A 286,902-nucleotide genomic window follows, 5' to 3' on the forward strand; every position below is an offset into this window, starting at 1 on the left:
AAATCTATGAGACTACCCAGGACATTCTCATCCAAACCACCAAGAAGGACTAGAAAAACCTCTTCCCATTTTCCCTTCCTTGTCTATCTCTCTTCACTTTCCCCAGGACAGGCCTGTCTGCCCGCCGGCTCCATGCTCTCTGAAAGCGCCTTCCTTGTCTTTTGTCTTACCCGGTGGTGGTTACATACGAGTTTGTGACTATGAGGAAAAAGCATAAGAAAGGAGGGATGCTGTGGATGCTGCTCATTGCGGTGTCAAGACACTTTACACCTGCTACACAGAAAGTAGCTGAGGGAACCCGAACTTGACTAAACTCATACCATGAGCATAAGATCTGGGCTGAGCACCCACCCACTGTCCCAGTGCCCATGAAGTCTTCCTCTGCCATAACAGCTTTGCATCCCAGCCCCTTTCTTCCTCTTTCTGATGTCCCAACTTGTGACTCTCTAGAGAATGTAGGATGTGATGTTTGCACAGCTCTCTTTCAAACCCCAAACATTCCATCCTCACCTCCACTGCCACCCTCTTGCCAAAATAAGCCAGGGAAGTTTCGTGAGTGCCCAGGAGTCCAGCAGGAGTTGAGCTGGTCTGAGAAGAAAAACAGAGGGGGGGAAAAAAAAGCAATCTCTCTGAAGGCTGATGTGTTTAAACTTCTCCTCAAACTTTACAACACAAAGAAACCAACAGAGACGAGCTGGTAATGAGGTAATCAGCTGACTCTGCTAATATTCCAGCCAGGAGAAATGAGTCCTGGTTTCGCAGGGCAGATATGAATGGGGTCATTAAATGCAGCCAAGGGAGGGAGAGGGTTCACTTTTTCTGTCTATGTTCTGAAAGCTCAGCAGGAGTAAAAACAAGCCGCAGGGAGGAGTGGCAGTCTGTTAGGCTGACAGGAAAAGGTCTCTTTCAGACATCTTTTTTTTTCTTTATATGGATTTGGGGGGGGGGGAGGTGACATGTCACATGTCACAGGAGTCTGTTTATTCCCTCTTTCACTTATGTGAGTCCTAGGGATCCAACCAGGTCAGAAGAGATGCATAGTAAGTGCCTTTGCCCTCTGATCCGTCCTCATGGCCCTTTCTCCTATATACACTTTGGCTTCTATATGGCTTTTTCTTTTTCTTTTTCTTTTTTTTTAAAGAACAGGCCATGGCTGGCCTGGAAGTGGCCATGTAGACCAGGCTGGCCTCTCACTTTCAGCGATCTGCCTGCCTCTGGAGTCCTGTAGACCAGGCTGGCCTCTCACTCTCAGCGATCTGCCTGCTTCTGGAGTCCTGTAACTAAAAGCATATGCTGCCTAACTCAGAGAGTGAAAGAGTTTGTCCTGCCGGGGAGCTCTTTAAACAGGAAGGTAAACAACTCACCATAGCTTCAGGAAGTCCCTGGAACTTACCAGAAGCACTAGGCTCCTCCCTGCCAGAGTAAATCATAAAAAGGAGGAAGCTGAGCAACTAAGGAAAACTCTCAGGCAAGCCAATCTGCAAAAAAAGTCTCTGGAAACCACACCTGGTTTCTACAAAGCAGAAACTGACTGAGCTGCCTGGAAGAGGTTTAGACCAACTGTAGCACCTGGAAAAGACAGAGTCCATCCTGTTAGGCTTGTTGCAGGCTGGGCAGTGTGCTCCAGGCTCCCAGCTTTGTGAGCTGTCAGCCATGCTGGGGTGGGCTTTGTTGATGCAGCTGTCTGTAAGTCACTTCTCACACACATACTCCTGGGAGACTCCAGTGAAAACTCATTGGTTCACAAAGTTGGGTTTTGGTGGCATCTGTACTTCGGAATGTCACCCCAGGAAAAGTTTTACATTTGAACACGTTACCAGTCTGTCCCTATCCCCGCACCTCTGCCCTCCATTCTGGGAAGCCTACTTTGAGGAAAATAAGATTAGCATTATACCTTGTATAAGTGTTGTTTTCATTTTTTTTTCCTTCTAGCTCAAGAAGAAATTGTTGTCTCTCTCAGGCAAGGGGATAAGAAGGAAGGAAGGAAACAAGAAATGAAGAATGGGGACATATTATTTGTACTTTTGTTAAAAAGTTAAAAAAAAAAAAAGGTCAGAGAGCTGACCAGGCTGATAAAAGTGTTTGCTGCCAAGCCTGGGCTGAATTCTCAGGACCCACATGATGGAAGCAGAGGAAGAGCTCCCTTCTGCCTTGTGACCTCATACCCTGTCCAACTAAATAAATAAATAAACAAATAAACAAATGTAATAAATGGGATAAAAAATTTTAAAATGTAGAACTCAGGGCCTTGGGGTGGCTCTCGGAGGGAGAGGGTACATAGCATTTGGGTGACCTAGGGTTCTATCCCATAAAGTAACTAAATACTGACTTAAAGAAACAAATATATAGATAAAGTTAGGGGAGGACCCAAGGTATAAAAAATTGTGCCATCCACCAAAAGGGATTCAGTGAGTAAAATGGGCCATGAGGAACCAACTCCAAGGCAAGGTGGAATTGAATCTGGAGTCTTGGGTCCCTTGCATTCCAGACAGAAAGAGGGGCTAAGAAGAAGATGCTATCTACAGCCTCAACAGGGCACATCTATTTAACTGTACTATCCTTAGATTAGTGGCTCAGGGCTTGAACCCATGGGCAAGTTTTGCAGCTTCCTCAGGCATCAGTCTTCCCACCTTTAATAAGGGAAGGATACCCTATGCTAGAGCTTAAATAATACAAAGGAACCGGAACCCACGGATCTTCACAAATATCAGGAAGAAATACAAAGAGGTCCGGCAAGCAACTTTCTAGGAGCAGCCTAGAACCCTAAAGAGATGGCTTGGGAGGGCACAGACATTAGGCGCCTGCTTGCTTTGGAGTGGACAGTTCTGGACTGTATGGAAGGCCCAGGGCTGCTTAAGCAAAAGCTTTCACGCACTACCTCATCTACACTTTGGCCTGCAATTTCAGGGAGCCTATTTCTCCTCTCTCTGTTGTTGTTCTGATTACTTCCATCTGGCTGCCGCAGCTCCAGTGGAGTCTCCGAAAAAAATAAAACAAACCCCTCTCACTACAAAACATATGCAGCAAGCCCAAGGCTGGCTTCACTTGTCGCAGTCAGGCTCTCAGATGGCGGCGTGAGCAAATCGCGGCGAGGGGCGCCTGGGACCCCGGGCACCTGCACTAGCTACCCTAGCGAGAAGGGCCCGTGTTAATCCAGTCTCGCTTCCCATCCCACGTGTCTTCCTCCTGCCGCGGCGCACGGAGGAGCAAGGAGTTTGCGGATCGGCCGGCGGAGGGCTGAGGGGGTTGGGAGGGAAGGGGGAGTTCAGATATTGAAACCAGCAGTCGCAGCGCCTGAGCTCCCGGAGCTCATCTGACTTGAGTTAGCAACCCCCCCACTCCGGCGCCTTAGAAAAAGTGTTGGAGACTGGCGTGTGCTCTGGTCTCCTAGCTGGAACTTTCCAGTAGGAGTGCTTTATTTTCTCCGAACTAGGGTGGAAGAATCTACGATATTCTCAGCCCCTCTCCTCCAGAGTCGCACATCTAGGTCGTCACCTTCTCCCCCTTTCCGGGCCCCCAAGCCTCCCCCCTCCCTCCTGCCCCCAGTCCCTAAGTCCCAGGGTTCTCTGGTCCTCAGCTGGAACTTTGCACGAGGGGTGCTTTCCTTACTCGGAACTGAAGTGGAGGAGATTCTGTGATCGCCTTGAGCTATCTTCCTCCAGGATGGTGTCTGCTCCCCCCGCCCCCCATCCCCAGGGGCGGGGTGCAAGCGGAGGAGGCGGGCAAGCCAGAGAAGCGAGGACCGGGGTGTGCCCAAGCTGAGCGCGCGGGGGCGCTGCGTCATCCTCGAGAAGCTGATGGATTGCAGGAGTGCCGGCGTTCGCCAGCCGAGGCAGCACCGCTCCGCGGACTTTTTTTCAAACTCCTCTCATCAATGAGACTTCGAGGAGGCGCGGGAGGCGGCAGCGGCTACAGAGGACGCGGAGGAAGGCAAGGAGGAGCCAGGGGAAGGAGCGCGGGCCGTGCGTGGCATTGCAACCGCCCGGAGCTGCTGGCGGGGTGTCCTTAGGGACTGCCCGGGTCCCCCGCCCGCCTCGCTCCCCTCCTCTGCCTGGCCAGCCCCGCCCCGCCGGCCCGAGCCCCTGCACTCGGCAGCCCCACGCCAGCCAAGTTGGGATGGGGCCCTGCAACCACTGCCCGGAGCCCGAGAGGCCACCTGCGTGCTAGAGGCAAACTTTTGTCTCCTCGGTAAAGTTGCATTGGCCTTCCCCTCTACCCTCTTTTTTTTTCCTTCTTTTTCTTCTTTTTTTTTAAATCCCCTTGCTCGAGGTAGTGAAGCACTTCCTAGCCTGACCAGCTTCGGTTGGGATGCTGTACGGTCTTTGGAATGTCTCTCGGCGGGTTACCGGAATCGAGATCGTGACACTGATTTTAGGGGTGCCAGAGAGGGCAGCCTTGATTGTTGCTCTGGTCCAGCTGCGGCAGGGCTTAAGGAGAATCTTGGGGCTCCACTTGAGGGGAAGTGCCTCTTGTTTTGGGGTTGCTCGGGTAGGCTGTTCTCTGGCGGGTAGCTCCGCACGGAGCCGGGAACTGTTTGAGACGAGGTGGGGGCAGGGATGCGCCGAAGCTCCCCTAGATGGGCAGCTGGGAGCGCGCCGGCCGGACTGTGCCGTGTGCTTCAGGCGCCGCCGGCCACTTGGGAACTTGCATCTCCACTTCTCGGTGCTACGAGTCCGGGTCCTGGAGGCTAGTCTTTTCTTTCTTCCTCTCTTCCTTTCCCCCTCATTGAAGCTTGTTGCCCCCGCCCCCGCCTGTCTCTGGGCCTCCATTCTGGCTTCCTTACTTTCCTCTCTTACTCTAGGTCCCCAGATCCTCTTGACTTCCCGAATGGATCCACGCGTAATCCTTTGCCGAGGGATCGGTTCCCCCTACTCCTCACTTTCATCTTAGCCCCCACTTAGCACCCCCCCAAAGCAATCTCTCAACAAGTATATTTGCTGAGGAATTTGAAAAATCCACTACTGCAACTTGATCTGTGTGTGATGGATGAGGAGCGGCGCGGACAGAGTTGGGCGCCAATCCTATTAAGGGTTTAGAGAGAGGGGAGCGGGTTTTTTTTCTCCCCCGGGATAGGGGGAAGGGACCGTGTGCTTGAGTGAGTTCGAGAGGCTCCCGCCGCGCCGGAGCTGGAAGTCCACCCAACTCGGCATCTTTTCAACCGGGCAGTAATTGCTCTCATTTCCTAGGAAACCCGAGTTATAGAGCTTGAGGAAACTGAGGATGGAGCCCCTGCGCCTCACCTCGGGTGACCTGGCCACAGAGGTGCACTGAGGTTCTGGGGATCCCCCAGGGCGCCTTTTCTTCCAGGCTCTCTTCTTTTGTGTAACTGTCCTGTAGTTCCAAGAACTAATCGTAGTTGGAGCAGGGGTAGGAAAGACCTCTCTTGGTAGTCTGGTCCTTCCGAGGCTGGGGGGGGGGGTGCGTTCTATACCCCTCTATTCCCGGGTTGCAGCGGCACCGTTCATCTTGCAGTTCGGCGGCCGCACGGTGTCCTGGGCCCCTTGCCCCTCCGCCCCCCCTGGGCGTGTGAAGGTTTAATCCCCACAGCTTTAGATAAAGGGAACAGTTGTAAAACGCTCATATGCTGTTTGCAGACGAGGCTCTGGGGGATGTTGGAGAATTTGAAAGTAAACGTTTCCCTCGCAAACGGCATAAAATAGTGTTTAAACAAATATTGTATTGGCATGCTCCGGGGGCTCGGTGCCAAAAACGTAAAGTAAATAAACTGTGAAATCCAAAATATACAGCATGTGGGGGGGGGGGAGGTAGCGGGTGGAATAGGCGGGCTTGTCACAAGTCTCCCTGATGCTATCTGTTTGTTCTTGCCACCTCTCTTTGGAGCCCCCTCCCCGCCCATTTCCTCACCTTGGCTGCGGTTTACCTTCCCTGTGTCTGGAGACTAACCCTGCCTGGCCTGGGAGCAGTCCCTTCGGAGCTCAATAGGCCTGGAAGCTGTGTTCCTACCTGGACTGGTGTTCCCACCATGGGGAGAACATTCTGGATGTTTGTTTGCTTTGAGTTTTGAGGCTCTTGCTGCCTCCCAGCTTCTGTTCTATCCTGGGGCGCTAATCCCAGAAAGTTTAATCTAAACCTTGAGGACCCTCTCCTGCTAAAGGCGGCACTTCTTGCTTTCGCTTTCTCGAACTTGCTGCCTCACTCTAGAGACTTCCAAGAGTTGGGGATGGCCTCTTCCAGATACAGCAGTCTGCCTTATGGAAAGCTCACCTGATGGTGTTCAACATTTTAATTATATTTAGGAAGATTTAGGATGCCCCCAAATGTCATGAGGTATTTACTGATTCTAAGGATTTTAGAGTAACACAGAAGAAGAGTCTTGCCTGGATCCTGTGTCTGGTAGTGAGGCCGACAGGGAGCAAACCCCTCCCAAGCCAGGGTGAGACTCCTCCATGCATTAGATGGGACTGGGATTGATAAAATCTGCTTCTGTGCTTAGGTGAGGACTGATGTGGTGAGAATACACACAGAATTCAGACTCGCCACGGTTTCCTCCCAAATTCAAACCAGGCCTTGGAAGGAGGACCACCTTGAAGTGCGTCTGGAGTGGACCATAGTGCTCCACTTCTCAGAATGTTCCAGGCCTGGAAGGACAGGGAGCACTGAGAGAGGATGTGCTTTGGAGTTGCTTCCTAAGAGGGGGGAGCCATGGGTTTACCAGTCACAGGCTCATTTCCTAGCTGCTGTTGTGTATGGGGGGGGGGGTGTCTCAGGGGCTGCGTCCTGTAGCTGGCTTATTTGCACTGCAGACTGTAAAATACACAACTACTTCACCCCTTTTTGTACTCCTACAAGAGCCCCCGTACACAGTGCAGCCCCTGGGGCTGGATTAGTGAATCCGGGACAGTCTGCAAGCAGGCAGACAAAATTGGATATTTGCCTACACTAAGTACCCTCCTTCCATCAGCTTTCCCCTCCCGGAAAACTTCAGTGCCCAGACACTAGCAATTCCCTTGAAATGAGACCATGAGGTTGTTGTGTGCACTGTGAAAGCTGCTTGTGACCCCTCACACCCAGCTGGCTTGTTAAAGCCAAAAAAAACAGAGTCCTAACCTTGTGGGTGCAGCTGGCGTTTTTTTTCTGGTGCAAACCGCAAGGAACAAGGAGGAGCCACCTGCCCTGCGTCTTTAGGCTGGGGAAGGGGGTAGAGTGGGGTGGGATGGGAAATCTACCTGTACAGTGCCTGTTAACTGGTCCATCAGGGGCTACAAGGCCAGGTGGCCCTTACTGTGGACAGCTGCTGCTGCTGCTGCTGCTGGGCCGGGGCCCTTAAAAAGGGAATCTCAGGGAAGCAGTTCCCTCTTTTCTTTTTTCCACTAAGCTTCGGACACGTGAAGAATGCCAACTAGAGAAAGACTGCCCTCAGCTTCTAGAACATCCAGAAAGGCAGAACTGGTGATTGGATGACAGCCAGGCAGCCCAGAGAGTTAGTGCACAACTTGCTGTCACTTTGAAAGACTTAGGGGGGAGGGAATAAGCACCCTGAAATTGTTTGTTAATAGGTGCGGGCGGCACTGCAGGCATCTGACCGACAGGACTTAGCATAGGAAGGCCACCTTCTCTATGCTTTTCTGGCTTTCGAATAAACACGCCACAACATTCAGTACTAATCATTTTTTTTTTCCAAATCCGAGGGCTTGTGGAAAATATAGAGGACTTAGAAAACGAAATCTTTGGTCATTGTTTTTAAGATTTTTGAGGGTGACAAGTGTCACTTTTTAAAATCTTGGGAAAGCCCGGGGGAGATGTGTACACTCTCTTCATGTGGTTTGCTGTCCTGGATTCTTCCAACAACTAAAAAAGTCCTACTGTTTCTGCTTAGCTTTTTTGCTTTGGCTTCTTAAATAACATACATGTGCTGGGAAATAACTCTCTTAAGATGTGACCAGACAGTACACATTAAAGGAAAAAAAATTTTTTTTGAGACTTGTGTTTAAATAGAGTTAATGTGGGATTTTTGGGTGTGTGTTTCACATGTGTGATTTTTAAAAGGCAGGTTTCTGGGAAGTGAGTTTTAACTGAGTGCTGGGTTTCACCATTAGCATAAGAAAACCACTTTTAGTGCTTTTGCTATTGTTTTGAATGGGGAGTCAGTACTAATGGGGAGGCGGGCTGAGAAGGGTGGTGGCCCATTGAGTTGCTTCCAGCAGCCCCTGCTCCGTCCTCTGCCCGAGAATCTGGGATCAGATAGCACTTTTATCTTGCCTTTTCTCCATTCTCTGCCCTTTTTGATGCGGCCACTTTTGTCCACGTTTATTGACTGCTTTCTTCTCTGCAATTCTGTGGAAAATTTAATGAACCAAAAGCCAGCAAATGAAATAAAGAACTTTTTTTTTTTAAATCCATTAGCAGGGTGCTGGGATTGAATCTCCTAATCTCCTCTTTGGGTGCAGAGGGTCCCAGCCTTCTAGGGAGTGAACTCAGGAAGGCCTGAGGGTGGCCCTACTACAGACTGGATTCCCACCCAAAGGAACAGGAAACGCTGCTCTCAGAGGCTGGTGGCCAGTCTTGCTGCAGCCCCCAGAATTTTCCTCCAGGATCCAGGCTCTGAGGGCTTGGCATGGGTGGAGGAGAGACAGTCTCACAGCCTGTCCCTGCCCTCTCAGCCTTCCCTGGGACGCAGTTAAGTATCTCCCTACCTCTAGACCTGGCTTTTGCCCTGTAATTAAGCAAAGCCCCGGGTGTGATTAAGGCTGCTGACTTGGCGGGGTTTGGAGCCCTTTGCCTCTAAGAGAGTGAACTCTTGCTCTTTCCTGATCTTACTGGGCTCTCATACCTCTGGGCTGTTGTATGCCTTCCTCTATTTTTTCTTCCCCCCTTCAATCTCTTCTCCCTTCATTTACTCCTTCCCTTCCCCCTTTTCTCACCTCCCTTAACTTCCTCTCTCCTTTCGTTTCCCCATCTTTCCTTTTCTTCTCTGGCCTCCACTTTCTTCTTCTGCCTTCTCTTCTCAGTTCTTTCTCCTCTCCTTACTCTCTCCCTTCTTTCCTTCTTTCCTCTCCCTCCTGCTCTTCTTTGTCTCTCCCTCCTCCGCCCCACCCCCGTCCGTTCCCCCCTCCCCGCCCCATCCCGCCCCGCCCCTCCGAGGCTCCGCCGTCCCGGTGGGGCCGCGCAGGCCGCGTGTCCGGGCGGCGCCGAGCGCGCCCCGTCCGGGGAACATTCCGTGCCCGAGCGCCCGCGGCCTCCCACCTGCGCGCCCGCCCGCCCGCCCGCTCGGCGGCGCGCGAACAATGGCCACATTGTTGCGGCGGGTGGCGGGAGCCGCCCGGGACCCTGCTCACCGCCGGGTAGGAAGAAGGCCAGAGGGCCAAGTCGTGGCGCCCGCCTGGGACGCAGTGCCCACCTGAGCCCAGGGCGTCCCGCACCGTGTCCCCAACCCACCTGCCCCTGGGTCTCCTTTCCCCATGCCTCCCTCAGATGCTCAAGTTTAGAGAACCAGAGCATTTGATGAGAGAGAGACCTGGTCGCAAAACTTTGGTGGTGTTTGCAACTTTCCTTAAGACGTCTGCAGACTGTAGCTCGCAAGGCCCCCAAGCTGGGGAGGAAGAGATGTTTCTCGGGGGCCATGCCCCTGCGTCCTGACCTCTCAGAAGATCTTTGAACACTTAGGACAGATGTTTAAAAGAGCATCGTGCGGGGTCCCCTGCATAGGCCCCTTTCAGCCCCTGCTTAGCGCCCTGTCTTTGTGCCTTGGACAATGAAATAAGTCAGGCTGACTTTGGAGCCTCATTTATAAGAAACTGTAAGGGCCGCTCAAGTACACTTGTGCTAAGTTGAATTGATTGAAATTTAATGGCGGTTAGTGGCGATGAATGGTAATGATTTTCCAGCGTATCTTTGGCATACTTGACATTAATAACAGGAGTGTGTGTGTGTGTGTGTGTGTGTGTGTGTGTGTGTGTGTGGCTGAGCCCGCCTCGAGCCCACCACACACAGGAGGCAGCTGCATTATTCATCTTCCTACGTGCCAGTCCTTTCCTCAGATCCTTTCCCTTCTTGCTAGATTGCAGTTGCTTGGATGATTTACACACACACACACACACACACACACACACACACACACACACCACATACACACACACACACAGAGAGAGAGAGAGAGAGAGAAAGAGAGAGAGAGAGAGAGAGAGAGAGAGAAATGGTAGAAAGAAGGAGAGAAATCTTCATTGACTGTGTACTTCATGTTAGCATAAATTTAAGCTCAGGGTTTTTTTTTTTCCAATTCTTACATAAATCAGTTTCTACTATACAGTCTGTGATGAGTTTGTTTTAGATGGCATCATGAATTAATGGTATGCAAATCGAAGCTTTGCAGGTGGAATGATTTACTTAATAATTTCAACTTCTAATATTTAGGCTTATTCATTATGTTGGGAGTTTTAAAAAAATGTCCATATTTTTAAACCCGAGATGGGGAGATTAGTATGCAACTGTTTTCAGTGGAGGCAGAGATGGAGGACTGAGAAGAGGGACTTAGTTTGTTACTTTCCTTTAAGAATGTGCAATTGACCAAGCATTGGCCTAAGGAGCTGGAGACAGACCCAGATGCAGAAGTACACTGGTGTCATTTGAAGTGTGGGGACGGAGTGTGACTGTGCCTGTGCTGGGCAGAGGGCTGTGGTGTGGGCTCTGATGCCTCTGTGGGCCTCTCACTTCAATCTGAAGAGTTGATCATCAACTATTTGGTTATAGCTGGTGATGGTGTGGAAACTCCACCCTGAGGACCACCCAGGCAATTAATTCATAAGATTTCCTTTCTTACGTAGGGAGTTTTCCTTTGGGACAAGTGGAGGCAGAGAGAAAGGGAGGTAGATGGAGAGGTTTTGTATTATCCTCAGAAAGAGAAAGAGACCACAAGCCACACTACTGCTTGGCGACCACGAGCAAGCTCTGTGTATATTACTTTCTTCATTGCGTCCATCAAATACCTCTCAGAAGCACCTGAAGGCAAGCAGGCAGGCAGGCAGGAAGGAAGGCAGGAAGGAAGAAAAGTAGGCAGGCAGGCAGGTAGGCAGACGGGTGGGCAGGCAGGCAGGCAGGAAGTGGGGAGGGTTTATTTTGGTCCACAGTTCCAGGGGATGCAGTCCATGAAGGCAGTGAAATGATGGTGACCAGGAGTGTGAGGGAGCTCAGCATGAGGCATCCACAGTGGGGAAGCAGACAACAAGTGCTGGGACTTAGCCTGAGACCTCTTTTTTTTTTCTGCATTCTAGGACTTTGCCCCATGAGATGGTGTCTCCCCCATTTAGGGTGGGCTTTCCTACTTCAGTTAAACCTAGTCTAGAAATCTCTCACTGACACAGGCCGGAGGAGTGTCTGTTGGGTGATTGCAGATCTTGCTGATTATCAGTGGTGGCCATCGTATCACGAAGGGGGGAGGTGTCAGCAGTTGCAGCCTCCTCTCACTAGCAGCCAGCATGCCCTGCTCCCCTGGGCAGCCTCACATACAGGGATCAGGGGAGGCAGGGTGGTGGTGGGGATAACCGGTGTCTGGGAGGCTGTGGGGTCTGCCTCTGCCTTCCCCTCATTGACCCCTCTTCCTAGGCAGCTTCCTAAAACAGTGTAGCTCTAGGACAGTGGTTCTCAACCTTCCTAGTGTTGTGAACTTATTAATACAGTCCCGCAACCCCTCAACCATAAAAGCATGCGTGTTGCTACTTCCTAACTAATTTTGCTACTATTATAAGTAATGTAAATAGTTGATATGCAGGGTATCTGATATGTGACCCCCCCCTCCCGTGAAAGAGTCACTTGACCCCCAAAAGGTTGAGAAGTGACTAGTCAAAGGAGTGAAATGCTCACGGGTACATTGATGGCCAGTTGGTCAGTGATGGCCCTTTCAGACTTCCCCCTGAAAGCTGAAGGCAGTTTAGGAAGGGCTGACACATAAATATGTCTCGGATCTTTAAAGATGAAGACAGCATTTTGACTTTAAAAAAAAAAATTGAGGTCGCAGCCATGCAATGACAGGTTGAAGGCCCATCACTCAGACATCTCCACGGACAGCCCTGGGCTGCGCCTCTGTGATGCATGGTGTGTGTGTGTCCAGGCAGGGACAGAATATTTAGGGCTGTCCCTCGCTGTCTCGGAGAGATCAAGGTGAGGATACAGCTCTGGTGGGGTTCAGGGGCTCGGTTTGCAGTGAAGAGAGGAAGTCAGCAAATCAGCCAAGGCCTCTTAGGTATGCAGATCAGGAGTGGAGCAGGACCGCAGGGGAGGAAGTGGAACGGGGTGTGTTTGTCTCCGGAAGATGAAGTGTGTAATAGACATAATATAGTAGGTTACACTTGCAATATAGTCTGTTCCAGGGCTCTTTGTACTGGTAAATGTGAGGAGAGATGGGTGATATGGATATTTATGTGGAAATCCGTTTATATCAGTAAAGCTGTAAGTGCCAGCTCTCTGCAAGTTGGATTGTTTTCCGGTCTCAGGATATACAAGAGATAGAAGTGGAGCTGGGCACATGGCTGAGGTGGTAAAGTATCTTCAAACATGCAAAGTATCTGTGGGAACCCCAGTACCCACAGAAAAGCCAGGCTTGGCAGTTTGGGTTTGTAATCTCAGCTCTGGGGGTGGGGGTGGGGCGCAGAGACTTATGGGTCTGAGTTGAACTTGGAGCATATTGGCCAGCTAGCCTAGCCAAGTTGATACCCTCCTTGTTTCAAAAAGTAAGGCGAAAGGGATGGCTCAGTGGGTAAAAGTGCCCGTTGCCACTCTTGATGATCCAGGGGACCCACGTGGTAGAAGAAGAGACTCACCGCTGAAAGTTGTCCTCTGCTGCCTGCATTCTGCGTTCCCACATGTATTTGTGTACTATGTATATAGTACACATACACACACACAAAGGAAGACCTCTGCCATTGACCCCTGCCATGTGCATGCACACTTACATGAACTTGTACATACAACACGCATAGACACACACCCCTCGAAATGAGTGAGTAGCAGCAGATCTTAGCAGCAGGCTAAGCGTCATAAATAGTCCCCAAGTGGGGCCTCCTGGGACACTCAGAGGAGGTTCAGGCCCCAGGGAGAACCCACCACAAGCAAAGTTTGCCACAATGGTGCCTTTATCAAGGTGGCTGGTGGGAGATCTACTTTTTCTTTTTCTTTCTTTCTTTCTTTCTTTCTTTCTTTCTTTCTTTCTTTCTTTCTTTCTTTCTTTCTTTCAGACAGGGTCTCATGTATTTCAGGCTGTCCTCAAACTAAGTGCATAGCTAAGCTGACCTTGAACTTTTCTGAGGCCCCAGCACTACCTTCCAAGTGCTGAGATTACAGGTGTGTCCTGCCTTGCCTGATTTATGCCGTACTACGGAAGGAACTTACTGAGTGTTCCGCTGGGGTGGTATTCCTGGTTAGGGCCACCTTTAGAAAATGATGTCGTTTGTATGTATGTATGAATGTATGTATGTATGTATGTATGTATGATCTATCTATCCAGCCATCCACCTATCTATCATCTGTCTGTCTGTCTGTCTATCTATCTATCTATCTATCTATCTATCTATCTCACTTAGGTTCCAGTCAGCCCAGGAATGCACTATCAGCAGATTGGAAGACTTTTACCTGCCTGTCCACTGTTGCTGGACTAGGTGTCATGGTCAAGTAGATTAAGTGAAAAATGGAGTGGTTTCAGGACCAAAATTGCACAGAGAAGTGATCTTCATGGTAGGGTTTCTCTCAGGGCATAGAGACAAGACAGGATGATCAGTCTGGTGCTCAGCACAGTCCATCTGAGGGTTAGGATCCTTGGAATGGTGCTAGCTTTGTCAGTCACTGCAGTCCTGATGGCTGTGGAGATGGGGGTTTTCTCATAACTTCATTTCTGTTGCTGCAGTAAATATTCTGACAAAAGGCAACCTAGAAGAGAAAGGGTCTATCTATTTCATATTATAATCCTAAGTTCCAGCCAGTTTCTGTAGGGAAGCCAAGGTGCAAGGAGCTTGAAACAGCTTGTCACATCACATCTACAGTATGGAGCTGAGAGAAATGAGTGCTTGGATGTAGCTTGCTTGCTCACTCATCTCTTACACAGTTAAGGAGTCCCTACCTAGGGAATGGTACCACCCACAGTGGACTTCACCCTCTTATATCAAGTAACAATTAAAACAATCAATCCCCAACAGATGTGACCACAGGCTAGCCTGATCTACTTAAGTCCTCAATTAAGACTGTCTCTCCAAGTGATTGTATGTTATGTCAAACTGACAGCTAAACCATCATAGGCTTTTAAATACATGAGGTTCTGCCCATGTGGGTTAGCCTCTGATATATACCATCGGGCACTGTAGTCCGTTCAGTATTACAAGTGCACATGAGTAATAAATTCCAGAATGAATCATAGTGTGTGTGTGTGTGTACATATGTGCATTGCTGTATTTGTAGGTGCATGTACATGTGCAAGTTGGTATGAAGTTCTGTGCTTAGTCTCAGCTGCTACTTGCAGACACTGCCCAACTTTGGTTTTGTTTTGTTTTGTTTTAGTCGAGGGTTCCTCACTACCAGCAGCTTTTCAAGTATGCTAGCCTGCCTGGCCAGCAAACCTCAAGAACCTGCCTGTCTCATTTCGTCAGCACTGGGGTTATAAGCTTGTACCAACCTACCTGGCTTTAGGTTTTCTATTAATTATATTATCTTTTTATTTTGTGTGTGTTTGTTTGGGGGGGGGTGCCATGATTACCACTGCATGGATGTGGAGGTCAAAAGACAACTTGTGTGTGGGGGTGGGGTGGGGTGGGGGGCTTCAGCTATTGAGGAGTCTCAGGAATCAAGCTCAATTTGACAGGCTTAGCAGTAAGGGCCTTTACCTGAGCCACCTTTCTGGCTCTGTGGATATTTCCGTGGGATCTGGAGATGGAATTCAGGTCTCTATGCTTATAAAAGTGAGCGCTTTACTGCCTGAGTTACCTCCCCAGCCCAAGAAGAAACTATTTGGTAAGCTGAATTTGTGTGATGTATGGGCCAGTCCTCGTCCTTGGTTGGAGAGTGACCATCAGAGCAGAATTCTCACCTGACTGCATTTATGGAGGCGTTAGGCTCCGCTCAGGCCCCTAAGGGGAGATTTGTGAAGGAGACAGAGTTGGAGGCAGGGGAATAGGAATTTAAAGGTCATCCTTTTCTCCAAAGGAAGTTTGAAGCCAGCCTGGGCTACATGAGACCTTGCCTTAATGCAACAACATAAAGGCCAAAGAGAGGCTGCTATACATGTCTCTCCACCCACCCATCCTCCCTCCACCCACCCACCCATCCTCCCTCTACCCACCCATCCCTCACCGTCGCCACTTATCTATATGGTGTGAATTAAAGATCCGAGGGAGACAAAGCCTCAATGGTCCACTCAAAGCCAATAGTGGGAAGGCTGGAGCCGGGTCTGCTAGATGTTTCTCTTAAGTTCTCACCTGTGTGTTGTATTTAGGACATTCATGGACCCAGGACCCTGTCTTATTTGTAGCTGCTAAGGGCTTCCCTGGGAGCAGCGGATGTCTGCTGGGAGCAAGGGCAGGCCAGGGCTGTCTGACAAGGTCAGGAGGCATTCTGGCATAGCTGGTTGGGTTGATTGCATCAAGTGGATAGAGACTGTGACAAGAGGCTGTCTAACCTAAATGTCACCCCGCTGAAGTGCTGCTCATGGGGAACCCTGGGTGGGTGACGGTCACCAGCAAAGCCTGCCATGGGTGTCCCTGCTGGATCCAAGATGCTGCTGCTGAGGTAGGTGTCTAGGGGGTCCCTCGTGTGGAGTGTGACAGCAGGCAGCGGTGTTTCTTACGTACTTACTTCATCCTCACCCGGAAGCACCGAGTGTCTTTCGTGTCCCCTGCATTTGGAATGGTTTGGCCCGTGCCATCAAAAGGAGTTCCTTGTGTAATCCATCAGCCAATCAGCTGACACTGGAACATCTGTTAGGTGCCTGGTGCTGATTAAACTTCAGCACCATGGGCTCACCTTGCTGGCCTGCTTTAGCACCCTGCAGCTGAAATCCCAGGCTTCTCTAAGTCTAGAGGGGAGGCTGGGCTATGTATGGTGGGAAAGCTAGAGGTAGCGAGGGTGACTGTGCTAGGTGACTGTATGGGGACATTGCTCAGTAGGGATTCCCCAAACTGTTGTCCCAGGGAAGCTCGATGGGGCTGTGCCCCTGGCTGCAGGCTGGCAGGTGTAGGGGTGGGTTGTCCCTGGGGATCTCATTGGCAGGGAAAGCAAGTCTTAGGTTAGCACAGAGTTTGGGCTTTTGCCTGTGTCTCCTTTTTTTACAAATTAAAAGAAAAATTGTGCCGGGTGTGGTGGTGCATGCCTTTAATCCCAGCACTCGGGAGGCAGAGGCAGGTGGATTGCTGTGAGTTCCAGGCCAGCCTGATTTGCAAAGTGAGTCCAGGATAGCCAAGGCTACATGGAGAAACCCTGTTTTTTTAAAATTTGTTCATATTACATCTCAATTGTTATCCCATCCCTTGTAACCTCCCATTCCTCCCTACCTCCCGCTTTTACCCTATTCCCCTCCCCTATGACTGTGACTGAAAGGGACCTCCTCCCCCTGTATATGCTCCTAGGGTATCAATTCTCTTCTTGATAGCCTGCTATCCTTCCTCTGTGTGCCACCAGGCCTCCCCATCAAGGGGAGATGGTCAAATATGGGGCACCAGAGTTCATGAGAAAGTTGGTCCCCACTCTTCACTCAACTGTGGAGAATGTCCTGTCCATTGGCTAGATCTGAGTAGGGGTTCAAAGTTTACTGCATGTATTGTCCTTGGCTGGTGCCATAGTTTAAGCAGAACCCCTGGGCCCAGATCTGCCCGTCATAATGTTCTTCTTATAGGTTTCTAGGACCCTCTGGATCCTTCTATTTCCCCATTCTCCCATGCTTCTCTCACCTAGAGTCCCAATAGGATGTTCTCACATCTATCCCACTTTCCTGGTAGGTGAAGATTTCATGGGACATGTCCCTTGGGCTAGTGTCCAGTTATAAGTGAGCATATACCATTTGAGACTTTCTGCTTCTGGGTTAACTCACTCATGATCCTTTCTAGTTCAATCTATTTGTCCACAAATTTCAGGAATTCCTTGTTTTTAATAGCTGAGTAATATTCCATAGTGTAAATGTGCCACAGTTTCATTATCCATTCTCCTACTGAGGGACACTTAGGCTGTTTCCATGTTCTGGCTATTATGAATAAGGCCGCTATGAACATGGTTGAGCATATGTCCCTGTTGTGTTCTGGGTATATTCCAAGGATTGGAATAGCTGGGTCTTGAGGAAGCCAAGAAACCCTGTCTTGAAAAAACAAAAACAAAAACAAAAAAATTATTATTACTATGTATATATGTATGCATGTGTGTATGTATGTACTCATGTACCATGAGGCGTTGTTGAGATCAGAGGACAACTTGCAGGAGTTGGTTCTCTCCTCATACCATGTGGGTCCCTAGGATGGGGCTCAAGTCAATCAGGCTCGTGGTCTAGCGCCTTTACCCACGGAGCCATCTTACCCACAGTCCTTACCCTTTTGCTCGTTTTTTGAGACAATCTCACTATGTGGCCTGAAATCACTATATAGACCAGGTTGGCCCTGAACTTGCAGAGATTCTCTTGCCTCTGCCATCAAAGTGCTGAGATGATGAATATATGCCAATGTGCTTGGCTTGCATCGGCTCCTATACTTAACCGAACAGTTGTGTTGAGCAGTCAGAGAAGGCTTCTTTCGTCAGAGCGCCAGCCTGGGGTTTTCCAGCACGGTGGAAGAGAGCAAGCATAGTCAGGCAGAGAAGCTGAGCAGGAAATAGCCTTTCTGGGGCTTGGGTGTGGGGTGAGGATTTGCCTAGAGATTTCCCAAAGGGCAGCTTGTGATGCACATGGTGAAATGTCAACATTCTTTGAGTCTAGACCACTGGGATTGACGTGCAGCATTTCCCCCTTCGAGACAGGGTTTCTCTGTGTAGTCTTGGCTGTCCCAGAATTCACTCCTCTGTAGACCAGGCTGCCCTCAAACTCATTTAGATCTGCCTGTTTCTGCCTTCCAGGTGCTGGGATTAAAGGCGTGTGCCACCACACTCAGCTTGATGTGTGACAAATTTAATCTCCCCATAGCCTTTTCATTCTCCCTATCTTGAGTTTGGGCCGACAGAGTTTTTGGAGCGGGGTGGTTTGTTTTTATTTATTTTCAGGCCGTGTCTTGTGTACCCCCAGGCTGGCCTCACACTTGCTGTGTAGCTGAGAAGCAGAGGTTGACCTTGAACTTTTCATCGTCCCGTCTCTGGCTGTGATTCCAAGGGTGCACTACTCCTCCAGGTTGGTGTGGTGCTGGGGTTCAAACCCAGGCTCCCGTGCATGCTAGGGAGCACATTCCTAGCGTGCTAATGGTCCCAAGCTAAACCCTGACGTGCTTTGGTTTTTCTGTTTCCTTTTGCGTGGGTCCAACACAACTGTAGAAAAGAGAGAATTCCTACAAATGTCTATGTGCCTCTTCTTATTTAGTGGCTTAAGGGCAGTGGTTGTCGTTTGCACTTCATCCGTTCATCTGCCCATTCTTCATTCAGCATCCTGTACCCACCCAAGCATTCATCCTCGCCCCACTCATTATCCAGCCACTCCCATCACTCATCCTTCCATCTTCCTTCCACCTACGCATCCTTGCCCCACCCTTCGTCACTCTTGCATCCATGCACTGTCCATCCGTGTATCTGTCCTTCCCTTCTCCCTCCATTCATCCACCTATTTCCTATCCGCCTCCCACTTGCTCATCTTCTACTCACCCTTTATCCATCTGTTGCTCATTTTTCTACCCTTCCACCCATCCACCCTTCCATTATCCATCCATTTATCCATCATCCTTTCTCCCATCCACCCATCCTTTCATTTTCTATCCTTTCGTTAGCCACCTATTGTTTATTTCCCCATTCTCCTTCCATCCTTTAGCCATACACTTTTGACTATGGGGATTTTAGGCCGTTTATATTGATGCTTAGTGTACCCTCTTCCCCCCATTCATGAAGCTGAGCATCACTTCCTGTTCTAGCCCTAGGCTTTCGAGTTTCACTGAGTTTCCTTACTTAATAACACTCATTAATATTGACTGTTTATATATATAATCTGTTTATTTGTACTTAATGTTTGATAAATGAGTTTGGGACCTGTGTGTGTGTGTGTGTGTGTGTGTGTGTGTGTGTGTGTGTGTGTGTGTATGTGTGTGTGTGTGTGTGTGTTTATACTGGTAACATGCATGCACATATGGAGGAGGCCAAAACAATGTATCAGATGCCTCACTCTGTTGCTCTCTGCCTTAAGGTCTTGAGAGAGTCCCCTCATTGATCTGGAAGCTCCCCTAGCTGTGCTGATCTCAGGGTCCGTCTGCACCCCTCCCATGTTGGGGTTACAAGCACATAGACCTTGCTTTTTACCTACTAGTCTTTCATCCTTCTCTACCCCCTGGGAACAGTTTTGATGGAGGAGACGGTTATGCATTTCCTTTGGTGTCTATCTCAAGAAATGCAAGCCCACCAGGCCGAATCCAGGTTGGCTTTCTTGATCTGGGAGAGCAACTATGATTAATGGCTGGTTTTTAATGTTATATTTTTACATCATCTAAGCACACGCTGCAGGTCATTTGGGCCCCACATGTAATCTGTGTTGGATGGGTGGCAGCTGTTCCGATTCAGTTGGGAATGGGCGGAAATAACCAGAGTTGGAGACTGGCTTTGTGTTTGAGCTCAGACAGGCACTGTCCCTCTTTGATCCCCTCCTAGTTCGTTTCATAGAGAAATTAATTCCTGGTTCGCTCACTCTCTCTGTCTCTCTCTCTCTCTCTGTCTCTCTCTCTCTCTCTCTCTCTCTCTCTCTCTCTCTCTCTCTCTCTCTCTCTCCATTTTTGTTGTGTGTCAGTGTGTACAAACATGTCTCTGAAGGCCAGAGGACAGCTTTCAGGAGTTGCTTTTCTCCTGTCCCCATGTGGGTTTCTGGGAGTCTAATTCAGATCCTCGGGCTTGGTGCCACGCACTTTTATCTGTTGTGCCATCTCACCAGCCCGTTTCTCTCACCCTTTAAGCTCTCATGTTCAATGACTGGAATTTACAGTTCTCTGTTTGTGGTTAGAAACCTTGACCTTGGTTACCTGATGGAGAGTGCCACGTCCACGAATGCTAAGCTCTTCCAGGGTGGAAGTGGACCTGGAGATCTGGCTGGACCTAGGCCGCATGGGGTACCTGCTGGTGTCTGGTTGTGAGCCCACAGCTTTTTACACATGCCACTGAGTCCGGGATGTTGCTGGTATTTCTCAAGTTCCCAAACATAAAATGCCAGTGTCATAACTGCCTCTGGCCCTGGGCTTCAGCTCTGCCATATTCTTCTGGGGAAGATGTGGGGGTGGAAGAGAGAGTGGAGGGATGTAGCAGGTAGGTACAGGGCATAGCTTCATCTGGGCCGAGAAGTTTCCAGAAGTCCAGAATGTGGCTCTGTGGTAAGGCTTATTGTAGTTCCTTCAGTCCTTGCTCCAAGAAGAAGCCCACCCACTTGTCCCTGCTGTGGTCACTGGCTCTCTGAAGGAAGGCTATAAGCATTTCCTTTGGTTTCTCTTCCCCCTCAGCCCCCCAGGCTAGGCTACCACATAGGTAAGTCAATGTGTGTCCTCTTGTCCAGTGATTCCCCTGAAAGGGACTGCCTAGATAGGACTGGGTGCTTTAGCCGGGGCACGCCACTGGGAGTAGGTTTAGCTCTTAGCAGGCATTGAAGACAAATTATAAAGCAAATGAGGGTGCCCGGAGGACTGGGTTGTAGCTTAGTTGGTAGAATGCTTGCTTGTTCATCATGCAGAAAGCCCTAGGTTCAGTCCCCAGCTCCACAGGAGCCAGTGGCGGTGGTACACATCTGTCACATCCACGCGCAGAGGTGGAAGCAGAAGGCTCAGAAGCTTGAGCTCAGGCTGGGGAGATCACTTGCAAGTATGAAGCCCAGCACCCCAAAAGCTGGGCATGGCCACACGCACCTGCAACAGTGGCGGGGGACAGGAGAATCACTGTGGCTTGCTGGTTGCCAGCTTAACTCCTGGTTCAGTGAGAGACCCTGCCATCATGCCTGGCCCACAAATGACCCTTAAAACTCCAGCATCATTCTCAGCTATATCTAGCTTTGAGGTCAGCTTGGGCTACATGAGACCAAGTCTTAGCCTTTCTCAAACAAAACAAAGAAACAAGGATGACTCTGGCTCCATCTCATCGGTGTATGTGTGCATCTCACATTATATGTGTTAAGTGCCTGGTGCATAGTAAACATGTAAATTTTGATTATTGTTATTATTAAAAAGACAGCCTGAGTAGGCCTGGGGCATCTGGCAGCTGTATCACACTGGTGACTCACTTAAGCTATAGTTAAGCACACTCCTCACTCTCAGGAGCATGTGCTGCTGGTATACACCACACTTCCCACCTTGCTGGGTTTAAAAGCTCAACTTCTGCTAAAAGTTATCTTGGCAGTGAGTGGAGCTGCCCTTACAGCACCAGGACCAGCAAGTGGATCACAGGCACCAGAATGCTGTGTGCTTTCTTCCTCTCCAGGAGAGGGTCAAGGTTTGGCAGGGAGAATTTCCTTTTTCTCTGATTTACTTCCCTTTATTTTTACTCCTCCTCTTTCTTCTCTTCTTCTTCCTCCTCTTCTTCCTCCATCCCTCCTTCCCTCCCCAGGCTGTCTTAGGTAGGGTTGCTGTTGCTGTGATAAAACACCATAACCATAAGCAACTTAGAGGGGAAAGGACTTATTTCACCTTTCAGCCTGTAGTCCATCATCCAGGGAAGTCAGGACAGGAACTTGAAGCAGGACCCTGGAGGCAGGAACTAATGCAGAGGCCATGGAGGTGTGCTATTTACTGGCTTGGAACCCAGGACTACCAGCCCATGGATGTCCTCACCCACAGTGGGCTAAGGCCTCCCACACCAATCACTAATCAAGAAAATGTCCTATAGACTTGCTTGCCCACAGGCCAATCCATTTTTGCAGCATTTTCTTGATTAAGGTTCTTTTTTCCAAAACGACTCTAGGTTATGTCAATATGTCATAAAACTAGCCAGCGCACAGTGTCTCATGTAGCCCAGGCTGGCTTCAGACTCAATATGAAGCTGAGGATGGCCTTTAGCTGGAGATCCTCTTGCCCCCGCCTTTTGAGAACTGGGGTCACAGGCATAGAACACTGTGCCTGGCTTGTGTGCTGGAGATGGATCCAGGGCCCTGTGCATGGTAAGCCAGTGCCCTATCAATTGGACAACCCCCCTTTTTAAAATCTTGTTTAACTGCTTATTTTTCTAGTTGTTTCTTCTTCTTCTTCTTCTTCTTCTTCTTTTTCTTCTTCTTCTTCTTCTTCTTCTTCTTCTTCTTCTTCTTCTTCTTCTTCTTCTTCCTCTTCCTCCTGCTCCTTCTCCCCCATCCTCCTCCTCCTCCTCCTGCTGCTCCTCTTCCTCCTCCTCCTTCTCCTCTTCCTCCTCCTCTTCCTCCTTCCTCTTCAAGACAGGGTTTTCCTGTATAGCCAGGCTGGCCCTGAACTCATAGAAATCCACCTGCCTCTGCCACGCAGACTGCTGAGATTACAGACATGCGCCACCATGCCTGGCTGCTCCAGTTGCTATTTACAAACGACATTTGTTTATTTTGTGTGTGTGTGTGTGTATGTGCGTACGTACTTGCCGCGGCACACACGTGGAGGGCGGAGAACAACTTGGGGAGGGGTGCGTTTCTTCTTCTGTCACGTGGGCCTCTGTGATCCACCGTAGGACATCATGCTTGGTGACAAGTGCCTCCACCTGCTGAGCCATCTCACCAGACCCTCGATACTTTCAAGATTTTTGGTGTTTCTAGTTTCTAAATCAATTTTTGGGAACAAAAATGCCAGTTATTTTCCTTCCACCCTTGTTGGGGGAATCCCAGCTCCATGTGTGTTGGGGATTGCCCCACGGCTCACGTGCTCTCTTCATTTCTAATTCATTTCTTTTTCCCTTTCATAGTAGATAGTTGTCACCGTTGATTCATCGACTCCCAGAGGCTCTTGTCATCCGGAAGAGTTCAAATCCACCACCAGTCACATCCAGTGTAGCTCTAAAAGTGTGACGGGTCTTTTTTAATGTCTTCTGAGCTCCTCCTGGGCATGCAGTGTTACAGTTAGAGCAACTTCACGCTCTTGTAAGCTCACTTTACCCTCTGTGTCTTCTCTGGCCCGGGGCAGGTTGCTTGGTTCTTCCTTCACTGTAGATTACATCTCCCCGCCTTCCGTCGTGACGGGCACATGCCTGGAGGTCTTTGGTAGATTCTTGAGAGTGTGATTTTTATGTTGTTAATTGGTTAATATTTTCATTTTCCTGAAAATCTTCTTACGCTTTCTCTGAAAGCGTTGTTAAATTGTGTGTGTGGGGGGGCGGGGGGCACTTAACCTATTTTGGGGGTGGGGGAGAGCAGTGTCTCCTGTAGCCCAGGCTGGCTCTTGGACTTACTGTGTAGCTAAGGATTGCCTTTAGCTCGTGATCCTCCTGCCTTGACCTCCCAAGAGCTGGGGTGACAAGGGTAAACCACTATGCCTGCTTTAGATGATGCTGAGCAGAGAACCCAGGGCTTCCTGCATGCTAGGCAAACCCTCCACCAGCTAGCTGTACCCCCAGCCCAAAAGTTTATAATCTCTGAGGTTTCGTCAGATGGCATGAGGTGGTGGCAGCTTACAGTTAGGGATTCTTCTGTATCTGGCAGTGGTATCACACTGGTGACTCACTTAAGCTACAGTTAAGCACACTCCTCACTCTCAGGAGGATGTGCTGCTGGTACACACAGCCTTTCCCACTTTGCCGGGCCTTAAGAGCTCAACTTCTGCTAAAAGTTATCTTGGCAGTGACTGGAGCTGCCCTTACAGCACCAGGACCAGCAAGTGGATCACAGGCACCAGAATGCCCTGTGCTTTGTTTTCCTCCAGTTCCTCGGTGCTCTGTGTCTTAGGAGGTCTGGCTGGTGTGTTCAGGCACTACCTCTTTGTGTGCGCATCAAACACAATTCTTAGGCAGTCTTTTGTCTGCTTCTTTCTCTGTGTCCTGGGCAGAACAGACCCTAACTGTGTATATTCGGCAGGGTCTCAAGACCATCCCTGTGTGTTGTCCCTGTCACCAGTTTGAATCTCCCCTCTCTAAAGCTGTCAAAGCAAACTCCAGCTCCCTCAGACTCTTCAGGCACATAACACTGTCTCCTTTACCCTGCAACCTACTGATGTGCTCAGCCTGCGCTGGAACTGGAAACTCTCTCCAGACAGTAAGCTGGGCCTTGTAAGGCTCACCTCCCTTCACTGCCCGGCATGCTTTAAATGTTTTGTCTGGTTTTTCGGTGGTTTCGGGTGGGAGCCTAAATCTGGTCCCTGTTATTCCATCTTGGCCAGCAGTGGGACGTTTAATTTTCATTTTTTTTTCTCACGAGGAGGACCGTTCCAATTTTAAACGGTGGAAAGTATTCCATGGTCCTGTGGTCCTCACCCTGAGTGTGTCTGTGGAGGGTGTGAGGAGTTTACAGCTGGGAGGGCCAGGGACACCTCACCTCCGTCCCTGAAGCGGAGGCCTCAGGGAACATGTGTGGGCTGGAGCCTTGTGTTTTACGCCAGAGTACCACTGCAGGAAACCTCAGCAGCTTGTCCAAGGGCGGTGTGCACAGCTGAGCGTGGGAGCCTCGTCAGAACTACAAAACCCCAGAGTGCTTGGGCTTGCCAGCAAAGGCACTCGTTCAAGATGTTGTCATGGGGAGAAAGGGGAAAGCGGAAGTGGGAAGGGCCTGGTGTGAATGGCGCTGGCTGGGAGGCCTGGCTTGCTCCCCCTGACTGGGCCTCTCAGGCCTGGCTGCAAGACCCTGGGCTTTGTCTCAATCTTCCCTGTGACAGAGAGCTGGGGCCTAGGCACAGATGTTGTGCCTGAGCCCCTCGCCTGCCTATAAGCTCAGGAGGGAGGAAGCAGGGTTCTTTGGAATGTCTGAACTCAGCTGTGGGGATGGAAAAAAAATATCTGCTCGGCCTGTGGCCTTGAGAGGGGAGGCTGAAGAGGCCGTAAATCATCCACAGGCTGGGAGAGCTGCCTCTGGTCCTCTGTGGCCTGAAGAGAGGGCTGTGGGTGGGCCCTGGGGAGCCCACTGTCCAAGTGCCAGGCTAGGAGCCGGAAACTCAGAGAGTCAGATTGAGGGTCAGTGGGCTCTGGGGACCTGTATCTGCAGGCCTCTGGTTGGCTGGGAGGGAAATGTAGTAGTGATCACTTGTCCAAGAATGGACAGGCTGACCCAAAGCTGGAGCCCAGCTGGTCCTCCTCCCCTCCTCTCCCAGAGAAAAAGAGAAGCAAGAAGAGGGTGCTGATTGAGCAAGCACTACTCAAGTGTGTGTGTGTGTGTGTGTGTGTGTGCGCGTGCGCGAGTGCAGGCACATGGGTACAATGATGTGTTTGTGGAGGTCAGATGGCAACCTCAGGACAGGGACTTTGCCTTCTACTTTGGTTTTTTTTTTTTTAAAGATTTATTTATTTTACTTATTGAAAATGAGTGCTTTATCTGCAGAAGAGGGTATCAGATCGCATTACGGATGGTTGTGAGGCACCATGTGGTTGCTGGGAACTGAACTCAGGACCTCTGGAAGAGCAGGAGGCTCTCTTAACCACTGAACCATCTCTCCAGCCCTGCCTTCTACTTTGAAACAGTCTCGTGTTGGCCACTGTGTGTGTACATGTGCAGGCATGTGAGTGCCACAGCATGCCTGTGGAGGTCAGAGGTAACTTGTAGGAGTCAGTTTTTCCTTCCATTAGGTAGTGTGCTTAGCCTGCTGGCTTCTGGGGCTTCTCCCGTGTCCACCTCCACCTCTCCACAGGAGCCCTGGGATACAGATGCAGGCTACTTCAGCTGGCTGCCCATGGGATCTGGGACTCCTAACTCAGGACTTGATGCTTATGCTGTGAGGTCATTACCTGCTGAAGTGTCCCCAGCCCCTCCAAGGTCCCCTATGTCTATATTGGGAGTAGGTGTTGTCAGCAGGGGGCTCTTTCGCAGACTCTCTGCCTGTCTGAGCTTTCCCACTTCTGTTCCTAAGAGATGACTATATATGCATGCATATGAACAAAAGAGAGGCATGCATGTGCACATTTGTGTGTGTGTGTGTGTGTGTGTGTGTGTGTGTGTGTGTGTGCGTGTGTGAACATCAGATGTCCTGTGCTATCACTCTCAGCCTTATTCCTTTCAGACAGTCTCACACTGAATCTGAAACTAGCACAACCTAGCAATCCATCTGTTCTTACTCACCCACCCACCCACATGCACTGGGTTTGCAGGCAAACCCACTGGTTTTGGTATGTTCTGGGGACTCAAACTCAGGTCCTCATGCTTGCAACAAGCCCTCTTACCCACTGAGCCATCTTCCTAGGCCACCCTGTGTCTAATATTGCATGAGTTTTCTGCCACATCTGGTGGCTTTCGCTCCGCTCCTAGGAGCAGCTGGCTGGGGGATGGGGGTGAGTGTCATGTGATCAATAAGGACAGTCCCGAGCCAAACAATCCAGCCTATGCTCTTAGTTGAGAGGCACAGCAAAATATTGCATATACCAGGGACTTTGGTCAGAGGCTTCTGTAGTTAGAGCCTCTCCAATAAGAAAAGGACGCCACTGAGCAGGCGCTGTCCCCTGCTCTGTCACTCAACCTCTGAGGGGGCAGATGAGATGGGCGGGTTGTGTGACCTTGGGCCGGGCCTTTGCTTCCTGGATCTCAGGGCTTGCTGTCTCTATTTTATGAAGAGGATGTGCTACCTGGGTCCTAAGGCCTGTCCTAACCTTAGACATCCTTAGAGACTTGCTTGCTCTGGGATTTGAATCTTCCCTGGGTGGGTGCCAGCTCAGAGAATGCAGTGAATGGGTTCTCCCACTGGGCGTGTGGGGGATGGTGGGTTGACCACATTTTAATGTCACCCGATGATGTAGCTGGAGGTGTGGCTTAGTTGGTAGTGTTTGTGCATGATGTCCTGGGTTCCGTCCCGGAACTGATGAGGCATGCCTGTAACCCCAGCACCAGGACGGCAGGAGAAGCAGGAGTCCAAGGTTGTTCTTGGCTACGTAGAGAATTTGAGGCCAGCCTGGGCTACATGAGACTCTGTTATTTTTATTTTATTTTTTAATCATTACATGAGCTCCTTGGCTACTAGTCTTTAACCCTTGCTTGGCGGACCAGCCACAGGGCACCTTCTGTCTGCCTCACCACCCCTAATCACTGCTGCTGGACTCCTGTGGTTTGCCTACTCCTCACCAAAGGTCACCATCTCTTTCTATTCCCTCCTCCTCCTCCCCAAAGTTCCGTGTCTGCCCTTCTTGCGAAAACCAAAGCAAAACTTGCCTCTGGAAGGCTGCCCTCTCATTCCTGTTTGTTAGGCATGCGTTCCCCAGCCCAGTCTGTCCTGGGAAGGTCCTCTGACCCTGGATGCCCTCTTGTGCAATTCTGCTGGCTGGCTGGCTGGGCTGCGGAGATGGGCCTGCGCTCATAGGGCAAGGAGGCTGGCAGAAAGGAGGAGGAACAAAGGCTGGCCTGGGCCATACCTTGGGGTTACCCTGGGAAGGTGCTACCTAGGGGTCTGTTTCTTCCTTACAGTTGTAGGGTTTTTCCTCCTGCTTCTGCCCAGCCCCGGGCTGCCCCTCTTTTCCCCATGCATTCCCTCATCTACCATTCTTTCATGTGCTCATTCTTTCATGCATCCATCCATCCATCCATCCATCCATCCATCCACCAACCTACTCCTGCATCTAGCCATCCACGTATCTACCTGCCCACTGCTCTTCCCCCTTCCTCTCCTTCCCTTCTTCCATCCCTCCCCTCTTTCTACTCCTCCATCTTCAAACCTGCCCATCTGTCTATCCTATCTGCCCGTCTCACCCAAGCCATCCACCCTCCCATCCGTTCACCATCAATAAACATTTATGGCACATACAGGAGAGCCAGCCTTGGGCTGAGATTTAAGGCTGCGTGCTTGAACAGGACCTCAGAGCCTTCGGTGGGAGGATGCATTTTAAGGGGTAAGGCTCTAGGAGGTGACCAGAGAGCCACCCTGAGATGGCCAGGCTCTCCTGTGGAGAAGGCACCGTGTCTAGTTTAGGCTCAGTTCCAGTATCCAGGTGCCCAGCACCCTGTCCATTAAAGGACAGCTTGTGAAATGGAGTCTCTGGTGACATTTCCACCTGGAACGACAGTGTGGTACTAGAGACACATCCTGAGGACTCTTGGCTCTGGCATAAGTGAACTCTTTTTTTTTTTTTTTTTTTTTAATATTTGCCTCTCATGTACACAGTGCTCTGCCTGCATGTACACCTGCAGGCCAGAAGAAGGCATCAGATCACACCATAGATGGTTGTGAGCCACCGTGTGGTTGCTGGGAATTGAACTCAGGACCCTCGGAAAGGCGGTCAGTGCTCCCAACCTCCGAGCCATCTCTCCCGGCCCCATAAGTGAACTCTTAAACTGGGGAGGCTGGCTACTTCCACTGGGGCCTGAAGAGAGCATTGACGGCAAAATTAATGTCTGGTAAGACAGAGGGGACGAGGCGTTCCAGGAGGCAACTGCAGGCCTAGAGGTCTAGCTTTCCTCCCTTCCAGCCATGACCTGATGTCGCCTTTTATGAGATAGATTGTCATCACATTGATTGACTTGTGGGATCCCACATCTATGTTATAGCAGAAAGACTGATGTATACCAGCTGATCTCAGAACTGAATGAATGAATGAAGTGAATGAGTGAATGAGTAGGCATGGCACTTTTGGGGGGTGAGAGGGTCTCATGAAGGCCCTGAATGGCTGGGCTATAGATGGAGACATCTTGGAGTGGGAAAAGGACAGTTATTTGTAGACCTTGGCAGGCTTGCTCTGCTGAGCAAGTTTGCTAGTGATGGTCATGGCCAAGTACCCAGGTTGGGGTCTTTGGCCCTGGGAATGCTCCAAGACACCTTGCGCTGTGGTCAGCCTTCCGCCTCGGCAGGTAGAGGGACTTTTTTCTAGTTAGAGCGTCTTGTCAGAGTGAGACAATATACCAGCTGTGGGGCTTGCATTACCCATCCCTCCAGGAAATTCTATGGGCTTTGGGGACATTATGCTAAAGAAGTGGGCCTAGTGTCAGTAACATGGCTACAGGGTAGAGCTATGGAAGGCAAGCTGGGTTGAAGCCCCAAGCCTTTTGTTGGTGTGTGTGTGTGTGTGCAGGCACATGGATACGATGATGTGTTTGTGGAGGTCAGATGGCAACCTCGGGCCCGGGGCTTTGCCTTCTACTTTGAAACAGTGTTATGTTGGCCACTGTGTGTGTACACATGCAGGCATGTGAGTGCCACAGCATGCCTGTGGAGGCCAGAGGTAACTTGTAGGAGTCAGTTTTTCCTTCCATCAGATAGTGTGCTTAGCCTGCTGGCTTCTGGGGCTTCTCCCATGTCCACCTCCACTTCTCCACAGGAGCCCTGGGATACAGATGCAGGCTACTTCCACTGGCTGCTCGCGGGATCTGGGACTCCTAACTCAGGACTTGATGCTTATGCTGTGGGGTCATTACCTGCTGAAGTGTCCCCAGCCCCTCCAAGCCCCCTATGTCCATATTGGGAGTAGGTGTTGCAGCAGGGGATCTGGCTTACTTTCGCAGGCTCTCTGCCTGTCTGAGCTTTCCCAGGACTGGCCTTCTGGTCCTAAGAGATGACTGAATTGCTCTGGGAGGGTCTCTCTCTCTCTCTCTCTCAATCTCTCTCTCTCTCTCTCTCTCTCTCTCTCTCTCTCTCTCTCTCTCTCTCATACTACTTTGTATACAAGTTCCACACTAATGGCTTAATGTCTCCTGGATTTTTACACTGAGTACAACCTCTGGATTTTCCATGTCTACTGATCCTAGAACTCCAGGGAATGTGGCCTCAGCTGCAGATACTGGGTGCAGAAAGGAACATAGACAGTTATGGCACCAAAGTGACCTGTGGCGTTCGGTGTGGCCAGAGGTCCTCAGGCCACGGGCCACTGCCTCGGGAAGCTTTTAGAACTCTGCAAGTGTGAGCTGGGTGCTGATGTCATGGTTAAGGGATGGTGCAAAGGGATCCAGCCTTTCCCTCCCTGGATGTCCAGAGCGAGACTACTGCTCTTTGACACGTGTGTTCTCAGTAATTTTGCTTACGCTGGGTACATCACAGAGTGCTAGGTCAAATCTTTTCTTTGTATTTTACTTTTTAAAATAAAAATAATTGTTTATTTTATGTGTATAAATGTTTTGCCTATGTATACATGCACCCCTGGTGCCCAAGGAGACTAGAGGAGGGTTTTAGATGGCTGGGGCCCAAGGATTGTGACCCACCCTGTGAGTACTGGGAATTTAACTTGGATCTTCTGAAAGAGGTGACAGTGTTCTTAATGGCAGAGCCATTTCTGTAGCCGTCTGACTTACTTTTTAAAAGACCTGACCGCTTTTAGGTTGGCTTTAAAAAAAAAAAAAAAGAACTGACAGCTTTTAGGATAATATTTTTCATGCTTATTTATTTATTGGTGTGTGTATGTTTGTGTCTGTGTGTGTGTGTGTGTGTGTGTGTGTGTGTGTGTGGGCGCGCGCACGCACACACATATGTGAGTGCTGTGACACACCTATGCAGGTCAGAGGACAACTTGTAGAAGTCAGTTTTTTCTTCTACCATGTAGGTCCTGGGATTGAACTCAGGTCATCAGGTTTGGGGAAAGTACCTTTGTCTGCTGAGCAGTCTTGCTGGCCTCTGGCTTTTTCTTTACTTTTCTTTCTTTCTTTCTTTCTTTCTTTTTTTTGAGATAGGGTCTCTTCAAACTTACTGTGTAGCAAAGAATAACCTTGAATTTCTGGCCCTCCTGCCGCTCTCTACCTCTTGAGTGCTGGGATCCAGGCACGCACCACCACACCTGGTTTTTACTGTGCTAGGAATCAAACCCAGGGCCTTGAGCATGGCCGGCAAACACTCTACTAATTGAGCTAAGTTCCTACCCTTCATTAGAGTCTTAGTAAGAAGAGCTGTTTTTATTTGCCACGTGGCACCTGCACCGGAGTCTCTCACTGGCAAGCATGCTCAGGCTTCCTGCCCCTAGACTCATGGGTAAAATATATCTTTCTTAATCTTCATAGATCTCTTGGTTGCAGGTGTCCCATCCTGGTGCTTAAGACACCTATTAGTCGCCTTTTTATTACTGTGATAAAGCACCATAACCAAGGCAGCTTCTAAAAGAAAGTATTTAATTGGGCTTACAGACGCAGAGGGTTAGAGTCTGTGATGGCTGAGTGAAGGCAGGGTGGAAGGAACACCTGAGAGCCTGCAGCTTGAGCCACAAGCAAGAAGGAGAGAGGGAGGAAGGAAAAGAAGGAGAGAGGGAGAGGGAGGAGAGAGAAAGGGAGGGAGAGAGGGAGGGAGGGAGAGAGGGAGAGAAACACCAGAAATGGCACAAGCCTCAAAGCCTTTCCTAGCAGCTTGCTTCCTCCAGCAAGGCCGTATTTAATCCTCCAGATAGCCACCAACTGGGGACCAAGTATTCAGATCTCACTGAAACCACTAAGAGATCCTCCCTGTGCCTGAGAACTCCTGTCTATCAGCACTACGGTCTCTAGGGACATCTCTGTCTGGGACCACAAACTGGCACTCTCTTCTTCAGCCAGCTCTTGGTGTTGTTAGGGGATGGCAGAGGGAACCTCGGGATACCCAGGGGGAGGGGGAGGTCACACCCGTACTGTGCTTCTGGTGGCATCTTGTTCTAACTTTGAGGGAGACCAGTCTCATAACGGGAGCATCAGCGATTGAAATGGAAGTTTTAAGCAGGGCAGCAGAGGCATAGCAGTTATGGGCAGGAGTAAACGGAGGTGGATGGAGAGGCCAAGCATCCTGGTTGCTGTAACAGTATACCCTGACCAAAACCAAGTGTAACAGCCAGGCATGGCGGCACATATCTCAAACCCTAGCACTTGGAAGGTAGAGGCAGGTGGATCTTTATGAATTCAAGGCCAGCCTGGTCTACACTGCTAGCTCTCTAGGCTGGCCAGGACTACATAATAGGACCCTGTCTCAAGAACAACAAAATGAAGCAAAAAAGAATGTGAGGGGAGAAAAGGTTTATTTGGTGTGCAGTTCCAGGAGCCGTCCATCAATCGGGGAACCCCAGCAGTTCCTCCCATCACATCCACAGTCGGGGATCTTTGTCTGCTTAGGGCTTATGCTCAGCTGGCTTCCTCCCTTTCCCACTGTGCCGGGCCCAGCCCAGGATATGGTGCTGTTCATATTTAAGTTGGGTCTAGCCACATCGCAGCTAACACTCACTTAACAATCGATGACCACCACCCCTTCCCCAAGACCAACCTGATCTAGACTTTCTTCCCAGGTAATTCTAGAGTGTATCACCTGAACAAGTAAAGGTGACCCTCAAACCAAGTATGCCAGGAGAGGAGAGGGTCCATGCTGGTCTTGCTTGTTCATGCTGGCTGGTGTGGCTGGCATTGCTGGAATGGCTGGTGTGGCTGCCGTGGCTGCTGTGGCTGCCGTGGCTGCTGTGGCTGCCGTGGCTGCTGTGGCTGCTGTGGCTGCTGTGGCTGCAGTGGCTGGTGTGGCTGGCATTGCTGGAATGGCTAGTGTGGCTGCCGTGGCTGGTGTGGCTGCCGTGGCTGGTGTGGCTGCCGTGGCTGCCATGGCTGGTGTGGCTGGTGTGGCTGGCTACTCTTCACTCAGTCTAGGAGACTCTCTCTCCTTGGCTAGGAGAGCCCCTGGGAGGTGGAAACTCTCTTAGTGGGCGATAAAACTGTCCTTCCCCGAACACTTCCTTTCTCTTGCCCATCACTGGGCAGCTTGAAATGTCTCCCACGATCATGGCCTGGTCACACTTGTGTGGGGGTACAGGTTTGAGGTTGACAGGAGACTCAGTGCAGGACAGTCCCCTTGAAGTTACTGAAGTCAGGAGGGGGGCAGGAGTTTGCCTGCTGCTGCCAACCTGACTTTTACAAGCCTGCAGCCTGGTTCCTCTGGGTCTGAGCTTAGCTGGCATTGGCCCAGGAGACGCCCACGGGGAGTGTGTTATAGGCTGTGGATGGGGGAGAGGGCAGGAAGGGGGATGGGGTGGCTTAGTGGGCAGATGCAAGCCTGAGAACCAAAGCCTGGATCCCCAGCGCCTGTGTAAAAAGCTGGTGCACCCATTAATCCTAGCATGGAGAGGCACAGTTGGAGCTAGCTGCTTACCCAATCCAGCTGAAGTTTCAAGCTTCTGGTTCAGTGAGAGACTTGTCTGAAAACAGTGTGAAAAGCCATTGAGGAAGAAACCTAATTCCAACCTCTGGCCTCCACAGATGCATGCACCTGCTTATACACACACACACACACAAACACACACACACACACACACACACACACACACACACACACACACACACACACAAACACACAAAATAACAAACTGGCCAGTGTGGGTTTTGGAAGTCTGCCACCTGATTTCTTTTGGGCCTGTCTCAGTGTTGGCGCAGGAGACATACGGGGGCTTGTGAGAGACCCAGGACGGCTGTTAGTGTGGGGACAGAGTCTGGAGAGCAGCAGAAAACTCCCCCCGCCCCCACCGGAACCCAGACAGCCTGCTTTCCAAACAAAAGTCCCCTCTGTTGACCAGATCTCAGGGCCGTCTGGGTCTCTGGCCTGAGCCCACCCTCCCTTGCTCGCGTGGCTGGGTTCAGGGGTTCGTGCCAGCGGGTGGAGCGGGTTGATCTACCCCTGCTGTTCCTCGCTTGTCTGGAGCTGGCTGACCCTCTGTGACCTCATAGCCTTTGGCCCAGCTGTGGCGCCTCAGCGTGGATGGATGTATTAGCCTGTCCAGGAAGCACAGCTTCAGCTCATCTCTTGTCTCTCCAGTCAGCGTAAAGAGAAGCTGGTGTGCTTTCATGACCAGCAAACATGTGCTTATTGAACTGGCTGCAGGAGGCCACATGTTCTGTTTTTTCCTGACCCTAAGTCCCCACTTGTGGAGGAAAAGGGTTGACCCAAGAGCTTTCTCTCAGTCTTGGAAAGATGTAGCTAGAGCCTTGGGTTGGAAGAAGGGGGCAGCCCTGCACTCAGCAAAGAAGAAAACACTGTGTTCAGGAGGGAAACACCTCAGCAGTGGGAGAAGTCAGTCCCTCTGTAGCTCCAGGGTCTGTGTTCAGTGGAATTAGGAGAGGTTTGGTGAGGTTGTGAGGGCAGCGGGCAACAATAGGTACCTGCCCTGGATGGCTTGGGGTCAGCCAGTTCTGTTGTTGGACTTCTCTTTGCCTTGTTTTTCTGTTGGCAGAATGACATAGTAATGTGTGCTTGCAAGGTGAGTGTGTGCAGGTGTGTGTGTGTACGTGTGCGTGTATATGTGTGTGTGTTACCGTGAGTGTGCACATGTGTGTGCAGGGGTGCGCAAGTGAAGACTAAAGGCTAAACTCAAGCATCATTTCCTTAAATGCTGTCCACATCCTTGGAGATCAGGTCTCTCAGTGGCCTAGAACTCACCAATTTGGCAAGGCTGGCTGGTCAGTGAGCCCAGTTATCTACCTGTCTCTGCCTCCCAAGTGCTAGGATTATAAGCACACACCACTCTGCTTGGCATTTTCCCATGGGTTCCGGGGGCTGAACTCAGGTCCTTGTGCTTGCATCACCAGTGCTTTCTTGATCAACCCATCCCCTGACTCCAAGGATGATTTTTATGAGTCACTGAGATAAGGGCTGGCGTTAATCTAACTGTGGCCTCATCGTTGTTATTTTATGAAGTGAGTTCAGAAGGTTCTAGCAAAACAGTTCTTGAGACTAGAACTAGAGGCAATCCTGGGGGCACTGGCTAGGTAGGACCTGTCCCTGGGTCTGGGATGTTACCAGGCAGGTCCCTAAGGGAGGCTGGACCTTGATTCACCTGTCTGTGAAAAGATGGAAGGCAGCTGGGGAAAAGATGCCGTATCTAGAGTGGGGTGGCCCTGGGGATTTTGGACACTTGGCCTTCAGTCCCTACCCCCGCCCCAGCCTCTGGGTGTGATTTTGTGAGCTTAAGGTACAAAACCACCTGGCAGGAGATGGAAGAAGCCCTCTTTAGGAGAGCTTCTCTCAAAGACAAGGTGGGTTGGCCTGTCTCCAGAACAAGAGAAGGGCCCTGTGAAGCCATGCCCTTGCCTCAGAGTTGTCAAGTTTCAGGGGTGACATTTTCCCAAGGGCTGGTACCTGAGACTCCTGAGTCCATGACTGGACCACCAGCACAGATGACTTCTTGCCCCCTTTCTCCTTAACTTCTCCTCCTCCTCCTCTTCCTCCTCCTCCTTCTCTTCTTTCTTCCTCTTTCTCCTTCCTCCTCCTGCCCCTTTCCTCCCCCATGTTCTTCCTCCCTTCTTCTCTCATCCCCTCTCTTCCATCTTCCCTTTTGATTTTTCTCACTCTCTTTCTTCCTCTCCTTTTTTACTTCCATCTTCCTTCCTCCACCCGCCTCATCTTTAGTGTGTGTACACGTGTGCGTAGAGGGCAACTGTGATTTCATTCCATCTTTTGTTTCAGTCAGGGTCTCTCATTGACCTGGAACTTCTCCCAGTGGGTTAAACTAGCTGACCAATGAGCTCCCAGGGGTCCATCTGCCTGCCTCTGCCCCCCATCTCACCATAACCAGCCTTGTGTAAGGATGCTGAGGGTTGCACTCATGCCCTCAGGCTCACGTGGCAAGTGTTTTACCTACTGGGCCACCTCTCCAGCCCCTGATGGCTTTTTCAAGGGCAGGACAGCGTGCAAGGAAAGTCTTTTGGGTTTATTGAGTCGGGTGCCAGGACTCAGGGTGAGACTGTCGGGTGCCTGGCGGGGGCAGACACGTTCAATAGGGATGTTCTTATTCATGCTTAGTCCCTGGAGAGCCAACCCCCGCCCCAGCCCCCCTCAGTGAGAAGGTCAAACAATTACAGGTCTCCTCATTTTCAAGCCAATTGGGAAATTAAATCGCGTCTCCGTCAGAGAGCTATTAGGGATTTTCAAGAAAGAGGTAATTGAAAAGAAACTTTTTAATACACTCACCAAATTGGCAAGGGGGCACAGGAGTGCTGGAGCCTCTCCCAGCTTTCTCCTTCCCACTGGCTCAGGTGGCCGTGTCTGCTTGCCCTAACCCCACTCCCTCATGGGATCCCTGCCCCTGCAACGAAGGCCAATATGGCTACACCTCCTGGACCTCAGGTGCTGTGTCTCTTGGTCCTCACCTGGGAAAGGACACTTGGGGGCATTGTGCAAACAACATGAGGTCTGGGGTCTACTGGGCCATGGTGGCTGAAACTGGACTGATAGCCATAATGTCACTGTCACTGCTATCGTCAGCAGGGTGCGGAACATTCTTTGTCCCTCTCTGGAACCTTGCCTCTGCATCCAGAAGCCTTTCATTTGGCCAGGTGTGTCTTCTGCTTTGTGGGATAGCGGTATGGCCAGGAGCACTTTCAGTCACAGGCCCTCGACTGTCCCCAGCCATGATTCTGTGGCAGACTCTGCATTCCATGCACCTGTGTGTGGGGTGTGCTCCCATTTTGATGGAGAGGAGACAGATGCAGAGAGGTGAAGGGGCCTCAGACAGGATTCAGGGTGAGGATCAGGGGCTCATTGGAGTTACAATGGCACTGTGGTCGGGTATGTTTAGGTGCAGATAAAAAGACTTGTTTCTGTCCAGCTGGCGTGCAGACTGGCCAGTGGCCTAGGGCAGAGATTATAACAGTGGCAGTTGCCGTGAACACAGTGTGCACACCATCAGGAGCTATGGGGTCTAAGGGCAACAGCCTGACTTAGTGTAACTTAGGGCATCTCAGACTCGGCTCTCTCCAAGTCTTTGGACATGGGATGGGCCTGTGGTGGGGCCTCTCCCAATCCTAGTGTTTGGTCGGCTGATAGAGGTGGCATGGAGTCACAGAAGTCTTCAGTCGGCAGCTGCATCTTCTTCCTTCCAGAAGATTCCTAGGCTATCTAGAAGGAGACGGGAAGGCAGCTTTCATGTAAGTGCTGCTTGGCCCTTTCCTGCTCTCTTGTCACGTCCCTAGAAGTCCCTGAAGGAGTTGGCCACTAGTCTTGCAGACAACACACATATTTTATGCCTCTGGAGCTTGGGTTTTTACAGTTGTCACTGGATGGGCCTCTTGGCTGCCAGGCTACCCTCATCTTTTCCAGAAGGATCCGTGTCAAACATTGTGTGGTCTCGCCACTCCTGACTTAGACTTCCGGTTACCTCCCACATAGATGGAGATTAATGGAGGGTTTCTTTCTTTCTTTCTTTCTTTCTTTCTTTCTTTCTTTCTTTCAATTTAAATCGGTGTTAGAACAGATTGATGGAAATTACTGAGTCTCTAAAAGAGAAGGCCAAGGACAGCTGGAGGCAAGTGTTATGACTGATTAATGATTGATCGAGAGCCCCATCCCAACCTGAAGTCAGGCTCCTGTCCGAACCCTTAGGTGTCACGGAACGCCTTTCTCCGTGAGGGGCCTTCTTGTTTCCAGGCTCAGCATCCTCCTCTACAGCTCATTATTGGCCTCTTTGAGTTTGTTTCTGTTGGCCAAACATCCTAAAGGTACCAGGCACAGCCATCTCACTCTCCAAGGCCATGGTGTGGGGCTTGATGCCCAGGGAGCACTCTATAAATGGTAGAGTGAGGGGTTCATGTATGAGAGGTTTGCCTGCATGTGTGTCTGTGCACCACATGCACGCCATACCCACAGAGGCCAGAAGAGGGCGTCACAGGCCCTAGGACTGGAGTCACAGATAGATGTGGGGTGCTGAGGGACTGAACCCAGGTCTGCTGGAAGAAGAGCCCGTTCACTAAGCTGCCCAGGCCTTCCAGTTGACACTTGGTACTTGCTCGGTGGGGATTTAATATCCTCTACTGTCAAAAAAAAAAAAAGCTCTTCAGAATCTGTTGTGCATGTGCATGTGCATGTGTGTTCATGTTTGTGAGTGTGCATTCAGGTAGAAGTTTTAGCGCAGGTGCACATTCACTGTGTGTGGACATGAGGGGGCCAGTGGGAAACCTCAGGTGCCACTCCTCCTTTAGTGTTGCCCAATTTTTTTTTAAATAGGGTTTCACCATGTAGCCCTGGCTAGCCAGGCTAGAACTCACTATGTAGATGAGGCTGACCTAAAACTCCAGAGCCCCCCCTGCATCTGCCTCCCTAGTTCTGGGATTAAAGGAATGGACAGCTATGCCTAACCACATTATCCATTTTTTAAAGAATGTGTGTGTGTGTGTGTGTGTTGTGTTGTTGTTGTTGTTGTGTTTGCATGTACCACATAGTGCCTATGGAAGTAAGAGGACAACTTCGTGGAATTGTTTCTCTCTTACATTTATACCGGCTATGGGGATCGAACTCAGGTGAACAGGCTTGCATAGCAGGCATTTTCCCCCTTCTGGGCCAAGTGTCTGGGTCACGCTTTGTTTTTTGGAACAGTCTCTTTGTTGTCCATCTACTGTGTACACCAGGCTGGCTGGGTTCTCCCTCCTCTGCCTCTCATCTCTCCACAGGACACTGGCTTTGAAGAGGGCTTTTACATGGGTTCTGGGGATTTGAACTTAGGTCCTCATGATTGCACGGCAGTCTCTTCTACCCAATAGGCCATCTCCTCAGCACCCCCTTTTCACTTTTTTTTCTTGTGATGTGCTTCCTTGTGACACAAGCTCTGTTGTGACAGCTTTTGAGGTCTCTCTGTGGAGTCTCTTGCTCTAACTGGAATACGTAGGGCAGCGCTGAGGTTTACAGAAAGTGTTTTAAGGCTCTGCGGGGGTGTTGTGGGACAAAATTTTTCCTGGGGAGATGCAGCACACACATCTTCTCACCCCAGATAGGGAACCCACCACAGTCCAAAGTACGAATACCACCGAAGTCCAGCTTGGTGAACCAATGAGTTCCATTGGGATTGCTTACAGGTATACAGGTGAGGAGTCATTTACTGGAGGATGGGCGAGAAGTTACTTATAGGAGCAGCAGTGACTCAAAGACAGCTGCATCACCAAGACCCACCCCAACACGGGTGAGAGCTCACAAAAGCTGGGAAACCTGGAGCACACTGCATAGCCTGCAGGCAGCTCAACAGGCTGGAGTGATGCTGGTCTAAGCATCTTCCAGGCTGGTCTCAGCATCTTCTTTGTAGCTTTTCTCCACTGAGAATCTTTTTTTTTTTTTTTTTTTTTTTTTTTTTTTTTTTTTTTTTGCAGCTTAACCTCTCTCGGTCTGAGTGGGACTCTCAGCTTTTACTGTATAGGCTGGCAGGGCCGGGGGTGAGGGGGCTAGGGGGTGTGGCACACTAATGAATCTGGTCAGTTTCAGGGGCTTTCTGAAGCTCTGAGTTGTTTACTTTGCTGTTTTAGGGGCTTCTCTGTAGAATGGAATCTCTTTCAATCTTGGAGGAACCTAGTATACAACAGGGAACCAAGGCAAGAGCTTCTCTTACGTTGTCTGTAGAGCCATGACAGGGTTGAGACCCTGGTATGCTGATGGAGGTGACGTTCTGGGGCTGCCACTTGAACAAAACAGACGTGTGCCTTTGTGTGTAGCATTCTCTCACCATTGGTGGCAGCTCGGGTGGGTGGGAGGACTGCAAGACTATTGATGGATCCTCCTTCAGGCTGCTTAGCTTGGCCCATAATGTCCTCCCAGACATCCTGCCAAGCCACTGTGCCTGATAGTGCTAGCCCATGTGTTCGTTGGCACTAAAAAGAGATGACAGATGCCACTCGCCTGTTGTGTGTCCCCTGGGAATTACCCACACCAACCACAGTGGCAGTTTGCAGCTTGGCACTGCCTTCAGACAGCTAGCTCCCTGCTGGCCTGGATGGTAGATGTTGGGGAGAGTGGTAGGTGGGATATGGCTTTAGGGCTCCTAGAGGGTAGGGTGACCAAATGGCCAGGGGCTCCGCTGGGAGGGAGGAAAAGATGAATTTGGACTGTGCTGAGAATCAGTTTGCAGAGGCTGGGCCTCTTCACCAGGAGTGGCCTCCTGTCTACCTTCCTGACCTCCGCTCTCCTCACCGGTCCCCATGACCACCACCCACCGCTCACAGCATCCTCTCTCTTGTTTTAAAATTTTGGTTTGTGCGCGTGCACGTGCGCGAGTGTGTGTTTGCACGTGTGTGTCCTTGTGGAGGGTAGAGGTCTATGTTGGTGTCTTCTTTAGTTCTTTTTTTCCCTTGGTTTTTGAGACAGAGTCTCATTCAGCTAGACTGGTTGGCTCCTGGGCCTCAGGTATCCTGGCTTCCCCAGTGCTGGAATTACAGGCAGTGCTGTTTTGTTTTGTTGTTTGTTGTGGGTTTTTTTTTTCTTTCTTAAAAGTAGCTTCTGTGGACTCCAAGCCAGATCCCTGCATTTGTGTGGCAAGTACTTTACTGACTGAGCCATCTCTCTAGCCCCATACATTTTGATTTGGAGGAAAAGGGTGCTTTTCTTGAAACAACCTGACCATTTAGAAAACCATCATAGGCAACTAGACCCTGCCCCTGACCATCTGTCCCACGGACCCAGGGCCGCCTGTGTTGCTCTCAGCTCACAATGAAAGACAAGCGCAGAGAGGCATCTGCCTGAGGAGTGGACGTGTGTGGAACAGCCGTCTCTCTCTTCATTTATTTTCTTACTATAATAATTTAAAATTACTTATTTACTTTGTGTGTGTGTGTGTGTGTGTGTGTGTCTGTGTCTGTGTCTAATGGTCCAGGCCAACAAGAGACCCTGTCTTTAAAAGCAAAAGTTCCTGAAACACGGCCTTCAAGGTTGACCTCTGACCTGCCTAGGAACATCGTGGGTACAGACACTCCCACACGCACGCAAGCAAGCAGCTATCTCCTACACAAATTGATAACCCTGGGCTTGCAGATCTATCCTCTGTTTTAAAGGTCAGGCTACTTAAATTACCTTCTGTGTCTGACTGGGGCTTTTCTGCTCTTGGAAGGCTGGCAGCTTTTCCTGGGTCTGGCAATCCTTTTGCCGTGTCCCTCACCAGGCCCTGTTGCCTCCAGCCCAACTCCTGCCTGACTCCGTAGACTTGGGAACTGAGAATTTTTGTTCTAGGCCTTTTTGCCTAGTCGTTCATTGTCATCTGGTTTTGACCTTTGTGCCACAGCTACTAGTCCTTATAGTGGCTCACCACGGGAACCCCCATGATCCTCAGCGGCTCACCACGGGACCCCTGTGTTCCTATCCACCTCTTGTCTAGCTTCGAATCTCTGTTCCAAAGAGTGGCTCTTCCCATCTCTGTTAACGGTACCCCTTGTTAGGCCTGGCAGATGCCAGGATGTGGGATGCTGGGACTTGCTCTCCTGCTCGCTTCCCTGGCTGCCCCTTCCCATCCGTGCCACCCCCTCTAGAGAGACTTAAGCTTTGTCTTACTGTGAGCTTGACCAGCACCGCAAAGCATTTAACCTGTTGTGAGTGAAGCCGTGCCAATTACATTTTAATTGAGACACACACGCTGCTTAAGCAGACACAAGCCAGCCCCAGTGACTGCTAATTAATTTTCTCCCAAATTGACAACATTTAATAACTATTCTCCGTGATGCTGGGTGATGTGTCTAGCCTTCCTGCTCCTGGGTCTTCCCGGTGGCGCCCCATTCAGGTGAAATTAGTTGGTGGCGGTCTCAAATGTGGTTCTGCCCTGCTCATGAGTGAGATGTCCCTCCGGGCGTTTAAAGCAGCCTGCTGGCACTGCTTGGAAGGTGAAGGCGGAGGAGGGGCATTGCTTGTTTCTAGGTAGTTCTGAGCAGACAGCCAAGGGCTTCACACTAGGTAGTCGGGGGACCTAGTTCCTTTAGCTGGGAAATGAATTTTTTGCTTAAAAGATCTGTTCTGTGTAGGCAGGAGAGCCAATGGAAGAAGGGCCTGGGATCTGGAACAATCTGTGGCCTTGGCTTTGTTTGCATACCTGGGTGTTTGATTCGCGTGCTCGAGCGTGTATGTGTCTGTGTGCATGTGTATGAGTGTGTGTGAGAGATGTGAGTGTGTTATATGTGTGTGGCATGCAGATGTGTGTGGTATGTATGTATGTGAGTTACCCGTTTGTACAAGCAGAGGCCAGATGAGGACACTGTGTATCACTCCCGCTTTATTTCTATGAGACAGAGTCTCTCATGAACTTGTAAGCTGACAAGCAACAAGCCCCAGAAATCCTCTTGTCATGGCTCCACAGAGCATGAGGACCCGTTTTTCTTTGGTGGCGGCTCTTGGAGTCAGTCACGGTCAGCAGATAGCAACAGGCTTTGTGCTGGGTTCTGCTGCACAGCTGTGTTTAGCCTTTGATTGTGGGCCGTGTACTTCTCCCTCTCCAGTGGGAACCTGAGGCCCATAGAAGAGAGACTTCGTGGCTTAAAAGAGGTACTGCTAGCTATGGGTCATGCTCTGTCCAGGTCGCACTGCCCACTTCCAGCTCTCAGATGTCAAGGGGAGCCCTGGGAAATCTTGGGGGTGGGGCTTCAGAGGCTGAGAACTGAGCAACAGGTATCTTGGCAGCTGAACCCCCCCCCCCCCCAGGGAGGCCAAAGGAGGGAGAGGTGTGAGGGACAGGTCCAGCTCAGTTTTGGACCACTTCTGGGCTAACCTGTGTGTGGAGGGATGCAGTGAACATGGGAGACTTGGCAGAGAGTGAGGCAGCCAGTGCTTCTTGCCTTGCGAACCCTCCATTCCTGGCTGGGCTCCCCAGAGGGGCCCTGCCCTCCAGAGTCACTGCCCTCAAAGTGAGCAGTGGGATGGTTGATTCTGGAGGCAGGGCAGTGTGTGTGTGTGTGTGTGTGTGTGTGTGTGTGTGTGTGTGTGTGTGTGTGTGTGTACAGGCGAGCACAAACCAGTGAGTGGGACTCAATTATTTTTGTTACTGTGACAAAATGCCTGGCAGTGGCAGCTCTAGGAAGGAGGAGTTTGTTTGGGTTCACAGTTGGAGAGTGCAGTTTGTCGTGAAGGAGAAGGCATGGTGGGGGGGGGCGGGGAGAGTGTGAAGCAGCTGCCTCCCCCCATGTCTACACCCTGAAAGAGAGAGAGAGAGAGAGAGAGAGAGAGAGAGAGAGAGAGAGAGAGAGAGAGAGGAGCACTGATGCTCAGCTCTGTCTCTGCCAAGTCTGGGACCCCAGCTCATGTAATGATGCTGTCTCTATTTAGGTGTCTTCCCCGCCCCCCTCCCCCACTTAACCCAGTCTTGAAACTCCCCAACAGATGAGCATAGATGTTTATTCCCTAATTGAATATAGGGAACTTGCCAACTTGACAGTTTTAACCATCACAGTGACCGTGGATAGAGTTTACCATGATGGGCGTGAGTGAATCCGTGGTGTGAGCAGGAGTGTGACTAGGCAAGTGTGTGTAGGTGTGAGCCAGTGCATGGTAGCATGTGTGTGAGTGTGGGTAGATGACTGTGTGTTCATGAGTGAAGCTTGGGCTGTTGAAAACAGGTTAGGAGTTGGCATGCACCAACAAGAAAGCATGGGCTGTGTGTCATGCACCCATGTTGCCTGTGCAGGGCGTGGATGTGGGGTATCACCTGTGGGCCCACTGGGTGCTCTCTCAGCTCCTCTGGCGTGTGTGTGTGTATGTGTGTGTGTGTGTGTGTGTGTGTGTGTTTGTGTGTGTGTATGTGGTGTACATGTGTGTATGAATCTTTTGCGTGTGTGTGGGCGCACATGGAGGCCCACGTTGATGTTGGAAATCACCCTCTATTGCTCTTCATCTATTCATTGACAGAGGGGTCTCTCAGTCGAGCCCAGGGCTTGCCTAGATGGCCAGTCTTGCTAGGCAGCTTGCTCTGGAGAAACCCTGCTCTTCCATGTTTGGCTGGAATTCCAGGTAAGCCATGCGCATCCAATATTTACATAGATTCTGAACATATGACCACATGTGACCTTTGGTCCCCACTCTTGCGCAGCAAGCATTTTAACCACTGGGCCATCTCCTCTAGACCTTTTACTGATGCTCCTGTACCTCCTTGAATGGGGCTGAAGTGGGCTTAGGGGCCAGGAGGCCATAAGTGTTTACCCCTGTGTCCCCAGGTAATCCCTGGGCTTAGCACAGCTGGGAGCAGGATGAGGTGCCAAGACACAACTGTGGAATCTTGGCAGACATTTCCTCTGTAGGATGTCCAGTCTGGGGAGACATCGGTGAGTGGCCCATGGGCATCTACTGCCTAAGAGCTGGCCAGTGAGGCCGTGCCTCTGGAGTACAGGCTATGAGAATCCAAGCCAGGGTAGGGAACAGTACAAAAGCCAGGATAGGCAGGGTGGAGAAGACCGAGAACCTGTGGAGTGTGACAGTAGTGGGGGGTCTGTCTCCCACACTGGTAGACGTGTGTGCGGCCCACTTGTTGTGACACTGCTCTCAGGTGGGTTGACTGGTGGCTGGGAGGGGCGGGGATTGTTGGTAGTAAGGTAAAAAGCAGTTAATATGAAAGAGCCACAGCCACTCCATTGGTGGTCCTCCTGTGGCCCTGTGACCTGCAGAGCTAATGGTTGTAAGTGCCTGGGGTAGCCCGGCTTGGGCCTTGCCCTCCTCCGCTGGAACAGCTGATTGCTTCTCTTTGGTGGCTTCTTGGCAGCTCAGAACTGGCAGTTAAGACTCCTTATAGCTCCATTCTTGCCCGTGACTCAAAACTCTCCTCCCCCCATCCTAGTTCAGTCCCTGAGGCCCATGCCATCGCCCACACAGCCAGAGAAGATAATTAGGGGAGCTGAGAGGGCCGCCTGCCAGGTTCCCAGGGCAGGTGACGTAGAGCTGAGCCAAATTCTGGTCTCTGTGACAGGCATGTAAACAGTGTGCTCTGTGGTGTTTCTACCTCACTAGCGTCTGTGGGATGGGTAGGTGGAGCTTGAGGTGGGTAACGATGATGAGGTCACCTTAGGAGCCATCTTCCTTGCTTAGTGGATGGACAGCAGGGTGGGCGGTGTGGCCAGGTGGCCAGGCAGGTGTTTGGTCAGAGAGCCTAGTGATGCTTGATGCAGGCACCCTGGACCTCTTTTGCTTCCATGAGCTGTGTCAGGGATATCACATGGTTGGCTTAGGAAGATGGGGCTTTATGAATAACTTCCTGTGTTAAAAAAATTAATTACATTGTGTGTGTGTGTGTGCATGTGTGTGCGTGCGTGCATGTGGTTGTCAGAAGACAAGCTGCTGGAGTCAGTTCTCTCTTCCTACCGTGTGGTTCTGGAGGTTGAACTCGGGTTTTCAGGCGTGAGCCACCTCCCCAGGCACACTCTTGATTTTGCCACTGGAGGGAGTGGGTGGAGCCAAAGGTCTTTCAGGCTGGGTTCAGTCTACAAGTGCCTTTGCCTGATGCTGAAGTGAGAGAAAATGCTAGAGCCTTTAGGAGCCAGGCTGTCAGGAATCATACCCCCTTTGTGTCTATGCAAACCAAGATCTGATCACAGGGACAACTGTGTTAAGCCACAGATATATTTGCAGAGGATGGAGGGACATCTTTGCCACCTGTGAGGTCAGCGGTTCACACTTGCAGGAGAGTTTATCACCTTCTTCCCCCAAATACACCTGAGGTCAGGACACTGTGTCTCAGAAAGGTGGGCCACTTTTCTCAAAGTATGGGGAGACTAGCAGTTGTCATTGCCTCTAGTTGTTATATATGTGTGTGTATATATATACACACACGTGTGTGCATGTATGTATGTGTGTGTATGTGCATGTATGTGTGTATGTGTATGTATACACACATAAATGTATATGTATGTACACACACACATATATATAATTTATATATATAATTTTTTGAAAGAGTCTTATATAGCCCAGGCTGGCCTCAAACTCACTATGAAACTGAGGATGACTTTGATCTGTAGATCCTTCTGTCTCTACCTCTCCACGCTAGGATCACAGGCACATGCCGTCATGTCTGCTTTATGCAGTCCTGGGGATAAATCCAGGGCTTTGTGCACACAAGGTGAGTGCTTTACTCACCGAGCCCGTCGCTAGCCCCTGATGGTCTTGCACACTATATGAGCACTGCAAAGGCTGGACAGGGTGGCTGCACCACCTTCAGTTCGTCCCTGGATTCCCTGCTTCAGCCTTGGGAATGGCAGGGATTGAATCAGGATGCAAGATCCCTGTGGAGAAGGGACTGGTGTGCGTCAGCGTGCAGCAGAAGGTGGGAAAAGGCAGCCATTGCCAGTGTCTTCATTCTCCCCGCCCTATAGGAGGCTGTGGACTCTCGTGGCTGAATAACAGTCACAGGTGGCATTCATAGAGCGCGTTCTCTACTAGGGACGTCATAGCCATTGTCCAAGGTACTCTTTACAGAGGGAAGTTGAGCAACATCAGTCTAGCTTTGGGTCAGGGATGTATTCATAGCTAAGTTGGTACAGTGTTTGCCTAGCAGGCAAGAAGTCCTGGGTTTATTCTCAGTATGACATAAGCTGGATGCAGTGGTCCATGCCTGTTATCACAGCACTCTGGATGTGGAGGCAGGAGGATCAGAAGTTCAAGCTCTTCCTTGACTACATAGTGAGTTTGAGCACCGTTTCTCAAAAGGAGGTGGGGAAAAAGGAAGAAAAAAAAGTGTAGCTTGCCCTAGGGCACACAGCAGATAAAAAGAAGCAGCCTGGTTCCTTGAACTGTCTAGGCATCGTATGTGTGAGTGTGTATGTGTGTGTGCGCGTGCGCATGCTCATGCATATCTCTGTGTGTGTGTCATTGGTGTTTATGTTTATGTAAATGGGAAAGAAAACAGCTTGCTCATCTCTCTGCAGCATAGACATCACTCACGGGGAAGGAATGTGAGCTCCCTGCAGGTTGGCTCTTGGTAAGAGCATAAACATCCTTAGTCTGTCAGTTTCCAGAAGGCAGGGGTCCCTCAGCTCTTCCTTAGCAGATCTTTCTGGAAAGGGGAGCATGGTGTGAATGAATAGAGACAGACAGACAGACAGACAGGCAGGCAGACAGACAGACACACATATACACACTCACTTTGTGTGTTTTGATGCTGGGAAGTGTGTGTAATGACTGAGCCTAGCTTGCTATGTCTCCTCTCCTCCTTCATCTTCCTTCCTGGGGAGCACACAGCTACCTCCCCAGAAACTCTCCCAGATGAAATGCTGTCAGCGACAGCACCGAATAAGTAGTGGGAAGGAGGGAGGGAAAAATAGAAAGCAATAAGAAAGAGGGAGAGGAGGAGGAAACAGCAACAGCAGCTTGGAGGGCAGCCCGATTGGGGGACCCCTTCCTGTTTACCTATAAAACCTTGCAAGCCTTTAAAAACAAACAAACAAACAAACAAACAAATAACACCTCAGCAGCTCAGAGAGTTCAGTCTCTTACCAGGGCCCTTTGCTAAGTGGCAAGGCCAAATCCAGAACTCTCATCTGCACGGCCCTGGGTAAGCTGTCTCCCATGTCCCAGGATGCCCTTCTCCTGGTCCAGGCTCCCATTATCCTCTCCGGTGGTCCTTCTCTAGTGGGCTATTTCCCTCCATCCCATCTAATACCTTCTCCAGAGTTTGGAAACTGTGAGGTCATGCATCTGCTTGACCAGCTAGAGGGAAATTAGGGTCTTGCACGGGTGTCATGGAAAGTCCCATAGAGTGGGGGTAAGATGATGCAGACCCACACTGTTGAATGTGTTAGTTCTTGCTCAATATCCTTCTGTGGCGCCCTGGGACCTTCAGCCTGAGCATCGTAATGTATGCCACGTGTAATCAGATTCCCACTGAGACCCCAGAAGGATGTTGGCTTCCCTGGTACAGGAGGTTGTAAGATGCTGGGAACCAAACCCAGGTCCTCTGTAAGAACACAGGCACTGGCTGTCTCTCTAACACCCCCCATCCCCCCACCCCCTCATCCCCTCACTCCCCCACCCCCCAACCCCCACCACCTGCCAACAGGGCCTTCAGAAGGTCCATCAAACCAAGGGGGCTCGACTCAGTGCTGTGGGGAGTTTTCCAAAGGAGAGACAACAGAGCCAGCAGCTACTACAGAGCCATTTCATTTTGTCAAGAAGCACAGGAACAGGCAGGGGACCAACCTTTTACAGGGGAGTGTGGATGGCAGCCAGAGCCCAGGATGAGCTCGAGATGGTTCTACAAGTCCTTTCTACTTAGACAACAGAACTTTGCATATGAAAGCCACTTAAGGGCCAGCTTCATCCCAGGGCCATCAGCTGTTCTTGACTATATAAGCTGACTATCCTTGACTGTCCTTCAGAGAATTTCTGTTTCTGCCCCTGAGGTCTGCCCAGCACCTTCTGAGGTCATGAGTAGTCAGGCAGGCAGCGCTTTCCTCTGAAGGACCGGGTCAGCAGTTGTTAGCAGCCACTTGCTTCGAGGTAGCTAGTTGTAGACATGGCCTGGGGACAGTCTAGGAGATGGCTCAGTTCAGAGAGCCGACGCTACTGTTGGTGTGGCTCTCCATCCCAGGCCACCTAGAGCGTCCAGGCCTTTGTGTCCCATGACACAGAATTGGGGGCAGGCACACATGGTTAGAAATAGTTTAGTAAGACGGAGGAAAGCAAGCACCTCTGAGGATCAAGTGGGCTGACGAGCTGAAGGGATGGCCCCAAAGTGGCAGGCCACAGGTTTACGACTTTTCTAGGTCATTTATAGCACTTGCTCCCCTCACATTAAGATAGAAAGAATCTCACCACGTAGCCCTGGTCAGTGTGGAACACGCTCTGTAAAACAGGCTGGCTCGGATGTCTTTTCTTGGGCCGGCTCCGTTTGTCATGTGATACATAGATATATAGAAGGGCTTCTGGTTGTTTCTCTATACCTATCTTCCTTTATATGATAATCTTTTTACTATTACATGTATAGCATGTGTGCGCGTGTGTGCGCACGTGCGTGCACGCCTCTGTGTGGCATGTGTAGAGGTCAGAGTCCATTCTCTCTGGTCACTGTGTGAGTCTCAGGTATCAGCCTCAGGTCATCAGGCTTAGTGGCAAGGCTTACTACGTCACTCCACCAGTCTTCCTGCGCTAATCTTTTTTTTTTCTCCAAGACAGGGTTCCTCTGTGTAGCCTTGACTATCCTGGACTTGCTTTGTAGACCAGGCTGGCCTTGAACTCACAGTGATCCTCCTGCCTCTGCCTCCCAAGTGCTTGGATTAAAGGCTAATCTTGATATATATCTATATCTATATCTATATCTATATCTATAGATATATTCCCTGTTCCTGCCACAGGGTCACACTGAAACCCTGACTTGTGATCCATTTATTAGATGCCATCTTGGTGCCAAATAGTGTGACAGAGACGGGGGCTTAAGGCCAGAGGGTCGAGGCACCCAAAGGTACCAACAGTGAATCCAGTGAACACTTGCATGCAGCCTGGGTATGAGGTGACATGGCCTGTACTCTAAAGGAGTTGATGACAAAGTGGGGTAGGTGTTGGGAAGGGGGGGGCGTGAGTGCAGAGGGGAGACTGGCGGGGCCATGAGGATATCACGCTCCGTTCTAACCTGCTCTTTCTTGACGTTGTTTATTAAGGATCCTTTCCTCCCAAGGCTTCTCCGCCTAGCCTCCAGCCTTTCCCCCTTAGGAACCAATATTGGTCTACTACTGTATGGCTTCCTCCACTCAGGCTAGGGCTCAGTGCCCCAAGATAGCTGCAGGTACTGCACACGAGGACCCCGGAATCTTGTGCTATTCTGAGTCTTGAAGCAGTGGGCAGCTGATTGCCAGGCTGTAGCTGAGCCATGGCTGAAGTGGACACCAGAGCTCCAGGCAGGGCGTTCTCAAATAGCTGGCTTGGGATGTGACCTGCGGAGGCTGGGAGAGAGGGTTGAGTATGAGGCCTGTGGGGTCCTGAACACAGGGAGGAAGACTGGGACTGGGAGGCCTGGATTGGGTAAGGGCCAGGCTCACCTGGAACTGCATAGCAGGCTAGCCTGGGCTCATGGGTCCTGCCTCATGGAGGGAGATCCCAACCAATCAGATCCCATTAGTTTCATTATACTAAAAAGATAGTCTACGTGGCAAGGATAGGGTTGGAGCACTCAAGGCAGGCAGGATGCTAAGCTGGTGGGGACAATGCCTAGGTAGAGAGGCACGCACTGGTGGTGCCTGTGAGGTGTGGGGAGGCCTCCAGCCTGGCAAGTCAGAGCAGAGGCTGAACATGGAGATGCCAGGGCCACACACACAGGCTGAGCTTGGGTCTCTCTAGCCTTGGGAGGCAGAGCCCCACCCTACACCTGCAGCGAGTGCTCTCCCAGCCCTGCCCTACTCCCACCTCGTGACCTCAGGCCTGGAAGACTTGCTGAGGGGACCCCTCCCTTTCACATATGGTGGCTGGTTCACAACTCAGGTGGTTTGGCTCCTGTCAGCACCCTGACATTTGCCCAAGTCTTGTTTTCACCTAACTACAGCTTCATACCATATTCCCTGGGGCCCCAGCCTGCCTGTCTCACATCGGGCCTAGGAGTTGGGAGTGGCACCCACCCTGCCAGGCTAGGTTGGGAGATGACGTGGCTGACAATTGGCTTTGCTGCAAGTCAGATGGGAGGCGCTGGGATAGTTTCCTTTGCATTGAGCCACTGGTACAGAGACGAGGTGAGACTGAAGGTCATTGTCAATACCTGACTCTAGGGATGGAGGGAGAAGGCGGAGAGGAATTGGGCCTAGGGATGGCTCCATCCTGGGCAGCCGCAAATCTTACTCAGCCGCAGAGCCTGTGTACTGTGTACTGAGGTGCTAGACAAAGCGCGCCTACTGGTGCACCAGTGGCGTGATTGTTAAGGGAGTAACAAACTGATTTTTTAACATTGGATTTGAGGCCTGGTCTGAAGAGAGGAATTCACGTCTGGTCCCGTAAGCCTGTTCAGAAGCCTGTGGGTCCTTAGGAAGAAGGCTTAGTCAGGAGCCAAGCCTGGTTCTTAGCACATCCTGGGAGGGACGAGGCAGCTGGTCACCTTTCCCTGTAGCTAGCACAGAGCTGCATCCTGAAGAAAGCCTTTGAGAATTGATTGAGATCACTTGGTGTTAGAAGTTAGAGGAGGTTACAAGTTCGGCTTGTCCTGGGTCTGCACATGTTCCTCAGTCCCCTCCGCCCCTCATCTCCATTGTGTTGAGTTGAGGACCTGGCTTTTCTTGCTCTTAAGAGGCTGTGGCTTGAGTTTTGTTCCTTACGGGCACAGGAAAGCCACTTGCTTGTACCTGACCCTAAAACACCATTCCTTGGTTTGAAGTTCCACCTGGGGAAAGATGTTTTTAATAGTTCAAAGGCCTCTAGTCCTTTTTCTTTTTCTTTTCTTTTCTTTTTTTTTTTTTCTTTTTCTTTTTTAAAGACAGGGTCTCTCTACATGGCCCTGGCTTTCCTGGAACTCACTATGTAGACCAGGTTGGCCCCCTATTTCCCATAGATCCATTCCCATAGGATCCCATAGATTATCTGCCTTTCAAGTGCTGCGATTAAAGGCCTGCATCACCATGGCCAGAAAGCCCCTTCCTTGTCTTTTAAGTGGCAAAGTCACTTTTTTTTTAAATCCATCACAAGAACCACTGGGTGTCCCAGAACATAGCAGATACAAAGTTTCTGCATCATGCACTTTGCATACTGAAGTCTGGCTTCACTGTGTGAGTTAGGATTAAGGAAAGGTAAGCATTCCTATGTAAACTGGTTTCCTCTTGTTAACCTAGTGTCGGTAGCACTGCCCATGACAGACATTACCGGTTAACTACTGCATCTTCCATGCCAGACATTATGAGTTGATGGTTCTATCTCTCCCAGCATACCTTCAACCCAAGCATTCCTCAGAATGGTCAGTGGGCCATAGAGACTGAGACCTGCTGGCTGCTCTGTTCTTGTAAGAACTAAGTCTTGAGGTGACACTAGCAGGAGGAAGGGGTGCTTGCTGAGTACCCTGAGAGCAGCACTCCTGAGCTCAGTTAGACTCTATGTCAGTCATCAAATGTTGAGTCAGCCTGTGTCCAGGTGAAGAGAAAGAGTAACAGATGCATAAGCAAGCAGGACAGAGGAGCCACCATTTTAGGGGGCATTGGAACAAGTCCAACACCCTAGCCTAGCCCAGCCCTATGGGAGTTCAGTATTCCCGGAGTAGGAAACAGCGTAACAAGCTCAAGCTTCAGAGGCTGTGGGACAGTGGGTGAGCTTGAACCAGCGAGCAGTACAGGTCTGGAAGTGGGGGCCTTGGTGCTGCCAAGGGATGCAGACCTCTGTTCCCAGCGTGGTACCTTCTCTGATAATCCTTAGTCCTTGCTGCTCAGCTTGTCCTCAGCTGAAGAAGTCCCAGTCTGTTCCTGGCATCTTTGCAGCCTGCTCCCCTGCTGAGGACTGTCCTAAGCAGTCTGTTTTCTCTCCCCAGGGCAGAGGCCAGCCTTGTTTTCCCTTCCAGCCTCAGAAATACATAGCACTGCCTTAGCCCCTCCAGCCCCGTCTAGGTCTGGCAGGCAGGCCACACAGTGCACCCTTGTTTGCAGACGTGGCCTCTGAGTGTGGTCCAGTCCTCTGCTGAAAGGGGTGTCAGGGAGAGACTGTGGCCCTCTGGATGTCAAGTCCCTGAGGGAGGAAGGGCACCTGACAGCAGGGGTCGGGGTCAGAGGTTGGGTTTTACCTGGATTCTATCTTACAAAATGCTACCATACTGTGTTCTCGGCATCTAGCTGGGGAGACTGAGGCCGGGCTATTTGTCAGAAGGGGCCTTGATGGAATGCTGCTATCCAGGCTCAGACAGAGTCTCTCCTGACGCTGTGCGGACTCTGCTTGCCCAGCTTGGGAGGAAGGCTCTGTTCCTCTCTATTTTACAGATGGGGAACTTGAATCTTGGGGCAGAAGTTGCCTTTTGTCCAAATGAATGCTCTATCTTTGGTGTCCATAGTCAATGTCTGTAATGGTCTGTAAAGGTCGCCTGCTATCCTGGCCTCCTTCTGGGACTGTGGATTAGGTACCTCTGGTGTAGGACGCTGGGTCTGGAAGTCCATGGTGTTAGTGGAACACAACGCATGAGTGAGGAGGCACAGGGATGCCAAGACAGGAAGTGCAACCAGCCTGAGTAGGGAACAGTGGGGGTTGGGATGTGTCCTCAAGCCTGGGCCAGCAGTCCTCCCCACAGCTTCTAGAAAGAAGGAAACCTTTCTGATACTCATCTCATCTCATGGAGGAGGCCTATACTTCTTGTCAGGGCCCTTGGGGGCCCAACCCCTGCCCAGCCAGTCAGTGAATTAGGGTTAATTACCACTTTCTCTAACACCAGCTCACTAGCCCAGGGGCCTTGCAAATCCAGGAGCTTTTGTACTCGGAGAAAGAAATTCAAGGGGCTAGAAAGAGGCAGGTGCATCGCCTTGGGGCTGGTTTTTTTTGCTTGGTACGGCTGCTACCTGCTGCAGCGCTGTGTGTCATTCTGTAACCTGCAGGTTTCTGGGTTAAAGCTTGAGCTGAGGGGTCCAGGCTAGCCAGAGTGGGCTGTAAAGGTGATACATGTAACTCTTTGTGACAACATATCCGTGATGGGCGTGTGCACTTGTACTGCTTGTGTTCAGTGAAACGACAAGTGCACGAACATGCATGTATGTGTAGCCAGATGTTTGCACATAGCAGACATCTTTGTATCCGAATGGTGTGTTGCATACGCTGTGTGATTGCGCGTGCCTGCATTCCCATGTGCTCGTACATGTGAGTCTGGGCATGCATGCTGCCTGGCTGAGATCAGAAGGGACGTGAGCGCGCCGGGGTCTGTGGTGGTTGCATTGGCTAGGAAGGGAAGGTCCTGCCTCCCTCCTGGAGGTTGATTTCACCCCCAAGAAGCGCTCATGCCTGTGACTGAACCAGAGGAGTTCAGAGGAGACCTCAGGTGGTGGGAGGTCTCCAGGATTTCAGGCTTCAGGGTGAGTTCCTCATTCTGCCGCGATTAATGGTATTTTTGTGCCATTCTTGGAAGGCCCCTTACCCTGTCCCATGCCATGGTCCCCGTGGTCCCCGTGGCACCTGGTGTGCTTGTCATTCACCGGCATGCTGTAAATGATGGAGTGGAAAGCAGGGCTTGTGGAAGACACCACTTACAGCAAGTGCAGCTGCTGCGAGGCCAGAGGCACCATGCTTGTGGGACTGTAATACCCGAGCTTTCTCGCTGCACACCAAGTGCAGGGTTGGAGGTGTGTGTGTGTGTGTGTGTGTGTGTGTGTGTGTGTGTGATGACTCCCCAAGTGGGGAGCCAAGGTGAGCAGAGCTGGTATTCAGTGACATGGAGGATGCTGGTAACAGGCTCACAAAACTATGACCTATTGCCCCATTCATTCCTAGAGGAGACACTGTTTCCTGGAAGGAGTTTGCTCTCGGGTCCTGGGTCTCAAACTCAGGTCCTTAGGCTTCGTGGCAAAGCCTTTACCCACTGATCCCCTTTTTTTCTGGCCCTAATAAAATATTTCGCCCATAAAATCTTGTTCTAAGTGTAGCTTAGAAATTACTTGGAGACTGACAGCGCTGCATGGACACCTCACTCGCGGTCCTGCGCGTGCTTGTCATACAAACCCCTTGAAGAGCTTTCTTGCTTGCTCGGTTTTTGTGAGACAGGGTCTTTGTGTGTGTCCCAGGCTGGCTGTGAATGCTTGGACCGCTTACTTCCAGGCGCTGGATCCGTGCCTGGCTTTACATGCGTGTTCTGCTGAGTCCTGCATTCATGGAGAGCTGGGGAGATGGCTTTGTTGGTAAAGCGCTTGCCTAGCGCTGGGTTTGGATCCCCGGGCTTAGAGGCACTCCTCTGTAACCTGATACCAGACAGGGGAGTCCCTGGGGCTCCCCTCCAGCAGTGTATCCAAATCTGCAAGCTCCAGGTTCAGGGAGAGACCCTGTTGCAAAACCATCATCAACATCAAACCACAGTAATTGAGAAAGACACCCGATGGTGACATATGGCCTCCACATGCACCGCTCCTTCCAACACGTGTGAACACACGCAAACGCATGTGCAGTGTCTTCTTTGCGTGTTTTTCAGGTTCTCCAGACCAACATCTGCATGAGAGGTCTCACGGGAAAGCCCATGAGGACTCCAGAGGGCCTGAGGCCTGGGTGCAGTCTCTAATGCAAAGGGGCTCTCCTCTCCAGTGCGGGCCTAGGCTCCCCTTGGTGTGGCAAATTCCTGTGGAATGCACAGGCATTTCCAGAGCTGTAAAAGAAAGTGGGGGGTTGACTTTCCTCCCCTGGGGTGTCCTGTGCCTCTCAGACCCTCCTGTGAAGAAGCTTTTGTGTAGCCTGTGGGAATCAACCTAAAGAGACCATCACTCCCCCAGCCAGGGCCTGGGAAGCCATGCACAGACCCTTCCCTGCCTTTCCCAGGTGGCAGGAGTGGGGGGTGGGGCAGGTGGGGGCAACGACACAGGTGCAGCCTGGGGAGTGAAAGTTTCAGCTGGGGACCCAGGGTGCCTGGTGTTTACCCAGAAATTGAGCTAATCCCACTAATGCCAGTGAATTATGAAGAATCTTGGCTCTCTCTCCTGAGGAATCCTTCCTCTCCTGTGTGACAGAACTAAGAGGAGGGTGGCATTGACTTGTAGGGCGAGGCAGGGGCCTGGCGCATCTGCGAGGCAGGGGCCTGGCGCATCTGCCTGGGCTGTTCTCTCAGTCACCTATGGAGAGAGGTGTCCCCTGAATCCTAGGTGCTTCTGTGTGCAGCTGTTCCTTTTACTCAGAATCTGTTGCTACAGCCTGAGCAACGAAGCCCTAAAACTTGTGTGCTTATGCCATGTTGGGGTGTCTGTGCCCCCAGAGTTTGTAAGTGGCAGGTCAGACTGGAGGCCTGCTCTGCCGCCTTTGTGAGAAGTGGCCCCACGAGGCTCATCACCCCCCACTGAACCCTGAGATTACCTCTCAGTGAAATTTGGGCTGGCCAGATGCTGCCACTTGTCAGGATGAGACAGGAGTGGCCTCAGCTGCCACAGGTCAGCCTTCCTGGGTCTGCATTTCTAACAGGACCACCAGAGACCAGGAGTAGGGGAGCAATGGGGGCTCATCCCCTGCTTTCTTTCTCCCCTCCCCTCCCCTCCCCCTTTAGATCTCCAGGCTCACATCAGCAGGGCCTGGTCCTCTTGCTAGGAAGATAAGGTATGCACAGGGAGCCAGCCTCTCCTTCTGCCTGCTAGAGGCTTAAGCCTTGGTGCAGCAGAACCCATCAGGAGGAGGAGCTCGTGGTGATTCTGTGGTTTAAGAATGTTTGCTGCTCTTTGAAAGTACCCCAGCTCAGTGCTTAGGCCCCGTGCCAGACGACCTGTACCGCTAGCTCCAAGGAGTCTTGTGCTTCTGGCCTCTGAGGACACCTGCACGCATCCTGCAAGACACACGTGCATACACATAATTAAAAGGAACCCAGCAAGACACTAGAGGAACTCTGAGGTTGGGAATGTGGTCATGCCCCAGCCCCATGAAGAGGGAGGGAATATGCTGATACCTTATTTTTATTTTATTATTATTATTATTACTTTTGAGACAGGGTCTCTCTGCGTAACTCCAGCTGTCCTGGAACTCAGTATGTAGACCAGGCTGGCCTCAGATTCCCAGAGACTGGCCTGCCTCTGCCTCCTGAGGGCTGAGATTCAAGGCATGTGCCACCTCACCCAGTTCTGGTCCACCTAGTAGGATTTACAATCTCCCAGGAGACAACAGGCATGGTGATGTGGGGTGTCAGGTAGATTCATCTTGTGACTGATGCAGGGCTTCGACCAGGGACTATCCAGAGCAGGGGGACCCTTGGGGAAGATGGCATCTTAATGAGGTTTTGCAGGTAAAGGAGAAGTGTATTCTTGGAGAGGTGCCACTGGCTGCTTGCTCCTGGATGCAGCAATGGCTGTCGCAGCCCTAATAAAGGGAAGTAAGTAGTGACCTAAGAGCAGCTCAGGTGCCCTGATATGGTGGTGCTTGTGGCCAGGCTAAGGGACAATGTCAGAAAAAAGAGGTTTCAGCTCTTGGCTGGTGGCCATTCTGATAGTAGGACGCCATAATAACAGCTTTTATTATTTTATTATTACTGTATGCATGTGGCTTGCATGCCGTGGTAACACATACGTGCTGTCAGGACTTCGGGGAGTTAGTTTTCTCCTCCCACCTGAGCCGCACTCAGGCTACCAGGCTGATGCAGCAAGAACACCTTTACCTGCTGAGCAATACCACTGGCTCCAAAGCAACAGATTGTAAAGATAGCGTAAGCCAGGCCAAAGGCTACACACTTGTAATGCCAGCACTGAGGAGTCAGAGGCCTTGGATACATAGTGAGCTTTAGGCCAGCCTGGGCAAGGTGAGCCCTTATAACAGTGGTTCTTAACCTTCCTAATACTGTGACCTTTTAATACAGTTTACTCATGTTGAGGTGACCTCCAAACACAAAATAATTTTTATGGCTACTTTTAACTGTAATTTTGCTAATGTTACGAATCTTAATGTAAATATCTGTGTTTTCAAATGGTCTTAGGTGACCCCTGTGAAAGGGTCATTCAAGCCCCAAGTGGGCCATGACCCACAGGTTGAGAACCGGAACCACTGCCTTCTAGCAAGAGAGGAGACATAAGCAAAGGGAGAATGAGAACACGTTCAAACAATAAGTGATTACAACTAAACTCAACAAATGGACATCCAAATGAATTAACCAACGAGGGAGGCGGACTGTGGCCTTTGTGGAGAAGGGTGTTATCATTCTGGGTTTTTTTTTCCCTAGACTTCAGGCTCTCTGTTTTGTTTCTCCAGCTCAGGTGGTTCTCTCTTCCTGGATGCTCTCGTCATTAAGAACTTGTTGTCGGGATTTTTTTTTTAAATATAGATTTAAAAGAAAATGACCAAAACGCTCTGCTGTTGTCCCTGTGGCCATCCAGAAAGCAGACCAGTCAATTCTCAGGATGACTATGTCAAAAATTACCAAAGTCTTCCCTCCTCGTGTTAGGGGACTGAGTGTGAACTTCGTTGCTGTAGCCTGTGTTCCGGGGGCTCTGGGTTGGCATTTTCCAGCTGGCTTTGGGTGCGATGGTGCCATGGCTGAATGTGTTTGTCACTTCCTCCAGGGTCTGCCACCCAAGAGTATGAGCCGCTGAGATGGAGACATCTGCCCCAGCCCCTGCAGTGGAGAAGAAAGAAGCCAAGAGTCGCCTTTTGGAGGACAGCAGCTTCCCCGACCCAGGGAAAAAGGCCTGTCCTCTGGCGGTGGCCGCTGCAGCAGCGGCGGCAGCAGCTGTAGCAGCCCAAGGAGGTACACTTTCTGTTTTGCACGCTTGCAGAGCAGCAGGGGTGTTTTTCACGAGGTCATTAGGATTTAATGAGTGCGCTGGCCCCTGTCATCTGGGAGGCATGCTGGGTTTATGGAGGGCAGTGCCCCTGCCCCAGGAATCCCAGGCCCCAAGAAGGTCTTTTGCAGCTTACTTTGGAGAGCTGGTTGTCTCAGACTCTGGCGGCTGGGACCTGAGCAAGAAGAGGAGGAAGGGAGGAGAAAATACTGGGGCAGCTGCCTGGCCGCCCTGGGGTGTGTTCAGCTGGCACTGGGAGGTGTATCCCGAGAGCTTTTTGCCTCTTGCCCGCTGAGGACTATTTCAGAAAGTAATTGTCTGCCAATGCCTGCTGGCTGTAATTAGAGGGTCAGGTATGGAATTTACTATCTTAGGTGGATTTCTGGCCAACTTAATTACAACAGAAGGGACTCCACGGGCCACAGCCTCTCATTTCACTGTCCCTAAGAGAGATGTTCTCCAGTTTCCACGGGTCCGTGCCAGCATCCCGGTTGGGGAGTTTGGCGGGAAGGTGAGACCTCCCCTTGTCACTGGGCTGTCCATCTGGAGGCCACACAACTATTCGGCCTCAGAGTGAAGAAACAGATTTATTTTCTGTTCCTTTTAATTCAAGCACATTTAGTTATGCCCCGGTGCTTTTTTTCTTTCCCCGCCCCCCCCCCCCACTTTCAGGCAGAACATCCAAGGGCCCTTGTTCAAGGGTAGGGCTAAGTTTTTTTTCTCTCCACCCCTGAGCTGATGCTGCATCTGTGGTCTCAGGACTGTGCTTGGTATAGCTTCGGGGGCCAGGATTCGTGAAATGGAACCACCCTTGGGTTATATCTCTTAAAACAAAAAAGAATTTAGGTCCTCTTCTTAGGTTGTTCTCACCACATTTATATTTTTTTCCCTCCATGATTCTAAGTTGAAATTAATTATAAAGTCATAAGTAGGAGATGTGAGGTCAACCTCAAGCACCTCTGGGGAGAGGGTTTGAGTTTGTGGACCTGGTGTGGAGGCTTAATTCTTAGATCAGGTAGGAGGAGCCACAGTCCAATGGGTCACCCAGACAGGGAGTTCCGGATGAGAGGGGACACAGTGCCGTGCAGTCCTGAACCAGGGCTTACCCCAGCCAGGGATGACCCCTCACATTTTCTCCCTGCTGCGTTCTTCCAGGCTGAGAGAGTTCCCAGGTACTAGCTTCCAGCATCTCCCACCTGTCCTGAGGGATCTGCCCTGACTCGGCCTATCTCTCAACACACGCAGCCATTCCCGGCCCTGTCACACCAACAGAGGAACAGGCTTAGGCAGCAATTAGACAGTAATTAGGACATGATTGAGGGGAGAAGGCCCCTGTGGCATCAGACCCAGTTGTCACTGTTGGGGCCAGTGACAACAAATGCTTGAGGAGTTTTCCACCGGGAAAGGGGGTAAAGCGCAGAGCATAGCCACTCCAGACAAGTGCCAGTGCCACACTCTGCCCACTCCATGCCCTCTCAGTGCCCTTTCCTGGGGGAGCTTGGCTGATGAGGTTTAGCACAGCAGACGTAGGCCAGGGGTGTGCACTAGGAAGTCACAGCAACCTGGAGTGTCCTCTCCCATTGACATGCGCTGTATCTGCACCCCCCCACCCCCGCCTGAGCAGCTCATCTGGAAGGATGTCCAGAAATGTGGGAAGAGTGGCCATGCTTGTGTAGAAAAGGGGACACGGTGGGATCTGTCCCTGCTGAAGGGGAGGGTCAGGAAGCCTAGTGGTGCCTAAGGACACTGCTGGGACTCGGCTTTCATGTTAGCTGTAGTCCTTAAGATTTTAATACCAGGTTGGCAAGCTGCCTCTTGGGGTAAAGATGCTTGCTGCCAACTCCAGCATGTTGCTATCTGACCCCCCCACAGTGCACTACTACATGCACACATGCGTCCCCCTAAATAAATAAATGTAATTACAACTTGAGAAAATAGTTCAAGACCCTACTCTTGATTAATCTCTCTGTGACAGAGCAGAGGTACCAAGGAAGACACCTCTTGTGCTCAGACCCCAAGGGCCAGCATGCTCCAGACCAGTGGTTCTCAACTTGTGGGTTGTAACCCTTTGGGGGAGGCATGTTAAACAACCTCTTCACAGGGGTCACATATCAGATATCCTATATGTCAGTTATTTACATTGTGATTCATAACAGTAGCAAAATTACAGTTATGAAGTAGCAATGAGGATAATGTTATGGTCTGGGGTCACAGCAACATGAAGAACTGTATTAAAGGGTCACAGCATTGGGAAGGTCAAGAGCCATTGCTCCAAAGCATCAGATGTGGGCTAAGAGTGAGTTGACTGAGAAGATGAAGGTAAGCAGCAGGAGCCCCACATAGGTAGCTGGCATGGGCTCGCTTAGGCTACGGATGTCGGGGTTCATCTCTGGGCCTGGCCAAGTTTCAATGCAGGGCAGGTGGGGGGCAGCAGGAGCATCTCCAAACATAACCGGTGTAGTGAGTATGACTAGTAAGGAGTGGGGCCACAGAGGGCGGCTGCTGAGAGCTGCCACATTTGCCTGGCCTCTGAGGAGTTCCACTCTCAGCCTGCAAATATATGCTAGTAGTATGTGTATCAGTCATGAGAATACGTGGGGTGACCCATGGTGGACTTCTGAGTCCACAAGGCTGAGGACTTGGGGGCTCCTAAGGTATGTGTCAGATCACCTTCTCAGGGATAGGGAGATGGCTCAGTTGGTAGGATGCACAAGCCTGAAAAATCTGGGTTCCATCGCACCTGAAAAAGCTTGGTGTTGCGGTTCGTGCTTATAATCCCATAGCTAGAGGTGGGGACAGAGCTTGACACCAGCCAGCCCAGTGTGTTCAGGGAGTTTCAGGTGAAAGGGAGAGGGCACGCCTCACAAAAAGTGTGGAAAGCACCTAGGAATGACACCTGAGGTTGACGTCTTACCTCCCCAGGGTGCATGCGTGCATGCATGCATGCATGCATGCATGCATGTTCATGTGTGGGCGCACGCACACATGCATGCATGCACACGCACATGCATGCACACATGAGCGCATGCACAGAGAGAGGGGGGGGAGGGGGGGAGGGAGAAAGAGAGAGTTAGAGTTGCAGGGTGGGTCAGCCAGGCAAGCTGTGCTGCAGTCAGGCTGGGAAAGGCTGACTTCAGATCTGGCAGAAGGCTTCCCAAGAGCTGGAGCAGAAGCCACACTGGGTGGCTCTTTCACAGCCTCTTCGGCTGTTGAGCTAACCCTCTGGAGGCCATAAATCTTCAAAAATACATTTTGGCCCAGGGTCCCCCCCACCCTCTAATTTTTAAAATGGTGTAATTTGCAAAGCAATTTAAGTCAGATGTTTCTCGTTGCTTTCCACCAAATCTGTCCAAATGCTGTCGTATTTTTCTCGTCTGCCATGGGTTCTTTTCCAAAAATATTTCTGAACTGCTTTGTGTGCTTCCACGGGGACTGGACCATTCTAGAAGCCTTGGTCAGCCTTGAAACTTGGAGCTGGGGTCTAATCTCACATGCCGAAATTAAGCACCCAGTCCTACAGCGATGGTCATTCTGTAAGGCAAAGTCTGTGGCCAGCCATTGTGGCCCTTCCTCTCCCACAGCATCAGCACCCCTTAGGATTTGGAAGTGTCTCCCTCTTTTTAATTGGTGCTGGGACTGGAACTGTTAGCCCCTTGCATGCTGAGTTCTCAGTCTACACTGAGCACTTTCCAAGATGCCAGAAGCGCAAATTCTTGGGTCCCATCCCAGACCTACAAAATTGGGCATCTGTGGGGTCCGCAGCACAGGCCCAGCTGAAACAATGCTCCTGCAGGACTCTGATGTACTCCATATCTTTTCCCTCCCTCCTTCCCTCCTTCCCTCCCTCCCTCCTTCCCTCCCTCCCTCCCTCCTCCCTTCCTTTCTTCCTATCTCCCTTCCCTTTACCCTCCCCATTGAGCCTGGAACCCAGGAGTTCTTGTTTTAGGCTTGCTTAGTGTCGCCACCGCCCAGCCACACCCCAACCACACCCCAGCCCTAAGACTCTCATATTCTGGCTTCCTGGGGGAAGGGGGAGCCCTCCCTTGTATGACACAGTGGATATTCCCAGAGGATCCGCTAAAGCCTCACACCTATCCCATGGTGCTTCGCGGCTGTACAGGCACTGACTACAGTTCCCAGATGGTGGAGCCTGGCTGCCTGGACTAGTCTATGGTCTCATGACCTCAGGAGTCCTGTGCCTCGGTTGCCTCATCTGTGAACAGCTGTAGATGTTCTGCAGTGCTGTTGGATGCTATCTGAGTTAGACATGGGGACATGCTTAGCAAAGAGAGGCCCAGTCAGTTTGTGTGAGGCACGAGGGATGTCTTTTCTGTGTTCGCTATTACCGTTCCTGTTAGAGTTCTTTACCAAGACTTGCCAACTCAGCTTGACCTAGAAAGTGTCCTTTCCATTGGTCACCCTTGCCTTCGGGACCCACTGAGGCCCAGCACCTTCTATATAGGAAGCCTAGCTTTCTGGCACTCTTATTCTCCAGAGCAGTACACCCTGGCCCCGGTCCTGATTTGCTGGGCTGCCTTAAGCAGGTCCCTTGTCTCTGACTCAGTCATCATCCCTATACACTGAATAGTGTTGCCAGACCCAAGGTCGCTTGAGCTGAGAGCACTGTCATAAAAAGCTGGGCTCAGGGCCTGGGCTTCATGTGTACTTCCAATAGATCTTTCCAGTGTCTTGGTGTGGTTGTCTCAGCGAAGGGCTGATGTAGCTTATCGGTAGTGTCTTTCCTAGCATGCAGGAAGTCTTGGGTACCAGGCCCAGCCCTGCATGAACCCAGCAATGGCAGCCCATGCCTGTAATCCCAGCGCTCCAGAGGTGGAGTCAGGAGAGCGGGAAGTTCAAGATTGCAGCTTGTTTGAGGCCAGCCTGGGCTACATGAGACTTGAGAAGAGCAGAAACACATGTCCTGTGGCCAGGCCAGCCTACCACTGTGAGGCACTAAAATAGCTCTTTGTTCCTGAAGATTCTGTGCTGTGTTCCCATACTGACAACTTCCTTGTCTTGTTCACTGGCCTGGTTGGCTTTCTGGAAAGCATCTTTGAGACAATTTGGTTTGGAGTGTGTGTGAGTCATCTCTGACTGTCTGCCTGTCCATCTGTCTGTCTGTCTGTCTGTCTGCCTGCCTGTCTATCTATCTATCTATCTATCTATGTATCTATCTATCTATCTATCTATCTATCTATCTATCTATCTATTATCTTATATACTCTAGGCTGGCCTCAAACTTAGCTATGTAGCTGAGGCTGGCCTTGAACTTGTAATCTTCCTCCATCCCTAGTACTGGGATTGCTGGTATATGTCTCTTTATGCTTGGCTTTTGTGGTACTAGGGGTGGAACCAAAGTTGATGTAAATTCGGCAAGCACTCTACTAACTGAGCAGCATCCCCAGCCCACAGGAAGGCTTTTTAAGCAACTCAGATGTCACACACTTCTCTGCATCTGCTCAGCACTCCCACTTTACCCACCTTACCATACTTAGGGATCTGTGAGACACCCTTTGACTGACCCATTGCTCAGGGTCCCTGGTGTCTGACCGCTGTCACTACACCCTCCACTTGCCCTCTTGGATGCCTACTGTCATTGCTGTGTTTTGTTATTACTACCCGCCCCTGTCACCAGCACAACCACCATTCCGCCGACACCCATCCGCCGAGTGACACCGTCATTCCAGGTGTGTGCCAAGTGGGCTATAGTGGGCTAGCCTGAGCTACCTGGCTGTGAAAGTCAGTTGATGCTGGCCCTGTCCTGTGGTGTCCTGTGTCCCTCAGCCCCCAGGCCTTGTGGGGAGCAGGGAACTTGCCGGGCATCCAGCGTTCCCAGCTAACCTGTCTTTCTCTGTGGGGCCACACGCAGGCTGGAGTGCACTCAGGTGTGACTAAGTGGGCAATTATTCTTACTTAAGTGATGTTCAGGATTGCTGTTGAAACTGCATGGAAGCTGGTTTTATGGCCCAGCCACATGGAACAGCTTGTTCCCATCGGAGTCTGTCCAGCGAGTACAGTGCCACTGTCCCCAGCAGCCTGGCTTGCCAGGAAGTGGAAAGGAGTGTCCCCACCACCACCCCCCGCCAGGGGCGTTTTGAATGAGTTATGGGCATTCTGTAATATAGGGGTGCCTGATGTGCAGAAGGGGTGACGGAGGTTCTTCCTTATCTAAAGGAAGATTGGAACAAGCCTGGTTTGGAGTCAATTAGGTTGGGCCTCAAACAGACATAGACCCAAACCCTGTGGATATGATTTTTCCTATCCACACCTACCCATTAGCTTAATTAATTAATTAATTTAGGAGACATGGCCAGTGTTAGTTACCACACTCACTGCTGTGCCAAGATACCTAGAACGGAAGGAAGGAAGGGAGGAAGGAAAGAAGGAAGAAAGGAAGGAAGGAAGGATGGGTTTTGCTTGTATTACAGTTTAAGGGGGTTTCTGCCAGTCTTTGTTCTGCAGGCCTTGACTATACTGAGTGTCTGTTTGTCTGTCTGTCTGTCTGTCTGTCTGTCTTTCCTTCCTTCCTTCCTTCCTTCCTTCCCTCCATCTCTCCTCTTCACTCTCTTCTTCCCTTCTCCTTTCCCTTTTGTCTTAGGGTTTCTTTTGCTGGGATAAACTACTGTGAAGAGAAAGCCAAGACACTTGCTACTTCCAAGCTTCAGTCTGAATCCACAGTTGTTTGCTCTTTGAGTCACAGCATAATCACCTGTCTTAGGTTTTTTTTATGTTGTGGTAAAACACCATGACTAAAGACAGCCCTCAGGCCACAGTCCATCACCGAGGGACATCAGGGCAGGAACTCAAGGCAGGAACCTGCAGGCAGGTACTGAAGCAGGAACCATGGGGAAACGCAGCTTACTGGCTTGTTCCCTGAGGCTGTCATATGCCATCCAGGACCACCTGCCGAGGACTGGCACCTCCTCCAGTGAGCAGCCCTCCCATATCAAGAAAATGCTGTGCGGACTTGTCTATAGCACAGTCTTATAGATCAATGATTCTCAACTTTTTTAATGCTGCGACCCTTTAATACAGTCCTTGTATGGCAGTGACTCCTGACCCTAAAATTATTTTTGTAATTTTCCCACTATTGTGAATCATAATGTAACTATCTGTGTTTTCCGGTGGTCTTGGGTGAAGCCTGTGAAAGGGTTGTTTGACCATCAAAGGGGTTGTGTCCCACAGGTTAAGAATTGCTGTTATGGGCTGGAGAGATGGCTCTGGGGTTGGGAGCACTGACTGTTCTTCCAAAGGATCTGGGTTCAATTCCCAGCACCCACATGGCAGCTCACAACTGTCTGTAACTCTAAAATCTGATACCCACAGACATACATGCACATAAAATAAAAATAAATAAAATTTAAAAAAAGAATTGCTGTTATAGAGGCATTTTCTCCTTTAAGATGCCCTCTTCCCAGATATGTCTAAGTTGGTGACGTCAAGTTGACAAAAACTAACCAGCACAATCGACTCCTTATCTTGCCACAAAATGTCACTTATTAAACCACAAGCTTTTCTTTTTTGCTTATCCCCATGATCTCATTATTAATGTCACAATATAAACATACTATAACTTTAAAAGTCTCACAGTTTTTTTTAAAAAGTCAATATTTTAAAAGCCCAAGTTTTTGTTAAAAACCAAACATCTCTTTAAAAGTTTAAAGTCTGTCAACTATGAACACCTGTTAAAAAAAATAGGTACCATATTTTTCTAACTCCAAGAAGGAAGAATCCAGGCACAGTTACATTCAAATGAAAGCAACAGTGTGACACTCAGGGTCAGAGCTCTTGGACTCATGATCTTCTGAGCTCCAAAGGCCTTGAGCAGTTCCACCTCACTGGCTCCGCCATCTGCTGCACACATAACACATCTCTTAGGCTTAGGCTGCCTCCATCCCACAGCTGATGATGTCTCTGGTGAGAGTCCCATAGTACTGGCATCTCCAAGATGCTGGGTCTCCTGGGCTCTTTTCAGGAACTCCAAACCTGCTACATGGTGCCAAACCTGAACTTCTCTCCATGACCTGTTCAATCCTGGGGCTTGTCAGCTTCAACAAGGTGGCACCTTCACCAATGGCTGGGACATTCACCGCAGTGCCGGGACTCAGCTGCTCTCTGTAACCCCTTTGTGTCTTCAAAACCAGTAGCACCTCAGAGCCCCCATAGAAACATATCACAGAAGATTAGGCCTGAGTGACTTTGGTCTCTTCATAATCACAGCTGATTCTTCAGCCCTAGCTGATCCGTATTGATTATCCCAGTAAGGCAAACATTTCACTTTGGTTGTTCTGGTCTCGTGTTAATCGCGACTGATTCTTCAGCCCCAGTAGGCAGAACCACAGATTCAAAAATATCAAAATAATAATTCAAAAAAGAGCCTTGAAGGGACTCTCAAACTTCCTCTTGAAACTTCACAAGCCCCGCCTCCATCATCTGCACTGCTTTCAGCTTTATTATGTGTTTCCACAACAGCTCATAAAGCTCTGACCACTCAGTGCCTTTTCTCGCCCGAAGTTCTCCCACAGTCCTCCCCTAAACAGCATGGCGTCAGGTATGTCACAGCATATCCCACGAACCTGGTCCCAAGTTCCGTTTTAGCTAGGGTTTCTATCACTGTGATAAAACGCCATGACCAAAAGCAACTTGGGGAGGAAAGGGTTTATTTCATCTGACAACTTTCAGGTCAAACTCCATCACCAAGGGAAGTCAGAGCAGGAACCTTCAGACAGGAACCTTCAGGCAGGAGCTGATGAAGAAGCCGCGGAGGAGTGCTGCTTACTGGCTTGCTCAGCTGCTTTCTTACACCATCCAGGACCATCTGTCCAGGGCTGTCACCACTCCCTGTGGTCTGGCCCTTCCCACATCAATCATTAATCAAGAAAAGGACAAACAGACTTGCCTACAGGCCAACCTTATGAAGGCATTTTTCCAGTTAAGATTCCCTCTTCCAGCCTGGGCATGGTAGGGCATGTCTTTAATCCCAGGACTTGGGAGGCAGAGCAGAGAGGGCAAGTGGATCTCTGTGAGTCAGAGGCCAGCTTGGTCTACAAGATAAGTTCTTGGACAGCCAGGAAACCATGTTACAAACAAACAAACACACACACACTCACATACAAACATTTCCTCTTCCCAGATATGTGTAGGTTGGGCCACGTTGACAAAGCCAGCCAGCATACCAACTCCCCCCCCCCCCCCGCCCTTTTCCTCTGCTTCCTTTCATCCAAATTTACTTTTAAAAATTCTTGGCAATTTCATACATCTATACTCATATATATCTTGACCATATTCACTTCTGTCACCCTTTCTTGTCCTCCTCCCTCTCTCACTGAACCCCTTCCTCCCAACACATCCCCCCTCCCATTCACGTTTTTTTGCATGTATGTGAACCACTGACCTTAGTTAGGGGTGCTCGCCGAGCACGGGTGGGGTTATTCACTGAAGCATGCTGGACATCTCCCCAGGCAGCCGTCACCTGCCAGTAGCTCCGTTCTCGTGTCCTGGTGTGGATGCTAAATGGATGCAGAGTTGTGCATCTTCTAAGTCATTTCTGGTTACGGAATGAGGAAAAGCTCCCAAGATAGAACAGTTCAAACTGCTCATTGTACAGATTTGGAAACTGAGGTCCAGAGACTGAGCATGCCGGTGGCAACCTGGTCCTATCATTAGTCCTGGAAGGGGACGTACTAAAAAAAAATCTCATGGGGTGGGATGCAGCTGTCCCCCAGCCCGGGGCCCCAAACCTCACCTTCCCAAATTGACTGTGTTTATGTGGTGAACAATTTTCTGACGTTTGGTTCTGTCAGGACTAATTTTAGCATTTCTAAAGCTTGGTGAAAATACAGCCTCATTACTCCGGTGTCAGTGCGTGGTTTACTGTTCGTATATTCTGAGGTTTATCATTTTAGTCATGTTTAACACGGCCGCACCAGGCATGCTCTATTAAATCCTGTTTCTTTTACATTCCTGTCCGGAATTATTTATTCGGAACAATTTCCACCCTATCAAAAGACACAGCTAATGCTGTGTTTTAATGTGTTATTTACACACAAAATAACCTATTTACAACTCAGTGTGCGCCAGAGGGAGAATGGATGGGCCCGTTCCCTGCGTTCTGTTCTATCGGGCTTTAACAATCTGGAAAGCTAATAGAACCATTTATCATTGGTGGGGAGGGGTCGGATAATTTACTTTATGCTTGTGGCCAGGTCCCACTTGCCTCTGATCTGGGGAACATTTGGAGGATAATGAAGTCGAGCTTGGCATCTGAATGGGGTGTGAGGGTGCCCCAGGTGACTTGCATGTGTTTGCAGGGTACGGCCTGGATGTGGTTGATGGGGTGACCCTGCTTCCATCGCCTAAGAGGTGACTCCAGGGCATGGCGATGAATCCCATATGGGGCATGGGGGGCGGGGCTAAGGGAGAGTCTCGATGGGAGGGGCAGTGTCTGGGCTGGGTGTCTCCAGCTGGAAAGAGAGAAGGGTGGTCCCGCAGCGTAGCTTCTTGACAACTCTGGGGCTTAGCAGTAGCCAGTGGACCCACAAGACTCCATAGTGAGGCTTAGACCTAGAGGACACGCCCTAAACTGAGTTTCCTGCCTGGCCCTCGGTTGTCTTTGCTTATTTATTTATTTATTTATTTAATGTTACCTATTTTTTCATTTATTTAATTTTATGTGGGTGGTACATGTACATACTTGTTTGTGTGTGGTGTTATATGTACACACATTTGTGTGTATGCATCCGTCAGGGGATTATGCATTTGTGCATGCGTGTTTACATGTGTGCATGGATCTGCTTTTACAGGTCTGTGTCTGCATGTGTGCAGATGGGGTGCACATGCTTGTGGAAACCCGAAGTTGACACCCAGGTGGCTTCCTCTATTGCTTTTCATTTTAGCTTTGTAAGACTTCTCTTCTTACTGAGTTTGGAGCTCATTGACTCAGTGAGACTATCTGAGCATCTGGCCCCAGGAATCTTCCTGCCTCTGCCTCCCCAGTGCTGGGATGACCAGCGCATGCATGCTGCTATGCCTAGCTTTTCTGTGGTTGCTGAGCATGGAACTTGGACCCCTTGCTTGTGGGGCAAACACTAAACTGCTGCCTCATCTCTCCAGCCCCTGGGTGGCCTTTGAATGGACACTGATGGACGGGTGAGTGGAACAAATAGTCCATCAGTGCCTATTCCTGAGGATCAGGCTGGAGTGGAGGAATGCAGGCCTCTGCCCTCAAGAACTTGTGGTACCCTGAAAGGCAAGACTCCCCTTTATCTGAAAGATGTGATCATCACCCATTCCAGTGTGGCCTTGGAAAACAGCAAGAAGGCTCGGGGGACACTCGTCACCTGCTGACCCCTACCCATGCATTCTTTGTTTAGTTTTCCCCTGTAGGAGGCCTATACACTCAGACCAGTTTGAGGGGTATGGGGTCACTATGGGATTGATCTTGATTGTCGACTTGACAGGACTAGGACCATCTAGGAGACAAGTCTCTGGACCTGTCTGTGGAAGAGTGCCCGTGACAAGTTAAGTGAGATGGGAAGACCCACGCTAAATGTACATATCCCCATTTCATGGGCTGGAGTTCTCGAGCTCTGCTGTCCACTTCCTGTGGATCCAATGTGACCAGCCACCACAGTGCTCCTACCACTGTGCTTTCCCACCAGGATGGGCTTTACCTTACATTACCTTCATTGGGTGTTTGGTTAGAGACACAAGGAACGGGGAGTTTATGAAGTATGGCATGACCATGCTCCCTGAGGGACTCTGGAGCTGGGAGCCAAGGCTCGAACCTTTTCCCTGACCTTCTACCTTGGGGACTTGCCATCTTCATTTCAGACACAGCCATCTGCTACTCGGAGGGCCGGGATTACAAACAAGGAGGATAAAGTGTCCAGGCAGCCCCCGGCACACGACAGGCGTGCTCTAGACAGCAGTTGCTCTGTGATTATTAATTCAAGACCAGTTTCCTCAGAGTAGCACGTGTGTTGCTGATGAATATTTGAGAGAGTGAATGAGGCTGAGTCTTTGTAGTGAGCAGCAGTTCACACGTGATGTAGTATGACAATGCAACCCAAGGAACAGCGTGGCTGAAAAGTCCTGGGGTCTGCATGTGCTGCAGTGTCTGAGGCCAAAGTGCCCAATAGAGAAGCTGGCTTCCCAGCCCTGCTGCAAGGGCTCTTTTCACTCCTGACCCTGACATACATTCATGTCTGAGGCTGTATCTAGTGGCCCTTCCTGGATATATCTTCCAGCTGGGGCCAGCTGGCCCTCTCTGCCTCCTCCTAAGGCTGTAGAGTGCTGTCCGTAAGCAGTTGTCCTGAGCTGACTTCCTGTGACCACGTCCCAGCAGACTCTCCTTGCTTGTAGGTGATGATGACACAGTTGTGTTTGGGGGAGGGTGGATTGGGAAGTCTGTGGCCCTTGCAGCGTGTGTTCCTCTGCCACCTGACCCCTCCCCTTGTTTCAGAGTCAACATTTGAGCTAAGCATATCCAGCCCCTCAACCTGTTGGGCCCACAAGCACCCCAGCAGAGCAGAACCTGGAGCTCACTCATCTGAACAGGCTGGCCGGCCACTGAGCCCCAGGGACCCTCCTGTTGGATGTGATCCAACACTGCATTGTAACTTAAGATATTGAGGTTTGGTTTATTTGCTGTTGTTGTTGTTGTTTTATGATTTCATTTGTTGTATGGCTTGATGGAGCAGTATGAACTTGGTAGGTGACAGTGAAGTGGGTGCATGAGATTTGAACTTAGGTCCTCATACATATGCAGCAAGCATCCTTGCTGGAAGAGCCATTTTCCTAGCTCACCCCTCCTCCTTCCCCCCCCCCCCACCTCTGCTGGGCCTTTTAGAATGAACGAGACCCCAGATAGCCCAGTTCTGGGGGGGCGGGGGACAAGCCTGATTTATAAGCAGTCACAGAAAATATACATGGGTGAGATAGACACGTGATGCAGCCATTGTAAAGATAAGTAACGGCAGTTTCCAAGCCACTTAAACCCTTACCTTTGGGGTATGAAAGGGTCTCTGCAGACAGTAAGTCTTTATCGAGAAATGTTTACTCATAAACAGACACGGGGAAGTGAAGGAAAGAAAGCATCCAGCCTTTTATGGAGCCACAGCAGCCTCTCAGTCGCGGGAGCTGCAAATCACCTGCCCACCGTCCATCCGTCCTGTCTCAAAGTTGGGAGTGGACCAAGAACCAAGCCCGACGACTTACTACCCTCCAGCTCGCCACCCCACTGCTTCCCGCTCCTTTCCCCCCATGCATGGATCGCGTTGCTCGCATCTCTAACTCAACTGTCTGCTGTGGCTCCCAGGTATCTTAGTTCTTTGGTCCATGTGTCACCAACCTGTGACTTCAAGCCATTTATTGCCCCTCCAACAGAGTTTCTTGTTGCATGTGTGTCACGGGTGCATGAGGGTGCATGTGTGCACTCCACACGTTTGAAGCCGAGAGCTTGACATTGGGTGTCTTCTTCTCTCTGAACCTGGAGCTCACTCATCTGGACAGGCTGGCTGGCCACCAAGCCCCAGGGATCCTCCTGTTTCCACCTTGCCAGGACTGGGATTACAAGTTCATGCCGGCATGCCTGGATTTTTATGTGCGAGCTGGGGATTGAACTCGGGTCTTCGAGCTTGCTCATCATCGGGCCTTTTACCCACCGAGCCATCTCCTTAGGCCCCCAAATGGCCCTCTTGCTACCTCTGCACCTTCTCATAGCTTTCCCCAAATGTCTTTTGGTTCTCTGTTCCTGGGAGAGCTGTCAGACACCCTCTCCATATTACTGGACTTGGCATCATAGGTGCAGACTTTATCTCTCCTCCCAACGTGGCTACACTGGATAAAGCGCCCTTTTCTGTTTTGATTATATTTGGCTGTTTTAATAGGCTTCCACAGGACAGATGGCAAACTTGGCTTCAAGGATAAGCTGGAGTCTGTGAAGACTTTCTCTACCCTGGGTCTCCCTAGTACCTCCCTGGGGGTCTTCCCAGTGCTTCCCAGTGCCTCCCAGTGGTTCCCCCAGATCAGTGATTCTCAACCTGTGAGTCACGACCCCCTTGGGGATCGAATGACCCCATACCATCAGAAAACACAGATACTTACATTACAATTCATAACAGTAACACAATTACAGGAAGTAGCAATGAAAATAATTTTAGGGTTGGGGGCCACCACAATATGAGGAGCTGTTTAAAGGGGGGAGGTCAGCATTAGGAAAGTTGGGAACCACTGCCCTAGAGCCTTTCCAGGATCTCCCAGTGGCCCCTCTGAGGTCTCCTGCTATGCTCTTTACACTCTGGCCTCATACTCCGCTGCTGGAAGTTGTTGTGTGAGCTTCCTTTAGGATAAGCCGATCAGTCATCCCAATGACTCCCTGAGGTCCCCGAGGGCCAGTGGAATAGCCTGCCGTCTCCTCTCTTCACATTTTCATTGGCCATTTCCTGCCCCTGGCACCCCTCCCCCTCTTCAGCCCACTCTCCCTCTCCTGTGCGTCTGAGGGCTCTGAGCAGAGGGCTCTGTCCTGGGCCCCTTCTCTTTTTGGAAAGCCTGCCACAGACCTTTGATACACACCTGCTCTTCTGGATACCGGAGGCGCTCACCTGTCTGACCGCCCTCCCTCCCCCAATCCCACCTCAGGTCCCCATCCCATCCCCCACCCCCATCCCCCTCACCCCGACCCCTACCCTCATCCCCATCGCCCTTGGCCTGGATGGGCCTGTGGCTGTATCCTAATCTCTTCATTTCAGCATCCTTGTGAGGGAGTGGGTTCACCAGACACTCTGAAGACCATAGAGTCCTGTGCTCCAAGCAGCCCCAGGCCCATCATGGCCCCGCCTCTCACTTCCTGTAGACTAGTCTTCTGATAGTTGGATGCCTGGGGTAGGAGAGATCCACTTTTTTTTGAGGGAATGGTAATGCACCCCTGTAAGCTTGGGTATGTTTATGCGTGTCTGTACTAGTCAGGGTTCTCTAAGGAACAGACGGGTAAAATGAATGCATATTTATCTATTATTAGAGTGACTTACAGGCAGCGGTCCAAGTAGCCCAACCTTAGCTGCCTCCTGACGGAAAGGCCAAGGATCCGTTAGGTGCTCAGTCCACGAGACTGGACGTCTGAGTGGTCCCAGTCTGGCGCTAGGGTCCAGGGAGGTCCTAGAAAGCTGCGGCTCTTCAGTCGACTTTGGAATTCTGAGGAAGTACCTTCTCACACCAGCGAAGAAATGCCCCAGGAACAGGATAGATGAACTTGGCAGTGAGAGTCAGGGCGGGCAGGCAAAAAGCAAACGCTTTCTTCTCGTCCTTTTCTGTGGGCTGCCAACAGAAGGTGTGGCCCGGATTTAAGGTAGGTCTTCTGACCTCAGATGATCAGATTTAGGGTTGGTCTCCCATCACAAATGATCTGGCCAAGAAAAATCCCTCACCGGTGTGCCCAGCTGCCTGGGTTTTAGTGAATTTCAGATGTTGTCGTTGACAACCAAGACTAGCTATGACAGAGCTGGGGGGGGGGGGGCGACTCTGCCCTGACAATGACAAACTAAACAGGACTTTGGGATAATAGACAATTTAAGGAGTTTAGTTTTTCATTCAAGATAGAGAGTCATTTCTGCCTCCCTGGGAGGCTGGCATGGAGGTTGGAGATGGCAGGGATCTGGTATATAGCTCAGGGGCTCAGTGCACTGACCTCTCTGCTTGCTGGGCCGGAAGGAGGCTCTGTTGGTATACTCAGCTGGCCGGACTAGGCCCTGGCATCCTTACTTACAGTACAGGGCTGAGGGCACAGACAGGCAGAGAGAAAGTTTGGGCCTCTGACTGTAGCACCTGCAACTCCCCTCTTCCTTCTCAAACTTACCTGACACCCAACCCTGGGCTTCTAACAGTCCTAGAAAGAATGAAGGTATCCCAAAGAGAGACTCTGGCTGCCAGACTATTCAAATGAAGGACCCCAAATAATTGGAACCCCGCCCCTAAGTTTCATGGTGGGATAAGGAAAAGGCCAGTGCCAGCCAGAGGACTACTACCTTGTCTCCCAGGAAGAGATTTCACACAGCTCTGCCAGCTTGTGCAAAACAGGGTAGACTGGAGCTGAGGCAGAGCCACCAGTGGGCAGGACCACACTTGGAGTAGGGCTATTTATTTAGATAAGCACATTTCTGGCTCTCTATTTAAACCTGGAACCTCATTTCAGGATGCCCCAAAATGGACCTCAGCAGTGTCCCTGGACCTCTTTGTTCCTCTTCCCTAAGTGACCACGGTGACTCACTCGCCTTTCTTGTCTTTTCACCATTACTGCTCTGTTTAATTGGCCTACTGAGGACAGGTGGCCCAGCCTGGCATGTTAGGGCTACCAGGGCCCGGCCTCTATCCCTAACAGCCCTTATAAGGAGCTTGCCCAGTCCTAGCAGATAGGAGCTAACAGGACCCTCTCTGCCTTCTGCATCTCCCCATCGATGCTCTGCCTCCTCCCACTCCCTGGCTCCTTCCAGGCCAGATCTGATTTGTCAACTGTGCTTAATTCAGAGGGCGGTTATGGAAGGTTCCTGGTTAGCATGCTGCCAAGGCCACCCAGTACTAAGTGCTTTAGTCTGGATTTGAACTTGAGTCGGCCTAAACCCTCTAGGGAATGCCTTCTTCCTTCAGGCCCCACTGGCATCCTACTGCTTTTATTATTTGTTTGTTTGTTTTTGGCATCCTTCTTATGGCAACCTGCTTTTGTAAAGTGGCCTTGAGCCCTACCCACTGTCACTTCCTGTTTACCTGTGTGCTGGTGGTTGCTGGGTGAGGTGTCCTTAGGTCATTCTCCTATTATTCAAGGCCCTTGAGGTAAGAAGTTTAGGGCCCCAGGGTTGTTTCTTGTCTGTTTTAATTAATAAAATCAATTTATGAATTGATGGGGGATGGCACAGGTGCATGCCATGGCGTGTTCCTGGTGGTCAGAGAGCAAGTCTCAGGGGTTGTTTTTCTCCTTCCACTACACCTGTGGGTCGTGGGATGAACTCAGGTCACTAGACTTAGGAGCAAGTGCCTTTTTTCTGTCAGCCATCTTGTCAACCGTGTGAGTATGAGTCAGTGTGTGTGCACGTGTGCATGTCTGCGCTGTGTGTGTGTGTGTGTGTGTGTGTGTGTGTGTGTGTGTGTGTGTTGCATGCTTGTGCGGCTAACGGGCTGGCCTACCAGAGAAGCTAGCTCTGGGCTTGCAGGCATCTTCTGCCATGCTCTGCCATGTAAGATAAGGTCTCTTCTACTGCCATGGCCTGCTGGAACGCACGCCCTAGAGGGACGATTCTCCTGCCTCGCCCTCGGAATGCTGGGATTATAGGTATGCGTCCCACACCTGTTCTCTTTCTCCTCCTCCCCCCAGGAGTGTGTTTGGAGGCACCAAGAAGCCCCTCAATTGGAAATTGCTTTTAGAGCGGAGTGACCTTCAGGGGTGTTTCTCTCCTTGAGAATTGTGAGGTGTGAAGGTTGTTTTACATTCTCTGTCTGCCTCTCTTCTTCTGCCTTTGCCTTTTTATTTCTATTATTTTAGTTTAGTTTAGTTTAGTTTTGGCCAATAGCTGAACCCCTGTGGTAGGCACAGAGAACCCCACGTTGTGACGTTTACTCCCAATGCTAAGCAACCTGAGGTGTTTGCGTCAGACTTCCATAGTGACTATATTCATTATTGTTGGGGGCAAGCCATGTCATGGTGTGTGTGTGTGTGTGTGTGTGTGTGTGTGTGTGTGTGTGTGTGTGTGATCTCCACCTCTCAGTGAGCCTGTGAGCTGGAAGGAGAGGAGACTGGGAAGCATAGGGCTGGGGCTTCGGCAAAAAGAGTCATTTCTGGCTGCTGCCGCTTCCCACTCCTGGGGTGAGGGGGGAAGAGAGGCAGGGAAGGCTTCTGGAATCGTAGGCCTATCTGGAGTCTTGAGGATGAGGAGGAGTTTGTCTTAGTTTGCATTTCTGTTGCTGTGATACAATGCCGTGACCAAAAACAACTTGGGGAGGAAAGGCTTTGGTTCAGGCCGCAGTCCATCACTGAGGGAAGTCGGGGCACGAACTGAGGCAGAGGCCGTGGAGGAACATTGAGCACTGGCTTGCTCTTCATGGCTTGCTCATTTTGCTTTCGTAGACACCCCAGGATCTCCCACTCAGGGATAACATTGCCCGCTGGGAACTGGGCCCTCCCACATCAATCACTCATCAAGAAAATGTCTGGCTGGATTGCCGACAGGCCACGCCCATGGAGGAACCCAACCAGGACAGAGTTCGTTAGGCTGAAAGTGGGACACATAGAACTGCACGTGGGCATCGGCAGAGAGCTTGGGGGCAGTGGAGACTGTTTTGCTGGAGTGGCTGGCAAGAAAAGTCTAGTCTCGACCCTTTCGGTCTTCTAGAGTTGTTCTGGGTTCTCTTTGGCTCCTTTAGAATCCAGACATCAGAGTGAGTGTGGATCTGGGTCAGTGCCCGCCCTCATCTCATGCCCCAGACTGTCCACAGTTGGTTCTGCCGAGCAGCCTTCAGTTGTGTGCTGTATGTGCAGTGAGCCATTCACTGGGGGGCCCCTGTTAGGGAGACCGCGTGTTTTCAGCCTGGTTGGCTGCCAAACTCCCTGGAAGCCGAGAGGGTTAAAGCACCAAGCCAGCTGGTGAGCATTAGTTCCCCTCTGTGTCACGTCACAGGCTGATGGAGAGGCAGAGAGTGAGCTGGTGGCCGGTGTCGTCGGAGGGACCTGCCTTTGGCTATCCCAGTGGGGCACAAGGACTGGTACCCTTCCTGCAACGCCAGGTAGGCAGGCAGTAGATGTAGTGTTTGATGGTAGTGGAGATGTGGCATCACATGGGGTGTGTGTGTGTGTGTGTGTACACACGTGGTTCTCTTTGAAAGAGTTCTGTGCTGGCCAAAACTTCATGGAAAAAAAAAGGGCGTGGGGGCCAGAGGGAAGAGAGAAGAGCAGCTCTCCCCCAGAGTGGGGAAAGGCTGACTTTTCCTTAAGCCTTCAAGTGTCCTAACTGCTAGGGATAGCCTCCTCTAAGGTGGTACCCCACACCCCACCCCCTTCTTCCCAGGGCATGCAAGTCCCTAGAGGCCAGGCAACAATTTGCTGAGGTGGCTTAAGTACATGTTTTCTCCATCTGTTTTTGTGACCAAGAAGGCGTTTCAAAGGGGTTGCCATGTGCCGAGTCAGTAGCTAGTGTGTGGCCGCCCTGTGGTTTCAGATGGCTCGCCAAAACCAACCCCCCCCCCCACCCCCAACCCCCAGAGAAATGCGACAAGGCCTTTCAGGGTCTGAAGCAGCACCCTTAGACTGACCTGCCCCTGCAGGGCTGGCCAGGCTGTTTTATTGTGGCTCACTCATGCCTTGGCCACTGGTGTGCAATGGGGACAGTGTTGTGGGAAGGACTTCTGAGCAGAGGTTACAGAAGTGCAGGTGGGCAGGGAAGCTGTAATTGTCCCCTGGGCTTCTCGTGGATGGAGTTAAGAAGCAAGGCTTGGGATGAGTGTTTTCCTAGTTTATTTGGAGCTTGGGGTGGGGTGGGGTGGGAGGGTAGGGATGCCCAAATTAGGAAAGGGCTTGTGGCTTAGCAGAGCAGCCTGAAGAGGAGGGTGGCTAGTGTGGACTGTGAGGTCCCAGCATCGCTCCTGGCCAATGAGCTGGGGCAGGAGGGAGAGTCTCACTCTGGCCTGGGTGCTCGGGTCCGACCTATGACCTATGGGGGATAGAGCTGGAGCCCAAGCACACTAGGCAGGCAACTGAGCTTAGGCCCAACATGCACTTTTTCCAACTAATGAAGGAATGGGGGGGGTAGGGGTGGGGTGGGAGGGCAGTGGTGCTACTTGGAGATGTTAGGTCATCGTCACCTTGGGAACAACGTCGCTCCACTTCACCCCAGCCAGCCCTTTGTGAAGTTGTCTGAGCCAACACAGTCTCCCAGAAGTGAATGCAATGTCCTTGTTATAGATGGCAAAGCTGAGATGACCAGGCTGGCCCACCCAACTGGGCGGCCCTGCTGTTGGGAGTCACAGTTGAGCTTCACTGTGCTCAGCCAGCCCTTTGCTTGGCTTGGGCCACCTTCCGTGCTATGCAGTGGGTGTTCCTGTAAGCCTTTGACTCCACGGGGTCAGGGCACAGTGGCCTGGGCAGCGGCTGGTCTTTCATGGGCTTTTGCTGGGTCCCATGTCTTTCTCTGCCTTGGAGACAAGGCTTTGATGGCTAAGACCTGGGCAGTGAGCCAAGTCCATGTTCTCACTATGCCCGTGATGCCTGGACAAAAAAATCAGTGTCCTGTCCCAAAGCAGGGCAAAGGGATTATTGCAGGGGACAAACTGAGCTACTGGCAGTGGGGGCACTTCCAGCCGTGCTCAGAGGGCCACAAGGGCAAAGTGACTGTGACTGTGATGGTCAAAGCCAATTTTAACAGGCTCTGGGATCTTCCAGGAGACACACCTTTGGGCATGTCTGTGCAGGGGTTCAGATTAGCTTAATCAATGTGGGCAGACCCAACTTGCCTGTGGGCAACATCATCCCATGGACTGGAATCATGGACTAAATAAAACAAAGAAACTGAGCTAGAACAGGCATCCAGCCCTCTCTGCTTGGGACCAGCTGCCTTCCGCTCCTGCAGCCGTGCCTTCTCCACCATGATGGACTGTGAACCCTCAGACTGTGAGCCAAACCAAACCCTCCATCCCTCAAGCCAAATTTGTCAGGTATTTCACTGCGGGACCAAGAAAAGTAACCGATCCAGTGGGTAAGAGTGGTCTCAGCCTCCCTGTCCCTGGTGGCCTGCCACAGACGTTCTCTCCAGCACAGTGAGTGCTCAGGACAGCCCATCCAAGGGGTCTCGGTTATAACAAGAGGCCAAAGGGCATCAGGGTCTTTTCAGAATAGTGTTAGGAAAGGTTGACCTTGGTGCTGCAAAGGTTTGTAAACCCAGATGCCTGACAGCTTCTCGTGGGAAGCTGCTTCTGTTAATACCAGGACACCCCACCCCGCCCCACATTCAGTCCTGAATGAAAGCTCATAAGGGCAGCATCTTCAAACCACATACCGACTTTCTGTTCATTGAAGTAGTTAAAAAGTGGATGGGAGCTGAGAGTGTAGAACACTTGCCTGGAGTGTAAGAAGCCCCAAGTCCCATCCCCAGCAACCCATACATCAGGGAGGGTGGCACATACCTGTAATTCTCTCACTCGCAGGGTGGAGGCAGGAGGATCAGGAGTTTGAGGTCATCCTTGGCTTTGTAGCAAATTTGAAGCTTGCCTACGCTGCACCAGACCCTGTCTTGACAACAGCAAAAATGTGGATGAATGCAAAAAAGCACAGTGCATCCTCAGGGTGACCCATCTGTCTTCCTTCCAAGGGTGAACGTCATAACCCAGAGTACATTTCCTTCCAGCCTTTTCTTCCTCTCCTACCTCATTTCCTCCCTCCCTTTCTGCCGACTTCCTTCCCCTCTCCCTAATTCCTCTTCCTTCCTTCCTTCCTTCCCCTCTTCCCTTCTCCTCTCTCTTCTGCCCTTTTAAATCTCTCTGCCCAGGGTGGTGGCACACGGCTTTAATCCCAGCACTCGAGAGGCAGAGGCAGGTGGATCACTGTGAGTTCGAGGCCAGCCTGGTCTACAGAGCGAGTCCAGGACAGCCAAGGCTACACAGAGAAACCCTGTCTCCAAAAGCTAAAAACCAAAACCAAAAACAAAACCAAAAACAAAAAACAAAATACTCTCTGTAGTGAGGATGACCTTAAGTTCTTAATCTCCCACCTCCATCACACAGGTGCTGGGTTTTCCTTCTATCTAGGGCTTGCCTTTTCCAGCATAGCTCTGAAATTGAAAACAAAAATACAAAAAAAAAAAAAAAAAAGTTAACTCCCACGCTGTTGGAATTTACAGCTCAGCGTCTTCATCCAGGTCTCCTGCCCGGCCTTCCCTTATTTCCCTAGCAGAGATGTTCATTGCGCGACCCAGGGATGGTGGATCCCAGAGGCTCTTGTTTGAGAAGCCGGGGGCTGGGCGGTGCCAGGGGCAGAGTCCGTGAGGAGAGACAAGCGCAGGGTAGGTGACATCCAGGGATGTCATCTTTGCTCTGGGCCCTTGCTTCTAGAGCCAAACATGTAGGAAGGGCAGTGGCCACACACCACCTCTAGTCCCGGCCACAACAAGCTCTGCAGGGATGTCCTCCCATAGCCCCTGGTGCCCCATAATATGGCAACCTACAGTGGTGCCAAACCTATCGATCAGGCTGCCCTGGTCGGGTGAAGGAGCTGGAGTCCAACAGGCAGGGAGAAACGAATCTGGGGGCAGTGCCCAGCTACTCAACAAGCAGAGAGAGAATGAGGAGAGGAGATGCTGAAATCTGCTTCCGCGTTTAGATGGGAAGAGATGAATGGATGCTGCCACCTCCCCTCTGATTGCCCACTTGGGGAGAGTATGAAAGCAGGTGGCCTGGGGGCACGCACAGAATACCTGGCATGAGTAGGTTAGGGTTCAGAGTGTTGTGGGAGAGCTGCCCTGCAGTGGGTCTCAGTGCATGAGGCTGGGTGTAGAAGGAGAAATGTCTGTGGGATTTTAACAGGCTGGGACCACAGGGACAGCGCCAGTCGTGCAGGCTAAGAGGGGCTGCCCTTTCCCTCCCCGCTAAAAGGATTTACATACGTGATGGCCCCCAGCCCCATTCCTGTAAAACTAGCCACAGATCAAAACTGTTTGTGTTTTATGGGCTGAAAGCAGTGTACTGGCCTAGGCATGTAGCTTTGCTTCTATGGCACCTGTCGAGCAAGCTTGAGGCTGTGGGTCCCATCACCAGCTCTATATAAGCTGGGCACGGGTGATGCTTGCCTGTAATTCCAGGTGTTTGGAGAAGTTCGGGGGTCACCCTTCCCTGCTTAGAGTTTGAGGTTGCCTAGCCCACATGAGACCCTGTCTCCAAAACAAACAAACAAACAAACAAACAAACCCCAAAACCCCACCACCACCAATTTATTAATTAATGGAATTCTGTGGCTAGCTAACTTTATTTATTAGATAGGAAAAAGACTTTCCTGATCCGTTGGCTCTGGAAGTGAAAGTGGCCATTAGCTGCCAAGTTTACTTTGAGATGTCTCCTTAAAATACACACGCATACACATATAATTAGTGTGTCTGAGTGTGAGCATGGGTGTGTCATGCGCGAATGTGTGTGGCGGTCAGAGACCAACTTTTGGGGTCAGTTCTCTGTTTCCGCCTTGTTGCGACAGGTCTTTCTTCTTGTTGGCCGTGAAATGAACTCTAGGCTAGTTGGCCTGTGAGCTTCCAGTCGATTCTCTGGTCTCTGCCTCTTGTTTGTGGGTGGTGTTCTGGGGTCACAGATGTGTACCACTGCATCACATGGGTGCGTGGGATTGAACTCAGCGCCTCAGGCTTGAGCGGCAAGTGCCTTTACTCACTGGGCCATCTCCTTGGCCCTGAGCTATCTTTTTAGCAGTTGAAGGCACTAGTGAAAACTAAGTTCAGAGAGGTTAAGCCATTTATTCTTGGTCACAAAGCATGTGTGAAAGAGACAGAACAAGCAAATAAGCCCATGAGGTCTGTTGGATGGGGAAGGTGATTAGGTCGATAGAGAAAGAATAGAATATGTTTCTTCCCTGAGCTGGGCATAGGGAGGGTAACAGTACCTCCTTACCTTCCTTACCACTTAGTGCCTAGGGTGCTTGCATAGAGTGCTTGAGGCCCTGGGCCCCATCCCGGGCCCTGCATAAACTGGGCATGCTCATGCATGCATGCCTGCAGTTCCATGTGTCTGGGAAGATCTGCATGTTACTGGTTCACACCACCTCCTCCAGACAGAATCATCCATTTCAGGTGTTGCCCTGCAGTATCCCGTGTCCTCCAAAGCGTGTGGAGTCTCTAGCTCACTCAGGAGCCATGCCCGCCTCTCTGGGAAGCGAGGGTCTGTTGCCTCCAGCTCCTGAACGCTGGAAGTGCAGGTGTGTACCGCTACATCTGGGTTATGCCTTGCTGAGTGGACAAGCTCAAGGCATTGTGCGTGTGAAGCAAGCATCCCCAGTCCCCTGCAGTCATTTCTGATGACTCTCTTTCCGTTCAGCTTGCTGCCTTCTGTCCCCCAGGCCCACCCTCCCTGCCAGCAGCAGTCGGATGTTTGGATAACGGGGCATAACTGGGCTGGTGATCACAGGGACCCTGCTTCCGCCTGTGTCTGCTGGTTGACAGATGTCCCCACACAAGCCTGAGCTGCTTTAGAGCCTTGCATGCCAGCTGTGGTCCAGCAGGAGCCCAGTGTGGGATAGGACACCAAGAGTGAGAAGCCCCCAAGACCTCACAGCTGAGCACACTGGGAGACTATCCAGCCATGGGGCAGAGCTTGAGTGGCAGCCAGGCAGGTCCTGTGGGGAGATAGCTGGGTCGCTTGCAGCACACGTCTCACTGAGGGAGTCAGAGAGGAGAGACCATGCTGGACTCTGGGAGGCTGCCAGCGGAGGAGAGCCATGATGGTCTATCTCCACTACTTCACGTTCATGGTCACGGTCAAGTCAGCTTTCTTCCAGTCACACAGTGGGCCTTCCGGTCTAGCGTTTCCTGTAGCCTATTTTCGGGTTTCTATGCACATAGTCTCTGTACATCGAAGTCAGCACACACCTTCCATTGCCCTTGGTCCATTGGAGATCAGCCCAAGTGTCCACTGATGGGTGAGTGGGTGCACAAAGTGCGGTCTGTCGGTCAGGTGGAGCATCATGCAGCTCTGAAAAGGGAGGAAATCCTGGCTCATGCCACAACCTCAAGCCATGGGGATATGGTGCTAAGTGCAATAAGCCAGTTTTAAAGAGATACGTAGCGTTCGGTTCTTTATTTTATGTACATGAGTGTTTTGCATGCCTGTGTGTATCTGCATCACATGCATGCCTGGTACCCACAGAGGTCAGAAGCAGTTATCAGAGCCCCTGGGACTGGAGCTATGGATGGTTGTGAACCACCGTGTGGGGGTTGGAGCTGAACCTACGTCCTCTGCAAGAGCAACACCTGCTCTTAACTGCTGAGCCATCTCTCCAGCCCGATGTGATTCTTGGAGCAGTACCTTTGCGCCTGCCCAGCAGTAATCAGACTATTCATCGAGGAAGAAAGTAAGGTGGTGGTTGCCAGAGGCTACAGATAGAAAAGGACTGGTACTTATTATTGGCTGCTGGTGTAGAAGCTTGGTGTGGCGGGGGTGAACGGCAAAGAAAGTTCTGGAGGTGGTGCTGAGGTCACACAAGAAAGGTGGTAGGCTTCATGACACTGGATTGGCTATACAGATAAAGATGGCTGTATTGGGAGCCAGCATAACCAGGTGACTCAGTGAGCAAAGGTCTTGCCACCAAACCTGTCAACTTGTGTCTGATCCCTGGGACCCACACGGTGGAAGATGAGAACCTTACCTAGAAGTGACTGTCCTCTGTCCCCACATGTGCTCGATTGCATGCCCGCTCCCAGTAAATAAATAAAAGTTAAACAATTTTTTTAGAAGATTGCAATAGGAAAACTTCAGTTTTGTGTATTTTACTAGCATTTTTTGAGACAGGATGCCATGTATCCAAGGCTGACTTCAAAGGAATTATGAAGCCGAAGGTGACCTTGAACTCATGATCTTTCAGTCTCTGCTTCCCAAGTGTTGGGATTGCATGTGTGCACCACCACACCAGGCTGGGGATAGAACCTAGAGCCTTGCGCATGCCAGGTAAACACTCTTCCAGCTGAGCCTCTTTTGCCACATAAAAATAATAATAATAATAATAATAATAATAATAATAATAATAATAATAATAATAATAATGAAATCGTTTAAAAGAATCTGTACGAAGCTGATCCAGAGATTCATGGATTTTTAAAGCTTTGAGTCCTTCCACCCTGGTGTGGCCCACATCTTGAAGGCCTGCTGCGGTTGGGAGCCCTGGGCCAGCTGGCCGTTCTGTGGAGGGACTGCTGTAGATTGGAGGTGGAGTGGCTGTGAAGCCAGCTTTTTGTTGAAGTCCCTTCTCCCTTGCCTGGAGATGTCCATAGCTTTTGAGCTGTCAACCCCAGAGAGAAGCTAATGCTTAGGGATTAGGAGGGAAATGGGCTTTAGACATTTCAGTGAAGGGAACCCTGGGTGGAGGTGATTCGGGAAAGGAGCAATTAACAGTGGGTTTGCCTGTCCTCTGCTCTAGCTGTGTGTACAGGACGCTGGGTTATTAAGCCTTCGCCCGGCCCTTTCTTTACTCTGCCCTGTATCTCCTCCAGGTCTGAGGCCTGGAAAGAAATAAAACTTAAAACCCATCATCACAGCCGCAGCCACACAGAGTGCACACAAACGTTCTGTAGGGGTGAGCCTGTCTCCTGCCCTTAGTCTTAACATCCTCTGGTCAGGCTCAACACCAGTGTGCAGCGCTACTGTTGGAAGCACCTTGTGTTCCTCCTGGCCTCCGTGATCATGTGAACACCTCAGCTCCTTCTACCCTCAGAGGGTTCCTATCTCCTCCCCGCCTTCTGTATTGTCTCTGAGCCCCAGCAGGCACATGCCAGTCATTGAGGAGTCCTCAGCCCAGGGTGAGGAGGAGTGAGGACGGACCCGGGTTCCCCTGGTTTACACGGATAGATGGACACAAGCACAGATGTGCACAGTGTGTGCCAAACCCTGTGTGTGTCTGTAGGCTGAGCCGTAGGGTTCTGGGAACATGGTCCTTGCAGTATTGGCCCTTGGGGGCCCCAGAGACTGAACTCAAGGCAAAGGTAATAGGGGGTGTTATCTTTGGGGGCTCAGGCAGGGAAGCTTTTAGCATGCAGAAGGGGGTTGGAGAAGTGGCTCAGTAGCTAAGAGTGTTTTGCTCATCCAGAGTTCAATTCGCAGCTTACAACCATATAAAAAACTTCAGTTCCGGGGAACCTGACATCTTCTGCCTTCTGTGGGCACCAGACACACATCTGGTACTTAAACACAAATGTAGGCAAAACACCACGTGCATAAAATAATAAAATAATTTATTTAGAGAGGTGAGTAAGGTGATGAGGGCACAAAAGCTGTTGTAGAGCTGTCTCTATTTCCTGTCTTTCCTTCTTTCTGTCTATCTGTCTGTCACTTTCTTCCTTTGTTCTGTTCTCCTGTTGGCCTCTGGATCCCATGTCTGACTGTCCCTTTCACTCTGCTTTGATGTCTTTGTCCATTTCTCTTTGCTCCTTGTCTGATTTCTCCTTCATCCCCCTTTCCACCTGTCCTTCTGTCCCTCTCCTTTTCTTTCTTCCTCTTTCTCCTCCCTTTCTTTGTTTTTTCAGCTCTTTCCCTGCCCTCTCTGACTGTCCTTTTCTCATCCTTCCTGTCTCTATGTCCCTTCCTCTGCCTATCTGAACCTTGAGGCCACAACATCTTGATCTCTGATGCTGAGCCCACCTTCCTCAAGGGACTTCTCCTGGGACCAGGGTTCCAGTGTTGCTGCTAAACAGGACATTGGCTAGCAATCCTCCCATGGAAAAACACCTCATGGCACAGAAGCCCAGGCCATGGTTACTGGACCTCCCTGGAGACTGGCACTGTCTGTGGTGTGGGGACAGGTGTCCTGGGACAGCCCAGTGCCCGCAAGGGCATTGACGTCAGACAGGGAGGCACCTGTGTTTTCCGGAGGGTAAAGCCACAGGCATTTAAGTCAGGGAAGTAAGAGCCAAACTTGAGGTGTTCAGGCTCATTTTCTTGGTTTGGGAGTGGTCAGTTAAACGCAGTCAGCCAGCATCTCCCCAGGTTCCTGAGGCCCGAGCCAGCAGAAGGTGGAGAATATTCCGAATTAAGTATGTGTGTCCTGCATGTGCTTGCTGGGCAGGTACATTTGACCACAGTCTTCATGTTGTCTTAGGTACCGGAGGCAATCTTTCATGATATATGTATATGGCAGTGGATGTGTACAGGTGATGTGGAAATCTCTCTCTCTCTCTCTCTCTCTCTCTCTCTCTCTCTCTCTCTCTCTCTCTCTTCCTCTCTGTCTCTCTGTCTCTTTCTCTCTCTCCCTCTCTCCTTCCTCTCCCCCTCCCTCCCTCCCCTCTTTTCTCTCTTCCATCTCCCTCTCTCTCTTCGTCATCCTTTTTTCCTGTGTGTGTGTGGCATATGTGTATGTGTGCTTGACCATGTGCTTATGTGTGGTGTTCATATCTCTCTCTCTCTCTCTCTCTCTCTCTCTCTCTCTCTCTCTCTCTCTCTCTCTCTCTCTCTGTGTGTGTGTGTGTGTGTGTGTAGACGTGTACATGGAAGCCAGAGACTGATATCTGGCATCTTCCTCCCTCACCTTCCACCTTATTCTTTTTAAAGATTTATTTATGTTCAGTTATATGTGTGGGCACATGAGTGCAGGTGCCTCTGGAGGCCGGAAGGGGGTGTTGGATCCCCTGGATCTGGAGTTACTGGTGGTTGTGAGCTGCACAAGGTGGGTGCTGCGAATCAAACTCCAGTCACTGCAGAAAAGCAAGATCTTTAATTGCTTAGCCACATCTTTAACCCTTCTACCTTGGTGTCTTATTTTTTTTCACTTGAGATAAGATCTCTTCACTAAATCTGGAGCTCAGTGTTTGAACTAGGTCAGCTGGCCAGTGGGCCTCCAGTCCTCCTGTGACCACCTCCCCGGCGCTAGGATTGTACTTGTATGTCTCCGTGACCAGCTTTTTATGTGGTCTCTTGGGAAGGAGCTTTGTCCTGACGCTTGCAAGGCAAGCACTTTGCTGACTGAGCCATCTCTCCAGGGAAGTGGGAATCTGTCCCTCACTCAGTAGAGAAGAGTCAGTGTGGCTTGGTTCCCAGTCTGTGTCTGCTTGGTACAGGCTGTGGGGACACGTCCCTGTAGGGCACTGGAGTCTATGGCTCTTGCACATGCTGTCTGTGAACTCTGAGAGCATACGGGTATTGCATTTGTGCCCTGGGCACCTCTGCCAAGTGGCAAGGATGACATCAAGTACAGAAAATTAAATTTCCTTCTTGGATCCAGGATGGTGGGAGGGGACAGGAATAGGCAGGAGGGACGACATAGAGGCTGCTGGAGACTGGGTGGCCTGGGCAGGCCCTGTGGCCGTGAGGGCTAGGCTGAGCCCCACTCAGGAAGCCTGAGGCTGATGCCAGGGGCAGATGGGCCGTGAGAAGCTCAGATCTCACATCAGTTGCCTTCTTCACAGTCATCTCCCTGGGAGACAGCAGCTCTTAGCTTCCCCGTGAAGAGCAGTGCATCTTGCCGGTCCAGCCAGTCCTGAGCTGCTGCCCCGCTCTGGCTGCTGGTTTTCTGCGCTCAGTGTTAGGCTAGCTCTCCACTGGACAGGTGGGTGTATCTGAAGCTGCGTGATTTTTCTTTCCTCCACCTTGCTGACCTGTGACCCCACTTTATCCCCTATGCCTGGGCTGCTGAGTTCCAGGGATGGGGACACATGGGTTATCAAGCCAGGCTCAGGAGAGGCGGACCCTGGCCTTGTGCTTGCCCCCTTTTCCCTGTGATCCTTCTCCAGTGAGGGCCATGCTGGTGGCCACTTCTCCTAGAGCTCTGTTCCGTCACCCTCCAGATGTGCTGGTGGGGGATGCTGAATGGGTTTGTTTCCCTAGGATGGTGATGAGATGGTGTATGCTCAACCCTGAGGTATATGAAGCAATTCAGTTAGGAACCCTGTGAGCTGCTTACCTGGCCTGTCTTACCAACCTGGATGGCATGGGGGCTCTTCGTCTCCCAGCCGCACCCCCAAAACCTTCATAGTATCCTTTTCCTTCCCCTTTGTCTCTCTGCCTGCACTGCCCCTATGAACTTTCCCCTTGTTTTCATTTCTTCTTGTGCCCACCATGGCTAGGGGATTGCGCTCGCTCTCTCTCTCTCTCTCTCTCTCTCTCTCTCTCTCTCTCTCTCTCTCTCTCTCTCTCTCTCTCTCTCTCTCTCTCTGGAGTGGGATTCCAAGGCTGTAGAGGCGGTGTGACTGGAGGCCCAGCCCCTGGAGAAGACCTTGAACGATGTGACCCCACAGTGCCGTCTCTATGTGTAAAGGCCAACTGCTTCTTCACAGACTGAGAAAACCTTCCATATCTCCTGTCCCTCGGCTGTATGACCTTAGACAACTCACGGCGGCTCTCTGACACCTGTTCCCTGATCTAGAGCAGGCAGAGGAACAGGGGTCTCTTTTCAGGGCTTCTTAGGGTAGATTGGGGAAGTCTCAAGCTCTAACCTTGCATGAGTGGATCCCTCCATGTACTGCCCCTGCCAGCTTGCCGTGGCACCGGTCATCAGAGTGGCCCCCTCGATACACCACCCCTGTGGTAACCAACAGAGCTGAGGAGTCCCAAAGTCCTAGCTCCCCAAACCTCCTTGCTGGCAGCTGCAACACCGGCAGGCCATTTAGGGACACTTGGCTTTCGGATTTAAGATTCTCTTTCATAAGAATCCACAAACCGAAGTTTAAAATTCAATTGGAAGGCGATGCCAGGCCTTCCAAAGGCAGCTGAGGGCAGTCCTTAAACACCCAGGTAGCTAGCTGCTTAATGGATATGGCCAGGCTGAAGTCAGAGCTCAAGGCAGGCCAGCCTGACTCGGAGTTTATCGTCATCACCATAGTCGTCAGCATCGTCATCATGTGTGTGTGCATGCATGCCTGGGCGTGCACACACGTATGACCAGTGGATGCTGTTGGTGTCCAGTAGGCTAGACTGAGCCGTCAGTGAGCTCCAGGAATCTGTTTGTCTCCACCTTCCCAGTGCTGCGATTACGGCACAGCACACACGTCTCCTTATATGATTCCAACACAGATTCTCACGGCAAGCACTTTACTAACTGCCCCTACTCCCATGGCAAGCTTCTTCTCTGGGTATTCAGTCAGTCGGTAGGACCTAAATCTGGGCATGAGGAACTCTGTAGACAGGGATGCTTCATCCACACAGTAGACTTGACTGGATGCACTTAAATATTTAATATTTCAAGCACACGGGAAAAGACTGAACCGAGTCTCTTAAATTGCTCACCAGTGTTTATTGTTGCGTATGCGGTTGCCATGGATGGAGCGCCTCCCCCCATGTCCACAGAGAAGGGGCTTCTGAGGACAGGAGGTTGTGAAATCAGTCTTGTGCTTAATAGACTTTGAGTGTGTGTCCTTGTAGTACATGTGTGTGTGTGTGTGTGTGTGTGTGTGTGTGTGTTTATGTGTGTGCTCATAGTATGTAAGTGTTTCTATGTGTGCTTGTAGTATGTGTGGTGTGTTTATATATGTGCTTGTAGTACGTGTGTGTGTGTGTGTGAGAGAGAGAGAGAGAGAGAGAGAGAGAGAGAGAGAGAGAGAGACTATGATATAAAACGTACTTCTTTATATGTGTCTCCATAAACATTTTACAGTCCTAGGCCTGCTGTGAAAGCAGGATTGTTGTCTTGTGGGCTGGTAAGATGGCTCAGTGGGTAAAGGTGCCCGTCTCCAAGCTTGCCAACTTGAATTTGATCCCCGGGACCCACATAGTGGAGAATTGACTCCCACAAGTTGTCCTCTGACTGTGCCACGCACCACATGATCCCCGGCTTGAGTACGCATGCCCATCCTCTCTCTTTTTCTCTCTAACACACATACAGACACATCAGCAGCAGCATCCGAAAAGAATTGCTGGCTTGTCTAGTATTTACATCTTTCCAGCTTTTTTAGATGTTGTCAAATTGCTCCCCAAAGCAGCTAGGCAAGTTTCTCATCTCTACCTACATAATAGCTGATCCATAATTTCATTTTATTTTTTATTTTTGCCAATCTAATAAGCACGGTGATCTTGCTTTAATTTATATTTTCATTTGTTATGCCTTGCACATGTGAGTTTCTTCTTCATTCATTTGCATATTTCTTTTTTGCTCAGCTTCCTTTTCTGAAAAATATTTTAAAAAAGAGATGCTGACCATTTTCTCATTTGGATGCTCTCTGAATAACTCCTCTCTGTCTTTAGTTGGCCATGATCTTGGGATACAGTTTGGTTTGTTAGGGCAACAGTTGTATGTTATAACTTCTTAAATTTATATTTATATTCATGTGTGTGAGTGTGTGTATGTATGTCTGCTGTGCCATGTGTGTAGAAGCCAGAGGTTGGCATTGGGTCTTTTCCTAAGTTGGTCTCTGCTTTATTTTTTGAGACAGGGTCTTTCCCTGCACCTGAAGTTTACTGGTTTGACTATGCTTGGTTGGCCAGGAAGCTGCAGAGATCCCTCTGTCTCTGCCTCCCCAGCACCGAGGTTGCAGAGGCTGTAGATGGGGGTCCGTGCGCTTGGGCTGGGGACACTTTCCTGCCTGAACAAAGCCCAGCCCCTCATCAGCCTTTGCTGCTCCTGTAAATGGCCATGTGTGTTTACAAGTCATAGTTCCAAAATCCACATTGCTGGCATTTAGTTAAGTTTTATGTGCCACCTGCCAGTCACCAGCTAGGCTTCAACTTGTTTTCATAGATTTTATAGGTATTTTATTTAGTTATGTCATTTGCAGCTAAAAAAAAAAAAACCCTTTCTCTCCTTCCCAATTTTAAGTTTTATTTCCTTTTTGAATCTTCCTGTGTTCTCTAGATTAATGCTTTCCAATAGAAATTGAATGTGAGCCATGTTTAATTAAAAATGTTTAGCAACCATATTTAAAGAGATAGAAATAGGTGAGGTCAGTTTTAGTAATGTGGGGCCAACAAGATGGCTCACTGGGTAGAGGCCACTTGTTGCCAAGTGTGATGACCTAAGTTTGATCCCCAGGAGTCCATGTGGTACAGGGATAGGACTCTCGAATTGTGTCACAGTGTACACACACACACACACACACACACACACACACACACACACACACTGTATGCACAGTTGCACACAAGAAACGTCCCTTTTCAATATGCAGATGTTTGTATGTGTTAAGGATTATCTTCAGATGAGTGTGTGCTGATAGCTTGTAGATGATAAGGATTGGAGTGCTTATTTGCATATGCCCAGGATTACCCAGTCCTTGAGGGTTGCTAACATCCAAACTGTAAACGTGCTTCAGCCTAGATCAGTTGGTTGGAATTAGCTTCTCTTCACTCCCTTCCCCTCCCCTTCCCTCTTCCCCTCCCCCTTCTCCTCCTCTCCTTCCCCCTCCCCCTCCCCACTCCATTTCATTTCCCCCCTTTTCCTGCCCCTTCTCTCCTGCTTCTTGAGTGGTGGGGGGAGGGAAGTCCCACTTGTTATTTCTTTCTGAGTTGTTTTCAGGTCACCTCATTTCTCTCCAGAAGTACACCCACGTCTCGTTTTTTAAATCAGCATTTTACTAGCAATACCCACATTTGTCATTTCTTATATGCCCTTCCTGCTTTTTGGTTGGTGGCTGCTTCTGTGTGGCTTGAGGTGCTGGGGACAGAACCTACACTGTTCTGAGCTTGAAGCTAGGCATTTAACTTGAGTTTTATAATCTGGAGTGTAACAAGTCACCGAGCTACCTCCAGCTCGTCTGAAAGTCATACAAGTCTTGAATCCCAAGTATTTGCCAACCCTGACCCCCCCCTTGGAGTCACGCCTCTCTCCTCCTCTCCTGGCTCTCACGCCTTTTCACCTCACCTTTCTATCATCCACCACTTTTCGCTTAGGTCCTTTTAATCTTTTTTTAAGCTGACTCCATATCTCTCTTTGCTGTCTGCTGACTCTTGCCTGAGAGTATACTTGTGTACACTTTGTAATTTGGGGTAATGAGTAGAGATTTAGCTGTAAGAAATTTGCCTGGCCTGAGCTTTCCTTCCAAAGTGGTCTTTTGGATGCTTGCCAGGGTCTTTAAAAGTTAAACAACAACAACAACAAAATGTATGTATGTATGTATATATGTATGTATGTATGTATATGTGTATTTTTCTGTATGTATGCACTGTGTGTGTGTGTGTGTGTGTGTGCGCGCGCGCGTGCTCAAATGCCGTAGAGTGAGTGTGAAGGTCAGAGGACAACTCTTAGGATTTACTTCCTGGGGTCTAACTCAGGCAGTTAGACTTGGCAGCATGTACCTTTACCCATTTAGCCGCATCAACAGTCCAGTCACCAGGTCTTTAGGGCCAGCACAGATGTGGGTGGCATCAGTTTTATAGTCTTTCTGTGGCTTGAGGTTCAAAGCGGGGGGTGAGTTGAGACTGTCAGTTCAACTCTTCACCCAGTGAGGCTCAAACCTGAGACTGCAACTCTTCTGGAGGGGTCTCACTAGCCTTCACCCATTTCCAAGATGGAGGAGAAACACTGCGGGCTACCGGCATGGGCATGGGAGAGCATCTAAACTTCTCACCAGTAATGCAGCCACGGGGGGTCTGGGCTGTCTTAGCGTTTCTGTTGGCTGTGATAAACACCACAAGCAAAAGCCACTTGGGGAATACAGGGCTTATTTTTCCCTCCCAATTCTCCAATCACACTCCATCACTGAGGAAGTCAAAGCAGGAACTCAAGGCAGGAGGAACCTGGAAGCAGGAACTGATACAGAAGTCATGGAGGAACACTACTTACTGGCTTGCTCAGCCTTTCCTCCACATCCCACGACCACCTGTCCAGGGGTGATACTGCCCACGGTGGCCGGGGCTGCCCCACATACATCATTAACAAAGCAAACGCGCTATAGACCGTCTACAGGCAATCTGATGGAGGCAGTTTCTAATCAAGGTTCCTTACCCCCCAGTAACTGTAGCTGTGTCAAGTTGACTCTAACCAACCAGGACAGTGAAGACTCTATTTCACGGCTGCAAAGGGATAGAGAAGGACACTCCATATTCATTGGGCCTCCACAGGTACATGTATGGGTGTGAGCACACACAGACTCACATGCACCACCCCACCCCCACCTCCATGACACTGGGGCTCATGGTGGCCCCTGAACTACCAGCTCCAGCTCAGTGGGTCCTGCTGACCCCGGGGCTCTGTGTTTTCCACCTTCAGGTGACCCCTTACTCAGGCACGTCTGGGCAGGTGTTCCCGTGTCCTCTGTCTGGAAGGCTTTCAGTCTCCCTGAGAGTGCGCAGTCACTCTTTGCTCCTCCAAGGTAGATTAAAGGTAGAGGACGAGAAAGAGAGAAAGAACCCCGTATTTTGGGAAAGAACTATAATTATTATCCAGTCCTAAGCGAAAGTCCTGTGAAGTGGTCGGTTTTCCTAGGTGGAAATCCTCAGCCTCCTCCTGCCTTCCTGTAAAACCCATGGCTCGGTCACTCTCAGCCTGCAGCATGAGGACCAAAGCGGGGGTCACCAGAGGACTGCTCCTTCTTATTGCAGTGCTAGCCCAGCCTGTGTCCCCCTTGCAGGTCACATGACCATCCCATGGATAAACTGACACCTTTGCAAGGGCAGTCCCTGCTGCTGCCACCTCTACCTCTTCTTTTTCCTCTTCCTAGTCTTTCTCTTCCTCTCTCTCAATATATAAACCTATATGTGTACATATACATATTTATATATATACACACATATATGATGGTGTGTATATACAGTGGTATGTGTATATTATGATATATATATGATGGTATGTACCTACAAATACACACACACACATATGCACACACACACATGCACGCACACATGCACACATGCACACACATACCATCTCTACCTCTCAGGTCTCCTATAGTTCAAGCTGATCTCACTATGTAGATGAGGATGGTCTTGAACTTCTGTTTCACCGGCCTCTACCTCCTGAGTGCTGAAGTTACAGGCCACGTCCGGTTTATGCGGTGCTGGGCATAGAACCCAGGGCTTCATGCGTGCTGGACAAGCGCTCTACCACCTGGGCCTCAAGTGATTTGGTTTTTAGTTTTTTGGAGACAGCATCTCACTTGTCTCCTGGGCTGGTCGGGAACCTATACACATTTCCTTCCAGACCTTCTTGCCTAGTTCTGGGTTACTGTGGTGAGTGACCATGCTTGACTTTGCTTCTCGCTCTGCACTGAAGGTCTGCTGTGTGCACACTGTCTGCTCTAGGCTCTATTTAAATCATGTCTTTGGTATGCCATGTGTTAGGAGGCTAAAGGGATACTAGTCTCCTTCATTTTGGCCACTGTGGTGTGTGTGTGTGTGTGCGTGTAAAAGCCAAAGGGCAAGCTTGTTGATTTGGAACCACCAAGTAGACCAGCTGGTTAGCAAGTGAGCCCCAGGAATCCAGCAGCCACTGCCTCCCCAGTTCTGGGATTACAAACACATGCCACCATACTTGGCTTCTTTATGTGGGTTCTGGGAATTGAAGCCCTATTCTGGTCCTTAAGTATCCTACTGACGAGGGCATCTCCTCAGTGCTATTTACCTGTTTTGTTTTGTTTTCGAAATAGGGTTTCTCTGTGTAGTCGTGGCTGTCCTGGATTCACTTTGCTGACCAGGTTGGCCTCGAACTCACGATGATGCACCTGCCTCTGTCACCCGAGTGCTGGGATTAAAGGCCGCGCCACCACTGCCCAGTTTATTTACCTGTTTTAGAGTAGCTCTCATGACTTGTCATTCAGTTTACATGGAGTATCCCCCATACAAATTACTGGAAAGTATGGATCTTTGAGCACCAACAAGACATTACCTGTGGAAATTATACTTCAAGAAACTTTGCTGCAGGCATCAAATGACCTTTAGGCTGTGTTGAGACTGAATTCCGTGGTTTGATCAAGTCTCAAGTTCAAGATATTTCACTGTGCACATGCAAATATTCCAAAATCCAGAACATTCCAGATCCCATGATGTGTAGGGCATTGTCTCAGGCATTCTTAGGTAAGGGGTACTCAACGTGTGGAGCGGTATTGTCAGTTGAAAGTCAGCCTTGGAGACTGGGGAGATGGCTCCATTGGTAAAACCCTTGCTGTATGTATAAGCGTGAGGACTGAGTTAGTTTCCCCAGGACCTGTGTAAGACCTCAGACTCACATAGCCCATGTCTGCAACTCTAGTGCATGGAAGGCAGAGCTAGGTGGGTCCCTGGAGCTCATGGGCCGGCCAGCCTAGCCAAGCTGGTGAGCTCTGGGTCCGGTGAGATGTGCTGTCTCAGAAAACACTAACCTCTGGCTTCTGGACCACATAGTCACACATCCGCATACTCACCCTTCCCCTTCCACTTAATGAGGACTTGTGATTGCAAAAGCCGCATTCAACGGTGGCGAAAGGCTGTCTGCTGAGAGAGAGCCCTGCCTCCCAGTCTTATCTCCCCTGCCACCAACTGGCTCCTGTCCCTAGAGGCACTAGTGTTACGTGTTTACCACACATCCGTCCTGAGATATTCTAGAAGTGAGCGTGCACCTCTACATAATTTTGGAATATTTATGCATATGTGCTTATCTATAAATTTGTATACATACATACATACACATACATATTTCCTAATGCAATTGTCTGCATCTCTCTCGCTTTCTCTGTCAATGCATCTTGCAAATGGTTCCACACCAGAAGGAAATGCTTCTTCATTCTTTTTATGGCTGTCTGCTATTCCATTACACAGACAGGCTGTAACTTATGTAACGAGGCTCCTTTCTGATGGGTGTTTAGATTGCCAGTCTTACAGTGCCATATGAAAGCACCTTGTGCCTGAGTTATTTAGCTCTTTGAAAGTGCCTGTGGAAGATTCTGGGCAGAGCTCAGAAAGAACTCCACCTTTTTGCAGAGATAATCATCACTTCATGGGCAAGGTTGCCCAGCTGGTCAGGGCTGGCCTTCGCCTCTTGGGCTTCTTAGGCCTATAACTATTCCTGTAGTTATAGGAATTTCCCTACAATTTTTACCTACAAGTATACAGCTGTCTTTGGTTTTTCTTTTCTTTTTAACTTTAGGTACTATATAGCCCTGGCTAGCCTGGAGCTTGCTATGTAGACCAGGCTGGATTTGAACTTACAGGTGTCTGCCTGTCTCTGCCTCTGCCTCCAAAGTGCTGTTATAAAGGGCATGTGCTGTCATACCTGGCCTCCAGTATAGTTGCTTATGCAACGACACTGTGTGGACTTCAGAGACTTTGTTAGCTGAACACACAGGAAGTACATGCATTGGTCCATTTATAGGCCATCTGGGAGATCAACTCAAAGAAGTGTTTTAAAATTTGTGTGTGTGTGTGCGCGCGTGTGCAAGTACATGCACGCACGCATGTGTGTGAGCTCTCACACACCTACAGCATGACTGTGAAGATGAGAGGACAACTTGTGAGAGTCCCCTTCCCTTCGACCACGGGGGTCCCAGAGATCAGCTCTGGGCAAGCACTTTTTCCTGCTAAGTCATCCTACTGGCCCTAACATTACAGCAGACATCCATACAAGCATATAGTGTTCCAGTAAATCTATTTTCTCCTGTCCTCCCTGTCTGTTGTGAGAAAATACCCTGAGAAAGTCACTAAGGAAGGAAGGGTTTATGTGGCCCACAGGACTTCGCCTACCTGACAGGGAAGTCACAGCAGTGGGAGCTTGGGGCAGTTGCTTATATTGTATCCTAAAGTCAAGAAACAGGTGGGATTCTCCTTCTTCTTCTTCTTCTCCTCCTCCTCCTCCTCCTCCTCCTTCTTCTTCTTGAGTTTTTTGTTTTGTGTTTTTGTGTTTTTGGTTTTTTGAGACAGGGTTTCTCTGCGTAGCCTTGACTGTCCTGGACTCCCTTTGTAGACCAGGCTGGCCTCAAGCTCACAGTGATCCACCTGCCTCTGCCTCCCAAGTGCTGGGATTAAAGGCATGCGCCACCACGCCCAGCTAACAGGTGGGATTCTTGCCTCAGCCGGTGCCGCCCTTCTCAATTAACCATGATAATCTCTCATTATCCCCACGGACATCCCAAGGGGCCCATCACTCAGATGACTCTAGATCAACCATCACACCCTTACCCTCTTTCTTAACCCTTCTTTATCCCTGTCTCCTCCGTTTCGTAGATGGTTGCACTTGGTCTTTCACGCCTTGTATGTTGTGCCGGTTTCTTGTATGTCAGCTTGGCACAGGCTAAAGTCATTTTGGAGGGAGGGAACCTCAGTTGAGAAACTGCTCCACCAGACTGGCCTGTGGGCAAGCCTGTAAGGCATATACTTGATTGGTAATTGACATGGAAGGGCCCAGCTCACTGTGGGTGATGCCACCCACTGCCTAGTGGCCCTGCATGGCGTAAGAAAGCAGGCTGAACAAGCTACAGGGAACAAACCGGTAGGCAGTGTTTCTGCGTCAGTCCCTGCCTCAAGGATCCTGACTTTCGCCAGTGACGGAGTGTACCCTAATAACTGTGAACTGAAAAACTCTTTCCTCCTCAAGTTGCTTTGCCTATGGTGTTTCATCATGACAATAGAACACCTGACTTAAGTCATATACATATATGATTTTATGTATCTATATAAAATTTAGAAATCACAAAAGAGAGATTTCTCAAAAAAATTGAAAATGGATTTACCATATGACCTACCTATACTGCTCCCAGGATTTTCCAATGGACTCCGCATGGACATTTCACAGGGACACTTGCGCACCCTGTTATTGCAGCGCCAACCACTACAGCATCAGGTTAGATAAGAAAATGTGGCTTACATGGAATTTTTCAGCTGCAAAGAGCAAAGTTAGGTCATTTTCAGGAAAGTGGATGCAGAGACACTCTTACTAAGTCATTCAAACCAGTCTCACACAAAGGGTTTTTACTAGACTTTGAAACACAGACATGCACGATCAGTGTTAAGTATCCATCTGTGGATCCATGTGGAAATCTGGTTAGGCACTCCAGTTAGGGTCAAGGGGAGATGCTGGCACGCTGGTGTGGTGACGGTGTCACGTTTGGGGTTGGGAGTGGAGCTCAGTTGGTAGAGCACTTGCCTAACATGTACAGAGGTCTAGGTTCGATCCCCAGCACTGTATTAACAGAATGTGGTGGTACACGCGTTCCTTCAGCACTCTGGAGGTGGAGGCAGGAGATTCTGGAGTTTAAGGCCATCCTTAGCCACACAGAAGCTTCAAGGCCAGTCTGTGCCCCCGGAGCTCCTGTTTCCCAAAGAAAAAGAAACCAATTTTGGTTTTAGTGGCTGTTTAGCCTAGAACACCTCTTTGGGTAAGGGCCTGTCTGTCCAGCTCGTGTTTGGGGATGTGTTGACAGTGCTACAACAGCCAGCATTTCCTGAGCTTTGTACTGCTATTGGATAGCCTGGTTCCTCTCCTCCTCCTCGAAACCTCCCGGCCACCTGTTATCGCACCTTCAGACACCTGTGGCTGAGGCTGGGTGCAGCGTGCCCAGGGTTGCTCACCTGGATTCATGCCCAGGTCCCTGTTCCAGGCATAACTATCCAGGCATCTTTGGAACGCAGACACATGGCCAAGCAGTAAGCCCAAGGCAGCAGCTTTAGTAGAGATCTTTATATGGACAGTACTAGCTATCCACTGATGGTTCAGTTGACCCATTCCTCAGCTTCACGTGGGTGAAAGTGATACCCATTCAGTCACTAGAACCTTACTTATCATTGTGAGTGTGGAAATGGTCGATGGCTAGTGATCTGGTTGGGCTCAGAGTCATGAGAACACTTAATATTCTCCACTGGGCTGTATTGCTGAGCTGGGGGGTGTATGCTCCACAAGCTTTGTTCAGGGTGTTTTCAACACACTGTATTTTCTTTCTTGTGTATGTGTATTCATGTTTGGGTGCATGTGTGTGTTACATGCCTGTGAAGGCCAGAAGTGAACCCTAAATGTTGTTTCTCAGGTACCCTCCATCTTCTTTTTGAGGCAGGGTCTTTCACTGACCTGGAACTCACTGATTAAGGCAGGCTGCCTGGGCCCCAGGGACCCAACTGTCTCTGTCTCTCCAGCTTTAGAATTACAAGTGTGTATCTCCACGTGTGGTTTTTTTTTTTTTTTGACATGGGTTGGAGGGATAAAACTTGGGTGCTCACATTTGGGTGGCAAGCACTATATTGACTGAGCCCCTGGCTCCTTGCATTTTCTACTTAGCTTATACATTCAGCTGACAATGGGTTTATGGAGATGCAACTATTTGCACCCAGAGGCTTCTCAGTCACAGTCCTGAGTCCATGACAACTGAACCATGGACCACAGAGACGAGAGGCAGATGAACACGCTGCACCTTTCCCAGCTCTGCCAGAGCATTTTAGAGAGGACAGCAGCTGTTCATACTCTTTTAAAAAGTACTTATTTTTTAAAAAGTACTTATTTATTCTTATGTATATGAGTTATCTATCATCAAACACACACCAGAAAAAGGCATCAGATTCCATTACAGATGGCTTTTGAGCCACCATGTGGTTGCTGGGAATTGAACTCAGGACCTCTGGAAGAGCAGCCAGTGCTCTTAACCACTGAGCCATCTCTCCAGCCCCCATTCATACTCTTCCTGGTTACAACTCCATACAGTGAGGTTGTAGTTGGGCTCACTGTTGAGGGTCTTCTCTGACGTCCCAGGGCATCCCTGGTTCTTTGTGTGTGTGTGTGTGTGTGTGTGTACTCTATCTATGTGTTCATGTGGGTGTGTACATGTGGTCACACATGTGTAGAACCTTTCTTCAGTCATTTAGTACCTAGTTCGACAGTCGGTCTCTGACTAGACATTGGGACTCACCATTTTGCTCGGTTCACTCACTGGTCAGTGAACTCCAGAAATCCTCCTGCCTCTGTACTCATCCTCTCTTCCCGACCCACCTCAGTGCTGGGGTTACAAGGTTGTAGAGCTGTGACCTGATTTAACATTGGCGCTGGGGACCCACACTCAGGCCCCCATGTTGTGTGGCAGTTGCTTTACAGATTGAGAGGCTGCCCCCAGCTCTAGCCCCAGTTCCTGCTAGCATGTACTAGACACCTGAGGTCCACACCAGCCGTCCGTGTCCTTGTCTGCGGAAGGCCATAGGCGGGTCTTTGTCCTTTAATGCCATACACAGGGGCTTGATCGTAGCTGCTTGCTATGGAGAGTGGCGTAGAGTGTATGTTGTGGTCCAGTAGGACTGTGCGGCATTAATGGAAGCAAGGGGCAGACGTGGCCCTGGAGTTTTAGTTTGCTAGTGTGTTTCTTCTGACTAATGCCTTTAAGCTGAATGTGCTTAAGGATGAATGACCCTAGCCCTACTTGGGTAGAAAGCCTCATTTCCTGGGTCCGGGGGATGGTTCAGTCACTAGAGTGTTTGTAAGGAGGACCCAAGCCATATCCCCAGAATCCATGCAAAAAAAAGCCAAGCAAAGCGGTACACACTTGCATCCCTTCTTCTGGGCAGGGGTGAAAACAAGTGGGTCTCTGGGTCTTGTTGGACAACTAGCCTAGCTTAATTGGTTAGCTGAGCGCCTCAGACGAGCAAGACCTGCCTGTATAAAAACAAGGTGAACAACAACACATCGGGTTGTCCTTTGGCCTCTACATGCATGTACACACACACACACACACACACACACACACACACACACACACACACACACCTCCTTGCCACCAGGTATCACTACCAAGTGTGGTGGCAGAGCGCTGACCAAGGACCCCAGAAACCACCTGGTAATCAGCTAACTAATGCAGAATCGGCCTCTGTTTTTCTGGGCCTCGCTTTCCCCATCTGTCCCATGGGAAGAGCTGGATGAGATATCTCAGAGAGAAGCACCACTACCTCCCGAGAGAGGGAAGCGCTTCCTTCCAGTCCGCCTTTGGAACCAAGACAAAATGTATGACGAGTTTTGTATTGGAACCTACACCTCAAAGGGCAGTTCTCTTTAGGGACACCAGAACCCTGCAGACCCCTAACCTTCTAGGCAGTAGGTCTGAGTTCTGCATGCTTTGTGCTTGGCCTGTGTAGCCTAGTGCCCATCTCCACCTGTGTGTAGCCTAGTGCCCATCTCCACCTGTGTGTAGCCTAGTGCCCACCTCCACCTGTGTGTAGCCTAGTGCCCACCTCCACCTGTGTGTAGCCTAGTGCCCACCTCCACCTGTGTGTAGCCTAGTGCCCACCTCCACCTGTGTGTAGCCTAGTGCCCACCTTCACCTGTGTGTAGCCTAGTGCCCACCTCCACCTGTGTGTAGCCTAGTGCCCACCTCCACCTGTGTGGTACTGTATGGTTGAAGGTGTGGGGGGCAGCATCCTGCTCTGTATCTGGAATTGCCCCTGCCAAGCCCAGGAGGTTGAGGGGGGAATAAGCAGGAAAGAAAGGAACATGCGAGCTGATGCCTCAGTTTCCCTTGGTGGTTCCTGGTGAAGCTGCAGGGAGAGGAGGCTTCATCAGCATATAGACCAGACTGCTCCTGCATCTCTGCAGAGGTGTGTGTGTGTGTGTGTGTGTGTGTGTGTGTGTGTGTGTGTGTGTGTGTGCGCGCGCGCGTGCGTGCGCGTGCACACGCTAACGATTATTTGACTTTGACTGTTCTAAGTGTGGATAGAAAGACTGGTGGAGGTGGCTAGCTGAGGACAGAGGGGACAGTCCTGTGCACACCAGGCTGAGTCAGTCATTCAGGCTCAGGCTGGCCCTAGGGATCCTGCAAGTAAAACAGGGCCGGCAGCTCTCTTAGGCTTGGTAGGCTCAACTGGAAGCAAACGAGTAAGCCAGCCTCGAAGCTTGCCACTCCCCTTATCACCATATTCATTTGTAGAATATGGTGAATATAGCCCCCCCCACCCCGGTGTGTGTGTGTGTGGTGGGTGTGCATGTACATGCATGCACTTGTATGTGGAGGCCAGAAGACAACTTTGGGTGGCATTCGTCAGGCACTGTCACTTTTTTTTAAGGCAGCTTCTCTTGCTGACCTGGTGGTGCTCACAAACTAGGCTTTAGGGCATTAAGCCACAGGGCCAGCCAGCTCTTGAGAGTATAGGCACACACTATCACACCTGGCTTGCCGTGTGGGTTCTGGGGCTTAGACTTGGATCTTCCTTCTTGTAAGCCAAACAGTCTACCCGCGGAGCCACATCCTTAGCCTGTAAATGTCATTCTTTATATGTCTACTGAGGAAGGGACACCCAGAAATAAAAACTCCAGGAACAGCTCTAGGGAGATACCCAGAACTGACCTTTTGGGGAACCCGGAAGAAGAGACAGGCAACTGGCTAGCCAAGGAGAAGGTGGTGGCCCCAGAGCTGGAGGGCTTGGGGCACCCTCCTGAGCCTCCAGTGATGAAGGAGGCGGAACCTTGGCAGTTCTCCAGCCTGCCAAGCCCTAAGACTTCCTGTGAGGGTGATGACAAGCGGGGGGTGGGGGGGGTGGGGGTGGGGGGAAGCCCTGTATCACTCTGATGGCCCTCCAGGAGTGAGTGGGAGACTCTGGCTCTCAGATGTGCCCACTGTGCCACGTGGGGGCAAGGAATGGCAGCGCTGGTTCCTGTCCTGAGCCAGGTGGCTGATTTAATCCAGCTGAGGCCAGGGCCTCTTCATGCAGGCTTAGAAGACAGCTGGGTCCCTGCCAAGCCCTCCTCCCTACCACATGGGGCTACAAAGCCCAGAAAGGGGGAGATCTGCTTGGGAGGGGGGCAAGTAGCAGATGTCACCATGGTGAGCGCTGCTTGTTTATCTTTTATTAATGGCAGGCGCTTAGGCTCACACAGGGGCAGTGCTCAGAGCAGCCCTTTGGAGCGAGCAAGCAGGCTGCTCCACCAAGGCGGCCTCCCTTAGAAGCTGGGGAGGAGGCAGCGGGCATGAATAATACAGGCTGCATCTTGACGGAGCTTGCTGGGCCGCTGTGCACACCTGAGCAAGCGCTGCAGATGCTCTTGGCTTCTGAACTTGGGAAGAATGCTTTTCTCAGCTCCTGAGATGGGGTGGGATGGGACCAGATGGGTGAGACCAGAGGAAAGCACTGGGGGCGGGGGGAAGACCAGACCCCAGCTCTGGCCCAGGCTTTACCAGCAGCCTGGGCTTGGCACTCCTTGTTGAGAACTCTGTAGCATCCCTCTCCATTTCATCAGACCTGTAGCTGTGCACCCAGAGTGGAAAGGGAACACTAGCTCTAAGTTATCTCCAAGGAGGTCCTGGCCTCCTAACTCTGCTCTTCTCTAACACCCCACCCACCCCCGTGTGTGTGTGTGTGTGTGTGTGTGTGTGTGTGTGTGTGTGTGTGTGTGTGTTCTCCTCTCTCCACCTCCCATTTGGCTTCACGAGTGCCAGCATTACAGGCATGTGCTACTGTAGCTGGCTATATGTAAGTGTCAAGTTTCTGAACCTGAGCCCGGGTCATCGGTCCTGCCACTACTCTCTTGGTCCTTGGCTGGGGGTAGAGTACCCAGACAAGAATATGAACACTAGACACTGTTTCCCATCATTTGTCCTGCTCTGGGGGAAGGATCTGGCAGCAAAGGCTGCTGGGGAGGGAGAGAGAAGTCTCCTTGGCTCTTTGCCTTGTTCTGCTATATATGGTGGTGGTTTTGTGTTCCTACTGATAATAGCTACTCTTTGGTCAAGAAGGCCACCCATGCTAGTGGAGGTAAGTGTGTTGTGAGCCTGGAGACAAGGGACAGAGAGAGAGAGAGAGGGGAGGGGGGAGGAGGGAGGGAGAGGTGCTGATTGGCTGTCTGCCTTGTCGGACCCGTGACAGGTGTGCAGTTTTGCCCAGGTGTTATTCTCAGTCACTTTGAGATTAAATAGTGAAGTGTGAAGGAGTAAACAAACGTAGTGTGATCACGTAACGGAATATTGCTCAGCCTGAAAAGCTAAGTTGATCCCCAACACACTGCAACATGGATGATGCACAGTGAAATAAAACCAGTCTCAAAAGCACAGACACAGGACGCTCTCACCCCTGAACCATTCATATTCATAAAGTAAGGGCAGCATGGTTGTTGGAAGGAGCTGGGGGAAGGAAGGGGATCGGGGTCCCTGATGAGCCTGGACCTTCAGGTTGAGATGAAAAGGTTCTTGGAATGGATGGTGGCAGTGGCTTCGCAATAGTGTTGAAACATTAGTGCCAGTGGACTGTTCCCCACAGGGGCTAAGATGGCAGCGTTTATGCTGTTAGACTATGGTGCAGGTTTAAGAAGATAAACTGGAGGGCAGGGCCGGGGAGATGACTCAGTAGGTAAAGTGCTTGCTGCTCAAACAAGAAGACCCGAGCTTTATCTCCTCCACCCATGTAAAAGAGCTGGATGCAGCATAGCGTGCTTGCAGCCCCAGTGCTTCGCGGTGAAGGTAGGAGGGTCCCTGGAGCTCGTTTGCCAGCCAGTGTAACTGAATCAGTGAGCCCCAGAGTCAGTGAGAGACCTGTGGTGAATATGGTGATGATGATGATGATGATGATGATGATGATGATGATGATGATGATGATGATGATGATGAAGTGATGGTGGTGGGGGCGATGATGATGATGGTGGTGGTGATAACGGTGGTGGTGGTGGCAGCGGTGGCAGAATGGATATTTGTGGGCTGCTTGTCGAGTCAGAGTCTATGGTAACCAAGGCAAATCCTGGTTGTGGGGCTGCAGAGCCAAAACTCTGCTCCCTGGCACATAGCCATCCCCGGTGGAATCCCGGAAGCTACTGCTGGACAAGCCCCACTCAAATGCAAAAACTTCTAGGTAAGGTTCCAGCCAAAGTTCCTTCTCTACATGGGCATGGATGCTTGAGGCTGAGGCAACAGTTGAAGATGTGAGAGTGCAACGTAAACAGCTGGGAAATACATGGTCCTCAGGCAGCAGCCTAGGGAAGAGATGAGGGCTGAGGATGTGGCAGTTGGTAGAGTGCTTGTCTAGCATGGGTGAAGCCCTGGGTTCCGTCTCCAGCATCACACAAGCTGGGCCTGTATCTTATGTCTGTAGTCATCTGGGATGCTGAAGCAGGAGGACTGGATGTTCAGAGTCATTCTTGGGTACAGAGAAAGACCATATGTGGCTTTGTCTTAAAACGAACAAACAAAAAGGAAATGAAAACATTAGCACTGGTAAACCCCAGGAGATACTAGAAGGTGTTACGCGACTGACATAAGAGTAGGTTACTACTAAATAAGAGTATGTAAAACAAGGACTTCTTTAAAAGTATGATTATCGAAATAAAAAAAACCTCATTATACAAGTGGAAGGTGAGACTTCATGAAGACCTCACGGGAAGAAGAATAAAAGGGCAGCACAGGGACATCTGAGAGGACTGTGGGGAAAGACAGAACATGAAAGCAAGGCATGGATCCTGTGACTCATAGAAGGTTGAGTTAATGAGACACAAAACAGACGGAAGGAGATTATGAAAGAATTCTAACAAGAGAATTGACCATAACACAAGGATAAAAAAAAAACCAACAAAAAAAAATCTTCGCATTGAAATACCTCTGACTCTCCCTGGTACTTTAAATGGAAGGAGGGGGGGAAAAGTATGATTTAAGCAACATAGTTGTGAAATTGCAAATAACCAAGAATAAAGTAATGTTTGAAAAACTTCTAAAGGAAGGAAAGAACAAACAAAAGACAGCGTTGTCCACAGAGAGGCCAAAGGCGCAGCTGGGAAGTAGGCGCGGACAGAGCAAGCTGTGACTTGAGGCTGGGGACCTGAGTTTGGTCTTCAGCACTCACATAAAAACCTATGTGTAGTAGCATACACCTGTGTTCTCAGGGCTGTGGAGCTAGAGACAGGAGGATGCCTGGGGCTCCCTCACCAGCCACTCTACCTAAAACAGTGAGCACCGAAGTCACTGAGAGGACCTGTCTCAGAAAATAAGATGGAGAGTAATAGAGGGAAACACATGGCCAGCCTTTGACCTACACACACAGAGGGGGGGGGAGGGAGGGAGGGAGAGAGAGAGAGAGAGAGAGAGAGAGAGAGAGAGAGAGAGAGAGAGAGAGAACACTCTCACATTGGTGGCAGAACTTGCTCACTTGCTCTCCAGAGTGCAGGGGAGGGGGAACCTGTCAGTCAAGCTACAGGACTTACTAGGTAAGGATGCAGGGTGGAACTAAACTTCATTGGTGCCATGTCTTTCTTACCAGCTCCCTAACTGCTCTCGGATGCAAAGTAGGGGGAGGGGCAATGACTACAAGGTAGCAGTACCCCCTGCCTGGAGGAGGATAGGCCACAGTGGCCAGGCCTGACTGTCAGACAGTGCAGAGACCACCAGATACGAGGGACTCCAGGGCTGGCTTGGGGAAAGCATCAGCTGTCATTCGGCATGGAGAAGCAAGGACAGGGTCGAACTCAAGAGTGCAAACATGCTATGAAGCAATATTCCTTATACCGATCAGACGCTGCTGGAGGAATAAAATTCAGGGGAAATCGGAAAGAAGTGGTTGCCTTGAGGGCGCTGGAGAGGGAACTATGGCTTTCATTTATAAATCCTGCTGTGCTGTCCGATTTCTTTTTTAATCATATGTGGGATGGATGAGATTTATTTTTAAAGCCAAAAAAAAATTATGAAAATTCAAGTGAAACAACTTGAAAAGTCCCGGTTTGCAACAGCTTGTTGGGGGCCCAGGCGACGGCTCCGTCAGGGAAGAGCTTCCTGGGTGAGCGTGAGGACTTGAGTTTGAATCTGTAGCAGCCATTTAGCTGGTTCAGCGGTGCTTATCCGGAGTCTCAGAGCTGAAGAGGTGGAGACTGGAGGATTCCGGAGCTTCCCGGCCTTCCGGTTGTGCCAAGTCTTTGGACACCAGGTTCAGTGAGAGACCTTGTCTTAAAAATAAGGTGGAGAGCGATCGAGGAAGATAATGTGCGTCAAACTCTGGCCCCTGCCAGCACATTCACCTGTGTGCGGGCGGACCTGACATCACAAATGTCCGTGCTCATATATGCCCCGCCCCAAGACACACACTTGAGAGAGATGTGGGTGAGGGCACTTGTTGGAGTGGCCTAGAGGACATCAGACGGCTCTGAGATTTTTAGCTGGCCCCAGGTGCTTTTGGCACTATGTTGGCCATCTTTAGGGCACCCAGGCAGGCCAGACTGAGTTGGGTGGCCTCTCAAGTGAAGACAATGCTGTTCTTTTGCTTTGTTAAGTTTTATTTATTTTATATCTGACACACCAGCTGAAGCCTCCCCAGGAGCTGTGGGTGCCCAGATGTCTTGCAGACTTAGAGCTGACACTTACCCTTGGAATCTGTTGTCCTATCTGCTCCACCTTGTGGCCCACAGTGGAGGAAAAGGCCTTCGTAGGGTCCCCAGGCACAGGGAAGGACAGCAAAGTACCAGCTGGACACTAGACACTGGATGACACCAGTGCTGTGCCTGCTTCCAGAACAGTCACCTATGCTGACTTGACACTCACAGTGGGTATGTTTACAGCAAGAGGCGTCTGGAGGGAGGGACGCAAACAGAGCCAGGCCTGGGAGACTCCTCAGGAGTGGAGCCCTGCTGGAGCGTGAAAGCCTGGTGAGCTGGCAAGCAGGGGTTCTGAGGAAGTGGGATAGTTTTAACTGTCAATTCTGTAGAATCACCTTGGAGAGAGCCTCAGTGACGGAGTGTCTGGATCAGGTTGGCCTGTGGCCATGGTCCTGATTGTGGGGAGACCCAGCCCTCTGTGGGCAGCCCTATTCCCTGAGTTTGGGTCCTAGATTGTCTGAGAGCTGAGGAGTAGACATGTGTGCGTGCGTGCATTTCTCTTCAGTGTTGAGCATGGATCAGATGTCGCTAGCTGCCCCATCTTCTTGCTGCCTTGATTTCCATGGTAGGCTATAACCTGGAATTCAAACTAAAATCAACCCTATCTCCCCTAAGTTGTTTCTTGTAAAGGGCATTTTATCACAGCCACGGAAATTATATGAGGACCCTCAGGGCCCAGAGACTCACCCAAGCTTGTCCGGCAGGAGGGGGAGGGGCAGTCCCTCCTGGTCACATCTTAGGGAGGTACACTTGCCAATAATGGTGATCCAGCTGTGCCGGGATGTGTACAAGGGATGGAAACCTTAGCTCCATGCTCGAGGGGGGCGGGGGTAAGGGGTGGGGGACAGCCGAGGCCTAGAGCCAGCGGGCCCACTCTGTAAGGAGGTTTCACAGGCTTGAGCTTAGAGTAGCAGTGCCTTGGAGCCTGGAGGGCACCTGCTGCGTCATGGAGGGAACTTGGTGGCAGGTCCCGAGCCTGGGTTTCTGTGGGGAGTCCAGAGAAGGACAGACTGAAGCATAGACAGGCGTTGGAGATTCGCAGAGACACTTGAAAGCTGGGCCCCATGCCCCCTGAGTCATCTTGGTGAGGTTGGGCCAGGGTGGGGCTATGTCAGACTGGAAAAAGTGCTAGGATATATACAGCCTCCTACCTAGCCCCATAGAGTCCCATGACACACGTGGGACCAGCAGAGTTAGGCAGGACCAAGGGATGGGTGCTGGAGAGGTGGCACTCAGAACCAGGGCCGGTGGCAAGCTGCCCATGCTTGGACAGAGCTGGCAGTTTTTCTGTCACTGGCTTGAGCAAGGCTTCTGTGCTCACAGGTGCCTCTCTTGCCTCCCCAGCCAATTTGGAGCCGAAGCCTAGAATTCCACCATCAGGGGCCCCCATCCCTTTGGCTTGGAATACCAGTGACGCCATGATAGCCTCCAAATTCCTTTGATTTGGACTGCAGATACCCCTGTGGTTCTTGGGAGTTGTCACCCGTTCTAAGTGTTCTCTATATTCGATAAGTCAGCAGGGCCATCTCCCTTCAACTGAACAGCCAGTCAGCCTTCACTCACTGTGCCCTACGTCCTGGTTAGTGCCCCAGCTCTTGGAGGCAGCCATGGTCTAGATCCCGCAACCTGCTTTCCTGGGAGTGGATGGAGTTCGGAGAGAAGGTATGAGGGCAGAGACTGTGACATTGCCCAGGGAGGAGGCACAGGGAACTTGGCTGGTGGCATGCTTCCTTGGGGCTCTACGCGGGTCAATTGCTGGCTTTCCGAGATGCTTGGTACAGGCTTCCTCACGTGGAAGCAGGCACTGGCTGGGGCAAAAAAAAAAAAAAAAAAAAAAAAAAAGATGGCCCTGAGAGATGCTCAAGGGTACAGAGAAGGACAGGTGGGGCCCAAGCCCAGTGTAGACAGGTAGAAAGCAAGAGAGTGACCTCAGGCTACCAAGAGCAGGGCAGCCTGACCAGGCCAGATGCTGGGGACTTGAGTATGGAAAATGAATGCCTTCTGACTGAAGTAACTAAGGCCTGGGAATGACAGAGAGGAGAGGTGAGGTCTCAGAGGGACAACGCCATGTCTCCATTCTACACACATGTAGAGCCAGAGGCTAAAATTAGGTGTATTCCTCAGTCACTTTTCACCTTGATTTTCAAGACAGCATCTCACACTGAGCCCAGAACTCCTCCATTCTGCCAGTCTGGCTGGCTAGCAAGCCACAGGTACCTATACCTGTGTCCACCAGGGACTAAAAATGTGCACCACCATGCCTGATTTTTTTTCATATGGGTTCTGGGGACCCTAACACAAGTCCTCGTGTTTTTGGGGTGAGCAGGTTAGTTTTAACGGTCAACTTGACATAGCCAATTACAATCACCTGGAAGGGGAATTTCACCTGAACAACAGGCTAGCCTGTGGGGGATAATCTTGCTTGTTAATTGATATAAGAAGCAAGCCCACTGTGGGTGGTGCTATTCCCTGTTTGGTGGCTCTATTCTGTATAAGAGTAGAGGGGGCTGACTGAGTAGCAAGCAGGCAGCACAGGTGCATTGGCTTTGCTCTGTTCTTGACTGTGGATGTGCCATGACAAGCTGCCTTGATTTCCTGCAGTGATGGCCTGGAGCTGTAAGCTAAATAAACCCTGAGTTGCTTTTGGTCAGGATGTTGCATCACAGGAGCATAAAGGAAACTATAGTACACATGACAAGTGCTTTACCAATTGAGCTTTCGTCCCTAACCCCCAGAAGGCTTAGTAAACATGGGGCCCTGTGCTGCATCCTGACTCTGCAGGACCAGGACCAGACAAGTTTGTGTTTCCACCAAGTTTAGATGCTTCTGATAAGGTTTGACATTATTGGCCCTTGACCAGGTGGGAAGAGCCTAACAGTCAAGCCTAATGCTGGGCAGAGTGTGAGCCAGGCAGGGCCAGCTCGGGGCCAGATTGTTTAATGGGCTGGGTGCAGCAATGCTCCTCACCCACACAGAGCCAAGTCCCCCCTTGAGGTCATCTGGGGAGGACCCAGAATCCCTCAAATATCTGAGAGGCCATCCGAGCCAGGATCATTGATAACTCAGCAGATGAAGAGATAGACAACCTTCTAGGTATGCCAGCTCGCAAGGCTAGCTGACAGCTCATAGGAGTGACTGACAGCTTAAAGGTGCCCAGAGATGCTGTATGTAGATGGCGCTCTTACAGGAGCAACTGCCTCTCTGCTGTGGGCTGATCCTGGAGGTGCCAGAGGCTGTGCATTGCTTGTTTGTTTCCCCCCCCTCCTCCTTCCCTTCCTTCCTTTTTTTTTTTTTTAACAGAATCCCACTGTGCAACTCCTACTCACTCTCTCTCTTTTTAAAAATTATATTACTCATCTTGGGGGAGGGGGCAGGGATGTGTATGCACATAAAGGCAGCACCCAGAGAAGGTGAGGGGTCTCCCAGATGTGGAATGGTGAGAAAACGGGGAGACGTGATTGGGGGGTGGGTAATGTAGCTTAGTGGTAGAGTGATTGCCCAGCATGCACAAAACCCCAGGCTCTGCCTCAACAATGCATAAACCAGGTGGGGTAGTATTTTGCCTGTAATCCTAGCACTGAGGAGGTAGAGGCAGAAGGATCAGGAGTTCAAGGTCTATATAGGGAGTTTGAGGGCACCCTGAGCTACAAGAAGGGGTTCTGGAAGCTGCTTTTCATGGAGTTCAGGCACTATGCTTATTCATGCTTCTGGTAGGTCTAGAAAACAGTCCCATGATGCCTCATTGGACAGATTGAAAAAGAGAGGCTAGAGAGAGTATATGACCAACCTGGGGTCCCACTGTGGGTGAGCTGCAGAATCAAGCAGTCCCCTCGCCATGGCTGGCTGTCCCTAGACGGCTGTCCTAAACTACTGTCTGAGCTAGCCAATGGACAGAACACTCCCCACAGTAGAGTGGAGAGTGGAATATGACTTTCTCACATACTCTGGTGCCTCACCTTTGACCATGTCCCCTGGACGGGGAGACCTGGTGGCAATCAGAGGAAGGACAGCAAGTTACCAAGAAGAGACTTGATACCCTATGATCATATAGAGGGGGAGGTAATCCCCCTCAGGAACAGTCATAGGGGAGGGGAATAAGGGGAAATTGGGAGGGAGGGAAGAATGGGAGGATACAAGGGATGGGATAACCATTGAGATGTAACAAGAATAAATTAATAAAGGAGGAAAAAATAAAATAAAAGCTGCCAGGTGCCGTCTGTGTGATGTCTGCTATGAGCCAGGAAGCTGAGTTTTTCCAGGCCTTTGGTAAATATCATGGCTGTTATGCTTGCTTGTTTACAAAGGGGAAGTCAACAGGCTAGAGATGTATCTCAATGTGTAGGGTGCTAATCAAGAATGCATGAAGCCCTGGCTTTTATCCCCCACATTGCATATAAACCAGGCACAGCAGTGTAGGCATACGGAAATCCTCCCACCCAGGAGGCCATGCGAGAGGACCAGGAGTTCAGGGTCATCCTGGGCTATGTAAATGCGTTCTAGGCTACCCTGGGATACTTGAGATCTGTCTGAAGGGGTTAGGGGAAGGGGGGCAGGTCAGGGCTCAGGGAAGCCTGCTACCTAGGCAGGCTGGCGTCACTGGAACTTGACCTGGGCCACTCACCTTGGAGCCTGTGTCCTTCCTGAATCCTTTTCTGGTCTATAGGCCTGCCATAGCGGCTGGAGGTCCTCTTTATCCCTGTGGCCTGCTGGCCTCCTGCAATCAGAGGTGGGAATGAATGCTACTTAACTCACCATCCACAGTGGTCCAGTCCAGAACTTGCTTGCAGGGGCCCAGGCTGGGAGTCTACTTTGGGCTGAGTGCTTCTGGATGGGAGGCAGGACAGCCTCCAGGGAGAGAGATCACAATGGACACTCAGAGCTAAGGGCTGCTTTCCACTCCAGGCCACCCGAGCCCCAGCCTCTCTCATGCCTATGGATGATGCTGGGCCCAGGTTAGCCTAGGACCACCTATTGTGTCGGGGAACAAGCTCAGCTGCCTGTGGACACCTCTGGAGCAGCCAGGGCCCTACAGATCGCCATTCTGAGCACATGTCCAGTCATCACACCTGCCTGACATCTCCCTCCTCCCCATGCTTCCACATCACTCAGCTTTCTAGATTGGAATCCAAATGTGTGGACCACTGATGGCTTGTGGGTGGCTATGCTTGGCTCACACTCAGGCCTGCAGGGAGCGGGCATGCTCTGATAGAACTGGGCCCAGAGGCCCTTTGATTTCTATCAAGGCAGGAGCTGCCTGGGCAGGCAGGGGTAATAACAGCCTAGGCCAGGGGCTTGGAAAAGGCAGGAGAGGAGAGCCAAAAGCAGAGCTTTATCCTTCTGGGCCCCGGCTCTACTGGTCCAAAGCGGGGAGGTTCCATGATGTACTCCAGTATGATGGGGCTGTGGACCGGGGTCTGCCAAGCCGTTGTCCCTCCTCTCAGTGCTCCTGCAGGAGACCAGGGAGACTTGAGCTGAAAGGGCGATGCAAGAGGAAAGAGGACAAGGTAGGAAATGCCACACTAGAGAGCTCCGTCTGTCCCTCTGTCTCCCACCTGGCCAGTCATTCAAACGCACACTCATCATCCCCTTACTCATTTGCCCATCTGCTTTCCCCCAACTCACTTGCCCATCCAGCCACTCACCCCAGCCCATTCTATCCAGCCACTCCCCATTTATCCCTTTATCCATCCATCCGCCCATCCATCTACCGGCTCACATGCCTGCCCACTTTCTAGTCATCCACTCACTCATCTCCTTGTCCACCGATCTAACGCATTTTTGTTGCCTACCTTCTATGTCACTGCAGTTTTCATCCAGGTCGTGTGTCAGGGTAGTTTCTTGCATACCAGCCTGCCTTCCTTCCTTCCTTCCTTCCTTCCTTCCTTCCTTCCTTCCTTCCTCCTCCACTCTTTCCCTGAGTGCTAGGGTTGCACGTGAGAACCACCACGCCTGATGGCCACGTACTTTCTTCTCATCTCTATTGTCTTTCTCTCTCCCTCCCCATCCCTCTGCCCTGTACAGAAGCGAACACACACACACACACACACACACACACACACACACACACACACACACACACTCACTCACCCCTGAAGGCTCCTTTACTCTGATCATGGCTACTTCTAACTCCCCGTGCTTGACGATATCACTCAGGACATAGTATTATTGGGTCAATGAAAAAGTTGCCATGAATGTTTGGAATGAGTCGAGGGGTGAAGAAAAAAAGAGTTGCACGTGATACCACCAAGCAGGACAGGATTGATTCCTGGGCCTGATGCCATCTGTGTGACCTAGGAACAAGTCATTTGGCCGCTGAATCTCACTGTCTATTTGTCATGAAACCTCTCTGCCTGGTGCAGCGCCCTGGTAGAGGCTCCTATGGCATCTAGCATGCGGTTGGTCAGCCAGTGATGGTTTCCCCTCCTCTTTGCTCACATCCGTTTTATGACGGTACATCAAGGCCTTGTTTAGGTGGACTCAACAGTGCCACCCAATTCTTGCTGAGGACAAGGTCACCCGAGCCAGGACCAGGCAGGTGAACAGCACAAAGCAGCTTCTGGTTTCTGGTTCTTGATCTTTCCTGGCTCACCCCATGGGTCCCTGGGCCCCAAGTTCCCAGGAAAGGACAACATAAAAGACAAGCCACTGGGTTACAGGTAGGCAGCGTGGCAGGTGCCTTGTTGTGACCCTGTTGACTCGGGTTCTATAGCCTACTGACCAGATGGCTAGTTTACAGCACACAGGGCTTGTGAAGGTCGGCTGAGCACAAAGAGATACCAGGGGGTGAGCGACAGCCGGCTGGACTCCAGGGAGGGTTGATGGTGCTGGGGGCCACAGGCATTTAGTCAACTGAATTCCTACCACTGTCTCTCTGACTGCATTTATTACCCATTAAATAATTATCTCATTTGGAAAGTGTTTCTTAATCTAGGGCAGACTCCATCCCTGGGGCCAAGGTTTTGCAATGTGCTGTCTCGTGCCTGAGCCAACCAGGCTGTGGCAGGACCACAGAGTGCTTGCCCTGGCCAGGGTCCTTATCTTAAACCAGGCCTTCTGGAAGCACCTCAGGGCTGGGCATGCCTCTCTGTACCTAAGAAATCCTGGCTTAAAAGACACATCACCAAGCTCCTCCTCAACTCTCCTCTCCCCTCCCTCCCTTCTCCCCCCTCCCCTCGCCTCCTCTCCTCTCCTCCCCTCCCTTCTCCCCTCCTGCCCTCCCCTTCCCTTCTCTCCTCTTCTTTGTTGTGTCTTATGTAGCCCACAGTGGACTTAAAAATGTAGCCAAGGGTGACCTTGAACTTCTGATTCTCCCAATTCTCCTTCCCAATGCTGGGATTATATATTCATTAACAAGATATTCTTCCCCCCCCCATCCCCTTTATTGTCTCATGTAGCCAAGGCTAGCTCCAAATTCTTTCCTTAGCTAAGGATGAACTTTGAGTGCCGAGAGTACACGCATGCATAATTTTTCCTGGTTTATCAGATGCTGGGGATTGAACTCGTGGCTTCATGAATGCTAGGCAGACAATCTACCGACTGAGCCACGTCCCAGCTCAGGACTTTCCTAAGTAGTCTTCTGAAGGAACTTGTCCAGGGCTCTGCTTCTTTCTGATTGCCCTTGCTCTTGTCTGGAACTTGATCAAAGGATTCTCCAAATACCCCGGGATGGGCAGGAGATGGCAGAGGGGTGGGGTGGGGGTGGGGGTGGGGGGAGGGGGGTTAGCACAGGGCGAGGCGCCTCAGTCAGCCCTGCCTGCTGTGTTATTCCTGCCTTGTGATGTTCACGGTACCCACGCTAGCCCTTACCTTTGTAGAAAAGATTGCGGAACAAGGAAGCTGTGCACAGTGAGTCCAGCTCAGCCTTACAGTGCCCCCCCACTACCACTCTTCTGTCACTAGCAAGTTAGGAGGAACTGAGGAGCCGGCTGGGTAGCTAAAGGCTCTTGTTGCCAAGCTCAAGCTCCTAAACAAGAGTCTTGGATCCTTCTGACAGGAGGAGGGAACTGAAGCCTGCGTGTTGTCCTCCGGCCCCCGTATCTCTTCGTGGCATCCACACCCCTTCCAATAAATACATATAACAAAACTCCCTTTTGTAAAGCACATTATCTGTTATTCCAGCACTCGGGGGCTGAGGTAGAAGGGGGGGGGGGTGTTGCTACAAGCTTGAGGCCAGACTGGGCTATATAGTGAGCTGCAGGGCTATGGAATAACTTCTTGTCTTTAAAGAGAGCTGAGCCAGCCAGATGGCTCAGCTGGGAAAACACATGGAGCTCACCCAGCAAGCCCCATGGCCTGAGCTGCATCCCCAGAACCATCTCCAGAGAGCTGTCCTGTGGCCTCCACAGTGCACATCACATGCCTCTCCCATCGCGCAGTGATCATAAACAAAAAATAAATTTTAAAGTCATTTTAGGTTTATAGACTTCGTAGCACTGGTGCAAATGGTACTGACCTCACAGAGACACTTTACCCCATCCTGTCTGCTCCTGGGGGCCATCAGGTCCCAGCTTACCTCACTTGAGTCTTTTCATCTGCATCTCCAGACTCCCCATCTCTGTATCATTGTCACTTCTGAAATATGCTCCATCCAGGCTCTAAAGCCACCTGCACTCAAGATGACTGCCAATAGCCATTTCAGAAGCTTCGAGAGCCGCTAAAGCTATGATTCTCAACCCGTGGGTTGCAACCCCCATGGGGTCACATATCAGATACCCTGCATACAGATATTTATAATTCATAACAGCAGCAAAATTACAGTTATGCAGTAGCAACGAAATACTTTTATGGTTGAGGGGGTGGGGTCACCACAACATGAGGTGCTGTATTAAAGGCTCGCAGCATGAGGAAGGTTGAGAACCGTTGTTCTAGAGAGTTGGCTCCCTACTAGCATCCTGGGAATCACACCTCAGGTGGCCTGACTACGTCAGGGACTACTTCAGGAGAGTGGGCTGGCTTGAAGGACAACAGCATAATATGCCATAAGACCTACCCACTCCCCTGACAAGAGCATTTCAGGCACCTGTTGGTTAAAGGTTTCACAGAGAACCTGGTGGTCACTTGTTCACTCTGAAGAGAAGGCTCCTGTGTGGAAAAGCACTATGCAAGCAGGGCTCATCATGGGAGCCTGGTCCCGGCTTCATCATCAACAGGGAGCTGTAGAAGGCTCTAGGGCAGCGAGGGGCAGCATAGATAAACTCAATGGGGCGAGGAATGGGTCTGGCTCAGCCACCTGGATCGCTGCACATCACCTGTGCTAGGGATTAGACTACCTGCCCTCAGGATCGAGAAATTCGGCTATCTTGCTGCGGCTTCCTATAACAACACCTGTGCACGTGTGTGAGGGTGGCGGTGGACTAGATGAAAGAGTGGTTTGTTGTGGCCGAGGCCTGTTACCTCCATTCCTTTGAAGGAGCTCTTATCGCAATTGTCAGCTATTGTGCAATCGGAGAGCCAGGGAAAAGCCTAAATTACATCAATGGCTGTCCATCCACTTCTGCACCGAACAAGCAGCACAGCGCCTGTTGGGAGAAGCCTGGCAGGCTGCCGTGACTCTGGGGAGGTGCCTGTTGTGACATTGCCCCATGCCAGGATTTCTTTCCCTTGGTGCTAGTGAGCCTTAGAGATAGGAGGTCTTAAGGCTGCCCACATGTGGAGGTCAGGGGATGACCTCTGACATCTGTCTGAGAAGGGGTCTCTTGTTCACCACTGTGTATGCCAGCACAGTGGCCTGAGAGCCTCCAGGGTGGGGCTCTCCTGTCTCTGCTTCCTACCTTGCTGCAGGAGCGCTGGGAAACAGACTGCACCACCACACTTGGCTCTCTGTTGGTTCTGGGGATCCGAACTCGGGTCCTTATAATTGCAGAGCAGGGTAAGCAATTTACCCACTATCTCCCCAGCCCCCTTCCAAACAAAAAGAAAATATTGAAGTGAGTCTAGTCTGTGCTTGGCCCTCCTGGGGTGTTTGCATGTAGTGGTTCACTGACTTCTCACAGCAGGAATGAGTTCCTCCAAGCCCGGACCTTCCTCCCGTCTTCATGACCTCTCCAGGCCTCAGCCTGCTGAGCCAAGCCCCTTTGTTAAAACAGATGAAAAAGGCATCTCTCTGCTAGACCTGCAGGCCACCGGCCACCCGCTGGGGAAAGGTGGCCTCCTGCCTGCACAGTAAGCACTGGGCTTTGCGCTTGCTGGCTCTTCTCCTGGATTCATTACCACCTCACCAACAGGGAACTGCAGAGCCGCCAAGCAGGGACGTATCTGCAGGCGCTGGCTGCTCCGCAGATTTCAATGAAGACGATCGCTTGTCATTTTTTATTAATGAGCAAGTGCCTGATTCATTATACATCTGAGGGGTGAGTCACCCCGATGGGGAGGAGGGACACAGGAGTGTGCAGGCGCCAAGGAAGGGGTGACACTGTTTCCATGTGGGAGTCTTTAATTCCTCTTGCTTCCCAGCAGAAACAAACAAGCTGAAGAAGGCACAAGGCTCGGTGACCTGCCGCAGGGTGTGCCACCTTTGACGTGGAGACACCAACCCTGTCGTCTACAGAGTTCATATTTGAGAGCTGCACAACTGAGTTTTTTTAAAAAAAAACAAACAAATTCAGGGCTAGGGAGATGACTCAGTGGGAGAAGGCTCCTGCTGGCTCCTGCTGCTCAAGCATAAAGACCTGAGTTCGGATCCCACATAAAAAGGCAGCTGTGATGGTGCACACCTGTAATCTCAGAGCTAGAGGGCAGAGACAAGAAGGCTGGTCAGCCAGTCTAGCCAGTAGGAGAGCTCCAGGTTCAATGAGAGAAGACCCTGTCTCAGAAAATAAGGTGGAGAGGTGGCTGAGAGGAGGAGACACCTCATAGCAAATTCTGGTTTCTGCAGGTGCATACACACACACACACACACACACACACACACACACACACACACACACACACACGTGTACACACACAGGTACACCCAGACCACATAATTCCAAGCATGCCTTTGTCCTAATCTGTATGCTATGCAGACTCCTATGCACCATTCTGCCCCTTCTGTATGTTTACCCTTAGCACTTAATACACAGGTGGAAGTGTGTGTGTGTGTGTGTGTGTGTGTGTGTGTGTGTGTGTGTGTATGGCTGTGTGTATGTCTGTGTTTGTTTGTGTGTGTGTGTGTGTGTCTATGGCTATGTGTGTGTATTCTGTGTTTGTGTGTGTGTGTGTGTGAGAGAGAGAGGGGGAGGTTCTCCTTCTACCACGTGGGGCCTGGGTCCCTGGTTTAGAACTCAGGTCCTGAGGCTTGGTGTCACTTTGCCAGCTCTTTGGTAACATGAAGGTACAGTTTCTCTCCTCTCTGATTCCACATGGAGGGAAGCAGGGCACCTGTTGATGTTAAGCCTGGGAGAGTGGCCTGAGGCTGCCCTGTGGCTGCTCTGCCGTTTTTTGTTTGTTTGTTTGTTTTTTTAATTTTGAGAAATGTTGAGCCTTGGACTTTCAACTATGTTAAAAGCATCTGCTTTGTAGAATTCCGAGATACAAATGTTTGAATATCGGAGGATGCAGCTTAGACCACTTGTAAGTTGACCTTATTAAACACGAGGCTCTTTCTGCCTTGGGCAGCAGACCAGTAAGGAGCTGGTGGGCTGTGGATAGTTTTGGAGAGCCTGTGAGTGCCCTTGAAGTTAAGGCTTGCACTGAGTTCCCTTCTGTACTGGTTCTGGATATTTCTCTGGCATAACCTGCTGTTTCCAGTGCCCCCAGTCCACAGTGCCTGTGTCTGCTCTAGTCGAGGACAGGATCTCTCATTGGCTTGGAAAAGGAGGTTATACTGGCCAAAGAGTGAGCCCCAAGGATCTGCCAGTCTCTTCCTCCCTAGAGCTACATCCTAGGGTTTCTAGTGCCATGAGAAAACACATGCCCAAAAAGGAAGAAAGGGCTTACTTCCTCTCACACGTCCAGGTAACAATGCATCACCCAGAGAAGTCAGGGCTGGAGGCAGGAATTGATGCAGAGGTCCTTGGCGGGATGCTGCTTACTGGCTTGTTCCTCGTGGCTTGCAAAACCTCGGACCACCATCCCAGGGATGACACCATCCACTGTAAGTTGGGTCCTTCCACATCAATCGCCAAGCAAGGAAACGCACCACAGGCTTGCCTACAGGCCAACCTAGTGGGGACATTTTCTCAACTGATGTTCCCCCTGCCAGATAACTCTAGCAAGTGTGCAGATATGCATCACCATGGGTGGCTTTTGTCATGTGTGTTCTTGGAGTCAAACTCAGGTACATTAAGTACTTTCCTGACTGAGCCACCGTGTCCCCAGATCCCAGTATTGTATTTTTAAAGGTGAGGCTCAAAGTGCAATCAGGCAGGAGCTCAGCCACATTGCAGGTACCTGATTCCTGTGGTCTAACCTGGAAACCTACCTGCACCACATTGTTCCTGCAGGAGAAATAAATGCCGTTGAGTTCTACATCATGGTTTATGTCCGACTTTGAGAAAGCAGCTGGAGTGTGAATAGGGACAGGCTGAATTCAAAGTAAAAATAAAGGGCCTAATGTGCCTGGTAATAACCCAGATAAGGGAAGCATTAGGAGGCCACAAGAGGGAGAGGCTGAGAAGGGGAGCCAAGGGCTGGTGTGGCCTGGGGGAGGCTGCAGCCCAGTGATGGGTAGGGCCTGGCTGGCTGGGATGGCATCCTTGTGGATTTCTGAGAATGAGGGAGGAAGCCAATTTGGCAGTGAAAAGGCCTGCCTCTGTGGGCCTCCAGGAGACATGGATGGGTTTCAACCTCAGTGGTACTTAGACCCAGATGTTATTCAGTGGGCTTGGGTGGCTGCTGAGAGGGTTCTTGGTGTAGAAGGTCCCACTTTGAGCCTGTGAGAGCAGACCCTGTGAGGGCTAGTGTGAGGGTTCTGTTGGCTGCAGTGGTCCCTCTGGAGGACTAACTCAGCCAGTCTCTGCTCCAGGACCCAAGTCTATTGTAGAACCATTCACCCGCGTCAGGCTGGAGAGGTCTGTCCTGTGTAGAACCTGGGTGCCGTGGAGCCCAGGGGTGGGTGGGACTCAGACAATCATCCTAGAGGGTGGCTTTCACCCCGCTTGCCTGGGATGGGCCTTGGATATGGCTTGGCTCAGAATCAGAATCGGTGCTTTATACAGGGGCCTGACCAGGCTGTAAACGTTTTGAGAAATCATGTCCCTGAGACGGATGACAGGGCCTCAACAGAGAGCCCTTGCTGTTGAACATTATTCATCAAGGCGGGTATCCTGTCTCACGTTTTTAAAATTACATGTGTTTGTTATTTATACATGGTAGAGCGACACATGGACCATGTGGAGGCCAGAAGACAGCTTGTGGGAGCCGGTGGGAGCCTTCTGTCACATGGGTCCTGCGGACGGAACTCGGGCCTTTACGCTTAGTGGCTAGTGCAGTGCCCATACCCTCTGAGCCATTTATGTGGCCCCTTGTCATCCTGTAAAACCTCCTTCTGGCCCCGATGTTTCTCAAGGACCTCTATGTCAGTGTTATGGGGGAGTGCACACGAGATACATGAAAATATTGTGACCATGCATCTTACTCAGAGCTGGGAAAGATGCTGTGCAGATGGCTGCTAGGCCAGTTCATACCTGTCTGTGTGCGCCTACCCCCGTTGTCACATGCTAACTCCCAAGGGGAGGCACAGCTGCCCCCTGACCTGTCAGCCTCTATCGGTGGCGGCAGCAGCAGCAAGGGGCTGCACTCTCCCTGTGAGGCCAGAGGGCTTGCTTCCCATCTCTTGTTTTCTTTCTGAGGCTCTGCCGTGGTGTCATTCCAGGCTGCACCACCCAAGAAGGGATCGGCTGTCTCTCTTTTTTTTTTTTTTTTTTTTTTTTTTTGCTGAGCTGGCTGCTTTGGAGTTGAGGTTTCTGTGTAACAGACCAAGACCGACCCCTTGACCCCTTGGCAACCCCACAGGCCTGCAGCAGTGCCTGGCTTGGCTGTCCCTCGACCTGATCTGGCCTGGGAGCACAGTGAGTCACCCAGTGGCTGCCCTGTGCTAGCCAGGAGCCCCTGCCCAGGCCTTGGGGCTCAGCATCGCTCTAGGCTCCGTGTGTGCTGCTCCTACTGCGTCAGGGATCAGAGCCTCTCTGGATCCCAGATGTCGTCATCAAAGGAGGCACAAAATGGTGATCAAGCAGGCTATTTCTAGCTCAAAGCCTTGCGCCTCAGGCAGCACACCCTGGACTAAGCTGGAGATGTACTTGGTGTTGATTGAGCCATTTCTGTGCTCCTTGCGAGAAATGGCTACCAGTCTCCTCTTACTGTGCATCTGTGTGTGTGTCCATGTCCATGTGTGTGTCCCTGTACATCTGTGTTTGTGTGTGTCCATGTGTGTGTGGTCTGAGTGTCCCTTGTGTCTCTGTTTGTGTATTCATGTGTGTCCTAGTATATGTGTATTCGTATGTGTCCATAGGTATATGTGTGTGTTCGTGTCCATGTGTCTGTGTGTGTTAGTGTGTGTTCTCATATGTGTGTGTATTATGTTTTACGTGTACATGTTCATGTGGGTGTGTGCATAGAAACCAGAGGCTGATTTTTCAAGTGCCTTTCTCAATGGCTTTCTACCATGTTTTTGTTTGTTTGTTTGTTTGTGGGTTTGAGGGGTTTTGACTTGTTTTTTGAGACAGGGTTTCTCTGCGTAGCCTTGGCTGTCCTGGACTCGCTTTGTAGACCAGGCTGGCCTCGAACTCACTGATCCACCTGCCTCTGCCTCCTGAGTACTGAAATTAAAGATGTGCGCCACCATGGCCAGCATTTGTTTCTTTTTAAGCTAGTGCTTGTACTTTCCTAGAACTCAGCAATTTCAGTAAGCTGGCTGGCCTGGGAGCCTCAGGGTCTTCACCTCCCTCCCAGGCCTCCTGAAGTCCCTGCTGCAGAGTGGCTGTGCCTGTTGGGTGTCCCTTGCTGGCTCCTTGCCAACCTCTGGCCATATCCTTCCTATGCTGGGTAAGCAGGAGGAAAAGGACAATTTTTTTTTCTTGAGCCCATTCAAATGTAAGTGGCGGCAGTTGCTATGTTTGTACAGGTTTGACATGCAACTCAGGCACTGCCTGCCTGCCTGGCCTGGCGTACTCCAGGTTTGCAGGCAGCCACTGGGGCGGAGTGGGGTTTGGGGAGGAGGAGCCTTGTGGGCTAGCCAGCCTCTGAGGCAAGGGTGCTTTGGAGGTGGGGAGGAGAGGTGGCGGCGGGGGTGGGGGGCTGCGGGGGGAGCAGGATGGTGGGGGAAGCTGCAGAAGAAAGGAAAAAACCCCAGCAGGCTGGAGAGAGGGAGGAGATGAGGCCCAAAAGAAAAACCCGAAGCAAGAAAGTTAAGTGGAGTTAGCCAGAAGTGTTGGGAAAGACGTGGCAAGCAATTGACACTGCTGCACACCCCGGCTGGATCCCAAGCCTCTTGAACTCTCAGGATGCTGGGGAGAACTTTGAACCTTCTGAGCCCCGGCAGGCAGAGGCTGGCTTCTAAGCACTGCGACTTCACCATCTCAATCCCCTGGTGCCCCGAGCAGCCAGGAGGGCTTGCAGATATGAGTCTTTATTGTCTGCAGTGAGCCCCAGCTCCAAGTTCCTTAGAAAAACATGTGCGTTAAAACCAAGCTTCCCCGGGGGACAGTGCTGTTCGCACATGAGGAATAAGTTGGGAAGAAAAGTTCAATTTCAGAGAGAAGGAAACAAAGTCACATTGACAAAGGAATGTTCTAGAGACTCAGGGTGGGTGGGGCGGGGAAATGAGGAGATTCCTTTTAAGATCCTTTGAGTCTTCCTCTTTGGACTTTTGGGAAGTACCCCCAGCCTTGCCTTCAGGGCCTCAAAGGTACTAAAATTGGGGTGTCTTGTTCCTTTGGGAAGGTAATATGCTAGCAAGTTCTTGTGAGTTGTTCCCTAGTGCAGTGGGAACCCCGCCTGTTGTGATGTGAGCAAGCAGGGGGCAACAGTGGCCATTATCCCCTTACTTCTATCGTACAGGTCCTGTGGCATTCAGAAATAAGTCTAGGTAAGGAGGTCGGGCCTTCCTGGTGGCAGTCAAGCCAAGTCAGACTATGTCTATGCTGAGGAAAAGGTTGGGGAAGGCTGGAAGCTCACAGGTAGCAGATGGTGGAGAAATGGGGCTGACAACTGGACGTGGTCACACATAAAGGTGCTAGACAGAGGTGCCCCTTAAAACCTCTCTAGGTAAGGAAGATGCCAACTCCAGGAAGACACAATGGTCACTGTCCCCAGTCATTAAGGGAAGGATGTGAGCAAGTGGTTGTGTGTTTACAGGGCCAGATACTCAAGCTGGAAGGATGGGAGGCAACAAAGGCACGGGTCCCAGGCCTAGAACTGCTGTGGAGGTTAGGGGTCTGGATGTTGGTGTGACTGGAGAGGTCTTTGGTCAGGGACTGGTTCCTGGGGCCACAGTTGGGCACAGACTGCTACTTGGTATCGTGACCATAGCTCTGCCTTGGCAGTTTGTGGTTTTTAAACAAATCATGGCTGTACACCTTCTAAACAATTTAGGTGTTTTTTTTTTCCCTTTCCCTCGCCCCTTAGCCAGTCCCATCACAAACTTTTGAAGCATGAAATGAATTTTGCTGGCCCCCGCCAATAGGAGTCTTTCTCTAGATAATGGCTTTGATGAAATGGCTATAATCTTCCTAGGTAATGAGTGAAAGTTACGCCCTCCAGTTGGGCCCAGCATCCCTCTTTCTGATTTATGATAGATGGGTTAAAATAGTAAACTGATAGCAGTTGCAAAAATCGCCATCAATCACTGAGGTGCGTTGCTTAAGCTGTAGAAAGGTTTCCAGACGAGGGCTGCTAGGAGCCAGTGAAGGAGCAGTTGGGAGCCCTGAAGCTATAAAGCAGCAGTAAAAGAAAATCTTTGTATTTGTATTCTGGACACAGAGGTGTGGAACAGCACAGGCTGCTTAAGGAAGGAAGGCCTTGCCAAGCAAAACCAAGCCCAAGGGCGAAAGATGCCCCCCTCCCAACACTCTAGACTGCAGGGTCTCACAGCTCCTTCTTGGTCCCATAGTATTTCACGACTCTCTCCAGACAGTATTGGGAGGCTTGTTAGTTTCTGGCATATGTAAAAGTTTGAGCCATGAGCTAAGAATGCACGCTGCTCTTGCAGGGGACCTGAGTTCAGTTCATGGCACCAACTTTGGGTGGCTCACAACTGTCTGTAATCCCAACTCCAGGGGATTCCGTCCTTTTCAGGTCTCCATGGGTGCCTGCAATCATGAGCACAAACCCACACACAGACACACAAATATACACTTGATTTTTTGAAATGCTCTTAAGCTAACATGTGGCAGTAAATACTTTTCATTTGTGGATTTTTTGGGGCAAAGGGTGGGCTATGAATTTTTTGTTGGTTTGGCTTGGTTGCTGCTTTGTTCTTGAGGCAGGATCTCATCGTGTGTCAGGGACTGGCCTGCAACATTCCTTATTTCAGAAATCATTGAGATGTGCCTGCCTCAGTCTCCTGAGTGGAGGGATTAAAGGTGTACACTGCCCCATATAACTAGTATTACATTTCAAAGCAGTCTGTCAAAAGTCCAAGAGGGTTGGAGCACAGTCCCACAAGTGTAAGCCAGAGGCTGGCTCAGTTAGTAAGGGGCTTTGTGTAAGGACAGCAACCTGCGTTGAGAGTCCTAAGGCCCACTCAAAAAGCCAACAGCACGGACCTGCAACCCTAGCACCAGAGAGGTGGACACAGGCAGATCCTTGGAGTTTATTAGCTGGCCAGCCTCCCCAAACCGGAACCACTGAGCTGTTCCACACCTCTGTGTCCGGAATCCAAATACAAAGAGTCAACAGCCTTCTACGCTGCGGTGGGTTTGGGTGAGTGTTAGGAACCCTCCAAGCACTGCTAATCTGTTTTGATTCCTTCACGTAGCTATGTCATGTGTCAGCTGCCCTTCTTCCTACCTGGGTGTATACTCTGACTCTTGGGTGTAGCTCAGCATCCAAGGCATGGCTACTGACGTTCTCTGTGTGTGTGATTTTCCACCAATCATATAGAACTGAGCCCTGGGGCCTCATCTTTCCTGCCTCTGACATAGGTCACTGTAGATAGGAAGCCCACAGGCAGCAAGTTCTACCTGCGACCTCAATGGCCATCTTCAGTTAAGGAGACCACCATGGGGTGCCAACTGAGGACCAAACCCCAGCACAGAAACACAGGCAAGGGATGGATAGGTAGGCAAGTCACCAAACAAGACTTGAGACCGGTGACAAATCAACTGGAGACAACATGGGTCGTCTACCTCAGATTCCCATCTTGAGGCAGGGGAGTCCCAGGACTCAGACAAGCGGCTCGGCAAGACCCGCGGATTTGTGAGGCTACAGAACAGCACGGTAAAAGCAGGTGTGGTCTGCTAGGCAGCTCGTGCTTCTCTTGGCCAGGGTGGCAGTGCCCACAGGTACCGTCTTCAGGCATCCAAGCCGTGGCTGGACTGGGCTCCCAGGCCAAGTCATGACTTCTTCATAAAGACGGAGCAAAAAGCTGCATGGATGGCTAAGCTGGCCAAGTGTTGCTGTGAGCTATAGCTCCCTTTTCTGTTGCGGTGTTTAAACACTGAATAAAGGCAGCTTGGAGAAGGAAGGGGCATGTTCCGTCTTACAACTTACAGTCCATTGTTCAGGGAGGTCAGGGCGGAAGCCATGGAGGAGTGCTGCTTACTGCCTGGCGCATCAGCTCCCGCTCGGCCATCTTTCTTGTGTGCCCAGGTTTCCCCTAGTCTGTGCCGGTTTACCTCTCTGTCCTAACACCTGGCCTGCCACACTCTACTCAAGACAGAACTTTTCTTTCTTTCTTGGAGTGGAGGCTTGGGAGCATGGGTGCTAATCACAGGCCGATCTGTGCGCCTTCTAGGTGTGGGTTTGCAAAGGACGTCTTTTGTTCTTGTTAGAGTAGCTAACCTCTAAATCTATTTAATATCCCTTCCCAGGTTGTCCGTCATTGTGACACATGGTTTTTCAAAGGATTTACTATTAGTTAGCAGCACAGGGCTTTCTCCCAGGGGTACCAGCTATTCGCAGTGAAGAAAATGCATGTTCAATGTAGCAATTTGTCTTTTTTTTATATATTTATTATAAGAGTAAATGAGTTATTGGTGGAGACTTCAATATTATTGCAAATTAGGTGCTTCAAAAGGAGCCCGGCCCATTTATTATGTTTCTTAACTCCCGTAGCCAGCACACCAGTTCAGAAACTGGCTGAGGGTTCCTTCCAGCCCTTTCCAGGGTGAGGTGGAGGGGGGGGTGTCCCCACAGACTCTGGCTGTGAGGATGACAACGTCACACTGTGCCAGAGATGAGAGAGACCGGGACTCATCTGCACAGGTTGCAGGGGAACTCACGTCCAAAGTTTACTGTCCTGCTGCCCAGTCAGTGACATGTGCTAGAGGCTGGGGTGGGGGTGGGGTGGGGTGGGGTGGGGTCTGAGCTAGAGTAGCCAGTGGGATGCTGGGCTGTACCACCCGCCCTCACTCACATCCTGTCCCAGGCTTTCTCAGTCACGATCTCAGAGCCTGGTGTAGGGTGGTTGAATTGTGTCCTCAGCAGTCCTTTAGCCACGCCCCTCACTTCCAGGGTGTTGTAGCCCAGCCCCGTTTGGAGATTGGATAATGATTTGAGTGTACCCCATAAGAGGAATCTGCCAGCCCACAGTAGGCTTCATAGGCCTTCTGCTGTGCCGCTGTGCCCCTTAGCCACCTGGTTAGATCAGGGTTGGATAAAAAAGAGGCTTCAAGTCTTTTCTTGGAGACTTGATACCCTATGAGCATATACAGGGGGACGAAGTCCCCCTCATTCACAGTCATTGGGGAGGGGAATAAGGGGGAAATGGGAGGGAGGGAGGAATGGAAGGATACAAGGAATGGGATAACCATTGAGATGTAATAAGAATAAATTAATAAAATAAAATTAAAAATAATAAGGTGGCAAAAAAAATAAAAAATAAAAAAAAAAAGAGAGAGAGAGGCTGCAGCTTGCATGTGATATTTGGGCCTGTAACAAGTGAAGTCTGCATGCAGAATATATCTATACTAAGGAGGACCACAAGCCCCTAACTTAGTTAGAGTCACTATTGCTGTGATGAAACACCATGACCAAAAAGCAAGTTGGGGAGGAAAGAGTTTATTTGGATTACACTTCCTTATCACTGTTCATCGACAAAGGAAGTCAGGACAGGAACTCAAACAGGACTGAAATCTGGAGGCAGGAGCTGATGCAGAGGCCATGGAGGGGTGTTGCTTACTGGCTTGCTCCTTGTGCTTACTGTTAAAACCCAGGACCACCAGCTCAGGGACGGCACCACCCACAATGGGCGGGCCTCTCCCACATCAGTCACTAATTTTAAAAAATGCCCTACAGCCAGATCTTCTGGAGGCATTTTCTCAGTTAAGATTCCCTCCTCCCGAGCCGGGCGTGGTGGCGCACGCCTTTAATCCCAGCACTCGGGAGGCAGAGGCAGGTGGATCGCTGTGAGTTCGAGGCCAGCTTGGTCTACAAAGCGGGTCCAGGCCAGCCAAGGCTACACAGAGAAACTCTGTCTTGAAAAACCAAAAAAAAAAAAAAAAAAAAGATTCCCTCCTCCCAGATAACTGTAGCTTGTGTGTTAATTTGACATAAAACCACCAGCACACCCCCCTCATCACACAGTTGCTCTCCTGAGCCACACAGGACACACACCCAGTTAGAGTGTAGGAGTACAGCTTTCTGGTGACAGGTAAAGCGGTGACAGTCTTGGTTCTGTGTCACCTCGCTTTTGCGTGACCGTGGACCCCAGCCTCACTGTAGCCTCTCTTTCTCTTCTGCTTTTAAATGGGGCTGGTGGCCGGTGTTTCTAGTGTGAAACACGTGATGATGTCCTTGACCACTCAGCCTGGTGCTGCCACTATTCAGAAAGCTCCTCTGAGTATGATGGGCAAAAGGAGACAGTCATCAGTCCTGTGTGACAGTAACAGTCACAGGCGTGAGGAACAAACATCCGGGAATCTCCCACTCATAAAGGCCCACTAATGTTACAACATTATTTCTGCTGTCTCCTCTCCATGTGTATTGTACACACGGTGACTGGCTTGCATGCCTTTCCCCGTTTACAAAAGGAAGTCAGATTCTATGTACCGTCTTGGGACGTTTTCTACTCTTGCCCCTCAGCAGCCTCCACTTGTCAAGGCTTTCCTTCAGTGGCAGCTCCCAAACTTCAGGCTCAGGACACCTTTCTCCTGGAACAGTGCTAGGAGTGCCAATGGGGTTTGGAAGTTTGGGTCCCGCCCCTTCCTTCCCCCCTTCCCCCCCCTTCTTTCCTATCTTTTGACAGAATGCCATGGACCCTGAGCTGACCTCCGCTCCTTATGTAGCTGAGAATGACCTTGTATCCGTGCCTTTACCCTCTGAGCGCTGTGATTGTAGACATGAACCGCCATGCCTGGCTAGGAGCCTTTGATTTCATAGTGTCTGTTTGTTGATGTTCACCATTTTAGGAATTTAAAATGAGAAATTTAAAGCTTAAATTTAATTTCCTGTTATCGGGCGAGCTGATCTTTATGAACAGCTTGTTTTATATATTTTCATCACACTTGTTTATTTTTTATGGTGTGTATGAGGGTGTCTGGGGGTGGGGGGGAGTGTGCCCGTGCCACGGTGCACATGTGAAGGTAAGAGGCTACTTGCAGGAGTTGGGTCTTTCCTTCACCACGTGGGTCCTGGGCATCGAACGCAGGTTGTCAGTCTTGCAGGTAGGCACCTATACCTGCTGAACCATTTTGCTGACAGTTCCCTGGAAACGTTTGGCAGCTCAAGATCAGAAAAAGACAAGAATGTTCCAGTAGAAGCAAGAATCTTGAAGGCTGGGGTGCTAGCTCAGTCAATAGCGTGCTTGCCTTGCAAGTATAATGGCCTGACTTTGATCCCTAGAGCCCATATGAAAAGGCTGAATGGGGGGCACACACTTGTAACCCCAACACTGGGAATGGAGACAGGTGGCTCCCTGTGGCTCCCTGGCTGGCTAGCTAGCTTGTGAATGGACTGGCTCCAGTCCAGTTGGAGACCCAATCTCAAAAACCTGGTAGATGGCACCTTTACATCAGCACCCAAAGTTCCCTGATTTACACACAACCCATGCACGTACACATACACACTACCTACATATGTACCCTCCACATGCATGTATGCCCTCCACAAACACACCACATGCATATGTACACACACACAGTCAATAAGAAAAAGTGACTTTGCAGATACCCCAAAAGAATCGCCAGGAAACCGAGACACCCTCAGACATCACTAACATCGTTTAAGCATACAAGATGTTTTGGACCTTCTCGCCTGAGGCTGGGCTGGGAGCATGCCCTGCTGAGCACAGGCTCCTTGGGCCTCCCTGTCTGACCACATTCACATCCACAGGCATTTGGCCTCTGCTCCGCTTCACTGGAAAAAGGCACCAACATAACGCGCACTTGTTTGCAATTCACATCACGGAGAGCACGTTAGGGTCGTTCTCATGGTTGGGGAGGACAAGTTTCTGCATCCCTAGAGTCCATAGCAGGCTCAGCTCTCAGCAAGTCTGTTGTCAGATCCCCACAGCAAGGAGGGACATGCTCCAGGAACAAGCTGCTGTCCCTGAGGACTGAGGTCTGAGGTCCGCCCTGGGGGTCCAGCTTATTATTCTGTGGAGCTTCGGCCACAGGGAACCGCTGCCTCCTGCCTTGTCCTCCCGAGACACCTCCCAGCTGACCCCGCTCCACACGGCCCTGCAGCCGACAGAGCATGGTCTGTGGTATTATACAGGTCTGCGCCAGAGCGCCTGTTTATTTGCCTTGGCCTTGGCTTGTTTTCTCAACTGGCTGGCCAGCCCTCTGCAAAACTGTGTTCGGTGTGTTTTGAAACTTTCTTTTTCTTTTTTTCTCATTCATTAATTCATTCATTCATGCATGTGTGTGTGTGTGTGTGTATGTGTGTGTGTGTGTGTGTGTATGTGTGTGTGTGTATAGTGTGCATATGTCTATATGTATTCCCATGTATGTGCATGTGTGTGCCTGGGTGTACACCTGTGTATGTGTACGTGGAAGCCAGACATTGACATCACGTGTTTTCTTCTGTCATTCTCCACCTTGTTTCTTGAGGCAGGGTTTCTCACTTAAACCTAAGAGCTTGCTGGCTTGGCTAGCCTGGCTGCCCAGCTTCTTCCAGGGAGCCCCTGTCTCTACCCCCCGAGAGCTAGGGTTATAGGTGTGCTGCCACTCCCGCCTGGCTTTTATGTGTGTACTAAGGATCTAAACTCCAGTCCTTATATTTATGTTTCAGGCACTTTGCCCACACTGAGCCATCTCCGCAACCCTCAAGCTCTATTTTCCAAAGAGAAAGTTTCCTGGACCCGTTTTAGGGTATTGGAAAGTCATGACAAAACAGTGCCACATGCCCCACCAGGAGAAAGGCTCCTGGAGCTGGTATGGGCAGCTCCTGAGGCCCTGGTGAGTGGAGAGCCGAGGTTGGGCTGACTTCTCCCTGTGTCAGCATTTGGGGAAGACAGATGTGCCCGAAAACAGGCCTTGCTCCTGTAACCTACATTGAGATACCCGTGGCATCTATCATCCGTGACCTGCAGCATCCCTACTTGTTTATGGTCTCTGGGCAGGCATTGTTTTCTTGGGGCTGAAATATGGCACGCTAATGAGGCATCTCTGCTGCGGAGGATGCAGGCACTGGCTACAGTTTGTCAACGGCTGAAAGTGGTGGCAGCTGTTGTCCCGATGAGGAAGATGGCGTGAGAGATGTTGATGGCGAGACAGCTGGTGGTGTCCGGGTTTGCTTGTATGGCGCCTCCGAACCTTGCCCCTGCAGGTGACTTAGTGTCAGGGATACTTGCTTCTGGGGCCTTCATCCCAACACCAGACATTACTGGTAGGAATGTAGCCATAGGTGTGTGAGCTAACCTGGGTTAAGGTTAGATATTTTCCGCCTGTCTTTTTATCCATAAAGTGAAGAAACCAGTGGCTTAGGTCTTGCTGGGTTCTTAGTGATAGGGAGTTCCTGGGCAATACCTGAGCCTGCCATGGAGCCACCTTCGAACCTGCTGGGGTAGTGGGTGGGTTACACCTCTCCATATACAGTGCCTGGGAAGAGCAGAAGATGAGGTAGTGTCTCCCCACCCTTTCTTTTTCCTTCTATTGAGACAGGGTCTCAAGTAGCACAGGCTGGCCTCAAAATCATTATGTAGCCAAGGATAGCCATGACTCCTAATCTTTTGCCTCCCCTTCTCAAACACCTGTTCTCTGTGGTGTTGAGGACCCAACCCAGAGTTCCATCTGTGCTAAGCAAGCACTTTACCAATTGAGCTGTCTCTGTAGTTCCTAGAGCGCGTCTCTAGTTGGCTTGCATGTCACCGATGCATCGTGTCCTCGGAGTGTGGAAGAGTGGACCAAATCAATAGGGGAAGCTCGAACACAGCCCGGGTTTAGCTAGTGGAGTCTGAGCCTGGGACTCATGCTGGGTGCAGGAGATCTGGAGTCGTGTATGACGGGGAGGGCTGAAGAAGCCAAATCTGTTCTGTTAGAGAAACAGGCAGGGGAAGGCTGGGCTTGGGAGAGTCTGCAGGAAAAGCTACAGTAGATGCAGTGTGTCCTGGTGACTGTGCCCTTGCTTGCAGCAATAGCTATGTGGTGGTGGTGGTGGTTGTGGTTGTTGTTGTGGTGGTGGCTGTTGCTGTGGTTGTTGTTGTGGTGGTTGTTGTGATGGTGGTTGTTGCAGTGATGGTGGTTGTGGTTGTTGTGGTGGTAGTGGCTGTTGCTGTGGTGATAGTTGTGGCGATGGTTGTTGTGGTGATGGTTGTTGTGGTGATGGTGTTTGTGGTTGCAATTGTTGCGGTGGTTTTGTGGTTGTTGTTGTGGTGGTGGTTGCTGTGGTGGTTGTTGTGGTGATGGTTGTTGCGGTGATGGTGGTTGTGGTTGTGGTGGTGGTGGTGGTGGCTGTTGCTGTGGTGGTTGTTGTGTTGTTGACCGCCATCTGCAGTCCAGACTCTTGCATATCCCATCTTCCCTCTTTCTCCGGAATACATCCGTATGAGGCTGGGGAGATGGCTCGCTCAAAACACTTCCCACAGTGCAAACATGAAGACCTGAGTTGGATTTCCAGAACATACATTAAAAAAAAAATCTGGGAGCAGTGGTGTGCACTTGTAATTCTAGCACTGGAGGTGGGGATAGGGGTAGGTGGATGCCACACGCTGCATGGCCAGCCAGGCCAGCCATATGAGTTCCAGGTAAAAGTCACAGACTGTGTCTTACAAACGATGGGTGGTGCCTGAGCAGTGGCTGAAGGCTGCTGACCTCTGGCCTCCAGCATCCGCCCCTGCCCCAAACACACGTGCGTGCAGACACAAATATACCTATTTTTATATTATGACCTATAAACTCTGGGATTGATCTCTGTATTGGTTTCTTTTCTGTTGCTGCGATAAAATGACCAAAAGCAATTTGTGAAAGAAGGCATTTATGTTGGCTTACAGTTCCATGAGAGCCTGTAATTTGGGGAAGGCATGGCAGCAGGCGGCTGGATCAAGAAGCTGGCTGATCACATTGCATTGACACACCAAGATGCTGAGAATAGTGGAGCAAGGCTAACTCTCAAAGTCCAGTGACATCCTCCTCCAGGACTACATCTCCTAGAGGCTCTATAGCCTCCCCAAACATTGCTACTGACCAGCGGCCAACTGCTCACACGCACATGACTATGGGGATAGTTCTCAAGCCACCACATTCACTGTAGGACTCTCAGGAGAATTCTTGCAAATCTACACTGAAGACAAAATAACCATATTTATTCTTCGATGACAGCAGGGATGTGATGACCTGTGGCTGTGGCAGGAGTTTGGCCCTACTGGTCACAAAGTCATGGGACAAAGCTGTGGTGACCTATACAAGGAAGTTGGGTAGAGTGGAGTTCAAAAAGATGTGACTGTGGATTTTGTCAGTTCACTCTTTTTAAAACTTAGTTCTTTTCTGAGACAGAGTCTCATGTAGCCCAGGCCAGCCTCAGATCCCCGAGTGCTGACATTATAGGCATGAGCTGCCATTCCTGCTTTATGTACTGCTGGGAGCAAACCCAGGGCTTCCTGCTGGCTGTGCAAGCATTCTACTGACTGAGCTACATCACCAGACCCCTTGCCTGTCTATTTTTCAAAAAGATAGTATTGTTGTTTATGTGTATGCATTTGTGTCTGTGTATTTAGGTGCCTGTGAGGCCCAGAAGAGGGAATCGATCCATTGGAGCTGGAGTTAGGGACAGTTGTGAGCCATCGAGGGTTCTAGGAAATGAACCCATGTCCTCTGGAAGAGCAGCAAACACTCTTTCTTAACTGCTGAGCCACCTTTCCAGCCCCTTAGCCTGTCTGCAATAGGGATGGCTATTCTGCTGAGTCCCAGGGACTAGGCGGTTTATATGGAAAAGAAACGGGGTCTGGGGACATAATTCAGTCAGTAGAGTGTTTGCCTGGCACGCATGAAGCGTTGGGTTCACTGCTCAGCACCACATACGCCAGGAGTGGTGGCACATGCTACACAGCAAATTTAAAACCAACATAACAGACTGTCTCAAAACCAAAAACTTTTGTTTTTAACATCTAGAAGAAACCGTTCAGACTGAGATGGATGGGTGAAGTGTTGGCTGAGCCTGGGTGCCTGATGAGAAAGTGAAGAATAATCAACTTCAGAGAAATAGATTGAGAGAGGGGCGGGGGCTGTTGGAGGTGTTTTCTAATACAGTGGCTCACTTGCTCGCTCGCTCGCTCGCTCACTCACTCACTCACTCACTCACTCACTCACTCACTCGATCTTCCTTCAGCCATGGATATTTACTGGGCGCACACTGGAAACAAATAAGCCTGTGCTTAATGCCATCATGCTCGAGAGCAGTAACTATTTCTTGCCACTGGTAATGGCCATTAACGAGAAGTCCATTGCTTTATACAAATAATTAGGTCCGGAGGAGCTGCCTGCGCAGAATCATGGCTGCAGTAAAATCACGTTATGGTGTTTAAAGACTTGGCTGAGTAAGAGTGAGAGTTTAAATAAATTAATGCCCAGCTATGGATGGAGATGCTGTGAATCCATTAATAAGATATTTATGAAAAATCTGTATGGCATGGCACAATAGCACAAATGAAGAGTACCAAATTCTGTACACAGCGTAAGATGTATTTCTAAAACTCCTATCTTATAGGCCAAATTTAGAGGCCGACTTTGTCTAGCAGTTCTAGTCTCGAGTGTCTTCTGCATGTAGCCTGTCAAGCTTGTCCCTTTATTTTCTCCTTGGCGGCCCCGAGGGCCAGTGTGTGTCTTCATGTTGCACTGTGGACTCATGGGTACTGCTGGCTGCCTGGACCCTGCCTTGGGATTTATTTCATGGATCTAGAGGTGGGTCTGTCTCCTGGCCCACAGAGGGCAGGACCTTTGATTTTTCAAGCTTCAGCTTTCCTTCCAGCTAGCTTGAGTATTCCATGGCAGGCTGTGGCTTTGGGGAGAGCTGTGGAGCTGTCGCTGCCTGGTCCAGAGGAACACCACAGGCCATGGGAAAGTTTGAAGGGACCTGGCACCCATTGGAGGTTCCAAGCATTAGGCTGGACATGGTCAGTTTCAAGGAGTAAGGAGGGCCGGCCACTTGGTATCAGGGTGTTAGTAAATGTCTGGGGGCTCAGGTTTGGGGTTTGGTGTGTGTGTGTGTGTGTGTGTGTGTGTGTGTGTGTGTGTGTGTGCATGTGGGCACATAAATGTGACTGTGTGGTTTCTTCCTCCACTCCATCCCCAAATGACTCAATATCTCAGACCAGGAGCTCACCATCTCTCTTAGGATGACTGACCAGTGAGCCCTGGGGATACACTGGTCTCCACTTCTCTAGGATTGGAGAGATGGCTCGACATTAGAAAAATTTGCTGCTTTTGCAGAGGACCCAGGATTAGTTCCCAGTACCCACAGAGTGGCTCACAGCCATCTGTAACTCCAGTTCCAGGGGATCCAGTTTCCCTTTCTGACCTCCATGACCACCATGGATGCACATGATACATGTATATACGTGCAGGCAAAGCACTTATACACATACACATGAATAAATGGAAAAATTTTAATTCCGTGTGCGTGTGTGCATGTGGTCAGAAGACAGCTTTCAAGAGTCAGTTTTCTCCTTTGTCATGTAGATCCCGAGGATCTAATTCAGGTGGTCAGACCTGAGGGCAAGTGTCTTAAGTGGCCAAGAGCTCCTGCAAGTCCCACTTGTGGCTTTTTTTATACATGGGCTCTAGAGATGGAGCTGAGTTCCTATGCTTGCAAGCACTTCATTGGTGAGGTGTCTGCAAAGCACTGGGGACTTGGAGCAGCTACTGAGACCTACTAGGTGCCTAAGCGTCTTTCCATTGGTCGATCCACGGGGATGACACCATGCTGGTGCCTGAGAACAGCTGCCATTTGCAGGCCCTTGTGGGTGATTGACAGACAGAATCCCAGCCAGACCCCACAGGGTAAACAGCTGCTCCCAGGGTGCCCAGCCACTCACCTGCTTTTGGCTTCAGCCCAGTGTGAACCTAAGCTTGCAGTCACTTGTTGGCTGGGCTGCACTTCACGCTAACCCATAATTACTATTTAGACATTTGTGGACGCAAACCAGTAGATTCTAGCTCTGGCTCATGCTGAACTCCATTCCTCCCCACCCCACCCCCCATCCTCTCCTAATGAGCCCTCAACATTCATTGCTAAGAGCATCTCTATGCTGGGGAGGGGCACCCCACAGCCGGCCTGTTCAGAAATCATTTCCTCCACCACCGCCAGCTCTGTTTCAGCATTGAGAGTTCTCAGTGCTGGTTCAAATGCCTGTGTGAAGCACTTGTAGTTTTCCACTTCTACATTATGCATAGTTGGCAAGGGTGGTACAAACCAGAGCAGACAGAGGTACCCTCGAGTACCTTTCCCATCCCTGGAACGTGGGTCTGACTTCTCAACCTCCATGCTTCTGGGAGAAGAAAAGTTTTGTTTAAGGAGCCCAGGCAAGTGGGGAGGAAAAGCAGAATGCATTTCTCACGCAGCAGCTGCTGCAGCAGCCACAGCTGCCGCCATCACTGTCAATGGTGGTGGTCATCTTTGAATGCACCTTCTAGACACTTCTTTCTTCTCTGGGTTTTGCCTGAGTTTTTAGTACCAGCAGCTGGCTTTGGCCATTTGAGCATTTAAATAAGGGGACTGAACTGACTTAATTGCTCTGCAATTAGCTTTAAAGCAGGGGACTAAAAAGTCCCCCGACAAATGCACACACATCTAATATGGGCCCTATTTCCCTTTTTACGTGTATTTATTTGGTGTGTGTGTGTGTGTGTGTGCGTGTGCGTGTGCGTGTGCGTGTGTGTGTGTGTGTGTGTGTGCACGCGCACACGCTTGCATCCATCAGAGGACAACTTGCAAAAGTAATTTCTGTCCTTCTACCATGTGGATTTCAGGGATCAGGACCCAGATGGTCAGCTTTGGATGTCAGGTACCTTTACCTATGGAGCCATCTTGTGAGGTGGGGACTGGGATACTGTACGGCCAGGACTCCTCACATTTTACTGGACCAAGGATCAGAGACTGGATAGGAAACCAGACCTAGCCATAAACTTCAAGCCCCCCCTCCTGCTCCCCCCCTCTTCCCCCCCCCCTCCCCAGCCCTTAGACCTTCCCCAACAAAGATCCAGTTTCAGCGAGGCTGTATCTCTCAGTCAATCCTCAGCCACAGGCTGGGTGGGAAGCATTCAGAATACATGAGCCTGGGGTGGGGCAGGGCGATGGTTGACATTCAAACCTTAACAGGTGGTTAGGAGGATTAAGTAAATTAGTGTGAAGCATTCATGTGCCCATGAAGCTAGCCAAGACCTTGAATGTGCATGACTTGAGGCAGACAGCTCAAGTTCAGGGTTCTGGGCTCGGCTCCCACACACCCTGAAGTTACCTGTGTCACACTCTGAGCCACGATAGCAAGGGTCTGTCTGCGTGTAATGGGCCTGGGCCTATCTGGGGAGACACGGTGATGCAGGATACATCCGTTATTTTTCCCCATTGCTGTGACAGAACTTCCCCTGACAACCGAGACTGGAGCTATGTACGGCTCTGCATTTCCTCCTCTTGCAGAAGACCCAGGTTCCTTTCCTAGTATTTGTACAGCATCCGTACACACAAGCATCCGTAACTCCAGTTCCACGTGCCCTACCTGATGCCCTCTTCTGGGCACTGCACTCACGTGGTGCATACATTCAGGCAAAACATTCATATGCATTTAAAAAAAAAAAAACAAGAGCAAAACAAAACTGATGAAAGGAACGTCAAAGTAGATGGGCTTATTTTGACTCACCGTTTTAGGGCACAGTCTGTCATCGCTGGAAGTCATGGCTCCAGGAGCAGGAGGCAGCGGGTCACATCACATCACATCACAGTCAGGAAGCAGAAAGATGAACGCTGGTGCTTGGCAGCTCACTTCTTCCTTTTTATTCAGTCCAGGGCCCCAGCCTCAGAATGATGCCCCCCAGGCTTTGCTTAGGCCTTCCAACTTCAATTAAGTCAGTGTAGAAACTCCTCACAGGCATTGCCCAGGGGTCTGTCTCCCAAGGGGCTGACTCTAAGTCACATGAGGTTGACAATCAAGATTGCTCCTTGGCCGGGCTGGAGCTCTCCAATCTGACTAGGCTGGCTAGCCAGGAGCCCCGGGGACCCAGCACTGACTAGGATTACAGTTGCACACCACCACATCTCTGCATTCGTGTGTGCACGTGCTCACAATGTGCCTGTGTGTGAGTGCACGTACTGTTATGTGCATGTCGAGGCCAGACGACAACCTTAGGTGTCAGTTCTCCCAACCTCAGGTGACAGTTCTCACCTTTCACCTTGTTGAAGATAAAGACTCTTTGCTGTCAGCCACTGTTGGTAGGCCCACGACAAGTTTTTGAGGGGTCTCCTGTGTCTACCTCACATCTCTCTGTAGGAGCCACTGGGATTACAGACATGTGCTACCACATTCAGCTTTACATGGGTTCTGGGGATTCAAACTCGCATCCTCACACTTGCACAATAAGCACTTTGCACATTGGGTTACCCCCTCAGACCAACACCTAGGTTTTGTCTGTCTGTTTCAGCATGTGTCCAGGCCCTTGTGTGTACAAGGCAAGCACTTTACCGAGTGAGCTTTCTCCTCAGTCCCTCTCTTTGTTTCTTCTTTAGTGAGTTCCTTTTCTTTATCTCTAGGGCTCAGAAAGCCAGTAGCCTGAGCTCACATCTGGTTTTTATTTTTATTTTTTAAAAGTCGTGTTTTCTAATTTTAGTGTAGGTGTGTAGGTCTGTGTGTGTGCTTTGTGCACTGAGGTGCCCTCAGATACCAGAAGAGGACATTGGATTCCTCAGAACTACAGTTGATCGCTGTGAGCTGTGAGCTGTGGGTGCTGGGAACCAAACCCTGGTCTTCTACAAATACAAGTGTTCTTAATCACTGAGTCCCTTTTCCAGCCCATCGTGGGTTTTTTTTTTCTATTTTAACGTTCCTTTATTAAGGTGCAATTAGAGTTTAGCCAAATTGACCCTTAAAAGGTGTAGAGCCCTGTGAATTTTAATAAATGTACACAACAGCAAATTCCCCCCTCTACTGGCAAGGAACAGACCACTTCCCTCACCCCAAGAGGTCCATCCTGTCCTCCACATGGCCCCACAGCCACTGGAAGCCTGATAAGGATCCTGTCCCTGCCATTTGGCTCTTTCTAGAATGTTCTATAAATAGCACTGTAAAGCATATTCAGATGGAGCTTTTGAGGGACAAAGACCAGGGTCCCTTCTAGCATGGCAGAGGATTAGCACTCAGCCTGCACCTCCCTCCCCTGTCCCCAGGGGTGAGGGGGAGGAGGGTGGTGAGCAGGAGCTGGCCATGGTGTTTCAGGGGCCTGGATAGTAGCTGGTGTTTTGGGGGGTATTGTCTTCTGACCCATCATGTTCTTGCGACAGTTTTATGAGGTTAAGCCTTCCATAAACCCATTGTACCAGTGAGCAGACTTGAGAATCAAAGCTGCCCAGCAATTCACTCAAGTCGCACGGCTAGGATCTGAGCCCTGACTCCACCATCCTCTCTCTCTGGGACTCTTGAGCTGAGGTCCGAAGAATGATTCTTCCCAGCGACTGTTAAGGCTCTGGTTTCAAGGTGAGAAGTGGGAGGGCAGTGGAGATGGAGCAAAGGCATCTTTTGCCCATGCTTTCAGTCGCCATCGCTAAGGGCTATGTTCTAGACTAAGGTTTTTGTTGCAGTGACAAACACCATGACCAACAACAACTTAGAGGAAGGAGGAAAGGGTCTCCTTGGCTTACCTTTCTGGGTCATAGTCCATTGTGGAGAAAAGTCAGGACAGGAACTTCAGCAGAAACTTGAGGCAGAAAACATGGAGGAAGGCTGCTGGCTGACCTATTCCCTAATTCCACCTGCCTAGGCATGGCGCTGCCCACAGTGGGCTGGGCCCTCCTACATCAAAGACGGTCCTTCTCGTATGACTCTGGGCTGTGTCAAGTGGAAATTAAAGCTAACCAGGACAGGATCCTTTCTGCAGAAAATAGTGAGCCTCTGACTCTCCCTGGTAGATAAATGTGTTGAAGTAGACTTCAGGAAGACACCCTTTCTGCCTGTCTGTCTCCTGACCCAAGGACAGCCCAGCAAGTGGGGATACTGGCTCAAACATAGCCTGTGCCCTAATGGGTAGGGATAAGAGCACCCACCTCAGGATATAAAGTCCAGAAGCTTGCCTTCCTTGACCTGGACTTCAGGGAGCGTGGATCTGCCGAAACAGATGGCAACGGGGCACAGAGAAGCCAAGAGACTCCTGGCTGCCATGTGTGTTGGCCAAGGGGAAAGCTTAGGTAAAGGACAATCTTGCAGTCTTGGGCCCAAGTGCCACTAAACCTGTGGGTAATGGCTTTTTTCATCCCCCAGAGTAATAGGAGACACCAAAGAATGAGGACATTACTTAGTGAGTCCCTCACCTCCCTGGCCCCGTTCGGCAAAGCACGGGAAGGACAGAGCCCAGCACTGGGCTGGCTGTGGATTTAATGGGGCTTCCAGCTAAACCTTCCATCAAATTTACGACGCTGCCTGTCTCCTGACCTTCCCCCCTTCTCTCGCATTCTTTTTAGAAATGAAGCTCTGTGCAGGCTGCAAGGTGCCGCTCCCCGCACCGTTAGAGATATACAGCTTGGATCTGGGCTGAAATGGTGGATTTAATCAGGCCAGCTGCCCAAAGTTCACCCACCACCCCTCTAAGCCCAGTGACATTAGGACGCTACGGGGATCCAGCTATAGCGCGTGGCACAGTGGCCAAATGCTGGTCCCGTTGGCCACACTGGCCCAAGCTTGCCTCCACTTCCCTCTTGCTGCTGGGGTGGCTGCTCCCTGGCCTGCTGCCTGCCCTCCTCTTCTCTGGGTCCCTGGCTTTCCTCCTTGAAGATGCTAAGTGGCTTCCTTGCCCTTAATCAACAGCTAACTGGAACGTCACAGCCTCCAGAAAGCCTCCCTGGATTTCTTTCACCGCAGCAGGACTGTAGACACAAGCTTAGCCCCTAAATAGCTGGCGATCCTTTAGGACCTGATGTCTAGGTTAGCCTTTTTTTTTTCAACTCCTGTGTGTGTGCGTGTGCATGCGTGACCATGTTTATAGGTGCGTGTCATTGCTAGAATTACAAGCACACACCACCATTTCTGGATTTTTTTTAAAAAATGGACTCTAAAAACTAAACTTAGGTCCTGATGCTTACAAAGCAAGCACTTTACCAACTGTCCCCCCCGACTCCCCCCCACTCTACCCGAACCCCCCATCCTCACTTCCCGCGCCCCACTCTACCCCACCCCCTGTAGCCTGAAGAAATCTTTCTTTATATGTCCAGTTGCTCTTGAATGCCTAGCGATTAGCAGTCTTCACAGCTTCATGCTGTCGACTCCCCCACTCCAGACAGTGAGGATAGTCGGCTTCGTGTCCCCAGGTTCAAATGAGGCAGTGCCGACCTCTCAGGACTGTCCCCCACCCTGGAGTGCCAGCCTTTGCCCTGGCCCTGTAAACATCCCTGAGACCTCCCCCTGCCTCCCACCACACCTCCCACCTCCCAGCTGTTGGCTTCTGTTTCCCTTGCTCTCCTTCTTAGGCAGCCTGTGTGTCCAGGCCCTGCCCTTCCCTTCCCGACTCTCTGCTTTCTCACTGGATGATGCCAGGGCACCGTGGGGAAGGTTGTGGCAACATGTGGCAGCCAGCGCGTATGCCGGACAGACAGCCTGTGCAGCCCGCGAGGTGACTGCTGCTGGCACACTGAGCATCCGGGAGGCGCTGGAGTGACTCAGGCTCAGGACACAGGACAGAGTGACAATAAAATCTCTCCCGTTCCCTGAATCCAAAGTCCTTGATGTGCTGAGTTAGAGTGGGGAGAATCTGCTGGTACCACGTGTGAGGGGTTCACAGGCGACTGCTGTCATTAACATCTCACTCTGCCTTTTCTGTGTCTAAGAAGCCAAGAGGCGTAATGCCTGCTGTTAACTGCAGTCACCTCCTGGTTTATAGTAAATGAAAAATGACGAACAACAACGAAAAGGGCAGGCAAGATGACTCAGAGGGTGGGACACCTGCCACTAAGACTGATGACCTGAGTTTAATTTTCAGGACACATGGCAGCAGGAAGAGAACCGACTCCTGCAAGTTTTCCTTTGATGTCTCCACATATCCTGTGGAACTCATGTGCCTACACACACACACACACACACACACACACACACACACACACACACACACACACGCACACACACACACACACACGCACACACGCACGCACACACATATACACATATACGCACATATGCACACACATATACTCACATGCACACATGTACACACACTAAGTAAATTGATAAAAAAAACTTAGAAATACAAAATGTATACATTTTGTGTAACTCTTCTGATTAGTGTGATGAAATCTCACAATATCTTGTTTCTTTATTATCCTATTATCCATTCATTTGTTTAGCACCGTGCCTCATGTAGCTCAGGCTAGCTTTGAACTTGATAAAAAGATGAGGATGACCTTGAACATCTGATTCTCTCACCTCTACCTGCCAAGTTCAGGGGTTACATGCATAACACATCACTCCCAGTTCACGTGGTGCCGGGGCTCGAACCCAAGGCTTCCTGCATGCTAGGGGAGAACGCCAGCACCGGAGCCACAGCTCTAGTACCAAATCTCACAAGATCTGCCCAGCTGTGAATCATCTCTTGGTTCAGCGTGTTCACACTGTGGCTCCTCTCTTTCCGTTAACCACTGCCCTGCTGCTCTAGTATCCTACCTTAGCAGAGGCCTGGAGGAGCAGTGCTGGCTATTCTGTTACATCGTGTTATCACTGCTAAGTGTTACTGTTACTGTTTACCTTACCGTGCCTGAACCTTATTCTAAGTACGCCATGTATAGGAAATATAGCATACACACACACACACACACACACACACACACACACACACACACACACACACGATTTACATATATATTTGCAAGCGATCTGCATCCTGACCTGATAAGGTGGGGACATTCTTAAACAGGTGTGGAAGGTTCTCTCATGGGCGTGAGAGGGCAGGGACAGGCACTGCCTGGGATGCAGGAGACACCACCCACACACACACACACACACACAGGGGCTGTGGTGCACCTCATGTTGGCTCAGAGCTGAGCTTCTTATGTGGATTTGGACAAGACAGTGGTGCCCGAGTGAATGGCAGGAGTTTCACCAAGATGTGCTCTAGCACAGGGATGGGACGTGGAGAACCTGCCTCTCTCGGTCTGCCCAGGACCCCTGGGGCTCATATAAGGGCTGTGCAGGAATTCAGTACTCTAAAGTGTAAGATGCAGAAAGGAAGTTATCTTCCTCCTAACCTACATGTTTTCCCTGGAGGCGCCAGGGTGCTGAGGGAAGATGCCCAGCTTCGTGCACATATCTCAGCAACTGGTTCTCCATGAATGCCTGCCATTGTTGAGAGCAGGTGACCAGATGCTCTGTTTAAAAACTCCCACCTGGGAAGTGATAGGCACTGGAAAGCAACAAGAGGATGCTCACCCCCACGCACTTGGCCCCAGCCTGCAAAAGACACAGCTCAGGCTTCGTCTCTTACTCTCTGCTCCCTAAGCCTGGATAGAGGTTCTTCAGATGAGTTCAGTTCCAATGTAGCCTCCTGCATGCCATCAGCATGCTCATGTGTGCATGTGTGTGTATGTGCAAATATATGTGCATGTACATATGTTTGCATGTGCATGTGGAGGTCCAAGGTCCTCCCTCAATCCTTCTTTACCTGGCTGGCCTGGGCCTTTGCATCCCAAGAGCTAGGATTACCATAATGTCTCTTGAGCCTGGAGCTCACTGATCAACACTGGGATTACAGGCGAGTGCTGCTGAACTGGCCTTTTTTTTTTTTTAATGTGAGCTCTGGGACTCTGAATTCAGGTCCTTGTTAGGGTGCAGCAAGTGCCTTACTGAGCCATTCCCCCCAGAACCCCCTCCCTGCCCCCGGCATTCTTAAAGGGCACCTCTCTGCCCTGGGCCTGGGCCTGTGTTGTTTCTGAAAAACCAAGCCCAGGAAAGCCACTGTTTGAGGTTAGCCTTGAGTCAACTTGTTCTGAGCACTTGGGAGCCTTTCAAAAGAGGCGAGTGTGCACACAAATCATGATGCGGCTAATCAGAAGTTGGGGTACTTAGCGAGATGTGTACACAACAGTTGTCGCACGCGCCCTTTTCCTTCGAGGGCTGTTAATGTGGGGAGGGGTGCTGTTTGCCCGGGGTTTTGTCCTGGACAGATTTGCATCCACTTGATGGATTGCTGGGGTCGGGGGTCTCCTCCTTGGGAAGCTGTGGAGTGTCTGCTCAGTGCAGTGGAGGAGTGCTGCCCAGTGTTTGCCCAGGCCCTTGAGATGCCAGGAGCCTTACACTGTGCTAGATCAATATGAGGAAAGCTAAGAAGCTTGGGGCAGCACTCACAAGCCCTTTTCATGGTGCGCGTCCTTCTAGGACACAGAACAGAGGCAGCTTGCTCAGAGGACACGCCTGGAGCCTTTTGTTTGTTTTACCAGCCATGGTGGCCTCTTGAGTTTGCCAAAGTGATTTGGAGTGGCCTGTCCTGCGGCAGCCCTGCGTGGGCCCTCTTAAGCCCTTGCCCTATCGGCTGCCTTCTCCCTAACTGGCTGGATGCTGAAAAGAAGCCTCCTCCTCGGGGAGCAGGGCAGAGGGGGGCTCTCAGAGGGAAGGGCAGCCTAATGCTAATAAACAGTTTCTACGGCCAAAGTGCCCTGCAGTTTGGCCTCGTGGCTGTCTGTTTTGGCAGGATGGGAGATGTTTTTGGTTTTATTGGGGGTGTTTTTCTGGAACGTTTGTGACACCTGTTGATTTCATTCGATGGGACACTGGTGGCTGAGCCTGAGGATCCAAGCGCAGTAGTTCTGACTCCCCTCCCTTTTGAAAGGAATCCCCAATGCCTTTATGCATTTACCTTCTTAACTGAATGGCTTGTTTTCTTCTGTGTACACAAAAGATGCTGTGCTTGTGGCCCAGGGAAGGGTGGGCAGCAGCTACAGGCATGCAAACTGGGATCGGTATGTGTCCATGAAGCCTGGTGTTTGGGAGAGACACAGCTCTGCCGATCTGTGTTTGGGATGGTGAAGAATTGTAAGCTAGTGTGCACGTGCACGCTCACCTTCTCTTCCTTCCCATAGACACCTGTGCTTACTCTAGTGTGACAGCCTACCGGGTCCTAGAAATCAGAGCACACACACACACAAACACAGAGAGAGAGAGGGGGGTGGGGAGGGAGGGAGGGAGGGAGGGAGAGAGCACGCATCCCAAGTTTCAGCTTTGTGGAGCTGGTACCAGGTGGTGGGGAGGAGCTAGGAGTATCTTCTGCCTATCTTAGCCATTTTACTCACTTCTTGGGGATGTTTGTTTGTCTTGTTTTTCTGACAAGTTCCCAGTATTGTGTCTGTTTATTCATTCACTGTCCAGTCCACCTATTGGCAAAATTCCTGAGTGTCCCATGGGCACAAACATGGGGCCCACACAAATGAAAAGGTCAACTTTTGTCACCTGCCAGCGGAGGTAGAGCAGACCAGGTCAGGTGGATATAAATGATGCTCAGTCACTAAAGCGCCCTGACAGGTCACAGGTGGACTTTATCTAACAGTGAGTGCTGAAGTAAGGTCAAGGTGGGGGGAGAGGAAACCAGGGGGCCTTCCTGGAGGAAGCACACTTGGCTTGTCCGTGGATCTGCACACAGGCATTGGGGAGGGAAGGTGTTCCCCGGGAGGTGTATCAACCAGAGTTGGCTTGGATGGTCTGACCAGAACCCCATCTCTGCTTAAAGAGAGGGAGGGCAGAGGATGGGAGAAGGGAAGGGACATTTGGCGTCTTTGTTCAAGCCCCCAAGTTGCCCCCCTCTTTGTTTAGAAGCTCATGAAGGTTCTCCGGTTCCACTGAGCGAGGTTGCCTCAGGAAAGGGATGTGTGGATGGAGAGGTTGGGCTCCCAGTCTGCGGTGAGTGAGGAACCTTAAGGTCACACAGAAGTTTCCCTCACAGACACAGAGGTGGGAGGACAGGGCCTAGGCCTGTTTGTCCTCCGACCATGGATGGATAATCCTAGCTCTGTGACTCCTGCTAGCAGGTACTGCAGAGGGGAGGGCTCTGGTGGGGCCTGGAGCCAGTTAGTGTTGGCAGACCCTGACCCAGTCGCTGTGGACCCTACTGTTTGCACTTCTATCACCTGGGCTGTTTGCTGCCCTGCTGCCAGGGTGTCTAGAAACTAACCGGACACACGGTGGCCCAACAGGCGTGCTTCTACCACAGCTCTGTGCATCTTCCAAGGACACTCCATTTCCCACAGATAGTGGAGATCAGCTGAGGTCCCTTATTTTCCACCTCTGACCTCTTGTCCCCAGTGTCCTGCTGGTGTCCCATTGTTGTCAAAGTGTATCGTTCTCACTCATGCCCCTATCTTGGAGTCATATTGGAGACACAGTGCAAAGGACTTAATGCAGCTTTGGGTCAACGGGTTTGGAATGTAGAGGGACATAGAGTGTCCCCCACCACCACCACTGAGGTGGGAACAGTGGCCTGCTGAGAAGTGCACATCATTATTCTATTAGTGACTAAGGTGACCTTCTGAGATTTTTAAGCAGCCCAGCCTGTCTTCAAGTGGTTTGGTAGGATGGCTAGGTTACCGTCAGGGTTTCTGTTTCTTCTATTGTTTTACATTGTAAATTTTGTACTTATTATTATAATGTGCATGTCCATGGTGTGTGTGTGTGTGTGTGTGTGTGTGTGTGTGTGTGTGTGTGTGTGTGTGTGTGTGCATGTGCCTCAGTGTACATGTAGGGGTCAAAAGGCAACTTTGTGGAGTCAGCTCCCAAATTTCCACCTTTACGTGGATACCAGGGATTAAAGTCTGGCTTAAACACTGGGTCACGAGGCTTGTGCAGAAAACACCTTTATGGGCTGAGGCATCTTGCTAGCCTAGTGTTTCTCATTCCTGTTTGTGTGTGTGTGTGTGTGTGTGTGTGTGTGTTATTTTCATTTTATGTTATGTATATGAGTGTTTTGCCTACATGTATGTTTGTGCACCACACGCATGTCAACAGCCATGAAGGTGAGAAGGGGACATGGGGTCCCCTGAACTGGAGTTGCAGTTGGTTGTTAGCTACCATGTGGGTACTGGCAGTCGAACCCAGGTCCTCTGGTAGAGCAGCCAGTGCTTTTAACCACTGAGACATTTCTCCAGCTCCTCTATTTGTGCTTTCTCTCTGTGTTCTCAATTTTTTCACACATGTGTAAGGGGGTGGTGGTGGTGCAGAGATTGGGGCTCAGCTGTCATTACTCAGGCTACATCCACTTGTCTTTTTTAAGGCAAGATCTCTCCCAGTGAAATCTTGCTGACTCAGTGAGCCCAGGAGGCGTGCCTGTCCCCTCCTCCCCAGTGCTGGGGCTTCCAACCCATGACACAGCACCACTCCTTACTTAAACAAACAAACAAACAAACAAACCACACCTTGTGTTCTAGGATTGGAGCGCTGGTCCTCCCTCACTTTGCTGACTCAGCCATCTACCTCTCCCTGGTGGTTTTGTCCTTAGTATTGGGTGGAAGTGGGTGGAGAAAGGAGGGTCCAAGGTAAGTATTCAAACCCCGCCCCCAAAGAGAGGGGTCATTTTCAAAAGTAGGTGCCCCTCCCCCCTGCCCTCTCATCCCCCTCCCCCTCCCTGGCCTGTGTGTGGCTCGCTGACAATGGAGATTCCTGCTGGGTGCCTGCAGCCCCACAGCTGAGCCGTCTTGAAGGATCTCCAGAGAACTGGTTCTATTCAGAGCTTTCCGAGGAGGTTACTTCTGGCTCAGCTCCCCCATAGAAAACTGGGAATTGTAAGTCTTGCTTAGCCTAAGAAAGAAAGTGACAGGAGCGGGAGCGGGTCTGAGGCAGACGAGAACAAGTGAGTACATATTCAGAGCAGCGTCTTAGAAGGAATTACCCAAAGGGAAAAGAAAAGAAAGACGAAGGAACTTTCAGAAGCAGACTACTAAAAAGATGGACAGGCCTCCCAGCGCCATTCCTGCAGGGCTGCTGAGTGGTGGCCTCCCTGGGATTGGCTCCTTAGGCCTGGGAGGAGCTGGCTCTGGAGAAAGTTGGGCCAAGCTGTTTCGGGGAGGGGGGGGTTGTATAGGGCCCACAGCCTCCTGATTCGAGGAAGAGCCACCTGACCCCCCTCCCCACTCACCCTGCAGAGTGTTTGCTTTCTTCCCAGCCCGCTGCATATTAATCACTGCCTTGAGAGGCCCATTGTGGGGACTGTCTGGGGGTTGCCTGGGTTGTGGAGTGATTCCAGCTGAGTTTGGGGCACTTGCAGTTCATGTTGTTTGCTGGCCTTACAATCCCACTTACTGCTTACTGCAAACACTTTATATTTTTTAATGTTTTATTTTCAGGGGTGTGTGTGTGTGTGTGTGTGTCCATATTTGTGCTCGTGACCCTAGAGGTCAGAAGAGGGCATTAGAGCCCCTGAAGCTGGAATTGCAGGTGACTGGCTGTGACTTGCCTGATGTGGGTGCTGGGATTTGAACTCTGGTCCTCTGGAAGAGCAGGAAGGGATCAGATCTGATGAGCCAGCTCTCCAGCTCCACTGCCAAATTTTAGTGTAGGATGTAATTTCTTTCTCCAAACGTTTGCCAGTCTTTCAGATCTGAGCAAAACTTGTTTGCTGTTTTATTTTGTGTTTGTGTATGTATGTGTGTGTGTGTGTGTGTGTGTGTGTACAAGTATGAGTGCAAGTGTGTGTGCATGTGTGAAGAGGTCAGAGGATATAAATTTGGATAGCATCCTCAGGAAAACTGTCCACCTCTTTTGAGCTCACCCATTTTGTACCCCTTCTGTCTCCACATCCCTACTGTTGAGTTCTAACAGGTACCACCTCGCTCCACATTCAGACACTGGCTTCAGGGGATGGAACTCAGGCCTTTTCGTGATTGCAAGAGAGATGCTTTGCAGACTGCGCCATCTCCTCAACACCTCTTAGTTTTACTGTGTGCCTTTTGTTAATAGATGTGTATGTCATTACGCGTGGAGGGGAAGGATAAGCCTTGCTTCCTGTTTTGACCCTTTAGGCAGGTGGAAGTGGGGCGAGCAGTTGTCCTGCCTGTACCCGTGGGAACCTCTGCAGACGTGCTGTGCATGATGGTTAGTTACTGACTGTCAGTCAACCTGACAGGGTCTAGGGTCGCCACGGAGACAAGCACAGGGGGGAGGGGGCGGGAGGGGGGTGCTGGAGGCTAGATCGGGCAGCCCCCAGCCAGTGCCTGACTTAGCCCTGCAGGACCCTCTCCGTGTCCCATCTGTGTGCGGCAGGCCCATAGAGAGCCACATGGGAGCATGCCGGCTCTTAAGATGCTCCTCATACCCACCTTTCCAGAACTGACTGCAGCATGGTGCTGCCTTCCTAACTTCCTTGGGCTGTTGAGAAGGACAGCCCCCAACATGCTTCTCCCTGAGGCCCCAGAGGGTCACATCGGGTAATAGATGGGGGAAAAAACGCCTTGGAAATGAGGTCTGCCCAGTCAGAACAAATGCGGCTCTTTTCCTCAAGCTGGCGTCCAACCCAGGTGTGGGCCTGCAGTAGAATTTCAATGACTTTGCCAGTGCACAGGAGCCCTTTGTGGGATCCCCCCCCCCCCCCGCCAGAGTGAGCGCTCTTTTCCCTAGGACCTTGCTGCCCTGTGGAGTTCCAGCATTTCTCACTGTAAGGGGGGGTGGTGCTAGTTATTTGCATTTCTGACTTACCCTTTTCTCCAAGAGTTGACTCAGGGACCATGGACAAAGTACTGTGAGAAGTTTTTGGGGATCCAGGGTCTGAGTCCATCCCCATCTTTCCCCTTGTTTGAGGCAAGGTCTTTTGTTCACCGTGGGCTTGTGGGTAGTAGTCTCCTCACTGTGCCTCCCATCTCGCTCTCGGAGCAGTGGGATTCAGCCATACCTGTGTCGCTGCATCTTGCTTTGTATGGGTCCTGGGACCCTGAACTCAGGTTCCTCAGACTTGTGAGGCAAGCGCTTGACCCACGGAGCCGTGTCTCCAGCCCCAGGTGCACTTGTCTTCATGGAAGTCTCACCAGCTGACTTGGTCACTCTAGGCATAGGTAATTGCTGCTGCCTCAGTTTCCCCTCTACACCAAACGGGGGAAAAGCCCGGCACCAGAATGACTGTGCGAACAAACTTTTACCTGACTGTTATTTATGGCCCCTGCCCTGGCCCTGCCTCTGTCTGCATAACACAGCCAAGGGACTCCTGTGGCCTGGGCTGTATTCAAACTGCAGAAGTATGGCTGTTGAATGTTTTGATTAGGATGAGAGTGGGGAAAGCTGGGGGCGACCCCATGGCCACCAACCATGTTCATAGCCATAGCTATATTCAAAGTCAGGTGTTCAAGGCTGAGACTGAGGCGTTGGCATCCTCTTTATGCTCCCTCATTTCACACTGGACTTCTCACAGGTTTGAAATCATCTCTCTCAGGCCAGAGAGATGGCTAAAGTAAGGTGAGAGCTACACCAGCATGAAGACCTAAGTTTCCGGTCACAGCGCCCACATAAAACGGGACGTGGCATAGTTCTGTCACACCAGTGCTGGGGGAATAGACGCAAAAGGCCCCACAAGCTCACAGGCCACCGGTCTGGCTGGCTTCGCGCATTCCAGCTTTAGTGAGAGTCCCTGTCTCAAAAGTCAAGTGGAGGGCAGAGAGGAAAAACCTGAAGTCAACGACACACACCTGCACACATGTGAACAACACACCACATATGCACTCACATGCATATGTATATACACACTCATGCACACCTGTGAACACACATTACACATGCATGCACACACATATATGCACATATATACACACTCACAAACACACACAGTCATCTCTTTGAATAAAAAGAAGAAAACAGAGCCCTTTTCATGATGAATGCAAATCCTAGCTTTGGGGTTTGCTTGCACCCACATATGTTCCTCCTCACACACCCACAAGCTTACCATCATCCCAACTCGCCTCTGTAAACAGCTCTGAAATGTGTGTTTTCTTTCAAAGTGAAACCACTTAAGCTGTACCAGGATGGGCCGTTGACATGGAATTCACATTTGGCAAATCTCTGCTCTGCGTGTTTTACTGAGTGTGGACCGTTATAAATAAAGTCCAGTCACTGTGGTGTGGCTTTTCCCCCTCTCCTTCTTCCAAATGGTTATGGAAGGAGAGCTGTTCCCAAGTAAAAGATAAATTATAGCAGGATCTAAAAAAGCATCATTTAAAAAGTGTCAGGATACAATTGGGTTCTTACAAAGCACGCAGGCTGCTAAATTCACAGGAAAATTGAGTGGAGCAGGATGGCGGGAGTGACAGTGTCCTTGCTGTTGATTTATCCCATCAGTCTGGCTGTGCTAGAGAAGTCTCTGCCGGGGAGGGTGACGGTCCCTTTGACTCTTCATGGCCCCAGTTATTATCTCTGGGGAGAACCCAGGGACTCAGGAGCCAGCACAGACCCATACAAGAAGGAAGGCAGCGGGATGTCCTCTCAATATGGAGCTAATCTATTCTAGGCCATTTGTGATGCAAGAACAAAAGAGCTGCGGCCAATAATTTACTTACCTATTTATTTCATTAATGTGCGTGCACATGCGCGCACGCGCAGATACCCTCAGAAGCCAGAAGAGGGTGTTGGGTACCCTGGAGCTACAGTGCGTTTAGCCTCTGAAATATCTTTCCAGCCCCCAAGGTCAGTGATCCATAAAGAAAAGTAATCTGGGGCTTGGAAAGATGGCTTAGTAGGCAATGCACTTCCGTGCAAGCATAAAGACTTGGATCCCCAGCACCTACATAGAAAGTCAAGTGTGCTTGTGTGCATCTGTAATCCTGGTATTGGGAGAGGGAAGAGACAGGAGGATCCCTGGGGCTTGCTGGCCAACTCGTCTAACTGAATCAGCGAGACCCAGGTTCAGTGAGCAATCTTATAGTAAGCTAAATAAATAAGTAAATAAATAAATAAAGTGGTGTGTGACTGAAAAAGATACCCAATGTTGACTTCCAGCCTCCATATACATATCTGTACACACATACACACGAACACTCCCATACAACATGTGCACAGTTGCACACAGGTGTGCACCATGCTTACAGTCTGAGCCAAACGCACAAGGTCAGCAGCAACAGTTCTGTGCAACCCCTTGCAAGGTGGAGACAAAAGGACAGGTGTGCATGCGTCGGGTCAGGGAAGAAGATAGAAGGGGCTGGATACCTCATCTTTTGTGAATTGTATTTTTTTATTGTGTTTGTGCACGCGCCTGCTTGTTTGCATGAGCAGCAGCCACATACACGCAGTGCCCTCTGATGCTGGGAGAGGCTCTCCGACCCACTGGAACATTCTTCATGTACAACTCTTAAAGGATTGTTCTAGACTTCACCTAATCACTTGCCCCTGGCTGAACTTTCAGGTTGTATCCAATTATTTGATTAGAACTAATTTAGTTAGGACTAAAAGTTCTAGCCGGGCAGTGGTGATGCACACCTTTAATCCCAGCACTCGTGAGGCAGAGCCAGGTGACTCTCAGTGAGTTCGAAGCCAGCCTGGTCTACAGATTAAGTTCCAGGACAGCCAGGGCTACACAGAGAAACACTTCCTTAAAAAACAAACGAACGAACGAACAAAAAACAAAACAAAACAAAACAAAAGAATTAGAACTAGAAGCTCTATAGGGTGCTAACACTTTTCACCTCTTCCCACCATAGCTAATGAAAATGTGTGTGTGTGTGTGTGTGTGTGTGTGTGCCTGCATGTCTGTATAGAGGATAAAGGCATCGCCCAACTTGGTTTTTTGAGACAGGGTCTCTCCCTGGCCTGGAACTTACAATGTAGGTAGGCTAGTGAGCCCCAGGGAACCGCCTGCCTCCATCTCCTGGCACCAGGATTACAAACACACCATGTTTAGCTTTTCACACATGCTCTGGGCCTTGAACTCATGTCCTCATGCTTGCAAAGGCCATCTCTGCCTGCACTTGCCAACTTATCTCTAACACTGTGCTTTATGGCTGTTTTCAAGTATCATATATGCTCGTTAAAAAAATAAAATCTTGTTGATTTTTTTTCCAGCAGAAATAGTCTTAGTTTTTAAGAACTCCAAGTCACCACCTCTGTTTGCAAAGAAGAGAATGGGGCCTCGCTCGAGGGCGTGCTAGGATTTTGGGAAAGCCGCTTTGGCACTGCTGTGGTGCAGCCAACTCTTAGCGGCTCTCAGGAGCCCAGTATTTCGGTCGTCAAGCCCAGTGGCCTCTCTTGTGTGACTTGAAACCTGCTACTGTGCCAACACTTACACCACGGTAATGAGCGGACAAACCTGGGCTCCCCTTCCTCTTCCTATAAGAGAGAGCTGCTAACATTTATCAGCACCCCTTATGGCCACTTAGCAACTGGCTCTAGAGGGCTTGAGGGACAGTAGTTTATAAGAGAGTCCAGTTGGCGACGTGGAAACAAGGCGGCTGGTGTTTGCAGGCAGCCTGTGCTAGGGCTGGATCTTGGCAGCTTTCCTGATCCTTCCTAGGAGGGGGAGAATCACCCCCCAGTCTTAACTATTCCAGGAAGGTATTTCGGGAGAAGGGGTGCCTGGGACACCTTTGTGAAGGGATGCAAAGTAGGGGGTTCACAGAGTGTGGCATGCTCATAGGGCCAAGGGAGGCGCTCTCTCCCTGTTGCAGAAAGGACAGAGATGAAATTCCAGCTGCTGGTACTCTTTGACATTAGCCAGAGCCCCAGGAAAGCCAGTCCGTGCAGCCCCTCACAGGCTGCCCTGACCACAGTTCCTCCCAGGCCATGGGCTGCAGTGGCAGGATGCTTTACATTTCCAATCCCGAGCATCTGGTTCCTGTTCTAGTCACCAGGGTCAGAGTTCACATCATGCCTAAGTTTCAAAGGAAGCGCTTCATCGTCCCTCTGCGCTGGGCTTTCTTTCATCTCCAAGGAGAACTGAGTTGTGTTGCATTGATGGTTGGGGAGGGCAGTTGGAGCTTGTAAGTGCATTGGGGCTTTGCTACGTGGTTCATTTTAAGACTGTGTGTAGTAAATAGATTATTAGGTCGAGGCAGGGAGGGACTGAGAGGTAACAGAGATGTTCACTGAGGCCAGGTCACACTAGAATGTGGGGCTAGACTACTAACAGGGAGAAGATTGAGGGGTTTTAAAAAGAGGGAGCAGCTGGGGAGACAGATAAGAGATTTCTGAGTGTCTTACTTAGGGCTTCTATTGCTGGGAAGAGACGCATGACCACCCTAACTCTTATATAGTAAAACATTTCATGGCGGCTGCCTTACAGTTTAAAGGTTTAGTCCGTTATCATCATGGCAGAAAGCATGAGAGCATGCAGGCACATGTGGGACTGGAGAGGCAGCAGGAAGACAGAGTGACACTGGGCCTGGCTTGAGCTTCAGAAACCTCAGATAAAGCCTCCTCCCACAGTGACGTGCAGCTTCCTCCAACAAGGCCACGCCTCCTAACAAGGCCACGCCTCCTAACGGTGCCACTCCCTGTGGGCCTATGAGGGCCGTTCCCATTCAAACCACCACATTCTACTCCCTGGCTCCCATAGGCCTGTAGCCATATCATGATGTAAAACGCATGTAGTCCAACTTCAAAAGCCCACACACATATCACAGTCTCGGCACTGTTTAAAAGTTCAAAGTCTCTTCTGAGACTCACGCAATCTCTTAACTGTAATGCCCTGTAAAGTCAAAATGAAAAAAGCAGATCACATACTTCCAACATACAATGCCACAGAATGGATGTGACCATTCCAAAAATGGAAGAGAGGAAGCACGGCGGGGAAATGCTGGACCAAAGCAAGACCGAAAACCAGCTGGGCAAACTCCAAACTGCGTCTCCACGTCTGATGTCAAAAGGCTCTCTTCAGATCGCCAACTCCTTTCAGCTTGCTTGACTGTAACACCCTTCTTTCCTTTGAGCTGGTCCCACTCCCTGTTAGCAGCTCTCCTGGGCAGGCATCCCATGGCTCTGGCAGCTCCATCATCTTGGGATCTCCAAGGTAACCCAGGCTTCGCCTGCACAGCTTCACACAATGATTTCTCCATGCAGGGACACCCATGACACATGCCTGGCCTCCTTATCCGTGGCTTCCTTATCTGTGAAGGGAGATTCCACAACCCCTTTCTTCTATCCTTGACTCTAAAGCCAGAGCCTTGTGGCCAAAGCTGCAAAGTTCTGCTGTTTGTTGGGGCCGGAACATGACCCCCTCATTCCAATACATCCCCCACCCCCACCCCACCGCTTTCTGTTTTTGATGACTTCCTTCAATGCCTAAGCTTGGCTGTCCTGGATCTCTCTATAGACCAGGCTGGTCTTGAACTCAGAGATCTGCCTGCCTTTGCCTCCAAGTACTAGGATTATAGGCGTATGCCACTGTGCCCATTCTTAAATTTCTTCTCACAGGTTGGAGGCTTAGCTGGGTGGCGTCTTGCCCTGAAGTCACCACTCCCTTAGTTCCATCTAGCACCAGGTTTTCCTTTATTCAGTTCACACTTCCTGGTGCTCCTTTTCGCCTCACACTGTACATATTGTTTCTTTCCTTGCTCAGCTTGCTCCTTTTCATTACAGATCTGCATAAGTGTGAGCACTGATAGCCAGACAACAGTCAGTACTGTCAGGAAATCTCCTTTGCCCACACCACTAATCTAAAAACTCTAAAATTAGCCTCAGGCACAATTTGTTGGGTTATTTTTTTTGTTTTGTTTTTTGTTTTGTTTTGTTTTGAAAAGGTCAGAAAGCAACCACATTCTTTGACAAAATATCACAAAAAGAAAGAATGATCTCTTGGCCACACCCCAGTATTCCTTTCTGAAACCTCAAATCACCTTCAACACCACTCTCCCCCACGCTCCCACTAGGATGGCCCATTAAGCCCCTCTTAAAATTCCAATCACTTTTCTAGTCCAAAGTCCCAAAGTGGTCCATATTCCTCCTCCAAACAAAAACATGGTCTAGCTTATCACAGCATCAACCCGGTCCCTCGTACCAACTTTTTTGCTTAGTTTTCATTCAAATCACAACACTGGGCAAGCGTGATGACCTGAGTTTGACTTCTAGAAGAAAGATAGGTGTGATGGTCGGCTCTTGTAGCCCCAGAGCTGGGGAAGCAGAGACAGGTAGATCTCTGGGACTCTCTGACCAGCCAGCCTAGCCAAAAGCAGCAGGTTTCCGGTCAGTGAGAGACTCAATTTAAAAAAAGAAAAGAGAAGAAAAGAAAAGAAAAGCAAGGTGACCAGAATATAAGGATCAATAGCTGAGGTTGCCCTGTGGCTTCTGCACACATCCGTACACACCCACCGTCTCCATCCCACACAGGAGCCGCTCATTTGCTGATCCACACATCCCTCTTCATTCCTTAAGCACGAACCCTGTGGTGGCCTAGAGTATTCTTCCAAATAAGCCTGGCTGGCCCCCTCGGGAAAGAAAAGGCCTATGGTACTGTGAGCATCTTGGGCCCTGGGTCTCTATGTGATCACATGACCTTAAGTTTGGTTCTGCCACCACCACTTGTGAATATCATAGCTGACTTGATGCTCCTGGGGTCCTGAGGGGACGTGCCTGACCATTGGAGTGGCAGGCTTGGGAATGAAAGCAAGTGACTAGGTACAGTTCCTCTCAATATTCACCATCCACTGGGACACCTGAGATACTTGAAGGTACTGGTTTTGGACAGGGGAGGTGTGAGGCTGGGGTGCCGTGTGACTAGAGGAGCTGGCCTGGAGCAAGAATGAGGTGGAGATTGTGTCCAAACCCTGAAACTCTCGTCTTGATACTGGCAGGAGTAGGACCGTTTCCCTCCGCGTTCTGGGACTGCGTGTCCTCTCACACATAGCCTTGCGGCTCCTATCTCTGACACCTTTGAGGTGGTCATGTAGCCTGGCGTCAAGGTTACAGGTTAAACTTTTCCTATACTTATAAGGTCATGACCAGAAAGCACCTGGAACTCCTCTTCATGCAAATAAGGTATTCCCAACACCTTAGCCCTGGCCAATGACGTACACTCACCCCAACACCTCTACCCATTCCCCAAAGATGTAAATAGCCTTTCTCCCCTCCCTGCCAATTAAAATGAGCTGTCTCACTGAAGCTGTCTCTCAAGAAGTCTGTTTCACTGCCACCTGAGGTCTCCATCCCCAGGCTGTTCCTGCCTTGCTTCTCCTGCTATGGAGGTGGGGAGGCCTGCCAGGAAAGGAAGGAAGATGGTTTGTTGGGTTCAGTGCTTGCCACAGAAGTGTGAGGACCTGAGTTTAGTCCCTTGGGACCCACATTAGAAGAGCCGGTTCTGATAGCTCATGCCTGTAACCCAGTGCTGGGGAGACAGAGACAGGAGGATCTCCAGTACTCATGGGCCAGCCAATAGAGCTGAATCACTATAGTCCATATTCAGTTAAAGCTCTTTCTCGAAAATTAAGGTGCTAGGGTAGGCCAAGATGGCTGAATGAGTGAAGGTGCTTGCCGACAAGGCTGACAACTCAGGTTCGGTCCCTGAGACCCACATGGTGGAAGGAGAGACCCTGTTTCTGCAAGGTGTCCTCTTCTCAACGTGTTCACTGTAGCGTGTACACGCCCACTGTCTTCTTTAGTGGTTTCTATTGCTGTGATCGGATTCCAGGGCAGGCAAGACAGGCTTATTCTGGCTTAGAACTCTCAGATCACACCCCCTTTGCTGAAGGAAGTCAAGACAGGAGCTCAAACAGAGCAGGCGCCTGGAGGAGAGAGCTGGTGCCGAAGCCATGGAGGGCTGCTGCTTACTGGCTTGCTCGGCCTGCTTTCTTACAGCTCCCACGACCAACTGCCCAGCGATGGAACCACCCACAGTGAGCTGGTTCTTCCCAGGACAATCATCAATTAAGAAAGAGCACCACAGGCTAGCCCACAGTCAAGGTGCCCTCTCCCCAAATGACTCCAGCTTGTGTCGAGTTGACGTGAAACTAACCAGCACACCGCATGGCTTGCAAAAACGCACGCACTCATAAATAATGCCAATCTATGCCTCTACACACATACCTGCACACACACGAACAAACACACACATGCACACATAGAGAGACAATGGTGCCTTGGTTTCTGCAGCTGGAGCTAAGCTGGGGACCTAAGTGTTGCTAACTCCCCAGTGGCCTTGTGTTTTCAGGGCCTTCCACCAAAGTTGAGGCGCTCTTGAGGTTGAGGAGGGTATGCCATGCCTCCCTCTGGCCCAGCAGGGAGAGTGGTAGAGGGAGGCCTGCTGCCTGGGCCAGGAGGCGGGAAGGACAGAGCGCCTCAGGCTTCCCTGGGCCATTAAAGTTTATCGTTTGCCACAGCAGTGATTGAAAAAGGCTTTTTGCAGCCCTGAAATGTGAGCAGTGAAACTCAGCCAGTTGATATGGACGCTGGGGTGCTTATCCCATAAAAATACCCTCTGTGTCAAAGGGTTTCAGTAAATGTGCCTGCGAGTATTAGCCGTCATTTCTGCCAGTCTCGGGCTCCCATGGGGGTGGGGTTGGGGTGGGGGGTGCAGTAAGGAGCTGTAAAAGGGATTCTTGGTTCCTGCAGAGGAGGAGGACAAGGAGGAAGGGACAGAACCAGCAGCAGCTTGTGGCTGGATTCCCTCTCACTGCACCCCATCAGTACAAATGGGGGGGGGGGTCGTGCCTTGGGAAATCCCTTACCAGCTTGGAGTGGGTGGGGCAGGTATGCTGATGGCCAAGTGAGGCCTGGCACCGTTGCCTTTGTGCGACTTCACTGTCGAGTCTGCCAGAGAAATACACAGGGCAAGTTCCTGGGACTCAGAGAGCTTGTGGTGTGCGTGGATTGGTTACTCCCCCTGAGCCTCAAGCCTCGGCTGTGAAACAGGGGTCATAGTAGTAATCTGGGGGACCCCAGGTGGCATGAAGAGTCGGTCGATATGAGGCTATTGTGTGCTGGCAGAAGCACCTGAGAGACATTTTGTCACCATCACTCAGCAGACACACGCTGAGGGGGTGGGTGCCTGGAGAGCACCGGGCATGGACAGGTACTATTGTGAAGAGTGCAGGTGTGATCTGCCATGTTCTTGGCGAGAGGTGTGGGGTGGCATGCCATGACCTTGTGTCCATACGAGACCCTGTAGGCTGGTGACTCATCTGCCCCGTGTCATGCTGGGGGCAGCAGAGCTGCAATAACGGGACTCTCGAGTGCAGGTCTTTCTGTCACCTGTCACCCTTTGGTGCTAGGACTATGTATTTGGTGTAGACTGAGTGTAGACTGTGGCGGGAACGAGAACATTCCATTGTCCCTCTAGCCAGCAGCTGCAGGAGACACTTTATGGAGTCCCTGAGGTGTCCGGCCTGCCATTTTCAGAGCCCATGCTCTGCCCCGCCCCCCAAAGGCATGTGCCCTCTCTGGGCACCAGAAAGCAGAAGAGAAGCCAGGAACCCTGTCACCGTCTAGGAGTGGGAAGAGGGCATCGTGTACCCTTCCTCGGAGGGACGGCTCCCTCGGGCATGGCCCCCAGCCTCCACTAATGGGCCACACAGGCGTCTGCTCTGAAGCTGAGGTTTGGAGGAAACCAATCTCATGGGAACAGCTCCCAGCCCTGCTGCTGTTTTCTGCTGGGACAAACGTTGAGTGGGCAGCTTGGTTTGGGGATCATATTTTGCAAAAAGGAAGGAGGTGGGAAATCACCCATCTGGCATGTGTATCAGGCAGACTGAGGGAGGAGGTGCACGCAGGAGGGCCAAAGTCACCCTCGTCTGCCTGGAGAGCATGCTAATGACCCACAGCAGCCCTTTGCGTGTGTTCTTGTCTGTAGCTTATATTGAAGAACTACAGTTCCTAGCAGAGGGTCCCCTAAGCTGCCCAGAAGCTGTAGATGGCAGTGTGGTCACTGTCATTGCTTTTTAGGAATAAATATACCCTTTACCTTTTGACTGGTTTGGGGAGAGCATGGTCTTACCCAGCATGTCCTTCCTGGGCAGTGGTCCCCCCTGCCCCCTGGAGGTGACCCTAAGGTATCTCATATTCGTGCAGCCTGACAGATGCTTCTACCTGGGGCCTCTGTTGTCCCCCTCTTCCAAGTCCAGCACTTGTCTCTTCTTGCATCCATCGTTCTATCCCTGGTCCATCCCCGCATCCTGTGGCCCTGTCACTCACTGTGAGCTGCCTCTAAAGAATTGCCCTGGAGGGAACTCATGGGGAATGCTGGGGAAACCGAGGCTCAGAGAGCAGCCGGTTTGCAAACACTTCACTAGGGTAGGTCAGTGGTTAGCCTGTCCGCACTTCACCCGCGCACCCGTTTTACAAGGGGAGCAGCCTCGTTCATCCTGGGCCACCAGCTGCACCCATAGCCTTGGCTACAGCTGGTCCTCCACAGGCCTTCACATGCATTCTTTTCAAATATTGTTTTAGCAGATAACACCTATGCTTAGTGATGAGTTCATTGTGCCACTTTCATGCAGGTCCATAATATATTTCTCTCATGTTCGCTTTTCATCACCATCCCTCGTGCCGGACTCTCGCGCTCACTTACCCCTTTCCTCTTCCCAGTTGTCCCTCTTCTGTGTTTGTGATATTTGGGGTCTGTTTGTTTGTTTGTTTGTTTGTTTGTTTGTTTGTTTTTGGTTGCCTAATGAGTTTGATAGGGTTGCTTACAGAACCTTAGGTGAGAGAGAGAGAGATCATGTGCAAGCGTGGGGACTACTTACCAGTGGGTTCATCACAAGAAAATGTCTAACCCTCTCCCATCACCTATCAGCTGTTTATAGATCCTCACGGGCCCCTCCCCTTTTCTTGTGCTGTGTCCCTAAGTGCCCGAGTCTGTCCGTGGGAGCTTTTTCTCATGTGCAGGCATCGAGCTGTATGAGAGCCTACAAGCCACAATCAGGGCTGGTGGTCCCGTTTCCCTGTGTTCACTCTCCCTATTGCAGTGGCTTTCCCCTCCCGTGCCCTGTCCCAAGCTCCACTTCCCTGGGGGTCTGGCCACCTCTCCCCATGAGACTTGGCCCACTCCAGAGGCTTAGAACGCCCTCGTGCTGTTGGAATCTTCTAGTGACCACCATATCTGAACTTGGCCGCCCTGTCCCCTCATCTGCCCCAGACTTCTCACCCAAGTCAAGGGATGTGTGATAATTTATGCAAATGAGGGGGGCTGGTGGTGGCCAGAGTCTCGGACATCCATTACCCCATTTCCCAGCACCAGTCATCCTTCACCAGGCCCTTAAAAGATAATACAGTTTTTGTTTAAGGCAATTACTTAATCTTGACAAACTCCTGTGTTAAGCAGGGCTATTTACGGGGCCCTCCATTAATCAGTGCAAACCCCAGTGGGTGCTTTCTCTGAACTGCCATCACTCTTGGGGACCCAAGGTGGGCCCTTTGCCATCCTCAGCACCCTAATTACACAAACAGCATGCTAACCACGAGCACCCCACGTGGACTGCAGGGGCACCCAGTCACAGGCAGGGAAGAGGCCCATTTTTAATGCCAGTCAGGAGGTTTTCTGAGCCAAGCAGGATGATCCATGGAAGTTATTAGTAGGTACCAGGAACACAGCTGGGAAAACAGATAACTCCTCTCCTGAGGACACCTCCTGCACTTAGCATCCACTTTGTCGCCTCCCTGGTGGTACGCGGAAGGACTGCATCATGGAGTACCTTCTGTTGGTCAGTTACCCTTATATCTGGATGGCCTGGAAGGCAGTGGAAGCAGCAAGCCTAACCCAGTGTCTGTTGGGTATCATCAGCTCCAGCATCCGGCAAAGGAGCTGGATGCCAGTGATCCTGTTTATCCATCTCACCACTTATGGCCCTGTCACACTGATACCTGGCCCAGACTGTCAGGGGAGCAGAGCCCCGACAGGAGAATACAGAGTGAGTAGACTAAAGACAGAGGCCAGAGCCTGGGTTTCCCTAGGGTGTTGCCTTTCTGTCTTGACTGTAACATGGCCTAACAGAAAATTACTTAGGAAAGGCAGGGGTTCGTTTCAGCTTGCCGTTACAATCTACCACCGGAGGGAAGTCAAGGTAGGAACATCAGACAGCTGGTTACACCCGCAGGCAAGAGCAGAGATAAATATGTGCATACTCACTTGCTTGTGCATAGCTGGATTTCTTCACTCTTACACCATTCGAAACCCTCCGCCTAGGGGGACGGTGCTGCCCACAGGCCGACTCACTGTCAGCATCCTTCACTGAGACTACCTTCCTAGGTGATTTTGGCTTTATCAAGTTGACGAAGCTGACCATCCCAATGGTCACAGATGTTACCTTCTCATTTCACCTGTGAGGCTGGTCAGTTACCCTTATGTTTGGATGGGTTATGAAGGATGACAAGATCAGGGTGGGTGGGTTCAAGGCCTGGCTATGACACTAATCAGGTACCACTAGGGAGCAAGACACCACGTTTCTCCGCCCTTTCGTTTCCTTCATTGTAAAATGGGGTGGATGATAACACGGTCCTGCTTGAGGGCTATGGGGATTGACACAGTCAGGAGAGTACCAGCTGTCAGAAGCCCTCTGTGAGGGAAGGGCAGTTCTGGTGACTCCACCAGCCCCCAGGCCCAGTGTGTGGGGAGCTTTTCCCTGGATGTTGAGCCCTGTTTATTTTATAGGAAGTCAGCTTCATCTGTTTTTAATTCACACACTTAGCTCATCAAAATATTGTTTTGCAAGAGACCTTTTGATGTCCAGGAAGTCTTTGGAATGGCTCCTCTTTATATAGTCTTATTCCAGGAAAAAGATGCTAGAAACCACTTTTGCTTGATAGGCTGGTTCATACTGTCACGTTTGTTTGTTTTAACTACTCTTATTTATTTGTGTGCATCTATGTGTATATGTGTGTCACAGGTCACAGATGGAGGTCAGAGGACAACTTGTGGAAGTTAGCCCTCTCCCCGAACCGTGTGAGTTCCGTGTGACGCAGGTCGTCAGACTTGGCCACAAGCCCCGTTATCCACTGTGGCGTCTGGCTAGCCCACAGCCGTGTTTCCATATCTCAGTTTCTTTATGCAGGAATGAAGGGTTTGTGAAGCAGCCCCCCAGGGGGAACCGCCATTTGTATCAGTGGGTGTGGGAGTGGGTGGGATGGAATGGAGGGGGGCAGTTTATTGGGATAGCACATACTAGACGCATCCTTCAGTTCATAGAGTGATGCAGATAGAAGCCAGGCTCCTGAACATGTTTCATGGCTCAGCGGATGCAGCTCCACACCCTTGCTGCCCTCCCACCCATAATCCTCTTTGTGGCTTTGCGGTCAAAGGACCCTCTTGTTCATCAGGAGTCCACACTCCCACTGCATTGTTTGTGCTCACCCCAGCTTGCTGGGAAGGCAGCGGGTGGTGATCCAGGCTAGGATGGAGGCAGGGTGCACTGACCAGCACTGCTCTGACCCAGTCAAGGGTATGGGAGATAATAAGGAGTGTCACAACACCACTCAGTGACATCCCCGACGGGACCTGGGAAGAAATAGTGACCGTTTGTTATGTTAGTAAGTGACTTCATAGATGTTACAGAAAGCTGAGATTTGGAGGCGGGAAAGGACTAAGGGGTCATGGTAATTGTCATTTTCATGTTTTATGTGTCGTTAGGACAGTGATTAGCCTGGACTGGAGCTCCATCAGTGTGCAAAGGTCGGAGCTGTTAGACATGGCAGCCACAAGCTGCATGTGACCATTGAGCATTGGCAATATGTCCCAGTAAGCTGCATGGAAGGGAAAGGTGAATGTCAGATTTCGAAGATTTAGTGAAATAAAGAATACAAGCAGTTTCATTAGTAAATTTTATATGGCTTCAACGCTGAAGTTTTAATTCTATGTGCATGCTTGTTCATATGTGTGTGGGTACATGTATGCACAGGTGCGTGTACCCATTTACCTGGAGGTCAGGGAACAACATTGGGCGTGGGTCCTCAGGAGATGTCCACCTTTTGTTGTCTTAACAGTCTCTGGCGACCTGGAAGTCACTGATGAGCCTGGCTTGTCTGGTCAGTTCGTGAGCTCCAGGTGTCCTTCTGTCTCCCTCTCTCACTGGGAGCTTAGCGTCTACGACAAGCTCCGTGGAAACTGGTGCCACTGTGGTTCATGGGGACCTGATGGTGGAGTGGCACAGATGCCCTTTTGAAAGAAACAAATGCCCCCCAAAATTCTGGCCACACAGCCTGGAAGCTGCCAGATGATGGGGTGGCAAGGGAGTCAGTCACAGGGACGAGGGAGCCTGTCAGAAGATAGCAAGGTTTTGGGGTCATATCTTCCCCATGTTAGTTAACACAGCTCCATCTTTCCAATGGGTGCAAGGAGCATGGGGCCTCAGTTTGCTGGATGCTCTTATTCCAGGCCCATGAGCTTGACCTGGATTTGTGTTCTCTCTCCCCCCTCCCTCCCTCCTTCTCTCTCTCCCTTCCCTATCCTCCCCGTGTGTGTGTGTGTGTGTGTGTGTGTGTGTCTGTGTGTGTGTGTGTGTGTGTGTGTGTGTGTGTCTGTGTGTGTGTGTGTGTCTGTGTCTGTGTCTGTGTGTCTGTGTGTTCTCTTATGTGTGCAACTGTGTGCGCCAATGTTGCACGGGTGTGTGTAGAAGTCAGAGGCCAGCCTCAAGTGTCATTCCTCGGGAGTGATCTACCTTTTATTTTGGAAGACCAGGTCTTTCACTGGGCTGGAATTCACCAAATAGGCTAGGCTGGCAGACCAGCAAGCCCTGCGGCTCTGCTGGTCTTGTAACCTCACTGCCGGGAAGGTGGAGGCAGGCAGCTGTGGGGGCTCACTGTCCAGCCTGCCTAGCCTCATGGCTGAGCTCCAGAGAGAAAGGGAGGAAAGAAAAGAGAAAAGCAGAGAAAAAGAAAGGAGAAAAAGTGGTCTGTGTCTAAGTGACACCAGAGGCTGCCCCCTGTCCTGCACCTCCCACCCACAAATGAACACAAAGTCCCTAGCCTGGGACCTCACTGGCCAGCTAGGCTGCTCCCCACATGTGAGGGTTTCCTTTGGATCTCATAAAGCTCCCTTCTGTGTCCCTGGCCCTGCTGAAAAGGAAGGAGCCCGGCAGAGCTGGCAGCACAGACAGACACAGCGGTGCTCCTGTGGACTCTGTGTGCCTCATGCACTATGTCTCTCTCTCTCTGGCCTGTCACTACCCTCATTTCACAGAGGAGGAAACTGAGGCACAGGATGATTCATTGAGGTGGTAGCTTCACTGCTCATCACACCCCAAAGCCTTCCAGCTAGCCCCCAGTCTGCTTCTGTGGCCTGTCCCATGTTATCTCAGGGACACCATCTAAAGGGACAGATTGCACGGTCCAGTCTCCCGAGGCTTCAGTCGGCCTCTTCCATGGCGTTTTCTGGAGCACCCCTCCCCTGGGAGTGTGCTTTCCTCTTCTCTCTCGCCTTCCCCGTCTTGAGCTCAATCTCAGGATGCTGGCCACGTGCAGTGGCTCACACTGGCTCCCGCCCAGCCCCATGCACCTTCCAACAGCTACTTTGTCAGTAATGCCTTAGCCAGGGCAAGCCGGGGAAGGTCCAACTGCTAACTCAGCCTGCTGGACCTCAGACAGCTTGTGCCGTTTGAATGTCCAGACCGATTTTAAGCCCCTCCCCCAATTGAGACTGAGATACTTTTCAATCACAGGCTGTGAAACAACCACTCAGGATATCATTATCTTATTAAAAGCATCCTTCTGAGGCAGTGGTTCCTGGCAGGGGCCTCCGAAGGCAGCTTGTCCTGTGCCTGGTTACTGGGAACACTTGCTATTTGTTCAAGGCCCTGAAGACAGGAATGCCAGGTCTTGAGGGCTGAGGTATCTTGTTGCTTCTAAGCTGTTTTAGCACTAGCCATTTCTAGCACTGAGGCGTGGGCCTTCAGAGCACCTGATGGGCTAGCCTTGGAGGCTGTCCAAGCTTCAAAAGTGAACCGAAGACAAGCCCAGCGCCTTGAGGCTTACCCCAGCTCTGGCCCACTCCTTCTACTTTCTAGCATTGAAAAGTCTAGGCGACCTAGAGGCTACACACCTAATGAGTCCAAGGTCAGCTGTTTAGACATTTTTACACATGAGGACTACTTTCACACTGTACGCCGTCCCCACAGGAACTAGGGAAGCACGCGTGGAGAAGCCAGCCCGAGCTTTCTGGGGATTGTACCTGGGGGTGTGATGAGCAGCCAGGAGGGATCCATTTGTCAAAGCCCATTCTGCAAAGCTATGAACCCTATTCTTCTCTATGCCTTGTTTTGTTTTGTTTTGTTTTGTTTTGTTTTGTTTTGTTTTGTTTTGTTTTAAGACAGTGTCTCATTAACGGGGAACCGGTAGACTGAGCGAGGCAGTCTGGCCATGGAACCCCAGGAACGCACGTGTCTCTGCCTGCCTCCCGCTGGGGTTCCAGGCATGCACCTCCACACCCGGCTTTTCTTTTACGAGGAGATAGGACTCAAACTCAGATCCTCGTATTTGTGTGACAAGCACTTTGCTCACTGCGCCGTCTTCCGGGCCCCTTCACCACCTTCTTTTGTCAAAGACATGATCATCGCTTGCTGCCCATGTCCTTCCTTTAGGAGGAAGATGACCCAGTGAACCATCTGGATGGCATGAGAATTCCTTCTGTTGTCTGGCCAGGCTTGTTTGCTTTGAAGGAAAGTACAGAAATAATTGCCTTGGATTTTACTTAAGATGCAAGGGATTTCTTTTTTCTTTTTTTCCCCCTCCCTAATCTGTGGCTGTGTAGATGCAAGCACGCACATACACACACACTTGTGTGTGTTCCTGGAGGCCAGAGGGCAACCTCGGACGTCACCCTCAGGGACACGGTCCACCTCCTCTGAGACAAGTTCTCTCATTGGTCTGGAGCTCACTGGCTTGCTGGCTAGAAAAGCCCCGCTATCTGCCAGTCATTATCTGATTCACACCGGGATGACAAGCGCACACCACTCACGTTTTTATAGACGGTTCTGGGGATTGAATCTGTGTCCTCATGCTTGCAAAGAAAGCATTTTCCCAGCTGAGCTATCTCCCCAGCCCAGACATAGCAAGTTCTGAGCTGAAGGAACACGTTCCATTATTCACTAACTGGGCAAGTCCAAACGGACCCTTCCGCACTCATGGGGGAGGGGGGGAATGGAAGTCCCTCCCCCAAGGCACTGTGACGTCCCTTCATTTCAGGAGATCAGAGTTGGCTCCAGCTTCAGAGTGCCCACAGCAGAGGGGTCGTCCCCCAAGTGCATAATGGACAGACAGCAGGGAGTGTCCTCCACAGGCGTGCAGTTAGTTTCCGGGCCTGAAGGCTCTGGAGGTTTACACCAGTGGCCACTGAGGGTGGCAGAGCAGCAGGAGTTACAGATCTGATCTCCTGACATGGGGGCTACCTGCTGCTTCTCCAAAGGAACTGCTCCCTCTTGAATGTCCCCCAAGAGGCTCACACCCACAGGGCATGGGCTCTCAGCTTAAGCACCACTCACTTGTGGATGTTTTGGTCCTCTGGCCGCAACCCGGGGGCAGAGGACCCAGCATTCAGAACCAAGGCTTTCTTCATCCTTGGTCATAGAGCCAGCCACAGCTCTCTGAACTTCAGCCAGCTGCCCTTCCTTGGCCTGGTCCCTAAGCAGGCTGCATTTATATGTGCTTGAGCCTTAGCACAGCACCCTGTTGTATTGCTTGGTTTTCTTGTTGCTGAGCTAAAAAAAAAAAAAAGACAACTGCAACCTATGGGAAACGACTTAGGGGGATCCTCCAAGGAAGCAAGGACCTGGCTCACAGTCCCCCATGAGGACTTTGGGTCTCTGGTCACTTTGTCACTTTGCATCTATTCTGGGAAGCAGAACCAGGTGGATTCTGGGACCCAGCTTGCGTTCTCCATTTTATTCAGTACAGAACTCCAGCCCACCTGCGGTGGTTTGAAAGAGACATCTGCCCTCCATAGTTTGTGTGTTTGAATACATGGTCCCCACTTGGTGGTGCGGAGCAGTTTGGGAGTTTGGGGAGGCGTGGCCTTGTTAGGAGAAGTTTGTCACTGGAGGAGGGCTTTAAGAGTTTAAAGACTCACACAGAGTGTGCTCTCCTGCTTTGCCTTTTCTGCTCAGGATACAACCCTCAGCTTCTGCTCCAGCCGCTGTGTGTGCCACTGGCTGCCATGTCTCATTGCCATGAGACACTCATTCCTGTGGAACTGTAGACCAAACAAACCCTTCCTTCTGTAAACGTCATCGCTCATGGTGATTATGGTAGCAACAGAGAAGAGCCTAGAACACCTTGACACACCCAGGAGTACGTTTCCATGGTGATTCTAAGTCCCATCACTTTGGCCGTGATGAGCAACCAGCGCGCCGCCTGTACCAAGTCACTTGTTCCCACTGACAGTCAGGCAGTACCTGGGCAACGGGATTCTCAAACAAACACACTTTTCTGGTCCCACTCACACAGGACATGTGTCCTCCAAGCTGATTCCATCTCGTAGTTATAACTGAAAAGGTAGGGAGCTCTGGAGATGCCCACTCTCCAGGGAGGCAGCCTGGAAGGCTGGAGTGTCTCTTCAGTGCCCCGCCTGTGGGTCATGACCAGTGGGAAGTCTCTCGAGTCCCTCTCTGGGCAATGTCTACCATATAGCCGCGTGTGACTTTCTCTCAGAACTCGCTGGCAGCTGACACAACTTCTAGTCATGTTTTCATGACCGAGATATTCTGGGCTCCTTGTGTAAGGGCCAGCCTTGATTTACCACTGTGGTTGTTACGGGGCCTTAATTTGAGCTCAGCGTCCAGGGAAGGAGTCTCTCTGTCCCCTTCCTACATCTTCCTCACACACAGCAAGATCATCACTTCAGGATCCTGTCACACAAATGTCTCCTCACCTGACCCTACCAGCCAAGGAGCATTTGGTGGTTGAGTTAGCACACAAAAATTCTGGACTTTTAATGACAGTTGCCTCCACTCTACCTCCTCAGGGTCTTTCTGTACAAGATCAAAAATAAATGTGCAAAATGTGCATTTTTCCAGGGGACAGGGCATGGCCACTAAACACTCCCCACTTTGAACTTCTTAAGAACCTTGAAAAGGGAGAGATTTCTTTGAAATGACATATGATGTGTGTGTGTGTGTGTGTGTCCTTTCTGCTAGAAGAGTATAATTTAATTTAGTTTTATTTTTTCTTTTAAAACACACACACACAATGAAAACATTGTGTGGAATGATCAAATTCAACATGCCAGCCAAAGGTGGCTTTGTTTTTTGTATGTGGGTCTAAGTGTGCAAGAAGTATTTAAGGGTGAAGAGGTATATATATATATATATATATATATATATATATATATATATATATATATGTATGTATGTATGTATGTATGTTACATGTCCATGTGCGTGCAAGTGCACATGCATTTGAGACCAGAACAAGACATCAGTGTTTTCCTCTCTCACTAGATGCCTTATTCCTTTGGACAGGGTTTCCCACTGAACCCAGAAGTAGGTTGGCAGCTGACAAGCCCCCAGTGACATTCCTGTGCCTGTCTCCTCCAGTATTGGGTTACAGGTGGCCACGCCCAGCTTTGTACACAGGGAGCAGGAATTGGAACTCAGGTCCTCAGGGTTGCACAGCAAGTGCACTTACCCATGAGCTGTCCTGCCAGCCCAAGGCAGCCCTCATTTCTTTCTCCTTATAGTCTTTGGCTGCTGCTAGGGCTTCTGTATGGAGGCTGTTTCTCTTAAGAGCTAGAAACTAAAACTTCCTCACAGAATGCTTTGAGTTTGTACTTGTTTCTGGAAGCTTCCATAAGGAGCTTGAAGGGATGGCCCATGCTGAACTGAAGTGTCTGACTTCGGATGACCTGACACCAATCTTCATCCCTTTACTTACCTGTATGACAAATTGGTCTGTTAATTGGTGGGTGTAGGTGTGAATTTGTGAGTGGAATTGTGAGTATGAATGTATGACCGCATGTTATCTTATTACACCGGGGCTCCAGAGACTGACCTGGATGCTGGTAAAGTCTATAGACATGAGCCAATCCACGGAAGCTCTGTCTGCCCTGCTCATAGCCATCCCCCCTAGCTCTTATTTTTCTTTTTAAAGGCATTTGGCTGGGCAGGGGACGTAGCTAAGCCCTAGAGTGCTTGCAGAGCATGTGTGTGAGGTCCTGGGTTCCATCTCCAGCACTGAGACAAAGAGAAGGCAGATGCCTGTACATTTAGAAAGGTGAATTGTGCATGTGCTGGCCCCTGGGACGTGGGCTCACTCCTGCTGTGTAGGCAAGGCCACTGCCAGCTCTCCAGCCTCCCTGGGGGTTGTCAGAAGGGAGCAGCTGGTCCCTTCACCACAGCTAGTAAGTTCCTCGTTTGATTTTGGACTTTGAAGGTTTCAACTATCAGTTACTGTCACGTGCTGCCTAAATGTGCACACTCTGTCCTCAGCGTGCACTATGCGCACATGCATGTGGGAGCCAGAGGACAGTCTGGGGTATTCTCAGTTGCTGTCCGTTTAATTTGACACAGGGTATCTCACTAGCCTTGAGCTTGCTAAGTAGACTAGGTGACTGACTAGTAGCCCAGAGATCTGCCTGTCTCTGCGTCACCAGCCCTGGGACTACACGTGTGCACCATCGCTCCCAGCTTTTCCTTCTTAATGTGAATAAGTGTTTTTACCTTGTCCATATGTATGTCTGTGTACTGGGTGCATGCCTGGTACCCACAGAGGCCAGAAGAGGCTGTTAGAGTTCCTGAAACTGGAGTTAAAGATGGTTGTGGGCAGCCATGGGGGTGCTGGGAACCAAACTCAGGGTTTGTGCAAGAGAAGCCAGTTCTCCTAACCACTATCTCCCAACCTCAGGTTTAAAGAAAAAAAATGGGGGAGGGGGGAGAGGGAGGCTTCTGGGAGATGGAACCCAGGCTTGATGCATGCCCTGCAAGCATTTTTAACTGATGGAGCCATCTTTCCAGCCTAATATGCATTTTCTCTTTTGTGTCTTTATAACATCGACATATAGCCCTCGTTCTTAGCTTCAGACAGGCTGATGGAAACTGCACATAGAAACTTACCCAACCCCTGGAAATGGCCAGAATGTCTGACTCCCACAGCTCATCAGCCTCCAAAGTGCCTGGCCCTTCTGTCACACTTTAGAGTCGCAGCCACATGCCCATGCTCACCTGTTCAGAAGCCGGGAACTCAAACGAGGGTGACCATCTGCTTCTCCGCAGCGTCAGAGCCAAAAGCCAGGCTGGGCCAAGGGCCTGTTGTCCGCTGCTGGCTCCTCCTTGAGCCTGGTTTGCCAGGCTGGTTTTGCCAGAGAGATGTGCTTTCTGTTTGCCTAGTGGAAAATGCAGCAAACGTGGGGCAGTAAAGACCAAATTAAAGTTAACATTTCAGAAGAGGCCTGGAGAGATGGTTCAGTGGTTAAGTGTACTTCCTGCTCTTGCAGAGGACCTGAGGTCAGCTCTCAGGCCCCCATCAGGGAGTTCACAACTGCCTTCATGTAGCTTGAGCTCTGGGGAATTGGTGTCTTCTGGACTCTGTGCGTACCCATACACATGCCACATACATATTCTCTCTCTCTCTCTCTCTCTCTCTCTCTCTCTCTCTCTCTCTCTCTCTCTCTCTCTCTCTCTCTCACACACACACACACAAAACACACAGAGAGAGAGAGAGAGAGAGAGAAGCAGACAGACAGATGCACACATGTAAAATAAGTCAGTAATTTTTTTTTATTTAGGAGAAAAGTTTTCCTCTCACTGCTAACTCTTAGCATTAAAGCCAGTTGGGTAGCTCATGCTTCAAGCTCAGTGCTCAGAAAGCTAATGTGAAAGGATTGTTGTATGTTCGAGGCCAGCTTGGCCTGCAGTGTGAGCCTCTGTCTCCCACTTCTCCTGAAACTGATAGCATGAAATCCAAACGTCTACCAGCAGTTTAACAGACAGACAAAATGTGGTCTATCCACACCATGGAATAGCATTCAGCCTGCAAGGAGGGAAATGACAGCCCGTTCCCCAGCTGGATGAACCCCAAGAACACATGCTAAGTGAAGTAAGCCAGTCACAAAAGGACAAGTGCTCTCTAAAAGGACAAGTGCTCCCTAATAAAAGTGTTGTCAGGTTCACAAGGACAGACTGCAACAGACCGCAGAGTGACTGTTGTCAGGGACAGGGACCAGTGGACTGCTAGTGTTTAATGGGGACAGTTCCCCTTAACGTGTTGAAAAGTTCTGTAGGTGGAGGTGGTGACAGCCTCGCAGGGTGATTCTGGTGGTGCTGCTCAACTACCTACTTAAAATGGTGACAAGAATAGATGTTCATGTGTCCCTGTGGGTACATGTTTATATACACCCATGCATATGGAGATCAGAGCTCAGTCTCTGTTCATGCTTCTGGTGCCATCCACCTTGGGTTTTGAGACATGTTATCTCACAAGGACCTAGGTCCCAACAATCGGGCTTAGACAGTCTGGTCAGAGCCACAGGGATGCTCTGGCTCCACCTCTTCAGTGCTGGGTTTACGAGTGTGCACCACCTCGATCAGCTTTTCCTGTGGCTTCTGGGCTTTGGACTTGGATCCACTGAGTATCTCCCCAGCCCCCAACTCTCCACTCTTAATATTAATTATCAACCTGTGCGTGCTGGCGGGGTCTCCAGAACCGAAAACACCAACACGTGTGTGTCAGTTTGGAGCTGAGTCAGCCCCTGTCTGCACTTGGCCTGCGCTCAACAAATCATCGTGATAATTGCAGGATGCTCTTTGCTTATTGAAAGAAAATGCCTGGGTGCCCCAGAGGCAAACATAATTATAGGCTTTAGGAAAACAGGGCCTTTTAACAAGTAGGCTGGGAAAAGGCTAAGGACTGGAGTAGTCCTCATTCCTCCTGGACTCTTCCCTCAGTCAGAAGGCCTCTGGCCCAGGGAAGCAAAGCTGAGTCTGTCTGCCGCATCAGCCTCATTATCGGGGCTGCTGACAGCTAGGTATACCTTGATAGATGCGCAGAAGTAAGGCTGTTCTTTGTAAACAGAATCTGTTACTAGTGTAAAAACTAGAAAATTCCCTTCTACGGTATTGTGGTAAGAGTTAAATTTACCATTGTTGGGGGCTGGGGAGCTAGTTAAAGATCTTGCTGTAAAACCATGAGAATCCAATCCCCATCACGAATGTCAGAAGCCTGGTAAGGCAATGTGTGTTTGTTATCCCAGCCCTGGGGAGGCAGAGGCAGGAGGATCAGTGGGCCTTGCTAAGCAGCCAGCCTAGCTGAATCAGTGATCCCTAAGTCCCGCAGTGAGAGACCTCGTATTATAAAACAGTGTGGACCGTCCTGAGGTCATCCTCCGGTCTCCACATGTATGTGAACGTATGTTTGTACACGCACACACATACATATAAACACACGAAAATAAACACACACAGAGTGGAGAATTAGCTATCTAAGCAGATGCCCCCTCCCCCCCCCCCCAAAGCTGGGCCTGGGCCTGGTTTGCAGATGGTTGTAGGTAAATATGTGCAGCCTGTGTGCACGGTGGATCTGAGGCTGGTACCTGATGCTACTGAAGGAAGCCACACGCAGCCAAGCTGGGGTGGGCAGAAGCTGGCGGGAGTCGGAGCCTGTCAGCGCTGTCAGCCCTGATTTGCGGCCAAGCTGGGTTCCCCAAGTTCAAAGAGCATTGAGCTGCTTGTCTTTGTCAAGAGCACTGCTGGGGATCTTTTATGTGGAAGATGTAGGATTCTCGGGCTGGCTTTGATTATTTATTCATCCCCCTCCGTGGGTGTGTGATAGCGCCGGCATCATGGAGTCCCTTGTCCTGGCCACTCTTGCTCAGGAATTCATGGAGCTTAAAACCTTTTGAAAATTGTTTTTCCAGGGAGGGGGAAAGTTTTTGAAGTCCTCTCTCTCTCTCTCTTTCTCTCTCCCACCCTCCCCACAGTTCCTCAGCAGCTCCTGCCGCCTTTCCACGCGCCTTTGCCGATTGACATGCGCCACCAGGAGGGACGGTACCATTACGATCCGCACTCTGTCCATGGTGTCCATGGGTAAGTGTTGGCTTCCGTCAGCTGCTCCTGCTGTGCGGCCACTCGCCTCTGTCCTTTGAGGTCACAAAAGTGCTGTGACTGTGACTTCAGGAACAGGTGATAAAGGCACATTAGCCTCGCTCTGGCTTCCCCTGAGTAGCAAGCTTGGATCAGTCTCATGCCACAGTCTGTGGCACTAGGCCCACTCGTTGGTCCCTACATGAATAGAGGCTCGTCACCCATCTGGTACCCCAAGCTCAAGTCAGGAGTATAACCTTAGGTACAGCCTGCTCTGACGTCATGGTTGGAGTCCCCCCTTTTATTATCTCAGGTGTGCTGAGGCATTTGTGTCATCCCCTGGACCCTAAAACAAGCTCAGAGCGATGCCTTTAGGTCTCTTCCTGCCTCCCAACTTGAGGTCCCCAAGGAGAAAGACTGTGACTGGGCATTTGCGCCCAGGACCTCCAGCCCTGGCTGATGTTAATTCTCTAGAGGCTTGTTACTTTCTCAGCCCTTCCCCCCCCCCCCCCCCCACGCAACACATTCTCCTGAGGAGAGATCTAATTACTTTCTTCATTGCAATGATAAAATACCTGACCGAAGCAACACAAGGAAGGAAAGTGTATTTTGGTTCATGTTTTGAGGATACAATCCGCTGTGGGGCAGAAGTCATGACAGCTGGTCACATGATATCCACACTCAGGAAGCTGAGAGAGATGAATCTTGGTGCTCAGTTGGCTCTCTGTCTGTCCGTCCGTCTGTCCATCCATCCGTCTGTCTGTCTGTCTGTCTGTCTCTGTGTCTCTGTGTCTCTGTCTGTCTGTCTCTGTCTATCTGTCTCTCTCTCTCTCTCTCTCTCTCTCTCTCTCTCTCTCTCTCTCTCTCTCTCTCTCTCCAGTGAGGGACCCTAGCCCCTGTAATAGTGCCACCCACAGTTAGGATGCATTTTCCCCAAATAACCCAATCTAGAAAATCCATACAAGGATATGTCTCCTATGTGGTTCTAGACAGTCAGGTTGATCACTGGTGATGGAAATAACAGAAGGAGCTAATGGCAAGACGAAGTTATAATATATAAATGCAGGTTTATTGGGGGGAGGGGAATGGGAGATTGAGAAATAAAGAGAGGTGTGAAGAAAGAGAGAGAGGAACCAAAATGTCTTTATTATATAGTGAGGAGCCCCTGGGAGAGGGGAAGGCCCTCCCTTGGGCTAGGGAATTCTGGGAAGTGGGCAGGGTATGCCAGCCACACCCTGCAGCAGGGAAAGACCTAACAACCAGTATTAACCCTCACAGAGGGCTGGGCCTTGGAGGGTTCCCTACTCGCAGCCTTCCCACCAGCCTCTATGCTTGATGCTTGGGGAGTGAGTCCCTCTGTCAGTCCCCTTCCCTTCCTACTCTTCTCTGGCCACCTCACCTGCCCACATCAAGTTGTTGCCATCTGGGGTGCTGAGTCAGTCCTTGCCACCTGTCTTGATGATTGGCTCCTGTTGCCTGCCCAGCCTGACTGCCCTCAGCTTCAGAGCTAGCCCCTGAGGAGAACTGGATACCCCACCCAAAGTGGGACCCAGCTCTGGCTCCCAGCACCATTGCCAGAGCAGAGCAAGCTGGTAGCATACGCACTCCACAAAGACTCTGAGGATCCGTGGGGCAGCTGTGCCTACAATGACAGATGCGTTGGTAGGTGTGGGTGCAGTAGGAATGCTGAGTAGCAAGACCCCACTGGAGCCCCACTTGAGAGAACTTATCTCTCTCTAGAATAAAATTAGTCAGCATGTGTGCTCAGATGTGCAAAGCCTCAGGACACCTAGTGCCAACTATATGACCCGGGTGGCCTGAGATCAATCCCAGGAACCCATGTAAAGGTAGAAGAAGAGAACCGACTCCCCAAAGTTGTCCTCTGACCTCCACATGTATGTCAGGGTACACACGCCCCACACACACAGATAATACAAGTGATACATAAATAATGGCCATTAAATGCATTAATTAAAATTAAGTTTCCCATTTTGGAATAAATTCAGGCAGGCAAAAGTTGTAAAAATTAGATAAGATAAAGTGCACACCCTCCACCCAGCCATTCAAACATTAACATCCTATACCATTAGCATCCTATATCATCCAATACCAATACAGTGAATTAAGCCACACATCTGGTACAAATGTGGATAGTGTTTCCTTACTGGGGATCCAGTGCAGGATCTCATGCTGAGTATATGAATTAGTAGTTTGTGTGTGTGTGTGTATGTGTGTGTGTGTGTGTGTGTGTGTGTGTGTGTGTGTGTGTGCGTGTGTGTGTGTGTGTGTACATGCATACGTGCATGTGTGCATGCATGTACACATGCGTGCATGTGTGCGCGCACACATATAAGTGGAGGCCAGAGGAGGACACCAGATGCCCTTCTCTGTCACCCTCCTTTCTCCCTAGAGACAGAGTTTCTCCCTGAACCTAAAGATCGTCTGACAGCCTGCAGGCCTCAATGGTCCTCTTGTCTCTGTCCTCCCACAATGGACTTTCAGATCCACAAGCCACGCCCAGTTTTGGAAGTGGGTGCTGGGGGTTAGAACACAGGTCCGAGTCTTGCATGGCAAGTTCTCTTACTCATTGAGCCATCTCGCTAGTCCTTAGCCAGGGACATTACCATGTGGCGCACTGGCTTCCATGTCCCTTGCACCAGACTGGATACCCAAGGCGGGGGGGGGGGGGGGGGGGGTGTCCATTTGTCATGCCTACAATACAACACAAATGTATTACCATACAGTCCTGGAGGCCAGAGACCAGAACTCAGTCTTTACATGGTGTGGACAGGGCGCACTACTTCTGGAGGGAACACTTTGTCTTTTTCCATTTCTGGAAGCCACCCTGCATCTTTTGGCTTGCAGCCCTAACCTCACACTAGACCACCCTCCCCCCTGCACCTGCCCGCACACCACTCTTCTCTTATTCCAGTTTGCCCTCTGACGGGTTCACCAAAGACGCTTGCTATTGCTTTTAGAGATGATCCAGCTGGGTCCAGCATCATCTCTGCATCCTGACATCCTCCCCAAAACTGCACCTGTGATGTAGATGGCGTTGACAGGGTCAGCCAGTGAATATGCATGCCTCCTTAGGGGCTATGTCATTTGAGATCACCAAGCTTGCTGCAGAGCCTGGAAGGTGGGTCCAGTTGTGTTTCTGTGAGGTTTAGGGGACCAGACTCTGGGACATAGCCCAGGAGCGTCTTGCTTGTCGACCCCACTGCCAGGAAGCAATGTAGAGTTCTAGGACCTTGTCCTGCTAAGGCAGGGCTCAGGGGCTCCTTCATGAGCTCAGGGTGGTTGGTCTCCACCAAGAAGACCAAGAAGAGAAATGATAAGAGCTTCAGGGCTGGAAGGCACATCTGATTCTCATAGTCCCCAAATCCCAGGTGAAAACTAGACAGACCCTGCAGGAAAAACGGCCCCATAGTTCTGGCTTCTATGATTAATGTGGTCCGAGCCGGGTGGCGTCCCAATCCATCAAGCCTGGGTTGTAGCCTGCCTGCTACCACCAATGTGTCTAATTACACAAGCGGCACGTGGCAAATGAGGCACCGTGTCATCTCCTGTCAGTGGCGTCTAAGCCAGCGCCTGCCTCTTGGAGTCACAAGGCCCTTTGCTTGTCGCGGGGCGCACCTGCTGCTCTGCTCAGCCCTTCTGGCTCCACACTACTTAAACACTCAGACCTCTGCCCATGGCTCTTAGGAGTGGAGGACCGCAATGTACAGGCTCTGAGTCTAGTGACCCCTGTACCCACAGGACTGCCTCGGTCTTACTTAAAGGTTTGCTGTTGTCTCTGCCAGCACAGAAGAGGTGTCCATGTGAACTGACAAGCCTCACTCTTGGACGTGCACATGTCTACTAGAGTCTTAGGTTCCAGACCTGAGGCTAATGAAGCCATGCTGACCTACAGTCACCTCTTTTTTTTTTTTTAATAGCTGTTGTAAAAGAAATGGCAAGCCGCCACCAATTGTTTGTCTGCAAATCCATAACCCCCTTCCTTACAGACTCCCCCCAAATGCTGCAGCTCCGGGAGAGCGGTAGATGACGTTCAAGGGCCCCCAAGGAAATTTACAGGCCTCAGGTAGCCAGCCTCTGGGACACGAGAGGGCTATGGGTACCGTTCAGCCGGATGTGCCCTCCTTCCCACTCCTGCCACATCCCCTCCCCAAAGTCAGGTCCACCATCAATATGTGGCAGGAAACCTCCCCGTCCCTCTGAGACCTAGAAGAAGGGATCCCCCATTCCGTCTTGTTGTGGTCCTGAACCCCCCTCAGAGCTTTTACCATGTTGCCATCTGTCTGCCTGCCTGCCTGCCTGCTTGCCTGTCTGTCTGTCTGTCTGGCACTAACAACCCCTCTAATAAATCTCTTATCAAAAAAACCCAAAACCAAGATGTAATCTGAATAAATTATAATAAATTTAAAAATTAAAAACAAAAACAAAACCAAGCTACCTTAGTATCCCCCATTTAATGCCAAACTGAAGACCTTTCAGTGATCTTTTTTTTAAAGATTTATTTATTTATTGCCTATGAGTGCTTTATCTGCAGAAGAGGGTATCAGATTACATTATAGATGGTCGTGAGCCACCGTGTGGTTGCTGGGAACTGAACTCAGGACCTCCGGAAGAGCAGGCAGCACTCTTAACCACTGAGCCATCTCTCCAGCCCCCTTTCAGTGATCTTAATAGCAGAGTCCACCAAGTTGTCGTTTTCGTAACAGCCACAAGCCTATCAATCCCTGTGGAGCATGGCTGTGAGGGCACAAGCAGGAGCCAGAGACCAACCTCGGCAGTGGTTCCTCAGGAGCCGTTCACCTTGTTTTGTAGCACAGTGTCTCCCACTGGCCTGGAATACCCCAAGTAGCCCGTCATGGCTGGGCAGTGAGCCCTCTGGTTCTGCCTGCCTGTCTCCCTAGCACTGGGATTAGAAATGCACGCTCTGGATTATTGCCCTCTTCTGCACATCATCCCCAATTATTCTTAGTGAACCCAGAGTTTGCCAGTTAATCTAGGCTGGCTAGGATCTGCCTGTTTCCACCCCCAACGCTGGGCTTACATACCCTTTCCACCATGTGTAGTCGGACTTTGCTACTTTATGGATTCTCCTTTTTTTTTTCCCATCCTTCCCCTGCCCTGGTTTCACCCTCCATCACTAGATAGGAGAAGATAGAGATCCCTGAATCAAATTTCTCTCCTTTTGTTGCTTCTTTGATCACAGCTACTAGTAAACCGCAACCAACCTCCTTAATCGACTGACAGCCACTGACACCACCTCTCGGGGAGCTAGCATTTATATACCCTCTGAAAAAGTTCCCAGAATTCCAAACGTCACACGATTGAAGAGACGCCCCTGCTGGAGCATGAGGCAAATCATAGTCAGTTGCTGCAGAGAGTTCGTAGGAGCCCCCACATCCCTATACCTGGGATTAAAACGAAAACACATCCTTAAAATATCCCAGAATTCTCATTACCGCCACATCTGGATTTTCTGTGGCGACTGGGGAAGCTAAACTGAAGTGCTCATGTTTGCTCAATAAGCACTGTTGCCCACTGATCATCTCCCTGGCTCCTCGGCTCTTTTTGGGGGGCTTGAAACAGGGTCATAGTGCTCTTTTTGGTGGTGCACCGCCACGACCCCTCTTTTTTTGTTGTTGTTTAACATCAGTTCTGGGGCCCTTAGTTGTTTGGCGACTGAGACAGGATGGAGCAGGGGAGCGTGTAGACTAGTTTAGAAGCTGCTAGAGGTTATTGTTACTGTGGGTCTCCCTTTTACCTGTTCCAGAAGAGGCTTTATCATAGGCAGGACATGGCATGTCTTAAGAAGAGAGGGCTATCTGGGGGCTGGGGCACAGGTAGGTCAGAACGGGACCAAGGGAGGAGGGGATCTTTCTTCCACTGGAGGAATTTGGACGTCTGTCTCTCTATGGCCCAGGAGCAGATGATGGTCAGGAGGGCCTGGGAGCCAATCATGGGACAGAAACCTGGTAGGAACTGCCTGGGTGTCTTTGCTGTCTACTCTACAAAAGCTAAAGGCATCTGAGAGGAGGGAACTTCAATTGAGAGAAAGCTGTAAGCAAGCCTGTAGGACATTTTCTTAGTTAGTGATTGATGGGGGAAGGGCCCAGCCCATTGTGGGTGGTGCCATCCCTAGGCAGGTGGTCCTGGGTCCTGTAAGAAAGCAGGCTGAGCAAACGATGGCAGCAAGCCAGTGAGCAGCACCCGTCCATGGCCTCTGCCTCAGCTCCTGCCTCCAGGTTCCTGGCCTGCTTGAGTTCCTGTCCTGATTTCCTTTGGTGGTGGACTATGATATAGAAGCCTAAGGCAAATAAACCCCTTCCCTGCCAGCTTGTTTTTGGTCATGATGTTTCATCCCAGCAGCAGCAACCCTAACAAAGCCAGTGTTGCTCTTAAACATCGTCTTTCCACCCCTTTGCAGGGTGACTGTTTCTTGACGCCTTCAGAAACAAACCCAGAACAAGATTCCACACTGCCAACTAGGGCTGTAGCTTTAGTGGTGGAGGGCTTGCCTCCAACGCATGAGGCTGGAGTACCAGAAACAAAAAACAAAAAACAAAAAAACAAAAACCCAACAAAGCAAAAAAAAAAAAAAAATCACACTGCTTCCTGATGCGCATGTGTGGCAGTCTTGCTCACGTGCCCACAGTGCAATGGTATTGTCCCTGGACTTGTAATGCAACATCTTGGGTCTGTGGGAAATACAGACAATGGGGAGACACTTTGGTCAGGGTTTCTCTGTGACCCCTATGGGGACACGCTCCCCAAGATCCCAAAAAAAGAAAAAACCACTAGCTGAGCTCAGAAACAACCCGACCTACAGTATCTGTACTGCCCATGTTGCCATGGGAAGAAAGGAGCGCTTTGCTGGGCCTTTTGCTCTTAAAACAGCGTCGCCAGGGTGCTAGGGAAGATGTGGCAGAGTGCAGCAGGGCTGGCCATGCAGGAAAAAGCAAAATGTCTTGGTACACATTGGGCCAAGAGTACTTGTTCCCCTGAGTGGGAGATAAGGAGTCCGTGGCGCTGGTTCAGGAGGCTGGTGTCTGCCTTCACTCTCAGTGTTGCTTAGGGATCCAGCTTTGCTCTGTTCTGCCCTGGGGCTTCAGAGGCGATTGGAACTGCCTTTGTTTGGCCTGAAAGAGTTTAGAGAAACTTCCCAGTGCAGCGAATCCCAATCTCAGCAACCTGGGGTGTTTGTTTTTGAGACAAGGTCTCATGTAGCTCAGGCTAGCCTCAGACTGACTCTCACTGTAACTGAGGATGACAACTTCTGCTCCTCCTGCTTCTGCCTCCACAGTGCTGAAATTATAGCTGCGCGCCTCCACACCTGGCCTATGCCATGTTAGGAACGGAACGCAAGACTGCGTGTATGCCAGGCCCCACACTACCAACTGAACTGCATCTCCAACCCCTTTCTCCCTACACTCATGTCTTAAACATACTTGCTCCTGGGACCCAGATTCAAATATTCTAGTTTTTCAAGTCCATACAGACCAGTGTTTAGGGACCTCCCCCTATTTGTTTGACACCCTGGAAAGAAGCACAGAGCTGTGTGCCGACTTTCTGGAATCATAGAGTCAGCTACCTTTCCAACGACAGCAATGCCGCCTCTGAAATGGGGGCATAAAATCCCCCATGTCTCTTGCTCTCCCACTCAGAGCGCGAGGCCCTCCTGGTGGACCTAAACCCATTCATCTCAGCTTGCAGAAGGTGTGGTAGAGGCTATGGTGACCTCTCAGGCCCAGGTGTCCTGCTGTCGTCTCTTGGCTGGCACCACGCCTGACCTCCATGACTTCCAACTGTCCCATGTTCTATGACTACAGCTAATGGCTCCCTGCAGACCACTTGGTCCCGAGTTGAGTTGAGTTTGTAGTCATAGCAAGGCCACTCCTCATAGAGGGCAGAGACGCTCTGGTCAGGGACAGATGGCTCTAGGGTTATAGTTCTTATCTTTTGGAAAGTCGACACACTGACTGGTATGTTAAGGAAGTAGAAAGAACACAAGGTGGTGGGCACCCCTTACCCAAAGTCCCCCGAGGGAACCATTTTACACATAAGAGTCCCCGCCTGTCCCCAGCAGGAGCATACAAATTGGCACACTGTCACTTAAGATGGTCGTTTCTTTGCTGTGACTGTGCTCTGCTTGCTGACATTCTAGTCTGTGAGATTGGAAGATGGCTTTCCCAAGGTCATTGGTGTTGATAAACATTGCACCTGTGACTTGCCAACGTGATCCTGGGGCCTGTGACAGTCTTTAGCCGTTCACCAAGGACAGCAGCTGGGCAGGAAGAGATGTGTCTGATATCTTCTGGACTCTTAGCTCTGTACCCTAGTTTGTAAGTTTCACTTTGTGTTTCTTAAAGAATCAACTTCCTCGCTCAGCAAATGTGGGTGCTCCCTTTTAGAGCCTGGTGGGAGGGGATTTTGGAAGGGCAATGTCTGCCTGCTTCCTGGGCTGAGGTGTGAGATGGACTCAGGGTCACCTACCTGACGCCTTATCCCTCCTCCTGACAGGACTTCCCCTCTGTCTTTGGGACTCTCTCTCTCTCTCTGTCTGTCTCTGTCTGTCTGTCTGTCTCTCTCTGTCTCTCTGTCTCTCTCTGTCTCTCTGTCTCTCTCTCTCTCTCTCTCTCTCTCTCTCTCTCTCTCTCTCTCTCTCAAATCTGTCATGGCTGACAAATTACTTCCTCAGAGCAACTGGTCAGCAGACAGAGGGAGAGGAGAGAGCCTGGAGCAGACTGTGTAGACAGCCTTCCCATGATGGAGCGACCCTCAGGCAAGGAGAAACCCGTTTCTCTTTTGGTCAGCCCAGCTGTGAAGCAATCGAGACTGCTACCGTGCAAGCACAGGAATGTCATCACCCTCCATTCACAACAGGGAAACTGAGGCACTGGAAGGCAGGCCGCCTCTTCCCTGATATACCTTGTGTTAGACTTTGCCGTTGTGTTAGATGACCTAGAAAAACAGCTCAAGGAGAGATTTATTTGAACTCAAATTTTGGCCATAGTCATATGAGCCCATGGTGAAGCAGAGACTGTCGTGGTATCAGGATCTTGTGACAGAGGAGGCTGCTCATCACATGGCAGCCAGGAAACAGAGAATTGAGAAGGAGCCAGAGGTAAAAGGCATGCCCTTTAGAGCTGAGGAGATGGCTCCCTTGGGTGTATGCAAGCTGAGGACATGACTTCAGTATCCTAGCACCCACCTTAAACAGCCCATCAAGGCTGTGCGCATATACAATCCCAGTGCTAGGAAGGCAGATCTCTAGGGCTTACTAGCCAAATTTGGGGGTGGGGGGGGGCGCGGCAGGCCAGGTGTTCCAGGTTCAGTGAGGGATCCTGTCTCAAGAAGTAAGGAAGCCACCCAACATGGACCTCTAGCCTTCGCATGCTCATGCACATGCCTGAATCTCTCTCTGTCTCTATCGCCCTCCCTCCCCTCTTCCCTCCCTCCCTCCCTCCTTCCCTTGTCCCTCCCTCCCTACCCCCAAAATGACCTACTTCCTCCAACCAGGCTCCAGTTCCCAAAAAATATCATCAATTATGTATCCATCCATGGGTTAATTCCTTGATGGTTCATTAATCTACTGATGAAAAGCAGAGTCCCCAGTCACTTCCCAGGATACCCTCACTCCCACCCTGCAGCTGTTAGGCAGGCCTTTAACACTTATGCCTTGAGGGACTCTTCGGAGTTAAACTATAACACATTCTAGCATGGCACAGGTAGGATTTGAACTCCAGGCCATATGATTCGCGCCACCGTCTCCCCCTGCCCTGAGAACACAAGATTCACAGCCCAGAAACATGTCCAGTGGTGTGGGACAGACAGCTCATTTATAATGGAATCTGGCCCGTAAAAGTTTAATGAGGAGCTTGTCTGATAAGATGCCTGGTCTTTGATCTTTGTGAATGCCAGCTGCTCGGGTAAGAGGCACTTCCTGGCTTTGGCTTTGGAAGCATCGATGGGGTCAGCTGGGGGCAGAAGCCAATGGGGACTGAAGGTGTAGTCCCGGAGAGACTAGGCTGCATGTGTGTTCCCAACAGCCGCAGCAGGGGCAGGCTTCTGGCCAGATGTCGCCCAACATCAGGAAGTGACTCTCTGACTCCTCTCCTGTCCCTTGGGCTTCTATTGGACATTTGACACTCTGCACTCCCAGGGTGGAGGGCTGGGATGTGGATCCTACTGTATATATGTACAGGGGCTGACTGATTAACCCCCCATACAGACCTCAGTTTCTCCTTCTGTAGAATGGGAATGTGTTTGTATCCTTGGAATGCTTAATACTGTCAACTTGACAGTATGGAGAGTTGTCTAGGGAAGACCCTCTAGTCTTGTCTGTAGGGGAGTTTCTAGATTAATCCAGATAAGACCAGAGTGAGTAGTGTCCTTCCACACAGGCTAGGGTCCTAGGCTGAAAGGCAAAAGCCTTCGGAGCATCAGCATTCATCTCTCTCTGCTTCCTGAGTGGATGCAGTGTGACCAGGTGCCTCATACACCTTCCCCACCATGAGGGACTGTGTGCCCTCACACTGTGAGCCAGAATCAACCTGAAGTTGCTCTTATCGGGCGGAGTTAATGTGAGGGCAAGTGAGTTATTTCGTGCTCTATGGTGGGTCTAGATTAGAAGTTTCCCCAGAAGGCCCTGCCCAAAGCTTGCAGCCCACCCTGTGATGCTGTGGGGAGTGGTGGAACGTTTAGGGGTGGCGATTAGTGAGAAGAAGTTAAATCGTGGGTGCTGTTGCTCTTGGAAGGGTTACTTGGACCCTGACCACCGTGAGGTAAAGAAGCTAACCCCACCACTTCCTCCTTGCCTCCTTGTGATGTCCTCTGCCACCACAGGTCAGATCAGCAGGCCTTGGTGCCTGTGGACTTTCAAAAGCAAGAGCTAAGACAAACTATTTTTAAATACATGTGTGTGTTCACATGTGAGTGGGTACATGTGTATATATGTACATGTTTATATATGTGCATGTGGAGGCCAGAGCTCTGTTCCTGTACCACCATCCATCTTGGTTTTTGAAACAGGATCTCTCTCACATGCTTAGTATTTACCCATTTGAGCTGGCCATGGTGGAGCATGCCTTTAATCCCAGTGCTCGGGAGGCAGAGGCAGGAGGATCGCTGTGAGTTTGAGGCCAGCCTGGTCTACAAAGTGAGTCTAGGTCAGCCAAGACTACACAGAGAAACCCTGTCTGGGGGTAGGGGGGAAGAGTTTACCAATTTGGCTAAACTCTGTCTCTGTCTCTCAAACACTGTGATTACAAGGTATACCACAAGGTCCTGCTTTTATTTTATTAAATGATTTCGGGGAATCAAAGTCAAGTCTTCATCACTGACTAGTAAACACTTCACCAATTTGAGGCATCTTCCCAGCCCAAACTTCCCTTGTTTCTGAGTTAGTTTTAGTGCACGTATTTGGAAAGCTGGTAACACAACACATGTGGCAGAATTGGTGGCACTTGCACAGCCGTGTTCATACTTGAATGCGACACACACATCACACAGAGAGAAGATAGAGAGGCAGGAGGGAAGGAGGGGAGGACTGCAGGGTGACAGGCTGGAAGGGGATGTGGGCCCTAGCACAGGAGAGGCATGGGGGGTGGGGGGCGCTGCCTCTTCTGCCTAAGCCAGCCCTCAGAGACTGTCTGGACTCAGTGAGGGGCAGATACAGTACTGCTGAAGAGGGAACCTTCCCCAGGCACGCACTAGTGGGCACTGCCTTTGAGAGAAGGTTTATTTGAGCCTAGGATTAACCCGTGTAGCTTTGATGGACCAGCAGGACATTCCACACAGCTCTTGGCAAGGCTGAGCTGTCAAATCTGCCAAGCTTCTCTGCCATCCCTACAGACTTTTTTCTAGAAGACCACCACCTCCTCCTCTGCCCCCTCCTCCCTTCCTCCTCCTCTTTCTCCCCATCCGCCTCTAAGACCAGTCTCTACCTAGTCTCACCCATGGCTTTGAAGCATTGCCTTTCTAGAAGATTCCACTCAGCAGTACTTAGGCAAGGGTAGATTGATTCTACTGATCAAGGCTTCACATCCCCACATGGTAACCAGTGCCCAGGTCCCCTAGAGAGGGTCTCATCTTCACAAGGCTCTCCTGGCCTTTTCGAAAGCCTCGCAGTGCTCCTGGCCCCACTACTTACCTGGAGCAAGTCTGAGGCTACCTTGTGCCCCGAAACATCCCCTAGCACCTCTCTGCCTGAGAGTCAAGCACTTTACTGTCTTCCTGACAGCAAGCTCTGGTCTTTGAACTTTTCTTTTTGTCTTTTCTGAGGCAAGATCTCATGTAGGCCAGACCAGCAGCTAACTCACTTTGTAGCCAAGGATGGTTTGGGTGCCCAGTCCTCTCACCTCCATCTCTGTAGTGTTAGAGTTGTCAACATGAACTACCACATCTGAATTATTCCAGGATGAGAATCCATCTTTGTGCATGCTAAGCAAGCGCGCTACCAGCTGAGCTCCATCTCCAGCCCCCCCCACCCCAGTCTTTTATACGTCGGGAGCTTGGTGTATGAAATAGCAGTGCCTTCCTGCCCTTCTGGCTCTGGGGGAGCCAAGATAAAGAGCGTGTGGGCGTGACCAAACCTCTGTTAAGTGCTGCAGCTGGATCTTTCAGAACCACCCTACATGGCCTCTGTGGCCTCCGTTTTATGACCTCATTTCCCTACGCAAACAGCAGTGTTTACTTAGTGAGATATCTGCTTTGGGCCAGGTCCAAATACTGATTAGTCTTATGAGAACTCTGCCAAGGGGTGTCAGGGCAAAGCCAGAGCTCAACTGGGTCTGCTGTATTGGGCTGCGGCAGGAGTCTGGAGGTGTCGGGTCCACTTTGGCTACAGGTGTACCTGTCACAGAATGAGCCCTCCAGACAGGACTAGGGCTAGCCAGCAGAGATACCAAGCAGCAAGTGTCATCCACATCTCTTGTCGGGATACCTGGGTGACAGGGAAATAACCACAGAGCCCTGAAATGCCTTCTAGTAGCTCACGTAATGGCTTCACTGCAGCCACTCCATCCCAGGGTCCTCACCAACGCAGCCAGCCTCTGACCAGAGGCCTGGAGTTCTGCAGCCAAACTTTCTCCAAAATCTGGGTCTGCTAAGTATCAAGGGCAAGCGGATTAGAAAAGCCTGGTGGAGGCAGATCAGCCATGGCAAAGGCGTGCTCCTCCTGTGCCGAGCCTGTGTTGCAGGAGTGCGTCTGAGCCCCAGGGGTCCACTGAAGCATCCAGGTTCCTGTGTTGCAGGCCAATAAAATAGACCAGGGACACAAGGTTAGAAATACAAATAGAGTTTTTAAGAACTGAAAAGCATTGCAGAGACTGAGCATGCCTTAATGTCTTGTTTTCATACTTGTTGCTGTGATAAAATACTATGACAGGAGCAATTTGGGGGCGGGGGGGTGGGGTGGGGGACGACAAAGGACGTATTAGGCTCACAATTCTGGGTTGCAGTCCATCGCTGGGGGTTGTGGGAAAGCAAGGAGTCAGGAGCTTGAAGCCACTGGTCACATTGCATTTGCATTCCTAAGAAGAGACTAATAAACACACGCTTTCCTGCACCTAGCTCACAGTCTTCACTCTTAGACAGGTTGGAATCCCCTGCCTAGGGAATGGTGCCACCCATGGTAGGTGGGTGTTCACACATCAGATAGCGTAATCAAAAAAGTTCCCTAAAGACAGGACCACAGGGCAACCCAACCTGAGCTTGATAATCCTTCACTCAGACTTTCTCCCAGGGGATTCGGGGTTGTGTCAGGTTGACAATTAAAACCAACCATCACCACTAGCGAGCTTAGAGAAAAGCCCCAAAAGCACTGACCAGGAGCCGCATGGGCTTCTGTGGCGTCATTTACGTAGCACCTAACTCATTTATATACCATGGGCTTTTCTTGAGTGTGTTGTTTGTTGTGTAAAGTCTGGGCAGCAAAGGGTTTCTAGTCTTTTCCTGCCCGATGTCTTCTTTTATATATTAAGATTGATGTGGGGTTTTTTTCCAGTCTCATGTAGCCCAGACGGACCTCTAGTTAGTCAAGAGTGATCTTGAACTCCTGATCTTTTTGCCTCCACCTGTGGAGTTCTAGTGAGGCATTAGAGATGAGCCAGGATCTTGGGAGCCCATGTGCCCCCACTTCGCTGCCCTAGGTCTGTCACTTCTCTCTTGTCTACAATACAATAATGAGTTCTTTGTCCCCAACCTCCATGACAGTTTCTCTTTGGCACCTACCCCTAACAGTGCTATTGACTTGGATGAGCATTTCGTATATTATGGCTACTTATTTCCCTAACAGTGTCTTGTTTAGTTTTGCTTTGTGACATTTTCTTTGGGAACTTGCATTTACAGTCAGTATTTCATTTACTCTCCCTTCATCCCTTCACTCATTTGTTCTTTGTTTCTTAGTTCGTTCATTCTACTGTTCTGGAGCAGTCTGCATCTCCAGGCATCTGGGGTGCCCTTGTGCCTCTCGGCATGGCTGCTGGGACGCCTTTGTCCTGTCCTGGGGAGGGGGGGCTCCTTGTGTGGTGGGCTCTGTAATTCACTCGGGAGGTTGGAATTTCTGAGTCACAGGGTTTTTACATTTTCACCCTCCAGGATGTTGCCAGGTGGTTTTGCCAACAGGAGCTCCCACCCACAGGGTTGAGCAGATGAGCCACTGCAGGAGGGCACTGGCTGGGGAGGTAGCTCAGTCAGTGAGTACGATTCCCAAAACATACATTTAAAAAAAAGGAGAGGAGGAAAAGCTGGGTGTGGTGGCACACGTGTAACCCCAGAACTGGGGAGGTAGAAACAAGTGGATCCTGGCTCCCTGGCAAGTATGCCTAGCCCAGTCTGTGAATTCCAGACCAACAAGAGACATCACTGGATGATGCCTGAAGAATAACAACTGAGGTTGTCCTCTGGCTTGTACACACACACACACACACACACACACACACACACACACACACACACATACACACACTCTCTCACACACAAACACACATACACACACACAACACACACACACACACTCTCTCTCTCTCTCTCTCTCTCTCTCTTTCTCTCTCTCTCTCTCTCTCTCACACACACACACACACACACACACACACACAACACACATACACACACACAACACATACACACAAACACACTTTTTGAGACAAGATCTCACATTGTAGCTCTGGCTGGCCTAGAACTTTCTATCTAGACCAAACAGGCTTCAGACTCACAGCGATCCTTCTGCCTCTACCTCTGCCTCCTGAGTGCTGAGATTAAAGGTGTGCATACCACTATGCTCAGCAATATACCCATTTAAAAAAAAAAGATTTCACCCTTACCTGGGCAGGGAATATAGTCCAGAGTAGAGGGATCTCTCAGGGCTCACAAAGCACTAGGTCCAGTGCCACAAAAAACAAATAGTGGACTGCTGATGTCATCTCTGAAAGTGCAGTTGCCATGAATACATGTGTTTTTAAAATGCAATTTTTGGAACTGTGCAAGCAGATGTGTAGAAAGCATAACGAGCAAGCTTCCCATACAAAACAAAACAAAGAAACCCAACAAAACCCAAAACAACAAAGGACCATCAGGAGGGAGGTGGAGCTCCTTGTGAGCTCTGAGGGGACATCCTGGGTTCTGGGAGGGCCTGGGCAGCCAATGCAGGCCTGTTTGCTAGGCAGGAACAGACACAGACCCTGCCCACCTCAGCAGAGGCGGAAAGGTTCGAGCATCAGGAATTCAGTTCTCTCTCTGACAGGTCGGTGGGCCCTGCTGGGGGCCAGAAAGAAAGCACAAGACTCTGTAGTGCTAGTAGCCGCAGCCTCCCACAGGCTTAGCCACAGCATCAGGGCACAGGTTCCCTACTTCTGTCATAGTGCTGTGATCCTGGTGGGTGGCCAGCATCTTGATCCAGAGGTGGGGCTGGAGCACGCAGGCCTGCAGTCCCCAGAGCCTAGGGCTTGGTGTGTCACACAGGGCGGTTTCTGCCACGGGGAATCAGTGACCGTGTAATCCCAGTGGCGGCGGGAAGGCACGTTCTGGAGCCCCATAGGAACAGAGGATGGAACACAGGACTTAGACACCCTCTCCCAAAGCATCCCAGCGTACTCTGGAGGGGTTCCTGTTGTCCTTGCCTGCCACAGAGGGTGCACCCACCCAGACTTGTGTCATCTCCAGAAATAACACAGGCGCCTTGATCTCTGAGAGTTCCGTAGTCACCAGAGTTCCTGGGATGAGAGCTGACCCCACCCCTGGACAGGATCTTCAGCAACCACATGTTTGCGCAAACTAGGCTCTTAAAGCAGTGGGAATGTATTCCTTCCTGGTTCTGGGGTAGGGAGTCACGGGCAGCCTCACCAGGTGGATGGCAAGAGGCTCGCTGCTCTGCCTCTTCTAGCCTCTGGTTCCCTGGTGGTGGCTTAGGACCACCTCACTGCTATCCCTGCCTCCAGGTCACATGGTCCTCTCCCTTTTGAGCCCAGTGAGGATCCTGTGATGACATCTAGGACTGGCCACTTACATCATCCCAAACTTCACCTTCCTCATGTCTGCCGTGTCCTCTGTTGCATAGATACGGTCGATCACAGGTTCCAGGGATTAGGATGTAGACGTGTGCTTCGGAAATGTCACTGGCTTCCCTCGTGCCTTCTACACATGTATTTCCTCACCCCTGATTCATAGAATCACGACTGTGATTGCTCTTTGCTCATGAAGAGACAGGCATAGAGAAGGCACACAGTTTTCTCCCAAGCACCCAGCTCAGAGTAAACTGAGCTGAGCTGAACTGGGTCTTTTGTTATTTATGCCTGTTATTCTTACTGGTTATCTATCCTCCATTCATCCATCCATCATCCAACCCATCCATCCATCCATCTATCCATTCATCATCCTTCCATCCACCCACCAATCCATCCATCCATCCATGCATCCATCCACCCACCAATCCATCCATCCATCCACCCAACCACCCATCCATCCATCCATCCATCCATCCATCCACCCAACCACCCATCCATCCATCCATCCATCCATCCATCCACCCAACCATCCATCCATCCATCCATCCATCCATCCATCCATCCATCATCCATTCACTTGACATACTAGCATGCTTCAACCTCCTAGTGAGCATAGGCTTAGTACTTGGCAAGCCGACCTAGTTGGTACCTGCTCCTGGGCATGCCTCCCCACCAGGGAGATAAGACAAGCTTGAACATGCCACTACCTGTAGTTCCTCCCAATGGAGCCCAGTCATCAGCTAAGCTCAAAATGGGGAAGGCTCCATCTTTCACAGGAGTGGCTCATGAGGTATCTGACCCCAGGACTGAGGGCTTCTTGGGCAAGGGGCTTCTGATAAGTCTTGGGGGGAAATGAGGGTAGCTGAGATGATAAAGATGGGACATCAGGAGCTGTAGCCTGTATACCCACCTCGAAGGACACAGGTCACCCCAGAATCCAGCCCAGGAGACATATAGGCTGACTATCAAAAGTGTCTGATCTAACCCTTCCCACCTCTACAGAGGCCCCAGACCAGGCTGGACACCATCAACTCCTGGTGTTTCAACTTACTACCTGCACTGGTCCTGCATAGCCATGCCAAAGTGTCTCTTTGGGTCCCAGTAGCTCCGTCTGTGAGATGGGATGCTGGCGCCTGCCTGACTAGAGCCTCCCAGTCCTGTCTCGGATGCTCAGGGCCGACCTTCCCCACTCTCTCCCTCTCCTGGTGGGAGATCAGAGCCCATCCCAGTGCTCAGGCTGAGTCTGGGTGAGTCAGCATGCTGTTCACTTTCCCAGACAGGCATTGCTGGGTGGGGCTCAGGGCCCCAAGCCCGCTCGCTCCCCCTGCTCTCACTCCATTTGGGAGAACACGTCCATTCCTGCCCGAGGGCTGTTCCCTGCTCCAGAGCCCACACCCTCCCTTCATTCCCCCCCCCCCATCTGTGAAAGCCTTGCTCACACTCCCAGCCTGCATCACCCTCATACCTCCCCTCCAGGAAGACATGGCTCCCGTCATTCTAGCTCCCCAGAGACCCATTACCAAGGGTCTGGGCGTGCTAGCTCAGGCCCGGTCTTGGTGCTAGGGTGCACGTGGCCGGCCATGTGGGATTCTCAGCAGCAGCGTCTCCTTTTGTCTTTTGCCAGAACTCCTGTGCCGACATGTGAGAAGGGGGCATGCGTTGGGATGTCAGGAGGCTGAGCTGGGTGTCCTCCCCCCACTGAGCTCTTGTGTTCTCATGCTGTTAAATATGAGAAAGGGCGGGGGGGGGGATGCTGGGGGAGCATCTACTAAGCACCCAGTATAGTTTACTCCACACACTTCTCATGTTTTGTTCGTCTGTCTACACCTACTCATCCGTCTACACCCGCGGCAGCCTGCAGGCCAGGAGCACTAGGCTCTAAGGGGTATGGGACCAGGCCACACAAGAGTGCCAATGCTGAGATTTAGACCCCTATCTGTCTGTCTTTGAAGTTCAAACTCTGCCTACACATGTGTAGGAGTGGCCTCTTAGACGCCACCACCCCAGCCAGGGTCAGCTGGAGACCAGCTGAGTGATGCCTCAGAGGGACCCCCATGCCGAGCATCTGGGGAGCATTCGGCGAGAGGAAGCGTGTGTCTCAGTAAACTGGAAGCATCATCAGCAGGTCCATTTTGACCTCCTGAGGGCAGGGGCTGGCTTTCATTCTGGCTCTTGGGTGAGACTCATGGCTTTCGTAAACATGTATGAGGAGGGTATCCGTGTGTACATGTTTGACTGCGTTTGCAAGTGCCTCTGCACGTGTGTACATAGTCACGTGGAAGCCAGAGGGTGGCATCAGGTGTCTTCCTCAATCATTCTACCTTTTTGTCAGAACCTGGAGTCAGTCCCCCCACCCCCACCCCCAATTCTACTAGACTGGCTAGCCTGTGAGCCCGAGACCCTTCTGTCTCCGTGTCCTGCTGCCAGGGTTGCAGGTGCCCAGCTTTTTCCATGGGTGCTGGAGCTCGGGTCTAGCCTCATCCTCACTCTTGCACAGCAAGCGCTGCTCACTGAGCAGTCCTCGCCTCGGCCTGCTTCTTCACTTCCAACTCGTTGTCTCATTGCATTCTTGGCGTCTCTTTCCGGTTCCCCAGCCTCCCGCAGGGCAGGTGCACATGTGCACACTCGCACATTTGCACACTCGCACACACCCAGGCTATGATCAGGTGGCTGACATAGCTGGCCCTTCTCCCTGTGGTCCAAGCCAGAGCTCTTCTGAGCTTGGCCCACCCCAAGAGTTCAGAAGTGGGTAGCAGGTGTCTTGATTTGATCCCCACGGCCAGATGCAGCCCCGTGCCAACTTTCTACTAGCCTCTCAAATAGACTCCTAATCTCATCGTACCCAGAAAAGCCTCCGTGGCTATTCGTACTCCATGGCTCCAGGGCCCAGATCCTACTGTTGCAGGCCTAACCTGCCACCTATCTGGCATGAGGGAAGAAAAGACTTGTGCCCTAGGCCTTTAATCAACTCTGTCATCAGATCGTGGCCTATCACCCCACTGTCCCCTGGTAAATCTGTTTGGGATAGCAATAAGGGCTTCTAAGAGTGTCTTACCAAGACCATCAGCAGGCCAGAAGTCCTCAAGGGCTGTTCTATAATGGAATGGGGCAGCCCCCAAAGCTGGGAACTCCATCAGGACACAAGTTTGGCTCCGGCACACTCCCAGTTGCCTTCTTGGCGTGGGCATGGGCCATGAGGGCAGTCATGACCTCTTCTCTGGGCTCCTGCCCTCTTTAGGGCCATGCTGCATAGGAGTTGGCAGGGCTGCAGCTTCCTTGGTGACCACCATGACAGGGTGTCCAGTGCCCTACAGGGAGCTCCTGTATGCTCCACAGAGCTTGGGGCTGAGAGAAAGAAGGTCATGCCTGGGCCGAAACTTGGGTTCCCTGTTTCCTTGGCAGTGAGGGACCCTGGAAAAGGGAGGCAGTAGTCCTCTTCCCCTACAGGGTGACAACCACTCTCTGAAGACAGAGCCAGGTCCTCTGTGTGGAGACACAGACACCACCTGCCCCCTTCAGGCCTACTCAGCCCTGGCCACTCTCCTCCCCTTGCAGAGTGGCCCCATGATTGAACTCCTATTACCTTGACAATACTCAGTCCTGCCTCCTGCCCGTTCCAGAGCTCAGGGGGATCTGAGTCAACAGCCTACCTGGGGCGACTGTGTGGCTTCAGCCTGCTGCTAGACAGCCCCCATGTCATCACTGAGGGTCTTGGGGCCCCAGCTGTGCCTAGACCACACTGCAATCTCAATGTCCAGGAGGTCCCATTCCTGGGTTTGGGGTCACTTACAGCCATCAGTTTGTGTCCTTGTCATCATCTCATTTCTGTGGCTGTGATAAAGTACCCTGACAAAAGACACCTTGGGAGAGAAGAGGTATTTGGGCTTATAGTTCCAGGCTACGGTCCATCATTGTGGGGGAGTCCAGACAAGAAGCAAAAGCATCACAGCCAAGAGCAGAGACAGAATAAATTCATGCACACTTGCTTGTGTCCAGCCTGCTCTCTAAAGTCTACAGTCCAGAACCCCTGACTTGGGGAATGGTATTGCCCACAGTGGGCCAGGACTTTCCATATGAACTAACAATCAAGATAATCTCCTTCAGATATTCCCACAGAACAATCTGAGCTAGATGGTCCCTCGTCGAGATTTTTTTTCCTAGATGATGTCAGGTGTGTCAAACTAAAACTAAGCATTGGAGTCTTCAAACCCTAGCCTGGCACCCATTGCATACCGACTTCATCCTGCATTGCGCCCAGTTTCCAAGACGTGACCGCAGCCTCAGGCCCATCCTTGGGAGCCATACAGTTGTTCTCCCTGAGTCTGCTCTACCCAAAAGTGCCCACGTGTGGCAGGAATCAGAGCCAGAGAGCCACTTGGGCCTGAAATGTATCAGCCAGCCCTACTCCTTTGGGGACACACCTCAGCCCCTTCACAGAGCAAGGCCACAGTCAAGCCCCATAGTAGTGCAGTTCCCCACAAGTGGATCCCCTGCATAGGTGGCTTGAGTGTGACAGCAGCTAAAAGTGGCTTATGACGTAGGCCCTCTTCTACCAGTGAGCTTGCTGTGGACTAGGAAGATGTCTCTGGGCACGTTCAGATTGCCTTTCCTGATCAGGTATGCATGTTCAAAGGTGCCTGGGTTACCCATGCTACTGTGAAGAACCCAATGGCTTTGGGAGAACAACTTAGACCCCAGTAGAGTTCTTTGGGAGGTGTAAAAAAGTTTGTGAAGGAACTTAAGGAAGGGAGTTGTCCAGCCCGCCTCCTGACCCCTATTGAGAAGGAATTTGTACTAGACAGAGGATGCAGGAAGGCATCTGGGGCTGTGGACAAATTGCAAGGCTCCACATGGCTAAACAAGCTCATTAGGCTTACATGGCCAAGGCCCTGGTATCACAGAAACCAAAGAGTGACACAGCAGAATGTTTCCTTTCAGATGTGTGGCTTGACTCTCAAGAAAGGATATTTGTAAAACCCAGATGTGAGTGCATCTGGCCTTCACCTGCCTGTCGTACATTGTGCTACGTTGTGGGTCAGGTTAGTTTTTCATGTGCAGTTGGACACACTGAGTCATCATGGGTGGTTTTCTCAGTAGCCAGGCCCATCATTGGCTCCTGTGGTAGCCAATCAGAATGGCGCTCCACACAGCATCACTATCCTGCAGTGATGATACGATACCTTCCCTGGCTTCACACTGTGCTCCTTAGCTTATGCCTCCTGTATGTGGCTCATGCACTTTGGAGGTTCATTATCCTAGTTTCATTTCCTGTGATGCTACCCTGACAAAAGGCAACCTAAGGGAGAAAGAGTTTGTTTTAGCTCATAACTTCCAGGTTACTGTCCATTGTTGTGAAGAAATCAAGACAGAAACTTCAAACAGTTAGTCACATCACACATGCACACACAAAAGCAGAGAGAGATAAATGCACACGTGCTCACTTGCTTGGCTCCTCTTCCTCTTCCTTTTCCTCTTCTCTTCCTCCTTCCTCTTCCTCTTCTTCTTCCTCCTCCCCCTCCTCTTCTTCCTCTTTCCCTTCCCTCTTCCTCTTCCTCCTCCTCTTCTTCTTCTTCTTTTTCTTCTTCTCCTCTTCCTCCTCCTTCTTTTTCTCAGCTGAATTTTACCACTCTTGCACAGTTTAGGACCCTGACTAGGGAATGGTGCCACCCAGAGTAGACTGGGTTTTTCTGTACCAACTAATTTAATTAAGACCATCCCCTAAATTCATGTCCACAGACTAGTCTAATGTAGACAACCCCTCCCTGAGCCTCTCTTCCCAGATGATTCTACATTGTACCAAATCAACAATTAAAACTAACCATTACAGGCTCCAAGGATGAGTTTTGGAGTGGGTGTCTCCAAAACCTGGAGGCCTTAGGTCAGCAGCCAAGAATTCTAAAAGCAGGCGTGTGTGTGTGTGTGTGTGTGTGTGTGTGTGTGTGTGTGCGCGCGCACACACGAAGATTTATCTTGAATTTTGAACTTCTCTTTCACTGCTGATTCTGCATCTGAGTGATGTCACTGAAACCAAACATCTGCCCCTACAGATCCAGCCTTTTTTAAAAAAAATATTTATTTATTATGTATACAATGTTCTGTACTGCATGTACACCTGCCTGCCAGAAGAGGGCACCAGATCTCATCATAGATGGTTGTGAGCCACCATGTGGTTGTTGGAATTGAACTCAGAACCCTTGGAAGAGCAATCAGTGCTCTTAAGCTCTGAGCCATCTCTCTAGCCTCAGATCCAGCCTTTTGCTCAGTCTATTAGCAGTGAGCCCCTCAGATCTCATTCCTGGAGTTAGTGTTCTCACCGTCTCTGTACTCTCCATGTTCCCAGCATACATGCATGTACCCATGCATTGGCCTGCACATGCACACACGAGCAGGGTTGCAGCCCAAACACATGGTCAGCTGGGCTCAGGCCCAGCAAACCCAAAGGGAGGATTCAGAGTTCCACTACCAGACTGCAGTGATGGCAGGGCCAGTATGCAGCCTTCTTTCTGTGGGCCTGCGCAAGCACATGCAGGTCAAAGCACAACTTCCAAGCGTCATTGCTCAGTTGACTTCCACTTTTGATTTGAGACAGTGTCCCTCTTGTCCTTGACCATGGCCAGGCAAGTAGACTAGCTAGCCAGTATGCTCTAAGGGTCTGGCCATCTTTACCTCCATCTCAACATGGCTAGAATTATAGCCCATTCCACCACTCCTAGGTTTTACCATTGTCTTGGGTATCAAACTCCGATCCTCAGACTTACAGGGGAGGCATTCTACCCATTAAGCCATCTCTCAAACCCCCATGGAGCTTCCAGTCTGGGTCCACTGGCTGATTCTTCCGAGGTCTGACTCTTAGGCTGGAGATGCCTAAGGGAGATTGGCATAGAAAATCAAAAGGACGGGTTTCTGGAAGCCTCTCTGTGAGTGCTTGCACATGCCAATGGCCACCTCTGTGGTTCTTAGTGGGGGATTTGCATCCCACAGGTCTTCTGAGAATGTCACCTTTTGTCTCCACAGGCCTCCCACCCTAAGTGGCAGCCCGGTCATCTCAGATATCTCCTTGATCCGGCTTTCCCCGCACCCAGCTGGCCCGGGAGAATCTCCCTTCAGCGCCCACCACCCCTACGTGAGCCCCCATATGGAGCACTACCTCCGGTCTGTGCACAGCAGCCCCACACTCTCGATGATCTCTGCAGCCAGGGGCCTCAGCCCCGCGGATGGTAAGTAGTGTTGGGGGCGGAAACAGCCGAGATGTCGGGTGGGATGCCAGGGGTGACCCTCAGGCTCTGTCCACACAACTGGCCTGTTTACCATCATCTTCCAATAACACGTAAGAGTACAATGTCATCAATGGATATTTCATAGGTCAAAGCCCTCATGGTCCAGTCATTGCCCCCAGGCACCACCTCTGTACATCACATAGGGACCCAGAATCCTGGCCGTATCCCGATGCTAGCAGCCACATCCCTGGCCGTATCCCGACCCTAGCAGCCACCTCCCTGGCCGTATCCCGACCCTAGCAGCCACATCCTAGGCACAGACTTCGGCTTGCAGCACACCAAAGGCTGCAGAAGCCGGTATCAAGTAGGGGCTCTGGGTAGGAACTCAACATCAAAAGTCAGGGCAGATCAGAGCTGGCTGCTGCCTGAATCTCTGTTTCCGTCCCTGCGCTGGTCAATACAGATGGTCTCCCAACCCCCCAGGAGTCCCCTAGAGCTGGAGTCACAGGCAGCCGAGGCCCCAGCCTCCATGGGTAGACCAGGGGTGACTTTGTGTCAGCTCAGATGCTTGAGAGAGAATGGACCAGCCCACTAGTTGATCCAAAACAGTAGTAAGGAGAACCACGTAATGTGGTTTCTCTCTCAGATCTAACCTTTTCCTAGGGGCTGAGGAGACAGCTCAGCTGTTAAGTAGGAGGTCAATCCCTCAGAACCCAAGTTTATTTTTATTTTTCAAGGAGAGCGGGGAGGGGCACTGGAACCAGTGGCAAGCAATTGGAATCCCAGGACTGGGAGGCGGAGACTGCGGTTCACTTGTTAACCAGCCTAGCCGAATCAGAGGTCCAGGTTCAGTGAGAGGCCCTGTCTCAAAAAGACAGTAGAGAGCAATTGAGGAAGAGAGACGGGGATCTCTGGCCTCCATGTGAGCACAGGTGGTGATGGGTGGCCTAGGAGGCCAAGCATGGAGACCCCAGGCCAGAGGTGAATTATTTTCTTTCCTTCCTTAAACAGGAAATTCATTTCTAAGAATATATATATATATATATATGTGTGTGTGTGTGTGTCTGTGTGTCTGTGTGTCTGTGTGTATACATATGTATGTATGTATGTATATATATGTATATATATATATATAATTTTATGTGTGTGCATGCATGTTTGCATAAGTTACCCCCGCCCAGAGGCCAGAAGAGAGTGTTGGATCCCATGGAACTGGAGTTACAGGTAGTAGTGATCCACCTAACATGGGTACTGAGGACTGAACATGGGTCCTCTGCAGCAGCCCTATGTGCTCTTAACCACTGAGCCACCCCTTGGATAGTAAATTCTGACAGTTTCTGTCTCCAGCCCTTGGATAGTCAGTTCTGACGGTTTCTTTCCTCTGTGCCAGTGGCCCACGAGCATCTGAAAGAGAGGGGACTATTCGGTCTGGCTGCCCCCGGCACCAACCCTTCAGAGTATTACCACCAGATGACCCTCATGGCAAGCCACCCTGCACCCTATGGGGACCTTCTGATGCAGAGCGGGGGTGCTGCTAGTGCGCCCCATCTCCATGACTACCTCAATCCTGTGGATGGTGAGTACTGCAGGGTGTAACATGGGGGGGGGGTGACGAAGGGGAGGGGGACTGGCACGGAAAGCAGTCCTTCAGTCCCTTTTGTAGATAAGAGACACAAATATAAGTCTACACTGCTAGCCCCAGGGACTGAGGCTGTGTAGCCCAAGAGCCCTGTGGTTATCACAAAGAATGGATATACTCACTTAAATTTGGGGCGGGGGGATTTGCAATGGGACATGTAGACACTATGCACCACCAGGAATCGGAAAGCTAAGATAGAGTAGGATAAACAAAGTAGGGATGGAGAGGCTCATACTGGCCCCGTGGGGATGCAGTTTTGAGACAGAGTCAGGGAGCCAAAGGTATCCATCCCCCACTAGACGTGCAGGGGATGCTCTCCAGCAGAGGACCAGCAGGTGCAAAGGGGCCTGCGTTCCTGCTCTGCTCAGGAGACCAATGCAATTGGTAGAAACCAAGTAAAAAGGCAGGGATGGTGCTGAGGCCAGTGTTCTGGGGTGGACTGTGACAGCTAGTTGGGACTTGATAAAGGCCTTACCCTTTGCTGGAGTGAGACGGGGCTTTGGAACCGTTTGGGGGAGGATGTGCAGAGAGGTAAAGAGACGCTGTACCATTGGAAAGCATCTCGTTCGCGCTGATCTGAGAACTGAGCCAGGACAGGCAGCAATAGAGCCCGTCGGGGAGCTGTGGATGGGTCGCATTACGGGACATTACTAGATAGAGATGTAAGGCATGCCCCCAGCTCAGACGTGGGCATGCAGGCAAAGAGGGGTGCGCTACTTATGTTCCTCTTTGCTGTGACCAAGTATCTGACCACCCCCCCCACACGCCCCAGTAATAAAACATGATGAAAGCAACTTAGGAAGGAGAGTTTATTGTGACTCACCCTTCAAGGAGATACTATCCATCGTGGAAGGGATAATATGGTGGCATCCATTGTGGAAAAGCGAAGATGGGCCATTTTCTCTTTGTATTCAGTCTGGGGCCCCAGCACATAGAATGACTCACATTCATGGTGGATTGTCTCACCTCCAACGGTGCGATCCACATGCATGTCTCCTAGATAATTCTATATCTTTCCAGGTTTAATGGTTGTTATAAACCATCATAAAGAATCAAGGGCAATGCCAGGATCTAGGGCCCAAGTGATAGGATTGGCTGTCAGTGATGAAGACGGGCATGTGGTAGGATGCTTTGCAGGGTGGACGGTCAGGAGTCTTGGGTAGACGGGGTCCTTGGTACACATCAGACACTATGCCCTCTCTTCTCACTAGAAGCCACCCTTGTGGCTGCCTCACAGGGTGCCCTGGCTCCCTGTCTAAACAGACAGCATACAGACCATGCCAGTGGGAAGGAAATCGAAGTTCAATGCTGTTGCCCCCTTCCACCTGGCAACCCTAAAGCTGTCCAGCGATGCCTGGGATGCTGGCTAAGTAGAGAGGAGTGGGAAACCCCCCACCAAGGACTAGGCTGGGGAGCGCCTTCGGGCCTCAGTGACACGTGGTGGGAGGAGACAGACCTGCAGAGAGGCCATCTGCTCCTGTGGGGCAGCAGGTTGGAAACGGGCTGTGACAGCTGTTGAGAGGCCACCACTGAGGCTGCATGATTCAGGGTGGGCCCAGATCATCCAGGCCTCAGCTCACACCGGAGGCGGGTGCCGTTCCTGGGCTGCCTGCCACAGCCGCCACTGCTGTGCTCCAGTGGAGCTCCCTCTACACAGAGGCGGAACGACGTGTACCTCCTCTCCCGGAAGTCTGTCTAGATGATTTCCACCTCCAAGAACCACCTCAGGCACGAAGGCAAGGTCGGGTTTCTCTGTTTGTTGCTGCCACACCCTGATGGGAGCCGCTGAGTGCCAAAGCAATGGTCGCCGCCGACATTCAGTATAGTGTGCGTCCCTCCCTCGGTGCCTTCCCACCAAGGGTGTTGGATCCAGGATTCAGCACTATGTAGGTAATTAGGTCCCATCTGTGGGGTTTCTTTCCCATCCTTGCCCTCTGGCACAGCAGGTAGTGAGGTCAGGGGCTGGGGGAGGAGGTGCATCCCAGACACAGTGTTTTCCAGTGCTGGGAACACAGCCACAGCAACACAGTAGAAGGGAGGGGCTGAGGTCAAAGGCAGAGTCCCGCCTCTGTCACACCAGCTTCTGCCACTGTGGGTAGTCTCCCTCCAAGGCCTAGAGCAAGGATGTGGACATCACTGGCAAAGGGGACAGACACGTTGATGCCATGGCTAGGGGCCCAAGTTGAGCAGGTGTGCTCACACAGCAGTAAAGGCACCTGTAGGCAGACAGGAGTCATCCTGTGACAGCCATCCTGAGCACCTGATTGGGTATGCACCTCCATGCAGTGCCACGCGTGCAACAGAGAGAGAAAAACGACAGTGAGCATTTCTCCTGGGGCTGGAACTAGGACCTTTTCTGAAGATGAGAAAACAAGTCCCTAGGCCTCTAGGTGGAATTCTAAGCCTTGCACAAACTGGGCCACAGCACCCCTTGCCGGTTCCTGAGCCCTAGCCTCAAGAAGGCGGTGAGGCAGCTGGGTCTGGATTCAGCACAGAGCAGCAGCACGGGAAACAGAGGGGAGCTGGTCCTGTTAACTAGTGGAGAGATAGCAGGGAGGGCCTAGGTCATCTCCTGCTGTTCCCCACTTTCCTTGGGACAGCTAGGCCTAGAGATGGTAGTGAGCTCGGAGCCTACGTGTCGAGTAGAGATGCTAACTGAAGGAGAACACAGAGGATGCAGTCTCCTTGCTGGCACACACTGGGTGCTCAGTTAATGCTAGGTGTGACCTCTCACTACCAGCTTCTGTTTGCCTCTTTCACATTCACCGTCCTCTCCAAAAGTCTATATCTTAGCTGTCATCACCTCCGTCTGGTGCTTCCTCCCAGGCCATAAGCCACTCTGGGCATCATGTCCTCCTCCTCGTCCCCTATCCGTCTTGTCCCTGGATGTGCTTGGTGTGGCCTGTGTCCTCTCTCCCTGTACTCTTGTTACCGCAGATATCAGGGTCACAGCCTGGACCCTGGCAGTAATAACGAGCCAGGCTAAGCTGCCCATCCTCAACAGGCCAATTAAACAGCTCAGACACGGTGAAAAGCAGAGAAAGGAGGGTTACTCACAGTGGCCATGCTGGAAAGAGGAACGAAGAGGTTTAGATTTAGGTTTTAATGGAGGGCAAGAGGTATACATGGCTTAGCAGTCCTGGCCAAGGTGTGGTCCAGCCATCAAGTCTTCGCTGTGAAGTGATCTGACAAGCTGTGTGAACTCTCCGAGAGACAAGCTCACCCTCAAGCTGGCACTAGCTTCCAGCCCTTTCCTTCTCCTGGGGAAGGTCCTTCCCCCACCCCCACCCCCACCCCCTGAGTCTGTTACCACATAACCAATGGAATAAACACAGGTATCTCTTTGGGATTTCTTCTTTCCTGCAGCCCCATCACTGCCTCCCAGAGCAGGTCCCCTGCTGTCTCCTGCTCTGCTTGTCTGTCTGTCTGTCTGTCTGCTGCTTCCTGCTCTGCATGTCAGTCTGTCCGTCTGCTGCCACCTGCTCTGCATGTCTGTCTGTCTGCTGCCTCCTGCTCTGCATGTCAGTCTGTCCGTCTGCTGCCACCTGCTCTGCATGTCTGTCTGTCTGCTGCCTCCTGCTCTGCATGTCTGTCTGTCCGTCTGCTGCCTCCTGCTCTGCATGTTTGTCTGTCCGTCTGCTGCCTCCTGCTCTGCATGTCTGTCTGTCCATCTGCTGCCTCCTGCTCTGCATGTCTGTCCGTCTGCTGCCTCCTGCTCTGTATGTCTGTCTGTCCGTCTGCTGCCTCCTGCTCTGCATGTCTGTCCGTCTGCTGCCTCCTGCTCTGCATGTCTGTCTGTCCGTCTGCTGCCTCCTGCTCTGCATGTCTGTCTGTCTGCTGCCTCTTGCTCTGCATGTCTGTCTGTCTTCTGCCTCCTGCTCTGCATGTCTATCTGTCTCCTGCCTCCTGCTCTGCATGTCTGTCTGTCCATCTGCTGCCTCCTGCTCTGCATGTCTGTCCGTCTGCTGCCTCCTGCTCTGCATGTCTGTCCGTCTGCTGCCTCCTGCTCTGTATGTCTGTCTGTCCGTCTGCTGCCTCCTGCTCTGCATGTCTGTCTGTCTGCTGCCTCTTGCTCTGCATGTCTGTCTGTCTTCTGCCTCCTGCTCTGCATGTCTATCTGTCTCCTGCCTCCTGCTCTGCATGTCTGTCTGTCCATCTGCTGCCTCCTGCTCTGCATGTCTGTCTGTCTCCTGCCTCCTGCTCTGCATGTCTGTCTGTCCATCTGCTGCCTCCTGCTCTGCATGTCTGTCCATCTGCTGCCTCCTGCTCTGCATGTCTGTCTGTCTGCTGCCTCCTGCTCTGCATGTCTGTCCATCTGCTGCCTCCTGCTCTGCATGTCTGTCTGTCTGCTGCCTCCTGCTCTGCATGTCTGACCGTCTGCCATGTCTGAGGGTTTTAGGTCTGTGAGGCTCCAAAGGCGTCATGGGCCTGGGCACCTGAGTGGAGCTCCAGGTACCCTACTCTCATTGATCTAGACTTCCTTCACATAAGACAGCCAGCCTTGCTGCTGGGCCAGGTAGCTCAAAGCCTCTAAGACTGATGTGTCAGGAGTGGCCATCACACAGGGGACCTGGGAGAGAAAGATGTAAGTGGAGTGGGCAGGGGAGCTGCTGTCAGCTGTGGGTGGCCTAGAAGGCACAAGAGATAGCTCTGTTCCCTAGAACATGCAGCGCTGGCTGCATCTGAGGCCTGGGCATGCTAAGAAACAGGAAAGGCCGTGCAGGAGGAGTTCGTGGGCTGGTGCAGCACTCACACCCAAGGGCAGCCACCGCCTGCCACTTCTCACAGCCACCTCCTCTCTCCATTTCCACTAACCTAGGCCCAGACTTTTCTTTCTTTCTTTCTTTCTTTCTTTCTTTCTTTCTTTCTTTTTTTCTTTTTAAGATTTTATTTATTATGTATACAATGTTGTGCCTGCACGTGCACCTGAACACCAGAAGAGAGCACCAGATCTCATAATAGATGGTTGTGAGCCACCATGTGGTTGCTGGGAATTGAACTCAGGACCTCTGGAAGAACAGCCAGTGCTCTTAACCACTGAGCCATCTCTCCAGCCCCTTTTCTTCCTTTTTTCTTCAAATTTGTATTTTATTTATTCACTGTGTATGTGTGACCACACATGCCACAGTGCTCGAGTGGGAACTGGTTTCCTCCGTACACTCTGCGGGACTGGGGGATGGGACTCAGGTCATCAGGCGTGGCAGCAAGCACTTCTAACTCAGATCTGCCCCGGCCCTTTCCAGACCAGTGGAAGGCAGAACTTCAGTCTTAGTTTCAGATTTGTAAAAAGCATCTGGGGCATTTCCACTCAGCTTAGGTATCCACGCAGATATTTAATCTACAGTGTTTCTGGGAGATGCTAAACAAGGCTGAGCCGGTGCCCAGCCTGCCTCCAGAGCATCTTCTATCTCCTTTCCCCTCAAGTGGACCCTGTGAGCCGGGGAAGGCCCTGCCAATTCCTGTGTTTTCTGTAGTCTGCCCCCTCAAGGTGCTTCCAACCCCTCCTGAAAAACTTAGATCTTTTTTTTTTAACCAAGCTCCTTTTTGCTCAATATACTGACAGCAGAAATAGTGCCCTCGCTCATTCAGCAGCTGTTTACTCAGCCTGCATCCTAGTTAGGTTTCTCTATTGCTGTGACAGAGCACTGCTCAAACCCCACTTGTTGGGAAAAGGGTTTATTTCATTTTACAATGTCCAGGTGACAGACTGTCTCAGAAGGAAGCCAGGGTAGGAGCTCAAGGGTCCGGGTCTGCTCACAGGCTTGCTCCCCCCGGGCTTACTCGGTTTGCTTTTTTATACAACCCAGGACCTCCTGCTGAGAGGTGGCACCCCCCACAGAGACCTGGCCCTTCCTACATCAGTCATCAATCAAGAAAAGGTGGCCACAGGCTTGCCTACAGCCAATCTGGTGGAGACAATCTCTCAGTTGAGGCCTCCTCTTCCCAGATGAGTCCAGTTTGTGTCAAATACACACACACATACACACACACACACACACACACACACACACACTCACTCACACACACACACACACGGAACTAACCATCACAGTATGTATCACATACCAGGCCAGGAAGTCCCGACCTGATCCGACCTGTTACTGCCTCTTCTTTCAGCATCTGCCCTCATGTCTTGAGACAGGGGCACCCGGCAGAGAAGAGAACATTCCAGAGGCTTTGCGTATCCACCAGAGCCGTGGAGGCAGGCTCTGCCAGACCGTGAGGCAGCCTGGGCGGAAGGCTGGTGGGTGCTTAGCCCTCTCACATCCTTTTCCTCCGGCTCTGGTGTGGCTACAATACAGCTTTACCTGAGTCAAGTACCCAGGGCAGAACAGTGCGTTTAACGTTCATAACTGATGTGACTTTGGGGTTAAATATATGGTTCTTAAGGGGGAACGTTTTTTCAGATAGGGACTAGTGTAATTATGGGCTGGCTGGAGCTCACTACGTAGCTGAGAATGGCCTTGGATCCTTTTGCCTTTACTTCTCAAGTGCTTAAGTTCCAGGCCTGTCCCACTGCCCGGCACATGCACTGGTGTCATGGCACTTTATTTGCTGCTGGGCACAGAACTTAGGGCTTCATATGTGGTAGACAAGCACTCCACCAAGTGTGCTCTATTCCTAGAACTTTACTTTTTTTTCCTGAAGGGGCAAACTTGGTCATAAACTGAAGGAGGTGTCTCTGCCTAAGAACCTACAGTAGCTCCTAGTGGCTTTTGTGTACACATTAGGTGAATCAGAAAGACAGCAAGGCCTCTGACAGTTCCAGACACCGATGCCTCCATCCTCCCTGGGCTAGAACGAGGGTGGGGACAGGCACCTGCGGCGCTAGCACAGGCTCACTTCTCCTTCGGCGGCGTCCTTTCTTCTTCTCGTGCCTGACTTTCAGCAGGATGGCCAGGAGCTGAGCCACTGAGAAGGCAAGGGAACTAGTCACAAATCCACAGTCCTCCATTCCTCTGCTGGTGGCTCTGCAGAGAGCACAGAGTTCACCCGTTGTCACTGGCCCAGAGGATGGCCCGATCCCACACTAGGCTGTTGGCGCTGGCGCTGTAACCACAGTACTGCAGCAGCCAGAACCTACCTCCCCCATCACCCCGAGAAGATTGAAATGTTCTGATTGAAGTACTGTCTGCTCACAGCCCTGTAACTCCTCCCAGCTGCGTGTTTTATTGTCATACTGACACTAATGTGACACCTCCTTCCTGCCGCTCATCCTTTAAGCAGGCTGCGGATCCAGGGTGGGGAGGCTGAGAAACCGATGGCATTGATCTCACAGGAGAGAGGCAGACATCGCTGGGGCCTCAGGGCCCCTGGATTCATGCAGGAGTCCAGGCCCAACCTGGGACAGAAGGGAGACTGAGGCTGAGGAGAGCAACTGTGCATCCCACAGGCTGGGAGTGAGCTGGGGACAGAGAGGCCCTTTGATGAGCCTGTGTTGACCAGGCTACATACAGTTCTACTCTCCTCATGGGGGGCACTCAAGGCCTATTGGTTTCCTTGCCCTTGTGACATAACTGAAAATGGGGCCACAGACCTCTACCTAAGTCCCAAACTCTGTGGCATCGCCATGAAGGTTCCCCTATGAGAAGCACAGGGGTTTGGGTCAGTGGAGTGTTGATGGGTAGAGTGCCTGGCCTCAGTTCCTCAGAACACAACCCGAGAGTGAGTCCAGAACAGCCCAGAGCCTGCTATGGTGGGCTGTACCCACAGTCTCAGCACTAGGAAGGTATAGTGGGAGAATTAAGAGTTCAAGGCCACTCTCAACTACATCCTGTCCTCACAAAGGGGGAAAATGGAATGTGATGAGGAAGATTTGTCTTATTCATAAAGGGCTTGACCTCGAAAGCATGAGGACACGAGTTCAAATTCCCAGAATCCTCCTGTGGAAAGCAGGAGGGGTGACCTGCATCGGTGAGCCCAGCAGTGGAGGGAGGATTCTCTGGATGCTCGGAGGCTAGCCAGCCTCGCTGAATCAGTGGGCCCAGGCCAAAGAGTCACTTATCTCAAAAAAAAAAATCAGTGGTCCATGGTCTCTCTGCACACACATGTATATGTACACATGCTCATATATGTGTCCATGAACAAGAAGGCGGAGGGCGAGAGGGGAGAGGAAGACTAATGGATGAGGCAGAGTCAAAGATAGGTAGAGACAGGAACAGGCCACATCAGACATTCTCTGAGGGAGGACAGGCAAGTGGCCAGTCACTTGGTGGCCAGTGTTAGGACAGGCAGTGACCACAGATGAATGGCTGCCGTGAACGCACTAGCCCCCAGACATAAATCACAGGCAAAGCACGGGAAGTGAGTGCCAGGCTTTTCTTCCTATTTAGTGATTTATCAAGGGAAGAGGCGCGTTAATAAACACATTTCCCTCGAGGGCCAGAAATAACAGAGATGAATACCACTGTCAGTTTTGGCCTGCTTCCTCTTGTTAGGGGCACCCGAGAGGGTGGGAGTCAGAGCGTTCGCAGCAAAAAATCTCTTTTTGAAAAATATATGACGATGAGCCGCGGTGATAGCTCAGTCAGGAAAGTGCTTGCCTTGCAAGCCTGGGGCCCTGAGATCCGTTCCCTAGGATTCCTGTGGAAAAGGGTGCGCTGGAGCACCCACAGGGGGGGAGACGGAGACAGGTGCATCCCTGGGATTGGTGGCCACTCAGCCTAGCTTACTTGGTGAGTTCTATCTAGGCCAGTAAGAGACACTGACTAAAAAGGGAGGTGGACAGTTTCTGAGGAACGACACCCGAGAATGTCTTCTGGCCTCTACATGCACATATGTGCACACAAGCAAGCACATAAACACACATGCCAAAAGAAAACATGTATGCCAAAGACATGTATATGCATACATCTTTTTAGTGCCCCCCCTTGTTCGCCATTTTCCACACGTAGTTCATAGCAAAGAGTCTGTAGGAGGACACCCCTTTTGCATCTAGCTTTGCAATAAGGACCATCAAGGCCCAGAATGAGGTGCTCAGAGAATGCACGGAGGGAAGCCAGTGTTGCAGCTTAATGCTCCACGCTCAGTCATCTTTTCTAGACTTTGACCCTTTTCTTCATCATAGCGAAAGGCCCACTCTGCCCATCCACACCGCTTGAAGAAGCCCTAGGAATTAGCCATTTCACCCAGACATGTGGACAGGGTCAGAGGTACCATCCTCAGGGCTCTGTCTGACTTCACAATGAACCTGTACAATACAGCATGCTGCCTTTATTAGAAGGAGGCAGGGGAATGTTGTGTGTTGTCCTGCACAGCATTTGGGCAGGACCAAGGCTGCTTACAGGCAGCATCTCCAACCAATGTGTGTGTGTGTTTGTGTGTGTGTGTGTGTGTGTGTGTGTGTGTGTGTGTTGCCCAGAGCTCCCAGAAGGAGGCCAGCAAGGCAGGGGAGCCATTGCTCCTCACAGGTGTCTCGAAAGACAACGGCATATTCCAGCACTCACCTTAATTTGCTATGGTCCAGGCCACCCATCACCTGACTTCACGCCTTATGGCAGCCTTGAAGGATGCTGCTAACATAAGAACCCCACTGTAAAGTGCCAGGTGAGAAAGTGAAGAAACTTTAGGGACTAGAGTCATCCAGTGATGTCAGACCATTTCTAAGCCACTGGTATCTAGAGAAGAGATTCAGAATTTCTCTCGGAGCTGATGCTGAGGGGGAAGAACAGAGTCGGACCTGGAGTGCCAGGAGTGTGTGTGTGTGTGTGTGTGTGTGTGTGTGTTTGTGTGTGTGTGTGTGTGTGTATGTGTGTGTGTGTGTGTGTGTGTGTGTGTGTGTATGTACCTTTATGCAGGGGTGCATGTGTGCAGGTATATATATTCAAAACAACACATTCCCATTAGCTCAGGTGGCTCATAGCTGAGGGTCTCCAAGTGTGAGCACATCTGTGTGTCATATGACCCCTTCTTGATGCTCCTCCTCTGCCTCTGTGGTTTCTCACAATATCCTTCTCAGTAGGTTCCGGGGAGCCAGCCGGATGCCAGGAGTGTGGAGCACCCATCCAGGCCTCTGCTTAGCAAGTGTCCTGCCAGGTGCAGGGGGTTCTGGTGTGATCCAAGCTGCGACAAAGCTCATGACCCTGTGACCCCTAACCCTGCTTACTCTCCTCTCTTCAGTGATGAAAATGGGCCCATCACTCCACACCGTGGCATGGAAAAACCATGAACACTCATAATGTGGGTGGAAAGCCGGTGACACTAACATGCCTTTTGTCGGCTGTCTCACAGCATCGAGATTCTCTAGCCCACGCGTGACCCCCCGCCTGAGCCGCAAGCGGGCTTTATCCATCTCCCCGCTCTCAGATGCCAGCCTCGACCTGCAGCGTATGATCCGGACCTCGCCCAACTCGCTGGTGGCATACATCAACAACTCCAGGAGCAGCTCAGCAGCCAGTGGCTCCTACGGGCACCTGTCAGCCGGTGCCCTCAGGTGAGCCCTAGCAGTGGGAGCTGGCCAGGAGCCATGTGGCACAGTCTGGCCTTACAGCTTTATACTGGAGAAAGGCGTGCTAGTGTTGATAATTCAAAAGCAAGAGTGAGGCTGGGCTCTGGTAGAGTCCTTGGCCGGCATGTACAAAGCCTCGGCACTATAAAAAACCAGGCATGGTGACACATGCCAGTCGTGACAGCACTCAGGAGACTGCAGCAGGAGGATCAGACGTTCAGAGCCATTGGTTACATAGTGAGTTCGAGGACAGCCTGGGCTACATGAGACGTTATCCGAGAAGAACAACAAAACAATAGTGACACAGGGAGTTCACACCAACACTGGAGTGCATCCTTACACAGTAAGATGTGGTTCCACTATGACGTCAGAGGTAGCCAAGGTCAAAAGCGGTCTTCTTAGGAGCTGAGGAAATGACATAGTGGGGAAAACAAAAACTAGCCACATGAGTATAAGGACCTGAGTTTCAATCCTCAGAGCTCAGGTCAAGAGCCAGGCACATAACACAAGGACACAGAGCTCAGCACTCCTATGGGGCAATGGAGGTGGAGACAAGAGGGCCCTTGCAAGCCCACAGCCAGCCAGCCTGTAATATACTGTTACATGGCACATATTACTGATAGCAGAAGTTGTCTCTGCCTTCTGTATGTATACCCAAGGCATGTTCCTTACCTACATTTACAAATGCTCAAAAATGCCATACATCTACACACATATACACATACACGCACGTGCACGTGCGCGTACACACACACACAGAGTTGTTGATAAGGTGGCTTTCCGAGTATTCCACTAGTGTGGCAGAGGATATAGTTGCTGACTAACATGAAAGGCCATGCCAGGTGTGACACGGATGTGGTCCATGGCCTAAGTGCATCTCGAGGACTCATAACAGTTGTCCTGTGGTCTCATCAAAGCTGTTCTCCCTTGTTCCATTCTGTGCAGCACTAGACCTTCTGCGCACTAGATCCCAACTAGCACGACTGAAGCATGTGCCTGTTCTTGTGAGAGGGCTGGATACAGGTGCTTACAGTACGTCGCTTACAGTACCTGCTTCATCACAAGTTGCTCTCACACTGAGCTAAAGCCACACTGAGGAACAAGAATTTGAGGCCACATGGCATTGCACACACATAGCTACAGACATTTAAATAAAAATTTTTTAAAATCCCCGCCCCCAAAAAAGAATGTGAGGCTGACATAGCTCTGAGTTCCCCTTAAGACATTTAGGCTTCATCTTTTGCCAGTTATGGGGTGGCCTGGACCTCTGTCTCCAGGAGCATGTCCCCAGTGCTGTGGACAAGACCTCCTACATAGGGCCTCCTCACGGCAGCAGCTCCCACTTCAGAGATGCTGCGGGGAGCGAGGAGGAAGCCATATGTCTCTGGTGGCGGAGCCTCAGAGGCCACCAGCATTCCCTCATCTCTTGCCAGGAAAAAGTGGCTCACAGGCAAGCGTATGACAGCTTGTAAGTATAGAAAGCTAAAGAAGAAAAGGAACGGTGTGGGCTGAAGGGCTCAGTACCAATGAGGAAGCACAGTGGTCCAAGGCCAGGTGAAGTTCAAATAGACAGTAGTGCTTTGCGGGGGAGCATCTCGGGTGTCAGAACAGAGAAACAGCCAGCTATGGGATTGAGGTGGGATGTAGCACCTGCAGGGAGCCAGCCAGCCCAGGGTCAAGGTTGTAGTCCAGGAGCTAGGTGTGAGCAGTAAAGCAAGGACAAGCCATGGTGTGATTAGCACTGTGCCATCTTGAGCCTCAGGGTACAGTCCTCTCTGGCCAGGAACTGTTGCTTTGACGGTGAAGCCACACTCCTTTCCTCCTCTGTTTTCCATCGCAGCCCAGCTTTCACCTTCCCCCACCCCATCAATCCTGTGGCCTACCAGCAGATCCTGAGCCAGCAGCGGGGCCTGGGCTCAGCCTTTGGACACACGCCACCCCTGATCCAGCCTTCGCCCACCTTCCTGTCCCAGCAGCCCATGGCTCTCACCTCCATCAGCACCATGCCTCCCCAGCTGAGCAGCAATAGCAGCGATTGTCTAAATGATGCCAACCAGGTAAGTGGGCGCAGGGAACCGTGGGTGGGCCATTACTGCTCACCCAGCTGCCGTGGGCAGTTCATCCCAGGAAGCTGAGAGAGAGCTCTGCACTTTAGCCTGGCTGGTTGGTTGCTCTTAGGACAGAGGCCACATGAGGCCTGAAACTGGGCCAGAAGCCCTGGCCTGGACCGTGGTAAGCCCCCAGTCACTCAGTTCTGTCTCCTATGCAAAAATCAAGCATGAAGGGATGGAGGAAACCGTTTCATGCACAGGGTCCTGTGCCACACAGGGACCACTGCATGTGTCGCATGAAACAAGGTGTCTGGGCTCCCCTGTCCCTGCTGGCCCTGAGTTGGAGGAGCAGTCCAAGAGACTCAGAAGGGAGGGGAAGCTAAGGAGATGAGTCGGTGGTCGAAGAGTTTGTTTTGCATGCATGAGGACCTGAGCTTGATCCCCTGTGTCCGTGTTCAAAACGTCAGGCATTGCCCGGTGGTGGTGGGGCACCCCTTTAATCCCAGTGCTCAGGAGGCAAAGGCAGGGCAATTTCTGAGTTCAAGGCTAGCCTGGTCTACATAGTGAGTTCCAGAGCAGCCAGGGCCACACAGAAATACCCTGTCTCAATAAATAAATAAATAAATAAATAAATAAATAAATAAATAAATAAGTAAAGCCAGGCATAGTGATGCATGCTTGTAATCCTAGCTCTAGGGAGGTGGAGGAAGGTGGCTCTCTCAGGCTTACTGGCCAGCCAGCCTCGCCTAATTGGGGAATCCCAGGTCCCACCCTCAATAAAACAAGGTGGGTGACTGAGGAACACACTTGGGTGTAACCTATCATCTCTGCCTATATGCATGTACTTGCACAAAAATATACATATGTGAAGCAGGACATTACATGTGTACTACACATACACACAAATACAGGGCTCTCCCTGATGATCAGTGAGGGTACACTCCAGAGACACAGCCCAGATAAAATTCGGGTGTCCTCTGCCTTATGCGTACGTGACAGACTGTGCTCTGCCTCCTCCCTCAGAGCAAACCGAGCAGCGAGTCCGCTGTGAGCAGCACCGTGAACCCCATCACCATTCATAAGCGCAGCAAGGTCAAGACTGAGGCCGAGGGCCTGCGGCCAGCCTCCCCACTAGGACTGACACAGGTAACCTGCTGCCTGCTGCCACTGTCCTTGGGCTGGGACCCAGCTGGATCTCCTGGCTTGGCTGTTGGGCACTTAGTGTGGAATGGATGAGGGAGGGTGGATGGATGGGTGTGTGGGTGGATGAATGGATGCGTGCATTCATACGTAGGTGGATGGATGGATGGATGGATAGGTGGGTGGGTGGGTGGATGGATGCGTGCATTCATACATAGACAGGTGGATGGGTGGATGGATGGATGGATGGATGGATGGATGGATGGATGGGATGGGTAGATGGATGGATGGAGGGATGGAGGGATGGAAAATGGAATGGGTAAGTGGATAGATGGCCATCTGCAGAACTTAGGTAGTCAGTATGGGTAAACTCACAGAGCTGTGATCCTCTCTTGCCTCAGTACCCTGCACATATATCATTTTTATCAAATATAAATGAATAAACGAATGAACGTTCTTCCCTTCCACCTTGCTACATGTGCTAAATGTCTGAATGTCTGAATGAATGAATGAATGAATGAATGAATGAATGCATACATTTTCTTCCCTTCTACCTTGCTTCAGGCTGCAGTTACCCCTACACATACTCACAGCCTCAGCCTTGAGACTGTGCTGCTCAAATACCTTGAGTGGCTCTGGTCCTCAAGGCTGCCCTCTCTCCTGGGGCTCACTGCTCACACTGTATCCATTACTACTGCTGTTCCTGGGGAAGAGGACTTGCAGACACTTGGATGCCAACTTCTGGGTCACTTCAGGTGGGAGGAAGGGTAATAATTCCTGGTGGGGAGAGAAAGGATGGAACAAGTGTGGCCTGGGGCCAGCATGCTGAGGCTCAGCCTCTATGGAGATCTCTTTGCTACTCTCAGGGCAGGGGTCTGACATGTGAAAGGCTTAACATCTGCAAACTTGGCTTTAAGCCTCCTAACCCTAAGCCCTCACAGTGGCATAGTCTTCCAGTTACCCCCTGAGTTCGTAGTCACCACGGATGCGGATGCGCAGGGCCTCCCTCCAGTCCCTGGCTCCCAGCATCTGCTGGCCCATCCTTTATCAAGACTGTAAACCATCAGGTATGCTCTAGGCACTTAATTTTCATGAAATATTGAGTCCTCTTATTGTCAGGCAAACAGAGGGTTTGGTGACAAATTCTTCTCCCCTCACCGACACCAGCGCCAGTCTGAACATGATGCATAGTTTCCACGAGGCTGGCCGTCATGGGGAGGGGGTGCGTGTTGGAATTGATGAGGACAGCACACATCCAGGGAAGATAAACATGCAGGAATGTTGAGGGCAGGGAGGGGCCCCAGGATGGGTGCTTGCCAAGCACCTCGGAGTCTCACTCACCATCCGTGCATAGTGCCCTACACTCTAGGAAAACTACTCAGAGGCCTTCTTTACCAGCACCCACAGCCTTTTGGGGGCACGAGGAGCATTTTACAAGGAACTGGGAAGATGATTCAGTCAGTAAAGTGCTCACCACACAAGCATGAGGACCCGAGTTTGAGTCTTTGGCATCCATGTAATAAAGCTGGACACGCTGACACGTACCTATAATCTCAGTGCTGGGGAGGCAGAGACGGGTGGAGCCCTGGGCCTTGCTGGTCAGCCAGACTAGCTGTATCAGCAAGCTCTGGGTTCAATGAGGCTTTGTCTCAATAAAGCACAGTGGGCAGAGAGTGAGGAACAACAGTAAAGGCTGGCCTTTGGCCTTCAGCTCACTCACAGCAGTGTACCTGAAAACACACTCACACACACACACATAGAGTCACACACACACTCATACACACACACACATTCACATACACATACACAATTATTATACAAAGTTACATAAGGCCAGTTTCATATAAGTGTGTAAGGGTATTTCACGAATATTCTCCCCACACCCTGGCTCCCTGTCCCTTCTTGCTAGCCCTGTTCCCCCTGGTGGCTTTGCTCTTACTACTCTGATGTCATCTGTACAACTTACGACTCCATTTATCTATAGAGTCAAGGACTCACAAGTGAGAGAAAGAATGCAGTATTTGTTTTTCTGATACTGATTAATTAATTCCCTTCCTGGGATTATGTTGTTGCATCCATCCAACTAAATAGGGGGGTGGAATCTAAAGTCAGGAAGATAAGGGTGTCCACTTTCCCCACTCTTGTTCAGCGTAGCTCTTAGAGTTTCAGTCAGCACAGGATGATGCGACGGGTGAGTAAGTGGGCTACAGATAGGAAGGGAAGGAAGCAGAGCACCCCTATTTGCAGATGATATGACCCTATACATGGATGAGACCCTAAAGGCTCTGCCAGCAAATTCTCAGAGCTAATAAAATCGTGCAGCAAAATGTCAGGATACAAAAAGAACACACAGAAAGCAGTGACCTTCCTGTACACCAGTAATGTGCAGAGAAAGGGATCATAAAGGCCCATTGGGCACAGCGACACACTCTGGAGGTGGAGGGCAGGGGGACTGGCAATTTCAGGCCAGCTTTGGTAGCACAGTATGTGCAAGGCTTGAGCTACACGAATCCCCTGTCAATGAAGGAACGGGGCACAGGAAGGCAGTCTGGTCCCAGTCACTCCACAGGGCGTTTCCTCACGGCGTCAGGCTCTGTATCACTCCATGTGTGGTTCCCTGCAAGGGCCTGCCTCCCTTTGGCAGAAGGGATAGAGTAGTAATTTTGCTCTCTGCTGAAGCCCTCAAATTGCAGACTGGGAGAATTCCTGCCTTGGCCTTGGAGCAGCCCACTGCCGGGCCCGCTGGTGTGATCGGAGCATCGTCTGTAGTGGATGAGCCATGAAGAGATTCCGAGGTGTTCTGCTGCTGTTGCGCTGTGGCCGTTAGGAGACCTTCCTGCCTCCCCTACAGCCTCATCTCAACAATCCCCAGCTCCTAGTTACCCTGAAGTGAGGTGTTCTCCTGACTGACCTGCCCAGTGCAGCCCATGAGCTTGCTTACCTCAACGTAGTGACAGCATTGTCCTCTGCAGAGCAAGGGCATTTGTTGAGGGTGGCCCCCACAGTGGTGAACCAGGGGTCCCTTTTGGAAGAGGTTGGAGCCCCAGTGCAAACTCAGAGAGGGCCTGTGTCTGTGGCTCACCACGGGAAACCCTGCTCTTCTGAGATGAGCTCGCTGTCACTAAGTGACCACGCCAGTGGGCACTCACTCCAGTTCTTGGCCCTGTTTGCCAGCACTGTTCTTGCTTCTCTGGAGGCTCTTTCTTCTGTTTATTTTCTTTGTTTTGCAGTACGGGGGAATTAAACCTGGCATCCTGTGTGTGTTAGGCAAACACTCTGGGTCTCTAGCCACAACCCAGAAGCACTTTCAGAGAGTCAGGTTTACATTTCTGCTGTTTTTAAAAATAAGTTGAACATGGCTGGGCCGTGGTAGTGCATGCCTTTTATCCTCGTATTCCACTTGGAGGCAAGAGAGTCTCTGAGTTCGAGGCCAGCCTAGTCTACAGAGCAAGTTCCAGGACAGCCAGAGCTACACAGAAAACCCCTGTCTTGAAATTTAAAAAAAAAAAAAAAAGTAAAGCAAGTCTTTGTAACATTGCCTCTGGCCTTCGTTTGGCTCCCAGAATGCCTGGCAGACCCTGTTTGAACACTGGATTGTCCTCAACAGACTTCATGGGCCGTCCTTGGACTTTGCCTCCCAGCCTGGGGCTCCTATATCTGCCCCCCAATTCCAGGCAGGGCCAAAATGGCCTCAGAACCCTAGTTATGGTCAAAAGAGTGCTCCATTCCATGATGTCACTGTACTAAGGCTCTCTGACCAAAATCGAATAGGACGGAAAAGGATTCGTTACCTTACACTCCAGGACAGCTCTGTCACTAGGGGCAGGAACACGAGGGCAGAAATCATGGAGGAGCATGGTCTGCTAGCTCATGCTCAGCTAGCTAGCTTTCAGCTGAGGGCCACCTGCCTTAGGGATGGTGCCACCTACATGCCCACAGGCCGACCGAGCTGATCTAGGCAGTCCCTCGGTTGGGAACTCCTTTTTCAGGTGATTCTTAAGTTGACGATTAAAGCTAACCAGAAAGGAGGCACCAGCGGGGGAGGCGGAGGCTACTCCAGACTCCGCATGTGCTGTAGAAAGGAGAATTCACATCTCCCTGCGCTTCCGTCTCCGTGGCTGTGGTACAAGAATGAAGGCCCCGAGTCTGGGGCTGTGGCAGGGGACTGGGGCACGCGTTCTCTCTGCGGGGTACTTGACAGCTGGTGGTACTGTCACGATGTGATGTGAGCCGAGTACCCACACGCACCTGAGGAAGAGGAAACTAGGAAAAATAAATCATTTGGAAGGGCAAGGACACACACACACACACACACACACACACACACACACACACACGTAACAGTGTTTCCATCTTCAGTGATTGTGGGGCTCACCTCAGATACTCATAGTGGGAAGCAAACCACAGAGGTAGAAGTCAAGGGCCTTCCTTTTTTTTTTTTTTCCCTATTCATATGCAAATCAGGAGGGGGAGGGGCTTGTGCTGGTCAGAACCCTTCACTGTGACCAGAGAACAGGAAGGGCCCAGGACAGTTACCTGCAGCAAGTGGTTTTCTTAGACTGAGCTGAGTGTGACTCTGTGTGCATATGTTGTGTGTGTACACATGGATGCATGCATTGTATATGGTCATGTGTGTGTGTGTGTGTGTGTGTGTGTGTACATGCATACATGTACTGTATGTGTGAATGTGCATCCACACCTGTGCCAGCCTGGGGTCCCTGGTGTGAACCCTTGAGTGTAATCTCACGCTCTCCTCAGGACCAGGTGACCAGGCACGGCTCATGTGGATGTGCTCTTCCCTTGTCCCAGGAGCAGCTGGCCGACCTTAAGGAAGACCTGGACAGGGATGACTGTAAGCAGGAGGCTGAGGTAGTCATCTACGAGACCAACTGCCACTGGGCGGACTGCACCAAGGAATACGACACGCAGGAGCAGCTGGTGCATGTAAGCTTCCGTCCCCAGCTCCTGCCTAGGGAGGCAGAGCCCCAACCACAATGGACCAAGAGCCTTCCAAGGCCTGTGCTTCAAAGGGGGGAGCCCCATCCCTTGCAAGTGGGAAGTATGGTGACCAGGTGCCTTAGAGCGCCCTTCCCCCACCCACATATGTAGTACATATATGTAGTACATGTAGGTCCAAGAAAATACAGAAGTGTAAGAATAAGGAAAAGGAATAATGAAGAACACACACACACACACACACACACACACACACACACACACACACACACACGAGGAGGTATGTAGTAAGACTGAGTGCTTCCGGGGCTTGAGTCTATGCTTTCAACCTCTCTGGAGTAAACAGGGGAGCTGTGGTGATCAGAGCTGAGGATTGCAGGTTTGAGCACTTAAAAGCAAGTGGACAGGGCTTGAACGGGGCTCATGCAAAAGTGCAGAGGTGACAATGTTAGAAGGATGTGTTGTCCCTGGCTAGGAGACAGCTCAGTCAGCAGAGAGCTTGGGAGGCCTGGTTTTCAGTTCCCAAGAACCCCTTTTAAAAGGTGCTGGGCATAGGGGGCTTTAATCCTAGTGCTGATGGGGAGGCCAAGGAAGATGTGTGCCTGGGGTTCTCAGGCCAACCCTGACTTACCAGGCCCGCTTACCTGCCCGCTGACTCACCAGGCCAGTAAGAGTGTCTGCCTAGAAAACCAAGGTGGAAATACCTGGCAGACAGAGTCCCTTAGCTGGAGACCTGGCCTGGGAATTGCTTTAGGGATCTCTCTGTGGCCCTAGGGGATCACAGCTTCCTGGCCTTAGAACAAACAGCTCTACGGAGAGGACCTGCCTTTGCCTAGCACTGCCTCTCCTCTGGGAAGATGGATGACAAGCCAGAGCCCCGTCCGTTATTAACAATTTGTCGCTAAGTAAACCAATAAGAAAAAAATGAAAGGCGTAGTCAGGAAGCATTTTTCTCATTTGAAAGCCTTTATGAATGGAGAGGGAGGCTGATAGGAAAAGATTTTTTTTTCCTGGAAGTTCAAAGGGCTGCTGTTTCACTTGCTCCCGTGGTGGTGTTATCTGTGCGTGACAGTTGGGCACGCTGCACACAGGGCATCAGGCCAGTGGCTTTTCATCTTCGAGGACAAGGAACTGCCAGAGCCTGCCACTCCATTCCCAGACAGCTGTGTAGACTGTAAACGTCTTTGTCTGGGGAGAGACTGCGGAACAGGAGCTCACATCTCCCAGGAGTACCCTGTAAAATCACAAAGGAGCAGAAGGCCAGTCCCTGGCATATGCAGCAGCAGCAAACAAGAGAGAACAAGGTGGAAGGTGGTGTCCTCAGCCCCCAACCCACATGGACACCATGCACACATATAAGAATGCACATACACTCCTACTTGTGCATGCATGTTTGCGCACACACACACACACACACACACACACACACACACACACACATACACACACAGGCTACTGCAGTGATCCTTACCAAGGTGAGTGCTCTGCATGTCTTAGGTCAAGGCTCTGGGATGGGGCGATGGTCCACTGAGGGCAGGAAGTGGTGTGTGAGAGGAGGGCTCTGCACATAGGATGGGCCCAGCTGAGTAGAGTGAGGGACCAGGGAGGTCGTTGTTTTTAAACAAAATTCCCAAAGTTCGATTTTACCAATAAAGACTCAGGAGCTAGATGCTGGAGTGAAAACCTACTAGCTCTGAGAGACAGAGAAAGCACCCAGCTGACGTCACTACTGAGCCAACATCCCAGAAGGAAAAGGCCCCTTCTCTGTGCTGTCTTAAAAACCCCTCAAGCTGAATGTCCCTCCTTTCTACTTCCTGGGCCTCTCTCTATCCATCCTCCAGACTTCCTTTCCCTCTGGATGTTTTTTTCCTATGTTCACTCCCTGTCAACTGGTTGCTTGCTCTGCCTCTTTTGGCCTGTGGTTTACTTTATTTAATCCTGTTTACAGAAAGCTCTTGGGTTCTCGGTGTGTGCTAGGGCAGAGCCGCACCACAGTTAGAAACAGGTTTTTCCAGCACTCAGTCTCTGGGTTCACAGTGTGATGGAATATCCTGCACCGGGCCTTGAACTCATACCCAGCACCCTTGACTTACCTCCCCACAGCACATCAACAATGAGCACATCCACGGGGAGAAGAAGGAGTTCGTGTGCCGCTGGCAGGCCTGCACCCGGGAGCAGAAGCCCTTCAAGGCCCAGTACATGCTGGTTGTGCACATGCGCAGGCACACGGGTGAGAAGCCGCACAAGTGCACGGTGAGCCTCCTGGGACGCGGTCAAGAGCGAGCCCTGTCCCCCAAGCCCCTCCTGTGGGTTCAGTTGGTGCTTCCCAAGGACGAATGACATCGAACCGACTACTTGTGCATTTAAAAACATCTTAACCACATTAGTTTGTGTGGCAGGGGAGAGACATATGCATGGAAATCAGAGAACAGCTTGCCAGAACCCTTTCTCCTTCCAGCATGTGGGTCCCTGAGATGGTGTTCCGGGCATCAGGGTTGGCAGCGAGCACCTTTACCCATCCAGCCATCTCCCCCGTCACTATTGTGCATCTTCTTTGGGAAACAGTATTGCCATTTTATTGCTTGGTTACAAGGATTCTTTTTGTAACTAGGTTCTAGATCATTACCAAACACACAGTTTACAAATACTTTTTTTCCCCCAATTCTGTGTGTTGTCTTCATTTTCTTGGTAATTTCCTTTGATGCACAAAAGCTTAGTTTAGGGAAATCCAGTTTTTAGCTGTTGTGTCTAAGAAGTGATTCCTTATCCCCACGGTCCCTCCTGCTTTGGTCTAAGAGTTTGGCAGGTGTAGGGGATAAAAAAATAGCTCAGCTGCTAATGGTGCTCGCCTGGCACGCACCAGGTCCTGCCTTCCATCCCCAGTACCACACAGGCCGAGTGTGTGAGTGTGCCTATAACCCCGACACCCGGGACACAGCAGAGTATCAGAAGCTCACGACCATTCCTAGCTACACAGTAGGGTTGGGGCCAGCCTGGCTGCACGAGATCCTGTCTCAAAAAACAAATCAAAACAGGAACTAGAGAGATGACTCAGCATTTCAGAGTACTCATTTCTGTTCCTTGAGGACCCAGGTTCAATCCCCGGCACCAGCATAGTGGCTTCCGTCCAGCTGTAGCTCCAGGTCCAGAGGATCCAACAGCTTCTTCTGGCTCTTTCGATGCCAGGCACACATGTGGTGTGCAGACATACGTACAAACAAAACACCCGTACACATAAAATAAAAAATAAATAAGTCTTTCAAAGCAAACAAAGGACAGTTAAATAATAAGAGCTACACAATGGAGAAATCAGAACCCTCATATACTGCTGACAGCAGTATAAAACAGTGACAAATTGGGCAGCTTTTGTTTAGGTAAATATCACATATATACATACATGCTCATGCATTTCAGAGTGAAGCTCTTCTATCAAGGTCTTATGTCTGAGTTATAGTTTTATACCATCAGCCCTTTCAGGGTTTTCTAGAGGAAAGAGTGACTGTCATTAGTAAAGCACACACTTTGGGGCACACAAGTGGGACTGAGTGCCACAGGAGAGGGCAGGGAGGGAGGTGCAGGAGAGCCTGTGTCCAGCTGCCTGAGTTGCGCCTGGAGTGTCCTTTCTCACCTGTCCGCCTCCTTCCAGTTCGAAGGCTGCTCGAAGGCCTACTCTCGCCTGGAGAACCTGAAGACGCACCTGCGGTCCCACACAGGGGAGAAGCCATACGTGTGCGAACACGAGGGCTGCAACAAGGCCTTCTCCAATGCCTCGGACCGCGCCAAGCACCAGAACCGCACCCACTCCAACGAGGTACTCAGGCCTGGCCTGTGTAGAGATGCATGCAGAGGCCCTGACACGTGTGTAAATGCACTGGCCCTGAACTGGTGCATGGCTGTGTTCTAGTCTCATCTCTATTGCCGTGGTAAAATACCCTGACAAAATACAACCTGGAGAGAAAGGGACTCATTTCAACTTACAATTCCAGGTGACAGTCTAACGTGGGGAAGTGAGCTCAGGAACCTCAGCTAGTCATATCACAATCACAGTCCAAGAGCAAAGTGAATGTGTGTGCGCATGCTTACTTGATTGATTGCTTGTACTCAGCTCCGTTTTCTCCTGTCCTGCCTAGGGAATGCTTTGCCCACAGTGGGCTGGGTCTTCCCTTATCAATCAGCTTAATTAAGACAATTCCCCAGGGACATGCCCACAGGCCAAGCCTAAACAGACAACCTCAGTGGGATGCTCTTCCCACAGGATTCTAAACAGATGAAGCACAAATAGTGCTCCAGTACCCCTCCCCTACCGGCCGCTCGCCTTACTCAAGCCCCGCATGCCAGCAGGCCTCCCTCTACCTACCATAGCCTATCCCCCAAAATAGCAGATGTGCCCTAAAGTTCCATGGCACACTGACACTCTCTGTACCTCAGTTTCTTTGTATATATGAATATTTTGCATCATGCATGTGCCCACCCAGAAGAGGAGGGTCAGATCCCCTGGAACTGAAGTTGCAGATGGCTATGAGCCACCATCTAGGAATTGAACCCAGGTCCTCTGCAAGAGCAGCAAGTCCCCTAAACCACTGATCTATCTCTCCAGCCCTGGAAGAAAAAGTATTTCTAACAACTTAGATGCATTTCCAAACAGCCTCTGAGCCTCTTGGTGCTTCTTCAGACTAAAGCCAGCCTTGGGGAGGAGTGTGTGTGTGTGTGTGTGTGTGTGTACACATGAACATACATACACATACATACAGGATATGGGGGCATGTGTATATTTATATGCATATGTATAGATGTGGAAGTAAGGTATGTTACATATTTATATATGTATTGACTGGAAAATTAGCACAAATAGTGTATGCATATACAAGTATATATGTTTGTGTATATATGAGTGAGGGTGGTGCAGATACGTCTGTGTGCAGATATAAGGTGTTCATGTATATAAGTATTTTATGCTCATATATGTGGGAGTGCATATATATAGATGGAGTTACTTCAAGTGTGTGTGCAGTTGTATGTGCATGGTGGAATGCATATATGGAGTGCATGTGGGACCAAGTATGGGTTTGTAAGTATATCCATGTTTATGTAGATATGAGTGAGGGTGGTTTATGTTTGTGTATACATGTGTGTATGTATGTTATATGTGTGTGAAGATATGTGCAGGGTTGGTGTATATATACACATATATACATATACATATACACATACATATATATACATATATAAAAAATGGCTTGTAAGTGTGTACAAGCGCCTAGGACAAAGACAAGATGTTTGTATGAGATTCACATCTCTGCCCTGGAAAGACATGGGTCATTCCCACACTCTTTCTGATCATCCGTGTCACCAGCTTCTTGTGGCAGGAGTTCTTTTGACACTGTAGTTCCTCTGCATGCAAGGGTAGTACACAGGCAGATTGGGAGGCCGGGCTCCTGTGGACTTGGCCTGGTGCACTGTGAACGAGGTAGAGCATCCATCCCCTGTGCCAGCCAGGGCTGCCAGAGACCATGGCATGGCTTCAGAAGAGCTATTGCACCCATTCAGAGTTTTCCCTTGAGTCCCTGCCCATAACCCAGGCCTGGCTCTCTTCCTAGAAACCCTACATCTGCAAGATCCCAGGCTGCACCAAGAGGTACACAGACCCCAGCTCGCTCCGCAAGCACGTGAAGACCGTCCATGGGCCAGACGCCCACGTCACCAAGAAACAACGCAACGATGTGCACCTCCGTGCTCCGCTGCTCAAGGAGAATGGGGACAACGAGGCCAGCGCCGAGCCAGGTGGCCGGGGACCCGAGGACAGTGTGGAGGCCAGTAGCACCAGCCACACTGTGGAGGACTGCCTGCACATCAAAGCCATCAAGACAGAGAGCTCCGGGGTAAGACAGAGCCGGGTGCCCAGTCAACAGAGGGCAGTTCCCCAGCTCCGCGTGAGGCCCAGAAGCCCAGCCTCCTTTGAGGGTTCTGTTAGAGCACCCCCTTCTCAGAACAAAATGGTGCCCCATCTTGCTCCAACTCAGCTTTCCTCCTTTGTCACCTGGCACTCCTCATGAATTCTGTCTTGTTTCATTCCCCTTCTCTGACCCAGCTCCTGCTGGGAAACTGAGGCTGGGCTGGGGGAGTGCCCTTCCTCCATGCTGGCCCCGCACAGGATGTGTTCGCCTCCGGTACCCTGGTGGGACTGTAGGTCCCACCCCTCTGTCCCTGTCTGTGTCCTCCCCGACTCTAGCCTCCTCTCCTTTTGTTCTAACCACCTGTTCTTTGTCTCCGCCTCTTTTTCCCAACTGTACCTCCCCTAAGGATAGACGCTACTGAGGTGAGCAGAGGACTGGGGTTGGAGGGGGGGTGGGAGTGCCCAGGGTGAGAGGGTGGGCTGGGCAGAGATTGAACTGGCTTTTGGAGAGGCAGGTAGTCGGGTAGCACCAGATGAATAGGTAGAGGGAGACAGCAAGAATGTGGCTGGCTGGTGTGGAGAGGAGCGGATCCATAGCAAGTGAGGGTAGGGGTGGGGTGAGGTGAGGAGATCGAGGGAGGGCAGGGGTGAGTCCAGACTAGATAGAGCAAAGAACTGTGAAGGGAAGCATGGTGAAGACCAGGGATAGCCTGCTTGTCGGGAGCATCTCCCTTAAACTGGGCATGTAGTGTTATTGCATCTTCCCAAGAAAGAGGCGGGGCCAGGGACATCATTTGACCCAGAAATAAGCCTCAAACTACTGCATCCAGATGTGCTGCCCTGCCCAGGTCTCAGGCAACACCGGATGCTGTAGTTCTGTGGTGCTCTTGATCTATTTGCCTACCCCACGCCAGCCCAGAGGGAGAGCCAAGTATTGTGGCTGTGACAAGTAACCCTGACAAAAGGCAAGGGAGGATGAGTGTGAGGAGAGGATTTGCATTACAACTCCACATCCCTACCCGCCATTTTGGGGAAATCAAGGCAGGAACTCCAACATCTCGAGACACCACACGCACACACAGTCAATAGCAAAGAGTGCATTCTTGTCACTCAGCCTCACTCTTAGACAGCTCAGGTCACACACAGCCCATGACTTGGTGCCACCACATTCAACGCAGGTCTTTCCACATTCAATTAACCACTAAGACATTGGGCACACCGCCTCGCCCCCCTGCGCCTACCATTCTTTCCCTTCGTCACCACTGTGCAATAGATGGCAGCTGGCCAATATGCCATCAGAGCTCTGTTATCCCTCACTGACTGTGGACACGTCAGCAGGACTGTGGTCCTGCTTTCTGGGTAATACCTTTGTTTCTGGGTAAACTTAATCACCTTCTCCCTACCATGGGACAAATCCTTGGTACATGGAAGGCAATTTGGGTCAATCTCATAGTTGAGGAAGAGGGCCAAGGTTAGACTTAACCATCTCACGCAGGTACACAAAGGATGGGTTGCAAGTGCCTCTTCAAAGTAGTTCCCTGCTTCCTTGTGTCCCTGCCCAAGCATGCGCAGCATGGTGTGAGTGTGGGAACGTCACAGGACCAGGTGACCTCTCACACCCTCTGAGCCTGTACCTTCTGCCTTGTCCCTACAGCTGTGTCAGTCCAGCCCCGGGGCCCAGTCATCCTGCAGCAGCGAGCCCTCTCCCTTGGGCAGTGCCCCCAACAATGACAGTGGCGTGGAGATGCCAGGGACAGGGCCCGGGAGTCTGGGAGACCTGACGGCACTGGATGACACGTCTCCAGGAGCTGACACCTCAGCCCTGGCTGCCGCCTCCACCGGTGGCCTGCACCTGCGCAAACACATGACCACCATGCATCGCTTTGAGCAGCTGAAGAGAGAGAAGCTCAAGTCACTCAAGGATTCCTGCTCGTGGGCCGGCCCAGCTCCACACACCCGCAACACCAAGCTGCCTCCCCTCCCAGCGAACGGTGAGTGAGCCCCCCACCCCCACCCCCGGGCTTATCCGGCCAGGTGAGGCTGTTTCCTCCAGGCACCACGCGCAGTCTGACTGGCTGCCCACATGGGACAGATCAGAAGGTTACAGGTTCTTGTCACCTTATTCAATCAAAGAACTGAAGGAGCCCACAAAAATAGCAAGAGAGAAAAGTCTTATTCAGAACGCAGCATGAGTACAGGCCAGTTCACGAGCTCAGGAGTTCCTGGTCATCCTCCTGAACTTCCGCTAGAAACTCTAGGAAGAGGAGGAACAGGCTGCTGGGGCCATGGTGTGGATGGTCTTTTGGGTTTGATTGGCAGGCATAGATTATGTAAGTCTTAATTCATTGGGCATGTCCTGATTTTAACCATATGCACATCCAATGATATATAAGTGTTACGTAATAAATGGGGCAGGGGAAGGTCCCTAAAAGTTCACTCAAAAGATACAGTTTTCCATAGTGCACATGCACCCCAAACAAGTTCAGGCTGAATCAACCTGATTCCCTAGTTATAGGTTGTGTGTTTGGCCACTCGCGGTTGCTAAGGGTTGGTAGGGAGCAGAGGTCAATAGAGATCCAAGTGACCAGGTTCTTTTGTTTGGAGAAGGGTTATGGCTGGAGATCAGTGCAGACGTAAGCTCCAAACGTGGAGGCGCTCTGCTGGCAGAGGAGCATGCGCAGTGTGAATCAAGGAAAGCCCAGTTGCTAAGCTTTCCGCGCACTTGGCTGCTTCCACCCTACCTCGCGCTGCATGGAAAGGGTGAAGGTGCCCCACCCAAACCCCAGCAGCAAGTAAGACTTAGTCAGGTCCGCAGCTCCAACTTGCGTGCTGTTCTCCATGCCATGTGCCACCGTAAGCCTCTGAACGCCGGCCGACCCTGCCACAGCCCAGCCCCTTCCTTATCTAGCCATATTCAGCCTTCAGGGTGGCATGGCAAAGGCCCAGGGAAGGGAGAGCAGTATGACCGCTGGCCCAAAGAAGCCACGGTCGGGTTCACGTGCAGAGCAAGCCACAGAGCGCCAAAGACAGCTGTTCTACCGATCCACTGAGGACTCAGGGCCATGTGCACACTGGGCAAGCACTTCACCAACTGAGCTGCACCTCCAGCCCTTGCTTACGATTATTTATTTGTACTTTCAGGCAGGGACTATATAGGCTGTGCTCTATAGGCTGATCTTAAGAGTAGGCAGATAAGGGCTGGAGAGATGGCTCAGTGGTTAAGAGCACCGCCTGCTCCGTGGGGAACGAGCGGCAGGGGCTTCGTGGAGGATGTGGCCTTACGCTCAGCAGGATCGTTTATCTCCAAGAGCATCTCTGCTGTGCCACTGGGCACATAGGCCCTAGGCTGCCCCTGATGGTGGTGCACATTGGCACACTACCAGCCCCGCTACTGGAAGGATTGCTGCCAGAAAGTCAAGAACTCCACAGGTCTGGGAGCTTTTGGGATGCAAACAGCCGCCTCCACTCAGGTCATGGCTGTTCATAGGGAATGTGACCAGCTGTCCACCCATCTCAGCCCTGAGATGCTGTGAGAGGCCTTGACTGGCCTCTTCGATTTGGGCTCACTTCTTGTCTGCCTACTTTTTTTTTAGATTTATTTATTAAGTATACAGTGTTGTCTGCTTGTAGGCCAGAAGAAGGCATCAGGTTACATTATAGATGGTTGTGACCCACCATGTGGTTGCTGGGAATTGAACTCAGGACCTTTGGAAGAGCAGGCGGTGCTCTTAACCACTGAGCCATCTCTCCAGCCCTTATCTGCCTACTCTTAAGATCAGCCTATAGAGCACAGGAAGTCCCTGCCTGAAAGTACAAATAAATAATCGTAAGCAAGGGCTGGAGGTGCAGCTCGGTCGGTGAAGTGCTTGCCCAGTGTGCACATGGCCCTGAGTTCAATGCTTAGCACCAGGTCAACGGTGCATGGTGGTGCACACTTGTAACCCCATCACTCAGGAGGTAGAGGCAGGAGGTATCAGAAGTTCAAGGTTGTCTTTGGTTACATGCCTACCTGGATACTTCAAGGAAAAAAAAAAGAAATCTCCATGTCAGGAGACCTAAGGACTATGGGCCTGGGCCCTCCTGAGCTGGGCTATCAGTAACCCCATACTCTGTACAGGTGCATTTTATACACATCCAGGGAAACTGGGGAAGTTTCTCTGTGTAGCCCTGGCTGTCCTAGAACTCACTCTGTAGACCAAGCTGGCTTCGAACTCAGAAATCTGCCTGCCTCTGCCTCCCAAGTGCTGAAGTTAAACGTCCCATCTCACCCTCCTTCCCTTCTTAGATCCAGAACTCTACTCCGATTGAGTGCCTGCCGTGGGCCTCGCCTTGTGTTAGGGCTCCAGGCTCAGTCTGGTCAGGGGGCATGGGTAGAGGGACTGGTTACCAGGGACGGGGTGTAGGTGGTCTTTTGGTTGTGGGAAGCAGCGAGCCTGTGCCCCGCTGAGCACAGCCCTTGGCCTCTCCCCGTGACCCCTCTCTTCTTCCTTAGGTTCTGTCTTGGAAAGCTTTAACAGCACTGGGGGCGGTGGGCCAGCGGGACTGCTGCCCAATCAGCGGCTGCCAGAGCTGACGGAAGTGACGATGCTGAGCCAGCTGCAGGAAAGGAGGGACAGCTCCACCAGCACCGTGAGCTCCGCCTACACAGTGAGCCGCCGCTCCTCCGGCATCTCCCCGTACTTCTCCAGCCGGCGCTCCAGTGAGGCCTCACCTCTGGGTGCCGGCCGCCCGCACAATGCCAGCTCGGCAGACTCCTATGACCCCATCTCCACAGATGCCTCCCGGCGCTCCAGTGAGGCCAGCCAGTGCAGCGGTGGGGGCCCAGGGTTGCTCAATCTCACCCCTGCGCAGCAGTACAGTCTGCGTGCCAAATACGCGGCGGCCACGGGTGGACCACCGCCCACGCCGCTGCCGGGCCTCGACCGTGTAAGCCTTCGTACCCGCCTAGCGTTACTAGATGCTCCCGAGCGCGCACTGCCTGGCACCTGCCCACATCCACTGGGGCCACGGCGTGGCAGCGATGGGCCTGCCTACAGCCATGGTCATAGCCATGGCTACGTAGGTGCGGCTCCTGCCTTCCCCCACGAGGGGCCAGGCAACAGCATGCGACGGGCCAGCGACCCTGTGCGGCGACCTGACCCACTCGTTCTGCCTCGAGTGCAGCGTTTCCACAGCACCCACAATATGAATCCAAGTTCACTGCCACCCTGCACCGACCGCCGAGGCCAGCATCTCCAGAGCCACCCCAGCATGGATGGCAACCTGACCCGCAGTGCCTACTCCCCCAGACCTCCTAGCATCAGTGAGAACGTGGTGATGGAGGCCATGGCTGCTGGGGTAGATGGTACAGGACTCGAGTCCGACCTGGGCCTGGTGGAGGATGAGCTGGTGCTGCCGGATGATGTGGTACAGTACATCAAGGCTCACACCAGTGGTACCTTGGATGACAGCACACGGCAGGTGTATCCCACAGAAAGCACTGGCTTCCCTGAGAACTCTAAACTGCCCAGTCCTGGCCTGCAAGGCCACCGCAGGCTAGCAGCTGCCGACTCCAACGTGGGCCCTTCTGTTCCTGGCCTGGGGGGCTGCCAGCTGAGCTACAGCCCCTCCTCCAACCTCAATAAGAGCAACATGCCGGTTCAGTGGAATGAAGTGAGTTCTGGCACGGTGGATGCCTTACCCACTCAGGTGAAGCCACCTCCTTTCCCTCATAGCAACCTGGCTGTGGTTCAACAGAAGCCAGCCTTCGGCCAGTATACAGGATATAGTCCGCAAGCCCTGCAGGCCAGCTCTGGGGGTCTCGACAGCACCCAACCACACCTACAGCTCCGAGGAGCCCCCTCTGCACCCCGAGGGAGCTACACACAGCAGCCTCGACAGCTAGCCACAGGGGGTCAGTGCCTGAGCATGACCGCTGCCTTGAGTCCTCAGGCCAACTACAGCCGCGCCCACCCGCAGCCAAGCCCAAACATCGTCAGTGGACCCCTAAACCAGTTCTCCCCTTCCTGCAGCAGTATGACCACCAAACCCAGCCACCTGACACTCCCCCAGCAAATGGAAGCCGTCCCCAGTGCTACCATCATGGGTGGCCATCAGCGGGAGCTCGGGGTTCCCAGCTCATCCCTGCCTGGGATGTCACAACCTCACCCAGTCCTGAGCTATCCCCAACAGGATGGCTACCAGCAGCAGGCCTCCAGCCTTCTGACATCCCATCAGCCTAGCTTCATGGAGTCCCAACAAAACATGGGCTTTGGTCTCATGCAGCCTCGGCCACCCCTAGAGCCCAACACTGCTAGCCGTCACCGTGGAGTACGTGCCGGGCAACAGCAGTTGTATGCCAGGACCGCTGGCCAAGCCGTGGTCACATCAGCCAACCAAGAGACAGGGGAAGCTATGCCCAAGGGAACAGCAGGGACCATGGTGTCCCTGGCTCCTCAGCCATCTCAGGACATAGGGCAGTCACAGGACCAGAACACACTCTACTACTATGGCCAGATTCACATGTATGAACAGAACGGAGGCTGCCCAGGCATGCAGCCTCAGCCACCACAACCACAAGCTTGCTCAGACAATATCCAGCCCCTGCCTTCACCAGGGGTCAACCAGGTGACCAGCACTGTGGACTCCCAGCTCCTGGAGCCCCCCCAGATTGACTTTGATGCCATCATGGATGATGGTGATCACTCGAGTTTGTTCTCTGGTGCACTGAGCCCCACCCTTCTCCAAAATCTCTCCCAGAATTCCTCACGGCTCACCACACCCCGGAATTCCTTGACCCTGCCCTCCATCCCTGCAGGCATCAGCAACATGGCTGTTGGGGACATGAGCTCCATGCTCACCAGCCTGGCTGAAGAGAACAAGTTTTTAAATATGATGACCTAAGGGCCCTGGCTCCTGGCACAACAGACCTGAGCAACATTAGCTTCTCAGAGGGTCTAATCTATTCACTTTGTCCAAAAAAAAAGTGTTAATTAGGCCTGAGAGGGGTTGGGCAATGGCTGGTTCAGACTTGCAAATATTTTAAGAAAAGATTCAGGGGCGTCCTCTCCGCTGCTTGGCCTATTTTTCAGAACACTGAAAAAGTCTTATTCAGAAAGAACCCCGTTTACACGATGCTTGCCAGCCTTTGGTGTTTATGAGATTACAAGGTTCTGGCTTCTTTGCCTCTGTCATTCTGCTAATGAGAGAGCACGTTGGCCAAGGGCTTTCTAAGTGCATGCCCAAAGAGAAGAGGGAAACCACGCTTGGGTTTGAGTCTGACAACCGTGCTGGATGCTCTGCTCTGAGAAGACAGGGGGCTGCCGTTCTGCCACCCGCAAGGGAAAAGGGATTGCCGTCTCCCCTGGATTCTTCCATGAAGCCTGCCATGGTTGCTTGCCACAGAGGAGAGAGGTGCCTCCCTGGGATGCCATGGAGTTTCTTCATTCCCTTAGGCAGAGTGGGACCAGCAGACTTCCTGCGTGGAGAAGGATGAAAAAATGGATATAAGCAGGGTGCTACTTGGGCAAGCCCAGAAGTTTCCCTGAGGCCTCTCCTGGCCTGTTTACAGTATTCTGAAGTGTACAGTAAAAGCCCCTGCTGGGTCGAACACTTGTGTCTATATACCTTGGGTTGCTGTGGGCTAGGGATGGATGGAGCCTCTAGGTGAAAGAGGCCTTCCCTTGGAAGAGGAAGTCACATGTTTACCTGGTCCTATTTCTCCAGTGCACTATCTGACCGCCCTCTCATGGAAGAGTCTAGGGCCCCTCCACGCCATGCTGGGTGGCCAGCAGGCTACACCGAGCCACCGTGTGCAGCCTCAGTACTTTCTGATCCCCTGACCCCTACCCTCCCTCTCCTGGTTATTTGGCGGTGGACAGATGACAAGCATGGTGTTTGTGACCATGGTGGGAGGGTCAAGGGATTGATTCTTGGACTTGGAGAAACTATATTGATTGAATGTTCTCGTTCAGTCATGCCTGGCCCCAAATAAGAAATGGCATGTGGAAACTGACTTCAAGAAGAATCAGTTCCAGAGCCTGTTGCGGGTGAACCCATGCCTGGTCCCCACCACGCACGCGTGCACGTCCCATCCGAAACTTCTCCCTTTGAATTCATAGGAACTTTGCCAAACCAAACCTCACCACTCAGAGCTTCCTTCTGGCCATGACCTTGGCTTCAGTGAGGAACTTCACGGCAGAGTCTGGACCCTCTGTGTCCCAGGGCAACAGACACCTCTGTTTACAATCCAGAGATAAGACCAACTCCAAATGACAGCTCTGGGCCACGCCCATGGCCCTGCGGCTTGAGTGGTGTGGGCCCATTGCCTGACATAGACCCTGACCTCCCTGCTCTCTATCTGTATCTGTTTTGTGTAGACATCGCCATCCCTGAATATACTGTGGGTGAATCGTCCAGCCAAATTTATATTGCCAAACATTTTTAGCTTTTTCTACATGCTATAAATTGAGATGACACGCTCAACTTGTAAATAAGTCTTTTTGTACATTAAAAGTAATTTTTTCATAATTTATCTTGTCGATCTGCTTTTCCCTTGGCAGTAGTTAATGAGAATGTAGGCAGTAAATTTGGTGCGTTTGAACAAAAAATCAGGCTGTATTTTTTTCATAACAGTGTCAAAACTGACTACCCCACCTTAACTCAGACAGGCTTAATTCAGAATCATTTACTGGCTGTTTGCTTCTTGTCACTTTGGGACCAGGGCTGCTGACAGTGTCTGACAGTTTTCCAGGACTCAGATACTAGCGAGTTTCTCAGTGTATCTGAGTCAATAGATTGAGGTCCGTCCCACGATGCCAGATCTCAATCCAGACCTGGACTAACTTTGTAGACCAGGCTGGCCTTGAATTTACAGTGATCCGCCTGCCTCTGCCTCCCGAGTGCTGGGATTAAAGGCGTGCGCCACCACCGCCCGGCTGATAATACTCGTTTTGAGTTTGAAGGTGTTTTGGTTACTTCCTCATGCTGTAGTCAAATAACAGCCAAAAACAACTTAAGAGAGGAAGGGTGTACTTGGGGTCAAAGTTCAAAGGTACAGTCTGTCTTGATGGGAAATGTGTGGCAGCAGGAGCATAAGGGACTTGGTCACATGGCATCGGTGGTCAGGAAGCTGAGAAGGTGAGAGCTAAGGGTCATCCTGTTTGCTTTTATTCAGGCCAGGACCCCAGCCAATAAATGACGCTGCCCACGGTTAAGGTAGATCTTCCCACCTCAGTTTACCAGTCGGGTTGCTGTTGAGATTAACCCCCGAGGGGAGGAAAGGATGGGAGAGGGCACAGACCCCCAAAGTTGGCAAAAGAGAATGTCAGGCAGGCAAGTGAAGCACGGCATGTGTAGCTACCAGCCTTGGGTGAAGGGCCAGCAGAGATGAGCCCCGATTAGATCCCTGAGCCTGGGAAAGCCTCCTGGCACATGGGCGGGAGAACCCTGGGTCGGCAAGCTGGTAGTCAGCCCTCAGGGGAAATCCTCAGAAGTTAATGGTCCAGCTAGCCTGACATATGAAACTGGAAAAGAAACTCAGAGACCCCTTCTCGAGGTAGACTCAAGGTTGTCCCCTGACCTCTACATGCACACTATGGTAGTGTGCATGCCTACACACACACACACACACACACACACACACACACACACACACACACACGGGAGGGGGAAGAGAATGCAAGTACACACAGATTAAAAACAAGTTGAGGGGATGTAGTGGTAGCTCGGTGGTTAAGAGCATTTGTTGGTCTTGCAGGAGACCCTAGTTCAATTCCCGGCACCGATGTCAGGAGGCTCACAACCACTGTAACTCTGGAGGAGTCTGATTTCTCCTCTGACCTCTGAGCACCCTCATGCATGTGTGCATACTCACACACAGACACATAGATACATACAAAGTTAAAACAGAGGGCTGGAGAAGTAAGTGGTTAGGGGCCCTCGATGCCCTTGCAGAGGACCCAGGTTTGATTCCCAGCACCCATCTGGTGGCTCCCAACCATCCGCAATGCCACTTCCAGGGACACGATGTACTCTTATGACCTCCTTGGGCACCAGGCATGCACACAGAATACTTATATACCTGCAGAGAAAAATGCCCATACTCCTAAAATAAATGTTAAAAACAAAATCTTTTGTAATAGAACAAAACTGGGAACTTGAGTGTGTGGAGACCAGAGGAAAAGCTAAGCTCTCAGTTCTCAGGCACTGTCCACTTCTTGTTTTAGCCCAGAGTCTCCCACTGGCATGGAGCTCACCAAGTAGGCTAGGCTGGCTTGGGCATCAAGCCCAGGGTCCACTTGTCTCATCCTTGACAGTGCTGGCATTACAAGCACAGGCCACTGCCCCCAGATTTTGATTTTGATTTTTCAAACTTTTGTCTGTTTTCTTTTGTTTTGCTTTTCAGAGTTTGCTTTGCAGGGTTTCTCTATGTAGCCTGATGGTCTTGAACTCACTCTGTAGACCAGGCAAGCCTCAGACTCAGAGATCTGCCTCCCGAGGGCTGGGATTAAAGGCATGTGCCACTACCCTGGGTTCGATGTGGGGAACTCAGGTCCTAGAATTCACAAAGCAAGCACTTTACTGACAACCATCTCCCTAACCCCAAGACTGAAGTTCTCCATCTTCCAATAGCCTTACGGCCAGTTCAGTGCATGCCAGCAGTCACTGGCCATGTCTCTCTTTCAAATATCTTATTGTTTTCCCATAGACTGGGTCACCCTATCTCAAAAGCCATTCCACATTTCCTTTGGCTATCTCTCTCTGTGTGTATATTTGATGGCTGGTGTTCCCATACCTGTAAAAATAACTTTTATTCTCCGGATGTAATTGTTGTTTCCTAGGCTTACTGCCTGCCGGCTAGGCCTTAGTCCTGGAAGCTTCTAGCCTCTAATCTAAGCCTAGGTTGTTTTCAGCCAGTAAGACTCACTGCTGAATGAGCTCACCCATTCTAGCTCTTTCTGAACTCTTGTTGGCTGGTTCAACTCAGCTCTTCTGGCCTAAACTCCTCTCCAAGCTGGCTGATTCAATCTGGCTTCTCTCAGCTTCTGTTTGGTTTCAAACTAACTCTAGCCATCTGTTCTGATCTTCTGGCTCCTTCTCATTCTCTGGCTCATTCTGTCTTCACCTGTGCCTAGCTTGTTTTCTTTTCAGCCTGTCTCTGCAAAACTCCCCCCACCCCCCACAAAACGTCTCCTCTCTCTCCTCCTCTGCCCTGCTCTCTGAAGTCTTCTTTTTCCTGTCCTAAAGAAAAGTAGGGCATATCCCATTCTGTCAAGTCTTTCTCTGATTTGTAACTTTGTCTGCCTCTTAATTAGACATCATTTTCAAATATTGGTGCTGCCTTCTACAGACTAACTTTACCTTCATGGTTTGGGATTAAAGATGTGTGCTCAGGGTGAGTCTGTATTCCAGCCAGAGTAGCCATGTTGCTGGATCAAAATCCCTCTACACATACCAGTCTGCTATGGGCTATGTCCTGAAAGTCTCTAGGTACCCAGTTATACTTTAAAAAAAAATCTTTGTTTGTTTTTGAGACAGGGTTTCTCTGTGTAGCCTTGGCTAACCAGGACTCCCTTGTTGGCCAGGCTGGCCTTGAACTCACCAGAGATCCGGCTGCCTCTGCCTCACAGAGTGCTGGGATTACAAGTGTGCGCCACCATGACCAGCTACTAAAACATTTTTTCAAACAAAAACAGAACAAAACAAACAAGAAACAATTTGTAGCCTAGGCTGGCCTCAATTTCTGATCTTTCTACCTTCACTTCCTGAGTGCTGGGTCTACTGGCAGACGTCACCAGACGCAGTTTGTGTGATGCTGGGGATCAAACCCATGGTTTTGTGACTGCTAGGCAAGAGCTCTACCCATTGACCTACAACCAAGACTTAGAGGCAAATTGTCACCAAGCATGTCTCCACACAGAGCACAGGGCTCTATTTTCCTTGCCCTTTTACAACCATCTGTGGATTTTTGTTTTGTTTTTCATTGTCAAGCCTAGACTTTGTGTATATAATAATAGCCATCTCCCATCCAGGTCCATTCTAAATATGTGGACTGCTGCCTAGTGCCAAATAAAAGCAGTGACCAGCAGGAAGCTCTGGGGTGGCTCATAAGTGGCAGTGGGAGTGGGCTTACCTGGGTGGCCATGGAATGCAGCTAGCTCATCTCTGCTCCTGGGCTTCCCTCCTGGGCACATCTAGTGACAAGGACATTGTAACAGGACTGGACTAGGAACAGGAAGCAAATCACAGAGCTGAAAGCAGTTGTCTGGGAAACATACCTACACAACAAGAGCAGCCATGTGTCAGAATAACCCGCCCGTCCATGCTCTCCCACCCAGCCTTTCTTGTCATGAGACTCACAGCATTGGTGACTTCTCTCACTGCTGTGACAAAATGCCTGATTTTTTGTGTGTGTGTGTGTGTGTGTGTGTGTGTGTGTGTGTATCAGCTTACAAAAGAAAGGGTTTATTTGGGCTCTTAGTTGGAGACAGAGGCAGAAGCACCACTCAGCTGGTATATTATGTCCAGTGTCAGGAAGCAGAGATGAAGGCTCAGTTTCTCCTTTTTACTCAGTGCAGGACTCCAGCCTATAGAATGGTGCCATGCATATTTCAGGTGCATCTTCCCACCCCAGTGAACCTCATCTGGAGACTTCCTCACAGACATGCCCAAAGGTGTGTCTCCTACCTGAGTGTGGATCCTGTCAAGCTGACAGTATTAGTAACTATCATATTCACTGATGTGGGCAGGGTGTGATGGTGCATACATGTAATTCCATCACTCAGGACGGATGGAGGTAGAGGCAGGGATCTCCCATAGTTTCAGGGGTGCCTGATCAGCATAGTGTGTTCCAGGGTTACTAGAGTGCTTGATGTAGCAGCCTCCTCCTATTCCCTGGGTCAATCTCAGGTTTGTTCTAAGCCTGGAAGGGAGAAACAGTTGCACACATACAAACACATACACACATGCATGCACACACACATACACACATGCACATACACACATACATACACCCACACACATACCCACACACACACATACACACACACACACACACACACACACACACACACACACACACACACGCACAGTGCAGCATTGCCCAACCAGGTTCTCAATGGTGCAGATGCCGTAAGGCAAGAGTCACATAAATGGAATAACCATGGGAGGTTATTTGGCCACATTGTCCTTGAAATGGTAAAATATGGATTTTTAGACTGAGAAACCCAGTGTGGAGACTGTAATAATTTCTTGTACAATTAGAGGGGGACGTAACTAACTATTCTAGGCATTCTGGGCAAGGATACTGCAGATAATTGAAATACTAAAAGTCTTCAAATGAAATTGGTGTGGAGTTGCTCGTCCATAACCCTAGTACACAGGATGCAGGAGGTTCAAGGTCATCTTTAGCTACAGAATGGAATTGAGGCCAGCTAGAATCCATGAAACCCTACCTTAAAGCAAAAATAAAATCTGCAAATAACCCAAAGAAGTGAGGAGGTAGAAAACAAATAACAATCCAAAAAGAAAAAAAAAAAAAACGAAAGAAAATGGGGGAAATAAATTAAAGACAACAGCGGCACTAAATGCAGCCCCATTGATAACTACATAAAATGAAAACAGCCTAAAAGCTTCAATTAAGACACGCACTGAGAGTGGGGCTGGAGCTTTAGACACGCAGCTTTAAGACTTCCTATAAAGCTGCCGCCGTCGTCAAGGCAGCGGGACTGGCGATGGTAAAATTGCAGATCGGTGGCATGGGACAGAGCCATCAGCAGACATCACCCAGAGACCAGACTGACGACTGTGTTCTGAAAGGATTGTCCAACCTGCATCCACAGGCTGCGCGCATCCCAGGATAGCTACAAAGCAGGCCAACACAAAATTGTAAATTTACTTAAAACATTACGAGGGGTGTGTGTGTGTGTGTGTGTGTGCGCGCGCGCGCGCGCGCGTGTGTGTGTTTCATGAGTGTGAATTTTGTAGATAGCAGTGTCCTGAAGCAATGTCAAAAAGTTAGACATGGGGCCACGGATTTTACTCCGTGCTAGAATGTTTGCCCAGCAACTGCAAAGCCCTGGGTTTGTTCCTCAACTCTGTGGGGGTGTGGGGAGTATGTGAGACAGGTCTGTGGGTCTGTCTCCATGTGACCTGTGAGCTAAGAATAGATTTTACACTTCAGCATGTTCTTTGAAGAAAAAAAAAAGCACAAACATAGTCCGTGGTGTAGCTCAGTAGCAGAGCTTGGAAACCTTGCCTGGAAACCTTGAGGTCCTGGATTCCATCTCTGGAACCACAAAATACTTCTTGGGCAACCTTTTCGGGGCAGCACCCACACTCCAGTAAGTAGCCCTTCACCTATTCTTTATAAGGAAGCTCAGTAAATTCACCAGTCCCCCATAGTGAACTTGGATGGTTGTGCCTCAGTTGGTGATTGGGACCTTAAGGGCAGAGGGAGACATTGTGGGGACATAGACCTACATCGAATATGAAAATTAGTTGGTTGTGTTACAGTGATCCTGGTTGATCTCTGACCTAAGAGATTGCAGCCACGTGTTCCAGGCCATCTGTCCTAAAAATGAGTCCCGGGGGTGTTTCTGAGTTGTGGTAGCTTCGTAATATGTCAGCTGGTGAGGAAGAATGGGACTCTCGAGATGCGCTTGCCCTAGATCGTCCCAGTTAGGATGGTCACAGAGAGATTTTAGTTGGGGGCAAGGGCGAGGTCACAACAGACATGTGGTGGCATGTGTGTCACACCATGTGGGACAGCCCTTTTCAGCCTTCCCAGTCTGCCTTCTGCCTGCGCACTTCCAGGCTAGAGATGAGGGCTCAGTGGCAGCACGAGAGGCCCTGGCTTCAGACATAACTCATTTTGTAGGGGGCAGAGGAGACGAGAACAGAACAGATGGATTCTGTTCTAGCCTTGCTGGTTCCAGCTGGTCCTAGCTGCTGACCCCATCTTCTCTTCCTCACCAGCTAACCATGGGTCTCAAGTTCTAGCTGCAGACCTGATGGCAAGAGCCTTATAGGGACTGCTTGACTATCCAAGGATCCACTTCTCTATCTCTGTTAACACACACACACACACACACACACACACACACACACACACACATACACACACACATTTCTATCTAAATAATTGCCCACTCATATATTTATCTCTCATCTATCAAACCACCTATTTATTTACCCATATATCTGTGTATCTGACCACTCGTCTATTTATCTTTCACCTGTCAGTCATCTCCTCACCCATCTATCCGCATGTCTGTCCTCTGTCCATTTATCTATCTCTCTTTTGTCCATCCACCCTGCTAATCCTCCTCTATCCACTTACCTCTATACAGCCTTCCACCCATCACTCACCTTCATCTATCCACCTCTTATTTAAGTACGTCTCCTCCCCTCTCTTTCTCTCTCTTTCCCTCCCGCCTCTCTCTCATCTGTCCATCCACCTATTCATCTGTCTTCATCTCAATGGGTATCTCTGCCTGGGATCCTGCCTGGGGAAGAAAATCCTGGCATCTCTGTAGCTCCATAGCATCTGTGCGGAAGAAACCATCACAAATGCTTCCAGGTCACAGACACTGAACCAAGAATGACGCATTACCAGATAGCTCATCTCCTGCCATAGAAAGCTGCAGTCAACCCTCCCCAAATTCACAGAGTTAAAAGCAATGAATGTGTGTCCTCACCAAACCTCAGAGTTTTCAGGCAGGGCTCAGTGACCCTGTTCTGTGTGTGGTCGCCAAGGGACAGCAGTGACCTGGGCAAGTGTCTTTTTGTGATGCCAGAAAACCAAAGAAGACATACAGGGTTTGCAAGATCTTCTAAGGGTCTAGCCTCAGAACCCGTGTGAGGCATGTGGTGATGTCCCGAGCAGACTTGACAACATCAGAGTGTGAGTGCACTTAGAGGTCTTTGAGGACTCTGTGACTGGGGCTGAACTGGAAAAATGGGCACACAGAAGTGGCAGAAAGGCACTTCAGATGAAAGGAATCGTATGTGTTAAGGTCCTGAGTCAGGAGGGAGGGAGCACAGTAGAAGGGAGTCACTGAAGAGAGGTGGCTTTAGGGGGACAGGATGAAGGGCTGAGGAGAGTGCATCATAGCCCATTAATGTGAGCCTTTGGAGGCAGACACACAATACCCCACCTGAGTTAGATTCTGCTGAGGAGTGAACTTAGGGTCATGTGTGTGTGTGTGTGTGTGTGCAGGCAAGCACCATACTGACTAAGCTCTGCTCCCAGGCTTTGGTTGTGGTCTTCATGGGAAGATTTCTTAGACACTCAATGAGAGGAAATGGACCCCAACAGAGAAAGAAGTATGAGAGATCACCAAGGTGCATGATGGGAGTTAGTGGTCGGGGTAGGGTCAGGGGAGAGCTGCCTTGGCAGAATGGCTGTATCCTTTTGGAGCAAGAGATCGGGACAGAGCAGAAGAGATGCGGGCTCTGAACTGAGGACGAAAAAAAGCTGCTGGCCTGTCTCTTGTCAAAGGAGTCAAGATTGTCTCCCAGGAGGAAGAGGAAGCAGAGGACCAAAAGGGTTGAGAAGGCTCAAAAGTCTAGAAAAGCATAGCTGATCTGTGAGGATGACACTCAGGTGGATGGAAGCCTTGTTCCGGCTGGTGTGCGGGTCAATTGTGGAGGAAGTCTGAGGCCAGCCTGCAGCCTGAGTGTGGGCTATGGAAGGGCATCTGAGCACATGCCAGGCTTCGGAGAAGTCTAGCTGCCCATGTGGGAACATGCCCAGGCACAAGAGATGTTTCTGACTCTTGCTTGGGCCTTTTGGAGACAAGGCTTTATCAGGGAAGCTGTACCACTCAGTGCTTCTCAATGCAGCTCTTTACTAGGTGCGGGGTGAGCCTGCTTGGCCGCAGGCATCCAGGCATCCCGTGGTACAGCCAGCTGCTGTAATTCCCCAGTGTCCTTTATTGCCTCTACTCGGTGGGAGTGACACCAGACTCTGCTTTACGAGCTGGCAGCGTTGCCTCACCCCGCACAGTGGCTGTCAATAAAAGCTGTGTTTTATATCACAGGCCGGCGATTTATGGGGGGGCCCAGCACCCTGCAGACAGCCATTTGGCCAGTGGAGAAAATGACCTAATGCTTAAGAAATTTGGACGCTAGAAAACAATCATGTGTGTATGTTGCACACACACACGAGCACGGCGGTGTCCGCATGTGCCAGCTTTGCCCGCTTACTTGCCAGGCGTTGGAAAACAGAACTAGCTGTTAAATACGCTGGCTATAAAAATTCAGTGAAACCAGATGAGTCATTTCCGGCTGCATAGAGACTTTGCATCACACCTGATGAGCAGGGTTTAGGGGAGAGGTAGGTCATTTCCTCCCAAATCAACCTGCATTCCTTTCTCCCCAGGTAAGTTGATCTATCTCTCTGCAAAACATTGGCTAATGTCTCCACTCAGATATGCCCCGTCTTTTACTGAAGAGCCTGGTTTTAGTCTGCCTTCGAGCAGGCCCGTGTGTGTGTGTGTGTGTGTGTGTGTGTGTGTGTGTGTGTGTGTGTGTGTGTGTGTGTGCGCGCGCCACACACACACCTGTGGGGCCCAGAGGAGGATATTGAATGTCCCACCCCCATCTTTTTCCATTTTATCCCCTTGACAGGGGTCTTTCACTGAACCTAGAGCTGGCAGCCAACATGTCCCAGTGAGCCACCTGCCTCTGTCCTTCTCCACACAGTGCTGGGTTACAGGCTCTGCGGCTACTTCTCAGCCTGTGTCCAATCTTTTGACATTGTGACATGATGTGGTTACCCACAAATTTCAACTGAGTCATTGCTTTAAAATCACTTTTAAGATGTTTCAGAATGTTTGAGGTTTAGGTTAGGTGTCATCCGTAGCTCTTGCCAGCCACATGTGGTCTGCAAGCTGTGGATTAGCCATACCTGTGTGGACTCTCAGCTGCTGGAGAGTGGGAACCTGGCATTTGGCTTGACATCCAAGGCCTCTATAAACTGCACTGGGTACCACAGAACGGGCTCCATCCCTGGCTGCTGAATTAAAGCTTTGACATAGTAGCTTGGATCAAGGCATGATGGTGCGTGCCTATAATCCCAGCACATAGGGAGTGGAGGCAGGAGGATCAGCAACTCAAGGTCATCCTTGACTTCATATCAAGCTTGAGACCAGCCTGAGCTGCATGGGCTGTAGGGATCAAATTCAGGCCCTCATGCATACAAAGCAAGCACTTTACTGACTGAGCCATCTCCCCAGCTCCTCGGGCCTTGCATTCACCCCCTCAAATATCAAATTCTTTAATATGTTACACCCCTCAAGTCCCCAAAGATCCTTGTCACTCTTGTCATCCCTCAAAAGGCTGCTTCAGCTCCAAGCATTTGGCTGCACACCTACCCAGGGCCTGAGTGACGCCCAGCTCCTCACGAGTGCTACTCCATTTAACCCCCAGCACACCCTGGAGAGCGAGCTGTGACGATGCTCCTGCAGCTGAGAAAACAGTTCTTCAGAAGGACAAATATTTTCGGTATCTGCCCTATGCCAGACCTCTGCCCTCACCCTACAGCTCTCTTCTGCCGAGGCCTGAGCCAGCCTGTGCCGGGACTGACCATGTATGAGGCTCCTGATGGCCCTGTAAGGATGGTGATCTCCACTCTCAGACAGAAACGTGGGCATGGCAAGTCTCCGGGCTGGTCCAAGGCCCTGCAGTGAGCACAGCCTAATTGGCATGCAGCTGTGGGATGGGTGGCAGGGGTGGGAGTGGGGGGCTAGGGGTGAGGGTTGGGGGGAAGGGGGAGGCTAAGCTCAACCCCAGGTGGTGTTGTTCCTTAGGAGCCATCCACACTGTTTTGTGATATCTGATATTATGTATTTAAGGACTACATGATGGAACACATATATGTTCAACATATATATCATCACTCTCATAAAGAATATAAAGAAATACTAACATTATAGTACTTACTTAAAAGGAAAAGTGTCAACTATTTGTCCAATATTCTTTCACATACCAACTTCAGTTCCTCAGTAACTGGCTAAGGTAATATTATTTTAGGTAACTAATTGTCCCATACCCAATACAGGAATTTTAATAAAACAAAAACATCTGCAAAGTGTCCAGTCTGAATACTGCCTCTGTCCTATGGTGATGTAATATGTTATTTTACTGTTGAATTTTAAAATAGCCAGCTAACACAGAGAATATACACTCCACTTTAAAAGGTGTTTCGACAACGCCCTCAGCTTACCAAAGACTTTACATCCAAGAGCTGGCACCACGTCAGTTTTCCATTTTCATGGTGATTGGCTTCCAAGCTTGGGGGTCTTCGTCTTTGTGGGAAGTTTATTGCTACCACACCTGGAAATGTGATTGCTTTCAAATGGTCTAAATTCCGTGGGCCTACTTACAATGGGGAGAGGAGTGTGAGCATGTGCGACTGTGTGTGTGTGTGTGTGTGTGTGTGTGTGTGTGTGTGTGTGTGTGTGTGTGTGCATCCATGTGCACATTCACAACAATAGCCACTTCCCAACAATAGCCACTCATTATTAAAGGACAATGTGACCTGAAGTTTCTAGGAAAAGAGGCTTCAGTGACGTCATACATTCCATTAGGCTGATTGGCTCCACAGACAACTTGTTTGAGGCTTAGTTTCTTAAACAGCCATTTAGCGACCACCTCTGTGTGATCTAACATCTTTATGACTATTTGCTAAGTCCTTCTGGAATGCATTCGCTTCTGCCAACCCAAAGGCCAAGAATGTCATCAGGCAACGACAGAGGTCTCCCCCACCAGCTTGATGCTCCCACTAATTATGTGAAAAAAAATAATTTACGACATTCTGTTTTGTTATGATTAACAACTTCATGCAACTGTTACCACACTGAAAAATGGAAGTTTTGGTCACCTAAATCCACATTTCCAGATCATGGTCACTCATATTTGGCTCCTGAATAAACTATTTCTGATGCCTTTTGAGCTGAGAGCTGTGTTTTTCTGTATTAACTATAATTAATAAAACAGTTAGTTTATAGCTTCCATGTCTTAAAATATTTTAAGTAATTGTTTTGAGAGAGAGTCTCTCTGTGTCACTCTGGCCAGCCTCGAACTTGTTATATAACCCTGGCTGTCCTGGAAATCACAGAGATCCTTATCTCCTGATTGCTGGGATTTAAAGCGGGCAATGCCATACATAGACCTATTACTGTCTTTATATACAGATTGTGTGCACATGCATGCAACACTCACAGAGGCCAGAAGAGGGCGTCAGATCTCCTGGAATGGGAGTTACAGAAGGCGGGAAGCTTCCCAATGCAGGTGCTGGAAATCGAACACTGGTCCCTGAATCAGGAGAACAGAATAGTTTTAAAAGAATATTTAATCTAATTTAATGTGTATGAGTGTTTTGCCTGCATGTGTTTCTGTGTAGCACTTGAGTTCCCAGTGCTTGTGGAAATCAGACAGGGTATCAGAACCCCTGGAACTGGACTTAAAAACAGTTGTGAGCCACCATGAGGATGCTGGGAATCTGGGATGTCTGGAGGAGCAGACTGTGCACTTAGCCACTGAGCCATCTTCTTGTGTGTGTGTGTGTGAGAGAGAGGGGGGCAGTGGGAGAGGGAGGAGAAAAAAGAAGAAGAAGAAGAAGAAGAAGAAGAAGAAGAAGAAGAAGAAGAAGAAGAAGAAGAAGAAGAAGAAAAAGAAGACAACTCAACTACAGCAATTGTTTAGACTTAAAACAACAGAAACTGGGAGCTTTGGTTTGGTTTGGTTTGGTTTTTTGGTTTGTTTTGTTTTTTCATGGAGGACGATTTTACTGCCTATGCTATTTGGAATTGCTGGCCCTGGACGCCAGTAAAAAAAAGGCAACTCGACCGTTAGTCTGCTTTATTGTGGCTTTGGGGTAGATTTCTGTTTCTACTGTTGGTTTTTCTGTCGTTTTTTTTGCAGTTCTGTTGATCAAATCCAGAGCCTCACACGGTCCCATGAAGCTGTACTCAAGTCCACTGTTTTATTATTCATTTGCATTTTCTCCTTGATCAGTCATTTCCAGACTCTGTTATCTAGAATAGACCATCCGTTCCTACCAGCTGCTCTTGGCTTGAGTCACGCCCTCAGCATCAAACGTTAATGGGGTAACATGAAAGCAGGGATCCCATCTCAGTCTTCCCCAACTGGGCAGGGAAGGGTCTTTGTTCCCACATGAATCCTTTTGGGCTATTCCTTGCTTTCCCTTTTACCTAAGGTTTATCTCACTTCCTGGTTCCCACTAATATGCTGACCCTTTCATCTGTCTCTCTAACATGAATGACAAGGCTCCAAGGGCCCTGTTTATCTATGCTTCACCCACAAAATCATTGCTTGTCCAACACTGAGTCATACCAAAGGGTATCTTGAGAGATGCTCAGCCTCTGGCTCTGTTTGCACTGACACAGCACTAACAGTGTGGTATGTTCTGGCATCCAAATGAGGGGGAAGCAGCAGAAAGGACAGCCATCCCTCGAGAGGGCCAGGGGTGGGTCCCACAAACCAGTGGAAATCCCAGTGGCCTGGAGCCTGCCTTCTTAGACTTTGCTTGCAGTGTGTGAACTTTTGGCCTGGAGGGTAGGAATAGGCTAGCATTGTAGGTGTCCCTGGAACCAGCCAAGTGACACCCTTTATTTCCAGCAGCAGTATCCAGAAGGAGTGCTAGGGAACACAGCAGCTACTGCCAGGAACCTTCTATGGGAAAGGCATGACATCTGGTCACAATGAAACCCATCGTGGGCCTAGAATGCCACGTGGTCTGAAGAACTCAGGGCCTGCTGGCAACCACCTCTGCTTCTCTGCAGGCCAGCTGCCCTCTCGTGGCTCTGGCGTGGCTTAGTTCCATTGTTGCTATTTATGTTTTCAAGACACTCCTAACTGGCCTCTTGTCACATTTCACTTGGGAATCAGACAGAAGGATGACACATTTCTTTTCCTGAGGGGGTGTGAGCAAACGTCTATGTAGCCCAGATAAGGCCCCTCACAGACAACGTCATCTCACCTGAGCCTGGATTAGTGAGGCAGTAAGTTTTAGGCAGGGGGTTCCCTACAGGGGCACACGTGACTCAAAACCAACTACATCACAAAACTTGATTCCTGAAAGTTGGAACCCTGAAGTTCGTTACAGACCTGCAGGTAACTGTTGTTATAAAAAAGGAAAATCCCAATCTTCAACAAATGGTGCTGGACTAACTGGAGGTCTACATGTAGAAAAATGCAAATAGACTCATATTTATCACCCTGCACAAAACTAAAGTATAAGTGGATTAAAGACCTCACTCAACATAAAAACAGACACACTAAATCTGTTAGAGAAAAAAAAGTAGGGAAGAGCCTTGAACTCACTGGCACAGAAGACAATTTCCTGAACAGAACATCAATAGCTCAGGCTCTAAGACCAACAATTAATAGTGGGACTTCATGAAACTGAAAAGCTTCTGTAAGGCAAAGGACACTGTCAACAGAACAAAATGACAGCCTACAAACTGGGAGAAGATCTTCACCAATCCTACATCTGACAGAAGGCTAATATCAAAAATATATAAAGAAAATCCCAGTTATCTGATTTTACCAACGAAGACACAGGAGCCAGATGCTGGGGTGAAACTCGGAGGCTCAAAGAAGCAGAGGAAGCACCCAGCTGACCTTCTTACTCTACTAATGCCCCAGAAGGAAAAGCTCAAAACTAAAACTGCTTCTTCTTCTTCTTCTTCTTCTTCTTCTTCTTCTTCTTCTTCTTCTTCTTCTTTACCTCCTCCTCCTCCTTTTCCTCCTCCTTCTCCTCCATGCTGTTTTAAATACCCTTTGAGAGGATATTGAGAGATAGCCTTCCTTTCTGTTTAGTCCCTGTCAGCTGGTTTCTTGTTCCACCTCTTGACCTAGGGTTAACTTTATTTAATACCATGTACAGAAAGCTCTTGGATTAAAGGTGTGTGCTAGGTCTGAGCCACTCCACAACTAGAAAAAGGATTTTACAGCTTATAATCTCTGGGTTCACAATGGGATCAAATATCCTGCAACAGGTAACTCTACCCAAGACAGTCTCTTCTCCACAGCAATTTCAAAATATATTTCAGTAAATTTATTTAGAGTGTGTGTGTGTGTGTGTGTGTGTGTGTGTGTGTGTGTGTGCATGTATGCATGTGGGGGGGCCATGAGTGTGCCAGAGTGCACATGTAAAAGTCAGTGGCCACCTTGTGGGCATCAGGTCCCTCTTCCAACCATGCAGGTCCCAGGGACTGACCTCTGGACACCACCTTAGCAACATCGCCCTTTAACCACACTGCTGACTAATTTTGTGTCAACTTGACACAAGCTGGAGTTATCTGAGAAGGGGAAGCCGCAATTAAGAATGTCTATAGACAAGCCTGTAGTGTATTTTTTTAAATTAATGGTTGATATGGGAGGACCCAACCCATTGCGAGCCCTGCCACCCTGGGCTGGTGGTCCTGGGTGCTATAAGAAAGCAGATTAAGCAAACAATGAGGAGCAAACCAGTAAGCATCAATCTTCCATGGCCTCTGTATCAGTTCCTGGCTCCAGTTTTCCTGCCTTGACTTGCCTGGATAAAGGACTACAAACTTTAAGATGAAATAAGCCCTTTAATCCTCCACATTGCTTTTGGTCATAGTGTTTTATCACAGCACTATAAACACTACCTAGAATAGAAATTTTGGTATCAGGAGTGACAAATTGCTGTGACGTGACAGACCTGACTGTGTGCTTTTGAGAGGATTGTTTGTGGTGGCGTTTGAACTTTGGCCTGCAAAAGCCATGGAGTGCTCTGAGCTCAGTGGGCTGTTCTGGGGGAGCTTGGAAGGGAGGAATGTGGAGAACAGTACAGACAATGGAAGCCTAGCCTCCAGCTCCAGCAGGAAGTTTTGAAAGGCCTTTAAAGACTCTATTGGGGCTATTCAGTATTTTGAGATTAAGAATCTGTGGTTCTGGTCAGCTTGGGCTGAAGAATCAGCTGGTGATTAACAAGAGACCAGAAAAACTGTAGTGAAACCTTTGCTTGGCTGGGACAGTCAATACTGGTCACCTGGAGCTGAGGAATTGGCACCACGGAGGCCGAATCTTACGTGAAGTGTTTCCTCGGAGCCGGTACCCAAGCTGTGTTCCAGAGGGGGCCCTGTGTTGGCAGCCAAACCTGGTACTCTGTAAGAGTTCCCCAGGTGGTACTGGTTTTGAAGGCATGAAGAGGTGATGGAGATCACCTGAGGCTTGGCACTGTGACAGCCTAGGAGAGGAATCTGGTAAACATGCAGCCTTAGGTGAAGTAGAAGTCCCAAGATGGCGTCATGATGCAAGGACAGAGTTCCTGAAAGAGGCACTGGAGAGGCTATTGGTGAGAGTGTAGCTCAGATACAGGAGAGATCCCCACATTTTGGAAATACCAATATCATGGGATGACCACCAAAGGCAGCAGCAGCAGCCATGGAGTGGAGCTACCTGAGCCTAGGAGACACACATTGTGTGCTGTGGTAAGCCCTTTGGAGCCCAGATGATCATGAGTTCCAGATGTCTGACACTGAGCTTTATACAGCTGGACTTTGGTTTTGTTTTCATTTGAATATAACTGTGCTCTGGCCCCTCCTTCTTGGAATAAGTGCTTTCTGTTTTTATAAAATCCAACAGTTATATACATTTTAAACCCTTACTTTCTAGAAACCTTAGAATTTTTGAGAAACTTTGGATATTTTAGAGAACTTTTAAAGAGATTTGGATATTTTTAAAGAGACTGAATTTTTAAAGACTGTGGGACTTTTTTAATGGACTGTTTTATATTGTGATGTTATTAATATGAGATATGAGGGATGAACAAGAAAGAAAAGGCTATGGTTTAACAGTAACATGTTTGTGTGTCAAGTTGACAAGGGGTCAATTGAGCTGACAGAAAGTAGAGTCCTTTGGGAAGAGGGGACCTCAGTTGAGAAAATGCCCCCTCCGGATTAGCCTGTGGTCAAGCCTATTGTACACTTTCTTAATTAGTGTTGATGGGGGAGGGCCCAGCCTATTGTTGGTGGTGCCACTCCTGGGTTATGTAAGAATGTAGCTAGTCGAGCAAGCCATAGGGGGCAAGCTGGTAAGCAGCACCCCTCCATGGCCTCTGCATCAGCTCCTGCCTCCAGGCTCCTGCCCTGATTTCCCTCAGTGATAGCACGTGACTTGAGAGTTATAAGATGAGATTAAACCCTTTTCCCTCACAGGTTGCTTTTGACCAGGGTGTTTATCAGAGCAATAGAAACCCTGAGACGCCCTCACGTTGTTTACCACTTATGTAATCTTAGGGAGGGGGTCTTATATGTTTCCTTTACTTTCTGACTCTTATGAGCCAGCAGCACCAGCCAGTTGTCTCAGCCAGACCCGCCCTGGAGTGGCCAGTGATTGCCAGGGTTGGGTACTGGGACCCGGCTGGTGTATAAATGTGCACTGTAAGCCAGGAAAATCCTATCACTATTACTCCAAATGACAACCTTGTAGACTGGTTGACAACTGGCACCAGAGTCTATTTAAGCCCACGCATATAGTGCACATAAAGTCCCATATCCTTGTGGGCTGCTCCTGCCTTCCCTGGGCAGGAACCTGGCCTTGGCAGGCAGCAGTGGACGGCTTCCTGGCCCTGTGCTGGCTGCCTAGGGTTATAGACTGCTTCGCCTAAAGACTTATGAAGCTATTTGAAGCTGTCAAGGGAAACTCAGCATGTGTGTATATCAGCTTTGTTGGCCCAAAAGTACCTGGAGCGCGATTTTCTGTCTGCTGGGCATTATTATAGATATTGATTTGAGAATCTGAAAATTCAATAAAACAGATTAAATCTCCCAAGGCTTGAGCAGTGGGACCACCAACCTGCCTCACTGTAAACATGAAGGCTCAGTGGATGGGAACGAGATGTAAGCCGGAATTAGGCCAAGCAGTCATGAGCACCCACAGGCCCCAGAAGAGCATGAGACAAGCAGAGCCTCACACGGTGGGCAGCATCTTGAGGTGACGCCTCAGCTTGAGGCTTTCCTCGGGGCTCCCAGCCTGTTTGAGAACATAGGGCAAGATCCTATCGCTTGAGAGGCTGAGGAAAGAGAATAGGGAGTTCAAGGCCAACCTCGACTACACAGGAAGTTCAAGGCCAGCCTGAGCTACATGAGACCTTGTCTCTAAACAATCAAAAGCAAACCTGGAGTTCAAAAGGTTCAGTCAGTAAAGCACTTGCCTTGTAAGCATAAGAACCAAAGTCCCACCCCCAGAACCCACATGGTGATGCACACCTGTAATCCCATGGCTGGGAGGCAGAGATAGGTGGGTCCCCAGGGCTTGCCAGCCAGCCAGCCAGCCAGCCAACCTGCTGGGTCAACTTCAAGCTAATGAGACTGTGTCTCAAACAAAAGCAAATTGGGGGCTGGCAACATCTCACTTGTAAATGTACTCGGTGCATGACTGTGAACTGGAGTTTGAGACCTGGATCCCGGGGTGAAAAGAGAGAACTGCGTCGTAAAACTGTCCTTGGACCTTCACAAGTAACCTGTGACTGGCACACACATGTGTGCATACACACTCACACGCATACAACTAATGATACATTTAAAACAGTTTTAAGAGGACGCAAATGGCTCAGTGGATAAAGTTAATTGCAGTTGAGCCTGAAAACTGAGTTCAGCCCCCAGAATCCACTGATGAATGGACAGAAACAACTCCCTTAAATTGCCCTTTAACCTCCCCATACATGGTATGGCCAACGTACACACACACACACACACAGTATAGTAGTAGTAGTAGTAGTAATAGTAATAATAATAATAATAATAATAATAATAATAATAATAATAACAACCACAAAATGGATAGTGTCAGGAATGACAGGCAAGGCCTCTTGCCTCCACATGTACATACACACATGCACCTATACCACTGGACACACAAACACATGACAGAGAGAGGTCTTATAAATGGAGGCATACTGTGTCACATACATGCTAAATTAGCAAATGGATTTTGCCAAAAAATTTTATGGGGCTCCTTCTCATTATGAGCGAAGGGAATTTTAGCACATGTCTTTTCACTGAGTTGTTTGGATCAACCTTAAAATAGAACCACTAAATGCTCAGCTTCTGAGCATACCTGTTCCATCAGCTGCTGCTGCTGCTGCCCTCCTAAGAGGGATCTGAGACAGGTAGGAAGTAGGCACAGCATAGAATGTGAGGTGAGGCAGGAGTGGACAGGTCAGTACTGAGCACACCTCTGTATACTTTAAACCCTTTGTTTGGACTAAGGAGATGGTTCCATTGGTAAAGCAATTGCCTTGCAAGCATGAGGATCTGAGTTCAATCCCCCACAGTGATGTTTGAAGAGGATGTGGATAAGGGGAACGCTCCTTCATTGCTGGTGGGAGTGCAAACTTGGACACCCACTTTGGAAATCAATCTGGCACTTTCTCAGAAAATGGGAATAGAGCTTCTTTTAAAAACCCCAGCTATTCCACTCCTTGGAATGTACCCAGAAGATGCTCCAGCACACAATAAGGACATATGCTCAACCATGTTCTTAGCAGCCTTATTCATAATAGCCAGAACATGGAAACAGTCTAAGTGTCCCTCAGTAGAAGAATGGATAAAGAAACTGTGGTACCTTTACACTATGGAATACTACTCAGCTATTAAAAACAAAGAAATCCCGAAAATTACGGACAAATGAATGAAACTAGAAAGGATCATACTGAGTGAGTTAACCCAGACCCAGAAAGACTCACATGGTTTATACTCACTCATAATTGGACACTAGCACAAAATGGATGTCCCATGAAAGTCTTCACTTATCAGGAGATTGGGGTAGATGCGGGGACCTCCTATTGGAACTCTACATGAGAGAAGTATGGGAGAATGGAGAAATAGAAGGATCCAAAGGGTCCTAGAAACCTACAAGAAGAACATCACGATGGGCGGATCTGGGCCCAGGGGTCCTGCTCAAACTATGGCACCAGCCAAGGACAATATATGCAGTAAACATTGAACCCTACTCAGATCTAGCCAATGGACAGGACATTCTCCATAAAGAGTGGGGACTGACTCTCACATGAACGGTAGTGCCCCATATTTGACCACTTCCCCTTGGGGGGAGGCCTGGTGGCACTCAGAGGAAGAGTAAGCAGGCTACCAAGAGATGAGACCTGATAGGCTGTGATCATATGATGGGGGAGGAGGTCCCTTTCTGTCACAGACCTAGGGGAGGGAAATAGAGTGAAAGAGGGAGGGAGGGAGGGAGGAATGGGAGGATAGAAGTGAGGGGATAACAATTTAGATGTAATCTGAATAATTTAATAAAATAAAATAAAATAAAAGACTTGATAGCTGAAAAAAAGCTACATGCAAGGGGAAAAAAAGAAAGAAAGGAAAAAGTCTGTATAGATGTGTAGGTGTACACACAGCCACCTCCCGCCACCACACAGATAAGATCAGTAGTTATTCGCACCCACCCACTCTCACCCGCACCCTACTCTCCAACACTAGTGGACTCTACCATATGTAGAAAAGGACTTTGAAGCCAGAGATGAAATGCAAGCTTGTAATTCCTGCTGAGACAGGCAGATCCTTGGGATGCATTAGCCAGCGAGCCTAGCCTACTTAATGAGTTCCAAGACAGTGAGAGACCCTGCCTCAAAAAAAGTAGTGTGCGTGGAACTTAAGAAGCAACACATAATAAATAAATAAATAAATAAATAAATAAATAAATAAGAAGCAACACATAAGATTGGCCTCTGGTCTCCACACTCATGCCTACACAAATGCATAGACATAAACACACACACACACACACACACACACACACACACACACACACACACACACAGGATTACTTGTCAAAAGTAGGAAGAAAAAGAAAAAGTGACTTTGCAAAGTCAATTAAAACAAGCAGGTTGTGTCCTTGGGGACAGTATCCTGGGTTAACTACATAAGCTATGGCTGTCAAAACAAGGGTCCTTCTGAGAGGAAGACAGGATGGCAGAGTGATGGGCGATCTCGAGATGATGAGGCAGCAGAAACGAGTCACTGAAGTGATGGGAGCTAGACGCCTGTGTTAGCTTTCTGTGACTATAACGGACACTTGATATAAATCAACTTACAAAGAAACAAAAAGAGTTGTTTGGACTCATACGAGCTGTTCAAGCCCATTGGCTGTTGGCTCCACTGCTTCCACAGCTATAGAGAAGCAACAGGTCATGGTGAGAGCATGAGACAGGGACACTAAAGCAAAAAGAAAGAAACAGCCTGGGGACCCACACTCCCCCTTGAGAGCTTGCTCCAGTGACCTAAAACCTTCCTTTGGACTCCCACTTTATAACTCCCCACCACCTCCCAATAGCACGATTCTAGGAACTAGACCTTTAGCACAGCCTTTGTTGGGGGAAGGGGGCATTGCAGGTCTATATTATAGCAGGATAGCGGGCCAAAGAAAGCAGATGGCCTCCAGGCACTGGAGACGATGAGGGCTAGCTTCTTTTCTAGAACCTAGGGACCCGCCTTACTCACATATTTAGCCAGTGAAAAAGAGGTGGGACTTCCAGGCTCCAGTACGAAGGAAATACAGATATGAGGTTTAGGGTCATGTGTTTGCCTGGGTTTTGTTTGTTTGTTGAGACAAGGTCTCATGTCGCCCAGTCTGGCTTTGAACTCCTGATCCTCCTGTGCATCTCAAGTTCTAGGATGACAGGCATGTCCCACCATTCTCACCTTATACTTGTGTGTGATCGTGTGTGTGTGAGAGCACACTTGTGTGCCTGGGTGCATGTGGTGGGCAGAAGACAACCTTGTCTGTTTTCCTCAGTATTCCCCACCTTGAGTCTGTTTGTTTGTTTGTTTTATTCTTTTATAACTTTTTTTTTTTAAGATAAAAATCTCTCACTGGCCGGGCGGTGGTGGCGCACGCCTTTAATCCCAGCACTTGGGAGGCAGAGGCAAGCGGATCGCTGTGAGTTCAAGACCAGCCTGGTCTACAAAGTGAGTCTAAGACAACCAAGGCTACACAGAGAGACCCTGTCTTGAAAAACAGAAAAAACAGAACAAAAAAAAATCTCTCACTGGTCCTACTCACTGACATTCCTGTGTCACCTCCAATACCCATGATGCTTTGGTGGCCCATAGCCAATGTATACAACAGTGACAAAAGAAAACTTGAGTCACAAGAAGAGCATGTTTCCTCTTGACGCAGAACAAGGCCTTCTTGTTAGCCTGCAAACAGTATCCTCCTCACAGCTCTTATGCGCATTTTCTGCTTGCTGTGGTGCTTTTAGGTCTTTAAAGCAGCTCCAAGCACAATGCTGGTAAATGTCCTTAGTGCAAGAAGGCTATGCCTGCCTCGTGGATGACATGCAGATGTTGAACAGGCTTGTGGAACTTTTACCCCTGAGTTCAGTGAGAATGGATTGATAGCCTAGATTGACCACACCTTTAAACGGAAGCAAGGTTATGGGTAGACCAGTTGGCAAAAATCTTATGACCAGAGGTTCCTAGGAACCTTATTAGTTATTTGTTGTTGTTGTTGCTGCTGCTGCTGCTGCTGTGATAAAACACTCTGTGACAAAGGTGGTTTAAAGAAAGAAGAAGGGTTTACTTTGACTCACGATCTAAGGATAGTGCCCATCATAGTGGGGAAGGCATGGCGGCAGGAGCATGGGGCAGCTGGTTACATTGCCATCAGCAAGCAGAGAGATGGATGCTGGTTCTCAGCAAACTTTCTCCTTTTTAGTCGGTCTAGGACCCCAGCCCATAGGATGCTCTCACTGACAGCTAAAGTGAGCCTCATTAACCTAATCTGCATAATCCCTAACAGACGTGACCAGATGGTTGTCTCTTCCATGAATCAGGATCCAGTCGGGTGGCTCATGCTAACTATCACAGAAATGTGATCAGACCCCACGATCAGGGCAGTGTATAAAAGAAAGCATCTAATTTGAGACTTATGATTTCAGAGTGTTTAGAGGCTATACTGGCAGAACAAAGGCATGGCAGCAGGAACAGCTGTCAGTTTACATCTTGATTAGCAAGGAGGCAGAGGGGAGGGGGAGGGAGAGAATGGGGAAAGGGAGAGAGAGGGGAGGGGGAGAGAGAGAGAGAGAGGGAGGGAGGGAGGGAGGGGGAGAGAGAGAGGGTGGGGAGAAGGAGAGGGGGGAGAGGGGGAGAGGGAGAGAGAGGGAGAGGGAGAGAAAGAGAAAGGGAGGAAGAGAGAGGAGAGAGAGAGGGAGGGAGGAAGGGAGGGAGAAGTAGGGGGAGAGAGACTAAGTCTTTTGACACCTCAAAGGCCTCCCCAGTGACACGCCTCCTTCAACAAGGCCACACCTCCCCATCCTTCCCAAACAATTTCACAGTCTGGGGACTCAGTATTCAAACATACGAGTCCTGGGGGCCACTCTCATTTAAACTGCCACGGAAAGGTGAATGTTGGTATTTAGGTTATGTTCTCCTTTTTTTTTTTTTTTTTAATCTGAGACCCCAGCCCATAGAATATACAGTCCACACTTTTTAAATTTAATTTTATTTCATACAATATACTTTGACCATATTCCTTCCCCTCCCCAACTCCTCCCAGATCCTCTTCACCTCCTGCCCACTCAGCTTCATCCTGTCTCTTTCTCTGTTTCTCCCTCTCTAAAAGACAAAATATCCACAACAACAAAACAAAAATCTAAACGAACAAAAAGGCAGTAAAATAAAAATACTAAAACAAAACAAAATAAAACAAAATATGCACCAAGAGCCATGGATGGAGTCTGTGTTTGTGTTGACCACAAAACACACACACAGGGCTCGCCCTGGTGAGTGACTGATGTACTCAGTAATGCTTGGTTGGAGAAAACTGGTTTGGGGTGGGGGTTTGTGTTCACGGCCACTCTGAGGGCTGGGTGCTGTCCACATTTAAAGTGCGTCTTCTTAACCCATCTAGGGTCTCCCTTACGGACATGCTGAGAGGAAGGTTATCCCGAGGTGATTCAAAGTCCTGGCAAACTGGCGCTCCAGCTTAACCTTCTCAGTATTCGCCATAGGACGAGGGAAGGGGCGGAGCTAAAGCGGAAGCCAACCCTTCTGATTTACCACAGTCAAGGCCCTACGCCCCAAGCCACAGCTCCTGATCCCTCCCATTTTCCCACACGCAGCTGCCTGCCTGGCAGGTTTCTCTGTTAATCTCAAACAAGATGTGCACACAAGAGGGTTCATGGTCTCCTCTGAACCTGGCTCCCTATGAGAGTTCCTCACAGATGGAAATAGTTCCGTTGTTCGCCTACCGGCCTGTGCTCAAAAGCCTGGGAACATTCCCTGGCTTCCATTTGCTGTTGTTATTGTTTGGTTTGGTCTTTTTTCGTGGCTTTGCTTCTGACAAAATTCATTTATGGCCAACTATACAGATCTGACGTGTTAAATTTGACGTTTGGGAGGTGCACAGCTGTATTGCCAATATCTCAAGTAAGATAGAGAATTTTCTTTTTTAGTTGTTTTGTCTTGTTTTTAATAGGTTTAGTAAATATACTTGTTTCTTTTTCATTACAATAAAATCCATGATAATTGCCCAGGTGTGCATCTTTTTAATTTACTCACTTTAAATCTCAATTGTAGTACAATCAAGATACAGAATTTCCCATCCCTGGAACTTTTTTCATCTTCCTTTCTGGTGTGTCATTCAGCTTTTCAAGGGTCAAACCAGTCCTACTGGCCTGGATGTGCCAACAGTGTGTCAAACAGAAAGGAAGCACCCTGCTGCCAGCAGAGGAGGCCCGTTCTCTTCCAGACCTTCACTCATTCTTCCTCCTTTTTGTCTTTCCTCTTCCAACTTTTATTTATAAAACCAGGTTCTGGTACCTCCCCACTCCCTTCCCCACCCCAGCCACACTTTAAATAACTTAGAGACAGAGTGTGAGGGGACAGAATAGAAGAGAGGACGGATGGGGAAGAGCCCACCACAGTCGCCTCAGTGCCCGCTTCTTGTCCAACCTTTTCTTGGCTGCCAGCTTTTTATGTCACTTGCCTGAATACTTCTTAACTGTGGGACCCTTCTCCTAGGCCACCTGGGGTCATAGGGTCAGTGGTGCCACTAGCCAGGTCCCAGGCAGCCTCAGCCCCCTTGCTGCTGATGCCACCTGCCCCTCCTGTATCTCTGAGGGCCTGGCAGCATAGTTTTCATAGTGCTCCAAAGGCAGGCGGCCTGCCTCCTGGTTGAGTGCAGACCCTGGGCACTGAGTGCCTTGGCAGGCACTGGTCATGCCGGATGCCCAGCGCAGGTGTCTGGTCCTTCTTCAACATGTTGGCACAGATTTCACCGTTGACACCCACATTTTGGGTGGAAGATTTTAGCCAGAAAGAAGCCCTTGGATGGTGAGGCAGAAAGTCCTTGTCCAATAGAAGCTTCATACAGAACAAACTTCCATCATAGGGGGGTCCCCTCAGGTCCTTCGATGGTGACCTGAAGGCTAGTGACATCTTCCTCATTAGGGAAGACATTAATGCCATCAAGTGAGTCTGCAGTAGGGGTGGTCATCTCCTTGGACACCAGGTGGATGATGGGAGGAGGCAGATTCTCTGTGTTGGAGCTCATGACTTTGACAGGACTTGGGGATGGGAGCCCAGCTTCTAGCTGCTGCGACCCTGAAGAGGCCACCTGTGCTCCTTCTACCCTCCAACAGCCCCTACCCCCACCACAAAAATGCTCACAACTTATGCCTGCCCTGTTGTCCTCTCGCTATTACTGTTTTTATGACTCTACTGAAGACTGTAACTGTGTTGTAGACACCCTCGAGTGAACTTTTGAAGCTGCTCTTGAGCCCTGTTCCCACAACTGTGCCCACAGTTTTCCTTGATGGTCACCTTCAGAGCTGCTCTCACCCTGGTAAACTACCCAGCCCACTTCACGTTTCACCCAGAGACTGTACTAGCACAGGTCTGCCATGGTCTGGAAGTCAGTGCCGGTGCGTGGTGCCATCGCCTTTGTGGAAGTGACAGCCTCTTTGGGACACCTTATATTTGATGAACAATGTTTCCAGACTCTCTGTCTTGCCGCTCAGGGTGGCAATTATGTGTCTTCTGTTCACTCTCAGGAAACCTGTATGCCACTTTATGGAGATCTTTGTTGGTGCATGTGTTTGCATATGTGTAGATACCTATATGTGCACAGGTATGCGTGTACATATATGCACCGAAGCCAGAGTTTGACCTTTGTGTACTGACATTCCTCAGGTACCACCGGTGAGGCCTGATATCTCTCTGATATATGGAACTCAGATTTGGCTATGCTGGCTGGCCAGAAAGCCCTAGGGATCTTCCTGTCTCCACCTCCTCAGTGTTGAAATTATAAGCATGTGCCATCATACATGGATTTTTGTTACATGGGTACCTGGGGATTGAACTCAGGTCTTCACGCTTTCCTGGCCAGCTTTTTTTATCTACAGAGCCATTTCCTTAGATGCTCTGCAAAGATTTTCCCATGGGTTGCATTAAGAAACTTGAATTGGGGTCCTAAAGGAGGGCCAGTGGGATGGATATGTGCCCTCCATGACTGGCTGATGCACGTTGAAGAGCACAGTGGTTGATCCTATTCATGGGCACACAGGTGGCTGTGCAGCAGGCTCTGGTCTCCTCCCCACTGCCTGAAGCTCGGTCACAGCCCTCAGAAAGAGTATCTAGAAACACCTGGTCCCCAGCATGTAAACCACCACATACCAACCTCTACCCTTGCATCCAGCACTAGCCTTGTGCAAAGGCAGACTTGCACAGGAGTCCCTCTTGCCAAGGGCTTATAGAAGCCCCACAGCTGGAAGACCTACTTATGTTAACCTCCTAGTTAGAAATTAAGCTCCCGATCTGGAAATTAAGGAGTGTAATTTAGCATTAACCCAGACAACAAGATGGAACGAGACACACTATAGGGGGGATTGAATTCCATATTGCCAAAGACCCATTTTATTTAGAATAACCAGCCACTCACATCATGCCAATATTGATGGATCATATGTTTAAATTTTTGATAGCCCATTCATTTCTATAATTACATTGATTTTGAATTAAATAAGTCTTGCACACCCTTCATATACAGAGAGACAAAATTAATTTGTGGTTCAGAGTTAATGTGCCATTCAACCTCCGGAACTGCCCTTCCCAGAAGCCCTTGTAGAGTGGCACGATGCCGTTTTTAGAGATGATTTCATTTGCATATGAACAAATATAAGCTGGAAGAGGCTATATGCTGGGCTTGGGAGAGAACCTGAGGCTGACGACAGCTGCACGACAGTGTCTTCTGCATGTGACAGCCACTGTCCTGGTGAACTCTGCACTTGCCTGCACAAAACCAGTCTCGTCAAAGCTCCAGCAGTGTGAGTGGGAACTCACAAGGCTCCACTCCTAGCTGAAAAGGTGCAGGCCAGGCCAATGGCAGTTGGGAGAAAGTGGATATTTTTGAGGCATGTGGCCTCTGGTTGGTTACCCATCCTACAGTGGACACCCCAACACACCTATGCATGCAGGAAATACTAACTGAATATGGTAGAACACACACACACACACACACACACTAGCACACACCACACACACATACCACACACAAATCCAAGGCCATATTTTTGAAAACTCTCAGGTGCTAATTCAGGAAAAAAAGCCTTGGAGCCCTGGAGTGAGGCTAGGGTCCCACTGTCCTGTCAGGAAGCTGTTTTCTAGTAAGTTCCTGCGATGCCCAAAGTCAGCACGACACTGCGATTACTGCCCCGAGTTTCCGGATGAGCTGGAGCCCGCTGGAGTAATTAGCCCGCTCAAAGTCATGAAGCTAAGACGCTCAGAAGCAGGACAAGGCCCACTCTTCATGCCCTCTCTCTGAACACTCCAGTCCACATTAAACAACCTTTTTCCCCCCTAAGAAAGTTTAAAACCAAACAAAACCTCCTAATCTCTTGATTCTGCTCTGTGAGTGTCCATGTGAAAACTCAGCTCAAATAAAGCTACGCCCCTTCCCAATCAAACTCCCCACTGCTTTGCACAGTTTTTCTGCACCCCCACAGTGCAGAGCCTGGTGGATTCCCCTCTCCAGAAGTCTCATGCTCTTGGTTTTATATTAATATTTCAGACCAGCTGGGCCTACAGAAGGAAATGAGTCTCTTGGTGTTTCCGTCTGCAGTGCCAGGTCTCAGGACAGAGGCTCTCGGGGCTTTACATGGGACACACCCCAGCAAAAGAACAGTGTGTGCTGGCGACTGCTCAGGTCCCTCTATTCTGTCACCTCCTTCCATGGATGCAGGTGGCGCTGCACACACAAGGCTTGCGTACCTGCGAAAGCGCTTTGTGACTGTTAGTTAAAGGTGACATTTGAGTTTCGGCACTCACTGGGGGTTGGGGAGCTGGCTCAGCTGGTGAAATGTTAGCTGTACAAACGTGAGGACCTGAGCTCAGACGCCAGAACCTACACAAAGCGTCGGGTGTGGTTGTGTGCGGATGTAACCAGAGCGCAGAAGGATGGAGAAAGGCACTGCAAGCTGCTCACGTGCCCTCCATGGACCAGCTTCTCCTAGTGTGTATGGGACTGAGCGGCAGCCAATCCAGCCAATCAGTGGGCACTGGATGCAGCGAGCAACCTCGTCTTAAAATACGAGGTGAATGATGGAGGAAGACACAGGAAGACCTCTGCCTCCACACGTGCATGTGTACATACATATGCACCCATATATACCACACAACACAAACACAAACACGCCACTCAGTACACAGCCATGGCTCCACACACTGAGCCTCCTGATGCATGTTGCTGCTTATGAACTCATAGGGAGAGGAACTACATGTGTTACCCACACAGTCTAACATGGAGGGCCCTGGTAACTTCTGTCTAGCCTCGGCTTGTGCTGCAGATACAGGTAGAAGCTGCGGGGGGTGGGGGTGGGGGTGGGGGCATCTATCTCCGATTGGGTGCTTGTTGGCTCCCCCTCTGAGAATGAGTGGGCAGACAACAAAAATATAACAGGAGGGACTTGATTGTCAAGTCAAGGTTAACAGCCTTTAAACAGGGGAAGCAACCTAAAACTGGGTGACGTGCAGGGTTAAAATTAAACAAGCTTGAACTCTAAGTAGCAGTGGGAGTGCTAGCTAAGAGCCTCCACTGCTCACAAAAGCGGTCCTGAACAAAGTTCTCCTCGGGAGGCCCAGAGCAGTCCCTTGTACAGAGCCCTGAAGGTCACCGCGGGGAGTTACGAGACAGCAGGTCCTGAAACCTGGCATCTCAGGCCTCTGCTGGCCACCTCAGGAATGAGTCCCTCCTCCTGCCCAATATGTCCTGGAAGCTGTGTGGTCTCCCTGCCTGCGCAGAAGCCTCAAGCATGAAGGGCCAGCCGAGCGAGACTGGTCAGGAGAGCTCTCCGCAAGGACAGAAACCTCTGGAAAGGTGGCACCCTCTCCATCTCCAGTGAACTCCCATGTCTCGGGGCCCTGACGTAGGCCCTGAAGTCTTGTGTCTCCCCTTGGTTGAGCTCCTCAGTGAAAGCTTGCAACAGGACCATCAAATGTATTGAGGGCCAGCTGGGCCCTGATTGGCTGGATCTCTACATCTAGCCAATCAGGAATGAGCTGCCAAAACAAACAAACAACAACAAAAGGTTGGCATCAGTTCTTTGTGGTTGATCATATTTGTTTGCTGTATGCAGTGTTCTGACCTGAAGGCTCCACATTCTGACTACCAGAACCTGGGTCCCTTAGGCTCCTGGGGATGTTGTCTCCATGGAGACTAGACTTCTGGGCTTGAGTTTCTCAACATCATGTGGGTGCTGGGAACCCAACTCAGGTCCTTGCAGGAGCAGTATATTGCTCATACCCGCCGAGTCATCTCTCCAGCCCCGCAAGGGTCTGTCTAGGAGAGTATTGTTTGGTTTGGGCATTGCTGTCCCTGGGGAACCAAATTTGAGAATTCTTTTTCTCACTTTATGATAGAGGTACTTTGAACTCTCTATTTTAGAGACACATATATATTCCTTTTTTTTTTTTTCCGAAAGCAGTCAGCACACATGCTTGCTGTCATGGTTGGTCTGCTCTGGGTCAACTCCTGGAGGAGTACCAGTGATGCTGTCAGACACCAACCAGACTCAGCATTGCAAGAAGTGCCACAGAAATAGGGAAGAGCGCAAGGGAGAGAGGCGCAAACAGCTCACACCTCAGACCTGTGGCTGGCCGCCTGACCAGAGGGACAAGACTGAGCTCTGGAATGATCTTCCTGCTGGTGCTGAGGTTAAACCGGATATTTAGGATGCTGACCCACTGTCTTCTCAGACTGTCCTGAGTAAGACCCAGCTCTTATTTAAAAATTATTTTTTTTATAATTTTTCAGGATACATTACATCCCATTGTGACCCCCCTCGCTCCTATCCTCCTCTTCCCACCCTCCCTCCCTCCCTCTTCTCCCCTATTCCCCTCCCCTAAAGAACAGGACAGGAGCCCAACATAGATGTCATCTGAAAGACTCTGCCCAGCAGGGGATCAAAAGAGAAGCGAAGACTCACAGCCAAACTCTGGGCAGAGCATTGAGAGTCGGGGGATAGAAGGACCCAGAGGGGACAGAAGTTCCACAAGAACACCATCAATGCCAACAAATTTGGGCCCACAGGGGCCTGATGCACCAACCAAGGACAATGCATGGAGAGAAGCTATGGCTCAGATGTAGCCAATAGGCAGCATCGTCTGCATATGGATGCCCTAGTAAGGGGTGCAGGGGCTGTCTCTGCCATGGACTCTGATGCCTGCTGTTTGGTCACATCCCCCCGGTGGGGCAGCCTTGCCAGGCCACAGAGGAAGAATATGCAGGCAGTCTAATGAGACCTGACAGGCTGGGGTCAGATGGCAGGGGAAGAGGGCTCCCCCTGTCAGAGGACTAGGGGAGAAGACTCAGATCTTTAGCATCTGCGAGGGACAGATATCTCCCAGCTCCGGGATTCTGGTTACAAGTGGACCAACCCACAGCACCGCTGTCATGTCCCTGAACATGGTCTCGTGACAACGAGGATATGATCTCATAAACCATAAACCATTCCATAAATCTGGTCTGTCTCAGCCTCTTTTCTTGTTGCTGTAATAAACATGCCCTGACAAAAGCAACGTAGGGGAGAAAAGGTTTAATTGGCTCACAGTCCAAGGTGCTAAGTCTATCATGGCTGGGAAGTCACAACGGAACGAGTTAGAGGGAGCTGGGTTCCATCACGTTCACAGTAAGAAGTGTAGAGCAAAGAACTAACTCACAGTGGATGGTTCTTCCCACCTCAAGCCACACAACCGAGCCAATGCCCCACAGGCGTGCCCACAGGCCAGTCTGACCTAGGCAATTCCTCCTGGATACATCCTTCTCAGCTGAGTCTGGCTCGTGCAATCTAACTGGCTAGATTAACTTGACAGCTAACTCTAGCCACCATACAATCCAACGCCGGACTTAAGGGAGACACCAGGTCCTCCCAAGCTTTAAGATTGATGACTTCCTTGTTGTGTGCTGGGGAGACAACACTGTCATTATGTAGAGTTGATGACATCATGGTGAACTCAAAACTACTGACTCCTGACCTCTTGTCCCACAGGAAAATACACACTTAGGATTTTGGAGCTTTTGTTTCTTGGTCACATTAATATATATATATATATATATATATATTATATATTATATATATATATAATATATAATATATATATATATAGAGAGAGAGAGAGAGAGAGAGAGACGGAGACAGAGACAGAGACAGAGAGACAGAGAGAGAGACAGAGAGGGAGAGAGACAGAGACAGAGAGAGAGGGGGGGAGGGGGGAGGGAGGACCAGGGAGATGATTTGGCAGGTAAAGTGCTTGTATAAATTGTGTAGGCACAAGAGCCTGAGCTTGATCCCCAGCGCCCATGTGAAAAGCAGTGGTTTGCCTCTGTAATCCTTCCTAATGCTGGGGGGATAGAGGCAGGAGAATCCCAGACTCCCAGGCCAGCCAGGCTAATTGAATCACTGAGCTTTGGGTTCGGTGATAAGCCGTCTCAAAAAATATGGTGGAGGGTTAGTGAGGAAGTTATTTAACATTGATATCTGGTCTTCACATGCAAACACACACAGTTAGGGCATAGGCACACATGTGCTTACATACAAACATACATATTCCGAAAAACCAATACATGGCTTCTTCATTCTTTGAACAGTTCTGCTTAAAGACACTCTACTGAACAGACAGGGCACTGAGGATTGATCCCAGGCCTCCTGCTGCTAAGCAAGCCATCTGTCAACTGAGCTATACCCTAGCCCCTACTTAACATAGAGTTCAATCCATCGCCATTGAACAAGCACAACACTGTCATGGCTGAAGGAGGGTCATCGGATGCTTGGATTTTTCCCCCATCACAACCTTCAAGTGCACAGAACACTGGACATTATTTGATGCTGGGTTTGGAGCCATTATATATATATAAAACTTGCTGCTACCAGGGATTAAATCTGGGGCCTCTTGCATGCTAGTCAGGTGCTCTACCACTGAGCTATTTTAAATAGTGGCATCACCAACTAAAAGAGCTCAGAAGATGCCTCAGCAGGTAGAATGCATCTTGCACCAGTATCAGGACCAGAGTTCAGGTTCCCAGAACCCACTCAAAGCCCAGATGAATATGGCAGGCCCACCTGTAATTCCAGAGCATGGGAGATCGAAACAGGGGATGCTTTGCGCAAGCTGGCTAGCCAAACTAACCAAGACAGCAGGCTGTGCGTTCACTGAGAAACCCTGCCTCAATACACATATGGTGAAGAACAGTCCAGGAAGGCACCTGATGTCAACCTTGGAGCCCTGTGTGTATACTCAGAGACATGCACATCTACCAGCACAGCTGTGCATCCACACACACTCCAGCAAATGCTCTCTCCACACATACGTAAGTGGAAAAGGGTCCCCAAATACGAGTAAGTTAGCGCTGAACAAACTATGACCGTTGGAACAAGGAAGTAAAGGGTTGCCTTGTTCAGTGGCTCTGCTGGAGCCACACCCACGGGAGGCCTCAGATTTCACCTCTCTACTCTTGTCTGAAAATGAACCAACCCCACACCCACCACCCTCCCCACCCCCTGCCTCACAGTCGTTTGAGGTTCACAAGGAAATTTTAGCAAGTACTTGAATTCACAAGTGCTAGTCAACAAATAATAATGACCTGTGAAAAACCAATTACGAATGTATTTGCCAAGCTTCTAGGATTGCTTCCAGGCCACTCCAGTGCCTTGTACACTACAGACAACAGCCCATTATGAAAATACAGCAGCAAGCTAGAAAATGAAACTTGGACTCTCTCGGCCAAGTCTATCAGCACAGCCGTCAGTGGGCGCTCTCCCCTGCTGTGTCATGCTAGTAGCCACACGCAGCTATAGTTTTAACAGGGAGGACTCGGTACAAGCCACCTCACTCATCTGGGTGTTTAGTAACTGACGGGGAGTTCCTAGCCTCGGCCCTCTGGCTGCGTTGTCTGCAGAGACCACGCCCTCGGGAGACCACGCCCTCCAGCACCAGCAGGCGGTTCCTGCCGTTTACTCGCCCACCTGCAGCCCTCCACTCCTCTACCCTCATCCCGTGCAGGACTCTTTGAGCAAAGACCCTAAAGTATTTGTTTCTGTTTATCTCTAAGGAAGATACTTATCTCCTGAACAGATTGACTGCCCGGACAATCAAAACATCAAACGTCTCCTCATCTCCTCCCAAGAACGCTCTGGTCAGCTAGATGTCTGTTTCCCCAGGCACAGCAAGGCCAGTTTGGCAGAATCCCAAGGGTGGTAGGGGAGGGGCTGTAGGGGCTGTTGGCATGACCTGGTATTGTCATGGCAAGCTATGGTTAGATCACTTTTCATTTCCTTGTTTTTTCATCCATCTGATACCTTTCCTGCCACTCCAGACTTGTGTAGGCAGCATCATAAGAAAGCACACACGCAATGGGCAGGCGGGGGGGGGGGGGGGGGGGGGGTTGTATTTTCACAGTCCGTTCCTGGAAAGGTGCCCAGGGAGAGGCATGCTGACTCATGCTAACTGGACACCAGAGATGTGCTTCCCCTCCCTTCGCCCCCCCCCCCATCCAGTTTTGTCACAGAGCCTTGTCCTTAGAGTCAAGAGGCAAACTGATGACTTAGGTCGGGCCCTGTCCTGCCTAAGCAGTTACCTCTCCAGTCACGCTGTCCTCAAAGCTCCCCAGAACACCTTGAGTGTCTTCGTTTGGAACCCGGGGATATGCCAGTGCCTTCCTCCCTTACTTCACCTGGCTGTGCCCCTGCTCCCTCACTCTCAGAACAAAGATCACACACCCAGACCATGGATTCTCACAGCGACCCTACAAAGCACTCACTACACATCACCACATATCTATTATGCCTGTTATAATCACATGTCCCTTTAAAGATTTATATGTATATACATACATATATAAAGATTTATTTATTATGATTATATAGTGTTCTGCCTGCATGTACACTTACACACCAGAAGAGGGCACCAGATCTCATTATAGATGGTTGTGAGCCACCATGTGGTTGCTGGGAATTGAACTCAGGACCTTTGGAAGAGCAGGCAATGCTCTTAACCTCTGAGCATCTCTCCAGCCCCTAGATTTATATATTTTTATGTGTATGTCTCTCCCTCTCTCTCTCTCTCTCTCTCTCTCTCTCTCTCTCTCTCTCTCTCTCCCTCTCCCTCTCCCTCTCCCTCTCCCTCTCCCTCTCCCTCTCCCTCTCCCTCTCCCTCTCCCTCTCCCCCTCTCTCTCTCTCTCTGTGTGTGTGTGTGTGTGTGTGTGTGTGTGTGTGTGTTGTGCCTATTGCTTAAGGAGGCCAGAAGAAGCCATCAGATCCCCCAGAACTGGAGTTGCAGATGGCTGTGAGCTGCCGTGTGTGTGCTGAGAACTCAACCTCTGTCCTCTGAAAGGGCAGCAGACGCTCCTAACCTCTAAACCATCTCTCCAGCCCCATGTGCGTCCCTTGCTACTTTTGCTACTTTATTTTATTGTATTCTTTTCCAAAAGAGTCAAGTTTCTCCTGTAGCCCAGGTTGGTCTCAAACTCACTATACAGCTAAGGGTGACTGAACAGCTGATCTTGCCTTCACCTACACGTGCTGGGACTACAGGTGTGTGTCACTGTGCCTGGACTATTCAGTGCTACAAATGGAAGCAGGGCTTCCCGCATGCTAAGCTAGCACTCTACCTACTGAGCTACACTGCCAGCCCTCCATATTTATTATGTGTAAACAGTTGGCTGTCCATATCTTCAGATTCTGCTCCTTGGAGTCAACCAACCAGGATATAATTAACTAATCAATTAATTAACTAAAGCAAGTGCCCAGCATGAGAGATTTGGACTTATACCTGTCACTATCCTGGATTTCACAGCATGAGAACTGTTCCTCTGGCATCCACGTGTCTGGTACTATAATCTAAGGACGTGCCTACGTTTTAAGCAAGCATTGCATCGTTTTCTCTAAGGGACTTGAGTGTTGAGCATCTGTGGATACAGCTATCCCCAGGAGGTCCAGAGTCAATCCATTACATTACCTAAGGTTTGTCTGGATTTTCACATCTGTTTTCCTCATCATGTCTGGCCGTGAGGACAGAGATCTGACTCATTGGCTGGTCCAGAATTCCTAAGTGCCCAGCCCAACCCAACACCACCCCCCTACCCTCCCCATCACCCTAGAGGACTCACGATTGACTCGAAGGTCGGGGAGATGGCTCAGCCAGTGAGGAAAATGCTGTGCAAGAACAGGGATGTGAGATCAGAGGCCCAGACCCCAGTATAAGCAAGGTGAGGGGAACAATGTGAGCAAAGTCAGGAAGATCCCTGGAACTCATTGGCCACCAACCCTGATCCAGGTTCAATGAGAGATCCTGCCTCAAAAAATAAAGTGGAGTATGATCTAGGAAGAGATATGACATAGATCTCTGGTCTCTGTATGCAGGTGTGCACAGGTGTGCATGTACACAACACAGCACACAAATGTACACATAACAAAAATTAGGCTAAATCAGCATATGTCCTGAGTGACTCACTCAACCTTTCAGAGATTCTATTTCCTTTGGATGGAAATAGGCTTTCTGGTACCCACCTGGACAGGCTGTGCTGAGCTGGGATAGGATAGTTCCCAGGCACAGTGGAGCATGTTGTGGATGCTAGGGAGGACCCAGATGTGCAGCTAGCAGCTGTCCATTAGCTCGTCTTCCTTCCCTGGATGCCTACCCCTCAGGTCCTGTAACTCTGTCTGCCTACTCATGGACTTCTCAGGCACGCAGCATTTGTCCCCCAAATGCTGGATGGAGAGCTAACCCAAAAGGGCTCTCTGGATGCTTCAGGGTCACCCAACCTGCAGCCTATGGACTTCTTGAGCCCCAAGACAGCTATGGATGAAACCCAATATGAAAACTGTAAGCTCACTTTAAACATTATGAAATTACTTTCAATTTTGTGTGTGCATAAGTTATCAGCCAATCCATTCTGATTGATTTTTGTAACTTGAGGGTCCATTTCTCTTACTGTGACCTTTGTAAATGACAAACATTCATGTTGCACTATCCAAAAGCTGCACATCCCTATGAAAGTTACTCCAGAAGCCAGCCTGGAGCAAGTCCCAAGCCAGAGAACAACCGAGAAGATGGCCCCAGAAGAAAGAAAGATAGCTGAGTAGGAGGGTAAAAGCCACCAGCCTGTTCCCTTGAGGGGTTTTAGAGAATGGGCTATCTCAGTCTATCTCAGGCTCTTCCCACCTAGAGCCAGGGAAGCAGAGAAGGGCGTGGAGAGTCAGCACCGGCTGACCTTTGGGTTGCGGCACCTGGCAGACATGCCCTCTAAGACTGACAGCTGCTAGTAAGTGCAAATACTGGGGAGGGAACAGCTGTACAGCAGTTTCCAAGGAATAGAAGCATTCCATACGGCAGGAAGGTTCCTTAAGACTCAGGAAATGGTCTAATTTGCTTTTTGTTGCTGTGATATGCACCATGGCTAAATACATTGGAGGTAAGAAAGGGTTTGGACTCAAGAGATGGCTCCCAGAGGACCTGGGTTCGGTTCCCAACACACACATCAGGCAGCTCACAGCTGTCTGTGACTCCAGTTTGATAGAGACTCCAGTCCTCTAGCCTCCAAGGGCACCTGCTTGCCTGTGGCATAAACTCATGCACACATAAATTTTTAAAAATTCTTCAAAATAAGAAAGGGTTGGCATGCCCAGATCACAGTTGATCACTGCGGGAAGCCAAGGGAGGAATGGAACAGAGACCATGGAGGGGTGCTGTTCACTCGATTGATCCCCATAACTCACTCAGGTTGCTTTTTGATTCAACTCAGGACCAGCTGTCCAGGAGTGGCACCGCCCACAGTGGGCTGGGCCCTCCCACACCAACTGTTACTCAGGAAAATGATCACAAACTTCCTTACAGGCCAATCTGACAAACGCACTTTTTTTTCCTCCGTTGAGTTTCTCTCTTCCCAGATGACTCCATCTTGTGTTCGGTTGGCAAAACACTAAGCAGCACAGGAAGTAAGCTAATGTTACAGGACTCAGGAAGTCCTGAGCCTTACAAGATCCACATGTCCCTCCTCAAAGCTACATAAGCACTAACAGTTACTGGGGAGAAGAGACAGCTGACTCTGAGCCACCCGCAAGTCATGTAGGGAGCTCTATGGTACAGCGTTTGTGTGCCATTACCCATGCTGACTGAGCCTTTTGGTAGAACAACCGCCTCTGAGTCATCCATGCTCTGGGAAGTGACCCCTCACCCACGCTCCTGTGAGTAATGCCAAAAATCTCACTGGTTCATTGATCTGGACTTGGGATGTTCTTCTGTCTGTGCTCAGTGTCCCCCCACCTGAAGTCATTAGATGTCAGACACAGAAAACTTCACATGACAGAGACCAAAGTGATAAGAGGACTCTGAGGACCAAGGACAAGCATTGCCTTGCCCATTATACTTACTCAGCAGGGAGTCCTCCCCACTGGTCCTAAATTCAAGGTAGGTGTTTCTATGGCAACAAAGATGCCTCCAGAAGAGGCATTCTGCCAACGTGGGTGGCAAGAGAAGAAAGCCCATTTGGGGAGCTAGGAGTCTAACTTGCCTAGCACTCACCAAGCCCTGGCCCCTATCTCTAGCATGACATGAACTGTATCCAATAATGCACTCCTGAAATCCCAGCATTTGAGGAGTAGAGGCAGGAGGATCCAGAATTCAAGCTCATCCTTGGCCGCATAGTGAGTCTGAAGCCAGCCTGGGCTCCATGCAACTTTTTCAAAACAAAAAAAAAAAAGGGAGAGGCGGGGTGAAGGGGGTGGGTAGAAGAGGAGGAAGAGGAGAGAAAAAGAGAGAAAGTGGGGGAGATAGGAGGGAGCTCTTTTTTTTGTTGTTTGGTTGGTTTTTGAGACAATGTTTCTCTGTGTAGCTTTGGCTGTCCTAGACTCACTTTGTAGACCAGACTGGCCTTGAACGCACAGCGATCAGCCTGCTTCTGCCTCCCAAGTGCTGGGATTAAAGGCGTGCGCCACCACTTTTTATAGTGGGGAGCCAGTCTCATTTCTTCTGGTGTCTCTCCAGTCCCTGGCAAGTAGTCATGGAGATACCCAGCTGTCCCCCTGCATCCTGGGCAACATCCACAGCCACTTAGGTCAGAGGAAAGCTTGGCAGGTCCTTCTACAAGGAGAGCATGGAAAAAGCCAGCTGGAAACTCTGGACCTGGCCAGTGACTGCTGCAAAGCAATCCACAAATGTGTTTTGTAACAACCAACCTCTGTTCCCTGGCAGGCAGAAGAAGAAGAAAAAAAAACCCTAGATTCCCTGATGAAGGAAAATTGAAGTGTGCCCCAAAATTCCTCAATACTCGTCTGTCTTCCCTTCCCAGGTGTTGGCCAAAGTTGTCAGAACATGCCTGCCTCCCTGTTTAAGCGAGGTAATTTGATCCGGGCAATAACCATCATAAATATTCATGGCCTCGCCTTAACATTAGGATAACATCTGTTTCCAAACATCTGCAATCTGTTTTCAATGCTTCAGTAAAATGTAAATTAGCTATAACTAATACAATAAAGCACTAATGGGGGTAATGAGAATGAAAGACGCCCATTAGGGCTGGAGTCCAGCCCCAGCTCCCACGGCTGGCTTTCTAGAGTTTTCCAGAACTTTCTTTCCATCACCTCAAACTTCCCCCAAATTAAAGGGGCTTTGAAAGGCCTCTGCTGGTCCCTAGGTTCATAAGCACACCAATCCTTCCAAAAGTACAGTCTTGGCCTTAATTCTTAATATTTTTATGACTTAAACTTGTATAATTTAGATTTTTTTAAAAATTCTCCTATTTTTGTTTTATTTTTGAGACGGGGTTACATGTAACCTTGGCTGGCCTTGTGCCTACTGTATAGCCAAAGGGGATTTTGAACTTTTGGTTTCCTACGCTCACCTCACCTCCCTGGCGATGGGATTGCAGGTGTGCACTCCCAAGCAGAGTTTATATGGTGCTGGGACTAGAACACAGGGCTTTGTGCTTGCTAGGCAGGTGCTGTATTAAATATGCTATCTTCCCAGCTGCTGTGTTTGTTTTGTTGAGATAGAGTCTCATGTAGCCCAGGCTGGTCTTGAACTAGCTATATAGCATCGGCTGGCCCTAAACTCTTCACCTTCATACCTCTGCCTCTATGGTACTGGGATCATAGGCACAAGCCACTCCATCCAGCTTTTACCCCTCGTTTGTCCCCGACAGCTCAGATACCGACACCACACAGAGAATACCCAATGGAAAATAAGAAACAGGCCAACACGTACTTTCTTTTCTGTGTGTGTGGTCGGGGAGGAGGAGTATATGCATGTATGTATGCAGGTGTGAATGTGGAAACACTCTCTCACTCTGTACGTTACTCCTGTGAGACAGGCAGGATCTTTGACTCTGGGACCAGACTGATGGCTAGCAAGTCCTAGGAGTCCTCCTGCCTCCACTAGAATGTTGGGATTACAGGCATGAAACCACACCCAGCTTTGTAAATGGGTTCTGAGGCTTGTCAAGGTCATTCGTTAAAAAAATATGTACACATATAGGGAGAATATATTAGAAACCATCTTTAATATACAACGTTATTTTATCAGTCACATTTGTTAAACAGAGTACTATTTTGCCTAAGGGTGGAACACAGTTGGCAGTGTAGGGTCATAGGCTCTGTTGACATTTCCTGAAGCCCTGTGCCCTCCCTTACAAAACTAACCAATCAGAATCACATGGAGCTGGGCATGTGGCTCAGCTGATGGAGGGCTTGCCCATCACACAGGAGTCCCTAGGTTCCTATCACCCCCAAAACTGGGCATGGTGGTGCATGCGTCTCACAAGCCCTTTCTCTGGTCTCATCATCCTCTCCCAAGCACCCCATAGCCCACAAGATACACAACAAAACATTCTAGAAAGGTTGGAATGCTTAAGTCTCTGATGTCAAATATGGGAACTACTGAGCCTATGACATAGTTTGAATGGGATGCAGAATTGAGATTTTGTTTGAATTTAATTTTAAATAATTTAATTATAAATTGCCACTTGTGGATGGTGAGACATTTTCCTGGGAAGACAGATATTGGAAGTACAGGTCAGCCATTTTAGGACAGATGCACAGACAACAGTATGAATAAAGGACACTAACACAATCATGGATAACAAAACATGGAGACGCAAATAATATGTAGGCGTGTGTGTGTGTGTGTGTGTGCTCATATATGTGTGGGTATGCATGTATGTATGAGGGTGTAAAGGCCAGAGGTCAACCTCAGGTGTCATTCCTCAAATACCATTCACCTTGTGTTTTGTGAGATGGCCTCTCTCTCTCTCTCTCTCTCTCTCTCTCTCTCTCTCTCTCTCTCTCTCTCCCTCTTTTCTTTTTCGAGACAGGGTTTCTCTGTGTAGCCTTGGCTGTCCTAGACTCACTTTGTAGACCAGGCTGGCCTCGAACTCACAGCAACACGCCTGCCTCTGCCTCCCAAGTGCTGGCATTAAAGGCGTGCGCCACCACATCCGGCTCATGATATGATCTCTTGTTGGCCCAGATCTTACTGAGTTGTCTAGACTGTCTAGACTGTGATCCCAGGGATATGCCTGCCTCCATCTTCCCCTCATTACAAGTATAAGCATGTGAAACTCCCTCTGGTCTGTTTTTAACAGAAGTTCTGGAAGGTCAAAGTCAGGTCATTGCTACCAACTGCAACAGCTTCCTAGTCCAAGAGACATGTCAAATTCTCAAAAACTCTGCCCCTGCTCAAGTAGAGGCCTGGTCCTGCTTCTTAAGTACCACTTCTTTCCTTCTTTGCCTGATGCTGACCACGATCATTGTTCTAAGTTAGTACAATGGTTTGGTTTCTCTTTAGACTGGGCACTCCTAGAAGATCTCTCATCCTTCACTTCCCGTCCTTTACTCTTAGGACTCTCCTACACAAAACAGACCTAATACCTTTTTTTTTTTCCACTTTGGTTTGTGATGGACCCTGCCAACCCATGTCAAGGATGGGCTTGAGAAGTTCCAAATGAGATGGAAGTAAAGGTGGAGGGTTAGTTACTTTTCTAGCTGCTGTAACCAAAATACTTGCTTATGCAACTTAAGTGGGGAAGGGTATATTGTGGCTCACAGTTCAAAGGGACCCATCATGGTAGGGAGGCATGGTGGCTGGAGCAGAAGACAGCTGGTCACATTGCAGGCACAGTCAGGAATCAGTCAACAGGAAATGGTCTGGGCCATAAAACCTCCAGGCTATAAAACAACTCTCAGTGATCAACTTCCTTCAGTGAGGTTTTATCTCTTAAAGGTTCCACAACCTTCATAAACAGTGCCACCAACTGGAACCAAGTTTTCTCTTTTTTTAATTATTTTGTTTATTTATTCACTTTACATTTTGATTGTAGCCTCCTCCCCTCCCAATCCTGCTCTCCCTCCCTCTTTCCCCATGCCCACCCCCCATCCCTCAGAAAAGGGGAGCCCCTCCCCGCCAACCCATTTCAGCTCATCAAGTCACCTGTGGAGGCAGCCCCACAACAGGGAAGTGATCACAAAGCAGGCAACAGAGTTCATGTCACAGATAGCTCCCACTCCACTTATTAGGTAGCCCATATGAAGCCTGGGCTGCCCATCTGAGCTACATCTGAGATGGGGGCCCACGTTTAGTCCATGCATGGTTGGTGCTTCAGTCTCCATGCACACCCCCCCACCCCCCCACCCCCCACCCCCCACCCCCCACCCCCGGGCTAGTTGACTCTGTTGGTCTTCTTATGGAGCTCCTGATACCTTCAGGTCCTTCTATCCTTCCCCCTACTCTTCCCACAAGACTCCCTACGCTTCACCCAATCTTTGCTTGTGAGTCTCAGCATCTGTTTCAATCTGCTGTTGGGTGGTGCCTCTCAGAGGACAGCTATGTTAGGCTTCTGTCTGGGTGTATAGTAGAGTATTGTTAATAGTGTCAGCATTGGCTTTCTCCCATGGGGTAGGTCTCAGGCTGGGCTAGGCATTGGTTGGACATTCCCTCTATCTCTGCTCTATCTTTATCCCTGCACATCTTGTAGGCTGGGTAATTTGGGGTTGAAGTTTTGGTGGGTGGGTTGGTGTTCCCCTCCCTCCACTAGAAAGAGTCCTGTCTAGTTAGAGGGTGTCTTCTTCAGTCTCCATGACCCTTGCTGCTAGACATCTCAGCTAGAGTCACCCCCATATCCTTCCAAGAAGCCTATTCTGTCTTAGGTCTCCAGTTTGTCACAGAGATGCCCGTGCCCATGGTTTCTTTTCTCTCTACAGGCCCTCTGTCTCCCTGCCCCAAGTTTTCAAATATATGAACCCATGGGGGACATTTCACATCCAAACAATAGTCAGCAAGGTTAAACATCTGAAGAGTCCAGAAACAGAAGGAGAAAGAGGAGATGCAGACGGTCCCTAAAGGACCAGAAAGCATGATGGCACTTTGCTACCAGCAAACTTTGACCCTGTCTTCCAGGTAAGGGAAGTCCCCAGAGTGTACAGGAGGACAGACAGGAGGATGGACAAGGGGCTGGAGAGATGGTTCAGTCAAGAAAGTGCTTTCCATGAAAGCATGAGGCCTTGAGTTTAATCCCACCACATCCCTGCGAAAAAAGCCAGGCACGAAGGCAGTGGCAGTGGATGGAGCACAACTGTGGTGCCCGCACTGGGAAGGTAAAGACAGGCAGATCCTTAGGGATTGCTGATCAGCCAGTCTAACTGCATGGACAGGCTGCAGATTTAGTGAGACACTATGTCAAAAATACTAGGTGGAGGGGCTAAGGGCTCAGTGATTAAAGGTATGTATTGTTCTTACAGAGGACCAGAGTTTGGTTCCCAACTCCCACACCAGGCAGCTCACAACTACCTGCAACTCCAGCTCCAGTGGGATCTGACTGTGTCTTTTGGCTTCCACAGCAACAACACTAACACACATGTACACACACACACACACACACACATACACATACACACAAACACACTCACACACACAGACACACATATGCACATGCACATACACACAAACACACTCACACACACAAACATATACATATGCACATATGCACAAACACACTCACACAGAGACACATACACACACAATGAAACTTAACAAAAAGAAATTAATTTTTAAAAATATATAGGTAGTGGGTAAATTGAGGAAGACACATGATGTCAGCCTCTGGTCTCCCCAGGCAATATACCTGAATACTCAATATACACACAAACATATACACACAAAGAGGGTTGGCAAAGTGGAAATCAGTGGGCCTATGGGAGAGGCTGAGGCAGAGCCAGGAGACCTAGCCTGGATCTCACTGGGTGACAGTATAATAGACCGTACCTAGGGGCTCTTGACAGATAAATGTTAGGTAGATAGCATCCTCTGAGCAGAAAGCGGGAGACAGGAGCTTGTGGAAGTCTTTGAGGAGGCCATGCATGGGCTGGCAAGGCTCCCTTGGGAGCCCAGCTGTGGCTATTGGGACAACAGGCCTGACACTTGCACGAAAGCCTTTGCAGGTTGGGCCAGGGCTTTGAGATAAAGGGAAGCCCCAGTGTGGGCATGGTTCAGCACAGAGGAAACAGATGCCACCGTCCCTGGCTTGTTTTTCATTCTGGTGCCACCATAAATCTCCCGGAGCAGCCCCTCCTTTCCTAGGCTCAGCTCTCTAGTCTGGGAGTATCAGTCATGATAAGACATTACTTAAAGCAGCGGTGACAGGTCCTAATCAGTCTTGTGAATTATAGACTTCTCCCCGCACTGCGGGCAGGGCCAGCATTAATACACATTTATGCAAAGCAAGAGCAGGAGCTGTCGGGGGCTAATCTTTACAAGTATGATAAATGATGTTTATTTTCAATGATGGAACGAAACACCCTAGCCGACAGTAATTGTAATAAAAAGGACAGATCAACTTCTATAAAGTGATTGAATTATCCAACGATTGCATTAACGTCCACACTCTAGTATGTCACCGGCTTCCTCGGGGTTCCGAGGACAATGTGCAGGACACGTTCCCCTTGAAGTCAATACCTGCCCTTCATGAGGGCTACTGGGGCAGAGGTACTGTCAGTTAAAGGGATGTTGTCTGTCTCCACCATCCACACAGACGAAACCGAGGCTGAGCAGTCTTGGTGACAATGAGCCTCGGCTGATTGATGTGTCCAGGTATCACGTGGAGGGGAAAAGGCTAGGAGGACAAGCCTACATCACCAGCCTTTGGCAACAGCACATTACACTATGAAATTCTCTCCATGACTCCATGGGTATGCATGCTGTGCTTCTAGTCTGTTTCTCCTCTAGTCTCCCTGAAGCAAAGAAGCAGAGGCTCAGGAAGGTCAAATAGCTTGTCCAAGGTCACGCCGCGAGCATGTGTCCCAAGTGAGTCTCACCCCAAGAAACATTTAACAGGTACCTGATGGGACTCCTGGCTTTTTTGTTGATGGTGACCATGCACCTGACCAGCCCTATGGTAGCCCAGCTAACCTGAGGGTCCGGCTGCTTTGTTGTGGGGCCTATACAAGTCTGGCTACTGGGTGGCCCAGATAGAGATGTTCAGTGACAGTTAGCATTTTTTATGACATTTTATCACACACACACACACACACACACACACACACACACACACACACACACCATGGAGCTTCCATGTGTGGTCAGGGGACAGCGTTGCAGAAGTCAGTTCTCCCTTTCCATTGTGCGGGTCCTGGGGATCAGAGTCAGGTTGGCATGCTTGGTGGCAAATGACTTTACCCACTAAACCATCTCTTTGGCCTTTGGTGACATATTGAGACAGCTCTGTATAGGCAAAGTTTCTGGGAGGAATTCATGGGTTCAGCTGGCAGATCTGTTCAGCTTCTATTTTTTTCTTGGAACTTATCCTGCAAAATGGAAACAGGAGTGTCCATCACAGCAGAGGAATGATGGTCAGGCAGAGAGGCGCCCATGGGCATTTAGTAGGGTCCTCTCTCAGGCCTGAACACCTCTTTGGAGATGACAGTGACACCAAACAAAAGAGGGGTGTCCTCCTGCAGAAGCAGAGGGATTTCACCCAAGTAAACTGCCCGTTGCTCACTTGCCTATGGTGTATGGCCCCCACTAGTCCATAGCCAACTCAGAGTCAAATTCCATCTATAACTATCACAAGTTTTTCCCAGTGTTCAGACATCCAACTCATGACGGCCCAACTGAAGTGCTTTGACTTTATGGGCCTGGGGAAATGGATCTGTCTGGTAAAGTTCTTGCATAAAGACATGAGTCCAGATCTCCATCACACACACACACACACACACACACACACACACACACACATACACACACAGAGAGAGAGAGAGAGAGAGAGAGAGAGAGAGAGAGAGAGAGAGAGAGCGCTGGGAGCAATGGTGTGTGCCTATAATCTGAGCCCAGAGAGATCCTTGAGGCTTCCTAACCTACTAGTCTAAAAGTTCCAGGTTTTGTGAAATACCCTGTCTCAAAAAATAAGGTAGAGGGCTGAAAAAATAGTTCAGATGGTAAAGGGACTGGAACACAGGCCAGAGGACCTGAGTTCAGACCCCGGCATCCACACAAAGCCATGTGTGGTAAGACACGTGTACCATAAGCCAATTGTGGTAAGACAGTCACCACTGGCCTGTCACGGTGGACCATAAGTAACCTCAGAGCCCATGACAGATCCCATAGCAAAAAACATAATAACCCTGGTCTAGTGGTGCATGCCTTTAATCTCAGTACTTACGGGGCAGAAACAAGCAGACCTCTATAAGGCCATCCTAGTCCTCAGCAAGTTTCAGGTCAGCCAAGGACACATTGTGAGACCCTGCCCCAACAAACAAACAAACAACACCATAAGCTGGTGAGTATTCGAGGAAGACACACAGGCTGATTTTGTCACACACACACACACACACACACACACACACACACACACACACACACACTGGATGTAAACATGTTCTTGTTTTGATCCCAAGTTTGGGATGTGAAACAGACTTGTGAGAGGGCACAAGATGTTTGTCCCCTAGAAAGGGATCTGCTTCTTGCATGGGGCATGGTCTTTGCCAGTTACAAAACACCCTGTATGAACTATGGAAGAATATAAATAGTCCAAATTACAAATATCAATTGCTTTTGCATCGCTTTGCATTGCTTGGCTGTTCATCTCTCTGCTTTGAGATGCTCCTAGAGAGAGATGCCCCAGGGAAGGCTTCTAAAAGGATGATGTGTCTGCTGTTGCTCCCACTGCTCCTGGTTCCTGTTGCTGTGTTTGCTGTTAAAATCCTGATGACAAAGAGTGGAATCTTTCCAAGGAACTGAGTCTAAAAAGGTCTACTTACACTGTCCCTACTAACCTCCTTTCTCTCCTATCTCTGGTAGGTGGGTTGGAAGGGAAGTAGAAGCATTAAAGAACCCCAAATAAAGTAGGTTTTAAAAAAATCAAAGCTTACAGGTGGCAACCCATGTTCGGTGCCCAAATGTTAAAGTTATTTTTATAAAACTGTTTGTTTTTTCTTAGTTTCTCTCTTAACCTGGCTATCACACAAATAACTGAGACTTCATTATATTATTTAAATAAGCTTCATAGCACAAGAACTGAGTAATTATTACTCTATTCTTAACCCTCTATGCTAATTTGGCTACCTCCCAGCATACATCCCAGAGACACTTGCACTTTGTAGCTTTCCTTGCAGAGCTCTCTCTCTCTCTCCTGGTCCCTCCTGGACATCAGCCCATGGCTGAGCACCCTTCTTCCTCTTCTAATTCCTCCTTCCCTGGCTGGCAGAAAGTTCAGCCCTATTCTCTCCCCTGCTCAGCAATTGGCTGTAAGCTGCTTTATTGGTATATCAGGGGAAAATTGAGGAGCAGTGTTTATACAACATTGCAACAGGAGACTCTCAGAAAAAGGATTACAACTATATAGGGGGGGGATGGTGGTGGTACAGAAATCAGCATTTTAATTACACAATAACTTTATGCCTACATACAAATAAGGAAGATAGAAAATGACTGAGAAACCAAAAGTGACCTCTGGCCTCCACCAACATAAGCAAAAATGTGCATGCATACATAAACACACACACACACACACACACACACACACACACACACACACACACTAAGACGGATAATGATTGAGAAAGGCACCTTATGTAGACATCCGACCTCCACTCTACACACAAATGTATTTGCACATGAACACACACCCTTTTTTACTTTTATAATAGTGTAAAAGATTTACACTCAACAGTAATTGGAGTCTGGATCTCCTCTTCTCTTCTCTCAAAATGCTGGGGTGATATTGACCCAAGCTCCCAGGTAGCCCCTCAATCAAAGGGAAACAACCTATGCTGTAATATGCTGCACTAGCTGGGACACTCAGCCTGTTGACCTGGATGTGTAGTTGTTTAAGTATGTGCAACTTGCTTTCAGCTTGCAATAGGCTTGTCCCCGGGTCGTCCCATTACAAACTTGTGTGTGCACACCTACATAAGCTACAACAGTAACCAGTTCTACCAAAGGGCAACTCCTTTTTACCAAGCCTGATTCTATCTGTCTTTACTCACTCTCCACTGTACCCTGACAGACAGGAAACTGAACTTTGCAGGGTGAGAGGACCTGCCAGGGCCAGTAGAACCCAGTGGCAGTAGTGTCGTCCCAGCCCAAAAGCCCCTCTGATCATTGCCTTTATTTTGTGGGGAAGAGACATAATCTCATTCCACAAGAAAAGATGGATTACATGCAAGGAAGGGCAGCTGAGGGTGTCCTCTGACACACACACACACACACACACACACACACACACACACACACACACATGGAATAGTCAAAAAGAAGGCAGACGTCTTAGCTCTAGTAGTTTTGTAGTTTTTCAGGTAGCTAAGTTACCCTCTCAGACATCATGTCTGGAACTCAGTTTACCGAATGGGACATTTTTCTGGGACCTAAGAAGACCTAAAAAGGCTTGAGAAATGCTCCAGTCGCCAGTTTGCCTTATAACCTGGACATCCCAACAAAGGTGCAGCCAGGCTGGCTTGTGGAAATTTGCAGCCACTGGGTTCACCTCGGTCTTCTTGTCAAAGAATAGGCCTTTTTGTTATGTGAGCCCCAGCTGTCCTGAGCCTGGGTGAAACACTGGCTTTGGAAATTAAATCCGTGGCCCCTGTTTGTGTATCCATTCTTCATATGAATAAAAATCTTTGCTCTTTCTTTAGCTTCACTGACAACTTCCCAGGCTCTGTGTTCTCTTCCACCCGCTGCAATACCTGGCTGCCGCGAAGAATCCAAATTGGACGCATGCTGCACAATGGAATCCTCAAAGTGCCATGCCCCATGGGAGAAGCCAAGCACACCTTACAAGATGCCCTCAGAGTATCATGTCCAGAAGAGACACGGTGAGACAGGGAGGACAAGGATCGAAGAGAACAAAGCTGAATAGGTCCCTGGTTTCTTTGGGGGTACCACTTGGGACTAGAAAAGGTGGTCGTTCCCACAGCCTGTGAGTTGTCGGAAAAAAAGTGGCACAATTTACAATGATTAATTTGGGGGTAGGCGAGGGCTTGCATGAGGACCCCTAGTGCCCACGTACAAGCTGTGCGTGGTAGCACATAGCTGTCCCCAGCAAAGGGGACAGTGGAGACAGGCAGATCCTCAGAGCCCATCACTGCCAACCGCTCTAACCACCTGGCGAGCTCTGAGGTCAGCGAGAGCACCTGTCTCAAAAAACGAAATGAGAGGAACAGAGGAAGACACTGATGTCAACCTTTTGGCCTCTCCAAGTACGCACGCGCACATGTACAAATGCGCACAAACACATAAAAACAAAACTAAAAAGAAAGAGGGAAAGACCCCTACAGTGAGTGTGCCCACCCACAGTGTCCCACCCAGCCTTATCACTTTGAATGAGTTCCAGGTGCTCCTGAGGCAGACCGGGCCCAGCCTAGCAAGCTCTGAGAGGTGGCCAGGCACTCTGAGAGGCTGAGACACACCACAGATGGAGTCACCTGCCAGCAGGAGACTTCCGGAGCCTAGACAAGTTTGTGGAGAAGAGTGCCTCATCTGCGGTAATTATGTTTCGTTTATTTTGTCTCTTTTTGAGTTCACATCTCATGCTTCTGTCTGTAGTTTACTTGTTTCAGCTACCCTTCATATTTAGCTTTAAAAGGACTGTCTCTTAAATGCGTATTTTTGGTTTTTGTTTTGCTGTTGTTGTTTGTTTGTTGTTTTTGTTTTTGTTTTTTGGTGGTTTTTTGTTTTTGTTTTGGTTTTGGTTGGCTGGTTGGTTTTTCGAGACAGAGTTTCTCTGTGTAGCCTTGGCTGTCCTGGACTAGCTTTGTGGACCAGGCTGGCCTCGAACTCACAGTGATCCACCTGCCTCTGCCTCCTGAGCACTGGGATTAAAAGGCTTGTGCCACCACGCTCGGCCTTTAAATGTGTATTTTTAAAACAGGATGAAATGTTTCTGGAATCATTTGAGCCAAGCTGTTCTCTTCTCATAGCTCAGGAACTGTGCCCTGACCTGGAAGGTCAGAGGCAGACAGGATGGAGCTCAGTGTGTGGGGCTGAGGGGGGTGGCATACCCCAGCAGACTCCTACATCCTAGCCTCTGCCGCGAGGAGTCTGAAGCTCTGTATAGCATCGCAGACCCTTCCTGAAGCCTGGATCCGGTGGGCACCCTGCCACCCACCCAGGTCCTGCAGGGCTCTACACACGCCTTCTACAGCCATTCCTCCTAGCTAGGTAGCAGGTACCAAGTGTGGAAAAGTTGTCTCTGTATCTACCCATGTCTCTCCCATGACGTCCAACCCTTTGTCTAGCAAATTCAATCATGCCTCTGCTTCCACTCAGGACAGCAGCCAGTAGTCACCTGGAAAGCCACTGCTCTGCCTGCTGCAAGGCTCTCCAGCTCCCTTACCACCACACCACGTGTCTCCATCACTTTATCAGTCTCCAGCTCGCCTCAGGGCCTTTGCCCAGCCAGTTACATCTTCCTGAATCTTTAGTGCCATTTCTCCCCACCCCCAGCAACACTGCACATCTTTCAGCTTTTACTTCAAAAGCCCCTTAGGAGGGCATTTTCCCAGACAGGCCAGACTTTTTATAATTCCCAGTACCTCCCCCATGGCACTGCACTGGGTGTGATTACTTTATTCCTGTAAAGCCTGAGTAGTAGTTTGAATGAGAATGCCCCCACATTTGAATGCTTGGGCCCCAGATGGTGGAACTGTGGGGAAGGATTAGGAGGTGTGGCATTGTCCGAGGTGTGATGTGTCACTCAGGGCAGTCTTTGAAGTTTCAAACATATTCTCTCTCTCTCTCTCTCTCTCTCTCTCTCTCCCCCTTCTCTCTCTCTCCTCTCTTCTCTCTCTCTCTCTCTCTCTCTCTCTCTTCTTTTCTCCTCCTTCTCTTCCCCTCCTCCCTCTTTCCTTCTCTCTTGCTCTCTCTCCTCCCTCCTTCCCCCTCTCTCTCCCCTCCCTCACCCCTGGCACACCTAAGGACAGCAGAGAACAACTTTCCAAAGTGAGTTTTCCCCTGTGGCTGCTAAGGATCAAACTGTGATGCCAGGCATGTGTGACAAGTACTTTTACCCACTGAGCCATCTTTGACCTTCTACTTTACTTTTTGGAGGCAAAGCCTACTACTGGCTGGACCTGGAGCTCACTAAGTCACTTAGCCCAGCTGAACACAAAGCCCTAGGGATCCTGTCTCCCCCTCCCCAGCGCTGGGATTACAACTTCGCATCTTTTAGCCTGGCTTTCACATGAATGCTGGAGTTCTGAACTCAGTGCTTTATCAACAGAGCCATGCCCAACCCCCTACCCCTAGACCACATCTGTGGTGTGAACAGTGGCTAAAAGCAACTGCCTTTAGAGGAAGAGATGGTGACCCCCCTCAAGCCTGCAGTTGTGACCCAGCTTAGTGCTAGGGCTCTGTATCCAAAGAGGAGATCAGAAGATGTGAAAGGCTGTTATTTCCGGTACTTCTACTGGGAGCTCACAGTGCACATATCCAGTTAGCCCAGCACAGCCATAGGAAAGCCAAGACAGTAATCCTGTGACCTCACAGGGCCAGAAGACTCTGAACATTTGGTACTAGCTGGCCTTGGAGACCAACGTGGGGGTCCAGGGAAGCCAAATGCTGCCTAGATGTGAGGAGAAATATCCAGAGGAAATACGCGGGATCAGTGTACCACAATGGGGCAGGAAGGGCATTGGGAAGGATGGCCAAGTACAAAGGTGTAACGTGCCTCTACCTTCCCCAGCAGAGGCCAGAGCTACCCAGGCTTGATTTCCAGCCGCACCACCTCTCACCGCCCCCCCTTTCCCAAAGTCCTTGAACTCACAAGTCCCCAGCAGATGCTCATTAACAGGTGGGAACAGCAGGGCTGCTCTCGGTTGCCAGGGTGGCACGCTTGGAATACAGGCTGGGGTGCCACTGTAGGACCTAAGAGTGCTGGTCCTGAGCCAGGCTGGATGGCAGGGCTGCAAAAGGAGCCTCAGAGGCTGTTCGTGGTTATTATTGTGGCATTTTATTAAGGATCTCAGCTGCCTGGACCATAAGGGCTGTGCCCCCCCCCTGCCCCCTCGGCTGGAGTATAATTAGGAGTGAGCACAGGGGGAAGGAAGCTAATGAGCTTGGCTTAGCCACGGACTGGAAATCAACAGGAAGGCTATGGGGTGGTACAGAGGGGCTAGGCCACACGTCATTCAGAAGCAGTCAAGGGTCACCAGCCCAGCTTCTTATTAACGCGTCCAGCCACCCCTGGGCCTTGGAGGCTGTGACTATGGGAGCAGGTTGGAGTCCCCATGCTGAGAACAGGAAAGGAGAGGGGCCAGTTCCTGGGGCCAGTTTCCCTGGTGTTACATGAGAAGGACACAGCCATGGCTGTCTTTGGACATCCCATCTGAGAAATGCCTGTGACTCTCTGTTCTCACCATGTGCCTGACCTCTGGGTAGCAGGCCACATGAAGCATCACCCTGCCCAATGGGCTATAAGCACCCTTGTCTTGGATAGAGCCTGAGAGCAAAGGGCATGTCTACTATGGCCATCAGGAAACTCTGTTTTCCCACCACTTCCTCCTCCAGGGAGCCTTCCCTGATAGCACACGCATAAACGAACCTCCTTTGCGCCATGTTTGCCTTGTGTCGGTGTCTCTGGGTAGATGTGGAAGCCTGTGGAGCGGGGTGGTTGCAAGGTCCAGGGTGGACAAAGGCAGCTCAGGAAGTGTTTGGAGGGGGAGTTGATGTGAGTGTGGGAAAGCACGGTCATACAGCTGGGAGTGGCCATTTGCCCAAAGACAGATCCCAGAGGATGAAGCCGAAGCAGAGGCAGGCTTGAGGGGTCACCATGCCAGAGGGAGATCCAGAGAGGAGTCAAATCGCACCAGAGGCCCGAAGCTGCCTCTGACCTGCGTCTGTGACTTATCATCAAAGAAACAGAATATGGGGGCTGGAGAGATGGCTCAGAGGTTAAGAGCACTGACTTCTCTTCTGAAGGTCATGAGTTCAATTCCCAGCAAGCACAGGGTGGCTCACAATCATCAATAACGAGATCTGGTGCTCTCTTCTGGTGTGCAGGTGAATGCTGTATACATAATAAATAAATCTTGAAGAAGAAGAAGAAGAAGAGGAGGAGGAGGAGGAGGAGGAGGAGGAGGAGGAGGAGGAAGAAGAATGCTGGAGAAAGTTCAGAGGGAGTTGAGTCTTCAGGACAGGTACCGGAAAAGCACCTCACAGAAGCAAACCACGGTGTCCTGGGAACGGATTCTTTCAGGATTCCATATTAGCACGTTCAACAGGGTTCAAAGACAGAGCAGTAGAGAGTACAGGGCCTTTGTTTCTGGACACGCCCAAGAGAGTTCATGTTCCTGTGTCTGTCACTCAGACAACAGAGCTGAATCTCTTTTCCTTTTTGCCTCCTGGGACAGAAATGAGTGGCAGGCCACCCAGGGGAGAGGGGAAACATTGGTGACTTTGCCTGAAGATGGAGCCCAGGGCTCTGTTCTTGACAGGAGAGCTGTTTCGGCTGCCGGGTGCTGTCCACACACGAGCCTGCCCTCCCGTTCCCACGCATGGCACCCACCTGGTGGTGAACTACTTCTGGAGTCCAAATGAGAAAAGTGATCTCCACATGAAAGATGTTGGGGACCAGCAAGAAGGGGAAACCAACTGAGGGGCCTCCCAAGAGGAAGTGGCTTCTTGTTGGGATGGAAGAAGGAAGCAAGTTTGGGCAGGTGAAGCTGGCAGCACAGGGATTGTGCAGGCAGGAGCAGGACAGGGGGGAAAAAAAAGAGAGAGCCATGGATGGAGAGACCTCTCTCATCTCAGAAGGTGGGGCAAACAAGAGGCCAGGCCACCGTGCCCTGTGGCACCTATCACAAAACTAGGGCTCGGGCTTGGGAGCCCAGGTAGGTGTGTGAGAGGTGTGTGAGACTAAGGCCCTCTTGCCCTAGCTCCCTCCACGTCAGTGGCCTTGGGGGCTTCCCCAAACCCCTGAACCAGAGCCTCCGAGTTCAGCTCTTGCCTGTGGGATTCTCTGCTTCCTGGTTTCTTGCCTCATTAATGATGGGTCTCTTGTGAGAGCCCTGGAGTGTGGCTTTACCCTCAGGTGCCAATTCTGCTTGGTTATTCCATGCTCATCAATCATTTCAGTGGTGTGGCTGGATGTCAGGAGAGATGGGAACAGTTCAGGGTTAAGACGTGGTCCCCAGATGTGCCTTGTCTATTGTGAACCCAGAAGTCACATCCTGAACTACTAGGGAGAATGGGCTGCGTTTACTCAGTGATGTCTGCTGTGGAACAAGGGCTGGGCGTGGTATCACTTAAGCCGTGCATTCAACATCCCAGACCCTAACACAGAAGGCTTATGGGCTTCTCTGGTCTGTGATACTAAAGGAACCTCAGAAACTACATCCTGGGCCAGCAAGGAGGAAAGGAATACAATTGGTTAGTAATGTCTCCGTGCAACAAGAGATGGAAATGGTACCATGTGGACCATATTAGCACAGGAAGCTTATGGACTTAACTGGTGTGTTGTACTGCAGAAAACTCAAGCCACACTTTGGGTTACTATGAGAAGAATGCTGTAATCAATTAGTAATGTCTGCCATGCAACAAGAGCTGAAAGAAATCCCATGTAAATCATGCATTCCAGTATCCTATAACCAAGAACTGAAAGCTTAGGATGTATCAGGTCTGTTGTACTAAAGGGAACTCAGAAGTTACAGCCTGGGCTAACAGGGTGCTGTAACTTGTTAGTAATGCCTTTGGTGGAACAAGAGATGGTAGTTATACCACGCCAACCATGTATTCCAGCATTTCAAAATTTAGCACAGAAAGTTTAGGCTGCAGGGAGAAAAAAATACTTGAATTTTACATCTTAAGCACTGGAGGTGAAGACTGCCCCTTTCCTCTCCAATCTGGTGTGAGTGGAGCCGGACAGAGAGATTTCAAATAATAAAATAATAAAACAAGGTAGATCCAAGATAGTAAGACACAGAAAGAGAGGGAGATATGTGGAGGGTAAGAGGGCTTGAGATTTACTCCTTGGTGCTGGATGGCTCGTTGATTATGAGGGATAAATCCTGTAACTGGGATGCTGGAAGGATGAAGGAGATACTTGAAGCTCAAAAGGGCAAAGGCAGACAACAGGCTGCAGACAGGAGTCTGTGGGGTGCTGCTGAAGAGGTCAAAGTCTGGCATATAAGGATAGCCAAGTGAGCTTGGTCTATTAAGACTGACTCCCTATCTCAGTGGGGTTCTCCCTTCCCCCCTTCCCCTGATCTGGGGACCCCCAGATCTTGTAAGGAGCCTCACATATCCCTCAGGAAAGATTACAGGCCTGACCCTTTCCTAATTTAAAAAAAAAAAAACCTCTTCAGCAAGCACCTGGGGATTCCTAGAAGTACCCCACACTATGCTAAGGAGATGCTAGCTTTCAGCAAATGACCTTAATCTTACCTAGAAGTTCTTCCCCCACCCATAGGATAATGAAGTATTGTGTTTTCCTTCT

The 286,902-nt window shown here is 50.3% G+C and overlaps 1 protein-coding gene and 1 long non-coding RNA gene across 4 annotated transcripts in view; both read left to right on the plus strand.

Annotated features, from left to right (window-relative positions):
* The first annotated feature begins 3,544 nt into the window (after positions 1-3,544).
* GLI2 (GLI family zinc finger 2) lies at positions 3,545-231,949 on the plus strand. Of its 3 annotated transcripts, none has more exons than XM_084774666.1 (14): positions 3,545-4,188; positions 57,929-58,113; positions 173,477-173,582; positions 197,108-197,310; positions 198,701-198,886; positions 209,180-209,381; positions 211,237-211,453; positions 212,471-212,593; positions 217,397-217,531; positions 219,647-219,796; positions 221,190-221,354; positions 223,141-223,422; positions 225,091-225,427; positions 227,929-231,949. In XM_084774666.1, the coding sequence occupies exons 2-14, from the start codon at positions 57,960-57,962 to the stop codon at positions 230,316-230,318; spliced, it is 4,650 nt and encodes a 1,549-aa protein (XP_084630792.1). In that variant the 5' UTR covers positions 3,545-4,188; positions 57,929-57,959; the 3' UTR covers positions 230,319-231,949. The 3 variants fall into 3 exon arrangements, with proteins under 3 accessions (XP_084630792.1, XP_084630793.1, XP_084630794.1); XM_084774667.1 differs by lacking the exon at positions 3,545-4,188 and adding an exon at positions 18,214-18,295; XM_084774668.1 differs by lacking the exons at positions 3,545-4,188; positions 173,477-173,582 and having other exon boundaries at positions 57,989-58,113.
* Positions 231,950-280,211: 48,262 nt separating this feature from the next.
* The window catches only part of LOC311593662, an 8,304-nt gene continuing 1,613 nt past the window's right edge, over positions 280,212-286,902 (plus strand). The window contains exons 1-2 of the long non-coding RNA XR_014777799.1: positions 280,212-280,285; positions 280,804-280,954. This is a non-coding gene — a long non-coding RNA (uncharacterized lncRNA). The remainder of the gene's footprint in view (positions 280,286-280,803; positions 280,955-286,902) is intronic.

This window comes from Acomys minous, assembly GCF_964271855.1.
Source record: "Acomys minous genome assembly, chromosome: 1".
NCBI lineage: Eukaryota > Metazoa > Chordata > Mammalia > Rodentia > Muridae > Acomys > Acomys minous.

Coding starts and splice junctions, on each gene's coding strand:
- GLI2 (XM_084774666.1), top strand. CDS start 57,960: ATGGAGACATCTGCCCCAGCCCCTGCAGTGGAGAAGAAAGAAGCCAAG. Junction 173,583..197,107: donor TCTGTCCATGGTGTCCATGG/GTAAGTGTTGGC, acceptor TTGTCTCCACAG/GCCTCCCACCCTAAGTGGCA. Junction 209,382..211,236: donor CTGTCAGCCGGTGCCCTCAG/GTGAGCCCTAGC, acceptor TTTCCATCGCAG/CCCAGCTTTCACCTTCCCCC.